The 286,498-nt window shown below is 44.7% G+C and overlaps 5 protein-coding genes, 1 non-coding gene and 1 pseudogene across 19 annotated transcripts; 4 read left to right on the top strand and 3 right to left on the bottom strand.

The window, feature by feature from the left end:
* Positions 1-8,684: 8,684 nt before the first annotated feature.
* Positions 8,685-39,051, top strand: DCTN1 (dynactin subunit 1). Of its 8 annotated transcripts, XM_066377927.1 has the most exons (33): positions 20,636-20,650; positions 20,770-20,829; positions 22,527-22,772; positions 23,077-23,155; positions 23,312-23,346; positions 24,046-24,066; positions 26,340-26,357; positions 27,787-27,807; positions 29,032-29,226; positions 29,573-29,770; positions 29,916-30,120; positions 30,196-30,274; positions 30,381-30,540; positions 30,662-30,766; positions 30,947-31,138; positions 31,221-31,337; positions 31,564-31,716; positions 32,309-32,469; positions 32,573-32,741; positions 32,969-33,037; positions 33,260-33,322; positions 33,434-33,583; positions 33,748-33,909; positions 33,993-34,124; positions 34,329-34,454; positions 34,686-34,828; positions 35,104-35,270; positions 36,644-36,658; positions 36,809-36,942; positions 37,056-37,248; positions 37,483-37,562; positions 38,083-38,172; positions 38,564-39,051. In XM_066377927.1, the coding sequence occupies exons 2-33, from the start codon at positions 20,797-20,799 to the stop codon at positions 38,699-38,701; spliced, it is 3,849 nt and encodes a 1,282-aa protein (XP_066234024.1). In that variant the 5' UTR covers positions 20,636-20,650; positions 20,770-20,796; the 3' UTR covers positions 38,702-39,051. The 8 variants fall into 8 exon arrangements, with proteins under 8 accessions (XP_066234027.1, XP_066234026.1, XP_066234025.1 ...); XM_066377930.1 differs by lacking the exons at positions 20,636-20,650; positions 20,770-20,829 and adding an exon at positions 8,685-8,765; XM_066377928.1 differs by lacking the exon at positions 36,644-36,658 and having other exon boundaries at positions 20,604-20,829.
* A 16,181-nt stretch (positions 39,052-55,232) lies between these two features.
* SLC4A5 (solute carrier family 4 member 5) lies at positions 55,233-165,967 on the top strand. Of its 4 annotated transcripts, none has more exons than XM_066377953.1 (26): positions 55,233-55,288; positions 64,931-65,011; positions 70,733-70,924; positions 87,272-87,401; positions 113,358-113,518; positions 114,319-114,474; positions 116,154-116,249; positions 117,226-117,281; positions 121,012-121,169; positions 121,582-121,669; positions 122,553-122,707; positions 123,066-123,251; positions 124,341-124,515; positions 126,951-127,084; positions 127,800-128,071; positions 132,480-132,538; positions 135,189-135,389; positions 142,896-143,009; positions 144,067-144,228; positions 145,380-145,558; positions 146,817-146,889; positions 155,745-155,813; positions 156,452-156,625; positions 157,718-157,873; positions 160,590-160,657; positions 164,088-165,967. In XM_066377953.1, the coding sequence occupies exons 2-26, from the start codon at positions 64,933-64,935 to the stop codon at positions 164,251-164,253; spliced, it is 3,459 nt and encodes a 1,152-aa protein (XP_066234050.1). In that variant the 5' UTR covers positions 55,233-55,288; positions 64,931-64,932; the 3' UTR covers positions 164,254-165,967. The 4 variants fall into 4 exon arrangements, with proteins under 4 accessions (XP_066234050.1, XP_066234051.1, XP_066234049.1 ...); XM_066377954.1 differs by lacking the exon at positions 55,233-55,288 and adding an exon at positions 55,547-55,576; XM_066377952.1 differs by lacking the exon at positions 55,233-55,288 and adding an exon at positions 63,214-63,327.
* A 711-nt stretch (positions 165,968-166,678) lies between these two features.
* On the bottom strand, positions 166,679-181,353 carry MTHFD2 (methylenetetrahydrofolate dehydrogenase (NADP+ dependent) 2, methenyltetrahydrofolate cyclohydrolase). The gene is made up of 8 exons (XM_066372367.1): positions 181,207-181,353; positions 175,265-175,449; positions 173,994-174,116; positions 172,157-172,309; positions 171,599-171,706; positions 170,221-170,313; positions 169,739-169,864; positions 166,679-167,779 (listed from the first exon to the last, which is right to left on the bottom strand). The coding sequence occupies exons 1-8, from the start codon at positions 181,305-181,307 to the stop codon at positions 167,616-167,618; spliced, it is 1,053 nt and encodes a 350-aa protein (XP_066228464.1). The 5' UTR covers positions 181,308-181,353; the 3' UTR covers positions 166,679-167,615.
* A 30,503-nt stretch (positions 181,354-211,856) lies between these two features.
* On the bottom strand, positions 211,857-211,932 carry TRNAT-CGU (transfer RNA threonine (anticodon CGU)). Its single transcript has one exon. It is a non-coding gene; the product is annotated as a tRNA-Thr (tRNA).
* A 4,299-nt stretch (positions 211,933-216,231) lies between these two features.
* MOB1A (MOB kinase activator 1A) lies at positions 216,232-253,403 on the top strand. 3 transcript variants are annotated; one of them, XR_010750369.1, is made up of 7 exons: positions 216,232-216,449; positions 223,136-223,302; positions 233,817-233,910; positions 244,085-244,218; positions 245,581-245,641; positions 248,353-248,516; positions 249,844-253,403. XR_010750369.1 is itself a non-coding variant. In XM_066377956.1 (6 exons), exons 1-6 carry the CDS (start codon positions 216,436-216,438, stop codon positions 249,919-249,921), a joined length of 651 nt encoding a protein of 216 aa, XP_066234053.1. In that variant the 5' UTR covers positions 216,232-216,435; the 3' UTR covers positions 249,922-253,403. The 3 variants fall into 3 exon arrangements, 2 of the variants coding, with proteins under 2 accessions (XP_066234053.1, XP_066234054.1); XM_066377956.1 differs by lacking the exon at positions 245,581-245,641; XM_066377957.1 differs by lacking the exon at positions 245,581-245,641 and having other exon boundaries at positions 223,139-223,302.
* Positions 253,404-256,992: 3,589 nt separating this feature from the next.
* BOLA3 (bolA family member 3) lies at positions 256,993-265,929 on the top strand. 2 transcript variants are annotated; one of them, XM_066377959.1, is made up of 4 exons: positions 256,993-257,121; positions 259,232-259,355; positions 261,738-261,826; positions 265,693-265,929. In XM_066377959.1, exons 1-4 carry the CDS (start codon positions 257,068-257,070, stop codon positions 265,756-265,758), a joined length of 333 nt encoding a protein of 110 aa, XP_066234056.1. In that variant the 5' UTR covers positions 256,993-257,067; the 3' UTR covers positions 265,759-265,929. The 2 variants fall into 2 exon arrangements, with proteins under 2 accessions (XP_066234056.1, XP_066234057.1); XM_066377960.1 differs by lacking the exon at positions 261,738-261,826.
* An 18,898-nt stretch (positions 265,930-284,827) lies between these two features.
* LOC136398460 (RNA polymerase II elongation factor ELL2-like) overlaps positions 284,828-286,498 on the bottom strand; it is a 1,676-nt pseudogene continuing 5 nt past the window's right edge.

Raw genomic sequence — 286,498 nt, forward strand, 5'->3', positions numbered from 1 at the left:
CCTGTAATATCTGCAGGGCTGATACACAAGGAACGCATCCTGCCTTTGCTAGCAAGATTAGATTTGCTGAGGCTCATGAGAATTTTCTACTTTATGTAGCTATAAGCTAATTGGGTCAGGGGTCCTCCCTAGTATGTGCTGGCACGCTGATAGTGTGCCCTTAGTACTACAAGCTTTATGGCTTGAATTCTCTTTTGTACATACTGCGTGAGGCAGTTGATAATATACGAACCAATGGTGACCCCCCTACTATGAGCAAAATGAGGGGTCCGGTAAGAGCAGTAAGTAACGTAGTAAGCTAAGGGGATGAAGAGAATAAATTCTCATACTAATTTCTTTCTGCATTGCATTTTTCTTCTCTGTACTAACTTCCTATAACTTGCACAAACCTTCTGCAACTTACATAAACCTTTAATTTTTATGAACTTTCTTATCTATTCAGAAATAACTGGCTTTATAATAACTTACTTTCTCCCTTTTTCGTTCTAAAGTATTTCTATACCTTATACCTTTTATTACCGAAACTATAATTTCCTTTTAGTCAGAACTCTTAATTTAAAAAATCTTAATCTTGCCTGACCTGTGGTGGTGCAGTGGATAAAGCGTCGACCTGGAAATGCTGAGGTTGCTGGTTTGAAACCCCGGGCTTGCCTGGTCAAGGCACATATGGGAGTTGATGCTTCCAGCTCCTCCCCTCTTTCTCTCTCTCTCTTTCTCTCCCTCTCCTCTCTAAAATGAATAAAAAAAAAAAAAAAAAATCTTTTTACCTTTAGTGACAACTAAGCTGGCAATAAGTAATTTTCTTTAAGGTACTTCCTCTTGGAGGTGTCCTCCCTCTAAGTAGCTAGTATTTATAGGTTAAGTGTAAGTACACATATATTTTTTATTACCTTGTAGCTTCCCTTCTAACTAAGGGACTTATAGTAGTACATGTATTAACTTTTTTATTTATTTATTTATTTATTTATTATTTTTCCGAAGCTGGAAACGGGGAGAGACAGTCAGACAGACTCCCGCATGCGCCTGACCGGGATCCACCCGGCACGCCCACCAGGGGCGAAGCTCTGCCCACCAGGGGGCGATGCTCTGCCTCTCTGGGGCGTCGCTTTGTCGCAACCAGAGCCACTCTAGCGCCTGGGGTAGAGGCCATAGGAGCCATCCCCAGCGCCCGGGCCATCTTTGCTCCAATGGAGCCTCGGCTGCGGGAGGGGAAGAGAAAGACCAAGAGGAAGGAGAGGGGGAGGGGTGGAGAAGCAGATGGGCGCTTCTCCTGTGTGCCCTGGCCGGGAATCGAACCTGGGACTTCTGCACGCCAGGCCAATGCTCTACCACTGAGCCAACCGGCCAGGGCTCTGTATTAACTTTTAAGACAACTTGTTCTGGCTTTCCTTTGACCTTAGTTCCCCTCCCTCCCCAAAGTCTAATTAAAAGGAGGTCCTTAGTGAGTTTCTCTAGGTATTAGCTATGCGTGGACCAGTCAACTTCTGGTTTGTGGCTGAAGCAGCATATGCTGTCCTTCTCAGGGTCAGCTTACAAGGGTTGGTGGGGTCGGTCTCCGCTGTCTACAAGGGTGTCTCTGCTGGGACTGTAAACTTCATCCAGCTGCGGTGGACCCAGGTGGGTATGCCTTCTACCTTGGCAGTAGTGGGAGTGGTCAGGATCATGGTGTGTGGACCCGTCTACGTGGGAGTCAGTCCTTGGGTGGTGTACTTCTTTACCTAGACTGAGTCTGCAGGCTGGAATCACCTCTCGGACAGTCTTTTGGACAGCCTGCTGAGTAATCTGTAGACCCTGTAAGACTCAGGAGTCCCTAAACGTTTTACACATGGGGCCAGTTCACTGTCCCTCAGACCACTGGAGGGCCGCTACACACAGTACTCTATCTAGTACACTGACCACTAATGAAAGAGGTGCCCTTTCCAGAAGCGCGGCAGGGGCCAGATAAATGGCCTCAGGGGGCCATATTTTGGGGACACCTGCTGTAAGTACTTAAGGAAGGAGTGGTTATTTAATTTAGTTGTTTTATTTCCTCTCTGAGTTTCAGTAGGAAGGGAGGGAGTCTCCTAAACATTATCTCAAAAGGAGGGAATTCTTCCCTATAGGGAGTGTACCTCGCCCTAAGGAGGGCTAAGGGGAGTAAGGTGGGCTACTTTCTACCGGTTTAAAACAAGTTTAAAGTTTCCTTTAAGATCCAATTCATGTTTTCTACCTGTCAATTACTTTAGTAAAATCTATTTCTAAATGTTTACCTGGGAAAGTTCTCTCTCTGTTTCTTTTTATAATTTCTTTACTTTGCTTAATATTTATTTGGGTACAGACTAAACACTTAGAAATTATGCTTTCTCTATTAGATTCTAAGTTTGACTTTTCTAATTGGTTGTAAAAAAAAATAAAACCTTTGGCAACCTGGGTTCTAGAAAAGTTATTAAAATTTCCTAAAACCCTACTGGTTTTAGGGCTACCTTATTGGTAGTACCATCAGCTGCTTGCTTGGTTTTTCTTGAGAATTTCTATGGAGTCCTCCTCTCTAGGTGGCCTGGGCAGTGGATGATGACCACTACTTCAAGAGAGCAGCCTCCTGCATTCTCCGTGGTGAGGGTTTGAGCCTCACCTTTGCTGGTTCTTAAGCCTTCTCCTGATGGCCCCTCTTTGTGCCTGTCTTAGGTTGTTCCTGCCTTTAGGAATCTTACACGTCTTTGGCTAACCAGCCATCTTAGGGGCCAGAGTTATTTATGGCCATGAGACTGAGGGAGGAGCAACGTCCCTTCCAAAATGTTTAGTTTTAGCAGCTGATGTTTCTACCTAATGAAAAACTTATAATACATTTCTTTTCTAATTCCTAGAGTTGAATGCTATGTAAAGGCTAAGTTGACTGCCTTAGTATCTTCTGGCTCCTCTAAGTCTAGGGATGTATAGACTCTGTAAGCTTTCTATAGTCTAAGAAAGCTGTGGGGGTCTTCTGAGGATCCTGAATAACTTCTGAAACCTTAGATAAACTTATGGTTGTTTCTGAGTATCTTCTCTGATCTAGGCTAACAGAAACTGGTGGAAAGTGTCTAAAAATTTCTTCACTTGCTTGGGTGGTGGGGTCCCACTTAGGCTAGGCAATTAGAAACATTTTCTCAAGGTGGTCTCAGTTGTTGTAAGTGGGGCAGCCTATGTATAGTACAGATTTCTAACAGTCCTGTTCAGGCTTGAGGCTCCTCTGAGAAAAGGGGGTTCTGAGTTTTCTAATTCTGTAGGCTACTTGGAAAAAAGAATTTAAACTATTTCTTATTTTCTCCTTCCTTGACTATCAGCTGTAATTGAACTATTGTTCTTATGCCACCTTAATCAGCACCCTGCCCTTTAACTCGGTTGGAACTATGAGGGCTCTAATCTATGACATTTCCATAGGAAATATTAAGTAAGACCCGAGCAGTTTCACCTCTGCACTTTTTGTAATGTACTTATTTACTTAGCTGATTAACAATTGCAGTTTGATAGGGTGGTAAATCAGGTGGAGGTTCAGGATTATGTCTCTAGAGTTCTCTTTTCTACCTATTATGTTAAGAATTCTTCTATTAAGCTAATCAATAGTAATATTTGTCACTCTGGGTTTTGTAACCTAACATTGAACAATTAACAATTACTGAATTATTACATATCCCCTAATATTTAAACTAAAATTTTAACATCACAGGCTATGAAATAGCAAATGAAAAGAAGAATTAACAAAAGACTGTTGAAATAATATATACATTTCTAATATAAAAAATGTTTGTTTGTTTTTTATAACAACAGATCCTTGGTACAAAAAGCAAGTCTTTGTATTTGACAGACTATACAATTCTATATGCTTTATTATTAGTACAAATTTAGTACGATTCACAATAAGAGATTATAAACTACTATCCCTAATGAACTACTGATTTTCAGAGAAAAATAAGGAATGGTCAAAATGTAGTTACTATTTTCTGGCTTCCCAGCTGGCAAGGAGGTGCTAACCCTCTTTTTGACCTATAGAACTTTACAACATTAAGTCATTATAAGGGTTGGGGTAATAAACTAAAAAAATACACAATTTTATAAACTTATTTTCTTAACAGTGGGGTATTCTAGTTTACTTAAGGTCCTCAATTTCCTCAGGGACATAGTAACCCTATAATTCCCTGAGGACCCTTTTCTTATAATTCTTGACTATTATGGCTAAAGCAGTGGGTTTAGAAGGAGCTGTATTCCCTAAATCTTCTCCTCAGGTCTGGCTCTAGGTAGGAGGCGGGGATTCCCCGGAGCCAAAGCAGAGGAGGGCAGGGGGCTGTAGCAAGGTGATGATAACCTCTAGCTTACTGCGCTGTTATCTTTTGCCTGACTAAGCTGTGGCTCAGCCCTTGAGCTAAGAAAGAGGTTTCTTTGTTATATACACTATAAGGGAATCAGTCAGGGTGCCTGGGATTCCCGGTGCCCAAGGGGGAGGGGCAGGTGCCCAAAACTGTGAGGGGAGCCTGCGGTTCTTCTGCAGCCAGCTGCAGCCTGGCTGCCTTTTCTTTCTCTACCTCTGCTGCTGTACTGGGCTGCATACTGACCATGCCACCTGCCTGCGGGTGGGTGCTGGTGATAGTACACTAGACTCTCTATGTTTTCTATGGGTCCAGCAATCCTTGGTTTGGCCAGTCTGCTCTTAAGTTGGCCATTTTAATTTACAGAGAGTTCTCAATGTATTTTCTTAATATTAATTCTTACCCTTTATTTTCTAAATGGGTAAAATTTCTTTGGGTCAGTAGGTGAATATCTGAATATTTGAAACTAGTTTCTACTCTATACTTCCTCCAGCACTCTCTTATGTCTTTAGTTAGTTCCTATAATTTGTGGGCTTGTTTATGAATTTCCTTTAATATAGTTCTTAAAATTCTTCTTAACATAATCTGGTCTTCCTGTGGCTACGTCAATCCACACATCTATATATGGCATCTGGTCAGGGTCCGGGACCCGATAGACATTTGCCCTGACAGCAAAGAGTGTGGGTAAGTTGAAAGTGCCCTCCGAGGGCTAACTTACACCAAAGGTTGGCCATTCTATATAGTTCACAAAGAGTCCGCAACGTGGTGGAATCAACAGGAGTCCCATAGTCTCGTGCCCTGTGAGAGAAATCAGAAAAGTTACCAAGCGAGCACTGAAGAGGCGTTAGGGCAGCAGATTGCCCCTGACCCATGGCCCTTGACTCTCGAAGGAATCCTGTGAGGAAGCAATGGGCAAAGCAGACAAACAAACCAAATATGCACACGAAACAAACAAAACTTCTAAACCAAAACCAAAGGGAGAAGGCAGTATCCTGCGTTCCCCGACCGACTGGGTGGGAGAAATCAGGTGGCGTCCCGCCTGCTCCACTACACCCTTTTCTAACCAGAGCTCTGTTTCCAAATATTCAAAGAGGAAGCTTCCTTACCAAACAGTCTCAAGACTCCAAATGTTTCGAATCAGCCAAATTCAGTTTTCAAACGGCAACTGCCGGAGGCTGGCCAGCTACCAACGTCTGCTGCAGCCCACTCCGTGAGGAGGGGTCTTACACGGCCAATCTCCATGGGGCCTCCATATGTTACATCCCAGGAGACAGACCATAGCAAACCCAAAGTGAATTTTATAAGTTTTATTGCAAACCTGCTTAGGGACTGCAGGCAACCCACGCAAGGGAACACTGCAGCCCCGAGCTTCTAAAACGGCTCCTTTTTATAGGGTGGCTATCTACACTGAGTAAGCAAGCAGCGTTTACAAGGGCGGGAGGGGTGCGGTTAGCTGACCTCATTCTTTTTTTTTTTTTTTTTTTCGTATTTTTCTGAAGCTGGAAATGGGGAGAGACAGTCAGACAGACTTCCGCATGCGCCCGACTGGGATCCACCCCAGCACGCCCACCAGGGGCGATGCTCTGCCCACCGGGGGCGATGCTCTGCCCCTCCAGGGCGTCGCTCGGTTGCGACCAGAGCCACTCTAGCGCCTGGGGCAGAGGCCAAGGAGCCATCCCCAGCGCCCAGGCCATCTTTGCTCCAATGGAGCCTCGGCTGCGGAAGGGGAAGAGAGAGACAGAGAGGAAGGAGAGGGGGAGGGGTGGAGAAGCAGATGGGCGCTTCTCCTGTGTGCCCTGACCGGGAATCGAACCCGGGACTTCTGCACGCCGGGCCGACGCTCTACCACTGAGCCAACTGGCCAGGGCCTGACCTCATTCTTGGCTAAATCTCTAGGGTAGGGGTTTCCTTGATCTGAGTACATAGAGTTCAGTGGAAAATATTGCTACATTTCTAACAGTTATCTTTTGCCTCCTAGCCATGTACCGCTTGTCCTAAGATGTCACAGATACAAAAGGAAAAATATTGTATGATCTTATTTATATGAGGTATTTAGAATAGTCAAATTCCCAGAGACAGAGTAGAATGCTTATTACCAAGGGCTAGGGTAAGGGGAGAAAAGTGAGTCAATGTTTAATGGGCACAGAGTTTCAGTATGAAAAGATGAGAAAGTTTTGGAGATGGATAGTGGTTGGTGATGGTTGCACAATAATAATGTAACTGTACTTAATGCCACTGAAGTGTACACTTAAAAATGGTTAAAATGGTAAATTTTGTTATGAATGTTTTCCCACAGTAAAAAGGTGTACGCAGTGCCTTTCAAAAATTTAAATACACGTTTATACTATTTCTATTTAATTGAAGAGGATGGAGACTGTTTCTACTAAAATTATAGATGCATTTATTATTTGACCCCAATGTATCTTAAAGATATACCTGGAAAGCAATCAATGAACAACTAAGGTGCCACAACTATGAGTTGATACTTCTCATCTCTTTCCCTTTTCTGTCTGTATCTCACTCACTAAAAAACCAAACAATACAGGGGTCTTCTGGATATGACAGTCTTGATGAGTGTTTCGTCTCCTGCATGTTTCTTAAGCAATCCTGATTCACCTGATCCAGTGGCTCTAGCACTTTCTGCAGGTTCTCCTGACTCTCCAGCTTCCTTCTCTCAATAGGTCGCTCTCTCCCACCTTGCAATGCCCCTTCCAGTATGCAAGCCAAACACAGGAATAAAGGTAAGAATTTTGTTTGTTTGTTTTATTGTTACTACAGTACAGTATATTTATGTCCTTTTCCTTTTTCTGTGGCTTACTTGTGCTTTTATGTTCTAGATTATGATTTTACAACTGTTAGGATAAGTAAGTGACTTAGGCTAGGGTGTGTTTTGACTTACACCAAAATTCTGATTATGTAACCCAAAGACCCCCTGTAGTTATATGTATTTCAAACTCTTTACATACAGTGTGTCTGTAAAGTCATGGTGCAGTTTTGACCGGTCACAGGAAACCAACAAAAGACGATAGAAATGTGAAATCTGCACCAAATAAAAGGAAAACCCTCCCAGTTTCTGTAGGATGATGTGGCAGCATGCGCGCATGCACAGATGATGACGTAACACCGTGTATACAGCGGAGCAGCCCACGGCCATGCCAGTCAAGATGTGGACGGTACAGAGGAAAGTTCAGTGTGTTCTGTGGCTCACTAAATTCGAATCCGTGACCAAAGTGCAACGTGAATACCGGCGCGTTTATAACAAAGCGCCACGACATTAATCACTTAAAACAGAGAATCACAGACATTATTCACTCTGTTACACCAGACGTCCTTACCTGTGTGTGGCAAGAACTTCACTATTGTTTGGATGTGTGTAGGGCAACAAATGGAGCCCACATCGAACTGCACTGAATAGGTATGAGACTGGGAGAGTTTTCCTTTTATTTGGTGCAGATTTCACATTTCTATCGTCTTTTGTTGCTTTCCTGTGACCAGTCAAAAGTGCACCATGACTTTACGGACACACTGTATATTCACTTAAACTTCCTAACAATTCTGATAATGTTGATATTATCATTAACAATCTCATTTTATAAATGAGGAAACAGAAGCACGGTGAGGTTAAGCAACCAACCCACGATCTCACACAGCCAATAATTTGCAGTTAGAATTTGAACCCACTCTAACATAATCCTGGCTCCTCCAGTATTCTTATACCTGTATTCTTTGAACACCTGCTCTGTCTTTTGTTTTCTTGGCTACATTAGAAGTGGATGCATTGAGTAAAAGGGTCTGTACGTTTTAATGTTTTCTCTTTTTAAATAAAAAAATGCCAAAATGTCATTATGTAAATTTGCGTTATTTTATATTAGCATCATAAGAGCATGAGAATGCCTGTATCTCCTTATGGTGAACAACACTGAGTAGCCGCAAAATTTTAATTTTTTTCATCAAGCTAACTGACGAGAAATGGTTTATCACTATTGTTTTAATTAGCAGTTTAGCATCAAAAAGCTTTGCGACTTTCTGGGAGAACCATTTGCTGGCTGCAAAAGAAACCTCCGGTCAGTCTGCGCTGTCTCTTGCCCGCCCGCAGAGGGCACTGGCCAAGACGCGTCTCTCCTGTGGTCCTAATCCGTTTCCCAGGCACAGTGCGCACGCGCATATTTCACTCCGGGTGTCCAGCTTTGTGCCTGATCGATGTCTCCTCAGCCTCTTTTAGCGCGCAGTTTTTAACCCGGATCAATGTTCGGTAAAAAGCAGCGTGTTCCCTGGACACAGAGCTCCTCTGGGCCTCAGGGCCGAGAGGGTCTGGGTGGGCCTGGAGGGGTCGGAAGGCGCGTCGGACAGCCCACACGGGCGGGGCGGGGCGGGGCTAGACGGCAAGGTCTCGGGCGTCGCTCGCCGGTGGGGCTGGACCCGGGCGCGGAGCCCCTTACCCAACAGGTACTGAGGCGGCGACTGTGCCAACCGTCTCCTTCGCCGCCCCCTGCGTGTTCGCGAGGTTCCCGGCGCTGGACTAGGGGCTCGGCGCTGGCCTGGGGCAGCATGGAACCCGGTGTGCGGGGTGGGGGACAGCAGGGGTGGGCCGCGGCGGGGGGTGGTGGGCCGCCGGGGTCTGGGCTGGTCCCTCCCAACAGAGCGCTCAGCCTCGCGGTGTCCTCCGGTCTGCGTGATTGCGCCCCGAATTCCTCCTGAACTGCAAGGGTCTCCTTTCCTGGGCGCGCCCGAGGCATCCCTGAACCTATTCCGAGCCACAGGTTTTCTGTAGGCACATGGTTGAGAAGTTTGTGTCAAAACGAAAATCAGAAAACCGTGGACTCAAGCATGGGGGCCTGCATATGGGTTTGGTGTGTCTGTGTTTCTCACTGCTGGGGTCCGCCTTAGCTGGCGGAATGACACTTGAGAGAAGTCATCTTGCGCATCTGTCTTGTCTTCAGGCAGAACCCAGCTCAATCACACAGATGAGGAACACTGCTGAATTTAAGAAGGCAGTGATTTAGAAACTTCTCGTATATTGCAGTGAGGAGAGAGGCAAGCCCATATTGACCACCTACTGATGTAGTGTGCGTAAGATACTGAGAGTCAAGGTGCTGTGAGATCTCCATTGATATTCTTTACCTGGTGGACTGCCTGAGCCATGGGAACGTTAACACATTTTAAAAGGCGTTTTGTTCTCAAATATGTTCAGAAACTTCATGGTTAAAGTTTGCTCTGCTACAAAGTATTTCAGAACTGTTAATATGGTAATGGTGATACCAGGAATCCCCCACTGGAAGTATAGTGTGGAGAGTTTCCCAGATTTGAGTAAGACATACTGTTTTTCTTGGGTGCTGCCCGTTTAACATCCGAAACAGTTTTGGAACTGCAGTTCCAGAATGAAACTCCAGGTTTGCAAGGGGTAGTGTAGTGTAGGTAAGTGTTATGAATTTTACTGGTGCATACATCAGGGGGTCTTGTTAATATAAACATTCTAGTTGGTTGTACATTTATTTCTAATTTCTAACAAGTTCCCAGGTGATGGTGATGGTGCTCCTATCCTACACTTTGAGTACTAAGGGTATAAGTCGCTGAATTGAAAGTGGGAAATGATGTTCTGCTTCCTGCTTTCCAGAACAATCTCAATGTTATTATTGTACTACCGTTACCCTTGTGACAGCTGAATTCCATCTAAAATATACTTGTGGGCCCTGGCCGGTTGGCTCAGCGGTAGAGCGTCGGCCTAGCGTGCGGAGGACCCGGGTTCGATTCCCGGCCAGGGCACATAGGAGAAGCGCCCATTTGCTTCTCCACCCCTCCGCCGCGCTCTCCTCTCTGTCTCTCTCTTCCCCTCCCGCAGCCAAGGATCCATTGGAGCAAAGATGGCCCGGGCACTGGGGATGGCTCTGTGGCCTCTGCCTCAGGCGCTAGAGTGGCTCTGGTCGCAATATGGCGACGCCCAGGATGGGCAGAGCATCGCCCCCTGGTGGGCAGAGCGTCGCCCCATGGTGGGCGTGCCGGGTGGATCCCGGTCGGGCGCATGCGGGAGTCTGTCTGACTGTCTCTCCCTGTTTCCAGCTTCAGAAAAATGAAAAAATGAAAAAAAAATTATATAAAAAAAATAAAATAAAATATACTTGTCCAGTGGCCAGTTTGGGCTTGAACATTTCTAATGATGGGAAATTTACCACATACACAGCATTCCCTTTTATCTTAGGATAGGTCAATAAAGAAGTTTTGTTGCTCAAATACATCTTTGCAACTTCCATCTTGTCCCAGGTTATTTCTTAGAATCAAATAGAAAAAAAGTGTAATTTCTCTTAAAAAGGTGACTCACAGTAATAGGTGACAACTGTTCCAAGTTTTCTCCAAACAAAATTGCCCTTGGCCCTGGACGGTTGGCTCAGCAGTAGAGCGTCGGCCTGGCGTGCGGGGGACCTGGGTTCGATTCCCGGCCAGGGCACATAGGAGAAGCGCCCATTTGCTTCTCCACCCCCCCCCCCCCTCTGTCTCTCTCTTCCCCTCCTGCAGCCGAGGCTCCATTGGAGCAAAGATGGCCCGGGCGCTGGGGATGGCTCCTTGGCCTCTGCCCCAGGCGCTAGAGTGGCTCTGGTCGCGACAGAGCGACGCCCCGGAGGGGCAGAGCATCGCCCCTGGTGGGCGTGCCGGTGGATCCCCGGTCGGGCACATGCGGGAGTCTGTCTGTCTCTCCCCGTTTCCAGCTTCATAAAAATAGAAAAAAAAAAAAAAAAATTGCCCTTGCTTTACCAGGCGGTGATGCAGTGGATAGAGCGTTGGACTGGGATATGGAGGATCCAGGTTCAAGACCCCGAGGTCGCCAGCCTGAGCGTGGGCTCACCTGGTTTGATCAAGGCTCACCAGCTTGAGCCCAAGGTCTTTGGCTCAAGCAAGGGGTCACTCAGTCTGCTGTAGCCCCGGGTCAAGGCACATATGAAAAATCAATCAATGAACAACTAAGGAGCCACAAAGAAGAATTGATGTATCTCTCTCACTTCCTGTCTGTCTGTCCCAATCTGTCCCTCTCTCTGACTTTCTGTCTCTGCCCCTCCCCCCCCCAAAGAAATTGCCCTTAATTCTCCATGATGTTTCAATCTGTTTCTTTTAAATTTAGTCCCACTACATGGAGAGTAGTGAGGCCTTTAGCTGGACTTTGAAGATGGATGGGGCTTGCAAGACAAGGGAAGGCATTCTAAGTGGCTGACAGTAGTGTGGAGATGACAGTGCATTAATTCAGAGCTGGGACCATTTGGTCTAAGTAAGAAATGGTATGTTAGTGAAAGATTCTGATTCTATGCAGGTGAGATATATGGGTAAAGCAATATGTTAGAGTGTATAGTTTTGTTTTGTTTTGTTTTGTTTTTTACTGTGGTGTATAATGTGGTTGGAAGTAGAGAAGGAGAGAGGTGGGGTGTCTGGTATGCTTCACATGTCAGTAACAGGATTAAGTTGCTGATAATAGCAATGCCTTGTACTAATGTATTACATTTACAGATTACAGGACCTTTCACAGGCATGATTTCATTTGACTTAATAATCTTGTGAAGTAGGCCTAGTAGTGTTATAGATGAGGCATTAAAGAGGGAAAATGATTTGCTTTAATTCTCAAAGCTATTAAATGGCAGACCAAAGTGACGACGATGGTAATGGAGAATAAAGGAAGGGTGTACACAGCAATACTAAGGAAGAATTTGTAAGTTGGGCCTGATGGACATGATGATGCAAAGTAGAAGTTGTTAAAGAGGAGCCAGAATAGTTGGGAGAATCATAATAGCATTGACAACTGCCACTATAGATTTCACTGTGCCATCTTTATCATTGCCAGTGGCTTTCTAGAGTTATGGTTTGGGAAGGATTGTAGTAGAGGATTCCCAGGTTGCTTAGCCTCTCTCCAGATGCTGGCTGGTGCTGAGGGGACTTGGGTTATTTGTCCCGTACCAAGGGAAATAACTGGGTCCTCTGTCCCCTGAGAAGTAAGTACTGATTCAAATGTATTTAGAGCTTACTATCATCAAGACTCTGAATGTGGCTTTATATAATTTTTCTATTGAAGTTCAGTCTAATCGCAGTTACACTTGGTTGATGGACACATTTGGTGTCCAGTCTGACCTCCCTAAGCTCCTATATATATCTCCAGGGTTATTCCAGGTTATAGACCCTTGTCATACCCAAAGCTTCACTAAAGTTGTTTTCCCAGAAGAGCTGCACTTTTTTTTAGAGCCCAGAGGTTTTTCTGTGATCCTTTTACCTTGGAAGCCTTTGAGATTGAGATTTACTGTCACTACCAATTTTCACAGGACTTGGGACTGTCTCTGCAATTTTAGTTTCTTGGGCTCCTATGTAGAGAGGAAAGAGCTACCTTTGCTGTAATGTGTGTGCATGACTCCAGCACACAGAATGTGTGACTTGTAATCTCGTGGTGGTAGTGCTCTTTAAGGATGGAGCTCCTCCATGGGAGAGCTGTCAGAGCCAAATTATATCCCAGAGCCTGGTGTTGGTGCAGGCATCTGGTCAACATTGAGAGTTTTCAGTGTTCGGTGCTTAGGATACTGAGGTGAATAAAAGCTCTCTGCCCTGGGGAAATTCATGATGGGACAAGGGAAACAATATTTTAAATAAAATATGATATCATAAGAGATACGTCCAAAATGCTGTGTGATGGTGGAGGAGGGATTAACTAATGCTGTATGGAGATGTGGAGATGATGGGGAATCCTCAAGAAAGGTGATATTTGAGCTGAGCCTTGAAGATGAGAAGAGAATGGCCCTAGTGACATTTGCAGCATCTGCAGAGGCATATGGGAGAAGGTAAGTGAATCCAAGTGGCTGGAATATAAGAGAACTTTGGTCTCAAAGGAGAAGTGATCGATGAGACTAGATATGTAACAAAGCCAGGTTTTTAATGGCTTGTAGTGCTGAACTAAGATTTATTTTTGTAGGCACGGAAAGCATTGGAAGGTTTTAGGCAGGGAGGTGAGTACATTGTATTTGGGAAAGTGTGGAAGTAAACTGGAAGGGGAGAATCTGGATGAGGGACATCTGGAGACTCTTGAGTAACCTGGGCATGGTGTAAGGCCGGGCTCTGGATAGAATAAGAGAGAGGGAATAGCTGAGATGACTGTTTTCTATTTTGGGTAATGGTGGTTTCAGTAGTAAAGGGAACAGAGAGGAGGAAGAGGGGAGGATAGCATGTTGAGACATGTTGAACTTGGGGGCATCTGTGGCACTTGGCAGACAGGTGAAAATGTGGGTCTGAGGTTCAGAAGAGTCTGTGCCTATGGGCGGTAGGTGAAAGTGGTAGTTGATGCTGTGGGAATAAATGAGCCCAGCCTCGCTTACAGAAGGCTGAAGATAACAGGAGGTGAGAAGGATGAGTACACAAAGGGAAAGAGAATGTAGTAGAGGAAAAAGTTCCAGGAAAAGGGTCAGCCTCGGTTGCCACAGGGAGATCAAGTAGGGGGAGTTTGGGAAGTGTGTCTTGAGATTAGGCGGTTAGGTTGTGGTCACCGGGGCTCTTACTTATTTTAGTGTGAGCAGCCTCAGTGGAGTGTTAGGGACAGGAACCAGGCAGAGGGAGGAATGGATGGGAAGTGAGGGCAAGGAGGGTGTACTCACTGACTAGTTCAGCTGGGAAGAAAGGAAAAGAGATGAAGAGATGTTGGCAACTTGTGGAGGCAGTTACAGACTAGAAGCAGTATTCCTAGAAGAGTCTGAGTATAGGTTATCCGATGACATGTAAGAGCCAGCAGAGAGGGTGCAGTGGAAGGCACAAGGGAAAGGATTGTTCAGTCAGGTCCTCAGAGAAAAAGAAAGGGGTTGGCCCTGATTATAAGGGGTCGTTTCCTTTGTAGAGGAATGGCAGAAGTAAGGAAAGAAGGTATACAGAAGGAGGCAATGTCTATTGCAGATATATCTAAATTTGCAAAGGAATTCTCATCTAATAGGCTCAGATTCTTTTTCAGGTTATGTGCTGAGGGGCTCAGACAGGAATAGGGACTTGAAAGTAGTAAGGGAGGCATGAAGTAGCTGACCAGGGAAAGGGAGAGACAGCAGACTTGTGAGTACCTTTCAAAATACCGAAATACGCTGTCCTCCTCTCTGTAATAATGCCTGGCATTTACTGAGCACTGTATACCAGGCACTCTTCTAAGTGCTCTTCAGGCATTCTTAATGTGATTTTTCCAACAACTCTGTTAGAAAGGTGGTGTTATTATCTCCATTTTACAGAAGAGGAAATTGAAGCATGGAGGATTACTTAGGCTTTGTGGTACTTTTATGTTTGATGAATCTCTTCTACAAAAATGGCATTCCTTCCCCTGAGGCATCAAAGAAGGCAGGAATTGAATTCCATCTCCCAGTGTCTAGACCTTGAGGGGCTGGAGTCTAGGGCTGCTAAGGAGGGAGTCTTACCACACCAGTCTGTGGGTACAATCAGGACATGGATGAGCAGGGTGGTGAGGTTAGTGTGCTGCTAGCGTTTTACAACTATGCAGGGAACTCTGGGATCCTTGAGTGACATCAGCATCTTGACTAGACAGACAATGACTAATAGTGTAAGGTATTGTAGGCTGAGACTGTGAATAAAAAACAGATCTTTGTCAGCCAGAAAAAGAAATTTTTCTGCCATCATGGGACTAGAAAGAGCTATAACCTTACATAATAGCATAGATAATTAATACTTACCTTTTGTGTTTTCCCCATTGGTGCGGTCATTAGAACTTGCAGGTAAGGTGAACTCCTGACTTGAGTGAAAGGGGGAATGGTGGGATGGCATGGGTAGAGGAGAAATGGACTTACCTCTTTCTGCTGCAACCACTGGAACATCATTTCCGTGTCCTTCGTCTTGAGGTTGCCATGGATACGCCTTTGCGCGGTGACTTGAGATTGATTTCCATTATGATCAGATGATGACGTGGATTTAAAAAGAGAGAGGACAGAATTCTCGTCTCTGGGGAATGGCCAGAGAGCTGCCCAAAAGGCAGAGCCCAGCACAGCCCAGGTGGCTGTGGCTTTGTTGGCTGCTTTGGCTTTTGCTGAAGTTGTGAAATGGTGCATCTCTCTTTTTAGAGCGCAGGCTCTGGATTCCCTGCCTGCAGGGTCCTAGTGCCAGAGACTTGCAGATTGATTCATGAGGAAGAACCAGCAGGAACTTCAAACAGGCTGTTAAGTAGGACTTCTGCTAGCACTGGCAGGGTTGCAGTTCTTGAGTACTGGCCTGTACTCCAGTGTTGCCTTCCTGCAAAAGGTCCTTTTATCGAGGATAAGTGAAGCATCTTGTGTCATTGTCTTTGCTGGGTCTTGGAGGTCTGGGCCCTATTGGAGGCTGGCCTGGCAGTCACTGGGTATTCATACTTTGGGAGAAGGTAGAGCTGCATGCAGATTGGGAATGGCCTGCAGACATTTCTGGGGATAATAAGGCGTTAGAGAAGGTCTAGGCCCTCTCTGTGTGAGATCTTTAAAGCAGATCTGGGAGTAGGACCTAGGAACAAGAGGCCCTGTAGGTCTTTCTTCTGGCTTCCTGTGTATAGCTGGATTTCAGCCTTCCAGGCTCCTAGCCTCCATTCCCCACTCAGTGAGCATACCTCTCCTTTCCTAAGGGACTTCCATCCACACCTAGCCCTTTCCTACTAGTGCTTTCAGGGATGTATAACTTCACTCTGGTCTTAAGAAAATCTGGATCTTACTAATTACCATTATTTCATTATATCTCTTTGTAACCAAACCAGTCTGTACCCAGTGCCTAATGCAGTTCAGTTCAAGTGTGTGGACCCCACTGTCAAACTACCTGGATTTCAAACCAGTTCCTTTATGAGTGGGATCAGGGAAAGCCAACAGTTGCATTAGCCCAGGGTCAAGGTTAGGTGAGGCAAGACAAGAGGAGGTCAAGAGTTCCAAGGATGCTGTTGTACCAGGAAAAGCAAGGTAGAAGTGGTACAGGCTGGGTGCCACAAAGGCTTTCCTCCTTAATTCCCAACAATCGACCTGTTTTCCTGTCATATTCTGAAATGTTCTCCAAGACCTGTTTATCAGATGCAGAATTTTTCTTCCTTCCTATTTTCCTAGGCATTTTAGTAGTATTTAATATCATTAGGGAGGAAAATGGATTAAAAATCTAGGGAGTATCTGTCTTCTCCTTGGTTGAGGGAACATGTAACTTGGATCTGTGCTGTGTGACATGAGGTGGGGCCCAGTGGTGCTGTGGAAGGATTATATACCTGTCAAATGTGCCCCCTGCCATTTTCAGGCCATGAGACTGAGAGTGAGTCGTATGACTTCTGAGACTCAGGTCCATCACCTGTAGATTGGAGATAATGGAATCTGCTTTGTCTGCATGACAGGTGCATTTTGGAAGGAGATCGTGAAATGCATGCGTTAGTGTACACAGGTAAATTTGCCCCAGAGGAGGCCCTAAGAACAAGACTTACTTTCTGCTGACATGTTCAGTTTCCCTTCCCATTCCTCCACCCAATTCTGTTAATGTTTTCAATCATCATTCCATTTTTCATGCTTGAAAACTCCCAATTTCTCATTCATTCATTCACTCACTTATTCGTGAATTCATTTATTTATGCAACATTTGAGTTCCTACTGTGTGCAGTTCACCATGATGCACCCTGCCAGTTATGATGAAGATGATGTCTGTAGTTCCTTGAGCACTTATTCTGTGCCCGGCACTGTGCTAAATGGTTTACTTCAATCTTGTTGAGTCTTGCCTGACCTGTGGTGGTGCAGTGGATAAAGCGTCAACCTGGAAACACTGAGGTTGCCAGTTCAAAACCCTGGGCTTGCCTGGTCAAGGCACATATGGGAGTTGATGCTTCCTGCTCCTCCCCCCCTTCTCTCTCTCTCTCTCTCTCTCTCTCCTCTCTATAATGAATAAATAAAGTCTTTAAAAAAAATCTTGTTGAGTCCTTATAACATCCCTGTGCAATAGGCATTATTTCCTCCTTTTTTCAGACAAGATAACTGGGGCTCTGAGTTAAATATCTTGATCAGAGTCATAAGGTGAGGGAGTAGGAGAACTAAGGCTGTACCCACATCTCTGTCTCTGGAGCCCACACAGACCCATGCCTCTTTCTCCATGTCTAATCTCTCTTCCTGTCTTCGCAGGGCTTGTTGGTACTTTTGCTAAATGGGCCTCTTTTCTCTCTCTGTCGTGACCCTCCTCACTCCTTGCTCATTGTTGCAGCAGTCCCCTTGCTGTTATCCCCATCTTTACCAAGTTGCTCCTCTCTCCCATCCACCCTACTGTGCCCCCAGTTTGATCTTCCTAAAGTAGTTTCCATTATGCTAGCCTCATGCTCAGAAAGAGCCTGGCTTCCTGTTGTTATTGTATCAAAGCCATCTATCTATATGTGTTATTAAATTTCCTGACTATCTACACTTCCTTCTAGTGTATCTCAATATTAATGTATTTAATTAGTCAATAAATGATTGACTCTATGAGCTATGGGTGATGGGATCATAAAGAGGAATAGTTGTGGGCTCTGCTTTGAAAGGCTTATATATTTTTTGTTTTGTTATTTTGTAACAGAGAGGGACAGATAGGGACAGACAGACAGGAAAAGAGAGAGATGAGAAGCATCAATTCTTTTGTTGCGGCTCCTTAGTTGTTCATAGATTGATTTCTCATATGTGCCTTGACCGGGGAGCTACAGCAGACCGAGTAACCCCTTGCTCAAGCCAGTGACCTTGGGCTCAAGCTGGTGAGCTTTGCTCAAACCAGATGAACCTGCGCTCAAGCTCGTGACCTCAGGATTTCGAACCTGGGTCCTCTGCATCCAAGTCCGACGCTCCATCCACTGAGCCACTGCCTGGTCAGGCAAAAGGCTTATAGTTTAATAGAACTTATCTTGAGTTCTTCATTTCAGTCCAGCTAGTCTTCTTTGATATTCCCCAGTGAAGTAAAATTGTTTGTCTCTACTCCTACTGTGTTCACAACTTAAAGTTTTTGTAGATCTTTCTTCTCCACATATCCAAAAAACAATCTAAAATTTGAAGCATAGTCACGTACCCCTTTTCTTTCTAGCTTATCTTTCTCCTGTCTGAAATCCTTATAGTATTTATTGGTTAGATAGTTCAAGTCTTATATACTATCTGTTGTCATGCCAGGTGATTCTTTGCACTTCTACAGCTTATGGACTTTTCTGTGCTTTATCTTATTTGAGCCTCATAACATTAATGTTGATAATTATCCCCATGTTATAGGAGCAGAAACAGCCTCAAAAAGTTAGGTGACTATATGTACCTGTGTGGCTAGTGAGTTGCGAGGTGGTTCTTATATCCGAGCTCTTTTGAATCTCTGAACGCAGTGTGATCTAGAGCTGTGTTTTTCAACCGCTGGTCCACTGATTGGTGCCAGTCTGCCAGAAATTTCATGCCAGTTCACAAAAGAGTTAACCACTCTGATGTATGAAGATTATAGACCCAGTGATCTTAGTTGAATTCCGTTATGCTCAGTGATTTCTGCCCTAGCAGTCCCTGAAATAATTCTCATATTTTCACTGGTCTCCAAGGGTGAAAAGGTTGAAAACCACTGGTCTAGAGGGAGAGCATGGCCTTGGGATCCTGGAGGTACGTGTGATAACGGTGAACATGTGCAGAGAGTTTTAGTCTAGGCTTTGGTTCCAGTTTTGGTTCTACTTCTCACCTTCTCTGTAACCTCAGGGAATTGACCCATTCTCTAAGCCTCAGTGTCCTTGTCAGCAATGTCTGGTGTTATTGTGATGTCCAAATATGATGATAACAACATTGTTATTAGCTAGCTTCTGTTGAATACTTATTAAATACTAGACAATGTCTTAAATATTTTATGTGGAGTATCTCAGCTGGTCTGCACAATAGCTCCCTGAGATATGTTCTTTGATTGTCCCCAATTGACGGATGAGGAAATCAAGGCACAGAGATGTTAAATAACTGGACTGAATTTATGTAGCTACCAAGTGATGAAGCTAAGAATTGGATGTAAGCAGCCTGAGTCTAAAACCAAGATGCTCTGTAGACTGTAAAATGTTCTGAACATGTGAAGTCCATACTGTAAGGACCTGCATGGCTCTGTCCACCTGTGTAATGGTGTTTAGGGAACAAAGGAGGCAACATGGAGATTTTGCAGGGGAGAAGAGAAATGGTTTCCTGAGGCATCTGGCCAGGATTGAAGATGTAGAGAGGTGTTTTGGGGCCTTAGATCTGGCTATCATGCTATTATTAGGCTATCTGGCCTGCCTTAGAGGGTGGAGTGGAAGAAGACCCAGTGAAGCCCAGTTCAGACAAGGAAGGTATCTCTGCGCCCAGTGGATCTAGATCTACATCACACCCAGTGGAACGATAGGTCAGACCCCAGGCCAACCTTGTTGGCTACGTAGTAACAAGGACCCTGATCTGTTGGTTCCTAACCCATTTTAGATGGGTAAATGAATGAAGTTAGTCCTCTGGAGACCCTTCACTAGAATGCACATCTTATTAAGTCAAACATTTTTTCATTGTTAAAGTAATACATGGTTAAAGAAATTTTGTGAACTACGGAAATATTGAAAATAAATCATCTTATTATTTCTGTTAAAGAGATGCCTAAGGGGCAAGGCCAAGAGTACAAGGGGCAGGTGGTCAAGGTAACTGGGCCTTGTGCTTGTGATCATTGCCCTTATGAATCCAATTGAACGTGATAATCTTTAGGTTCAGAACCTGACCCTTTATAACAACCAGAAGGGAGAAGAGAGACTGGCAACCTTTGCTAGCATGGGGGGCCTGGGATATTGACATGCTTTGCTGTGTTTGTTAAATTGCCTCTGGTACTGGCCTTCCTTTGCTGGGTGTTGGGCAGGGCCTGGCTCCTCTGGCCCAGTGTGAGATTGAAATCCAGACCCTAATGTTATAAGTTTGGACCCTGAATCCAGAGTTTAGAGAGGGGAGAGAGAAGGGGGTAAAAAACCCTCATTTTGTCTGTGTGGAGTCTCTGGGCAGCTGATGGTTTTGAGGTGTCACTTGATGCTTTCAGGCCTGTGGAGGCCTCACATCGTGGGGAGGGCAGGGTGGTGGTGGGGCTGCAGTCTAGGAGGAGTGTCAGGACTATACTCCTAGCCCTGGGACAGTGAACTCTAGAGGTGAATGCTGAGAGTCTGTGGCTGGGCCTAGCCTCTTAATCCCTGCCTTTCTTGTCTGGCCCAGGTGAAGCATGAGGGCACTAGGACCCAGAGGCTAGCACAGTTCCTGACAAGTCTAGAGCAGCACTAGCGCAGAGTGAGACTCATCAGCTGGCAAGCACGATTCGGTGTCTCTGGGTTTAGGAATCCTCGGGCAGCAGAGGGGACTTGCTCTTCAGTCCCCATCTCTGTCCCAGTAGGTCCATGGATGGGGTAGGGCCACATCTGATGGCTTCTGTGTCTGTCCATGAGGGCCTGGAGCCCTGACCCTCCTGCTTAGGTTTCTGCCTTTTCTCTCTATCTTTGGCCAGCCAGGGAGTGGGTTGAGGCCCGTTGAGCACCATGGCCCAGAGCAAGAGGCACGTGTATAGCCGGGTAAGAGGCCCTGATATGGGATGGCCCTGGGAGGGCTGCTGGGAATGGCCTGGTGCCTGTGGACATTGCTGTGGGGGCTGGGGAGACAGCCTGGAGCTGCGATGGGGCCATTCACAGCCCTGACGATGTTAGGCTGGACTGGCTTCCCCTCCCAGAGTTGAGCCCACAGTGGGGGATGGCGAGGCCTGATCTTTGGCTTTAACTGGACCTCTGACCAGAGGTTCCTGAGGTGGGGGCTAGCCTATCTTTGGGACCCTGAATGGGGTCGGTGAATTGGAATGGCTTTACAGTGAAGCCTTTCTTTAGAGCTGCTTTGTTTTGTGTCACTTGCTTTCTCTCTCTCCTGGCTATGATAAATCTCTATCTACTGTTGTGTCTACCTGGTTCAGAGAGGCATATCAGGGTTTGGAGGTTGGGGAGAGACTCCAAGTTTGGGGCCAGCCTTATATCACTGTCAGTTCCTTATTTTGATAGGCCCATGAGAGGCACCCTATATATCCCAGGTATGACTTGGGGTCCTGGAGTCCCTGGGAGTTCCTAACCTTGCTCACCTTCCTGGATAGGCTCTTTAGGGAAGGGAGTTAGGGAGTGACAGGCTCTGGCATGGCTGCCTTCTGAAGCCAAGTAGGGGCATCGGAAGAAAGCCCTGTGGAGTCTTTAGGACCATGGTGTTACTTCCTCATGCCTCATTTGTTTGCTGCAAGGCCCCTGGTTCATGGAGCTGCTATAGCCGAAAATGGCTCAGGTGTGATTTTCTTCTGAACTGTGGGCCTATTTGGGCCCTAATTTCATGCATCCTGTCATCACTGGTGTGTCAAAAGCTGAGAGCTTCCCAAGGACAATGTGTAGTCTGCTCCTTTGCCTTGTCCATCCTTGAGGTAGTAAGCCATCTATTTGGACCATTGGGCAGAATCTTGAGGGCAGAGTTCAAGACAGATCTGAAGTACTTGATTTACCTGGCCTTTGTTTTATTTTTGTAAGAGCATAATATGGGGGAAGGCTCTCTAGAACTTGGGGGGTGGAGAGTTGATAGAACACTTCTCTGGTCAGAAGAAGGGAGTTAAATGGTGAGTGGGCTACAGAGAGGCAGCCAGGAGTGTCATGGTAGGTGTGTGGATGGTGTTGGGGGGAGTCGGGTCAGGAAGGAGTGGTGGTGATCTGAGGCCTGGAATGAGGCACAGTTGTGTGCTTCTGAAAGGGAGAGGCCTGAGCCATTTGAACACAGGGAAGACAGGAGCAGTGGAGAGGGGAACAGAATTCACTGGGGTCACCTACTGAATCTCCTGTCTTTCCAGCTCAGGCTCCGAGTCGGAGCACTGGGTTGCCGGGAGCTTGATCAAACTGAATTACTTGTGCTTCATTCCCTTTTTTGGGGGGAGGGAGAGGCTGGTGGCTAGTGCTCCTGAGAAAGCAGCCATGTGGTGACATTCACAGATCTATCAATGAATGCTGATTTGTTATAAAATTTAAATATAAACTCTTAAAAATTCTGGCAGGTTCCAGAGGAGTTCAGAAATGTCACTGACATTCATCAGAAGGGACGTTGCAAGTTCACTTCATTTCACCCTGTAAATGGGGTTCAGGGAAGTGACTCCTGGTCCTTTTTCAGTCCGGGACTCTGACTGGTGCCTTTCTTAGGCACTAGGACACCCTTGACCTGAGGCCTTGAACTGTGTGTGTTTGCACGTGTTTTTCAGACACCCAGCGGCAGCAGAATGAGTGCAGAGGCAAGCAGCCGGCCTCTGCGAGTGGGCTCCCGCGTGGAGGTGATTGGAAAAGGGCACCGAGGCACTGTGGCCTATGTTGGAGCCACACTCTTTGCCACTGGCAAATGGGTGGGCGTGATTCTGGATGAAGCAAAGGGCAAGAATGATGGAACTGTCCAAGGCAAGAAGTACTTCACTTGTGATGAAGGGCATGGCATCTTTGTGCGCCAGTCCCAGGTACTCACCATATGAGTCCCTTTCAGGAGTCACTTCCCTGAGTGACTCACCATTCTGTGTTTGTGTGTGTGTGCATGTTCGCACACTCTGTTGTATGTGCAGCGAGTATATTGGTGCTCCCTTTTCCTGGGCGTGTGCATAAGTCCCTGGTTGAGAGAGTGGGACACAGTGGGGGAGTGAAGATTGGAGATACATTCTTAGGGAACTGCCCTGTACCCCAGGCTTGCTTGGGGCCTGGGGATGGGCCCGTGTTACAGTGTAACATTCTTGATCTGGCTATGTCTACTCTGTTCTGTGGCCTCAGATCCAGGTATTTGAAGATGGAGCAGATACCACTTCCCCAGAGACACCTGATTCTTCCGCCTCAAAGGCCCTCAAAAGAGGTAACAACCACCCACTTAAGTTGCCACTCCACGACCATGGTCCCTTTGACTTCTCCTAGAACATAGGGCCACAGTGGATCCCGAGATTGTCTATCACCACCATCTTCTCTTGTTACAGCTTTCTTATCTGCCATAATGTTTTCTTGCATTCCACAGAGGGAACTGACTCAGCTGCGAAGACCAGCAAACTGGTGAGTGGTTGGGAGTGGCAGTGGGAAATAATAGAGAGAAGGAGGGAAAGGAGAAAGAGAGGGGGGAGACCTGGTGCCAGGCAGGTAGAAGCAGTAGGTGAGTAAATTGAGTTAGCCTTCTAGTCTCCAGCCTCCTTAAGAATTAAGCTGTACGGGTATGAATTGCTGTTGTAGGGGAGAGAACAACTACATATTGGGGCCCAGAAGTTCAGGGTCAAATAGAATCCGGGCTGGGGGTGATAGGAAGGACAATTCTGACCCTAGTATGTTGTTGTCAACTTCCTATCTTTTGGTACCCAAGGCTGCCAAGATCTAAAGGGTCTGAGGGATGGGGTAAGGGGTGAGCTAGAGGAAGAAGAATCTTTCTTGTTCACAAGTGATTGGTAAGGAGCTGTGCCCTCTGCCCCCTGTTTTAGGCGGTATGCAGAGGGCCTGTCCTAGCTCCCTTTGGCTGCTCCACACAGGGTGTGTGGGATGGGGCTCAGAATCTCCAGCTTCTCTGGGCCAGGGTGTGGACATCTGGGAAACTGATCATTGAGGGACCCCTCATCTCACTTACCCAGAGTTTGACAGTGACCTGACTCGCTCTTTACCTGTGTATGCTTGAGTTGGTATTAACACCTACACCCAGGATGTCTGGCCAGCTAGCACAGTGTGGTGTCTGTTCTCTGACTCTTCCCTTTCCTACTCCTCATGCAGCGGGGACTGAAGCCTAAGAAGGTGGTGTGTTTACTATTTGTGCCTGGGTGGGTGAGGGCCATGAGCCTGCTCCCCAGCTGTCCTGCATGTCTTGGGCTGCTGCATGTATGTGTGTGTGACCTTGGGCCTGGATGGCCAGAGGAAATGGTGGCCTTGGCTTTCAGAGTTCCTTTGAGGGCTGCAAGGATATCGGGCTCTGTGTCCAGGCCCAGGTAGCATTCATTAGCTTAAGGATTCGTAGTCAGAGACAACAATCACTTGACTGTAAACAGCAGCAGCATAGAGCCTTTACTGGATTGCAGTGGGTTCTTACTTAGCCTGAGCTCGGGGCAGTGGGAGGAGAGATTGGAGGGTTTGCTGAAAGTACCAAATGAGGTGTTTGGGCAGGGAGGCAGGAGGTCAGGGAACAGATCACAGAACAGCTCCAAGCTGGAAAGCCTGAGAGTCTGTGTGCTTGCTGTTAGGTGAGCACTGCCATGAATGCCCACCTTCACTCTGTTCCACCAGTCTTTCCCTGCCTCTTCCTTCCTCTGGTGAAGTGCCTGAGGCCCATCTTCTGTCCCTTGCAGCCTTCCATCAACTGTTATTGGAGTGGGGCTCAACTCTTCAGTCACTGCCATGACCACTTCCTCACACTAACCCCTGCCTTGGGCCTGTGCTCAGGCTGTCTGACCTGCATGTGCCTGTCTCACCTGCGTGTACTGTGCTATATGTATGATTCTGTGATTTCCTTGTTATCAGCCGGCCTCAGGCCCTTCTGACTTTGCATGGAGAGCTATTGGATGGGGGCAGTGGGAGAGGAGAGGAAACATTTCCCTTTTGACTCCTGGTTGGTGATGGGTCCTCCCTTTGAAGTCTTGCCATGGAAGAGACCACATGCTAGTACTTGCTTTGGGAGCCGGGCTCGGGTGGGAATGGGGATATAAGAAGGAAAATAATGCTCTATGGGATGCTTGACCCATTTCAAGGTCTTAGAAACTTGGCTTATTTCCTTGATTATTGTCTCTTGGTTGGGGCTCCCCTCTCACATCAGGCTCCAAATAGAGAGGAGCATGGACTGGCAGTCTGATGTCGGTGGAGAAACACTGGCTCTGACCTGATGCCGGCAGGCCCAAGCTATGCCCAGATCTTGAGGTTCTGGCAGCTGCCTGGGGAAACGGGGAAAAGCCCAGCCTGGACTGCCGGAGCAGGGGTGAAGTGCCTTTTGCTCATGGGGCAGTGTCAGTCAAGTAAAGTGCCCCCCAGGCCTCCCTCTCCAGGGATCTCTTATAGCAGCTCACGTAGCAGGTGCCCCTGCTTTCACCCGTAGGGAATAGGGAGCTAACTCCAGAACAAGAGAACTAACTTTGAGTAAGAGGATGGAGGAGAAGCCAGGTGTCTCTACAAGGTGTCTAGTCCTTCTGGAAGCCCCTTAGGGACAGGCTTTAACCTGCCTACAGCTAGGGGAGGATTGGGAGAGGAGCCAAACACTGTTGTTAGAGCTGCTGCTGAAGGTCCAAAGTTTCTGATCTCACTGTGTGCCCTTCAGAGCTGATGCCATTGCAGGAAGGGTGCTCGGGGGGTGGGGGTGGGTGGGGGTGTATATGTGATGAGAAGAGACAGAGTAGAGAGTTGATGGGGTTGTGGGCTGAGGGGAATATGAGTATGAGTGCAGCTGATGGAGCAGTGAGACCCTGATTCCGTGCCCAATGATGCCCTGGCCCCAGAGGGCACTATTTCTGGAATGGCCCCCCGCCCAGTTTCTTGGAACAAACACTTGGGAATGGTGAGGATGGAAGAGGGAGGAGCCAGAACTTTTTATTTGGAGGAAGAAGCAGGGCGGGCTCTGCGCAGGACTTTGTCCAATCATGAGGAAGAGGAGGAGCCAGCAGAGTCAGGTGGTTGCTAGGTGATGGAGGAGCAGTGACTCCACCCCCAAGGAGCAGAGAAGGGTGGGTGCATGACGTCAGGTGGAGCTGGTGCTGCGGCCACTGAGGCTGCCATAAGCCTAAGCTGGAGAACTGGGCCGGGCGCCCCTCTGGTGCCCGCAGGAGCTTGTCTGCCCCTCTGTGCATCTGTGGGACGTCTGCATCTGAGCCGCAGCCATTTGAGGGCTGGGAAGCTGCTGGCCGGGAAGCTGAGGCTGTATTGTTGGGATTTGATGCACTAATCTCCTGTCTCCGCTGCCTTTTCCTCTGTTCGGTCTCTTTCCCTCCCTCCCTCCCTCCATCTGTCCTTCCTCTGTGTGTTCTTCCTCCTCCATCCCTCCTCTTTCCTGTCCTGGCTTTCTTTGGTTTTCTGCAATGATGAGACAGGCACCTACAGCCCGAAAGGTACTCTTGCTTGTTCTGGTCCTGCTGCTGGGTTGCCAGGGCGATGGTGGCAGCAGGCTGCTGGGGTGGGGGTGGGGGCTGATTGATTTTATCTATCTGGTTGGGGGAGGAGGGTAGAGTTGACGGTGGGGGCAGGGAGAGGTGTGTGTCACTCCCATGCCCCATGCCCTGGGCATTTTGCTCCTTGCTCTGCCACCTTTTGGCTCTGACTGAATCTGGGTTTGGAACCTTGTACTCAGTGGACTTATAGGCTTGGGATTCAGGTAGCTTGTGGAGATCTCTGGGAGAGATTCCTGGGAGAGAATTTGGGAGGCCAATCCAGGTATCTCCGTGCTTCTAGCAGGCCTGCCTCCCCCGACCTTAGCTAGAATGACTCTTGGTTGTACTCTCAGCACCCTTCCCCCACCGGGGTTTGTATCAAGGTGCTTTACCAGGGTGGGGTGAGGACCCTAGAATAGTTTTTGACCTACAGCCATGGAGGCTTCGCTCAGGATAGGAGGGGTGAGGATTGATCTCCTTGGGCTCAGTGTCTCTTAGAAATGGGGCCCAGGCCAAGTCTTGTCTTTGCTGGAGCCATGATATCTTGGGCAACAAGAATGCGACTTGGGAGTTGGAGTTAATCATCTATATACCACTTTGCAGTAACCTGAGGGGATTCTGGATTTGGTTTAGGGCAGTAATTTATGTGTGCTGCTGCCCCTCCCCACCTCCTCTCATGCAGTGGGTGGAGTTACTTTGCTGAGCTTTGGGCTTCTGGCTAATGCAGTATTCATGGTCCTGACACCTGAGCCCTCTGCCCTAGGGATGGAGAGTTATAGGATCCGCTCTTGGGCAGGGGGTGGGATGGGGTTAGGGAAGACAGCAGCCGTGTTCTGCTTTGGGGGCCTGCTCTTCCTTTGTTGTGTTTGTATTACTTACTTCTGGGCTCCTGTGATCAGTCTTGTTACATAGTCTTCCTAGAGGGTCCTCTGTGGAGGCTAGCACTTGAAGGAAGGGGGCTGACCTGAGAAAGTCCTTGGAAGTGGTGGGTGGGCGGGGCCTCTGGCTCTGGGCTAGAGTGCCAGGAGTTGTTTGCAGAAGGCCTGGTCTCTGGAGACCTCCACCAACTGCTGTCTTTGGTCTTCTGTGGCTCAGCCTAGGAGACTGGGATTCTGAGATTTCCAAGGTGTCGGAAGGGGTGAGGTCTGCAAGGGTTGGGCATAAGTGGGAGAAAGAACCAATGGGGAACCAGAGTTCTGAGGTCCCAGAGTAGGAACAAGGTGGCTCCCTGGAGGGAGAAGGAGGTGGGGTGGGGTTGAGAGTGGGGTGGCTAATTATAGCCCCATTCCTGTTACATCTTCTGCTCTCATTGCTGTCCCTTTTGCTGTCTATCTGTGTCATTATCCTTTCTTTCCTGACCACTTCTCCTTGGCTCCTGTTGCCTGTCCAGACCACAACGCGGCGGCCCAAGGTGAGAACAAACAGGCCTCTGTGCAAGGCATTGCAGAGTGTACACTCACATTTCAGGCATGTGCATGTATGTGGGCGTGTGAATAACCAAATGAAAGTTGGTCACAGTGCATCCTGGGTTCTCTTCAAAGGAGTGAGGGGACTAAAGGTAGTGACAGGTCACTCCTGAGAAAATGACTTCTGGCTTTTGGGAGGATTATGAGCTAGTTGCCTGAGTGTGAAAGAGGAGTGAGAGGGGTCATGGTTAATTACGGCAGGCTTTCTTGAAGAAGGGCACTTTGCCTAGTTTTGATGAGGGCAGAGATTAAAAGACAGGTGAAGAAGAACTTGGCCTTACAAATGTCAGGGGATAAGGAGGTGGGTGTGTCTGGCCATTCATGTGGTCTCTGAGTGTCTGTTAGCCCACCAGGAGAGCTTCAGAGCTCAGCACTGCATGGGAGAGCCCTGGGCAGGCCTGTGTGCTCCAGGACCGGGGGCTTCAGGGCAGTCTGCACCCCAGCCCTACACAGGCCTGACTAGTGGTGCCTGATGAGAGCCTCTTTGTCTTGAGGGAGGGAGATGACGGAAGGGTTGGCTGTGCTGACCTTGTTTCAGGGGGAGTCTAGGAATACAACTTTCACCTTGGCTCCTGTACATGCAGGGTTCCCTGAAATAGACCAAGGGAGGAAGAGTCAGCTTGACTTCCAAAGAGCAGGGAGGGCCTAGCAGGGTTATAAAGCCTGGTACCCCCACATTTAGCCAGCTTTGTCTGGTAACATGAAAGAGAACAAACTCCAGTCTATTCTTTCTCTCTGGAAATGACATAGAAGCATTTTTATCTTTAGGAAGGAGGGCGTAGGCCCAGAGCAGCGATAGGATTGGGAATATTGAACTGCTAGAACGGTCGCAGTGGGTCACAGAGGGGAGTTCTAGGGAATAAGGGATCCTGCTCTAAGGGGGTAGAGCGGGGAGGGATGTGGACCCAGTGCCAGGGGAGGAGCCTTATAATCTTATGTCTTCCTCCCCCTATCCTGTCCCTGCCTCCCCCTCCCGCCCTTTGTCATTATCTCTGACTCTGTGTCATTTTCCTTCTCCCCTTCACTCTGTTCTCATTGTGCTTTGATACTCTTTGCCTTGTCCTTTTCTGTCTCCTTCCTTCTCCATATTCTCAAATTCTGTCTTTTGTTCTCTCGTCACCACTATTACCTACTCTTTCTTCTGGTTTGCTCCTACCCTTTCTGAATAGCCCACCCGCCCAGCCAGTAGTACTGGAGTGGCTGGAACCAGTAGCTCCCTGGGCCCCTCTGGCTCGGCATCAGCAGGTGAGCTGAGTAGCAGTGAGCCCAGCACCCCGGCTCAGACTCCGCTGGCAGCACCCATCATCCCCACACCGGCCCTCACCTCTCCTGGAGCAGCCCCCCCACTTCCTTCCCCCTCCAAGGTAAGGACTGGGCTTGGAGTGAAGATGATCCAAGACACAGAGGGATCTGAGACCCCAGGCAGGTCGTGGACATTTCCCAGGATTGAGGGAGATCCAGACTTGGGTCAGAGGATGGGGACATAGCATTTGGGTATCCAGCCATTGACTAAGCTATCCTTTCCCCTTTGCATTTCTTCCACACTTTCCCCATATGTTTTGGTCTCTTCTCAGATGTTTATAGGCCACTCGCTCTTGACACTGGGGCTGGAATGATGCTTGCACATATTCCTGTCCTTTCTGCTCGAGCTCAGCCTTGGTGAGGAGGAGGGGTAGGCTATGTACAGAAGGAGGGGTCTCTCCTTTGCAGGAGGAGGAGGGACTGAGGGCCCAGGTGCGGGACCTGGAGGAGAAACTGGAGACTCTGCGGCTGAAACGGGCTGAAGACAAGGCAAAGCTTAAAGAGCTGGAGAAGCACAAGATCCAGCTGGAGCAGGTGCAGGAATGGAAGAGCAAAATGCAGGAGCAGCAGGCAGACCTGCAGCGGCGCCTCAAGGAGGCGCGCAAGGTGCAGCTCGGGAGGAAGGGGGTGGTTGGGAAGGCATGGGGCCAAAACTGTCCTGGAAACTCCCCTGGAGCTAGAGCCTGGGCATTCTGTGAGATAGGGCACAGGAGACATCTGTACTGTGTCCCCATCAACCTCCACCTCTTAGGAAGCCAAGGAGGCGCTGGAGGCAAAGGAGCGCTACATGGAGGAGATGGCTGACACTGCCGATGCCATCGAGATGGCCACTTTGGACAAGGAGATGGCTGAAGAGCGGGCTGAGTCCCTGCAGCAGGAGGTGGAGGTGCTGAAGGAGCGTGTGGATGAGCTCACCACTGACTTGGAGATTCTCAAGGCTGAGATTGAAGAGAAGGGTAAGGGGCCAGGAGCTGCTGGGGAACAGATGGTGGGGTTGAATCATGTCTGAAAGTGTTAATGGTTTCCCTCAGGCTCAGATGGGGCTGCGTCCAGTTACCAGCTTAAGCAGCTTGAGGAGCAGAATGCGCGCCTAAAGGACGCCCTGGTGAGGTAGGGCTCCTCGCTCCACGGCTCTGGAACCCGCTCCTGTCCAGACGCATTAGAGCACCCATCACCCAGTGACTGCCACGCTCCCTTCTCTCCCCGCGTCCCACAGGATGCGAGACCTTTCTTCTTCAGAGAAGCAGGAGCATGTGAAACTCCAAAAGCTCATGGAAAAGAAGAACCAAGAGCTGGAAGTTGTGCGGCAACAGCGGGAGCGTCTGCAGGAGGAGCTGAGCCAGGCAGAGAGCACCATTGATGAGCTCAAAGAGCAGGTCTGGGGAGCCCAGCCCCTTGCCAAGGGTCCCCCCCGGCCCCCTCAGACTCTCCTGTAGGTGTCCTCTCTTTCTAGGTGCCCATCACGGCCCTCCTCACCATTCCTGCCTTGTGACACAGGTGGATGCTGCTCTGGGTGCTGAGGAGATGGTGGAGATGCTGACAGACCGGAACCTGAATCTGGAAGAGAAAGTGCGGGAATTGAGAGAGACTGTGGGGGACTTGGTAAGAGGAGAGCAGACCCTGACTTCTGACCCAGATGGAGGGTGTTTAAAGGGACTTGCTGAGAGAGGGACTGACACATGACCACTGACCTTTGAGCAGGGTGTATGGTGAGTGGACGCATGCTGGCCTGCTACCTTGACCCTGCCTATCCTTTGCCCCAACTCCCTCATGGTCTCCCAGGAAGCGATGAATGAGATGAATGATGAGCTGCAGGAGAACGCACGTGAGACGGAGCTGGAGCTGCGGGAGCAGCTGGACATGGCCGGCGCCCGGGTGCGGGAGGCCCAGAAGCGTGTGGAGGCAGCCCAGGAGACAGTTGCAGACTACCAGCAAACCATCAAGAAATACCGCCAGCTGACCGCCCACCTGCAGGTGCCTGTTCACCCTGCCCTCCCCCTTGTCACCCAGGGCTCCCTCCTGACCGAGCTGCCTCCCTATTTGTTTCTGCTCCCAGGATGTGAATCGGGAGCTGACAAACCAGCAGGAAGCTTCTGTGGAGCGGCAGCAGCAGCCACCCCCAGAGACTTTTGACTTCAAAATCAAGTTTGCTGAGACGAAGGCCCATGCCAAGGTCAGGAAAGCGAGTAGACTGGAGAGGGGAGAGTGTAGGGGAGCTTCAATGTGGCTTTGGGCTGATCAGGCATGGAGCTCCTAGAGAAGTGGTGCTTTGTGTGGTGGTTTGGAAGACTCTTGGCCTGGGCTTGTCCTAGAAGCAGGAGACCTGGTGGAGCAATGCATGGTGGGTCTGGGACTCTCTCCAGCCTGGCTGAGAGCCTGCCTTCCTGTCCACCTCATAGGCAATTGAAATGGAACTGAGGCAGATGGAAGTGACCCAGGCCAATCGGCACATGTCCCTGCTGACAGCCTTCATGCCCGATAGCTTTCTGCGGCCAGGTGGGGACCATGACTGCGTCCTGGTGCTGCTGCTCATGCCTCGTCTCATTTGCAAGGTATGCCAGTCAGTCATACGTTCAGCAGGAACCTGTTGAACTTGCTGTTATGAACCAGGCCTTGAGGAAGCCGAGTGAAGCCAGCAGTCAGCATCCTTGCTCACAGAGTTTATGATGTAGTGGAGGATTGTAGTCAACAGTGTTGCAGAGAGATGAATATTACAGATGGCTCTTTAGGAAGGGGGTAGCTTCTTTGAGGAGCACAGGTGGGAAGCTGATTTAGGTGGAGAAGTGTAACTGAAGGAATAACATTTGAGCTGAGACCCAGAGATGACTAGGAATCGGTGGGGGGATAACTGTCAGGATAGGAGTCCATTGGAAGGGTAGCAGGAGCAGCAGCTCTAGGCTTGCAGGAAAGAGCTTGGTCCCACTGGTCCCTGTCCTTTCATCCCCATATCTCAAATTCTCATAGCCGCCAGTATTCACCATGTTACTGCCCGTTCCCCATGGGAGACTTCTTGCCTGTCTAAGAGCTATTTCTGTTTTATCTGCTCCCAACCCCATAGTTGCTCAGCTCTGTGCTCTGTATTCCTGAGTCTGTGTTCTCCCTCCTCTGCTCTGAGCCCCAGGTCCCTGGCACTTCTTCCTACAGGCAGAGCTGATCCGGAAGCAGGCCCAGGAGAAGTTTGACCTAAGCGAGAACTGTTCAGAGCGGCCCGGGCTCCGAGGAGCTGTGGGGGAGCAGCTCAGCTTTGCTGCTGGGCTGGTGTACTCGCTGAGCCTGCTGCAGGCCACACTCCACCGCTATGAGCAGTAAGTGACTCTTGACCCCCATTCAAGGCCACAGGTTCCAGATTGGCTGGAACTGAAGTTGCCTGGCAGAGCCGGCCTCACAGGGCCCTTCTCTGGTCTCTAGTGCTCTCTCTCAGTGCAGTGTGGATGTGTATAAGAAGGTGGGCAGCCTCTACCCTGAGATGAGTGCTCATGAGCGCTCCTTGGACTTCCTCATTGAGCTGCTGCACAAGGACCAGCTGGATGAGACTGTCAATGTTGAGCCTCTCACCAAGGCCATCAAGTACTACCAGGTCTGGGGCAAGGGTTCGACTTGGTGCAGGAGGGAGGGAAGGTTTCTCTTTCTGGGCTGTGGCCAGCATAGCCCAAGTTGTGTGCCTGAGGCTCAGCTTGTTGTAGAAGAACTTGCCTCAGGATGTAGCCCTGGGAGGTTTCGGGTAGTACCTCTGGAGTCCCGTGGTGACTGGGGAAGAACTGCATCCTTTTAAGACCTGAAGGCTGTTTCTCTGTCATCTCTCAGCATCTGTACAGCATCCACCTCGCTGAGCAGCCCGAGGACAGCACCATGCAGTTGGCCGACCACATCAAGGTGAATGTCTGGGCTGGTGTAGAGATCAGAAACGGAGGCCATCAGGTCAAGAGATCTGGCCCTCAGGGTGTCACATAGGACCTTAACTGGGTTACTAATGCCAGATCAGGGAAGCCAGAGAACCTACTTATGTGTGAGGGTCAGCAGAGGGTGGAGACTTCTTAGAGATGGTGAGGGGCAGAGGGGCTCCCATTGGGTACTGACAAGCACATGCTCTCACAGTTCACCCAGAGCGCCCTGGACTGCATGGGCGTAGAGGTGGGACGGCTGCGTGCCTTCGTGCAGGTGAGAACACACCTGGATCTATTTGAGCTCCTCTGCCTTCTTAGTTCCCCTTCCTCACCTCCAGCCCTAAAGCTGACTTGGTTCCCTATCCATTTCCTATTCCCTGAGTAGGGTGGACAGGAGGCTTCAGATATAGCCCTCTTGCTCCGGGACCTAGAAACATCGTGCAGTGACATCCGCCAGTTTTGCAAGAAGATCCGAAGGCGAATGCCAGGGACAGATGCTCCTGGGATCCCAGCTGCACTGGCCTTTGGACCACAGGTTTAAGGCTGTGAGGGGGAAGGGAAGGAAGCTGAGCTGGACCAGGAGGGATCTAGTACACCGAGATCTGGATCTGGGCAGGGACAGGGACAGGAACAGTTTTGAGGTGGCTGGGAGCTGTGGTGCTGGCCCCGGTGGCCTCCTGACTCTGGCCTGTTGTACAGGTATCCGACACACTCCTTGACTGCAGGAAACACTTGACATGGGTGGTGGCTGTGCTGCAGGAGGTGGCAGCTGCTGCCGCCCAGCTCATTGCCCCACTGGCGGAGAATGAGGGACTACCTGTGGCTGCCCTAGAGGAGCTGGCATTCAAAGCAAGCGAGCAGGTGGGCCTCAATGGCTGGGCAGAGTTGGTAGGGGAGTCAGGTGGCCAGCGTGAGATTCTCACTCCTGCCCTTGGCTCCTGCAGATCTATGGGAGCCCCTCCAGCAGCCCCTATGAGTGTCTGCGTCAGTCATGCAACATCCTCATCAGTACCATGAATAAGCTGGCCACAGCTATGCAGGAGGGAGAGTATGATGCAGAGCGGCCCCCCGGCAAGGTGGGTGGCAGCTCCGTAGAGGGGCTTCTGTGGCCTGGAGGAGCAGGGTTTGCAGAGCTGCTGCTGGTTGTGGGAGGGCTGGGGGGTGGAGGAAGGAGTCTGGAGAGCACCATCCTGCTTAGAAGGCATCGTCCTGCTCTGAAAGCAGCATGTCGGTGATGTCCTCTCGCCACCCCTGCCCTCTGCCCCCACTTCGGCCCTTAGCCTCCCCCTGTTGAGCTGCGGGCTGCAGCCCTTCGAGCAGAGATCACAGATGCTGAAGGCTTGGGCTTGAAGCTTGAAGATCGAGAGACAGTTATCAAGGAGTTGAAGAAGTCACTGAAGATCAAGGTGAGGGGAGAGTAGGCTCAGGACCTGGGGGCCAGAAGTATGGGGGGCACAGGGCAATAGTGACTGGGTGGGGATCAGGACTAAGATGGGTTGGGGTGAATAAAGAAGAGGCACCTGTGCTCAGTGGGAGCTCTTGTCCCCTAAGGAGCTTTCTATCTTATAGTCTGTCCTGGGTCTCTGAGGGACCTTGGGAGGAGAGAGAGCAACTAGAAGCTCTCTGCCCTTGTCCAGGGGGAGGAGCTGAGTGAGGCCAACGTGCGGCTGAGCCTCCTGGAGAAGAAGCTGGACAGCGCTGCCAAGGATGCAGATGAGCGTATCGAGAAAGTCCAGACGCGGCTGGAGGAGACCCAGGCACTGCTGCGGAAGAAGGAGAAGTCAGGCACTTCCCTGGCCCTGCTTACTTCAGCCTTCCCTCCCGTCAGCAGCTCTCTGCTTCCTAATCTGTCCCCTACCCAGGCCCTCTCACAGACTCCCCCAGGGAACAGACGCCATTTTCCTTGTCCACTGCCAACCCATTAAATCACTCCAATCTGAGTCCGTTTTGCCCTTGGTCCTCACCAGCAGGGTTACTCCGAGGACCTGTCAGACTGAGAAGTAGAGTGGGGTCACAGGGAGGGGACACTGCCCAAGCCCAGGTTTTCTTTCGCAGAGAGTTTGAGGAGACGATGGATGCACTGCAGGCTGACATCGACCAGCTGGAGGCAGAGAAGGCAGAGCTGAAGCAGCGGCTGAACAGCCAGTCCAAGCGCACGATCGAGGGGCTCCGGGGGCCCACTCCCTCGGGGATTGCTACCCTGGTCTCTGGCATTGCTGGTGGTGAGTGGGCAGGCAGCACTGGCCTGCAGGAGACTGAATGGCCTCCCTCTTGTCCTTGGCCTCAGTTTGAGTTCTGCCTTTCTTACCCCTGGGCGTTCAGCCAGGAGTGTGCTTGCCTATTCGCTCTGGCCACTTTCACCCAAGTTTTACTTTTCCTGAAGATATGTCCCAAGTCCCTGACCAAGCTGGGGCGTTACCAGATTGTCAGTGTAGCTGGGAACTGTGAGGACTGTAGGTGTTGCTTCTGGGTCTGCAGTCTGGCCTTTCTGACCCAGCCCTGTGCCCCAGAGGGTCCTCGGCCTGCAGGGGCTGGGCTGACTGCTGTGGTGTCTGGCAGGGCCTCCTGCTACCCCCGATTGCTCTTCTGTTTGGGCACGTTTCCCCACAGAGCTCAACGTGGCTTCGCCCTGTCGTGTGGCTGTCTCTTCCATGGCCAGTCCCCCAGTTTTACTGGGGCTTGTGTTCTGGCCTTTGCTTGGTCTTGTGGTGTGGTCAGGGCTCCATATCATGAGGGGTTATTATTTGGTTTCCAGGCTTAGTGCCAGTGTCCTGACCAAGGAGTTGGCTGCTGCCATCTTAGTTCTTATCTGCCCTAGAGTTTATTGTTCTCTCTTCAGTTTCTCACTAACCCTTCTCACCTCCAGGAGGCAAACTCTAGAATTAAGGCCTCATGGTCTGTGGACCTCCCCCACTGTACCTGTCTTGTCAGCTGGTCTCATCTAGGGTCTTGCCCTCATCAAAGCCCCTGTCACTGGCACTCTTGATCTTGGGAGGTGGCCAAGTGCTGTCTTGATTGTAGACTCCCGTGGCACAGATGGGTCCTGTCCTTGGGGGAGGGATCTTCAGAATTACCACAGTGTATCATTTTAGCATAGGCTCCTTAAACAAATACTGGTTCTAAATTTATGAACCTTCCCACCAAAAAAGGGTGTATTTTGCCTCTAAGCAGTGAGGAACCTGAGGAGCACAGGGATGCACCTGCGTCCTTCAGCTTCACTGCCGGGCAGAGGTCAGGGTACAGACACAGTGGGGTCTCAGCAGTGTCCCCTCTGCCCTTGCTGAAGACGGAGTGTGAGGCAGAGAGGCAGGAGCAGCCTCAGGCCCCACGTGCTTCCTTCAGTGCACACGCTCACTGCCTCTTGCTTGCACGTCACTCCCCGTCTCATGGCCTCACTTGTCTGTCTTTCTTTCACGTTTGCTCTTCCCTCAAAGGTGGAGGGTGGAGGTAGAGTTGTTAGACAAGGTGTGGTGATCAGGAAAAGGGTTTTCCTGCAGGGAGTGTCCAGGATTCCTCTGGTGTGTCCCCCTAACTTCCAGGTCCCCTAATTCCTCTCTCCTCTTTTCCTGCTCCCCACTGGCTCTCCCGAGCACAGAAGAACAGCAGCGAGGTAGAGACCACGCCGGGGTTGCCAGGGCTGATGGGAAGTGGGGCTTCGGGAGCAGCCAGGACTGGAGGTGGGAGGAGATAAGGAATGCGGACGAGCAGGGGTGGAGCCCACCTTGAACCACCTGAGACTGATGACAGTGTGACACTACAGGAGGCACCCCTGGGCAGGCGCCAGGGTCATTGCCGGGCCCGGGGCTGGTGAAGGACTCACCGCTGCTGCTGCAGCAGATCTCTGCCATGAGGCTGCACATCTCCCAGCTCCAGCATGAGAACAGCATCCTCAAGGTGAGGGTCACAGCGAGGACTGGGGTGGAGGTGAGGCACGCCTGTCCTATCGATGATAGACGGCAGGACCTTCTATCACTTCTTAACCACCACCCTCTTTGGTTCCCTCACAGGGCGCCCAGATGAAGGCTTCCTTAGCAGCCCTGCGCCCACTGCATGTGGCAAAGCTCTCCCTTCCGCCCCATGAGGTCCCTGGCAGTGAGTTAGCCGCTGGAGCGCTGTACCGTAAGACGAGCCAGCTGCTGGAGACGTTGAATCAGCTGAGCACACACACCCACGTTGTAGACATCACTCGCAGCAACCCTGGTATGGACCTGCCAACCCTGGACGTGAATGACACACCGACTCCCCTTGCCTGAGGATGTGGCCCTGCCCAGGCAGCTCCCACACTGCTCTTTGGCCTCAGTGTTCAGTTTGCTTGGTTCATCCTTTCATATGTGCCTCCTCCATAAGAGGGTACAGCACCTGCACTACTGACCCTTAATCTGAGACAACCACCGGCCTGGTCTTTGTGGCCTCACCAGCCTTTTCTCCCCACAGCTGCCAAGAGCCCATCAGCCCAGTTCCTGGAGCACGTGGCTCAGCTCAAGTCCCTAAGTGACACCATCGAGAAGCTCAAGGTCAGCTCTGACCCTGCCCTCCCTCACCCTACAGAGTTTGCTCTAGAGCATTCCCCGGTGGACCTCAGCACAGTCATTCCCACGGGCATTCTTGGGGTGCCGTGGCCCAGGCCTGTGCTACGTGATGTTGTGGGGGCAGCAGATGGTAAGGCAGGGTCCTGTCTTGGCTCTCACTGTCTAGTGCAAACAGAAGGCAGATTCTCTTCAACAAAAAGGGTTGAGCAGGATCATCTTTAGAGTGTGTGGTTCAGGTGCAGCTTCTGTTGGAGCTGAGGCCACCACAAAGTAGAATGGTTGGGTGGCTTCCCTGAGTCCGTAGGATCTGAGTAGGGCCATAGAGGATCAGAATATATAAAATGAAGATGTTGGGGTGGGCATGGAGTTGGAGGTGAGAGTAGAAGTTTGGGGATAGAGAGGACTGGGTCGCTGCTCCTGTATTAGTGTCCCTGAGAAACTGAGGGGGTACTGGGCTAGCCTGTGGCTCCCCTAAGTGACCCCTGTTCCCCTCTTCTGCCATCAGGATGAGGTCCTCAAGGAGGTCATATCGCAGCATTCTGGAGCCACAGTCCCCACTGACTTTGCCACGTTCCCTTCCTCAGCCTTCCTCAGGGTAAGATGGAGCATGGGGAGGGAAGGCAGTGTGGAGGCTCGGGGTCCTTCCCTTTTCCCCCCAGAATTTGAAGAGACCTCAGGGGTCTCAGGTCCAACATGTGCACACTCTGAGTTATCCGGCCAAGTCTCAAGAGTTCTTGCACTGCTTCCAGAAATTCCACTATTTTAGTAGTTTAACTACTTCTGTGACTTTTGATACAAGGAGGGCTCAAAACTGCCTTGTCAGACTGTGTACCCCAATTTTGATTTGGAAAATGTGATCACCATAGCCCAGGAGCCCCAAATCTGTCCAGAGGCTGTCTTGGCTTCAGGCTCAGGGATACCATCAGTGGCACACGGTTCAAGTGAGCCCCTGACTTGGTGGGGGGTCTCTTCTCACCAACTCCCAGGCCAAGGAGGAGCAACAGGACGACACTGTCTACATGGGCAAAGTGACCTTCTCGTGTGCGGCTGGCCTTGGACAGCGACACCGGCTGGTGCTGACCCAGGAGCAGCTGCACCAGCTCCACAGTCGTCTCATCTCCTAAGTGCTCCTTTCCCTGCTGTCCCCTCCTGCTCACAGTCCTCCTGGTGCCGCTCTGTGGTGCCGCTCTGCCCGCGGCACAGCCACCTCAGCCTGCCCCCAGGTGGAAGCGCACGTGTGAAGCGTTCAGGCCCATTCAGCTTCATTCCACCTGTCAGTGTCCTGCTTCCGCCCCCTGACCTGAGCTGCCCCATTTCCTGTCCCTGGCCCCTGCCAGAATTCACTGTGCAGCTGCTCCTTCCTTCCTGAGGGGCCTCAGGGCATGTGGGGATAGGCTGAGACCCCACCACCAAAGGTTGAGTGAGGTCCCCCTGATTGAGGACTTCACCCTATGATTAAAGGAATTTCTGCTTCCATGTTTTCTGTATCATGTTGGGTCCTGGCCATTAGTGGAGGAGGAGGAAAGCTGAACCAAATTTGAGGGCCCCTCTCTGCAGTGGAATGCCGTGTCCCTCAGATTCACGTGCAGTATGTTACAGTGAGCAGGGAGGAAAGGGCGAGACCCAGGGCTGAGCACCTGCCTTCATTTACAGAGTGAGAGGGCCGGGGCGTGTGGCCTCTGCCACGCCCACCTCTTCCTGGACCTTCTGCTGCTCTTCAGGGCAGTGTTTGGAGTTGGCCCTGCCAGCCAGCTTTGGATGCACTGGTCAGTCTGCCCATGAGAACTAGGCCTCCTTCAAGGGAACATTTACTAAGTAAGGGAAGACCAATATAACAGACTGGTAAGGAAAGATAGAAGTTGCAAAGTCTCTTCAAATTAGTACCTGGGAAGCTTCTTGAACAAATTTTCAGATTCTGGGCCCTGACCCAGACCTGCTGAAATCACTTGTAGATTTGGGGCCCATTAGGCCAGTAAGCAGCACCGCAGAATTTAAAGCTGAGCACCAGTTTAGTCTAGTTGGCTAGCTCCTCAATCTTGTCTTTCATGCCCCCTTGGGGAAGTCCTGCTAGGCTCCCAGAGGTCTCCCATCCAGTTGGAGGCTAGTTGCACCTTCCTCGGGTGGCAGTCCTTCCTCAGGTATTGTTGGGGGGAGGGGGGAATTAAATGAGATAGTGCCCTTGACACAGGCACTAATAAAGAAGGATCTGTTCCTTCCCCCCCTTCATTCTCTCCCTTCTCTAAAATGAATCATTTCTTTTTTCTCTAATTTTTGACAGAGAGGGACAGACAGGGAAAGAGATTAGAAGCATCAATTCTTTGTTGCAACTCCTTAGTCTCCTGTGTTGTTCTTTGCTTTCTCATATGTGCCTTAACGGGGTGGGGTGGGGAGGCTCCAGCAGAATGAGTGGCCCCCCTTGCTCAAGCCAGTGACCATGGGTCATATCTATGACCCCATGCTCAAGCCAGCGGCCCCGTGCCCAAGCTGGTGAGCCCACACTCAAGCCAGTGACCTCAGGGTTTCAAACCTGGGTCCACTGCGTCCCAGTCCGACACTCTATTCTCTGTGCCACTGCCTGATTAGGGTGAATAAATAAAATCTTAAAAAGAGAAAAAAAAAGATACTTGGAGAGGCTGAACAAATGAAATCCCAGCAGCCAAATTCACAAGATACACACACAATCTTAGTTTGGGTCCCAAAAAATCAGTCATCAGTGCCCTAGTGTTCAGCTTGTTTCCATGGGTTGTTAGTCTTACCTTCTACGGTTCAGGCTCTGTTTTATTAACAGGCCAAGATTGAGGGAGAGTCAAAGATTTGTGGCACTTCCCTGTAAACTTGAATGTACCAGCTGATTACCATTTTCTGTGTGACCCCACGATGGTGGGCAATAGTGGGTGCAGTAGAGACCTGAATGCCAGCTAATCCTAGGAAATGTGCAAGGCCCAGGCCAATCCATCCTCCCCAACCATAGGACTGGAAAAGAGCCGAGAGCACGTTTATTCCCCCAAGGATGCTTCACAGTACCTTGACCCTCGCTAAATAGGCCCAGAGCACCCAGAGAGCCTAGGATCTGAGAGCGAGCGGTCCCTCCTGAGATTGTCCTCTCTGCATATTGAGGAGCATGTTCATGCGCTCAGCTTTCCCATCTCTATCCCACATGCCAGCTGAGACAGGCAGTGCTGCTCCCGGAGACAGAACTGCTGAGTTGCTCAGAGGGTGGCCTGGGACGCTGCCTCCATTCCTCTCTGGGAGGTGAGGAGTTTGGAGGTGAGACCTGGAGTCAGAGTAAACATAATACCCTTTGTTACTGTGTGTGTGTGTGTGTGTGTGTGAGAGAGAGAGAGAGACAGACAGACAGACAGACAGATTGGGAGAGAGAAGAAAGGAGAGAGATGAGAAGCATCAAATCATTGCTGCACCTTAGTTGTTCATTGATTGCTTTCTCATATGTGCCTTGACTGGGGGCTCCAGCAGAGTGAGTCAAGCCAGCAACCTTGGGCTCAAGCTGGTGAGCCTTGGAGTTTCAAACCTGGGTCCTTTGTGTCCCAGTACAATGTTCCGTGCCACTGCCTGGTCAGGCACTTTTTTTTAAAGATTTTATTTATTTATTTTAGAGAGGGGGGAGGAGCAGGAAGCATCAACTTGCAGTCATTGCTTGTATGTGCCTTGACCAGGCAAGGCAGGTTTCGAACCAGTGACCCCAGCATTCTAGGTTGACACTTTATCCACTGTGCCACCACAGGCCAAGTAATTGTTACTTTTTATAATGGGAAACTTTAACATGCAAATAAAGTGTAATGAATCTCCATGTGCTCATATTTATCATTTCAAGACCAATCTTATTTCACCAAAACTCCCTTCAATCTCCTCCCAAATTATTTTGAAATAAATCTTAGACATTTTACCATTTCATCCAAAAGTATTTTAGTACTAAAAGCACCCTTGCAAAAAGAAAACTACAATATCATCAACACACCCAAAAAATAATTCACCAAATATTCAGTGTTCACATTTTCTGGTTGTCTATAAATGTTTTGTTTTACAGTGTGTGTATTTGGGTAAAGTTCAGGAGAAAGATAAGACACTACAAATGTCTCATATTCTAAATTACCATTATTGCACCAATACAACATATGCTTCTGATGCATATATCTTAAACTTCATTTTCAATGTGTCAATTCAAATATATATTATATATATACTGCTTACAGAAATTAGGGGATATTTCAAAATGAATATGAAACTATAAAATATACTCGAATTTTTCTGAGCAGTGTGTGTGTGTGTGTATAAATATATATGAGAGAGAAGAAGGGAGAGAGATGAGAAGCATCAACTCAGTCGTATCACTTTAGTTGTTCAGTAATTGCTTCTCATACATGCTTTGATGGGGAGGAGGTGGCTCCAACTGAGCCAGTGACCCCTTGCTCAAGCCAGTGACCTTGGGCTTTAAACCAGTGACCTTTGGGCTCAAGCCAGAGAGCATGGGGTCATGTCTATGATCCCGTGCTCAAGCTGGGGACCCTGCGCTCAAGCTGGCGACCTTGGAGTTTTGAAACTGGGACCTCAACATCCCAGGTTGATGCTCTTTCACTGCGCCACCATCTGGTCAGGCAAATATTAATATATATTATCAGTCTGAGAATATAAAGAACACAACATGGAGGAAGATTGAGAACATAGCGGCCCAGTACTTAGCCAGTAGAAGTAAGTACAGATTTTCCTTTTAGTGTTTTCTATTAGAAACATTAAAGATGCCCTGCTCGGCTTGGCACAGAACTGCTGGAGGGGGAGTATAATAAAAAAGAAAATGGACCTGAAATTAGGAAGAAATAAAAGATGGAAGTCAAGGAAAGAGAATATGTTTTGAAACTATAAGGATTTCTTCCTTCAGAGTGTAAGCATCTATCTTAGCTTGGGCGGCTATAACAAAATACCATAAACTGTGGTTTATTAACAACAAAAATGTAGTTATCACAGTTCCGGGGGCTGGAAGTCTGAGGTCAGGTTGTCAACATGGTCCAGTTCTGGAGAGGGTGCTTTTTAGGTTACAGGCAGCTGACTTCTCATGTCCTCACATGGCAGAAAGAGCTCTAGCCTCTTATGAGGGCACTAATCCCATTCATGCAATCCCCACACTCATGAGCTAATTACCTCCCACAGGTTCCACCTTCAAGTGCTGTCACACTGGGGACACAATAATTCAATACAGCATAGCTAAATTGATACAATTTCTGTATCGTGAGCTCTAGGAAGTTGAGGGAATAGTTTTCCATAGCCATATTTGATTTCAGATTCTTTGGACATCACAGATACCTGTTTTATTCACTTGAAGTGAATTTGCAAAAGGATATTACAGTCAAAGGCATTGTGCTGAGCTATGGAGGGAATGCCAATGAAAGCACTATGCCCAGTGTCATCCTGGAACCAGATTACAAAGTGGAAGTTAAAACCTGTCACTGTGTTCTCAGCAATATTGGGATATTGTTCTACTGGTGCCTGAGCAAAGAACTCACCTGCTATTTTATGCTCAAGTTGATGTACACAGTCTTTCCTTTTTAAAGTGACTTGACCGTGACCTGTCTAAGCAGACTGGCCCAAATTCCAGCCTGTAGCCACTGTTGGCGGCCCCAGCCAGAACCTGGTGGATGTGGACATCCGGCTTCGCATGCAGGACAAAGCTCGTACTCTGAGCTGCTTCTTTGCTGTGTTCTCTGTGCCTATCAAGTCTTCTTGAATCTCCTAGTTTTTCTTGCTGGATTTTTTTTTCTTTATAATTTATTTGTTGAATGATCTATTTCACAGAGTCTGGATTCCTGTTTCGCTGCATCCTCATGGTGTTAATAGGATCTTTTGCCTTCTGCATTTCCTCTATATTGTTAGACTTAGAGCAATGATTTGCCAAGTGTTGTTCCCTGACCAACAGCATTAGCATCACCTGGGAACTTGCAGGAGGTGCTAATTCTTGCTCATCCCAGTGGGATTGGCCATCAGAGTCACCATCTTGGTGAGGCCTGGCATCCCCCTTTTGTAGTCATCCATTGAAGTAGAAAGGTCAAAACAACTGGGTGGGGAGGGGTAAAATATTGGGTGAGATAGCAATTGGTCTCGATAGGATGACATGCAGGTATTCCTGGGTTTTTATTTCCTAATAATGAAAAATCTGAATTTTTTTGCATAATTTCAGAACAATTGGGATGGTGGACCTATGTATAAGTAGCTAACTTAGCTGATTTAATATACTTTGAAAACTAAATGATTACTAATGGTTCGAGGTTCCCTGCCTTTCTCAGGGAAATGATGGGACAAATTTTCACTCTGCCTCAAGGCTTAGGCCATTAAATTTTGCCACTTTCAATTGGACAGGGTAGTTCAGATGTGGCAGACTCTCCTCTGGACATTTAGGTCGCCTACATACTTGGCAGCTAAAGGCACCTACTTTAGCAAGACCCTCGGCTGGGCCCTGCAGCTGCACAAACGGCTGGTCAAGTTTTCATAGAGAATGAAAGCCAGGCCTATTGTGCAAGAAGAGATACTTCTGTCTTCAGTGGAAAGGGTCAGTCCTGGACTGGTCCTAGCAGATCCTCAATACCTCAAAACTGGAGCAAGGACTCATAGGTGGAACTGAACTTTCGTGAACTTGAAGGGTAAATGCAACTTGCTTACCAAGCTGTGAAATCAAACTTTGTTTTCCGAAGCCTCACTGAACAAAATCTAACATAAATCACTTTAAACCCATTTTGGTACTCCTTTGTAAAAAAGCAAAAAAGCACAGGATGTTCTCAGGCAAACCAGGATAAGTTGGTCGCCCTGGTCTTGCCAGTCTTTGACTTCATAGATTTAAAAAAAAATTTTTTTGTTTATTACTTTTACACAGAGAGGAGAGAAAGAGGGGGAGAAATAAGAAGTATCAATTTATAGTTGCTTCACTGTTCACTGATTGCTTGTCATATGTGCCTTGACTGGGCAAGGCCAGATTTTTGAACCGGTGACCTCAGCTTTCCAGGCTGACGCTCTATCCACTGCACCACCACAGGTCAGGCTGATCCATAGATTATTAAGAGAAACTAGGGTGTAGGGTTAATGTGATCTCTCAGCCATGGCCTCTGAAACACACCTTTCCACAGGTCTGCTAGAGTGGCACCACGTCCAAGGGTGTGGCTTCTCCACCGAGGGAAAGCTTCACGTCATCTAGGAATAAAGTGAGGACTTTAAACCAGAAGATAAACTTCCTATCTGAAAGGGAAAGTGAACTGTGCAATATGGGTCTGAAGACTCTCAGAGAATCCACAGAAGGGCCTGTGGATAAGGGGGTAGAGTCCATTTTTAATGGGGCTTCCAACCCCTGCTCTTCCTCCTATATCTATGAATCCACATGCAAGTACTATGATCTCTGAGTCTCAGTTTCCATATCTGCAGGGCTGGGGATGAAAATCTCGTTTCATAGGACAGTTGAGAGAGTTAAGTGAGGGAAGGTGTGTACCACACCAAAACTTGGTACCTGAATTTGCCCCACTGCTAGACACTTCCCAGCATGCTCCTCTTCACCTCCCCACTCTGTGAGCTCATGCCCCATCCACCCCTACTTCCCACTCACTGTCTTTCCCTCCTTGCCTCCCTCCAAGCTTCCTATTTCCCCCTTCTTCCTCCCTCATCAGATCTTTCCTATTTACAGAAAGGAATGCATAAAAATGAGGTCAAAATCAGCATAAGTTAGAAAAAGCCACAAAATACATAATATTTTTCTTCCAGGATTTGGTTTGTTAGATGACTTTCTTTGTTTTTCTTGTCTGTATTCTTCTTGGAAGAATCAGGATTTGGGGTTAGCAGAGCTGGAGCGAAGGTGGGAAGTGGAAGATTCAGAAGATTGAGAAGAGAGGCAAAAGGTCTGACACCTTTCTTGAGGATTATCTGTGTCAGAGGAGCCCATTCTCCCCAGGGAATCGCCTCTTCTGGCTTCGTTGTGCTTGGACAAGCTAATGGTGCCAGTAATAAACCTCCCTAGGACTTGCTGATTAGATAAGCCAATGAGAATCATGGAAGAGACAAGCATTAGATTAAAAAACATAAAACGAATGTTACTTTTACAGTGTCTATGAATAGACAAAGACTTCTTGGTTCTAAAATGGTTGGTGAGGCAACAGAGGCGGGGCTATGAAAAGGAGAGGTGGGTGGGTTCCAACTTCAAGGCCCAACCTAAAGGGATTGGAATCAGGGCCCAGGAGCAACGGACCACTGCACTGGGGGTGAGTAGAGTGCATTTTAATTATGGTGTTATAGCTTTGTTGTTGTTGGTGGTTTGGGATGTGAGAAATGAACAAATTGTCCAGGCAGAAATCCCCAGTCCACTGAGGATCAGGTGAGAATTTGACCACTTTTTGCCAAAGGCCTGTGCTAGACTTAGAAAACAAAGACAAGGGACAATCTGTTTAAATAAATCTATAACTATTCCAGCACAGTACAGGACAAGTAAGACAATGACCAGGTTGCCCTGTAGTAGTAGTGTTGCTTTCTATGCTCCACTGTCCCCACCTTCGGAGAGGGGAGCGTGTATACACCTGCACATCTGTTCAACATCAGACCTACTGTAAGGGGCTGAGATCTGTACCTGGTTACATTCTCTGCACGGAGGTCTGACTACCCCTCTCCAATCCATGCTTTTCACAGTGGTTGGTCCTGTGCCTATTTTACCCCTCTTCCAATTCTTTAAGGGTTATTTGGCATCTACCTGGAGGCTCCTAAGAGTCCAAGAAGCATGGATTTGTATAAAAATCTCCACTTCAGCTAAACTTTCTGACCCAAATGCAGCGTTCTTTTACTGCTCCTCAGGCTCTTTAGGGAATGAGAGGGAGGGGATGCATGAGAAGCCATGGAGCTAGTCCCCATCTCTCTCCCTAGGTGCAACGTTCTTGCATGTCAGGAACCCTGCAGATCAGTTAGCTTTCCATTGACAAAAGGGTCATCCAGCCCTTAATGGATTCTAGCTTTAAAATCCAGAACCCTTAGCTTGGTGGGTTTCTACCCCTGAGGCTGGATGTTTTACCCTCCCTCTAATCATTGCAGGATTTAGAACTGAGCCTTGAGCTCTTGATCTGAGGAATGTTCTCAGAAACATCCCTGAAGATCCACCAACTATGCTTTTTTCTCCCCCTAACCCCCAGCTTATTTTGAGTGGATCAATTTAAGGAGAGCCCTCATGCCCTAACTATTGCCGATGCCCTGTCAGTGGCCTGTTGCTCGATCAAATGCCTGCCCACTCTCCTTCCAGTCAAGTTCATCTTCCCAGAAAGGCAGCAATGAAGCACTTAGACTTGGTAATGGAGACACTCAAACACTTTCTCTTTCACTTCCCTGCTCTTTGAACAGGGATGGTGGCCATGCCGACAAAGGAGATACGTTAGGCAGTGACTTTGGCACAGGAGACGGGTGGGAGAGTGTTCTCTTATGTTACCATTGCCCAAATCAGAGTCAGGTTGGTCCTGGGTTTCCTTTCCTCCACTTTTATTTGCAGAAAAGTTTGCTTTTTGAGCTTCTTGGGATCTATGTCCCTGTGTGAAGACTTGGGCTCTGTACCTCTGCTAATTTATTATCCCAGAAGTACATGATTGAGGTGATTATATGTCATCTTGAGGACAGCAGCTCTTACTCAAAAATTGGTTCAGCTTGGTTTGAGGCCTAATGAGGCATTGAAACACTCATTTCTAGTATCACAGATCATAAGCTCCCTCCTCTTGTGTTTTAGTCTCTCTAAGAGAGAGGGGGGGGGGGTGTGTGTGAGGAGGAATAGGAAGCATCAACACATAGTAGTTGCTGCTCATTTGTGCCCTTACTGGGAAAGCCTGGGGTTCCGAACCTGCAACCTCAGCATTCTAGGTTGGCGCATTATCCACTGCGCTGCCACAGATCAGTCAGCCTTCCTCTCCTTAATTCAGTTCAAGGTAGCCCTAATGGAGAAACGGAAGCTGACCATCCACACTGATCATCTTCTCCCACACCTCAGTCTGCATCCTAGAGTCTCTTCTGTCCCCTAAGGGAAGTTTCCTTTTCTCTCTTTCTGCTTTCCTGTACCCTCCCACGACATTTCCTGAGGCAAAGCAGGGAATGGTCTGGCAGTTTGAATGGGGGAGGAAGGAGGTAAGGGATACCTCAGGCTGTAGGAGGTGTTGGCGAATCTTTCAAACATTATTTTGCAAGGCATATAGAAATGTCTTATATTAGGTGTGCTTCCTGTTTCAAATATTGCGATTTTATAGTCATCTATATCTTTTAGGAAAGCCTCCCTACCCCTGCCCCCAGGCCAACTCAGCCATTCACCAGCTGTGTGAACTTGGACGAGTTCCTTCACTTCTCAGAGCTTCAGTTTCCCCATCTGTAAACAAGTGCTTAACTCGCCAAGCACTATTTAAATGTTTTTGTATATTAGCTCATAAAATTCTGGCCATAAACCTATGAAGATATCGTAAAAGCTCAAAAAATTCTAAGCAGGTATTTTAATCTGATTTTTGGTCATCTGCATCCAAAATGTCATTGAAATTATTGTATATTTTAAACATATATAAGTTTCTGAATATTTAATATTTGTCCTATTCAGTTTTCCCTTCTAGGAGTATAGTACCTTATTTTATGTTTATTAGCAAAATTTTATCATATATTCTCTTATAAGACATGCATTTCTAGAACAGTTTATTTCTAGATTGTCCTAGTAGAGCCCGAGCTCCACAACAATCGGGCATCCCTGATTCGACTTCCCCGCACAGTGGGACACTCCTGCTTATCAGCAGGGCTGGCAGCCTCTTCAAGACTACTCTTGAGGCGGCTATGAGGATGCTACTGATCAGTGCCGAAACTAACTGCCACCGGAGGAAAGACACGACCTACACACAAGTTAGTTGCAAGAAAAACACAGGCAGTTTATTACTCACAAATCCTTTTTGGTGTGCCTGGGTACAGCTCAAGGGAGGTCCCGTTGGTGTGCTCCCCTCGCTGTCTTTGGTCAGAGCGGCGTGGAGACAGTTCACATCAACGTTGGAGTCTGGGTGACTACCGCAGCACGGGGCCCCTCAGCTTTAGTACCTTTTCTGGCCAAAGCCCTCTAATAGGTGTCAATCAACAGGATTATCACCTCAAACCACCTTTTTGGGACTTCCTTGCAGGGAGCCCTTTTTATGTTAATCAACCAAAATGTCACATCAAGCCACTTTTAAGGTGTTCTTAGGGAAGCCTCCTATCTATGTCAACCCACAGAGTTATGACATCAAGCCACTTCTTATCTATATGTAACTTAACACACACACTAACTGGGCCCTGCGCAAAAGGCAGTTTGTTTATCATATCTGTACACACTATATTAATTCCTATCCAGACAGCATAACTTTAATTTCCTTAATTGATTTTAATATTATATCTTAATTATTTTTATATATCTTCCATAATTTTATATATTTCTATATATTTAATTACTATAACCTTATATTACTGCAACATGGATGTTTTAAGAGTTTTGTCACTATTGAAAATAAAATGTTTTCCACATTTTTAAATTGCGCCACCGCCTGGTCATAATTAAAAATTTTTTCAGTTACAACTGACATACAATATTACATTAGTTTTAGGTATAGTACTCATCTGACACCATACATAGTTATTACAATATTATTGGTTATATCCCCTATGCATTCCCGTGGCTATTTTTATAACTTTTTCCCCATTATATCTTTCAATCAGACAGTTTTGCTGTCCTTAGTGTTGTAGTGAAATTAGCGAGAAAATACAGACGTTCTCCACACTAAAGTTCAAATTTAAAGGAGTCTTTTATTCAAAGCTGGCGACCACATGGAGACCTAAGTCAGTCAAATCATGTGGCCCCAAACACAGTTTGGGGCTAGCTTTTAAAGACAAAATCACATACTGGTTGGGGTATGGGAAGGAGGAGGAGCTTAGTGAAGCATGGTACAAAAGCAATAAAACATATTCATTAATTTCACTAACAAGCTCATTAAATCTTTCTGTCTTGCTACAATGTTTATCTATAGAATCAATTTAAAGAAAAAAATATTTCTGTACACTAAGACCATAGCTTTGAAGATGATAACACAGTAGTGATAACTGTTTCTCATGCCTAACAAAAACATTTCTAAACATTCTAGGATTTACCATCCACCCCTGCCAAATCTGCAATTTGGCAAAACTAACTTCAAGGATGGGGGTAGGGAGTTTTAGACCTAAGTAAGTTCTGGGGTTACTTAGAGTTTAAGATAGAAGACAAGCTAAATGAAGTTACTCATGCTAAGAACCTTTTAAAGTTACTTATTGCTAAAAGCCTTTTTTTCCCTTCTGTTTTTCATTAGTTTCTCATTAAGGAACTATCCTCCGATGGCTGTATAGCCCTCTTATTTTAGGCTAACAATATGAAGATCACATACACTCTGACAGAAAATGAGGCGCAGGGTGAGGAGTGGGTCTCCAGCCACTCAGATTGGTGGAGATGGCCAGAGAACTGTCTCCTTGTCTGGAAAGTATAACCTGGGGTAGGGGAAGGGTGGGCTTGCCCTGGGCCCCTCCTGGGGACTGTGTTCCCAGGTACCTGCAGTTCCTCTGTAGCCTCAATGACTCCCAATCTTGCCTGCCAGTTGATGGCTCCAGCGGCAGCTTTGTCAAGAGCCAAGCTCACAGCAGTGGGAGTCTAGCTCGCTCACATAGAGAAACTGTTGTGCAGGAAAGCCTCATTCTTCTCTGGGAAATGCATCATCTGTCGAGTCCCTAATAAAGTCAGCTTCTGCTCGCCTCCAGAGGGCAGCAGAGAGCAGGCACAGAGGCAGGAAGGGAGCCTGGTTCAGGGCGTGTAGAGCAGTGGTCCCCAACCCCTGGGGCCGCGGACTGGTACTGGTCCGTGGGCCATTTGGTACCGGTCCGCAGAGAAAGAATAAATAACTTACATTATTTCCGTTTTTTTTTTTTTTTTTTTTTTTTTTTTTTCTCATTTTTCTGAAGCTAGAAACAGGGAGAGACAGTCAGACAGACTCCCGCATGCGCCCGACCGGGATCCACCCGGCACGCCCACCAGGGGCGACGCTCTGCCCACCAGGGGGCGATGCTCTGCCCATCCTGGGCGTCGCCATGTTGCGACCAGAGCCACTCTAGCGCCTGGGGCAGAGGCCACAGAGCCGTCCCCAGCGCCCGGGCCATCTTTGCTCCAATGGAGCCTAGGCTGCGGGAGGGGAAGAGAGAGACAGAGAGGGAAAGTGCGGCGGAGGGGTGGAGAAGCAAATGGGCGCTTCTCCTGTGTGCCCTGGCCGGGAATCGAACCCGGGTCCTCCGCACGCTAGGCCGACGCTCTACCGCTGAGCCAACCGGCCAGGGCCGATGTTTTATTTTTAAAAAATGACCAGATTCCCTCTGTTACATCTGTCTAAGACTCACTCTTGACACTTGTCTCGGTCACGTGATACATTTATCTATCCCACCCTAAAGGCCAGTCCGTGAAAATATTTTCTGACATTAAACTGGCCCGTGGCCCAAAAAAGGTTGGGGACTACTGGTGTAGAGGAATCTCAGTTCCCAGAGAAATAACAATGACTGCTTCACTCCTGCAAACTGCCAGGAATACTCCCACCTACTCATAATAGATGGGTCATGAGCTTCTGAGTGCAATATTTATAATAACATTGCTAGTTAGTACTGTTATTTCCTGTGAGGCAGACACTGACCTAAGATACTGTATATATTGACTCAATCAGCTCTCCTAACAACTCAAGGTAGATATGATTAGTATTCTCATTTTTTTCAGTGATGGCAATTGAATCAAAAAGAGAGTGAGATAAGTAACTTGTCCAAGATCCTACAGTTAGTAGAGCCAGGATTTGAACCCAGCCATTAGTGAACAAGACAAAGTTCCCTGCTGTATTGGAGGAACAGACAATAAATGAGTAAATAAATAAACACATACTATGGTTTTGAGGAGAAATGCCATCTAGACAAAGAAGACAGAGTTAAGCACTAGAGAAGAACATTTTAGAAGGGTTGGTCAAGGAGGACCTTTTTAGATAGATGGTATCTGATCAGAGAGTTGAATACATGCCAAAGGTTGGGGAAACAGTAAGTGCAAAGGTCCTGAGGTAGGAATGAGCTTGAGGTGTTAGAGAAACAGTAGGATGTGCAGTTTGGCTGGTGCAGAGTGAGCTGGGGTCTATGCTGTTGCCAGCTGGCCACAGGTCACAACAGTGATTAGTGGGTAGATGAAAATGGGCAAGGGAAATCTGAGCCTGGCCTCTTTGGGTTTCTCAGCTTCCCTACAATATATTTCTCACCTTTTTTTTTTTTGCCCTCCTGTACAGTCTTGACACCATCACAGTATGTTCTCTCCTCAACCCTGGATACTGTTCAAAAACAACTAAAGTCTACAATAATCTGGGACAGCCAGTGTTGTACCACTCGCCAAAGCTTGGCACAAACAATCTGAGAGCCAAAAATTACACACACTGGAGTGAGTCCTGCCCAGCTTGTGGGGGTGTCCTTGTGGGTAAAGTTCTAGATAAGCCTGCTGAGGCCCCAAATGAATTCCCACCAACATCAGCGTCTGAAACCTGCAGGCCTCCCACAGTAGGAAGCTCGTTCTTTCTTCATGAAACTTTGCTCTTCACTGCATGCCAGGGCTCTATGGCAATCCTGCTGAGTATTAAACCCAGTGTGGTTCAGATGGCATTTGGCCAGGAGATGGAAAGGAATCTGTCTCTGAGAGTTGCCACCTGTCAGCCAGTCTCTAAAGGAAATGGAGGCACAGAAGTCAAAAGCTGCAAATTGCTAAGACTCTTTGCCCCTTCTCCCTCCTTGTAGAGCCCATGGTCTGAGTGAGTCCATGTACAGTGCTCTTCCAGCCTGGGTTATAGAGAACCTAGAGTCTAAAACCAGAGCAGGCTGAACAGTCTAATCCAGGATTTCTCAACCTCAGCTCTATTGCCAGCTGGGGTCCAGCTAAACCTCTGTTGTGCAGGGCATCTTGTGCATTGCAGGGTGTTAGGAGCATCTCTGGCCTCTACCCACTAGAGGCAAGTAGTGATCTCCTTTCACTGTGGCAACCAGAAATGTCTCCCAATATTGACAAATGTAAAACACCTCTAACTAAGAACCATTGGGTCCAATCTTTTCCCTTTCTCCTAAGCCAGTACATGTGTCCTAGCTGTACTGCTCTGGTGGGAAGGAAGGGCTGAAAGCCCCAAGCATTTATCCTATTGCTTAAAGCCAGTTGGCAAACCAATCTCCCTGGCAGCAATGGGGAGAGAGTCCCGAGGGCAGGGGGAGGAGAAAAAAGGGATGGCTGGATCCTCTCCCAATAGGTTTTCACTCACCAAACCAAACCATGGGAAAGGACAGAGATGGAGTTGGTCATAGGCATCCGAGTCTCACTCTCTCTCCCCATTCCATCTTTTAGACAGTCTCTCTCTCTCTATCTCTGCCACTCTGTGTATTGGCTCTGTTCTCTCCTCCTATGAAGACAGGTTTTCTCCAGAGATGAAAGATAGCTTAGTGCTGGACAGGAAGGTTAACAGTGGGCTGATTTAACCAAGAGCTTTACAAGACAGGAACACTAAGTTGTGGGTATCAATGAGGGGGTCTGAAGGGGTTCATCATGGGGTCCCAACCAAAGGGGGCAGGAAATGCAGATACCAGGGACTAGTGGAGAGAGAAGAGGAAGGTGTTTGGAACAAGGTCTTTCCTCTGTTGAAAAGGTGGGAAGGGAGTCAGAGATTAAGAAGTTGTCCAGTAAGAGTCTCAACCTTCACCCCCAGCTCCATGAACATTTGTTTGTTATGCTCCAGAGACACAGACTCAAAACAATCACAGGATGTTAGAGCTTGAAGGAAACTTAGAGACCATTTAAGTCCCATTAACTTCATGCAGTTTCTTTTATTAATTCATTGGCATTGGAATTTGAGGGTGATAGTTGTTCATAATATTTCTGTTATGCTTGGAATTGAATGAGAAATAAGATACAGGAATCAGACAGCTAGAAATCAAGATAGTTTTATGACAGGTAAAGCTGATTGGAGAATTTGGTTTAACATTCAGGCTTCCTGATTTTCCCCTTGAGTCAAACTCATCTACTCAGCACTGAAAGACCCCCTCCCTGAGAAAGAACTTGTCCTGGCAAGTTTACAGTGAAGGGAGGAGGAGAGGAGGCTGGTTCAGGCCTTCTCTGTTCTCAGAAGGGTGAGACTCGGCACATGACCGTTTTATTCTCCCTGGTTCATCAAACACAGAGCCACCCTTCCTCCACTAGGTAGAGAAGTGAGTGAGGAGGTAAAGGTGAGTGAGAGTACTTTTCTCGAGACTTCAGAAAAGACAGAAGCTTCTACTTAGTAGGGGAGGGTAAGTACTTGGCAAGAGAGGAGTGCCCCATAACAAGCCACTATTTATTAAGTGCAAACTCTGCTCCAAGTTCACTCAGCTCTGGGGACAGAATAAGGTTCTCTAGACTCCTATTGCCAAAGCTTTACCATTATATACTTGTGGTCATAGCAGTTCAGGTTTATCCAGGGTCATTAGCATAGCAGTAACATGAGTCTCTTACTCGACCATTTAGGAAGTTCTCGCATCCCTTCCTCCATCACCACTGCCTCCACAATTTCCAATTACACCTTACACCTGTATACACACCTCTTCACCACCATCTCTATCTCTCCACCTCCATTATACCCAATTGCATATTGCCACATCTGCCATTCCACCCACCACTTCCACCTCGGCCATTTCTGCCATCATTACTACCGCTTCCCTGTGTTAGCAGGCAGCCAGCACAGGCCATTGGGTGGGGAGGCAGAAGCGAACTAGAAGGTTATTCACATGGCTATGGTCTTGAGAAGTCTTCAAGGTCTTTGCGATCCAGGACCTCTCCTGCTTTTGATGTCGCTTGATCTCTCCAAAAAGATCATCTTGGAGTATTTAATGAAGACTGTGATAAAGATAATAAGTATCAGTACACGTATTTATACAAACTCATTGGCCACAAGTACAAACTGCCACAACTTCTAAACCATGCCCTGATCTGATCGGTGCAGATTTAGGGGCCTGCAGTGAGATAAGATCTACTATTGGCATCACAGCAGCCCTCAAACTTAATGACCTATAGGTTAAAGACATTCAAGGAAGTTGTAATTATCGGTGCTAGCCATCAGAGTCACCTCAGTATGTAAAACCAGACCCAGGCGTCTGCAGGCTCCTGGATGGGCCACCACCTGTCTATGAAATGAGTGACCTTGGGGTGGAGGTGGGTCATCTTTAAAGACTCTTAGACCCCTATCTCTAACATCTTTTTAAGACAGAATCCAAAAAGTATCTGGGCTAGAAACTATGCAGGGAGATAAACCAATATTTCAAAGTCCGGGCTGAAATATAACACTACCATAGAAAGATCACCAAGTTAAAATCCAAGAAGAAATTTAGAGCAAAGACATCTGCTTATAATTGTGGCCAGCTCTTAGACCCTGCACTACCCTGGTCTGATAGTCAACAGGATCACCCTGCAAGAGTGTCCCTTCCCCCACCCTGGTCACATGGCTGGCCGCCACTGAGCCCCACAAGTCAATCTCCAATGCCCCAAATACTGTTCAGCCTAGAAATCACAAAGCGTCCTTTTTGCCATCCAACAGCAACAGAGCGAGTGACTCTGGCCTTCTGAGATTTGGATCGTGGTTCCTGGCACTCAGACTCTGGAGGTAAGCTTGCATCTTGGAGCTTCAGGGATGGTAGATGGTGCTCTGTAGATAAGGAAAAACGTGCTTCACAGTAAGTGCAGAATGTCTAAGAGTGAGCTTCACACACCAAGAAGGGAAACACCAGGAAAGCCGGATAAATCCTCCAAATGACCATTGGATATTTGCCTTTCCTTTAAAAAGATTATACTGTATTAGTCACCCTGGTGCCTTGAGTTCACTGTTTTGGGGCTTAAGACATCACGCCACATGGACGGAAACGACGGGACACTCATGCTCTTGGATACCCGGGTGAGTTAGTTGTTTTGGTTCTCTGGTGGAACTGAGAATCTTTTTCTTCTAAGCTTGTAAATTTATATTATCTTTGCTATACTTATGACACTGGCTGAAATATTTATAAAGAAAGAAAATCCCCTGAGACTTGCCTCTTTCTCAGAGAGCCATGGGAAAATAAATTACTCCTGTTAATGTCACATTAACAGGAGGAACTGAACAATGGCTAGCCTCCTCTCATCACGTACTTCTGATGTGAGGCTTTGGGTACAGTACCCAGTTTTGGTAGTGGTGGTTTGCTTAGGGATATTTTGTTTGCATGTTTTGTCTTTCCTCTCTGGAGACATGCATGATGGGGCGGGGTACAAAGGCAATGGAAAAGCCATCTGTTGGGAGGATGACTTTTCTCTAGCTTCTAGTTTAGCTTTTTAAAGCCCAGTGTGATCCTGTGTCATTCTTGTTCATTCAGTTCACAACATAATCCCAGATGAGCCCTTTTCTGCACTTCTTTGGGCTCTCAGAAGGGTTCACTAGATACCTTGTTGGGTTGGTCCCATGATCTTAGATATGATGAGGTCAAATGGTTTAAAAGACAGGGTGGGAGAAAAAGCTCTCAAAGTGGCATGACCTTTTTTCCCTAATTTTCTTTCAGAGATCTTGTGTCTCATCTTGAGGACTTAAGATCTCACCAAGGACATAGTTTACCCTTCTTCCCTGGAAATTAAACTATCTGTTCTGTTTCCAGTTTCCACTGCAAATATATAGAACAAAGTAGATTTGTTGGATTTAATTGATGTGCCCTTGTGGGTGGGGTGGGGAAGTGTTAAGTGGCCAGCGATTCAATCACCAGAGTTTTGATCAAAATGTGCTATTCACCCATAAGGTTGGCTCTGTTACTACCTCCTTGCTGCAGTGGATGTGAAGGCTACTTGGACTAGGGCCCTGGATGTCTGTTTGTTGGTGTGGCACCCTGGCCTTTGGCCTTACAAGCTTAGGACATTGATTTGGTCAGTAGGGTTTGGATTCTCAGGGATCTCAGATATGATCACATGCTGGTAGCAGACGCAATAAAATAGAGTGGAGCCCTTAACTGACCCAGGAGAGAATTTGGTCTGATCCCTTGCCGTAAAACCATGTTCCCTACCAAGACCATATATGATGCAAAGATGGTTGGAAAACACCCAGTGGCTAGTTGGGCAGTGGAGGGGCTGGTGTAGGAAAAACTGCTGTTACAGGTTCTTTTGTTTGCTACAAGGCAGGGGCTGGTGTGTTGCTAACAACATTCCTTTGGTAACACATTATAGTGGATGGTTGTACTGGTTAATACTCTTTGGGTACAAGTAACTCTAAGCAACTGAAGCTAGCTGAAGAGAAAGGAGGGGCATTATGAAACCATTGGGAGGGACAGGAACTCGACTGGACCTCAGAAAGGGCCTGGAACCCAGAAGTGGGAGGCTTCTTCTAGATCACCCTCCCTCACCCCCATCTCTCCTGTCGTTATTCCTTCCTTCCTTTCTTCTTCTTCTTCCTCCCTCCATTCCTTGGGTCCAGGAATCAGAGAGATTCCAATTTGAATCTTGGCTCCACCAAGCCTGGCTCTGTGATACAGGAAGAAATTACTTAATTCTCTGAAAAAAGGGTAGTGGTGAAAATTATGCACTTTGTGAAATTTGGTCAGGATCAAATGAGATTAAGAAAGCAAACTATCTGACATTTAATTAATAAACACTATATGACATGCTAGAGATGGAAATTTTGTTTCATGGGTTAGGTCATGACTGGGAATTTTTAGGATGGGCCCTGCAGCTGTCGGATCAGAACAGTAGTTCATCTAAACACTCTCCACACCACCAGCACCTGGCTTCAGATGGACAGCTTCCTCTGAAGAGGATCTGGGACAGGCCTGGTCCTTCGGCTCTCTGCCCACTCCTGGGAGGGAGCTGCTCTCCAGTTGCTGGGAGGAGAGAAGGGAATGGTCTCAGTGAGTGCAGGGCTGGGAAGTGTGCATTTCCCCACCCCCTCAAATGTGAGCAACATTGTGTCTTTGTGCTTCTGTAGTTCTGTAGAATTTTCATCTCAACTGGCATCTGGATTGTTATTTTGTGTTCACTTTTGTTCCGTTTCCAGTCTGAAAAATTTATAGTATTTCAAACATTAAAGAACACATTTTTAAAACATGCTGGAAAGATATTTTATTTGTATTAGTTAGGAACCATTGACTGCAAGTGTCAGAACCCCAACTCAAACGTGAGAAAAAAAATAATAAAGGAAATTTATCAGCCTAACACAACTAAGAAGGCCAGTTCAGAACTAACTGACTAGGGGAGTTACAATGTTATCAACACTCCATTCCCCCATGCTTCCCTCTAGGTGGCAGGCAAGATAGTAGTCCCCAAGCTGATTAGCCTCACAAACTAGAGAAGAGTGGAGGCAGTGTTTTTAGATGAATCAAGTGGATATGTCCTGGGAAGAATTCTGCTTGGCCCTGCTTTGGACATGGGATCACCCCAGTGTTTGCGGCTGCGGAATGATGGTTGATTGATTGGCCAGGCTGAGTCACTTGGCCTTTCCTGTTTGAGGCTGGGGAGAGGTGGAGTCAGCCTTCCCTAAACCATTAGAAGATAGTTCTTTATTAAGAAAGAAGGTTTGTTCCTCAGCTTCTCTTTACTCTGCATGCCATGCCAAGGAGGAATCAACTCTCAAAAAAGTCACTAATCTATAAATGCTACCAGTGCATTCTCACGCAACTTACCTGTTTATGGTACCCAGTTTGATTGAAAAGACGTGATATTGTTATGCATGTGAAGCAAACTCAGTGTATGGAGATTCAATTTAATAGAAAATATAAATTAGGAGCTGTTTCTTTAAACCAGCGGTTCTCAAAGTATGATCCCTGGATTAGCAGCAGCAGCATCAACCAGAAACTTGCTGGCCCATAAACTTTCAGGCTGCACCTCAGATCTGCCGAGTCAGACATGCTGGGGTGGGGCCCCGCTCTCCCAGTGACTCTGACACACGCTCAAGTTTGAGAACCACTGTCTTAAAGCATTCTTTGTTCTGTAGTTCTGAGTATTTTAAACATGATTTGCTTTTAACAAATATATTTAAGCATGGATTTACAGGGGATACAATTACCGCATACAGTGGGACCACACATGTCAAATTCTATTATTTGCCTTAAAATGTTTAAAATAAAAATAATACATAACCATAATGTAAAAACCAATCAACACATGTAAGAACATATTATAAACAGCTACAGAACTCCATCCCAGCTTTGCACACACCCCACAGTTCCACTTCCCAAAGTCAGCCAGTTGGAATTCTTTTAGCTTTTTCTGGTGGTTACTTATACTCCTCTCATAAACATATATATTCTGCTGTTTATCAAAATAGAAATTAGCCACCTAACAAGTGACTATTTAACTGCCTTATACCATACCCATCTCTCTCCTTTACCCTCTCCATGTGGATATATCATCACTGTTTCAGTTCATTCAAAAACTAGTTCCAAAACTCATAATCATGTACCATGATCACATTTTATTTCTTGCTTTAATTTTTGCAATCCCTCACATGATTTACACTTAAATTACTTATAAATGTAGCCAGAACAATATGGTGTGCTTTAAAGTTATTTTGTGTTTTTAAGTTATATATATATATAAAGTCATTTTGTGTGTATCTTTTTACAACTTGCTTTTTTACTCATTATGTGCTTGAGATAGGGATCTAGTTCATTCGTTTGAACTCCTGATAGTGTTGTATTATGCGTTAGTTAGGAAGGCTTTCAGCTAAAAGTGACACAACTTGGCTAGCTGTTTAAGGTAGATATTTTTTTCACGTAACAGGAAGCCCAGATGTGAGCAGTCCAGAGCTCAGTGATATTATCAGGAATCCAGGTTTGTTCAAGTTTTCCATTTTGGACAAATTCTCATTATTGCAAGGTGGCTGCTTCTTCTAGAAGTCTCACACCCAAGGTCTATGCAGGTTATGGTGGAGGATAAAGAGTGAGATGTGTATTCCATCATTTTTTATTCTCTCATTTTTTATTGGGAAAATAAAAGCTTTTCCAGCAGCTCTAACCAGTGAACTTTCATTTAAATCTTATTGGTTTGATAGGGTCACATGACTAATCCTAAAATCAGTTATTGGCCAAAGGCCATAAACTATGAATGGTTTAGAGCCAGGGGTAAACCTTTTTATACCTACTGCCCATTTTTGTATCTTTGTTAGTAGTAAAATTTTCTAACCGCCTACCGGTTCCACAGTAATAGTGATTTATAAAGTAGAGAAGTAACTTTACTTTATAAAATTTATAAAGCAGAGTTACAGCTAGTTAAAGCATATAATACTAATTACTTACTAAGTACTTTCTGTCGGATTTTCACTAAGTTTGGCGGAATAAATCTTTATAAAACAACTTACTATAGTTAAATCTTTTTATTTATACTTTGGTTGCTCTGCTACTGCCCACCATGAAAGCTGGGACGCTCACTAGTGGGCGCTAGGGACCAGGTTGACTACCACTGGTTTAGACAGATGACAATTCATGCCCTCGGTTGGAGAAGGTGTTCACTACAATTAAGGGTCTTGTGTCTCCACCCGAACAAAATGAGGTTCTAAAAATGGGTGAGGAGAGTAGGTAAGGGGTGCTAGAAAGTGTAGCAGACACTGCTAGATGACCTCAATGTCCATTCTCACTGTTTCCTCACCAACACACCCAATTCTATTTTCCCAGTGAATATTTACTTTCCTGAGTCTTCTGTCATATGACAATGTGGGTTTTTTGTTTGTTTGTTTTTTTATACAGGGACAGAGAGTCAGAGAGAGGGATAGACAGGGACAGACAGACAGGAATGGAGAGATGAGAAGCATCAATCATCAGTTTTTCGTTGCGACACCTTAGTTGTTCATTGATTGATTTCTCATATGTGCCTTGACTGCGGGCCTTCAGCAGACTAAGTAACCCCTTGCTCGAGCCAGTGACCTTGGGTCCGAGCTGGTGAGCTGTTTGTGCTCAAGCCAGGTGAGCCCTCACTCAAGCTGCCGACCTCGAGGTCTCGAACCTGAGTCCTCCCCATCCCAGTCCGACTCTCTATCCGCTGCGCCACCACCTGGTCAGGCCAAGTGTAGTTTTGAGCAACAGGAAAATTAACTTTAGTAGCTTAAACAAATAAATGGTGTCATTATTTCCCATGACAAGAAGCCCAAGTGTGGGCTATCCAGTTCTGCTAGATAGCTCCGTGCAGACATTAAGAATTCAGGCTGCCTTTCCCCTTGAATCCATAGCTAGCACATGGCCTTCATCACCATGGTGAAGATAGCTGCTGCACTTCCAGGCATCATGAGGTTGTCAGATAAAATACAGTTTACCCAGTTAAATTTGATTTTGAGATAAATAGTAAATAACTTTCTAGTAAAACTATGTACCAAATATTGCATGGGGCATGCTTACACTAAAAATTATTTGTTTTGTATATGAATTAATCTGAGAACTGTATTTTTATTTGCTAAACCTGACATACCTATCCAGTGAGGAAGAAGGAAAAACAAAAGAGTTTTCTTCTGCAGAGGCTTCGTCCAGGAAGGGAAAGTCTCCCCAGATCCTTCTCCTACATCTCTTAGCCAGACATTGTGAAGGAGATCTCAGGGAAGTGATTATTTGAAGTTTGCCCCATTGTTGTCCTAAACAAAATCAGGGCAGGAAGAGGGATGGATGTCAGGCATCAGGTGCTAGCAGTGTCCTCCACAGGTGTCTACATAAACACACGCACACGCACACTGACATCTTCTCATCCTTCCCAAATAGTTACGTCCAGTGGGGATGTTTAAAATATATAAAATCAATATGGCACTGACATTAAAAGTACAGAAAGGATATTACCTGACCACTAGCAGTGTACAGCTGCCACAAACTATGAATGGTTTAGATAAATGACAATTCATGCCCTCGTTTAGACAGATGACAATTCTTATGCACACTAGTGCATAGTGGTGGAATACGAGCCCTGCTTATGCCACAATTTTTGGTGAAATTAACATCCGTTTTTATTTATTAGGACTATATAAATATTGCTCACAGTTGACATGGTATACAATGATTACTTCTCTTCATGACTATTTTTGAAAGAATCTTGATATCCTCTCAAAACACATCCAGATAATTAGTCAGTCCCAGGTTTTTCTTGAAACATCCTGTCCAGAGCCTGTTCTAAGCTGCAACTGGAGCTCTCAGGGCTGCTGTGTGGCTCTCCCCCCGGGGCTCCCTGTGCTGGACTTCACTGGTGAATCCCAGTCCCAGGACGCCATATCCCTTCCTGACATGCTCCTTCAGCTTGTGGAGTTCTCTCTTCAACCACTTCCTGAGATAAGAGGTATAGGAGGTAAAATTTTGAGACATTTCATGTCTGAAAAATGCCTTTACTCTACTTTCACATTTGAATGATAACTTGGGTAAGACTGGGATTCTAAGTTGGACACAAGTTTTTGTCAATTCTAGAGGCATGACTCCATTGTCTTGTAGCCTCCACTGTGGCTTTTCAAAAACCGGATGCCATTTCTGTCTGATTCTTTGTAGGTGACCTATTTTCTTCTGGAAACTTTGAAGGTCTTCTCTTTACATGTACTATTTTAACACTTCATGATGATATGACTTGGAATGGATTCCAATTCATTTTCTGAGCTCTCAGTACTCCTTTTCAATCAAGAAATTCAAATGTTTCAGTTCTGAGAAATATTCTTGTGTCATTTCCTTGATAATTTTCTCTCTACTATTTTTCCTGATCTCTCTTTTGAGAATTTTTCTTACTTTGATGCTGGATAACCTTGGATCCATCCTCTAGATTTCTTTGTCTTTTTCTTATTATTTTAAAATGTTCTTTGTATTTGTGCTCTGTTGTCTGACATATTTTTTCAACTTTATGTTACAACTCTTTTATTGAAAGTTTTCTTCTATCAGATCTTTTAAGTTCCAGGAGTTCTTTCTCATTCTTTATTAACTTTTTTTTTTTTGTATTTTTCTGAAGCTGGAAATGGGGAGAGACAGTCAGACAGACTCCCACATGCGCCGGACGGGGATCCACCCGGCACGCCCACCAGGGGCGATGCTCTGCCCACCAGGGGGCAATGTCTGCCCCTCCAGGGCATCGCTCTGCCGCTACCAGAGCCACTCTAGCACCTGGGGCAGAGGCCAAGGAGCCATCCCCAGCGCCCGGGCCATCTTTGCTCCAATGGAGCCTTGGCTGTGGGAGGGGAAGAGAGAGACAGAGAGGAAGGGGGGGGGTGGAGAAGCAAATGGGCGCTTCTCCTATGTGCCCTGGCCGGGAATCGAACCCGGGTCCCCCACACGCCAGGCTGATGCTCTACCGCTGAGCCAACCGGCCAGGGCCTCTTTCTCATTCTTTAAAAGTTTCAGGTTTACAACATTTTGCTTTTATCTTGGTCATGAATATAATGTCTCTACTAGTCTATCTGAAGATGTTGGTCGTATGTTTTATAAATGGTTCTCTGGTTGCTTACGTTCCTCTTGTTTCGTTAGACTTCCTCTTTTCCTGCTTGCTTTGCTCTCTGCCACTCTGGCCATCATATTTTGGAGTGGAGCTGCCAAGCAGCTATTTCACAGGCTGAACTTGCTGAACAATAGACTCATGGTGGACAATTGGGTGGAGCTCTCACCATTTTGTTAGAGATTACCAAAATGTCAGAATCCGTAAATCCTCCAGATCCTGCCTGGAGTATGTGTGCTTTGTTACTGTTCCCGGAGTCAGGTAGGCAGTGGGTTGCACGTCTAACTGTCCTTACTTAAATCAAATGACTTCTTCTTGCCCTCAGCTACCGAGAGCCTGATTTAACCTGCCAATCTCGGGGGGGGGGGGGCATTCTAGGAGACTGGAACCTAGGAGAGAGAGATCTGTGGCCTTATCTGACTCCTTATTGAGGTTTTCAACCCACTCTCCTAGTTTCAGTCCCAGCATAAAGCCTCATCTTCAGATGTCTCTACTGCCTCCATTCTACTCTTTTAATACTTTTGAGAACCACTTTGTATAGGTAAGAGACTTTCTGACCCTTGAAGGTTCAGATAAAACTTAAAAAAAAAAAGCTATCTGCTCCCGGTGTTTATTTTTTCTCTAAATTATAGAAAAATTTCAAACAACAAAAATAGACAAAATATATAATTATCCTTCTGTGCCTATAATCCAGCTTCAATAATTATCAATATATGTGGCTGGATGTGATGCTTTTTTCATAATCCTTTCACTTAGTAGTTATTGGTCAATTCTTGTTTTCTAATTCCTCTAAAGTTAATTTGATAATTTATATTATTTTTCTAATAAAGTATTTATTTCATTAGCTTTGTGACTAAGAGCTATAGTTTGAATTTTTTTTCCTTTATTTGGGCAGTCAAGTAAGTTCTCTGTGCCTCAGTTACTTCATAATAATAATGTTACTTATCCTATAGGGTTGTGTTTTTCTTTAAATTTAGAAAATGAAATTTAATAGGGCTGCTGAGAAGATTCAGTGAAGCCACACTTGCAGAGTATTTACAATGAGGTTTGGCACATTGCAAAGGCAGCCATCATTATTATCTAGTTAAAATGTATTGGCACAGTTTTTCATAACATTCATTTATAATTTAATTTTTTTCTGTTATATTTTTAGACATGTCCCTTTTTTTCTTAATGTTTATTTATGAATATTCTCTTTTCTTCCTGATTAGTTTTGCATGGCTTACATTATTATTATTTTTGTTTACCTTTTATATTTACATTCTACTTTCTTTGGGATTTTCTTCTTGTTCTTCTTCTAGGTTCTTTAGTTGACTACTTATCACATTCTTCCTTCCTTCCTTCCTTCCTTCCTTCCTTCCTTCCTTCCTTCCTTCCTTCCTTCCTTCCTTCCTTCCTTCCCTCCTTCTTTTCTTCTTTCCTTCCTTTTTTCCTTCTTTCTTCCATCTAAGTATATTGTATCTCAAAAGTTTCAATATGCAATAGTTGTTATTGTTGAGTTCTAAATATTTAATAACTTTCATTGTGATTTGCTATTAAATCCATAATTAGAAATTATTTTTAGTGTCTAAACATCGATGTGTGTATTTACTACAGACATACAATACAAATTCTTTGAAATTTACTAAGGATTTTCTGTGACCTAGAAAATGTATTTTTTTATGTTTTATTTGTAATTGAAAAAAAGGTTTGTTCTTTATTTGTTGGAGATAGATAATTGAGCTTCTTCGATTCTTTTGCCTTAATTTTTTTTCATCTGCATTGAGGTCTCCCACTATGAGTGTGGATTTTACTATTTCTCCTTGAAATCCTACCTTTTTGTGGCGTGTATATTTTGAGGCTGTGTTTATCTTTTACTTTATAGGTATGAAGGTGGAAGAGGAGAAGGCTGGGGTAGGGAAGCTGGACCCTGCTAACTACAGGAGGCAATGTCAGAATCAGGAAGGTAAGGTCCTTGAGAATTTGATGCAAATCCTAGGAGGGCCTGAGAATTCCTTGAATAACAACCCTTCCAGCTGAGGAATCTAGAGAGCTTATCCCTTTTCTTACGCACTCACACTGTCTCTTCTAGAACCAGTGGGACCAATCTGCCCTCACTGTGTCTTAAAGGGACCACATGGTCAGGCTGGAGATAGGAAACTGGCACTTTGCTTGTGTGAATGAAGGCACAAAATTAAACTCACCTAATTTTACAAGCTGTACAAACCATACTAAATGCTAAATATCAACATGTTATAGATTCTAAAAATGACAGTTCAGTTACAAACAATGCCAGAGTGGAAGCATTCTGTTGCTCCAACATTGCTGACCACAGCCCTGAGGATCCTACACTCAGAAGCAGCCATGGGACTTAAGAAGAGGCAACCAGACTGGCTGTTGACAAGCCACTACCCCAGCACCACTGGGAGAGCTGGATGCTTGCTGAGCCACAGATATGTAGGGCCATTTTGTGGCTGTCAATAGAGAAGAGTATAGTGAGGACTTTCCAAGAGAACTTGGCACTGTCCCGTGCCAACGACGAGATGTTCACAGTGGGAGAAGAGGTCCTACAGAGCAAAGAAGGATTAGGTTTAGTTGTTCCCCATAGTTCACCAGCTAAATGGTCACACCCTGATGATGGTAGCCAAAGGAGATAGGTTGATTCAAGTCAGAAAGTGAAATATTTCCCTGACAGCTGTCTCCCTTGATTTTTTTAAAAGCATACTCTTCATGTATATAGCCCTTAAAAAGTTTCATAATAATATTCCTTCCCGTGCATTTTATCTTCTCAAAAATCTTTTCAGCCAGTAGAGAAGAAATTTTTAATTTTTATATTACAGATAAAGACACTGAGTCCCAGAAAGGGAGATGACCATGACCATAGACAAGTGAAGGGCGAGCCAGGGAGAACGCAGGGCAGCTGACTCTCAGGGTTCAGCTTGATATGATTTCTGTGTAATATCTGCAGTCAGTAAATACCTGGGCATCTGGCATGTGCATTTCAGGGGTTTGAACCAAGAGAAAATTCTCTCTTCCATGAAAAAAATGTATGTGTGTGTGTGTATCAAGGTGATGTAGATCTTAAAAAGCTGAAAGCTCTTCTTCTAAGATTAGAAACAGGAAGGATCCCCACTCTTATTAACATCATACTGTAAGTCCTAGCCAAGGAAATTAGGCAAAAAAGAAAAAATTAAAGTAAAAATATAAATGAAAAATTAAAATTTAAAAAATAAAAAGCATCCAAATTGGAAAAGAAGTGAAAATGTCTCTATTTGCTGATGACATAATCTCATATATATAAAACCCTAAAGACTCCACCAAAAAAGCTATTAAAACTAATAAACGAATTTATTGAAATTGAAGGATACAAAATCAACATATAAAAGTCAGTTGTATTTCTATGCACTGGTAACAAACCATCAGAAAGAAAAAAAAATCCATTTATAATTGCAACAAAAAGAATAAAATACCTAGAAATAAGTAAATTTAACCAAGGATGTAAGAGACTTCTACACTGAAAAGTCTAAGATATCAGTGAAAGAAACTGAAGAAGACACAAAGATATCTCATGCTCATGGTTTGGAAAATTTAATATTGTTAAAATGTCTATATTACCCAAAGCAATCTACAGATTCAGTGCAACTCATATCAAAATTCCAATGGCATTTTTCACAGAAATAGAACAAATAACCCTAAAATTTGTGTGGAACCACAAAGACCCTAAATTGCCAAAGTAATCTTGAGAAAGAAGAACAAAGCTGGAGGCATCATATGTCCTGATTTTAAACTATAATACCAAGTTATGGCAATCAAGACAGTATAATATTTGCATAAAAACAAACATATATATCAATGGAACAGAGTAGAGAGTCCAGAAATAAACCAACATGCATATGTGTAATTTATAGCAAAGTAGCCAAAAATATACAATGGGGAAATGATAGTCTCTTTAATAAATGGTGGTGTGAAAACTGGTCAGCCACATGTAAAAGAATAAACTGGGTTACTGTCTACACAAAACACAGAGATCAACTCTTTTTTTTAATTCAGTGAGAGGAAGGGAGGCAAAGACAGACTTCCACATGCGCCCGACCAGGATCCACCCAGCAAGCCCACTAGGGGTGATACTTTGTCTATCTGGGGTATTGCTCCATTGCTCAGCAACCCAGCTCTTAGCACCTGAGGCAGAGACCATGGAGCCATCTTAAGCACCCAGGGCCAACTCACTTGCTCGAATGGAACCATGGCTGCAGGAGGGGGAGAAAGAGAGAGAGAGAGAGAAAAGCGAGAGGGGGAGGGGTGGAGAAGTAGATGGGTGTTTCTCCTGTGTGCCCTGACTGGGATCGAACCTGGGACATCCACACACCAGGCCGACACTCTACCACTGAGCCAACCAGTGAGAGCCAAAAATCAATTCTAAATGAATAAAAGACTGAACATGAAACATAAAACGATAAAACTTCTAGAAGAAAACATTAGGGGTAAGCTCCTTGACATTGGTCCTGACAATTATTTATTTATTAATTTTTGGATTTGACACCCGAAGCAGACAACAAATACAGAAGTAAATAAATGGGAACACATCAAACTAAAAAGCCCTTTACAGCAAAGGAAACCATTAACAAGTGAAAAGGCAACCTACAAAATGAAAGAAAATATTTGCAAATAATATATCTGTTAAAGGGATAATATCCAACATATATAAAGAACTCATACAACATAATAGCAAAAACAAAAAACAATCCAATTAAAAAATGGGTACAGGAACTAAACGAATATTTTTCCAAAGAAGATATCCAATTGCTAACAGGTACATGAAAAGGTGTTAAATATCACTAATCATCAGGGAAATGCAAATCAAAATCACAATGAAATATCACCTCGCTCTTGTTAGAATGAGTATTATAAAAAAGACAGGTAACAAATGTTGGTGAGGATGTGGAGAAGAGGAAACCCAGCACACTGTTGGTTAAATATAATTTGGTGCAGCTACTATGGAAAACAGCATGGAGTTCTTCAAAAAATTAAAAATAAGCCCTGGCCAGTTGGCTCAGTGGTAGAGCGTCGGCCTGGCGTGAGGGGGACCCGGGTTCGATTCCCGGCCAGGGCACATAGGAGAAGCGCCCATTTGCTTCTCCACCCCCCCTCCTTCCTCTCTGTCTCTCTCTTCCCCTCCTGCAGCCAAGGCTCCATTGGAGCAAAGATAGCCCGGGCGCTGGGGATGGCTCCTTGGCCTCTGCCCCAGGCGCTAGAGTGGCTTTGGTCGCGACAGAGCGACGCCCCGGAGGGGCAGAGCATCGCACCCTGGTGGGCAAAGTGTCGCCCCTGGTGGGCGTGCCGGGTGGATCCTGGTGGGGCGCATGCGGGAGTCTGTCTGACTGTCTCTCCCCGTTTCCAGCTTCAGAAAAATACAAAAAAAAAAAAAAATTAAAAATATAACTAGTATATGATCCATCAATCTCATTTCTGGTTATATATCTGCAGGTAAAAAAATCAATATGTCAGCCCTGGCCAGTTGGCTCAGCGGTAGAGCGTCGGCCTAGCGTGCGGAGGACCCGGGTTCGATTCCCGGCCAGGGCACACAGGAGAAGTGCCCATTTGCTTCTCCACCCCTCCGCCGCGCTTTCCTCTCTGTCTCTCTCTTCCCCTCCTGCAGCCAAGGCTCCATTGGAGCAAAGATGGCCCGGGCGCTAGAGTGGCTCTGGTCGCAACATGGCGATGCCCCGGAGGGGCAGAGCATCGCCCCCTGGTGGGCAGAATGTCGCCCCTGGTGGGCGTGCTGGGTGGATCCTGGTCGGGCGCATGCGGGAGTCTGTCTGACTGTCTCTCCCTGTTTCCAGCTTCAGAAAAAATGGAAAAAAAAGAAAAAATCAATATGTCAAAGAGATGTCTGTATCCCTATGTTCATTGCAACATTATTTACAATAACCATGGTATGGAAGCAACCACAATGTCCAATAATGGATGAATGGATAAAAAAATTTATGTATATGAATATTATTCAGTATTGAGAGAGACGGAAATCCTGCTATTTACAACAGCATGGATGATCTTGAAGTCATTATACTAAGTACAATAAGTCATACAGAGAAAGACAAGTACTGTATGATCTCATTTTGTTGTAAAGTGACCAGAGAGTTCCAAAGAGACACCAGAATTACAGGACAATTTCAAGAGGAGATTTATTAAACTGGCTGATTGCATGGAGCTCTCAGGCTCAAATCATGCAGTCCCGAGGGGTTAGTGTTCAGGGTTTATAAAGGCAGAAACCACAGGATTCAGTCAGCAGATGCAAGCGGCTGTTTACAGAAGCAGAACTGGCAGTGGTTAGATTATTGGGAAGTCCCTGCTGCAGTTTCCTGACTGTTGCTGACAGTTTGACTTGGAGTCTAGCTCAGTTTGTAAGTCTGCATTGACAAAAATACAAAAATTTCAAAATCGTGATTACAGAAGGCATACAAGTGATTACAACAGAAGGCATACAAAATGGCTATGCTTATGCTAACAGTGTTACAGTTTCTTGGTATCTTGTCACAGTTTATATGTGGAATCCAAAAAACCCAAACTCATAGAAACAGAGAACAAATTAGTGGCTACCAAAGGCAGGTGGTGGGGAATGGACACAATGGGAAAGGGCTATCAAAGGTAGAAATTTCCAGTTAAAGGATAAATAAGATCTGGTGATGCAGTGTTCAGTAGGGTGACTATAGTTAACAATTTGTATTGTATATTTGAAAGCTGCTAAGAGAATAATCTTAAAAGTTCCCATCATTAAACAAAATGCAACCAGAACAACAACTAGACTTACTTTAGAAATCTTCACAATGTATGCATATATCAAATCATTATGTTGTATACCTGAAATGAATACAATGTTAAATGTCAATTATACCTCAGTAAAAAAAATCAGAGGAAACCTTGTGTAGGTGGAGGTATAGTGGGGGAGGTACGTGGAAGTCTATGCACTACCTGCTCTGTTGATCTGTACATCTTAAACTAAACAATCTATTAATTATTTTTAAAAGTTGCTGATTGACGCCAAGTCAACACTGATGAGAAGCTGGTCACAGAAGGTCCTTCCTGAGGGCTGACAGGATGTCAGCTGCCTCTGCAGTATAAGCTTAGTGGGCTTTCTGGAGCAGTCAGCCTTCATAGCAGAATTCTGAATTTAAGGTTCTTGGTAACTCTAATTCTTGAAAATTTTATTTTATACAACCAGCTTTGAGAAATCCTTAGTATTTTCTTTTCTGATTAGTAGTTTGTGTAGCCCTCGGTTGTTAGTAAAAATGGCCCTTGATAGAGGTGCATACCGCTTTTCTATAACAACCAAAGAGGGGCCTGGCATTTTAGACTAAACCCCTGACCCACTGAGGGCCTCTCTCCCTGAGCATGTGTCACAAGCCACGTGTGGTCATCGCTGCTCTGCACGAGCAAGAACGGGGAGATGGCAGATCTGCTCATGCTAACAGAGCTCTAACCCTAGCACCAAGGCTATCTTTTCCAGCAACTGTTGAGTTGTTTAAAAATGGCGTTTTGTCAAACCCAAGCCTTGGGGCAATGACCCTGTCCAAACATCCCATGTCTTCCATTTTGCTTTTGGCCTTAACTCATGTAACTGGGGATATTAAAGAGAAATGGTGACTTCTAGTAACTCTTGCTTTCCCCCTTTTTTATGTTGTACCCACAGACTGCCACTCCATCCACATTGGGCTCTCAGTCCCCAGTTACCCTCAAAGGAAAAGAGACCAGAAGGGACATCATTCAGGCCACCAAAAAGTCTGCTGGGGCCTGTCGCCGGACAGGCCACAACAAGAACTAACCAGCTTGGGGAGCAGGGGCATCAGTGGGGACAGCAGCATGGATCACGCCAGCAGGACCCGTGAGTTCTTGCAGGGCGCATTCTGGGGAGCCATCTGCTTGTGGGTGCAGAGGGGTACGGCGGGGCAGGAGGGACTCCCTGGAGACCACTGCTCAGGTTTCTCAGCTCCCTCTGCTCTGCTGCCATTGCAGACAACTTTAGTCAGGCTGAGCCCTGTCTCTCTGTGGTGCCTTTGAGTCCTCTGCTTTGATCCATTCCATGTTAGTTTCATTGTTTAATGCCCATTTCTAAATTTGCAAGGGCCACATGGCCATTGCCCTCAAAACCAATACAAACATGACTGGGACATGAGGCATTGTGCTCAGAAAACAGAGCTCTCTTCCATCACCTCCACCCGCGCTCCTCCCCGAGCCTGAAGGAAGGGGCAGCACTGTCTGGAACCCTGCCTGCAGGCTGCAGACCCCTGGAGGCTTCCTTCCAGGCCAGCGGAGCCCAAAGGGCCTCTTCTGCTGCTGCAGAAACCAGTTCTGGCTGATTACAAATCAGTTTTTTATTTAATTAATTAATTAATTAATTTTTCCGAAGCTGGAAATGGGGAGGCAGTCAGACAGACTCCCGCTTGTGCCGGACCGGATCCACCTGGCATGCCCACCAGGGGGCGATGTTCTGCCCCTCTGAGGCGTTAGCTCTGTTGTATCCAGAGCCATTCTAGTGCCTGAGGCAGAGGCCACAGGGCCATCACCAGCGCCCGGGCCATCTTTGCTCCAATGGAGCCTCAGTTGTGGGAGGGGAAGAGAGAGACAGAGAGGAAGAAGAGGGGGAGGGGTGGAGAAGCAGATGGGCGCTTCTCCTGTGTGCCCTGGCCGGGAATCGAACCCGGGACTCCTGCACGCCAGGCTGACACTCTACCGCTGAGCCAACCAGCCAGGGGCAGTTTTTTATTTTTTCTGTGTAAAAAGCGATGCCAATCTTAAGAGGAGTGAAAAGACTGGAGTTCTTAGAGCACAATGGTGACATTTTATTCTTTTTGACTTTCCATTTTGTAGGGACATAAATTTACCCCCATCATACCCCAAATCTGCCTAATAAATGGTTTTTAATTGGTTTCTATTGCATATTTTTACTGTCTTATCAAGGCAAAATTAGTGACTTTTATCATTTAAACTTTCAAAGGACTATCAGAAGCAATGACAGAGTTACAGTGTCCCTGTGGGAGAAGACCTGACATACATGCTCCCAAAGGCCTTTAGGGTCCCCCAACCCCACAGCTGCCCCGAGCCACTGTGCAGGCACCCAATCTGCCAGGGCCTGAGGTGTTTCTAGTGTAAACGTGTCTGTGTGGGAGATGGGCTAATGGGGAGTCCTGTGGGCGTATCCAGGGTAAGAGATAAGCGCTGATGAAAATCCACCTGTGCGCGCGCACACATGCAAGTGCATGTACACACACACATGCCCAGAGGTAGGAACGTCTCAGACCTAGCAGAGAAAAAGCCTGGTGGGAAAACCTCTGGCTCCCCATGCTGCAACTGGACACCTTAGGCTCACTTTCTGGGGCATTCCCTTGCCATCCCATTGTCACCCCCACATTTAGGGATGAAGTCACCCTTTGCAAGTTGAGTCTTCTGGGTCCCTCCTGAGCCAGGGAAGTGGCAAGTGGTTTAGAGTTGTTGTTTTCTGCTCAAAAGCTTTGGAGGAGGCATAGTAAGTGGCATTTATTGTGTGACATGGTATACCACATGGTGTCATGAACGGTGGATTGTTTTGGTGGTTTCTGGCTCAGTTAAGGGGACACTGGTTTACCTGGAAACCAAAGAGGAAAGAATTCTTGTACCTGTAAAGGAGACTTGTACCTATGAAATGTAATTCATCGTAATTTTGTTAACTAAGTATATAGTATTAATAAAAGGGGGATTTATTATCTCCATCTTCAGATTGGGAAATCAAGGTTCACAGGGATGTAATGTGATGCAGCTGTAGTCAGTGAAATTGGGATTTGAAAACAGGTCTGTTGACTCCAAAGTCTGTGTGTACACCTCCCACCACACTGCTGTCCTTTGTAAGATGTCATTGGTCAGTCACCACATTCAGCACAGGCTGAGAATTACATTCTTCCAAGCAACCACATTGCCTTATGGTGAAAGGAATAAGTAGGTAAGTAATAATATGCCATAGCAGTTGGTTTATTTGTTCTCTCTTTCTCTCCATACCAACCCTTCCCCCAATGTGGATATAATTTTAGGAAGCGAATACTTAGCCACCAATCAGTTTCAGCTCAAACAGAGCATACATGAAGAATAGAATTGTCAATCTGTGGTGAGAATCTGTGAGAACCATCCTTTCTACCCTGGAAAGAATGCATTTTCTGGCTCTGAGAACCTCTTGAGAGGCCATTAAGAGCAAGTGGATAAAAGCAGTTTTAGAAATATGGTTGCCATTCCACTTATCTAGGCTGGTCATAAGAACTGGAGCCAAGATCCAAGAGAAACAAGATCAGCCAAGCCTAACCTGGCTGTGTAGTTCCAGTAGTCTCAGTGACTTCATCTGTAGAGGGAAAAATGGTTGTAGGTGACCAACTGCTTCAGTTTGCCTAGACCAAAGAGTTTCCCAGGACAAGGGATATAGGACTTTCAATGTTAAAACCAGCTCAGTCCCAAGCAAACCAGGATTGTTGGTCACACTAAATTATTGTGAGTCGCTAAATGTTATATAAAGAGATATAAAATATATAATTCACATGATGTATGGTGCATGGTAGGCACTTAACATATGTTAGTTCAGTTGATATATATTAACCCAACTTAAGAGCAAGGAAACCGCCTGACCAGGCAGTGGCACAATAGATAGAGCGTCGGACTAGGATGCGGAAGGACCCAGGTTCAAGACCCCAAGGTCTCCAGCTTGAGCATGGGCTCATCTGGTTTGATCAAAAAGCTCATCAGCTTGGACCCAAGGTCGCTGGTTACTCGGTCTGCTGAAGGCTCGCAGTCAAGGCACATATGAGAAAGCAATCAATGAACAACTAAGGTGTCAAAACGAAAAACTGATGATTGATACTTCTCATCTCTCTCCATTCCTGTCTGTCTGTCCTTCTCTCTGACTCTCTCTCTGTCCTTGTAAAGGAAAAAAAAAAAGAGCAAGGAAACCAAATCTTTTCCCTCGACATGTGGATATTGGTTTGGCTTGGCTGACTGGTACCAAGGGTTTGTGAGATCCTTCTGATGAGAGGGATGTGAAAATTATGAAGGCCTACTTTTAGTTGCCAGAATTGAACAACTCTGGAGTCACCAAAGAGCAAACCCAACCCAAGATGAGCAATAAAGGAGAGAAAGGCAGTTTTCTGGCCAGGCACTGGAGCCACATATCGTTCTAAGGCCTTAGGACCAAGGATACATGTCACGTGGTCCTTCTTCCCCCATTTCTAATGAGAAAAGAGCTAAAGTTGGGACAGAAGACGTTTACCTTATTGGATGAACTCAAAAAGAGTTTGGAAGCTTTGGCTAGAAAAAATAATAAAAATATTTATTCAAAAGTCTTAGAGTTTTCAATCTTGAAACATAGCTGGGCAAAAACCCAAAAGTTTTCCAAAAAAAGAAAGAAATATTAAGAATTTTTCTAGTAAAAAGTGCACTCTTAGGAATAATCATGCCTGCATTCTGAGCCCTAAGATTGGCCCAAAATGGTTATATCAGATGTCAGGCAGTCTGGGTGATGGATGCCAGGTGATCTACAGTACAGACACCAGGTGGTCCAGTCACATCCGGTGGCCTGGATAATTAATGGATGTCAGGTAGCCTGGATATGTGAGTCTTTCAGGCGGTGATCAGAGGGTTATCTGGAAAACTGGGCTATGTCCAGATGTACATCCAGGCATTGACACAAGACCAAAAAGTTCAAAAAATTTTAAGTTCTCAGGCTAGTTAGAACAAGAATAGAGTCTTCTCATGCTTCAACCTTCATAATGGTAATGATGCTGGCAGCTTGGTTAAAGTGACTGCGTTTTCTATATTCCCTACCTTCACTCTTCGCTCAGTCCCTAAAGCATTTCCTTCCCGGAGGAGTTCCTGAGACAGGCTGTGTTTCCAATGTAGGAGTGAAGATGGTTGGATTTCCTTTAGCGTTGGAAAACTTAAAATGGGGTGGCTTCCTCACCTTTGTTTACGTTACCAATTTGTACCTTGGAAGGATACAAGAAGAGAGAAAGGGGGCAAAGAGGAAGAGGAGACGGTGCGATCATTCTAGACCAGCGGTTCCCAAACTACGGCCCGCAGGCCGCATGCGGCCCCCTGAGGCCATTTATCCAGACCCCGCCGCACTTCCTGAAGGGGCATCTCTTTCATTGGTGGTCAGTGAGAGGAGCATAGTTCCCATTGAAATACTGGTCAGTTTGTCGATTTAAATTTACTTGTTCTTTATTTTAAATATTGTATTTGTTCCCGTTTTGTTTTTTTTACTTTAAAATAAGATATGTGCAGTGTGCATAGGGATTTGTTCATAGTTTTTTTTTATAGTCTGGCCCTCCAATGGTCTGAGGGACAGTGAACTCCCCCCCTGTGTAAAAAGTTTGGGGACCCCTGTTCTAGACCTTTTAGGCAGGAAGGCAAATTGAAAAGGAAGCTCGTATTTACTCTTTTCTCTCTTCTTGCCCTCTGACACCTTAAAACCAGTGTGGGATTCAGCGAGATGGCACCTGTTTGGTAGAACCAAAACCTAATTTTTTGTTGAATCCAGCGAACCGGTTGTTAAAATGGCACTTGTAATCAGGGTTCTCTCTAAGGTGGGCACCTGGGCAGCTGCCCAATGTGAAAATCACAAATTTACATTCCTTACTCTTTTTGAACGTTCATTTGCACAACAGCAGCATATTCTAAGCGCACGTAGTAATGTTCATTTCACCCATAGGTGAAAAAATTTTGCTGGAACTCTGCTTGTAATCTTTATTTACTCATTTCATAAAACTCATTATAACTTTGATGAAATACATTTTTTTAATACAATATTTTAATTTCCTCGCGTTTGTTACTTCAGTAAACAAACATATAACATAAAGAGGAGAAGTGCCAAATAACCAGGGGATGACAGACTGTCACTGGAAATATCTTAAATAACAGTTTTATTGGTTTTTGTCAGGTATTGTTTAATATTTTTTCATTAATATTTTAAAACTTTTTCTTATAATAATCTAGTTTTGTGTACCTCTTTTATTGTTCTTATTTAAGTATTAAATACATTAAATAATGAACTACCTTTCAGTATATTTAAAAAAAATTTTTTTTATGTTGCTGAAATGAGAAGTAAGGAGGCAGAGAGACAGACTCCTGCATGTGCCCAACCGGGATCCACCCAGCAAGCCCACTAGAGGGCAATGCTCTGCCCATGTGGGGCATTGCTCCATTGCAACTGGAGCCATTCTAGTACCTGAGGCAGAGGCCATGGAGCCATCCTCAGTGCCCAGGCCAACTTTGCTCCAGTGGAGCCCTGGCTGCAGGAGTGGAAGAGAGAGATGGAGAGAGATGGGGGAAGGATGGAGAAGCAGATGGGTGCTTCTCTTATGTGCCCTGGCCGGGAATCGAACTCAGAGCTTCCACAAGCCAGGCCGACCCTCTCAGTATATCTTTTTTAGACTTCAAACAGTTATTAGGACAGAGAACTGGTTGTTAAATTGTTTGGGTCTCCTAGAATAATCAATTTATGTAGCATTCCCTCTTTAGCTCCAGGGTCATTCTAAAAACACACAAACTAAAACACAAAGAACCTCTTAGAAGAGAATCCTGAGTTAGTGGCTTTAAGACCTTAAGGGGGCTGAGACCTAATGAGGGCTGAGAGCTTGAGTTTACAAGTGAACCAATGAAAGTCCTAATACATACTGTTTTTATAAACCACCTGTTAGCCAGATTTCCCTTTGTCCTTAAGAACTGGCCTCCTAACTCTCCTGGGAGAGATCTGTGCCTTTGCCAAAATTTCTGTGACTTCCCAGAGGCTTGCAGTCTTAGTGCCACGCTGACTACTCCAAGTCCCTTCCTGGTGGGCTCTCAGTCTCCCTGTGTCACCTCCCAGCCAGCTCAGGCACGGAGAGTTCAGACCTTCTTTGGTTTTTGCCAAATTGGTCTCATACAGCGTATATGTGAGTAGCAGGCTTTTTAAAACAATATGTTTATTTTTTTATTAAACCACATTTAGTAATCTATGTTCAGGTTATTTTTCTTTCTTTTTTAAAAATTTTATTTATTCATTTTTATTAGAGAGAGAGAGGAAAAAGAGAGAGGAAAGAGAGAGAGAGAACAGGAGGAGGAGCAGGGAGCATCAACTCCCATATGTGCCTTGACCAGGCAAGCCAAGGGTTTCGAAGTAGTAGGCTTTTTGACAGTTCACAACTATGGAGCAGTTTGTTGCAGAGAAACACAATTTGTGTGTGTGTGTGAGAGAGACAGAGAGAGGGACAAATAGGGACAGACAGACAGGAAGGAAGAGCATTAATTGTTCGTTGCAATGCCTTAGTTGTTTATTGATTGCTTTCTCATATGTGCCTTTACCAGGGGCTATAACAGAGTGAGTGACCCCTTGCTCAAGCCAGCGACCTTGGGCTGAAGCCAGTGACCATGGGGTCTCACACTCAAGTTGAATGAGCCTGTTATGCTCAAGCAGGCAGCTTCGGGTTTCAAACCTCGGTCCTCTGCATCCCAGACCAATGCTATATCCACTGCGCCACCTCTTGGTCAGGCAAGAGAAACACAATTTTTAAAATGAGATATTAGCTATCCTTGTTCTTAAAATCCTCTGACCACTGGAAATTTCCTCCGCAGTTCCAGCCACCTACCATATTTTTGGCAACTCTGACCTAACCCCACTCCCCCTTCTGAGTCCCCTCAGATCTTCTTGCTTCTCGGTTTTTGAACCCCCCACCCCAGCTCCCCTCACTTTTCAGTCACATGCATTTCCCTCTGCCCCTCACCTTGGCTCATCTTTGCACAGCTAAACACATGTATTGTGTTGAACTAAACACAAAGACTACCTCCTCTAAGTCTAGCCCTTCAGCAGCCTAGAAAGCCTGAGAAAGGATGTGACATTTCCTTTCCCCTTATTCCTTCCCACCAACCTCTGCAAGAGGACAAAACAGCCCCGGGTTCAGTCCTGGGAGTCAGGCCCATGCCCCTCTTAGCTTAGACGGGAGAAGCAGCAAGTGCTTGTTTTGATTTCAAATAACAATTTATTCACTTTATGGCATTTATATGCACTAAAACAAAACAATAAGGACCACATGCTAATAGAATACTATCAGTGAACATTTTATGCATCATAAATGAGGAATGATGGATTCAGTACAAACAATTGCCTTTTACTACTTTGGTTCTCCAGAAATGTCACAATCTCCTCCTCTTTGCTCCAGTGAGAAGAGTGTCATCGTTGTCTTTTCTCCGTGGTCTGTCTGATGTCACACTGAGGTTGATGCCTTTCCCAGGGAGCTCCGAGGGGAGCAGAGTGGTAGGAAACCCAGCGGAGGGAGGCTAAGTGCTCTCTTATTTGGATTTATCAACCAGCCTTGTTTGAGTCTCCCACTCACCCAACACACAGAGATCTTACAGCCTTGGTTTCGTCCAAGAGCACTCTTAGGGGGCCCTCAGTTCACTTACCAGACTCTGCCCCCCTGACAGTGCTCTCCCTCAGCTGGGCCAGGCTTTCGTTTCCTGCGTTCCTTCCTTCCCTCCTTCCTTCCTTCCCTCCTTCCTTCCTTCCTTCCTTCCTTCCTTCCTTCCTTCCTTCCTTCCTTCCTTCCTTCCTTCCTCCCTCCCTCCCTCCCTTCCTTGCTTCCTTCCTTCTGCCTTTGTTCTGCCCTTTTTTTTTTACTTATTCCCTATTCTTTCTTATTCTAAGTATTCTTACTACAATGATTCAACATTCTTTTTAAGTCTTACACGTCCAGTTTTAAAGAGGGTGCACAGAAGAAAATCTTCATTCCCTAGAATTCCATGTCAGGGGCACTCATGATTAAGAAGATGATTTTATCACAAGTATCAGAAACCTATTTGAGCTGCCATGGCAAGGAGAGAGAGAGAGAGAGAGAGAGAGAGAGAGTGTGTGTGTGTGTGTGTGTGTGAGAGAGAGAGAGAGAGAGAGAGAGAGAGAGTTTATATTATAACAACAAAGAAGGTTCTCACAGTTCCAAAGCAGAACCACCAGCCAGACTCAGAGGGCGGCAGCTGCACCATCTCAGTCACCTCTCTGGGACAGCATGACCTTTTCCCCATACTTTTTCTGGAGGTCTGTTTCATTCTATCCTCTCTCTGTAGCCTTTTCTGCCTCTCTGTGATATCAGAGTCCTGTTTACATGCTCTCTCTTCCAGAAACCAACAGGAAAGGCCCAGGTATGTCAGAGACCCAATTCAAAATCTCCAGGCTTGAGTCAGTATCCCATTAACTGTTTGTTTCTTGTCCAGTTAACTGTGGCATGGGGCACAGGTCATGCATTACACCAACATGGCTGCCAGTGGGCCATCCTTTTGCACGGAAGAGTATGGCTGGGCCGCCATCCCCACAGCTACTGACAACAGGCAGGCATCCTCTTCTCTTCATGAACATACTTGGAGTTTATGCACAGCTTTCTAGAAAAAGAACTTCACTGTTCGTGAAACGAACTTGGGCTCCTCAAGCCCTTTCTCAAGACCAACTCCCCCAATTCTCAGCATGACTTCGGAACCCTTGGGTTCATCTCCCACTCCCTAACACTCTGTGGCCTGGAGCTAACTTAAGTCCCCAGCTCTATTTTCTTGTTTTTATCTCTTTTCTTGCTGAGCCTAATCCCATCTGATATGCTCACAAATGTCAGTAGGTAAAATGTATTCTCCTGGTTAATATTTTGTTGCATGCCCATGCTGTGTGAGCCCTGTGTCAGGGCCAATAGCACAACATGAGCAAGACAGACTCTGACCTCACCAGGCTGGCTGCCCAGCAGCCCGTGTGGGGCCTCAGAGAGAGGGAGCCTCTGCAGGGACTGGCCCAGAGACGGGGATGCGAGACCAAGTCCTCATCTTAACTACAGTCCACTAGTTCATTCTGTACTTTGCTCAGCCCATGACCGGACAGTTCCTACCCAGTAAAATCCTGATTCCGGTTGCTTCTTTACGTGTGCTTCTTGAAGCATGTTCCCACCGAAGCTGTGTTTCTTCCAGCAACTAACTGCTGGTGGAGTTCATTCCTACAGCTGGGCATCACTATGTGGCTCACTGTGTGCCATGGACAGGAGGGGCTGCTACCTGTGGCATTTCTCACGATGGGGGTGAACTTCTGACATGCTGCATGCACGTGGGGCCTGCGGTGCAATCCAGCCACCCAGCATGTGGTGTGCTAACCTTCTCCTGGGCAGGAGGGAGGAGCAGAGAGAGAGGAGGGGCCTCAGAGTGGCAGGGTGGGGAAGTAGCATGAGGGTAGCATGGATGTTTAGAAGCTGAAAAGGGTTGAGCCCTTGGAGTGTTAGAAAGGCTGGCCTAGTGATGGCCATAAGGGAGGAAGGTGTCACTTGTGGGCAACAACAAAGATAGTGATATCACTTACTGGGTGATGGTGTATGCCGACCACATCACATATATTAGCTCAATGGCCACCACAATCCAGTGAAGCAAATGTGAAGGTTCCCACTTTATAGATGGGGAAACTAAGGCTCAGAAAGCTTAATGCCTTGCCAAGAACCTACTCCTAGTAATTGGCAGAGTCAGGAGTTGAACCCAGGTCTGGGCTATGCAAGTACCACGTGAATAGTAAGAATCCTCTGGCACCCTTGGTGATCTCCCGTCAGTGTGTCTCTGGAAGGCAAGGTCACCCATAGCCCCTGCCTCGGTGTGGAGTGTGGTGGCAGCCCAGTGGTGCTCAGGAGGTGCTGGGCCGGCCTCTGCCACAGTGTAGTGTGAGCTGGAGTGCCTGGGACCCTCAGACCCTTGGAGGGACCCATCCCACTCACTGTCCTGTCTGCAAGGAGCCCACCGAGGCAGGAACTCCCTAATGGTGGCATTTGCTTGTGGCCTGCACCTAAAGTACATGCCCCTGACCCTCTGCAGATGTTCTCTCAGCTTTAAAGTGACCATATTTGGTCCTCGAGCCTCCGGTATGAAGGTGTGGTAAATGGAGCCAGACCTGGACAATGGCAGTGAGGGGTGGAGGCTGTCAGCAGATTTTCTCCCCCAGGCTCTCCTGTGGGGCCAGTGGGGCCTTCTTAGTGCAGACCAGTCTCAGTTTTCTCTTCTCATCCGTGAAATGAAGGGTTTGGACTGGATGATTGTTAAGCTCCTTTCCAGCCCTAAACCTTACCGAATTCAGGGTTCAGAGCTCGTTGGAGCAGCAGCTGCCCAGTGACCTCTAATCAACCTTGGCACATTCTAAGTACTCAGTAAGTACTTGTTGAACTGAACCCAAAAGATTAGGAGTTTCTCACAGAGCAAATAATTCCTGGTGGGGTTCACCATACACCCTGAAGTGACCAATTCCCACTGACCAGGGACTCTCAGAAAACTCTCAGATGACATTTGGGACTTGGTCTCAGAAGTGGATGAAGAGGGAGAGAATCAGGAGTTTGGGTTTAAAGTCAGGGAAGAGAGAAACCAGCTCCAGGCATAGTAGCTGTGAAGTGGGAGACTCCACAGCACCCCTGTCCCCAGCAATCCACCTCTCCACCAGCGCTGTGGCCGAGACCAGCTGCCAGGAGGCCCCGGGGAGTCTCAAGGCAAATCTTACCTCTGCCTTTATAAAGGGCCCGAGGAGAGGTGTCTGGGCGATCCTGGAGTTCCCGAGCTTGGGAGGGGGTGGTGGGGGAGGGGAGGGCAGCTCCACCATCCCCTCACAGGCTTGTGTCTGGACACCCAGCTGCCAGCTCGAGGTCCTGCTGCAGCCACTGAGCCCTTCTCTTCCAGCGTACCTGAGAATCTGTCTGTCTGTCTGTCTCTCTCTCTGTCACACACACAATTCTCTTATACACACTGTATCTTTAATTCCCTTTTCAATATATAGTTTTTCTCTCCTCTGTACACAATCTCTCTCACACTTACTACATCTCTTTTCTCTCTCACACACAGTTCTCTCCCTCCACCTTCCAAGTCCTTTCATACATTTCCTTCTTTCTCTCTCTCCTTCCCTCTCTCTCCCACCACCCCCGCCTGCCTGTCCTTCTCCTCACCACATGCCTTCCCTGGTGCTTATCTGGAAACAAAAGTGAGTTTGTTGTGCCCGGCCAGGAAGCAGACGGACGTGTGGAGGCAGTGGCCAGGGTGGCAACGGCAGGAACAGGCTGGGGCCAGAGGCCGTGTGGACAACCGGAGACCCCCGCACTCAGCTATTCCCGGGAGCAGGTAATGCCGCCACCGGGCTCAGCCAAGGTCCTGCTCTCTGCCTGGTTCATCTCTTCATGGCTATTCCATTTATTTGACTTTTTATCTGGCCTTCAAGGGGAAAGGGGACTCCAGACTCAGGGAACGGTAGGCACAAAAACCCAAGGAGTGATGTGTGGACTTTTCAGAGAATTGTGTGTGGTCTGATGTGGCTGGTGCCCGGGGCGTGTGGGGTCAAGGATGGCTGAGGTCTAGGGCATCTGGTTGAGAGACATGACAGAACCTAGAAAGGAAAATTAGGTCCAAATCACAAGCGATGTTCTGAGCCATGTCATAGACCTTAGGCTTTATTTTTTAAATTGATTTTACAGAGAGAGGAGAGGGCAGGAGTGAGAAGTATCAACTCATAGTTGCTTCACTTTAGTTGTTCGTTATTTGCTTGTTGCTTGTCATATGTGCCTTGACCAGGGAAGCCCAGGGTTTCGAACTGGCAACTTCAGTGTTCCAGGTCGCTGCTCTATCCACTGCACCACCACAGGTCAGGGGACCCCAGGCTTTAGGTAACTGAGAGCCATTGAGGTTTTTCATCCAGAGAGTAACATGATCAAATCTACATTTTTAGAAAGTAGTTTTTGAACTCAGAGATCACACGGATTTTAGTGTGCCCTCTGGGAATCAAGCAGTCAATCTTCTCCCAATTTAAAGAAAAAATAAGGTTGTTTGTTCAATTGTTAGTTTTTCTCCTATAAAGCTTCCTTAAAGCTCTGATGTCTGCTAGCAAGTGTCAGGTATTAAGAAGCCAATTAATTAATTTCCAATTAATTAATAAGCCAAGATGTAAGTTTAAAGTAATAGAAACATTAAGAAATAAAATCTATTTTTTACCTTTTTTTTCCTTTTAATTGAATTTATTGAGGCGACACTGGTTAACAACAAAAGTATACAGGTTTCAGGTGCACAATTTTATAGCACATCACTTGTGCACTGGTATTGCGTGTTCACCACCCAAGTCCATTTCCATCCATCACCATTTATCCTCTCCAATCCTCTACTCCACCTCCCCCAGCCATAAATAAAATCTATTTAGATAAGTGAGATCTATTGAGCTATGTACCAATAAATTAATAGTACTTCCTGCTAGTAAAGTTCTTTCTAGTTCACGTGCTCACATGGTGCTGTCCAAAGAGCATGCTGACCGTGACCATGTTTGAAATGTTATAAAAGCAAACTCTGCTGCTACACAGGGAACGGGAACTGATGGGCAACCAGAAGCTGTGGGGCAGGAAGTAGCTATTACAGTGAGAGAAGCAAGAGATAATGGGAACCTGAGCCAAGCTGTAGCAATGGGTGGGGGAAAAGGCAAGAGAGACAAAACATATTTAGGAAGCAAATGAAAGAAGTCAGTGTCTGATTGGATCTGGATAGTGAAAGAGAAGAAGTTTTTTTGGAGTGAGTCCAACATTTTTCCACTGGATGACTGGGTAGCTAGCGGGGCTGTTAATCAGAACAGAGGAGGACAGGGTTGGGGTGTTGGAGGAAGGGACGCAGGTCTGTTTTGAACAAGCTGAGGTTGACTCAAGGAGGCTGCAGAACTCCCAGATGTCCAGCTGGCAGTTGGGAATGCTCAATACAGGCAGGGCCTGGAGACATGAGTGACCTGGGGAAAATCAAGATTTAAGTGAGATGGCAAGAGGGATCAGGGATAGAAATTGAGAAAGAGTCCTCAAAGAGACAGGAAAAAAATATCAAGACAGTGTTGTGTTGTGAAGCCACGAATAACATTTCAGTTCAGAGGGAGCTGTCAGCACCACTGTTGTCCCAGAGGGCTAAGTCAGACCATAGCTGTACAGTGCTGTTTGATTGATTTTCATTAACTTACTGGTTTGAGGATAAGATAACAAGAGAAGTCTGAGCATGAGATTGTATACTCTGGTACATAACATAAATGAGATTAGCAGGGTTAGCAGGGAGTAGTGGGGACTGTGGCCAACTAAAATGTATATGCCCAAATAAAGAAAGCATCCATCATTCCGCTCTAACTGGTTGTTGCCAAGCAGGAATGTCGGCACAGCCATCAGAGTGTCCACATTTTCAAGTAAAGTCAGAAATATGGATTTTTATGTGAGGTCTCATATATTAGCAACAATTTCAATAACTGATATACTCTGTGAGGGCTGAATTACACATTTTTGAGCTACCGATGTGAAATATCCGCCTTAGCCAATGTCCTCAGTGTCGTGGGGCTGAGCCAGTTGCAGCAGGTTGGGAAGTGATGGGGTGAGGAGGAAGCAGAGACAGCAAGTGTAGACCAACTCCTTCAAGAAGCTGGGGTGGGGTGGGGAGGAACAGAAAAGGAGGTCAGGAGAGTTTGGAAGGCAGGCAGGATTGGGGGAAGGTGTGCTAAGGAAGGGAAAGCTGTTTATGGGCTAGGGAAAGAGGGCGGAGAGAGATAAGTTGAAGACTTAGGTAAGGAAAGACTAGTTGATGCAATAAGGATCTAGCAGAAGGGGATGGATGGAACCAGAGATTAAGTTGGAGGTAGACCTCCTTTATTCAAAGGTGGAATGCAACAGCAACAAAGAATAGAAGGACTAGGGGCAGGAAGTTGATGGATGTCATGCTGGAGGCCTGTATTTTCTTGGTGAAGTTGGGTAGGAATTGGTTCAAGAGGCTTGAACTGAGGAGCAAAGCTTAGGTAGGGATGGCACTGAGGCATATCGGAAAGGGTGCTGACAAAGACGAGTGGAAGGTGGATGCACATCTGAAACCTATAGAGTGGAAACCCTCTGTTTGCATAATTGGGTGGTTTTTTTCAGCAGGGCTCATAAACCTGGGTGCTGGAGTTGGTGGTGAAGGGGATTAGCACCTGTTACATTCCAGGCACTATGTCACGTATCTTCCTCTCCTTATTTGATTTATTCCTCTCAACAACTCTGGTCACTTAGACTTCACTCACGGGTGTGTGGCAACTCTGAGATTCATACCCAGGTCTAGCTGAATTGAAAGCACCTCCACTCTGCCACTGTACCCCATCGCCTCTTCCTGTACCCCCAGGATATGCTTGCAGAAATGAAGACTGGGCCAGTGAATCCTTGTCTTGGCATTGGCTGGCTGGTTTTATTGGGAGGTCACAGAGTAAGAGAGTGGAAGGTGTGATGACAGAATAGTTAAAATTATTGACCATTTGGAGTCCATGAAGAAATGAGTGTGGGTCAAAGGCAAGGATACACTGAGGGGATAGAATAAGGGAGATAGTGAGACAGACTCCTGAGTGAGCCCCAACCAGGATCCACCTAGCAACCCCTGTCTGGGGCTGATGCTCAGACCAACCGAGCTATCTTCAGTACCTGAGGTGATGCTTCAACCAATCAAGCCACTGACTGCAAAAGGGGAAGAGAGAGATAAGGGAGAGAGGGAGGGGAAGAGGGAGAGGGAGAAAAGCAGATGATTTCTTCTCCTGTGTGCCCTGACTGAGGATTGAACTTGGGACTTCTGGGCCAACACTCTATCCACTGAGCCCCCAGCCAGGGCCATGGAAGAGATTTAGAGGAAGGGAATACTTGCTGAGGCCTAGGAGACAGTCAATGAGAGACTGAACCAGGGCAGAGACAGTGGGATTGGTGAAGAGGAAATGTATTATTGAAAACTTTCAGTGGAGGGTGGAGGTAAGGATGCCACCCAGGTGTCTGGCATGTGCAGTTGGGTGGACAGTTTTGCCTTTAAGCAAAGCATTCAGCGTCATGTCATACTCTCTCTCTTGCACATTCCCACTTCAGGGTCACTGAAACACTGGAGCACTCCTCTTCCAGATCCACAGTGGCTCCTCCCATCTTCCACATCACAATTTAAATATTCACTCAGCAGAGAGCCTTTTTAAATCATGTTCTCTAATGTAGCTCCCTAGTCATTTTTATTTTTTTGACAGAGACAGAGAGAGAGTCAGAGAGAGGGACAGATAGGAACAGACAGACAGGAAAGAAGAGAGATGAGAAGCATCAATTCTTTGTTGCGGCACCTTAGTTGTTCACTGATTGCTTTCTCACAGGTGCCTTGATAAGGCGGGGGGAGGGGAGACTACAGCAGAGCGAGTTGACCCCTTGCTCAAGCAGGTGAGACTAGGCTCAAGCCGGATGAGCCCGTGTTCAAGCCGGTGACCTTAGGTTTTGAACCTGGATCTTCCGCATCCCAGTCCGACGCTCTATCCATTGCACCACCTCCTGGTCAGGCGCTCCCTGGTCATTTTGTTTAATTTTTTCAGAGCTTTCATCATTACCTTAAACAGTCGTTTAAGGATTTTCTTGTTTATTGTATGCCTCTGCCACTAGAACAGACATTTAAGAGAGCAAGGACACATGGACCTTCTTCACAGCTTTGTTTTCCAACACCTAGAACAATGCACATAAGACACATTCATTAAATATTGAGAAGGAGGGAGGGAGGGAGGGAGGAAGGAAGGAAGGGAGGGAGGGAGGGAGGAAGGAAGGAAGGAAGGAAGGAAGGAAGGAAGGAAGGAAGGAAGGAAGGAAAACAGGAGAAGCATGTCGGGGGAAGGGTGCATGTTCAGTGTCACAATGCTAACTTCCCAGTGGGCAGCTGGAAAGCAGACCAGGAGCGCAGGAAGAGCTGTCATCTTGCCGATGGAGAGAGCCCACATGGGTCACTGGTGTAAGCATGTCCTTTCACGTGGCTGACTGCCCCTTCAGTTGGGAGTTAACTGGTGTGGGGCCCAAGGGAAAGGGACCCTTCTGGGTTTGTTATGCTGCAGTGGATCAGTTCTTCTCATTGCACTTCTCTCTTCTGTTCCCTGTCCTTGCTGCTGCCCCAGCATTGACCATTTTCCATCCTTCTTCACTGTCAGCTACAAGACCCTGGATTTTGAATGCAGATTAAATCCTTTCAGCCTTGTTATCCCAAAGAATATCTCACTTACACCTAACCTGCAGAGGCTTGAATTCAGCTTGGTCCAGAAGCTGGGCTTAGTCTTACTGAATTAAGAATTATTTTTCCCTTGAGCTTGGCTCCTGCTCCATTTCAATGGGCCCTGCGGCCCTCTGTCTCCCGTAGGGCACTCAGCGGACCCGCTGTCCTCTGTTTGCAGGGTCTCCAGCTGCTGAGCAGCTCCAGGACATCCTGGGGGAGGAAGATGAGGCTCCCAATCCCACCCTCTTCACAGAAATGGACACTCTGCAGCATGATGGAGACCAGATGGAGTGGAAGGAGTCAGCCAGGTGAGGTGGAGCTCCAGGTGGGAGGGACGGGGACTTCCCACTGCAGTCTGCCCAGGACCCAGGCTGGGCTGGCTCTACCATTGGAAGGACCACTGACCAGTGGCACCTTGCAGCTTAAGTTCTGCAGGGCACTTCCTGGCCCTTAAAGACCTCCCCATCTGCCTTCCTTGGTATCCAGAACTGGGTTGGACACTGGAGAGCAAACAGAAACTTATGACTTTGTCTTTATCCTCAAAGAAATTAAAATCCAAGTAGGGAGATAGACCAGACACCAGTGAGGCCATGAGCGAATAATACAAGAGCATGTATACTTTCATGTCCAATGACCCAAACTAAATGCTCCAGGAGAAGGGGGAGCACCGAGCTGGCCGGGATAGACAGGGAGGGGGTGGACCTGCGCCAGAAAGAACCAGGATGGAGTGCTCCGGGGGGCTGCGGAGTCTGGGGCGGGACAGCAGAGTGCAGCTGTGGAAGCAGCTGTGGAAGCAGGTGTGAGGAGCAGGGAGCTGTGCCCACGGGGCCGTCGAAGGAAGCGAACACGCTGGAGGGGAACCGCATGCTGAAGTCATGGGAGCCCAGGGAGGATCGGAGTAAGGAGTGGTGCTGGCTGTGCTCTGGGACAGAGAGGCCTCTGCCTAACCGTGCCGAGGGCTGCCAGGAGCCCAAGGAGCAGGCAAGACGTGGTAGGAGGGGCTGACGAGGAGGGACCTAGGAAGGAAGTGGAGGGAGTCTGGAAAACAGATCATACCAATGTTTCTCAACCCCCACCCCAGGCAATTTTAATTTAAGCTAACTTTATTAAAGTAGAACTTACTTTATTTCTAATGAGAGAAATTAAATACTACTAAGAAATCAGGCTTTGTCAGGAAGGAGCTTGTAGTACTTTGGAGTACCACAAACCACTATAATATCTAAAACGTTTTTGCTCCTCCAAGAACCGGTTTTGCCCCTTTGGAGCTGACACCACCCTGGTGGTGAATGCATGGACCACCTGTGCCCAGGGCTGGCTCTGCTGGGGGCCGCCCTGACGCCCAGAGCCTGGCAGCTGCCGCCCGCCATGGCCTGGGTCCTTCCCTCCCCCACCTGCCTCATTCACCCGGGTAGTTGCCCTGCAGAGCTAAAAGAAATGGGTTTTGACGTTCCCCAAGCTCCAATTTCTCCTGGAAGAAAGGCCATCAAGAGGATTAGCAAATCCGAGCAGCCCCAGGGAGGGAGTGAATTCCTAGCCTCGTGGCTGGGCCCAGTCCCCATTTGGAAGCCACTGAGCCTCTTCTCATTGGCTCGTTCAGTGAGCCCTTACTATGTGCTGAACAATTTACAGGCTCATCTCACTCAAACTGCACAATGACACTGAGAAGGTGGGAAATAAAATTATCCCCATTTTACAGATAAAGACACTGAGGTTCAGAGAGGGCAAATAGCTTGCAAGGGTCGGAGCGTGCTGGCAGCTGAGGCTGGATTCTAGCCCAGGCCCGTCTGACCCCCCGACTTGAGGACTTAACCACGTTGTCAGGCTCTCCTCACTTTGTCAGTCACCTGTCTCTCCTTCCTCCAGTGTCCAGGACTCTGTTTGGATCTCCATAGGAGGACATAAACCTGGAAGCAGTTCCACTGGGGTGGTAGATAGTGGGGACAGCCACAGATCCTGGGACATCTATCCAGGTCTGATAAGAAAGGGAAGGACATTTCAAATGACCAGGGCCCAGTCTGGGCTCTTGTGGCTTAATGCCTCTGACAGGCTAGTGCAGGGGGAGTCAACCTTTTTATACCGACCGCCCACTTCTGTATCTCTGTTATTAGTCAAATTTTCTAACCGCCCACCAGTTCCACAGTAATGGTGATTTATAAAGTAGGGAAGTAACTTTACTTTATAAAATTTATAAAGCAGAGTTACAGCAAGTTAAAGCATATAATAATTACTTACCAAGTACTTTCTGTCGGATTTTTGCTAAGTTTGGCAGAATAAATCTTTATAAAAAAACTTACTATAGTTAAATCTATCTTTTTATTTATACTCTGGTTGCTCCGCTACCGCCCACCATGAAAGCTAGAACGTCCACTAGTGGGCGGTAGAGACCAGGTTGACTACCACTGGGCTAGTGCCTCTCTGAGCAAGTGTCTTTCTTGCCCAAAGAGACAAATGGAGCGAAGGAAAGTTGAGAATGGGCTTTTCAGAGATCCAGCAGAGAGAGACTGCCTTTTCCCCACTGTGGGCAAGGTCTGCTCCCAGGAACCCTGGCTATAACTTCCAGAACCAGATCCACCTTGAGGGCCTATCACACACACCCACGGAGACTTGCTCTGATGACCTCATGCGCCCGGAGACCTGATTGTTCCCACAGATAAAATACCCACTTTCTAGAATCCAAAGAGCATCTGCACTACAAACCCTACAATGAAACTGATAGGCTGTAGCTGATGATGTTTCTAGAAAGAGGCTCCCCCTGAAATAAGGGTGCCTGAAAAGTACCATCTGCAAGCTGGCAGATTTCTTATAAGCCAGGCAGGCTTTCTGGGGACAGCCTCTGAGGAGACCTTGCCACAGCCTCACTGTAACCTCAAACCAGTATAGGGTGGGGCAAAAATAGGTTTGCAGTTGTGAGTAAATGGAAGTTTATTCTTGTATTGTTATTATTATTTTTTGACAGAGACAGAGTCAGAGGGAGGGACAGATAGGGACAGACAGACAGGAAGGGAGAGAGATGAGAAGCATCAATTCTTTGTTGCAGCATCTTAGTTGTTTCACTGACTGTGTTCTCATATGTGCCTTGACAGGGGGATTACAGCAGAACGAGTGTGCTCTTGCTCAAGCCAGTGACCTTAGACTCAAACTAGTGACTTTGGACTTCAAGCCAGTGACCTTAGACTCAAACTAGTGACTTTGGGCTTCAAGCCAGTGACCATGGGGTCATGTCTATAATCCCACACTCAAGCCAGTGACCCCACGCTCAAGCCGGTGACCTCGGGGTTTTGAACCTGGGTCCTCTGTGTCTCAGTCGGATGCTCCATCCACTGCACCACCATCTGGTCAGTCTCTTGTATTATTATTGATTATTGTATTATTTTCCATTCAAACAACTATAAACCTACTTTTGCCCCACCCTGTAGTGAGAGGAAAGTGGTGACTGAATTAAAATGATAGACCCCAATTCCAGGCCGGTCTGAGAGAGGAGCAGTCTGAGGGAAAACCTGGGGCAGAGGAGCTCAGGGCCTCCTTCCCGTGAGTCTCTTTTCTCTACCCCAGCCTCCTTTAACCTCTCTCTAACTAACCCCACCCAGTTTCCAGCTAACTCCTGGAGGTATGACCAGTAAGCTTCTAGAGAGGTCAGAGGAAGGTTTGACCGCTGGTCACGTCCACGCTGGCCTAGACAGTTGTGCTGGGAACTCCTTCAGGCAGACCGGAACTGCAGGGTTACTGGGGGCCAGGCCTGTTTGAGACCTGTCGCCGCCAGACAGAAGAATGAGAAGCATTTCCCTCAGCTGACAGACTGTAGGATCTCCTCAGGGAAGTCGGAGGGGTCTCAGGAGTTTCCAGAATCCAAAAATTAACAACGTCTAGTGCATTCTGGGCCTCCTTGGAGTGAGAGGAGGAAATGGTATGGAGAGGACCAGCACCTTGCACAAACACTCAGGCTCTTGGCGGGTTGCAGGTCTACACCCACATCAAAGAGCATGAGGGAGGGGACCCTTTAATAAAAGTATTTAATTTGCTGCAGGAGTGTTTGCTTTATTGAGTTAGGAGATTAACAGAGTGAAAATCTTAAATCCGCAAGGAATTTTCCCCGGCAGTGCTTTGTCAGGGTTATTAGTTTGGGGGATGTTTCAGGCCCTTGGAGGAGTCACCCGTGGATGGATTTAAATGGCTTTTCGAGCTGCTCTGAGCCTTGCCCTTCTGTGCATAATGGGAACTGTGTGTGTAGGCATCGTTTCTAATGTGATCGATGCTGGTAGGTCAGGCTGTCGATGAGATAGATTTTTATTAATTCTGTCTCTTTAGCTTTCCCTGGAGGGACATGTGGCTGCCTGCTGATATTGACCTTGCCTGAAGCGAGGGCTGGGTCAGGCGGGGTGGGGACAGGCGACCTCCTCGCCGCCAGCAAACATTTCATCCAGAATTCCATCCTCCCTCAGCCCAAGTACGCCTGGGTGCAAGGACAGGAAGGGGGACAGAATGACCTGAGCTGGAACCCACCCAGAAGTGGAGAGCTCTTTTAAAAAACACCCAGAGCTTAGATTCTTCCTTCCAAGAGCACTCCAAGCAAATTTCAAATCCAAACTGCCTCTGATCTCAACTCAGAGAGGACTAAAAGCATGAACTCGCCAGAAAGTTCTTATGAGACAGACAGGCTCTGAGAACATTCTTGCAACGACCGGGAGAAGCCAGAAAGAGGGGCAGGAGAAGTGGGTCAGCTTAGTTGGGTCAAACCAGATCAAGACATTTTCAAAAGCCCTAAGTGCTCTTGGCACATGGGTAAAGATGCTTTCTCATTCTGCACATGACAGAGAGGAAAGGCTGAACCCTAAAACTGCTCCTGCTTTAGCTCTTATAGGTTGCCCTCCTAGCATCATGTGTGCTCTTCTTCTGGGACAGCATGCACCCCAGCCCTGTGCTCTCATCAGTCTCTTAGGGTCACTCTTTTGAGACCGGAGGTGACCACTCCATGCATAAAGCAGAGTAGGAAGCTGAGAACTCTTAGCAAAGAAGTCAACAAACCTCATCCATTCATTCAATGAATATTTAATAAGGGTTTACTGCATGTAAGCCCTGAGCCATGTGCTGGTGATACAAAAATAAACACAGCAATTGCCCTCCCTATGCTCAGTCTAGTGAGTAACTGGGCATTTGGTGACAGGGGTGCTCTGAAAGCATAGGGTAGTGACACCTAACCAGACAAGAGCGGTCAAGGAAGATGTCCAGGACAAAGAAGTGTTCACACTGAGACCCGAAGGATGGGTCAGGTTATTCAGAGGAGGGTGCGAGAGGGGAGGAGGCCCTGGAGCAGGGGACGCAGACACCCAGGGGAGGGGGCAGAAGTTCCCTGCGGCTGGACTGAAGAACGAAGGGCTGGGGAGTGGTCATGGCAGGTCCTATGCAGGCCATGTTGTGGAGTTTGAACTTGATGCTAAGGCTTCAGAGGACCACTGAGAGGTTGGGGTCAGAAAGGGACAGGATTGACTGTTTGAATGAGATCACTCAGGCAAGACAAGGCCAGTTGGGAGGCTGGTTCAGGTGAGAGATGACAAGACCCTGAACCAAGATATTTGCAGTAGAAATAAAGGGGTGGATTGTAGACATAGTATTTGAGCATATAATGTAATATTATATATATATTTAAAATATACTTTGTTTTTTAGAGCAGTTTTAGCAGCAAAATTGAGCAGAAGGCACAGGGGTCCCATATGACTCCTATCCCTTCACTTACATAGCATCCCCCATTATCAACGTCCTCCATGAGAAGGGTCTATTTGTTACTATTGATGAGCCTACATTGACACATTATTATCACCCAAAGTCCACAGCTTACATAGGGCTACTCTTGGTGTTATACCTTCTATGGGTTTGGAGATATATATGCCTGCCCTCCACTGAGAAGTATCTTGGAACAACTGTTCAACTAAACCCACCTTTAGTTGGGTTTATATATATATGGGTTTGGAGAAGTTTGACCCACTTCTCTTGCCCCTCTTTCTGGCTTCTCCTGGTCATTACAGGAATGTTCTCAGAGCCTGTCTGTCTCATTAGAACTTTCTGGCAAGTTCATGCTTTTAGTCCTCTCTGAGTTGAGATCAGAGGCAGTTTGGATTTGAAATTTGCTTGGAGTGCTCTTGGAAGGAAGAATCTAAGCTCTGGGTGTTTTTTAAAAGAGCTCTCCACTTTTGAGTGGGTTCCAGCTCAGGTCATTCTGTCCCCCTTCCTGTCCTTGCACCCAGACATATATCTACCACTATAGTGTCATATAGAGTAGTTTCAGTACCTAAAAATCATCCGTGCTCTGCCTCTTCATTCCTCTCCCCTCCCTAATCCCTGATCTTTTTTAGTGAATCCGAGATGTGTCTTTTTTTTTCTTTTTTTCTTTATTCATTTTTAGAGAGGAGAGAGAGAGAGGGAGAGAGAGAGAGACAGAGAGAGAGAAGGGGGGAGGAGCTGGAAGCATCAACTCCCATATGTGCCTTGACCAGGCAAGCCCAGGGTTTTGAACCAGCGACCTCAGCATTTCCAGGTTGACGCATTATCCACTGCGCCACCACAGGTCAGGCCGGATGTGTCTTAACAGGTAGAACTGACAGGATTCCATGACACAAGCCATATGGGGGAGATGCCCAGATTTTCATTTTGAGCAAGTGAGTAACTTACGGTAGCAATTTAGGAAGCACAAGGCAGAGGTGAGGTTTTGTTGGGTTGGGAATGTTACTTTCTTTTGTTTTGAGGGAAGTTGATGATGAGTTGCAGTCTGGACATGTTGTCTTTGGGGACACTCCGAATGGGAATGTCGAGCAGGTCACCATGTGGACGTAGAGGCCTGGAGTTCAGCATCTAGATGGAAATCTAACCCATAGGAAAGGGTGAGCAAAGTGAGGAGAACGCCCAGGACAGAGCCCCTGAGAACACTAACATTTAGGAGGTGGGCCCAGTGATAGGATTCAAATAATTTAACAACCAGTTCTCTGCCCTAATGACTGTTTTAAATATATAAAAAATATATACCAAAAAATAGTTAATTATTTCATGCATTTAATACTTAAATAAGAACAATAAAAGAAGTGCACAAAACTAGGTTGTTATAAGAAAGTTTTAAAATATTAATAAAAAATTAAGTAATACCTGACAAAAAAACAATAAAACTGTTAAGATATTTCCATATCGTTTCTTTTATTAAAATTTTATTTATTCATTTTAGAGAAGTTGGGAGAGAGAGAGAGAGGCGGGGGGAGGAGCAAGAAGCATCAACTCCCATATGTGCCTTGACCAGGCAAGCCCAGCATATGAATCGGCGACCTCAGCATTCCAGGTCGACGCTTTATCACTGCACCACCACAGGTCAGGCTCCATATTGTTCTTGATTGGAGTCCTGACTTACTACTGAAGTAATAAACACGAGGGAATTAAAATGTAATATTTCATCAAAGGTATAATGAGTTTTATGAAATGAATAAATAAATATTACAAGCATAGTTCCAGCAAATTTTTTTCACCTATGGACAAAATGAACATTAATTACTACAGGCGCTTAGAATACGCTGTCACGTAGATTAATGTTAAAAAAGAGTGAGGAATGTACATTTGTGATTTCCACATTGGGCAGTTGCCCAGGCACCCACCTTAGAAAGAATCCTGATTACAATTGCCATTTTAACAACCGCTTCATCTAACTCAACAAAAAGTTATGTTTCAGTTCTGTAAAACCGGTGTGAACCGGCTGAATCCCACCACTGGATGGGCCGAGGGAGCGGACCCCACAGTGGAGGCTGAGCAGAAGCAGCTGGTGAGAGAAGGAACAGGCAGGAAACTGGGGCAGGGAGACATTAAGATAGAAGGAATGTTCACAGGATGGAGAGACCCGAACAGTCTCGAGAGAGAGATGGGAATAGAGGGTGAAGAGACTCAGAAGGATTAAGGTGGGTTTAGTTGAACAGTTGTTCCAAGATACTTGTCAGTGGAGGGCAGGCAGGAGTTTAAGAAGTCTTTCAAGGGGAACTTGGATTCAAGGGAGGCTTTGTTTTCTTGCTGTTTTTTTGAAAGAGATGTGAGAATGTTGAAGGCTGACAGCAAAGGGGCCAGATGAAAGAGCATGGGTTTTTTTGTTGTTTTATTTGGTTTTTTAATTTTTTTTTTCTTTACAGGGACAGAGAGAGGGATAGATAGGGACAGACAGACAGGAACAGAGAGAGATGAGAAGCACCAATCATCAGTCTTTCTTTGCGACACCTTAGTTGTTCATTGATTGCTTCCTCATATGTGCCTTGACCGCGGGCCTTCAGCAGACCGAGTAACCCCTTGCTTGAGCCAGTGACCTTGGGTCTAAGCTGGTGAGCATTTTTTTATTTTGCTCAAGCCAGATGAGCCCACGCTCAAGCTGGCAACCTCGGGGTCTCAAACCTGGGTCCTCAGCATCCCAGTCCAACACTCTATCCACTGCATCACTGCCTGGTCAGGCGAAAGAGCATGGTTTAAAGATGCAAGGAGCAGAGAGGGGCTGCCAGATGGAGGGTGCAGGGCTGTGGGGGCAGTTTGTGGGGCTCCCCCAGCCATGAAGGCCCACATCTTTCCCCAGTGACAGGACAGAAAGAGAAGAGGGGGTCACCTGCAGTGAGGTTTGGGAGCTCCTAGCAGAGTCGAGAGAGTTCTGGGCTGGTGATTTCCAGACTGGTCTCTTGTTTAAAGAGTGAGGAGTGGAGAGCTGACTGGATCGCCAAGTGCTCCTGAGGCAGGTGGGCAGCTCCAGACCTGTGGCTGTCTGTTTCATTGCAGCGAAGCAATGTGTGGAGATTTATGGTCAAAAGAGTTTGTAAGGTTGTTTGACTTGATGCTTGTCTATCGTTCTAAATAATCACACCATTTGTAATAGTTATCAAGCCACTTTCATATCCAGTATCTAACATGGTCCTTCCCTCTCCCTCCACTAGTCGAATACTAATGCTGATGCTTATGCTGTGCAAGCAGGAAAAGGTCTTTTTAGATGAGTTAGAACCTGGATCCCCCTAGCATCAGTGGCCCTGCCTCCAGTGAGTGCTCTCATCTTGAGGTTGTGTGGACACAGAATGGGGGCTGTACTCAGGCATTCGTTCCCCTGGAGGCTTAGTGATCACTTACAGATCAGGAATAGGCTTCCTGAGACCTAACAGACCAGGAGGGGCCACCTTCCATGGGCCTGCCATTAGATTGGGGAAAGAACAGTCCACAGTCATGGAGACAGCCACGCAGTGAAGCAAGACCATCAGGCGGTGGACCCAGAATGGTAGGGTCAGACTAGTCGGTTAGTATGATTGGAAGGAGAGTTAAGTGAGGAGAGAGGGGAGAGGCTCTCCCATAACTGGGTGGCAGCTCCTCAGAGCCCTGGAGGCTTGTCATCAGGAGGGACCTCCTCCCCGCTCCAACAGAGGACATCCTTGAACAGCTCCCACAGCTGCAGGAGTGGAGAGACCCCACAGACCATCTCGTGAGCCAAAACCCCAGTTGATTTATCCATATATATACAGTATACAAATATATATAGCCACATATAAATATATTAATATATACCCATATATATAAATAGTATAAATAATATATATATAAATATATGTTTTCAACTTTTTTTTTTTTTTTTTTTTACAGAGAGAGAGAGTGTCAGAGAGAGGGATAGATAGGGACAGACAGACAGGAATGGAGAGAGATGAGAAGCATCAATCATCAGTATTTCGTTGCGACACCTTAGTTGTTCATTGATTGCTTTCTCATATGTGCCTTGACTGTGGGGCTACAGCAGACCTAGTAACCCCTTGCTCAATCCAGCAACCTTGAGTCCAAGCTGGTGAGCTTTTGCTCAGACCAGATGTGGCCACGCTCAAGCTGGTGACCTCAGGGTCTCGAACCTGGGTCCTCTGCATCCCAGTCCAACGCTCTATCCACTGCGCCACTGCCTGGTCAGGCTCAACTTTTTATTGTGGAAAATTTTAAACACAAAATGTAGAGAGAATAATGAATAAACCCCCATGCATCCATCACCCACCTCTATCAATGATTAATATTGATCTATCTCCACCACTATTTTTTGTTTGCGCTTAAGGATTTTGTTTTTTGTTTGTTTGGTTTTTGCTTAAATATTTTTTTTTCTTTTTTCTTTTTTTTTGTATTTTTCTGAAGCTGGAAATGGGGAGAGACAGTCAGACAGACTCCCGCATGAGCCCGACCGGGATCCACCCGGCACGCCCACCAGGGGCGACGCTCTGCCCACCAGGGGGCGATGCTCTGCCCCTCCTGGGCATTGCTCTGCCGCGACCAGAGCCACTCTAGCGCCTGGGGCAGAGGCCAAGGAGCCATCCCCAGCGCCCGGGCCATCTTTGCTCCAATGGAGCCTTGGCTGCGGGAGGGGAAGAGAGAAACAGAGAGGAAGGAGGGGGGGGTAGAGAAGCAAATGGGCGCTTCTCCTATGTGCCCTGCTGGGAATCGAACCCGGGTCCCCTGCATGCCAGGCCGACACTCTACCGCTGAGCCAACCGGCCAGGGCCTGCTTAAATATTTTAAATAAAATCTCGGCTGTTGTAAACATTTTAGTACACATCTTTATGAATTAGACTTCTTTTGTAAACACAACCACAATGCCACTATATCTTTTAACATAATTGAGAACAGTTCCTTAACATAATGAGACACCCAGTCAATATTCAGCTTTCCCTTATTGTCTTAAAAACATCTTTTTACGGTAAGTATGCACAACTTACAGTCAAAACAAGAGCTACACATCGATTTCAGTGGTTGTGCCACCTGTCTTACTAGGGTCAGAACTGTCAGGCTCAGGAGATGCCGAAGGAATGGTCCTTCCTAAAACCTGGTAGGAGCTCTCCATCCTGAGACAAAAACCCCTGTCTGATATGTCCAACTTCAACAACCACAGCCTACACACGAGTGAGCTGTCCAGCCCTGTGTATGATGCCTGGGAGAGTGAAATGCCACTGTCATTGCCAGGACATTTTAGGCTGCGTGTTACCACGCTACTCAAATTAACTTATGCAAAAGGAGGAAGCAAAGCACAAGGAGACCTCATGGTACTCAATCAGATCTCTCAAGGGTTAGACCCGGGAAACCAGGCTGTTCTCTTTCTCCGTTTCTGGTGTCTTCTTTCTGGGTATCTTCTTCCCTCTCTGCAGCTGGCTTCTTCTGCCTGACTCTGCCCTTGGCCATTGCTCAGCCTCCATGTTTACATCTACTCTCCTCAGGGTGTCATCCCGAAGTTCCTGGCTGCTAATTCCTAAATCTTCAAAGAGAATCTGACTTGCCCAACTTTGGTTGTCTCATCACTGTGACCCAAATCAGAGTTACAGGGAGGTAATATCTGTGCTCGATCATAAGTATTTAGAGAACAGTTTATATCTTATTCATTAAATTCTCCCATTAGACCTAAAACACAACCTTTCCTAAATTTTGTGTGTGTGTGTGTGTGTGTGTGTGTGTGACAGAGACACAGAGAGAGAAACAGAGAGAGGGACAAACAGGGACAGACAGACAGGAAGGGAAAGATGCGAAGCATCAATTCTTCATTGAGGCACCTTCATTGTTCATTGATTACTTTCTCATATGTGCCTTGACCGGGGGGGCTACAGCAGAGCAAGTGACCCCTTGCTCAAGCCAGCAACCTTGGGCTCTAGCCAGCAACCTTGGGCTTCAAGCCAGTGACCTTTGGGATCAAGCCAGCGACCATGGGGTTATGTCTATGATCCCACACTCAAGCCAGTGACCCCATGCTCAAGCTGGTGAGTCCGCGCTCGAGCTGGATGAGCCCATGCTCAAGCTGGTGACCTGGGAATTTTGGACCTGGGTTCTCTGTGACCCAGTTCAATGCTCTATCCACTGTGCCACTACCTGGTCAGGTTGGAAAATTGTTTTAAAGTGTGGATAATACATTTGCAAAGCTCTCCTACACCCCAAGGCAGTATGTGTGGAGTGGTGGGAACACAGCTCTAGAGTTAAAAGGCTTGCTGTCAAACCCTGTCTCTCATAAGCTACATAATCTTGGGTAGGTTCCTTATCCTCTAAGAATCTTGGTCCCCTCACCTGTACAATGACTATAGTCATAAATCCACCTTGTGGGATCGATCTGAGGATTAAATGAGACAATACAGTACACATAAAGTCTTAGCATAGCGCCTGTCACATAGAAAGTGCTCAGTAAGCTTTAACCACTGCTGGGATTGTGCTATGTGATAAAGGACACAAAGTGCAATGGAGCCTGGGAAGGAACTTTCTCTTCAAGTTGGGCCCCTGGGCGGGGTGGGGGTGGGAGGCTCTGTTATGCAGGAGGTGGCCTTCGAAGTAGGCTCTGAAGAACGGAAGTGGAAGAGAACGCTTCTCCTAAGGGGCAGTGACAAAGTGCCAGCGGACTCTGAGGAAGACAACAAGTCTGTGGATGACAGTCCTATGGGGATAATTACAAATACATCCTAGACACAGACCAGTGGCCTTCAGAGAAGTTTGGCTCCTCTGAAGAAGCCAATTCAGAATTTACCAGCAGGTTTGTCTGATGACATCCACACAGCTGTGGACTCCACCTTCTCCCTGAATGAAGACATGGTATGTAGCAAGACAGACCCCCACCAAATGATGTGCTTGGAGGATACCCCTCCCCCCATTCCATTCACCGCAGCTCCTAGAATGCCACAGCTAGCCTTCTGCTTGCCAGCTGACCACTACGTGCACCTCTTCAGCAGAAAGCAAGATTGTACTACGTAATGGAAGGCCCTTAGAGTAGACTCTTACGCCATAAAAGGAAAGACTTTCCATGACAGGTTGTTGTCAGTCAGCCATGGAAGCCTATGGAGCTAATAGTCTGAGACAGAGGTCCCCACCTGTCTGGTCCCAGTCTCAGGCAAATCTCATTTGTAAAGTTGGAGGATTCCAGACATCTGATCCTGAAACTTTTTTTTTGGACAGAGACAAAGAGAGAGTCAGAAAGAGGGAAAAATAAGGACAGGCAGACAAGAAGGGAGAGAGATGAGACGCATCAATTCTTCATTGCAGCATCTTAGTTGTTCACTGATTGATTTCTCATATGTGCCTTGACGGTTGGGGGGGGGGCTACAGCAGAGCAAGTGACCCCTTGCTCAAGTCAGCGACCTTGGACTTCAAGCTAGTGTCTTTGGGCTTCAAGCCAGTGACCTTTGGGCTCAAGCCAGCGACCATGGGGTCATGTCCATGATCCCACACTCAAGCCACCAACCCGTGCTCAAGCCAGATGAGCCTGTGCTCAAGCCGGCGACCTTGGGGCTTTGAACCTGGGGTTCCAGTCAGACACCCTATCCACTGCACCAGTGCCTGGTCAGGCAAGATCCTAAGACTTTTAAACATTTGAATCACTTAGTTAATGTGCCTCATTCTGATTCTATATCTTTCTGATGATAATTTGACTTTCCCTGTAGGTCTGCTTATAAAGAGAGAATACAAAAGCTGGAAGGCAGGAATTGCTAGCTTCTGTAACTGTTGTAAACCTCATAGTAAATGAAAGAAATTGCCTTGGGGTTTATACATCAGCTCTTGTGAATATGGTATGAATTAGATGATATCCTTGGCCCTAATCCTCTGGACAATAAAGAGACTAATTTCTGAGTCTGGTCTGGGGTGGATACCCAGTGAGGTGTGTTAGGCCTTTCTGGGGCTCATCAGCCCCTCCTGAGTCCTTTTAAACTTTTGTATATGCATATATGACCCTTGACCCATGCTTGCCCACTCAATCTTGTATACTTTATAATTTTTGAAATTCACTGTTAAGTTTGGTTTGTGAACATATATACCCTATGTGCAATTTTAACCAATTGTAGAGATAATTTTTTGCATTATTTCACATACAGATTTGAATGCATGTGCTTGCATTATATAGTGAGAATTTTCCAAAGAAATTACAGAAATGGTCAAGAATTTGCTTAGGAGGTCCCCTTTTAAAAACCTTTCCTCCCATAAATCATCTTTTGGTGCCTCTGGCAAAGATTGAACCTAGGGAGTATCTGATGTTTCCTCAGACATTTCTAGGAAAATTCTTCATTGGCTCATAAGAGAATTTACACTTACCTTCGATTTCCGCTGAAAAATCAGATTCCCTGATATGACTCAATGTGAAGCTAAATACTTGCTAGATAATGGGGGAAAAACTCACATTCCTATTATTTTTTAAAAATGGATTTTAGAGTCACAAAATTTATTACCAACAAGTCTTAGGCAGAAAGCAAAAACACCATGTCTTGATGGTTTGTAACCAGTACATAGATGTCAATTCTTAGGGTGACGGGTGATGGAGGGGAGGTGGGAAGGCTACAGAATAGAGTTAGTGAGGTCACACAGGTAGAGAATGACTCCACTGTGTGTGTGTACTTCACAACTTTTAGGTGAGTGAGCTTAACTTCATCTAAGAAACAAATTCACACAAATACTTGTCTTAAATGTTTGAGGCAACATAACCCTAATGTTAAAGGTTGTATAGGAGATTATATATTTTAAAAACCGTTAAAATTAAGATGTTCTAAGGGGAGTTTTTGGAAAAAAATTAACCAGGACACAATTTAATGATAAAGATATGCAAAATAAGTACAGAGGAAGGCACTCCACTCCACAATATTTTTCTGTATTCTCCGGATTTTACTCTTCTCTACCCTCACATAATGACCCACACTTTGTTTTGTCCTCTCCATGACCTGTGTCTTTTTTTTTTTAAAACACTGATGTGTGATTCTCAGGCCCCTGAAATTCTGATGTCATTGGTCTTGGGTTCAGCCCTGGATGTCAGAATTTGTTAAAAGTTTCCAGATGATCCAAGCGCAACTAATATTGAGAGCTGGCGATATATAGGCCATCCAGACCAGGTTAATGTGGATTGTAATTGAAGTCTCCATCTGAAAATGGAACTAAATTTCAGGTCTCTCAGCTCGCAGCTCTTTCCAGATCCTCCTTTAAGCAGAACCTCCCTCTTGTTCTCACATCCCGAGGCTGGCGTGTTGGAGGACCTTGGCCGTACCTGGTAGCTTGACCCTTACACTTTCTACCACTCTCGGTAGTAACTGAACAGCAACGTCCTCTAATCGTTTCTGTAACCGAGTTACCAGTTACAGGAAAAACCGCAGGCCGGGCCTCCTTTGCGTGATAGAGAATTGTTTTCTGTGACATGTGACTCTTTGATGTTCTGTTTAGCTCTCTCCCAGCTGGGGAGGAGTGCCTGGTGCCCACCCTCGCCCAGACAGAATCCCTGAGAGTCCTTCTCCAGCCCAGAGATTTTCTTTCCACTTGACCTGCTTCTCCAACTCTAATACCGCACTTTTTGAAGCCAATCGTGGCATAAAGGTCACTTTGCAATGAGCCGCTTGGGATTACACATTAATCATTTATTCAGGCTTCTCAGAGGTTAAACCTGGCTTTGGCCAAAGGCTTTTTAAAGAGCCTGTTCCTTTATTCATTCTGGAAAGGGGTTAAACAATTTATTATGGAAAGTTCAAATTTATACAAATGTAGCATATAAAAAAATATAGTATGTAGTAGAATGAACCCCCATGTACTCATCACCCGGCGTCAATGGTTACTGCCTCACTCCTGGGCAATCTGTGTCTCTGTCCCGCCGTTTACTCTGGACCCGCACACTGGATCGTGCTGACGCAAAACCTGGACACTGTACCATTCCATCTGTAAAGATTTCAGTATTTGTTTCTAAAAGATAGCTCTTTTCCAATTATATTTTATTGTAGTAAAATGTACTTAACATAAAATTTACTATCATGACTATTTTTAAATGTATATTTTAGTGGTATTAAATACACTCATCGTGGTGTGCAACCATCACTCCCACCCATCTCCGTAGCTCTCTTCACCTTATAACACTGGACTCTGTACCCATTAAACTCTAGCTCCCCATTCCTCCCTCCCCCAGCCCCTGGCAACCAGCATTCTACTTTTGTTTATGATTTTGGCAATTCTGAAGGCCTCATAAAAGTAGAATCATACAGTATTTGTCTTTCACAATTGACTTGTTTCACTTTACATAATGCACCTAAGGTTTATCTATGTTGTACTGTATATCAGAATTCTTTTCTTTTTAAGACTCAACAATGTTCCACTGAACCTGTGTACCACATTTTGCTTATTTATTCATCCACTGGTGGACACTTGTGTTGCTTCCACGTTTTAGCTATTGTGAATAATGCTGCTATGGTACAAATATGTCTTCAAGATCTTTCTTCCTCCCTCCCTCCCTCCCTCCCTCCCTCCCTTCCTTCCTTCCTTCCTTCCTTTCTTTCCTTTTTTTTTTTGACAGAGACAGAGAGAGAGTCAGAGAGAGTGACAGACAGACAGGAAGGGAGAGAGATGAGAAGTATCAATTCTTCATTGCAGTACTTAGTTGTTCATTGATTACTTGTTCATTGATTGTTTTCTCATATGTGCCTTGCCTAGGGGGCTGAAGCAGAGCAAGTGACCCCTTGCTCAAGCCAGTGACCTTGGGCTCAAGACAGCGACCATAGGGTCATGTCTAATGGGTCCGTCTCAAGCCAGACAAACCTGCACTCAAGCCGGCGGCCTCAGGGTTTCCAACCTGGGCCCTCTGCATTCCAGTCTGATGCTCTATCCACTGCACCACTGCCTGGTCAGTCTTCAAGATTTTATTTTCAATTCTTTTGGGTAAAAGCCTTTTTTTCCTTCATCACAATCACAATAGCATTGTCACATTTTTTCTTTAATAACAATAATTCCTTTTTCCATCAAATTATCCAGGCAGTATCCATATTTCCCAGCTTATTTTATATTTTCCAAAAATATGATTGGTCCACACATTGCAGTTGGGAGATACGTCTCTCAAGTTATTTTTAATCTACAGGTTCTTCCTCCTTTATTTTTCCCTTGTCGTGGTTGCTATTGTTAAAGAAACATCATCATTTGTCCTGTGTGGTTTTCCATATTCTGGATTTTGTTCCTTGTGTCCCTGTGGTGGGCCTAGCAGATTCCTCTGCCCCTGTATTTCCTCTAACGTGATGGTTGGGGGCCCTGGCCGGTTGGCTCAGTGGTAGAGCGTCAGCCTGGCGTGCAGAAGTCCCGGGTTCGATTCCCGGCCAGGGCACACAGGAGAAGCGCCCATCTGCTTCTCCACCCCTCCCCCTCTCCTTCCTCTCTGTCTCTCTCTTCCCCTCCCACAGCGAGGCTCCATTGGAGCAAAGATGGCCCGGGCGCTGGGGATGGCTCCTTGGCCTCTGCCCCAGGCGCTAGAGTGGCTCTGATCGTGGCAGAGCGACGCCCCGGAGGGGTAGAGCATCGTCCCCTGGTGGGCAGAGCGTCGCCCCCTGGTGGGCGTGCCGGGTGGATCCCGGTCGGGCGCATGCGGGAGTCTGTCTGACTGTCTCTCCCCGTTTCCAGCTTCAGAAAAATACAAAAAAAATAAATAAATAAATAAAATAAAATAAAATAAATAAAACTTAAAGTGATGGTTGGGTCCAGGCTTATCTGATTCCTGTCTGGCGTTTCCACAAGGTTTTTTCTCAGGCTGTGGGCTCTGCTTCCACCTTGAGGCAGCTCCTGCTCAGCTGATCTTGGTGTGTACATCTTGTTAGACTATGATAATCACCACTTAGATCATTCTGAGGATTTTAAGGCACACTTAAACCCCACAATTGTTGAGCTTTCTTTTTCTCAATGATTTCCTCATAGCCAGACTTCACCCGAAGTGATCAGTGAGTCCTTGCTAGCTCAAGCAGGAGGGCACAAGCATATAGTGAGGTCTGCTCTGGGCAGGGACCATATGGGACAGCAGAGAAGAAGCAGTTCCTGTTTTTAAGAAGCCTGATGTCTATTTTGGGAGGCAAGTACAGATGCTCCTCACTTTATCGTGGGGTTAAGTGCCAATAAACCCATTGTAAGTTGAAAATATTCTAAATCAGAAATACAACAATTTTTAAAAAAACTTTTTAAAAATTGATTTGAGAGAGAAAGAGACATCAATTTGTTGTTCCACTTATTTATGTATTCATTGGTTGATTCTTGTATGTGTCCTGACCAGGGATTGAACCCACATCCCTGTTGTATTGGGACGATGCTCTAACCAACTGAGCTACCCAGCCAGGGCTCAAAAATGCATTTAATACACCCAACCTACAGAGCATCATGGCTTAGCCTAGCCTAACTTAAACGTGCTCAGAACATGTCCATACCTGCAACTGGACAGTTATCTTGAGTGTCATCTCAAGAGTAAATGCTTTCCTCTTCTCACCAGAAGCAGGAGACACAGATGGATGTTTTGTGGACATGATGGGATGTGACAGCACAAAACATAATATCCAAAAAAAAAAAAAATGCTAGCAACACAGTACACAGTAAACTGGTTATTTACCCTGGTGATCACCTGGTGGTTACCTGGCTCACCAGGAGCTACGGCTCGCTGCTGAGGCCCCACATAGTAAGTGTCCTACCAGGCGGTATCGCTCGGCTGGGAAAAGATCAAAATTAAAAATTTCAAGTAAAGTTTCTAGTGAATGCTTATCACTTTCACACCATCGTAAAATAAAAAAATCAATAGTTGAGCCATTGTAAGTTGGGATATCTGTATATACAAACAACCAGGAGACACAACTGACTGCAACTAATTGTTATTTTAGTGTCTGAACCCCAGAAGTCAGGAATTTTAGTTGGAACAGTCTGTGGCAGAGTTGCTTGGATCCCATCCAGATATTCTGATATAAATTGGGTCTATAATATGACCTAGAGTTATAGATTTTTTTTTTTTTTTTTACAGAGACAGAGAGAGAGTCAGAGAGAGGGATAGACAGGGACAGCCAGACAGGAACAGAGAGATGAGAAGCATCAATCATTAGTTTTTCATTGCACATTGTGACACCTTAGTTGTTCATTGATTGCTTTCTCATATGTGCCTTGACCGTGGGCCTTCAGCAGACCGAGCAATCCCTTGCTCAAGCCAGCAACCTTGGGTCCAAGCTGGTGAGCTTTTGCTCAAACCAGATAAGCCCACACTCAAGCTGGCGACGTCGGGGTCTCGAACCTGGGTCCTTCCGCATCCCAGTCCGACGCTCTATCTACTGCGCCACCACCTGGTCAGGCAGACTTACAGATTTTAAAAAGCATTTTAGGTGTTTTTATGTGCAACCAAGTTTAAGAATCATTGTCTAAGGGATGCTAGTAGTAGAAATCTAGTTCTGGCATTACCCTGCACCTGGGAATAGGTAACTGCTTTTCGCAGACTGCTCAGGTGGGTTGGTGCCCTCATCTGTTTGTGTATGGAGCTGATGTTTTATAGACGCCCAACACAGTGTAAGTAGTTGAAATGCTGGGAGGCTGAGAGGACCAACTGCCCTTGCTATCTGGAGTTAAGAGAGGATGTGTCGAAGAGGAGGTGTGTTCTCTCTCCCTTCTTGGTGGAGGTGCATTTGTGTGGGCAGAAAGCTGAAGAATGAAATGACATGGAGAGAGTTCCCCAGGAATGTTCCCCAAAATATTTAGGGGGCAGTGTGGATCTCTCCACACTGTCCCAGTGGCCTGTGCACTGGGACACATCATCTTTGGGTGAATGGGGTGGGAGTAAGCCCATGGAGTAGCAATAAGGTCTTCAGTGACAAAGCAGCAGTATAATTTATTTTGTGTATTTGGGGGTGTACTGTGATTGCTGAGTAGAAGACTCTCAGGGAGAAGGTGAGCATCCTCTTGACCAAAACACTTCATCTCTTGTCCTTTCACCTCTTCCTTGCAAACCCCTCTGTTAACACAATTTTAGAAAAACTTTGTCTTGATATCACACAGACTTGGATCTACCATAATTTAAATGATGTTCCCCCAAATAGATTCCCTCATTTAACAGGTCAGCAACACTTGGGTGAGTCTCTGAGGCAATGTCTGTGTGGTCTGCGTCAGTCAGGTATTCACCTCTAATCAAACTTCCTCCTCCTGTGTGTCCATTCGTGCACACCCTGGAGGCCGCCCCAGGTGCCTGCCTCACTAATCTTGAATAAAGGTATTCCTTTAGGATGCTAAGTATTGATCATGCAAAGTACTCATACAATTGCATAAAGAAGGAATCTGGCAAAGGAAACAATGTTCAACTCCTCTAGTAACCAAAAGAATGCAAATGTAATATGATTTTTCAATTACCAGCTGAACAAAGTTGATAAAGAATGAGGATACTAGGGTTTGAGAGGCTTCAGAGAAATGTGAGGTCCCCTAAACATTGGTGGAAATGTAAATTGGCACAATTTCTGCAGAACAGTTTGGCAATGTATGTAATGTACTTAGAAATAATGCAGACATAGCAGTTTCACCTCTGAGAGTTTATGCTGAGGAAATTATTGTGCAGAGGCCAAGGATATTCAAACCAGCCTTGTTTATAATTGTTATTAGGAACAATCAAAATAAATGTTCACTAAGTGAGGATTATTCATATCAATTATGGTCCATTCATACAATAGAATACTCAAGAGCCTTTGAAATAATATGAAGTTAATAAACGTGAAAGGGTGTCTATTAGATATTATGCCTTTATGGTGTCAGTAATGTAAAACTGTGTGTGCACACATGTGTATGCACCAGTGTGTATATGTGCATTCAAGCACATGGAGATCTACAGTGCTAGCTATTGAAATATCCACCATGGTGTTTTCTGGCTGGGAGAGCTTTGAATGCCTTTACATTCTTGTTTTTTATTGTTTCTAAAATTATAAAAGCAATAGTCTTTATTTCTGGCCCTGGCCGGTTGGCTCAGCAGTAGAGTGTCAGCCTGGCGTGCGGGGGACCTGGGTTCGATTCCCGGCCAGGGCACATAGGAGAAACACCCATTTGCTTCTCCACCCCCACCCCCTCCTTCCTCTCTGTCTCTCTCTTCCCCTCCCGCAGCCAAGGCTCCATTGGAGCAAAGGTGGCCCGGGCGCTGGGGATGGCTCCTTGGCCTCTGCCTCAGGCGCTAGAGTGGCTCTGGTCGCGGCAGAGCGACACCCCGGAGGGGCAGAGCATCGCCCCCTGGTGGGCAGAGTGTTGACCCCTGGTGGGCATGCCGGGTGGATCCCGGTCGGGCGCATGCGGGAGTCTGTCTGACTGTCTCTCCCCGTTTCCAACTTCAGAAAAGTACAAAAAAAAAAATAGTCTTTATTTCTGCGTTCATCGCCAACACTAACAGGATGCATTGTGTACCAGGCACTGCTCTAATTGCTAGCTACTGTTATTCCTCCTGAAGAAAACAAAGGTGACTACAGATTAATTGCCCATGTTCCACAGCTAATAAAGAGTAGAGCTGGGATTTGAAACCTGGTAGGCTAACTCCACAGGCTGTGCTCTAATTAATCCAAACAGAGTGACATTCTCTTGAATCCTTCTCCACCAGCAAACCCAGTCTTATCTTCAGAAGCAACCATTGTTAACTATGTGACAGGTATCCTCTCAAAATTTCTGCTGAGCATTTTTAGACACACATGCACAAACACACACAGGTCTATTTCCTTCTTTCTTTTTTTCTCCATAAAATGGGATGGTATTGTCTACCCTGTTAGTATACATAGTTCGTCCTCAGACTTCTTACCTCTGAGGGGTATTTTGCAGCATGGACACAGGGTGTGGATGTGACTATGACTCTGCTGAAAACTGGTGGTCTTCAGATCTTCACCCTAACAGGCAAAGCTGTAGTAAACATCCTGGTATACACCTTACTGTGTGCAGTTGTGTCCTGATATTCTTATGACAATCTCCCAGAAATGGCCAAAATACTTGCACACTTAATATTGAAAGAAGCTGCCCAAATCCCTACACCAAGAAGGCTGTGCAGCTAGTATAGTGTAAATATATTGCATATAGTATATACATACATACAGTATATACACACATATTGATACATTATATATACATATTATATATACATACAGTGTATACATACAGATACTATATACTCTATAAACATCCAGTAATTAAGTACTCACCCTCCCCCATTTTTAACAACACAGGAAGTTGTTAGTCTTTTTAATTTTTGCCATGATGAGAAATAAAGAATGTTATTTCATTTGCAGTAATTTAAATGTCTTTTTGAACATCTTTTCATATGTTTATTGGCCATTTAAAATTATTTTTAGAACTGTTCACTTTTCAGTTGTGTAATTTGAGTTTTTCTTATTAATGTGAAGGAGCTTTGTTATATTATAAATATCAGTCCTTTGACGCCCTGATTCTTGCCAATATTTTCCCAATATATTGTATTTCTTTGAATTTCGTTTATCCTATTTGGTTATATAAAACTAGAAAGCCCGGCGGTCATACGAAATGACCGCTGTTCTAGACATTATAAATTGTAATTAAAATGATTTGTGCAAAGGTGTCTGCTAATTCAAACTGATCTCGCTCATGTGGTGGCTCTCCTTCAGTGTTTTCAAATATGACAGCCACTTCGTTGGCTTGCTGGACATGATACCGCCTTTGATCTAAGTTACGATCACAGACAATGGCCATGGCAATGCTGATTGCTGGCTCATTGCTTGCTATAGCATTAGAGGCCAACTTTTTTTCAACTTCGTGCATCATTTTATATGCAGTAGCAAATGGGTTAATGTCTTGAAATAATTTCCCCATTTCATTAAGTAAGGTCTCAGGAACTCTTTTATTCCATTCTAAATGTGCCGAACTGGCTTCTGAGGGATCAAGTATATATAATTGAGCAAACTTTCTTTTCCCGTCAGAAGGATGCAAAGTTCCAGTTTGATGGTAAACTTGACCATGAAGTCGAAAGCAATAAAGTCCTGGTCCAGGCAAGTCAATTGGTTTGTTTCCCATGGATGCAAAAGCAAATGAACTATTAATGGATCGAATGCTATCCATGTACTGTTTGCTATTTGGATGCTGATTAGTCAATAATTTATTCAAGAGTGGTGGATAATTCTCAATTAGTGGAACTACAATGTTTCCGTACTTGCAACATTGAGAAAATCCTTTCTTGCTACGGTCAAATCGATTAGTTTCTAACTTGAAGTTTAAGGACTGACAGTGTTCACATTTAATATTCATGTCACCAGAGGAATGCTCAAAAATTAAAGTTTCTCCGTTTGAAACTGTTTTAATCCTTTTTGCGTTTCGGTCAGCATTACTCTGTCGTTTTTTTTGCATTTCTCTCCTGCCTTTGTTCAAGGGACTCATTTTGTCGAGACAGGCTTTTTTGTCTTGCATCTGAGGCAAGCCTTGTTTCTCTATGTTCATCAGTCTCATTTTGCCGAGAAAGACGCATTTGCTCTGCGACTGAAGCAAGCCTTGTCTTTCTCTGCTCAGTGGTTTCTTTTTGTTGAGAAAGCCGTTTTTGTGCAGCTTTAGCTCCTTTTCTCTCCTCTTCAGTGCTGTATTTTCTAGGAGGCATTCTTAAAAGAAATTATGTTAAGATGTAGTTTTTATGTAAAACAGATGATTGCTAATGCAAACAAATGTTCACCTTCCCCCTGACCCGCTCAATTTGTGTTCAGCCGTGGCAACTTCACTCCATTGGCTAGTACAGTTACGCAAGCAACCAATAAGCTATCGGCGACAAACAGACACTTAAGCCGCATATAATAGAGTTTTAGTTTAATTTAGTTTAATGCAACAAAATCTGTTCATTTCTTTTTTTATGGCTTTATACCTTGTTTAAGTAGTCTTTCTCCACAGCCAAGATTATGAGAATACTTTCCTGCATTCTCTTTCAGTATATTTATATTCTTGTTTATAGATTTTCAATTATTTATTTATGTATTTTAATTGTGGTAAAATACACATAACATAAACTTCAACATTGTCACCATCTTTACGTGGACAATTCAGTGCATTCACACTGTGTGTAACCATCACCATCATCTATCTCCGCAACTCTTCATTTTGCAAAACCGAAAGTCTGCACTCTATTAAACAGTAACTCCCCTCCCCATGACTTCAGCCCCTGGTATCTACCATTCTACTTCTGTCACTATGATTTTGCCAATTCTAGGTCCTTCATATAAGTAGCATCATATCTATTTGTCTTTTGTGACTGGCTTATTTCACCTAGCATAATGTCTTCAAGTTTTGTTCATGCATATGTGTCAGACTTTCTTTTATTTTTTATTTATTTATTTTATTTATTTATTTTGTGTGTGTGTATTTTTCTAAAGCTGGAAACGGGGAGAGACAGTCAGACAGACTCCTGCATGCGCCCGACCGGGATCCACCCGGCACGCCCACCAGGGGCGACGCTCTGCCCACCAGGGGGCAATGTTCTGCCCCTCCGGGGTGTCGCTCTGCCGCGACCAGAGCCACTCTAGCGCCTGGGGCAGAGGCCAAGGAGCCATCCCCAGCGCCCGGGCCATCCTTGCTCCAATGGAGCCTTGGCTGCGGGAGGGGAAGAGAGAGACAGAGAGGAAGGAGGGGGTGGGGGTGGAGAAGCAAATGGGCGCTTTTCCTATGTGCCCTGGCCGGGAATCAAACCTGGGTCCCCCGCACGCCAGGCTGACGCTCTACCGCTGAGCCAACCGGCCAGGGCAGACTTTCTTTTATTTTTAAAGCTCAGTAATATTCCATTATAGATTTACATTTTTGTTTAGGTTTCAATCCGTATGTAATTTTAATATTGTGTTTAGTGAGAAGTAGGTGAGAAGTAACTTTTTTATTTTTAGATTGGTCAGTTTTTAAACATCTTTTTTTTTCTTTTTTTCTTTATTTATTTTTAGAGAGGAGAGAGAGAGACAGAGAGAGAGAAGGGGGGAGGAGCTGGAAGCATCAACTCCCATATGTGCCTTGACCAGGCAAGCCCAGGGTTTCGAACCGGCGACCTCAGCATTTCCAGGTTGACGCATTATCCACTGCGCCACCACAGGTCAGGCAGATTGGTCAGTTTTTAAACAACTCCACCATCAAAACCCAAATTTGTCCCTGGCTGGCTGGCTTAGTGGATAAAACATTGGCCTGGCATGTGGATGTCCCAGTTTCTATTCCAGTCAGGGCACACAGGAGAGGTGACCATCTGTTTCTCTCTCCCTCCCTCTCACAGCCAGAGACTCAATTGGTTCCAGCCTCAGCCCAGGCACTGAAGATGGCTCACTGGTCAGGGCGTTGGCCTCAGGCACTGAGGATAGCTGAGTTGATTTGAGCATCAGCCCCAGACAGGGGTTGCCTGGTGGATCCCGGCCAGGGTGCATGCGGGAGTCTGTCTCACTGTGTCTCCTCCTCAATTAAAAAAAAAAAAACTCAACAAATTCCATGGGGTCCAGGTCTATTTCTGTCCCATGATCACTTTGTCTATACCTGGACTAGAACCACACTGTTTTAAAGACCGAAGCTTTTCAGCAAGTTTTCTTATCTACTAGCATGTTCCATCCCCATTCTTCTCCTTTTCCCCCAACCATTCCCAGACATTCCCTTATTCAGAGGAACTTTAGAATTAGATAGTCATGGTCTAAAAATACTCCCTTGGGATTTTGATTGGAATAGCTTGAAGCTCCCCACTGATTTGGGGCTGACATCTTACAAAGCTGAGCTAGGCTACCTCACCCCCCCCCCCCCCCGCCCCCAGCTCTCTAGGCGGTCCAGTGCTGCCCTCTGCAGGGGCGGTGCCGCTCCGCAGGTGTTACCTCTCCGCAGGCCTTCCCACTTGGCCCCTTCCACCCAGCCTGTGATTCCAAGGCTTCTAGAAGAACAAATTCCTACACATCCTTGGTTTAATTTCTTTCCTTCCCCATATGACATTTGAATTTTAACCTGAACTTTCAGAACCAAAATCCAGAGTGGAAGTTTGGAATCCTGAGGCCCTGCAGTAGAACCCGTGGGGAAATACTTTTTGTCAGGAAACGCTTTCCCTGCCCCCAGCAACCACACCCCACAACCAGACATGGACACACATGTGAGCAGCTCTGGGTCACCAGGTTCCAGCTGAAACTTTTAAAAACAGCTTTGTTGTTAAGGATACCACCAAGTTCCCTTATTGTAAGTGTACTGTTAAATCATTTAAATCATTTTTAGTACATGTGCAAAGTTGTGCAACCATCACCAAATCCAACTTTAGAACATTCCCACCATCCCCTAAAAGATCCCGTGTACACATCTATATGGTCATCCTCTGGATGCCACTTTTCCCTGCACACTACAGCATCAGGAGGAGTAGGGGTCAAGGGGAAGGGGTCCCTGAGAGATCCTCCACCTGTGAGTCTAGGACGCAGTGCCACAAAACCGTGCATAGAATAACTTGCAGGCCAACGCCCCTATCCCAGCTAGAGGCTCCTCCTAAGGATAGTGGCCATGCTGAGCCCCATCCTTACCCCTTCCAGGTGGATAAAGTTTGAAGAAAAGGTGGAGGAAGGAGGAGAACGCTGGAGCAAGCCCCACGTGGCCACATTGTCCCTGCACAGCCTCTTTGAGCTCCGGACCTGCCTGCAGACGGGAACAGTGCTGCTCGATTTGGACAGCGGCTCCTTACCACAGATTATAGGTGAGGCAGGGACCACTGAGGCCCTCAAACCAGGACGCTCTTTTCCCTCCCGCTTCCTGTTCACCTTCAGTCTGTGCGAATTCTCACATCTGACATGTGCCTGATTCTGCAGAGACCAGGCTTTGGGTCTGATGCACCCAAGGCAGCATCACAGTCGCTCCAAGTTTCAGTCCCACCTGGAGTTACAGCGGAGCAAAAGGCCCCCAGCAGTACAAGTAGCAAAAGGGAGAGGGGCTTCTTATTGTGGGCGGGGTTATCTGCTGCCATGGCAACCTGTTTCTTGTTCAGGTGAATGGACCATCATTCATCTTTAGGAAATTAGTTCTCATTTAGTAGAATGGCAAAGGGAGCAGGTGGCTTACCTTATCATCCCTAAACTTTTTGTGAATTTTGTTCTAGCACATTCAATTTTGCCAGAAGTATTTTGCCCAAAATACTTTACGAAAGAGAACTCATGTTCAGACTAAAACCATTTAACACAATATTTTGTGCTTCTTAGGGTACTTTCATGTGTATGATTTCATTTACTTTGACAACAGAATTGATAGAGCAGAGAATTCTACACACACATGCACACTCACAGACACGCACACCCACTTACATACAAGGAGGCTGAGGGTCCGTGATTTGCCTGAGTTTCAATAGTTTGTGGCAAAGCTGGGACTATTTCCACATTCCCTGCCTCCTTTAGCTCACTTTCAGTCCCACAAATAGCAGATGAAACTGAAGACCTTCACACCCCTGGTCTTCTGTCTCATCGGATGAGCGGGACCAACGAGGTGCGTTTGTTTCCCACATAGATAACGTCATTGAGAAACAGATTGAGGATGGCCTCTTGCGGCCGGAGCTCCGGGAGAGGGTCAGCTACGTTCTCTTGAGGAAACACCGGCACCAAACCAAGAAACCCATCCACCGCTCCTTGGCCGACATTGGGAAGTCTGTCTCCTCCACCACTAGTGAGTGGGCAGTATGCGTGGGCCTTGGGCACGCGGGGGCTGGTGTGAGGCCCTGGTGCCCGGGTGATCCCAGTCAGTGGCTGAAGAGTCTTGGCAACTTGGAAGCTTCTCGGACTTCACAATCCTAGGGGAATTCTGAGGTTCTGGGGATTCCTTAGCTTCCTTCTCTAGCAGGTCTGCAAAGACCCCAGCCACATCCAATGTTGTCCCCACCACGAGAGCAGAACTATTCCTTAGGGAGAGAGTTGGTTCTTACCCTGGGCTGTAGCTTGCAATCCCCTGGGGGTATGAAATGTGTCCTACTGTGCCGGCACCAGGCTGGAGAGTTGTATTCCCTTGGTCAGGGGTATGGCCTAGGGACAGGGAGTTTAGAAACCTCCTCAGGAGATTCTCGGGTGCAGTCGGGGTTGCTAATGCTATAGAGATGGTATGTCTATGGTAAAGGCTTGAAGTGTTTCCCACTGAAGCCCCCCCCCATCAAGAAAAGCCAAGAGCCTCCACAGAAAGTGAAGCACATCAAGGTGGTAGAAGAGGCTGGGTCATCTTCCAGGTGCCAGGGCTAGTAAACCTGGCAGCTGGTGTCACTCGTTGTTTTTTGTTTTTTTTTTCTTAAGTGAGAAGCAGGGAAGCAGAGACAGACTCCCACATGTGACAGACCAGGATCTACCCAGCAAGCCCCCTATGGGGTGATGCTCTGCCCATCTGGGGCCATTGCTTCGTTGCTTGGTAACTAAACTATTTTAATGCCTGTGGCGAGGCCATGGAGCCATCCTCAGCTCCTGGGGCAAACTTACTCCAACCAAGCCATGGCTGTGGGAGAAGAGAAAGAGACAGAGAGAAGGGAGAGGGGGAGGGGTGAAGAAGCAGATGGTTGCTTTTCCTGTATACCCTGACTGGGAATCGAACCCGGGACATCCACATGCTGGGCCAATGCTCTACCACTGAGCCAACCAGCCAGGGCTGGTGTCATTCTGATTAGTAGGGAAGAGTAGCTTGTTCTATCCACACATCTTAAACCTGCAGCCCTCCATTTTTGATTTCTCAGAGTTGAGATGCCCAGACACTAACCTTGCTGGACCCATCAGTAAATGTAGTCATTAGAACAAAGTTGCTAAAGTTGCTTAAAAAAAAGCTTTGAGGAATCTCTTTAGATGAACTGTTTGAAATGGGGGAGTGTTCAGCACATCACAATGATGAGATACACACTTGGCACTTAGCATGTTTCAGCACTAAAACATCTTAATTCACTTCATCCTCACAACAGCCCTGTGACTGGGTACTGATATCATCATCCCCACTTTATAAATGGAAAGCCCGGGGCACAGAGAGGAAAAGTTACTTGCCTAAGTTCACACAGCCACTAAGTGGTGCAATCAGGCATAAAGCCAAGCCAGCTATAACACTTTTACCTATTGAATAAATTGGTTGTCTGTCTCACTTTCAACAGTACAAATATTTTCTCCAATCTTGTTCAGACTTGCTTTAAAAAAAAAGCCCCAAACAAGAACAAAAAACAAAACAATCAAAAACACCCTTTTTTTCCTGGAAGGGGAGGAGACAGGTCTTGTAGCCCAGCTTTATTTAGGTGAGATGACAATAAATTGTGTAGCACATTAAAGGGAGAGTTTGTGCTGGTCTAGCCGGGCTCCACAGCAAATGCCCTTTGTTCCTCCTCCCAGATCGGAGCCCAGCCCGGAGCCCTGCAGCCCGCCCCAGCCTGCACCACTCCACTGAGGACCTGAGGATGCAGCACAGCACCAACTACGGCCACCTGCGTTAGTGTGCCCTCTGCCCCGGGCCACAGCTTCTTGAAACAGCTGTGGAATGTCATCTTTCATATACTTTTGGAAGCGGAAGAGATAAAGCTCAGGATCTGTCTAGAATTCTCAGGATAGGCTAACTAGAATGGTCAGGAAAACGCTAACTTTCACCTGAAACCTGGCCTGCTCTCAGAGCCAAATTTACTACCACAATTTTCTATATAATTATTCTAAAAAATGCAGCTCTAAATCAAGTCCCTACATAATCAATACCTTAGTCTATACCTATTTTTAAGTGGGAGAGAGAGAGAGAGACAAAAACAGGAAGGAAGAGAGATGAGAAGCATCAACTCGTAGTTGTGTCACTTTTAGTTGTTCATTGATTGTTTTCTCATATGTGCCTTGACCAGAGGGCTCAAGCTGAGCCAGTGACCTTGGGCTTTAAGCCAGTAACCTTTAGGCTCAAGCCAGCAACCATGTGATCATGTCTATGCTCCCACGCTGAAGCCGCAACCTCGGGGTTTCCAAGCTGGGTCTTCACTGTCCCAGGTCGACACTCTATTCACTGCGCCACCACCAGTCAGGCAATCCCTAACCATCTCTAAAGACACACTGAGTCATGGAGGACAGAGGTGAAACTCGTCTTCTCTGTCCCCACCCCAGGGCCTAGCACAGAACAGATATCTTTGTTTCTGCCCAGGAAGGTGGTCTTTGCCCAGAAAGGGGGACAGGGGTGAAGGGCAGAGACAAGAATGAATGCAGCAGATTGAGGAGTGAGGAAGAAGTAGAACCTGGAGTCTGGTAACTTGTTTCAGAAAGCTGCCCCTGAAGGAAGGAGAGGGGGTGGGGGCCAGCCCAGGGGAGCTGCAGGACTAGGGAGAGGGGCTCTTCCCTTGATTATGAAGATGAGAGAAGCATGTGTAGGGACAAAGGGAAAGGACTTGTGAGAGCCTGACTTCCTCTGATGGACCTTCTCTTCCATCTCTCCTAGGTCACGCCCAGAGCAGAAGCATGAATGATATTTCTCGTACCCTGAAGACTGACCAGGTAGTAAAGCCCCTGCACTGGCTGCGCGGAGGGGTCAGGGGAGGAAGAAGCCTTTGGTTTTGAGGGCAGGGAGCCACTATGGGCAGGACTCCACTCTCATGAAGGAGCGGGAGTCTCCAGGAAGGACCTGGGGAGGGATGGGGGGACTCTGGGCTGCCTTGGCGACTGCCCACTCCATCACTGGGATATTGACTGAACCCCAAGTACTGGCTTGTGCCAGGTTCTGGGAGGAGGATGGGCAGAGAAGCATGATCAGGTAAAGAGCCAGCTGTCTCTGAACTTGGGATTCATTGGAAAGAAAAGACCAGCACGCAAAATGTCACCTCCTGTATGACACACGAGTACCTTGAAAGGTGGAGTGAGAGTTTGGACCAGTAGAGATTGGCAATGGGGCCCCCCTGTGGGGACAGCAATGATAGCAAATCAATTGGACTACCCAGTGGTGTGTCTTCTCCTTGGCTGGGCCAGGATAAAGTCATTTCCTGTCTCCCACCAGTTTGGCTGAAATCTCTGGATGAAATCAGAATCCTACAAACAGGTTGAGTCCATGTGCCCATGTCCACAGCTCAGGAACCTGGGGACTGTTCCCACCGAGGAAACCCAGTGGAGCCTCTCAGTTCTGACCGCTGCACTCCTCAAGGGCAGAAGCTTTCACGGTCCCCTTGCGTGTGCCCCCAGGAGCAGGAATAAAGGTGGTGAAAGAAATCTGAAATCTGAGAAGGACTTCTCAGGAGCTTGGGCAAGGACCTGCATTTAAGACATCCCAAGTTTGGTGGCAGACAAAACAAAAGCACTCCCTCATGTCAGTGTCCCAAGGGCCTCTTTGGAGGCCACAATAATAAAATAACAACAATAACAGCATTTAAAACCCACACGCTGTTTGCACCACACTCCGCCGAGCATGTTCTGGGCACCGTGAAGGTACTACTGTCATCTCCAGTCTACTGAAGAGAACACTGAGGCTTAAAGCAGTTAAATAAAGTGCCCAAGTTCATGAGGGTGAAAGGTGATAGAACCATAATTTGATCCAGGCAGTCTGCCTCTAGAGCCCTTAATTTGGAAGTGACTGAGGAACAAATATTCTGGGATATTTCCTAAAAAACAATCTCCACTTTAGTGCAGTCAGGCATAGAGACAGTGGACCCACGATAAGGAAGCATCACCTAGCCAAAGTCATTCACAGACTATTTGAATAATAAGTGGCAATAAGAATGCTAGCTATATCACTTTCCCCAGGCAATGCTGCCTTGATTTAGGGATTGGAGACCAGCATCCAATGTCCAGCTCTCCTAACTGATCAGACGAGGCTGCTTCTCAGCAGCAACGGCTTCTTGCGGGAACAGCGGTTTGTCCACCAGTGGGTGCTCTTTAGGTTCAAGCCCAGAAGCTTTTGCTCCGCAGGTTTTCTTCAAGGGTACATGCCTGCCCTGAGCAGTCCAGCAGGTTTCCAGGGAGCAGAGCGTGGGTTCAGATAGCATAGTTGTATGCAGTCACTCGTCAGAGCTGGACCCGACTCCCCACGGGTTCAGGAAGGGGGATCAGCGAGGGCCTGGTCCAGACCATGGCCAAGGGAGGGTGGCTAGAACAGCAGCATGGCCCATGTCATTGCCCTGGCTGGCCTTCTTACCAAACGTGTCACCACCTGCGGGGGGTGGGGGGTATGCCCTGTTTCAGCTCCTCTCCTCTCCTGGATCACAGCTGCGTTTGCTGGGCTGCCCTGAAGCCCTGCTGTTTTCAAAGCCTCGTTCTCAGGGCACCTCTGCTACCCCTCCTCTCCTCTTGTCCCTTAGACCTGCTTCCTGCCTGATGCTTGTTGGCAGAGAGCGGGCGGGGAGCCTTGGGTGCCCTGGCACACCAAGCTCTCCACCCTGAAGAATGCTGCTTATGAGTCAGCTGACTGCAGCTGGGACAAAGGGACTTTTTGAGTTTTGGGGACTCTGGCCTTTCCATTAACTGCTCCCTTTGCTTGTTCCCACTGCATTAGGGTCTTGAGAGCTGTTGCCTGGGTGGTTCTAGAGAGTTTTAATTTTTTTATTGGATTTAAAAGATTACAAGGGTACAGCCCTTGCTCACGTGCCCTTTCTCAGGCTGCTACCCAGTGCAGTGTGCATCATGATCACCACAAGTGAACCAGGAATGGCTGTGGGCCCACTGGCCATGCTCCTGCCCATGCCCACAACTGACCCCTCCTAGGCAAAGAAAGAGACACAAAGAACTTCACTGAGCTTATGAGAAACAGACATGTCTGTGCCTACAGGAGACACCAAGGAGAATGAGTGGCGAACTTGTGGCATCCATAGGATCTCTCTGAAGCACTCACCTCCACCGTGGGCCCTTTTTTCTTTGTTGGCCACTGTGGACTTCCACCAGCCCTGTCCTCCCAGATGTCCCCTCTCCACCATCTCTACAAAGTTATCTCTGCCCTTGCCCACCCCCTTGCTGCCCAAAGGGAAAGTGATCTGAAAAATGAGTGCATCCTAAGATGTGAGATTACATGTGACCATCCCTGGAGTATTTTCATCATGAAAGAGGACCCAGAACAAGTCCGTGTCTTACCTTAGGAAAGACGGCATGGACGCTGACACTGGGAATCCCTTTGGGAAGAGGATTTGTCTCTAGCACCTCTCCGATCAGACCCCACTTGCTCTGTTAATTTGACCTTCCTGCCCTGAGCAGACACTATCCAGAGGGACTGGCGAGAGGGCCCCTGGACAGTCTCAGTTGTAAAGCCTCAAAAGCTATGAATTTTCTGGGAGGTCCCCTGGAGGTGACTTGGGGGCCTTGAGGTCTCCTTCAGACTCAGAGGTGTGGTCGAGGGGTTCCTGACAGCCATGAAACAGGTGGCAAAAGAAAAACAAAATGCATGTGCCCTGGCCGTCAGAAGGGGACCCATCCCCTCCACAGCCACCGAAGGTGAAGGCAGAGAGGGAGGGTGGGAGCTGGATGTAAGAGCCAAGACGCCCTCTGTTTGAGGGGCAGTGGCTAAGCGAGACCCATCCAGCAAGCCCACGACTCTCTACTCTGACCCTCAGCTCACACTTCATTGAGCAAAGTTTGTACCCATCAAGGAACATCTTAAAGATCAAATCATTGCCTGTTCCTTCTCGTCTACAAAGGGGATTCTGTAAGGGTTAACAAACTTGGAGTCTCTTTATCTGTAAAATGGGGGAGAGTGTTTATTTCTTTCAGTCTCTCTTGAAAGGCTGGGAGAACTTTTTGTTATTTTTTTAAACTAATTTATTTTTTTTATTCAGTGAGAGGAGGGGAGGCAAAAAAATAGACTCCTGCATGCGCCCCAACTAGGATCCACCCAGAAAGCCCACTAGGGGGTGATGCTCTGCCCATCTGGGGCCATTGCTCAGAAACTGAGCCCTTCCTAGAGCCTGAGGCAGAGGCCATGGAGCCATCCTCAGTGCCTGGGGCCACGCTGCTCCTATTGAGTCATGGCTGCAGGAAGTGAAGAGGGAGAGAGAGAGAGAGAGAGAGAGAGAAAAGTGAGAAGGAGAGGAGAGGAGAAGCAGATAGGCACTTCTCCTGTGTGTCCTGACCAGGAATTGAACCCAGGACATTCGCACACCGGGCTGACGCTCTACCACTGAGCCAACCAGCCAGGACCCTGGGAGAACTTTTTAAACTTAGGCTTCCATGCCAGTTCAAAGTGGTGAGGCAGTGAGAGCTGAAACCCCTGCGTGTGAGTAACCATGGGAGTCCCATTTCCCTCCTTGACCAGCGGAAAAACAAATTCATGAAGAAGATTCCCAAGGACTCAGAAGCCTCCAACGTGCTCGTGGGTGAGGTGGACTTCCTGGACCAGCCCTTCATTGCCTTTGTGCGGCTCACCCAGTCGGCCATGCTGGGAGGAGTGACTGAGGTGCCGGTCCCCACCAGGTGAGGGCCATTGTAATTTTCCCACCATTCCTGTGCACACAGTCAGCACATGGTGCTGGTGGAGACACCCCTGAAACATAGAAGGACCATTAGGGAATTGGCTGAGGAGGGAAATCTGATTAGGAAAGAGTTTCAGAGAATTTATTTAAAATTATCATTCTAAAGTAGGAGCCAGTAGCTGGGAGAGATGCTGTCGGGCGGGCTCTGGGACACCAGAGCACGGTGAGGGTGCTCGAGTGGGAGCCTGTGGGAGTGACGAGGAAATATCTTCAAAGCAAACTTGGGAGTCAAAAGAGGGAAGGGACAAGCAAGTTAAAAAGTTAAGAATGGACACTATTTGGAGCCAAAGATTCCTCCTCTTCACCTGCTCTATTCTTCCTTCTCACTTCTCTCTTTCTTTATCTTCTTTGAGATTTCTGTTCATACTGCTGGGACCCTCTGGGAGAGCAAAGTCCTACAATGAAATTGGCCGCGCCATTGCAACCCTCATGGTAGACGATGTAAGTGGTAACGAGAAGCATGTACTCCTGCATGTCATGGCTCCTGAATCAAGCACTGTGCCTTCCTTCATTCATTTATCCAACAGGGTCATTTGTGTACCTACTGTGTGCCAGGCTCTGTGTAGGGTGCTGAGGATTACGAGAATGAGGGAGTAGTCACTGCCCTTGAGGAGCATCGATTGAGTAGGGTAGACTATAATCCAGGAAGTCAAAGGAAACTTCACACATGAGAAGCTTTAAAGCTACAAATGAGCAGGGGGTGGATAGACCCAGCATGAGCCTAGGAGGCAGGCATTGCAGATAAAAGGAGCAGGGGCCAAGGTTTGGAGTCAGAGAAGCTGGGTGGGAGTGGTTCAATGCAGGCTCAGTGTCAGAGCTTTGAGAGCAGGAGGTGCCACAGAGAGGCAAGTCAGAGACCGTACAGAGCCTGTGGGCACAGCAGAGAGTTCATACTCTGTTCCCAGAGTGATGGAGAGCCTACAGGACTTTAAATATGGGCATGATCCAATCAGATCTGTGAGAAAAAACACTTTGCAGACAGTGTGGAATGAAGCAACCTGACCCTTCAAGGATGAAGGGCTACGAAGTTATAAACAGATTTGAAACAGCGAGCTTCTCGGACTGGGCCCTGCACTGGTTTTCTAATGTCCTTACTATGTGCAGAGGGTAAGTCACTCAACCAAAGTTCCTCCAGCTGCCATTCCGCATTGGGCCATATTTCCCTGCTGGGCTATTCTCATTTCAAAAACCGAGAAGAAATTGGTGTCAGGAGTGGTAGTTCAAAGTGATTCTCTTTGACTCTGTGTGTGGTGTGCTCCCAGAAGCTGGATAGCAAGGGGACATGGTCCAGAGAGCTGACCTCTCTCTACCTCTTCACCGCCAGCTCTTCAGCGACGTGGCCTATAAGGCCCGCAATCGGGAGGATCTGATCGCCGGCATTGACGAGTTTCTGGATGAGGTCATCGTCCTGCCCCCTGGAGAATGGGACCCAAATATCCGGATCGAACCCCCCAAGAAGGTTCCCTCTGCGGACAAGAGGTGAGTTTGTGAATGGAGGGGTGCCAGTGGGGGAATAATGCAAAGGATTCTTCAAGTCTGGCTGTAACTTATTTTTTATTAAAAGGAAGATGTTTACATACATACTTTTTTTCCGATTCCATTTTATTTCTCTCCTAAAAAATCAGAAGCAAATATACTGAATTTGAACATATCTAAAATCTGGATGACCTGTGTGTGGGGACTGTTTCATCATTTTCTGCATTTTTTTCCTCTGTATTTTAAGATATTTTATTATTTTTTTGTTGGAGAAGTAAGAGGTGTTCTGGGGACAGTCCTGAAGGGGCTCAGCCCCTCCCAGGGTTGAGCCACTCTGCCCATGCCCCTCCTCTTCTTTCAGGAAGTCCGTGTTCTCCCTGACCGAGCTAGGTCAGATGAATGGCTCTGTGGCAGGAGGCGGTGCTGCTTCAGGAGGTGGCCCTGGAGGTGGCGGTGGCGGTGCTGGGGTCGGTGGAGGGAGCAGCGGGGACGACGGAGAGATGCCGGCCATGCACGAAATCGGGGAAGAGCTTACCTGGACGGGAAGGTGCCCGCCACGGGCCTGTCAGGGGTGCCAGTGTCCTTAGACATGTCTCCTTCCCACCCACCCTGTGGGAACCTTCCCTGCCTCTCCCCACAGTGCCCACTCCCCACCATGGGGTCTGGCCACAGGGTCTGGCCATTGCACTCATTTCCTCCCCGTACCCTGAAAGCCCCTCCTGCATCCAGCAAAAGGGTCCCCATAGGAGAGGGGAAGAGGGACCCAGCACAGGAGTGGCGGAACCACACTTTTCTCTAGAGTCTAGACACTCTGTTACCTCTAATAGTTTCCTAGGACTGCCATAACCAAGCATCATCACATACTAGGTGGCTTAAACAACATAAATTTATTCTCTCACAGTTCTGGAGGCCAAAAGTTCTAAATCAAAATGTCAGCAGGGCTGTGCTCCCCCTGAGACTCTAGGCAGAATTTTTCCTTGCATCTTCCTAGCTCCTGGTGGCGCCGTCAATCCGCGGTGCTTCCTGGCTTGTGGCCTCATCACTCCAGTCCCTGTCTCTGTGTCACATGGTGTCCTTCCTGTGTTTCCGTCTTCATGGGGCATTTTTCTCTTCTAATGAGGACACCAGTCATATTGAATTCAGGCCCACCTTAATGATCTCACTACATCTACAAAAACCCTATTTCCAAATAAGGTCACATTCGCAGGCAGCAGAGGTTAAGATTTCAAGATACCTTTTGGGAGGATGCAATGAATCTGTGTTGTAATCTGGGATGTCTCTGCCTCCTAAATTTGGACACAGCTGTTTTTACCAAGCCCAGGGCTCTGAGCATGACCAGGAGTGTGAGGAGGATGGTCATCTGTGGACCCCAGGATTTCCATTCCCCGGGGAATGTGAGGTCTAGCCCAGGACATATTCCCAGCAGGCCCTCCCCTCCCATCCAGGCTGTCTGTGACTACCCTTTCCCGGGCGGTGGCACCGACCACAAACTTTTAGTCCTGAGAGGATTCTTCCCGGGTCTTAAACGTCCTGGTGGAAAGACCCTCGCCCCAGACCCTGCAGACTCCTATAAATAGCCCTGCCCCTGCACTGGTGTTTGTGGTGAGAAAGCAGCACTTGGGCCTATCTTAAGCAGGTTCTTCGGTGGCCTGTGTCTGGATGTCAAGCGGAAGCTGCCCTGGTTCCTAAGTGACTTCTACGATGGCTTCCACATTCAGTCCATCTCTGCAATCCTATTCATCTACCTCGGCTGCATCACCAACGCGATCACCTTTGGCGGGCTTCTGGGGGACGCCACTGACAATTATCAGGTGTGTGTGTGCTGGGGCCATGAGCCCAAACCTCAGTAAAATCTGTTGCCACTGGGTGGCAGTAATTCATCCCGTAATTTCCAAAGCAAGTCTTGGGTTTCATCTACCATCATCACTTTTGGTAATCCTTTGTCCTTCAAAAAGTTAGTAACAAGTCAAAATTACTTAAAAACTTAAGTTAAATCATGTTACTAAAGACCAAATTTAAGAACGATGTAAATATCAAAGATCAAACTTTAAAAAAAATTTTTTTTTTTTTTTGTATTTTTCTGAAGCTGGAAACAGGGAGGCAGTCAGACAGACTCCCGCATGCGCCCTACCATGATCCACCCGGCACGCCCACCAGGGGCGAAGCTCTGCCCATCCCGGGTGTCGCTCTGTCGCGACCAGAGCCACTCTAGCGCCTGGGGCAGAGGCCATGGAGCCATCCTCAGCGCCCGGGCCATCTTTTGCTCCAATGGAGCCTCTGCTGCGGGAGGGGAAGAGAGAGACAGAGAGGAAGGAGAGGGGGAGGGGTGGAGAAGCAAATGGGTGCCTCTCCTGTGTGCCCTGGCCGGGAATCGAACCCGGGACTTCCACACGCCAGGCCGATGCTCTACCACTGAGCCAACCGGCCAGGGCCTAAAAAATATTTTATTTATTCATTTTAGAGAAGAAAGAGAGAGAGAAAGATGGGGGAGGGGGAGAAGCAGGAAGCACCAACTCACATATGTGCCTTGACCAGGCAAGCCCAGGGTTTTGAACCTGCAACCTCAGCATTCCAGGTCACTGCTTTATCCACTGCGCCACCACAGGCCAGGCTAGATCAAACTTTTAGGGGGATTCATTGGCTCTATTTGATACTTTCCCCACTGATGCTTGAATGAACTTAATTAGCACAATTAATAAGTTGCTAATTGTGGCTTTCTACCCACACTTTAAAAAAAAAAAAAAAGAACCTTAAATTCTTAGCTTGGAGTTAAGACATTTCTAGAAAGATAGTAAGCTGTTACCATGACAACAGCAGCCTCCCTGGGGAAAACATCAGCTCAGCAGAGGCTATTTTGAGCTCCAAGCAAGAGTCTTCTCTGAAAGGGGCCCTTGAGAGAGAACCATTACAGAGCTTAGAAGGTTAAGGTGAACACCCATTTTCTCAGATAAACTGAGACGAATGCCTATCTCCAGCCCACACCACTCTCCTGAGCTGCAGGTCCAAAATCCAGCTGCCTCTGGGCATGTCCATAGAGCTGCCCCTGGGACCCCCCTACTCACAGGCCTACACTGCACCCATTATCTTCCCTCCAGACCTGCTGTTCCACCAGCACAGTGAGTGACACCACAGTTCACCCAACTGTCCACGTATCAACTGATAAACCCAGCTTCCCCAAGGGGCCCTCATAGCGTGGTCTGCCTGCCTCTCATACCTCACCTGCCAGTGTTCCCTTTCTCAGATTCCTGTCCTCCTCACTCATTCTGCATTGTTTTCCATCCATCCTGATCATCTTCCAGTTCTTCAAGGCATTCTCCCTTCACGTCCAGCCTTCGTAAACACTGTTCTCTCCTCAGAGAACAATTTTTCTCATCACTCCATTTACCCTCTTCTCCTGGTCAATTCCCTGCTCAATTTTTGGGTGTCAGCTTCCACATATCTACCCTTGAGAGGCCTTCTGACCATCTCTTTACTCTGACTGGGTGCTCCAGTGGCACCCTGGCCTTATCCCAGCTTATCATACTCCCTAGCAGTGGTCCTCAACACAGGATAATGTTGAGGCCCCAGGAGCCATTGGGTTGCTAGAAATAGTTTGGGTTGCCATAACTTGGAGGAGGTGCTACTGGCCACTCATAGGTAGAGTCCAGGGATGCTGCTAAACATCTTGCAATGCTCATCGCAGCCCCCAAAACAAAGAATTATCTAGTTTGAAATGTCAGTAGTGCTGAGGTTGACAAACTTTGCTGGTTGGAAATTGCTTGGTTACTTGTCTATATCTCCCACAAGACTGAAAATACATTATCTTGTTTACTAATGGGTCCCCAATATCTAGTACAATGCCTGATACATAGTAGGCACTTAATGAATTTTGAATGAATGGTCTAGACCTCAAAGGCATTTAATAGATGCTTGAGTGACTAAATTATTGGATAAATAAATGGGATGTCCTCTGGGCATATAATGAGCACAAGGACGAGTAGAATCATTGGCAGCCATGTTTTTTTGGTCCTAGGATGCCAAAAGGAAGTCACACAGGACCTTTACCCACGTGGAATTAGAGAGAGTGATGCCCTGCGGTGTGGGGGCTTGTAAAGTGGGAGACGGGGAGCAGAATGGGAGAAGTGGAGGGCCTGAAATAAAGGATGAGCACTGTGCCTGGGCCCCTGGTGACATAGCTGCCTTCTATTTTGTGCCAAGAGACTCCTTCTCCTGCTTCCACGGATCCTCACATTGCTTGTGCCCCCAGGGAGTGATGGAGAGCTTCCTGGGCACTGCCATGGCTGGCTCCTTGTTCTGCCTCTTCTCGGGACAGCCTCTCATCATCCTGAGCAGCACAGGGCCCATCCTCATCTTCGAGAAGCTCCTCTTCGACTTTAGCAAGTAGGTGTTCCTCAGTGGCCCTCGGTCCTGCTCTCACACTTGGGGCAGTGTGCTGAGGCCAGGGCAGGGGAATAGGAATAACCCTAAGGGGGAGGCTGGAGTGAGGAGGTACCAACGCTGTCTTTACCTGTGTGGAGGCCTCCCAGGTGGTCTCCCTGACTCCCTCTGGCTGCTTGCTTTTAAGCCATCTTAGTGCATTAGTATAGATGATAGGGAGACGTTTGGGCGAGAGCAGAGGAGAGAATTCACACCACTCTGCTTGGGAGCAGTTATGCCTTAAGAGTCAATGCCTGTCTGAAGAGTCGAGCTTGAGGTCAGAGGCTACAAGCTGACCAGGGCTGCTCCTGTCACTGCTCCAAGCTCAGCTGCCTCATCTGCAACATGAGGCCGTTTCTACGGCCTGCACCAGCTTTGTCAGTCTGAAATTCCTTGTTTTTTTGTGTTTTTTTTTCATTTACTCTGAGTATTTGTTACCAAACTGTGAGAGCTGAGATGTCTTAGCACCTTCCTGCCACCCCCATGAGCTTCCTTTTTCATAATTCTCAAAGACCAGACAACCCCAGCCAGGAATTGTCCCTGTCTCCAGTGTTCTTGCCATTGCTAGAGGGCATCTGTGGCACAGGAGGGACAGATGAGCCATTCGGGGTGTGTCTGGGGAGCCAAGCACAGCCCAGAGCCCTGAGCTGGAGGCCCCCCGCTTTTCTCTGCCTTCCAGAGGCAATGGCCTGGACTACATGGAGTTCCGCCTCTGGATTGGCCTACACTCAGCCGTCCAGTGCCTTATCTTGGTGGCTACAGATGCCAGCTTTATTATCAAGTATATCACCCGCTTCACTGAGGAGGGCTTCTCCACCCTCATCAGCTTCATCTTCATCTACGATGCCATCAAGAAAATGATCGGTGCCTTCAAGTACTACCCCATCAACGTGGACTTTAAGCCTGACTCCATCACCACCTACAAATGCGAGTGCGTCGCTCCAGACACAGGTGACCGGTAGCCCCAGTGATGCCTCCGCCCCCACCTGCCCTCTTCCCCCACCAAACGTCTCTACTCCAGTGCAGGAGGATGAACTTGCTTTGAAGGGCACCCCCTGTCCCAAGGGAGCAAACACAGAGAGTCTTGAACCTGGTGTTTGGAAGAAAACCAAGGGGACAGTAGCTTTCCTGAGGGTCACGACACCAGAGCCCGGGGTTGTGATCAGGGCGAGCAGGAACACCCAAAGAAAGACAGGAGGCCTACTCTGCCTCGGTGTGGGGCTGATGCGGAGGCCACACCTGTCTGGAATGCTTCTCAGCTTCATGAGAGTAGGATACCATGAGCTCTCCCTAGTGTGTAAGGTGAGATCACACCAGAGGGATGAACATCCCTACAGTTAGGGATACTTTCAGGGTGCAGGGGCACTCAGAATGGAAGAGGGTCTGGCAACCATGTCATCTAAGAAACGGTTGCAGAACCTGGGGTTATTCAGCATGTTGGAGAGGTGTGAGGGAAGGACTGTCATGTCACAATGGGGCCAGATTCCCCCCTATAACTACAGGACGCAGGACAAGGACCAGGGAGCCAGAGGCGGGCTGATTCAGGGAAGAATTGCAATGGTGGGATCCTCCACCCTGAGAGGTGTTTGGCCCCCTTGGGTTGCTTCAAGCCACTCAGACACTACTCAGATGTCCATCTGCCAAAGGTATTATGAAAAGAATCCCTGCACTGGACAGGAAGCTGAATCAACCGTCTGGTTGACCTGATAATACTCAGTGCCATGCTTATGGTTTCTTTCTGACCAAAAAACTGTCATCTGTAAAGTTAGGACTGCCCACAGTCTGAACCCCTGGCTTTCTCAGTCATACTTATGTCACAAAGAGCCTTCGGTAGCTTGTGCCCAGAGTGCCCAGAATGCTACAGAGCAGGGGTCGGAGATCCATCCATGTATCTCTAAGCACCTCCTGGCTATAACCACAGAGAGCAAAGTGAGGTCCAGAGACCACCCCAGCTCACACTGAGCCTCAGTATCTCTGGCTGTAAAAGAGCAACATCAGCGCTGGCCCTGCCAGGCTCCTGGAGCCCTCGTGCGGTTTTCAGATTGGGTTGGAGGAGACAAGTAGCTGCTGTGTTGCTCAGCCCTCAATAACGCTATCAATGAAGTTCAGCGTGAGTCCATCACAAATACTTACTGCACAATTGTTATGCTCCCTACTTCAGTCTTTGTGGAGATAAAGATGTCCTGACCTCAGGGAGTGCAGTTCTGGTTGTATCCTCTCTCCCTACATCACCACACTGATTTTGTAACAAAGTCTAGACTTAATTTTTTCTTTTATATTTTTTTCTATGATTAATGTTAAGTTATTCCATTAAAATCCAATGCCAGGCAAAGCAGTCCTTAGTCCTGACCTGGGACGTGTTGCTTGCCCAGGAAATGGAAGAGGGGCCACCGGCAGCCCCTTTTGTCCTGCCCTACAGAGAAGCCCGTCTCTCTGCCTGGGCCCCATCAGGGCACTGCCACTTGCTGCTTGCACCGTCTGGATTGTGGATTCACTGCACTGAACATAAATATTCCCATAAACAAAGCTTTTGGAAGTACATATCCTTGTTCTCTTTGAGAAACAGTCCAAATTCTTGGGTCATATGTGGAGCTTTGGCCATTCTGAGCATCATGTGTCCACAGGAAAAAAAGTCTAAGGGTGCCCTAGAAACAAGGCATGTAGGGTCATGTAAGATAGGATCTGAGATCATGAAATTCACCTGCCTTCAAATAGCAACCCCTGTGGCCTTGTCCAGGCGCCTGATTTCTGTGGCCTCATCCTTTGGGGTCACGCTATCGTGTTGGTTCTCAAAGTGTGGCCCTCCAGCCAGCAGCATCAGCACCATCTAGGAACTTGTTAGAAATGCACATTCTTGGGCCCTACCCTAGACCTGCTGAATCAGAAAGTCTGGGGTAGGGCCAGCTGCATATTAACCAGCCTTTTGGGTGATTCTGATGCATGCTTAAGTTTGAGACCAATGCTCTATTGAGTTATTAATTAGAAAGACTGAGCTGTTACTACTATTAATTAGTAATACTGAGCCACTAATCCTAGATATGAGTGGGACTCTGACATTTCGTAAGATTGGATTTTCAATTTCTTTACAAAGAATAAAGAAACTGAAACCAAGACGAGTTGGTTTTGATTAGGAGAACATGAAAAGTTTTAGACATTAGGAGACTGGGAAGTGGGGAGCTGAGGAGGGGTTCTTTCTCAGTCCGTAGGCCACTTGCCAGTTAATTGTTCAGTATTCCTAGTTTTACTGCAAAACCCAGTCAGACTCTGGCACATTATCACTCACTGTCACTCTTCATCATTAGAGCTTGTTTGGGGGCACTCTCTTTTTAAATTTAATTTTGTTTCCATTGTAACTGATTTGTATTCTGTTTATGGATGCTGCATACACTGACTTGGCTGCTTTCAATCCCAAGTGAGTACCATTTATAAACATGAGAATTTTAAAATACTTGATACCTGGAAGCTCTCTGGATTTTCCATGTTCTAAGTTCTTCCTTCTTCATCTCAAAGTGACTTTCAGATAAATTCTACACTGTTCTTGATATAAAGGAATGGCTCAGCCTAAGTGTGGCAGCTGTGGCCGCGGGAAGGACCCTGAGCTGCCAGGCGCAGGCACTGGCTGGGAGTCTCCCAGCACTCACGTGGGCAGCCCCGCGCCAGCTTTCTTGCCCACCTTTTCTACTCTGTTGTTTATTAAGCGTCACATTCTCTTGGTCAGTAGTGTGAGAAATGGCAGCAAAATGTCCCTGATTTCTATGAAATGAAGCTTTCTTTGGAATAATTGTAACAAACCTCTGGGTTGCAGAGCTCTGAGGTGTGTTGTGACCTAGGTCAAAGTTGAATCCCTTAGCCACTTCCAGCCGCCCCCATTTCCCTAGAATTTGGCAACTTAGAGGGGACCCATGCAGAGGCGGATTTAACGGCAGACACACCAGCCCATGCCCTGGGCCCCCACTTCTGAAGGGCCCCACAAAACCCCAACTTTTACACTTTTTCCTAATGACACCAAGTTTGGTTTCATATGTGCAATTTTAACATTAATAGTACATAGTATTTCTTATTTATTTAAAGATATGGTTAACATGTATTTTAATTTTCCCTGTCTCTCTCTTTTTTTTTTAAGGGGCCCAATATTTCCTTCTGCACCTGGGGCCTCAACCGACCTTAATCCTCCTCTGGCCCCACAGTCATACCCACCCCATGACAGTTTGTTGGAGGCTGAAGGAAGCTTCAAGAATAGCCTCTTCTTCCCTCTAGGTTTCTGGCCACAGCCAGCAGGACCCCAGTAGGGCTTGCAGTGCATGTCAGACTTGTCGCCAGCATGCTGGCTGGCAGGCCTCTCCCTCTGCAGCGGTGCTGCTGGGCTAGCCTTCACTGCAGGAGGAGGCTGGGAAGACTTGGCCCCCTGCTCCATCCATACAGTGCTGGGCAAGAAAGAGGGCAGACGGTGGCCCTCCAGGGTCTGCCTTTGTAATGAATGGCCACATCCCCCACCGAGGGGTCACAGTTTCTCATGGCCTCTCATGGGAACTCTAATATGCTCCACTTAGAGTTAGGGGTGCAGAGGCTGGCCCGGGTTTAATTTTCCTCAGCTTGTACTCAAGGGAAAGATTAAAGGAGATAAAATTAAAACCAGTGAGTTCTCAGAGGTCCAGTTGACCTAAAAACAAACAAACAAATAGCATATAAGGACAGGCAGGAGAGGAGGGAAGCGCGTGCGGAGAAGAGAGGGCAGGAAGGACACTCACGGTGCGGACTGGACCGGGAGGAGCACGGGTCGGGGTCAGCCTGCCTGGGATGGGCCATGGCTCCTGGCTCCGCCTCATACGAGCTGTGTAGCCTTGAGTGATGGGCAGGTTAGTTAACCTCTCTGGGCCTCCGTTGCATCATCTTCGAAAGGGGGAGACTCCTTTCAGATTTAGGAACTTAGCCAGATGTTGTGTGGAAGGATTTGGCTTGGTGCATTGCCTAGAGTAAGTTCTTTGAGGATGTTTAAGTCTAAAAGCACAGACATGGGTCCAGTGTCAGCACCTTGTCTTGCCAGCAGATGCCTCCCTGCAGGGTTCAATGCAGGAGTTCTCTTAGCCTGACCCTTTGGCATCAGACAGGAGTTCTCTTAGCCTGACCCAGCTGATCTGTCGGAGTTGTGACCCGGCTCCCTCCACCTCCTCTCCTTCCCTGGACAAAGTGAGGAGAGTAAAGAGGGGTGGGAGCTGGAATGAGCTGCCCTCACAATGGAGCTTGCCCTTGGCCCTAAGGGTCTGCAGGAAGATGGAGAAGGGTGGGGCTGGCAGGGGGGACCCGCAGGCTCTCTGCTCAGCAGTTGCTGACCCTCCATATGCCCTGTGCTCACCCACAGCGAATACAACCGGGTTCAATGCTTCAGCCTCGCTGCCTCCAAACACCAACACTTCTCTGGTAAGTCCTTTCCCCTTACGTCAGACACTCAAGTGCTTTGTTTGTGGGGCAAGTGTGGAAATTTGGGAAACTGAAGTCATCTATGGCAACACAGGCTTGCAGAGGTCACCCCCAGCTGCCCACCAGGGTGGAGCCTTGTAACCGTGCATTTTTATTTTATGTATATGTATATGCTGTCAAAACCCCATTGTATAACATGCTTCATTCTGTTAGATTCATGTACATCAGTGTCTCACACATACATGCACACACACATACACACCATGGGGCAGGGGCTAGACACTAGGGATGATAAATAGGTCTGCACAAACAGTGCTGTGAACAGTTCCACGTCCATCCATCCTCCACCTCAGTGGTCCCCAACCTTTTTGGGGCCACAGACCGGTTTAATGTCAGAAAATATTTTCACAGACCAGTCTTTAAGGTGGGACAGATAAATGTATCACATGACCGAGACAAGCGTCAAGAGTGAGTCTTAGACAGATGTAACAGGGAATCTGGTCATTTTTTAAAAATAAAACATCGTTCAGACTTAAATATAAATAAAATGGAAATAATGTAAGTTATTTATTCTTTCTCTTGGGACCGGTACCAAATGGCCCACGGACCGGTACTGGTCCGCGGCCTGGGGATTGGAGACCACTGCTCTACCTTCTTCCTTGCCTTTCTTCCTAGGATGTCCAGCTCCCACCCAGCAGGGCCACTTCCCAGCCCCAGAAAGTTCTCTCATGCTCCCCTCTCGCTGACACTGATCTGTTCCTTGTGCTTCGGAGTTCGCAGGCCCTCAGGTCTGGCCTGCTTTTTCCAATAATAATGAGTAGTGACCCTCATTATTGGGAGGAATAAAAGGAGAGTAATTTATAATAAAATTCAATAGCTATTTTAAAGATTTAATGTGTAAATATTCAGGCTCTCATGATGGGAATTCCAAAACCAGATGAAATGTAGCAGCTGGTTGGCCCTGAGGGTGGTTCTTGAACCTCTCATGTCCCCAAGTTTGCTCCTTCAGTTGACAATTTAACCTAAGATTTTTCAAACATCTGATTTTGAGAGAGAAAGAATGGACTCAGTCAGCACCTGTGTCTGAATACTTAAGTGCAGGGGCCGTGAGGGTTAAAAAGATGTGTAAGAAACAGACATGGCTCTGCCCTCACACGTGCTCACACAAGCCTGTGGAGATGCACCTGGAGGGAACGGAGCACAGGCAGGGTGTCCCTGTCAGACACAGGCCGAACGTGGGCTGCCAGGCTGGAGGGGGAGCCCCTCGGAGAAACTGGGTGCCATCTGGTCTTAAGTTTGGGAAAGCTGGTCCCATAGAGGGAGGTACATTGCAGGTCGAGGGACCAGCATAGACAGAAGGGCCCGGAGGAAAAGCACAAACATACTCCAGGACAATGAGCAGACCATCAGGCTGAGAGAGTGTGAGGGTGGGGGTCGCACAGGGGGCAGAGAGAGGAGCTGAGACCTCAGGCCTGACCAGTGGGGCGGTAGAGGCATGCCACCCTGCAGGGGGCATTTTTCATCACTGCAGTGATTGAGGGACTCGGACATTTCGTAGATGGCTGGGCCTCTCTCTTCCTGTCGTTTTCTCAAAGCATGATGGTCTCAGAGTCCTGAGAGGGTGAGGGAGGATGCTGCAAGGCCCCTCAAGGCCTTGGCTCAGACCTGCTCAAAGCTACATCCTCCCTATCCTATCAGTCTGAGTCCACCCCAGGGAGCCCAGGCTTAAGGGGTGGAGAAATAGACTCCACTCTTTGATGGGAGAACTGCAGGTGTCACATTGCAAAGGAGTGTGGATGCAGGGAGGTGTAATCTTTGAGGACTGTCATTGTATCAAACTACCACATTTCCCTTAATCCAAACATCCATTACATTTGCAAGCATCTGTTTACTTTATTATGTAGGCTCCTGAACATTTACACCTTAAATGTTTAAAATATACTTTAAATTTTATTATAAATAACTATCCTTTTATTCTTCCTTTTATTATACTTAGAAGCATACATATGAAGATAGATATAAGTGGGTATATACATACATGAATATATATACACACTTAGGAACATATGTATGTCTGTATACATACGAATATGTATAGAAACACACATAAGAATATATAAATATATGTCCCTATATATTTAGACATATAAAATTGTGTGTGTCCTGCACTTAGGCATCTGGGACATCAAAAGTAGAAGTGATTGAAGCAACTTGAGGGTCTGACAAGGGTGGGATGTGAGCCCAGTGTGTGAAAGTGCACAGTTACAGGAAGGGGAGAATAGTGTAAGACATCCAGGAAGGAAGGAGGTGCAGACAGGACCCATGGGTTGTACCTGAGCTGGGAGTGAGCCTGCTGAGGGAGAGGGCGTCCACCTTCTGTGCCTTTTCTCCCTGCTGATTCAGCAGTGCATCCCAGAACACAGTAAAGAAACACACCCCAGCTTCTAATCTGCCAGGGAGCCTCCTGCTGGTCCTTCCTTAAAGCAACCTGTCTCCAGGAGCATCGCTCTGTTGCTGGGCCCGGTGGACTGAGGGCTAGAGCCCCTCGGAGAGTAGAAGGGGCGTGTGGTCTGCCTGGGGACTACAGGGGAGGCCACAGCTGACCCACCAGGACAGACTGACCATTTCTCTCCTGTTGTTGGTCTTCAAGTACAACCCCCTTAACCTCACAGCGCTGGACTGGTCCCTGCTGAGCAAGAAGGAGTGTCTGAACTATGGTGGGCACCTGCTCGGGAATTCCTGCCAGTTCATCCCAGACTTGGCACTCATGTCCTTCATCCTTTTCTTCGGGACATACTCCATGACCCTGACCCTGAAAAAGTTCAAATTCAGCTGCTATTTCCCTACCAAGGTAAGCTCACTTTGCAGTTAGGAGGCAACCTATAGTCAAACCGTTCGCAAGATCTCCCTGAGATGATTTTGACCCACTCATAGGATGGATACATCAGCACTGGCTCACTGAGGTTTTTCCAATTAAGAGCACAAACTTGGAATCAGAGAGAACTGGGTCCCCTTGTTGTAAAATACCCTTCACAACACTTGGTACTGTCAGATTTTTATCTTTTGTCTTTTTGTGTATTATGTTTTTAAAATTTTTATTTCCCAGATGTATTGCAAATATCTTCTCTCACTCTGTGGTTGGTGTTTTTAACTTTCTTAATGGTATCTTTTTTTTTTTTTTTTTATTCTGAAGCTGGAAACGGGGAAAGACAGTCAGACAGACTCCCGCATGGGCCCGACCGGGATCCACCCGGCACGCCCACCAGGGGCGACGCTCTGCCCACCAGGGGGCGATGCTCTGCTCCTCTGGGGCATCGCTCTGCCGCGACCAGAGCCACTCTAGCGCCTGGGGCAGAGGCCAAGGAGCCATCCCCAGCGCCCGGGCCATCTTTGCTCCAATGGAGCCTTGGCTGCAGGAGGGGAAGAGAGAGACAGAGAAGAAGGAGGGGGGGGGTGGAGAAGCAAATGAGCGCTTCTCCTATGTGCCCTGGCCGGGAATCGAACCCGGGTCCCCTGCACGCCAGGCCCACGCTCTACCGCTGAGCCAACCGGCCAGGGCCTCTTAATGGTATCTTTTTATTAATAGAAATTCTTAGTTTTTCTGTAATCAAATATATTAACGTCTTCCTCAAGGTAAATATTGGACAGAAGATATTCTCTTATGTTATCTTCTGAAAATTTCATTGTTTTCCTTTCATGTTACATCTCCCATCTATCAGAATTGCTTTTGACATATAGTAGAAGATAGTATTTTTTGTTTTTGTATAGATAACCAGTTGTCCCAGAACTTTTTAAAAAAAATTTTAAATCAGTTTTAATGGGGTGACATTGATAAATCAGGGTATATATGTTCAGAGAAAACATCTCCAGGTTATTTTGACATTCGGTTATGTTGCATACCCCTCACCCAACCAGAACTTTTTTTTTTTTTTTTTTTTTTTATCAGAAGGACTTGGGCCCCCCAACCAGAACTTTTTTAAAAAGACCATTCTTTCCCCCACGGTTCTACAATGCTTCCTTTGCCATATATCAAATTTCACACATGATGGGGTCTATTTCTAGGTTTTTTATTCTGTTTCATTGGTTCATTTTTATGCCAATATCACAATCTTCATTTCTATGGCTTATGTAATTTTGTATATCTTACAGACCAACCTTTTTCTCTTTATCCTTCTTTTTCAAGAACGATTTTGGCCTTTTGCATTTCACATAAGTTTTAGAATAATCTTAAATTTCACTAAAATAAAAACTTATTGGAATTTTTATAAGATTATATTAACTCTACATATCAATTTGGGGAAAACTGACACCCTTCCACTTTTAAGTCTTCTGATCTGTAAGTCTGGTATACCTCACCATTTATTTTATTATTTTATTTTTTTGTATTTTTCCGAAGTGAAAAGCATGGAGGCAGAGAGACAGACCCCCTCATGTGCCTGACCAGGATCCACCTGGAAAGCCCACCAGGGAACAATGCTCTGCCCATCTGGGGCATTGCTCCATTGCAACTGGAGCCATTCTAGCACCTGAAGTGGAGGCCATAGAGCCATCCCCACCACCTGGGCCAATTTTGCTCCAAGGGAGCCTTGGCTGCGAGAGGGGAAGAGAGAAATAGAGAGAATGGAGAGGGGCAGGTAGAGAAGCAGAGCCTCTCCTGTGTGCCCTGGCTGGGAATCAAACTCAGGACTTCCACATGCTGGGTGAACGCTCTATTACTGAGCCAACCGGCCAGGGCCTACCTCACCATTTATTAAAGTCTTATTTCTTTCCATAATGTTTTATAGGTTTGGTCTTGAGATCTTGCTCATTTTTTATTAGGTTTATTCCTAGATACTTTATATTTTTATGCTTTGGTAAATGCTAACTACTAGTTTTAACTTTATTTTCTGTTCTGTGAGCAGAACAGAATAAAATATTAATTAATTAATCAAAACAGCACTTGCATATGCGAGTGATAGCTATGTTGTGGAGAGAAGCACTCAGAAGAATTATAGCAACTCTATTCCACCATAAACCTCATAATCCCTCTCCTAAAGCTGTCTTAAATAAATATTACTGCCCTGCTATTACTACCACTACTACTCCTAATAACAATTAAAATCTTTGCCTCACCAGGCACTGGTGCAGTGGATAGAGTGTCAGACTGGGATGCAGAGGACCCAGGTTCAAAACCCCAAGATCACTGGCTCATAAACATGACCCCATGATTGCTGGCTTGAAGTCCCAGGTCTCTGGCTTGAGCCCAAGGTCGCTGGCTTGAGCAAGGGGTCACTCACTCTGCTGTAGCCTCCTGGTCAAGGCACATATGAGAAAACAATCAATGAACAACTAAGGTGCTGCAATGAAGAATTGATGCTTCTCATTTCTCTTTCTTCCTGTCTGTCTCTTGCTCTCTCTGTCTTTCTCACAAAAAAATAAAAGAAAAATAAAAGAAAGAGGCCCTAGCTGCTTGGCTCAGTGTTAGAGCTTCGGCCTGGCATGTGGAAGTCCCAGGTTTGATTCCAAGCTAGGGCACACAGGAAAAGCGCCCATCTGCTTCACCTTTCCTCCTCTCCTTTCTCTCTGTCTCTCTCTTCCCCTCCTGCAGCAAAGGCTCCATTGGAGCAAAAAGTAGGCTTGGGCACTGAGGGTGGCTCCATGGCCTCTGCCTCAGGCACTAGATGGCTCTGGTTGCAAAGGAGCAACGCCCCAGATGGGCCGAGCATCGCCCCCTGGTGGGCTTGCCAGATGGATCCCGCTTGGGCACATGCAGGAGTCTGTCTCTCTGCCTCCCCGGTTCTCACTTCAGAAAAATATAAATAAATAAATAAATAAATAAATAATGAAAAAATAGAAATAATTAAAATCTTTGAATGAATAATTGGACTTTTAGCAATATTTTTTAAAGATGAAATAAAAGTCTCTTTAGGAAGCTTTGCAATATATAAACTGAGTAAAAAATGGTGTGCTTGTGACACAAATGCATCTTTTTTTTTTTTTTGAGAAGAGGGAAGATAGATAGACTCCTGCATGTGCCCTGACCAAGATCAACCCAGCAACCCCTATCTGGGGCCAATGCTCAAATCATTCCAGCTATCCTTAGTGCCTGAGGCCGACACTTGAACCAATCAAGCCACTGTCTGCAAGAGGGGAAGAGAGAAATAAAAGGAAGAGAGAGATAAGGGAAAGAGGGAGGGGAAGTGAAGCAGATGGTCACTTCTTATGTGTGCCCTGACTGGGGATCAAACCTAGGATGTGTGTGCACCACGCTGATGCTCTATCCACTGAGCAAACTGGCCAGGTCCACAAATGCATCTTCAAAAAAAATTATTTTCTTTCTTTCCCACTTCCATTCATATCATATCCCTAAGTCACCTCTTACATAAAAATTCTTGAGCAGTGACTACATCTGAGAATGTCTTTTTCCTAAAGGCTAAATATAATCCATGTGGCATGAAACTCTTTGACCACTATTTTTCCCCTTAAAAAATTCAGGGATACTTTATCGCTTCATTTTCATTTTGAAATATCCTCTAATTTTTGTGAGCTGTATACTTACAAATTGCTCTGTTGCCTCCTAGAATTCAGTATTGCAAAGAAGAGACCAAACTATTTTACACCCATCAGATTGCTAAAATATAAAAGGCTTGGGATCCCAAGTGCTGGAGATGAAAAGCGAGATGGGTGGGAGTGTAACAAGTCCATGCAATTTAGAGAACAGTTGGCACTCTCTGATAGGGCTGAAGAGGGATATGATCTTTAGCCTGGCACTTTATCAGGTCTACACCCCAGAGAAACTCACACATGTACAAGAATGATTATAAAAACATTGATCCTGCCAGACCAGGCGGTGGCACAATAGATTGATCATGGACATACAATACTGAGGATCCAGGTTTGAAATCCCAAAGTTGCCAGCTTGAACGAGAAATGATCCCATTGTCACTGGCTTGAAGCCCACAGCCTCTGGCTTGAGCAAGGGGTCACTGGCTCAGCTGAAGCCCTCTGGTCAAGGCATGTATGAGAAAACAATCAATGAATAATTAAAGTGCCACAACAACAGGTTGATGCTTCTCATCTTTCTCCCTTCCAGTCTGTCTGTCTCTCTAAAAAAATGAAAATATAAACGCATTGATTTTAAGAGGAAAACAATGGAAATAATCTAAATGCATGTATCAATAAGAGAATAAAGAAATAATTGAAAACCAACCATGCAAACATTAAGCTGCAATGCTACCTCTATCTAGCAGGCATCCCCAAACTACGGCCCGCGGGCCGCATGCGGCCCCCTGAGGCCATTTATCCGGCCACCCACCGCACTTCCGGAAGGGGCACCTCTTTTATTGGTGGTCAGTGAGAGGAGCACTGTATGTGGTGGCCCTCCAATGGTCTGAGGGACAGTGAACTGGCCCCCTGTGTAAAAAGTTTGGGGACCCCTGAGAGTATCACAAACATAATGTTGAGCAAATAAAGTAAATTTTAGATTACAAATAATTAGATACCATTTATGTAAATTTTTTTATTTTATTTTAATGTATTGATTTTAGCAAGAGAAGAAGGGTGAGATGGGAACATCAAGCTTTTCCTTTCGCTTCAGGACAATGCTCTAACCAACCGAACTATCTGGCCAGGGCCATTTATGTAAAATTTTAAAACATGCAAAACAATGTCATATTTAGTTTAAAGTTATATATATACATATATATAGAGAGAGAGATAGTAAAAAAAAATAATAAACTCAAATTCAGACCAGTGGATCTCTCTAGAAGAATGCCACTGGGTGATAGATCAATGATAGGCATTGACTAAACAGGTACATTGTTATTTCTTAAGCTGGGAGGGAGTTCACAGCTGTTTATTATATCTATCTTTATACTAGATTGGATGTGAAATTGCTTACAGTACGTCTTTACTTAACATCATTGATAGATTCTTGGAAACTGGCTTTATGCAAAATGACATATAAGCAAACCAATTTTACCATAGCCTAATTGATATAAACAAGAGTTAAGTTCTTGTGGTATGTTTCTGGTCACAGAAACATCGTCAAACTTACAAATAAAGACCCAAAACACTTATAATATCAAACATTGAAATAAATGTGTACTATATATAAATTTAAGAAAGGTTAATAAAAACAAGTAAGAAATTCTTTTCCAACTGGCTTATTCCAGTTCAGGGTCGTAGGAGGCCAGAGCTGATTCCAGCAGCTCAGAGTGCCAGGAAGGACCCACCCTGAACAGAATGCCCTTCTATCTCTGGGCACCTCACACACACACCACCTGCAGACTGCACAATGTAGACACACCAGTCATCTCACATGCACATCTTTGGGATGAAGGAGGCAGCTGGAGTCCCCGGAGAAAACCCATGCGGATGTGAGGAGATTATGCCAACTCCACACAGACAGTGGTCCTGGCCAGGAAGAGATATTTTTCCCCCATCGACATGATAACAAAACAACATTAAACAACATAATGTTAAAAACAAAAACAAAAACAATGTTATTGGAGGACCTGCTGTATATTTAAATGTTTTGACCTACAAAAAATAGTTGGCAAATTCATATGGTCTAACTTAATAACTTTTTGATCTGGGGGCTTAGGGATATTGTAGGAAATCAGGCATAAACCTAGGAAGCACACTCCTTGGTTTCATGTGACCAATGTTTTCTACAATCATAAAAATATAAAGCTGGTATTGACTTTCAACTTTTAGCATCAACTTAAGGGATAAAACACAAAAGGAAAGTTTACAGAAGAGAATATGAGCATTCTCAGCTTTGATGATGTAAAGATCAGAGTGGATCAGTCAGCGATGGAAGGGGTTGGAGAGGAGAACAGTGGTGGGAAGGCAGGGGCGCAAGCCCAGCCTTCCACGATGGAGAAGGAGGGAATGGCAAAAGTCAGTGAGAGAAGCTTTGGTTATATCATCTGAACGGGCAAAGGAAACCCTATTCCCAGCCTTTGAGTGTTTAAAAACAACTCTCAAAGACTGGGAATTGGGAAAGAGCAGGAGGAATAGAGTAAGTAAGCTAAATCCTCATCAAAAGATAATGCCTTAGGTCAGTAAATCAAAATATAAAAGTCTAGCATATTTGTTAATGACATGAAGAAAACTACCAGAACCACTAAAATCAAGCAGACATAAGGGTGTATCCAGAGGGAGGCTGAAGTGAGGAAGGGTGAGGGGGGGGGGTGCTTTGCCCTTTATATTATGTGAGTTTTTAATGAATTACATGTTTGCTTGTTTGTTTTTATTCAGTGAGAGGAAGGGAGGCAGAGAGACTCCCACATACACCCGGACAAGGATCCACCCTACAAGCCCCTACCAGGCGTTGCTCTGTTGTTACTCAGCAACCGAGCTCTTTTAGTGCCTGAGGCAGAGGCCATGGAGCCATCCTCAGCACCCAGGGCCAACTCGCTACAACTGACCCTTGGCTGCAGGAGTAGAAGAGAGAGCGAGAGAGTGAGAACGAGAGAGAGAGAGAGAGAGACAGAGAGACAGAGAGAGACAGAGAGAAGCCAGAGGGGGAGGAGTGGAGAAGCAGATGGGCACATCTCCTGTGTGCCTTGAGCAGAAATTGAACCTGGGACTTCCACACACCAGGCTGATGCTCTACCACTGAGCAAACCGGCCAGAAAATTACATGTTATTTTAATACCAGTTTTAAATGGGAGTAGGAGGTAGAGGGAATGAATTCATTGTGCCATACGTAACCTGCCCCTGCCCTTCCTGCTTTCCCTGTTGTTCTCTGGAAACTGCTGTCTCTGAAGAGACACAGAAAAGGTGACAGGGTAGCCAGTGGTGTGAAAGGGCAGTTGGACAGGGAGGTGAGATCCAGTGCTTGTCCTGGGAAGGGCCCCCTGAAACAGGAGCAAGTGGCTAAGGACTCTAGGTGGACAGAAGGTCTGAGAGTACCCAGAAGTCCCCAGTGGAGTTGGGGGCCTTCTCTTCCCAGCCCAGTGGCAGTGCAACAATCTGCCACATATTTTTAGGAGCTAAGATTTTCTTCAGAGTTCAGCCCTTATCCCTACCATCCCTGCTGGGTGACTCAGTGTCTTCATATCAAAAAATGTCAGCAATGGCTCCCATGCCACGTAGATGACATTTCCTACTCTAATATACGCCAAGCCCTTGGAATGCATCATAGCTCACTCATGCCTATGAGGTAGGTGCTATCCTTATCTCCAGTTAACAGATGACGAAACCCAGGGTCCAAGATATGACATGCTTCTTCCCCAAGATAACATAGCCGGCAAAGGCTGAGCCAGGATTCAAGCCTAGGTCGAGCCCAAGCTCTTAACCATTCTTTTCTCTGCTGCCTGGGAACTGGGTCCACCTGCTGTACTTTATTCACTTCCCCATCTTTCTGCAGGTCCGGGCCCTAGTAGCTGACTTTTCCATTGTCTTCTCCATCCTGTTGTTCTGTGGAATTGATGCCTGTTTCGGGCTGGAAACACCCAAGCTGCACGTGCCCAGTGTCATCAAGGTTTGCTCCGGGCATTAGCTCCACTGCACACCAGCCGTGGATCCTTTACCCTCTGCACTGATCCAATTGTTACATCCTCTCAGCCAAGTGACCCTGTGGGTTCTCTGCATGCTCGACCCTTCCTGTGGAGAACAGCCTCCAGGGGATGGGCCTCTGAGATGGCGGGCTGGGGCCACATTCACAATGAAACCCCACTGGGTAGCCACAGCGTGGAGGGGGTGCTGGGCTCGAGCTGAAGTCCCTTAAGGATTCCCAAGGCCACCTGGGTTCTGTGGAAAATGATCCCTTAGAACAGTGATTCTCAAGGTGTGGTCCCGGACCAGCACTAAGAGAACCACTACTTCACAAATTCCCCCTTAGTCCAGAGTCTGGGGCATTTGCTTGTAGTCCTGCTACACCGGGCGGGGTGGTCAGGTTCTAGAACTGGCCCTTCCTGCCTTTGAGGGCTTGACCTTTGCAATATTACTTTAGGGTGCTCCTAGGGAGCTTAAACACACCTCGTGAAACTGGTGTTGGCCTTGAAAATTAAAGTACCTCGTTCTCTAAGTAAAATGAAAGATAAACTTCAGCTCCACTCCTGCACAGACAATCCCTTATTCTCAACATGCAAGTCTGACTTGACGTTCGGTGTTTTCCAGATGATTCTATAATGCTCCCCAGACAGGTGGCTCCCAAGGGATGCAGGAGCAACAGGCACTGGGCCCATCAAATTCTTTATTCTTGCCCTTGGGCTGCCTGTTTAGTTTGCAGTTCGTGGTGACCTGGAGCTCCCTCCCAATGCCCTCTGCCTGTGCACCTCACTGTTTCTTAACCAGTCCCAGGCAGCTGCCACAATGGTCCCTTGAGTCCTGCACAGGCAGGGTCCTTCCCAGGTCTGTCTGTCTCAGGGTCTCTTTCCCCTAAAGTTGCCGGTGCTAATGTCTTTAAGGGAAAAGATTGCACTTGGAAAGTGCCCCAGGTGGAGGAACGGCAGGAAGGTGGGGAGAGGGTGGCCCTGGGCGGCAAGTGCACTGGGACAGGGAGAGAGGAAAGGGCCCTCTGTGTTTGCTCCACTCAGCCCACACGGCCAGACCGAGGCTGGTTCGTGGCCCCCTTTGGGAAGAACCCGTGGTGGGTGTACCTGGCGAGCATCCTGCCCGCTCTGCTGGTGACCATCCTGATATTCATGGACCAGCAGATCACGGCCGTCATCGTCAACCGGAAGGAAAACAAGCTGAGGGTAAGGCTGGTGCTAGGAGCAGGGGCACTGGCTCTTTCTTCCCACAAGATCAGAAGGAATGGAGGGGGCTGATGATGCATTTGTCAAAATTCTGGGTCATTTGTGAAGCAAAATATGAAACCAGAACTCTGGAGTTCTGGTGTGTGGGGAGAAATGTGACCTCCAGCTGCAATAAGGCCACCAGGGCAAGGTGACTTGATCTAAAGACCAGGACCAAGTCCACAGGGAACCTGGCTTCTCCCAAGCAGGCCCTCCAGCTGTATACCACCTGACAGTGAACTTGGGAGTCCGAGCAGAGCGTAATGGAGATTTTGACCCAGAACCATGAGACAGAGGAGCTTCCTTAGCTCTCCTGGTCCCTGCAACTCCCCACCCCACCTCCGGGTCTGAGGAGAGTCAGGCTACCCTCTCCCTCATCCCAATCTGGACCGCCCGAGGTTTGGTAGGGCCTATCCCAGCCAGGGCCCCCATTCAGGAGCTGCAGAGATATTGTGACCACTGGTAGGAACTCTTCTACCCAAGCCCAGGGCCTCTCCAAGTCTGATCACCCCTCGTCGCCCTCCTCTGTGTCCCTTCCCTGGCTCATGAAACCCTGAGGTTCGTGAGGCCTGATCACTTCAAGATGGAAGTCCCTTTAAAGTTCCCTCTAGATCAGGGGTAGTCAACCTTTTTATACCTACCGCCCACTTTTGTATCTCTGTTAGTAGTAAAAGTTTCTAACTGTCCACAGGTTCTACAGTAATGGTGATTTATAAAGTAGGGAAGTAATTTTTACTTTATAAAATTTATAAAGCAGAGTTACAGCAAGTTAAAGCATATAATAATAATTACTTACCAAGTACTTTATGTTGGATTTTCGCTAAGTTTGGCAGAATAAATCTTTATAAAACAACTTACTATAGTTAAATTTATCTTTTTATTTATACTTTGGTTGCTCTGCTACTGCCCACCATGAAAGCTGGAACGCCCACTAGTGGGCGGTAGGGACCAGGTTAACTACCACTGCTCTAGAATAGATGGTCAAGGGAAGCATTTGAACTATGTTCAACAAAATGATCACTTTGGGGAGATTTCTGTCTAACCCACCCCACCCCAAACAGATGGTCAGCATCAGGCTCCTAGCAGCTTCTCCTCTCCTGCCGCCCCTGCAGAAGGCTGCTGGCTACCACCTGGACCTGTTCTGGGTGGGCATCCTTATGGCCCTGTGCTCCTTCATGGGCCTCCCCTGGTACGTGGCTGCCACAGTCATCTCCATTGCCCACATCGACAGCCTCAAGATGGAAACGGAGACCAGTGCCCCAGGGGAGCAGCCTCAGTTCCTGGGGGTCAGGTAGGTGGGGTTCCAGGCCGGGGGACCACCTGAGCAGGAGAGGTCAGATTAGGGAAGGGGGAGCAGGTTTTTCTTACCATCAAGGTATTTGGGCAAAAAGGAGACCTGCTCTGACCGCCCAGGGGCCACATGGATAGAAGTGATATTTCTAAAGGGAGGGAGGAGGAAGACGGAAATTCAGCTCTAAGTGGTGCTTTTTTTCTGAATAGATTCCAAACAGTATGCCACTGTGGCCCAAACACACACTCTCAGCTCTCACCTTGATAGGCCACTCAGGAACTCCACAGGCCACTTCTGACCTGTCCCTTTGTCTCCTCTTTAAAATGCCCTGCTGCCACTGTCCTCCGAAGCCCTCCTGTGGGTTTGGGTCCTGCTCAATCTCTACTCCTCCAGAAAACCTCCCAGGATTGCTCCCACTACTGACCTGTGTGGTACATGGCCTATCACCTCTGTTCCTCACATGCCCGATGTCAGGTCCCTGATCTGTTTCAGACAGAAAAGCATCTCTTCCACTGCTTAGGGTCTCCGGGGTGAGCTTATGCCAGACACTGGCGCTCTCAGAAGTGGCTGTCCTAAGACAGCCTCAGGAGACCTGACTTGCACAGCCAGCTCTGAGCGAGACTTCTCTGGTCAGGACAGGGTCCCCTCCAAGACCCTTGAGCCCCAGACAGCTGGGCCTGAGCGTCTGCCCCAACACCTCCAGCTCCCACCTGCATTGTCTCCAGACCTGGGCACATAAGAAAACACTCCTGCTCCCCCACCCCTCACACCGCTCTGCCAGCAGCCAGGCCTCTTCCCCCAAATCCTCATTTGTCATCCTGGCAAATGTAGGATCTTATTATAGTAAAAGGGCAGGGATAATAAGCACTCTAGATCCCATTTTATCCTCACAACAACCCCCAGGTGGGGGCCATTATGTCTCTTCTACTGAGGTGAAGACCTTCAGGGCCTGATGCCACACAACTAGTAAGTGTCAGAGTCAACCTAAGTCTGTCTGGCTCACGCACCCCCAGTATTAGTCGCTGCACGGGACAGCCTCCCAAACATCCCTACAAAATGCCCTTGCTTCTGTTTGGGCTCCCTCTTCTCTTGTGCGCTGGTCAGCTGGGCCCTGGGTAGTGGGCTTACTCTCTGGAATGGCGGACAAGGCAGAGGCCAGAACCTTGGACGTAACGTTGAGGTGCCTATAGAGGGCCAGAGGGCAGGCATGGCATGGAGCATCTCCCAGTCTGCCTGACCGCGTGCTCTTCTCTGCCAGGGAACAGAGAGTGACTGGCACCATCGTCTTCATCCTGACCGGGATCTCCGTCTTCCTGGCTCCTGTCCTGAAGGTGAGGCTCTGTACCCTCCCCCAGAGCCCTGTCTGCCTGAGAAACCACTGACCTGATGCCTCAGAGAGGAGGGAAGGGTCCCCAAATGACCCTTCCTTGCTATTAGGCCAAAGAGATGTGTCATCAGCAGCACTGTTTCTGGAATATTGTATTATTTTTTATCAGCAGTGAGCAGTCCTCAGGGCCTTCTCCACCCCTCCCAGGGGCCACCTGCACCTTCCTGTAAAACACTCCTCCCTTGGAAAGTTCTACCAAGTGCCACCCTTGCTTAGATCAGGAGCCTCCCGAGCTGGCTGTCTCCACATTGTTGTGTTTCCGGCTTGGCTCTCTAGAGCCTCCTTGCTCACCATTTGCTGAAATTTGAAACTTGCAGAGGAAGGCTTCTGTGTTCTTGGGACCCATTTTCTGCTTTTCTGTTTTGCAAGTCTTGGGCACAGAAGTGCCTTTTCTCCCCACACGGTCTGAAGCTCCTCTCCCTCATGTCCCTGCAAACCAGCTGAAAGCTCTGAAGTCAACTAGGAATCCCTTGAGAGTGTGTGTCCTCAGAAAGGTCTCTCTCTGCTCAGGTTTCTCCCTCTCTCCGTTCCAGCCATTCACCTGCCGTACTTGGCTTCCATAACAAAACACCACAGACGGAGTGGCTTCAACAACAGACACTCATGTTCTCACAGTCCTGGAGGCTAGAAGTTCAAGAGAAAGGTGTTGGCAGGGTTGGTTTCTTCTAAGGCCTCTATCCTTGGCTTGCAGATGCCACCTTCTCCCTGTGTCCTCACATGCTTGTGTCCTAACCCAGTGGTCGGCAAACTCATTAGTCAACAGAGCCAAATGTCAACAGTACAACGATTGAAATTTCTTTTGAGAGCCAAAAATTTTAAAGTTAAACTATATAGGTAGGTACATTGTTATTAACTTAATTAGGGTACTCCTAAGCTGGCCTTTGCGCCCGCACGTGGTATTTTGTGGAAGAGCCACACTCAAGGGGCCAAAGAGCCACATGTGGCTCGTGAGCCGAGGTTTGCTGACCACTGTCCTAACCCATTCCTCTTATGAGGACAACAGTCATATTGGATTAGGTTCTACCCATTTGACTGCATTTTACCTTAGTTATCTGTTTAAAGAACCTATCTCTGCCTAACCAGGTGGTGGTACAGTGGATAGAGCATCGGACTGGGACGTGGAGGACCCAGGTTTGAAACCCTGAGGTCGTCAGCTTGAGCACGGGCTCATCTGGTTTGAGCAAGGCTCACCAGCTTGAGCCCAAGGTCCCTGGCTTGAGCAAGGGGTCACTAGGTCTGCTGTAGCCGCCCCAGTCAAGGCACATATGAGAAAGCAGTCAGTGAGCAACTGAGGTGCCGCAACCAAAGAGTTGATGCTTCTCATCTCTCTCCTTTCCTGTCTGTCTGTCTCTATCTGTCTCTCTCTCTGTCTCTGTCACAAAAAAAAGAAAGAAAAAGAAAAAAAAAGAACCTATCTTCAAAGGCATTCATATTCTGAGGTACTGGGCATTAGAACTTTAACATATGAATTTGGAGGGACACTAGTCAGCCCATGACACCGATCAATGGCCCTTGAATTAATCTCAGTTGGAGATGCCCTAATCTTTTGCACATATTACCCCCCTTTGAATATCTCAGAACAACTCATCCTGGGGTGACCTTATAAAAAACAAAAACTTAAAAACCATGATATTAACTGATACATTTACAATGGAAAATATTTCTAAGCTTGAGAACTGGTGGGGCACACCCAAACAGCAGGTTTGAGGTGGAATATTTCTTTAAAGGATGTTTTCATTGTGCCAAAGACATTACATACAGGTGGGCAGGCATTTTGTTTATCTAAATATCTTAAGTGGCCAGGGAATATTTAATTTTGTAGAGAGGGTTTCAAAGAATTACTGTGCTTGTTAATCCTGAAACTGTTTAACAAGACAAGTATTTGCATAAAAGCTCAAATCTAAGAACATCCTACTTTAGGGGCCTGGAGTTCCCGCAAATGTTTTGCAGATGGCAGTGTTCACATCTCCGTGAGAGAGCCCAGGTGACCTGAGGCACGCCATCCTGGCTGGCTGTCGGTTGTGCTCAGGAATTTAGTCTTTTTTTTTTTTTTTGTATTTTTCTGAAGCTGGAAACGGGGAGAGACAGTCAGACAGACTCCCGCATGCGCCCAACCAGGATCCACCCGGCACGCCCACCAGGGGAGATGCTCTGCCCACCAGGGGGCGATACTCTGCCCCTCCGGGGCGTCACTCTGCCGCGACCAGAGCCACTCTAGCACCTGGGGCAGAGGCCAAGGAGCCATCCCCAGCGCCTGGGCCATCTTTGCTCCAATGGAGCCTTGGCTGCGGGAGGGGAAGAGAAAGACAGAGAGGAAGGAGGGGGGTGGGGGTGGAGAAGCAAATGGGCGCTTCTCCTATGTGCCCTGGCCGGGAATCGAACCCGGGTCCCCCGCACGCCAGGCCGATGCTCTACCGCTGAGCCAACTGACCAGGGCCAGGAATTTAGTCTTTTAACTGCAGCTCTTATTCGTATTTGAATAGAACTCAAAGCAGTTAGAAAATCCCTCCTTTTGTTCCATTTATAATGTGGCCATTCTCTTGTGGATGCACTTACTATGAGTATAGTAAGTAGTAAATTATAGTAAATTTTTGTTTTGGCACTAATATTGTCTATCTTCTGAATATTCTATAAATAGCAGGTCCACAGAGAATACTTAAAATGATTAAAAGGAAATTAGTTCTATGCATAAGATTTGACATTATCAAAGTCTTTCATGGTCATGCTTAATGATGTGTAGTCACATCGCTCATTTTGGGGTGATATGTAATAGTTTGCTAATTTAAGCAGTAATAGAAACTCGTTTCTTGGCTCAAATGTTGTAACTTTTTAAATCAGTGTACTGTATTTTTGTACTAACTTATGTACCTTATAAAAATAAATGGGTTCTATTAGTAGGGTAAGATGCCAGATATGGGGAGATGTTCATTATTACTCTGGCTATTTTGGAAAAGTTTCCATGGGCTCAGAGGTGGATTTAACGGCAGGCACATCAGGTGCGCGCCGTGGGCCCCGACTTCTGAAGGGCCCCGCAAAACCCCAACTTTACACTTTTTTCTAATGACACCAAGTTTGGTTTCATATGTGCAATTTTAACATTAATAGTACATAATTATTTTTTATTTATTTAAACATATGGTTAACATTTATTTTTGTTTTCCCTGTCTCTCTCGCTTTTTTAAGGGGCCCGATATTTTCTTCTGCACTTGGGGCCTAAACCGACCTTAGTCTGCCTCTGCATGGACCCCATAGCTCCAAACATTTGGCTATTATTGTTTTTTGCATTTCATCACAACAGGATTTGAAAAGTCTTGTCCATGTTCTTTTGGGATAAGATCAGAAAAAAATATAATATTTTACTTAACCACCAAATAATCTGGCAAACAAACTAAAAATAAGTCTGAAGGCTTTGCTATAAATAAATAATAGAGATTTATTCAAGGGTCTTAGAGTTTGCAGTCGGAACACAGCCAGGCAAAAACCTAGAGGAGAGGTGTTCCAAAGAAGAAAGGAAGGTTAAAAGTTCTTACAGTAAACAGTACATTCTTGGGCATTATCAGTCCTGCATTCTTAGCCCTAGGATTGGTCCAGGACAGTTATCAGACAGATGTCAGGCTGTCAAGATGATGGATGCCAGGAGGTCTGGAAGGTCGGTGCTGGGAGGTCTGGTCACGTCCCCGTGATCTGGATAACAGATGTCAAGTGGTTATACATGCCAGTCTCTCAGGGAGTAGTCAGGTGGCCTGGATACATGAGTCCTTCAGGAGGTAATTAGAGGGTTACCTGGAGGCCCAGATGTATATCCAGGCATTGATGCAGGACTGGAAAGTTAAAAAAAATTAAGTTCCCAGGCTAGTTAGAATGGACTCTGTCATTAGGCCTCAACCTTCATAATGTTAATACATATAGCAGCTTGGTTAAAATGACTGCATTTTATATATTCCTTACCTTCACTCTTTCATCGATCTATTTGCTAAATTTTTTTTTTTTTTTTGTATTTTTCTGAAGCAGGAAACGGGGAGACACAGTCAGACAGACTCCCGCATGCGCCCAACCGGGATCCACCCGGCGCGCCCACCAGGGGCGACGCTCTGCCCACCAGGGGGCGATGCTCTGCCGCGACCAGAGCCACTCCAGCGCCTGGGGCAGAGACCAAGGAGCCATCCCCAGCGCCCGGGCCATCTTTGCTCCACTGGAGCCTTGGCTGCGGGAGGGGAAGAGAGAGACAGAGAGGAAGGAGGGGGGTGGGGGTGGAGAAGCAAATGGGCGCTTCTCCTATGTGCCCTGGCCAGGAATCCAACCCGGGTCCCCCGCACGCCAGGCCGACGCTCTACCGCTGAGCCAACCGGCCAGGGCCTATTTGCTAAATTTTATAGCAAAGAAGACCCATCTAGATTTTCTTGATCATAAGATTTAGAGTTCTGATTTGATTATATCAAGGCATATACTTTTATATATATTTATAAAGATGGGCTTTCAGGGGAAGTGAACAACTTGACACACGCTTCTTCCGAGACTGATTCTATCAGACTGCTCTGGAGAAAGAGGATCTTTGAGGCACCATTTCCCCATCACAACCCAACAACTATCCTGTTCAAGTTCTTTCTATCATAACCAAGCAAAATAAAATTACTTCTAATTTTGCCTGACCAGGCGGTGGCGCAGTGGATAGAGCATTGGACTGGGATGCAGAGGACCCAAGTTCGAGGCCCCGAGGTCACCAGCTTGAGCGCAGGCTCATCTGGTTTGAGCAAGAAGCCCACTAGCTTGAGCCCAAGGTCGCTGGCTCCAGCAAGGGGTTACTTGGTCTGCTGAAGGCCCGCGGTCAAGGCACATATGAGGAAGCAATCAATGAACAACTAAGGTGTTGCAATGCACAATGAAAAACTAATGATTGATGCTTCTCATCTCTCTCCATTCCTGTCTGTCTGTCCCTGTCTATCCCTCTCTCTCTCTGAAAAAAAAAAATTACTTCTAATTTTAAAAAAGGCTTCAAAATTGTTAGTTTAGTGGATAAAAGCATTATTATTAGCTGATGCCAGTATTAAATACTAGATTGATTTCAGGTCAAAGAATAGGTATTTTGTATAACCAGTTCAAGAAAAATATAACTTAATCCAGATCTGACAGCTTAGATTTAATCCCAGCACTTATTTCCAATAAAGATTTTTTTTTCTATAAAGCTTGTTTAACTTTTTGTATCTGTAAGTTTGCCCAGGTCTTCCAAATTAGGCAGAGCTGAGTACTAGACTCATAGACAACCTAGCCTAGAGAGCTATCTATACATGACCATACTTTAATTGAAATCTTCCATTCTTGCGTATATTGCCAACAGAGATGTCCCCTGATGCTCCAAATTTTAGAGGGTGCAAATTGGATCCAGTTACTAGTGTATCTTTTCATGTTTCTGTATTACATATTTTTCGCTCCATAAGATGCATTTTTTTTTCTCCCAAAAGTGGAGGGGAAAATGCCCGTGTGTCTTATGGAGCGAAAAATATGGTATTTTATTAAATATTTTAATACACCATTTGGTTCAGAATATTTTTTTTCTTGTTTTCTTCCTTAAAACCCTAGGTGTGTCTTATGGTCAGGTGTGCATCTTATGAAGCGAAAAATACAGTAGTTATTAAACTATACCTGTCTTTGTACTGATTCCTCCAGTAGAGTTAGTTCTGTTCCAGGACTTCTCAAATTGTAATGTCTATAAAAATCATCTGGAATCATGTTAAGGGAAGATACTGATTGAGTAGGTCTGGAGGGGACCCAAAATTCTGCATTTTTAACAAGCTCACGGGTGGTGCCGGTGATACTGAACCAAGACCACACTTTGAACAGCAAGGAATGAAATCTCCATCTCTCTCTGTCTCTCTGTCTCTCCTTCCCTCTCTCTTTCTCAGTGGGCAGTGGTACTGATTTAGACACAGTGATGTCTATTGTTAGAGGACCAGTCGTAATCTTCCGTCTTTCCATGGCCAATTTGCAAATCTTTGGTTATCTTGCCAAATGAGGGCGCTGGGGGATGAAGCGGCCATTTATCTGATGGGAAGCAGAAATGATTTATGCAGTCAGCATTTTACCAGTCCATCCCAAAGCCTGAAGTTTTTTGTTTGTTTGACTTTTGCTTCCACTTTGCCACAGCTCTTCAGAAATGTGGGTTTCTCTATCCTGTTTCAGAGGAACTGCTGGCCATGTCAGAAACTTCCCCTCTGAACCCCGTGTTGTTTTCATGATCTCATCCTCAAATTCTCTCGGAAGGCTGTGAGGGGCTTGTGTTTGTGGGACTGTGATCACTGTTAATTGCTTTAAGAGCTGGTATAAAGTTGACATTTAGAGGCACCTTTCTACCCCTTTACTGTGTCATTGGTCTTGGAAAAGGCCCTTTCCCTGGGGATAAGGAAGATTTGTGATGATTCATCTAGAATTCTGGATCACAGCCCCATCACTGGTGGGAATGTGACATCGTGGACCTTTGGGAATTGCTGGGAAAGCTGCTTGAGCCTGTAAATAACAGGACTGGAGACAATGGCCTAGGCTTGGTAGTCAGGCACAGGTAACTACATATTATCTAAGACAGCTCAGTTCTCCATTAGATGTGGTTTCTGCACTCATTAGGGCAAAAGGAAGTTTTAAGCCTTCTTAAATTGTTATTACAGATATTACAGATTATAGCTGTCTTTTTATTATTACTATTATTATTAAGTGAGAGGTGAGAGGCAGGGAGGCAGAGATAGACTCCTGCATGCGACCCAACCAGGATCCAATTGGCAAGCCCCCTATGGGGCAATGCTCTGCCCATCTGGGGCTGCTGTTCCATTGCTCAGCAACTGAGCCTTCTCAGCACCTAAGGCGAGGCCATGGAGCCATCCTCAACTCCTGGGGCCAACTTGCTTCAACTGAGCCATGGCAGTGGGAGGTGAAGAGAGAGAAGGGAGAAGGGAAGGGATGGAGAAGCAGGTGGTCATTTCTCCTGTGTGCCCTGACTGGGAATAGAACCCCAGACTTCCACATGCGGGGGACTGATGCTTTACTGCTGAGCCAGTTGGCCGGGCCCTTTTTTATTTAAGATTTTATTTTTTCTCAATTGCTCCCACTTTGAGAACAGTTAGTACAGTGTTGCTCATTTACATGTTTACCCTGTTTCATAATCCAACCATAGTCTCCTAAACCGTGTGCGAGTGGAACGGTGCTGCACCCGCACTTCCTTTCCCTGTTCCAATGTCTTAGATTGAGGTTTACAGCATGTGGGTCCAAAACCTGTTTTATGTTTTAAATTTTTTTTTAATTTTTTATTTATTTTAAAAGAGAGGTATTTACTTGGTTAGATTGATTGACATTCTGAAATGGTGCCTTACAGTTGGGCATAGGACTTTAGTTCGCCCACGTGTTCCAACTCATCAGCCGCGGGATTGAGACAGAGCTGTCTGGTTCATTATGTGAGCAGCAGGTGCTGAGAAAGACAAAGAGAAAAGATACAGAAACACAGCTGAGAGAAACAGTGAAGAAATACACCTCAAAAGGCTTCTAAAGAGTCATAATGATGATTATAGAACACTATCAATGCCATGATCCTACTTTTGAGAAAGCAATCTACCTGTAAGCATATCGGAAGGAAGGATACCCGGCAAATCATTAGTAGTTAGTTGGCATAAGTGGTGGCTGGTGTATACATTCTGTTTTGTTCCTTTTTTTTTTTTTTTACAGAGACAGAGAGTGAGTCAGAGAGAGGGATAGACAGGGACAGACAGACAGGAATGGAGAGAGATGAGAAGCATCAATCATTAGTTTTTCATTGTGCGTTGCAACACCTTAGTTGTTCATTGATTGCTTTCTCATATGCGCCTTGACCACAGGCCTTCAGCAGACCGAGTAACCCCTTGCTGGAGCCAGGACTTTGGGCTCAAGCTAGTGGGCTTCTTGCTCAAACCAGATGAGCCCGTGCTCAAGCTGGTGACCTCGGGGCCTCGAACCTGGGTCCTCTGCATCCCAGTCCGACACTCTATCCACTGCTCCACCGCCTGGTCAGGCCCATTTTTCATGTGATTGTGTGTGCTGCGTGAGTTTTTTTAATCAGCAGGTACTCCCAGCTGATGTAGGTCAGCTCACTAAAGGTATATAGCTCCCTACAAGCTGAGCAATGCAGCTTTGGGGGCCCTTCAACAGGGCCTGGAGGTGGGAAGAGACAGACAATATTTGACAGGGGGCTTTCTATGGAACTTTCCCATGTTCCAGAAGCTATGCCTGCCTGACCTGTGGTGGTGCAGTAGATCAAGCGTTGACCTGGAACGCTGAGGTCCCCAGTTCAAAACCCTGGGCTTGCCCGGTCAAGGCACATATGGGAGTTAATGTTTCCTGCTCCTCCCCCCCCCCTTCTCTCTCTCTCTATCTCTCTCTGTGTCTCTCTTCTCTAAAATGAATAAATAAAAATAAAATAAATAAGTAAAAATAAAAAATAAAAACAGAAGCTATGCCTTCAGACCACTTGACTTCCGCAGGGTGGGAAGCGGGTGGGGGGGCAGTCTGGGAGAGCAGCTGCAATGGTGGGCTGGCTGCCCCAGGTAGAGAAAGTAGCAGAGAGCCCCGGAGACTGTCTCCCTCCCCACAGACACTCGAGCTCCAGATCTGCTCCCAGGCCCTCAGTTTCCCCAAACACCCTGCTCCTTCACCACCCGGGGAAAGCTGAGGCAGGCCAGGGCTGCCTCTGTGCCATGGCAGACACTCTCATACTGAACAGGGCGGCCAACAGCTTGCCATAGGCAGAGGCTCAGCCCAAAGCTCCGCTTCCTTCTCTCATTTCAGTACATCCCCATGCCGGTGCTGTACGGGGTCTTCCTCTACATGGGCGTGGCCTCTCTGAATGGCATCCAGGTAAGGCCCTCCCCTTGGGGTCAGCTCTCTAAGTCTGGGTCCATGCCACCAAGATCCCAAGTGCTTGCTTTCCTAGATCAATGAAACAATAATATATAATAATAATAAGACTACCATTTACTATGTACCAGGTAAAATAACTGTGCCAGGCACTTTATAGGTGTTACATAATTAAATCTGTATAAGTAGGTCTTCTGATTCCAATTTCATAGATGAGGAAACCGAGGCTCAGAATTCAAAACCCAATGAGTTGACTCCAATGAACATTTCACTACATCTCTTACTTCTCTAAGGCAACTCGGGCAGAAGAACACATTTTGTTTCATTTTTTATTTACCACGATACACCAGAGTGCTTTGAATTATTTGTGTGGAATATAAGCTGTATTTTCTTTGACTGTTGACAGTGTTCTTCTGTGGCCAGCTCCAGGGCTGCAGCCCTCACCCAGGGCCCAAGCTCCCTCCCCTAAGATTTTACCAAATGTCCTCTTATACCTCCAGTTCTCTTTCTGTGCATCCTTAATGCATGATCAGGACTTGCCCTCTATGAGGTCCCACTGTGGCACCCCTTCCCCTCAAGTCCCCAGCAGGGTCACCAGGCTCCCTTCTGCTGACTGAGCCTCATGCTGTCTTCCCCAGTTCTGGGAACGCTGCAAGCTCTTCCTGATGCCGGCCAAGCACCAGCCAGACCACACCTTCCTGCGGCATGTGCCCCTGCGACGGATCCACCTCTTTACCCTGGTACAGATACTCTGCCTGGCGGTGCTCTGGATCCTAAAGTCCACGATGGCCGCCATCATCTTCCCGGTCATGGTAAGGCAGGGCTGGCTCCCCCTCCTATTGGGTGCATCCATCCTGGATGGGTGTCCACGGTGGGTCCACCCTTGCTTTCTCCTCCCGGGTGGCCTGCCTCTCTCAACAGGCAAGCACAGAATAAGATTGGGGTGGTGAGTCCAGGCCAGGTGGGATGGGGGAAGTGGACAGGAGGGCAGTGTGGTGGTTGGCCCCTGCCATGACAAGTCGCACTCCCACCTCCACCCAGGTCAAGTGGCAAAGCTCAGCAGAATGCAAAAGCTACCCAACTTCCCCACTCTGGGGCAGGAAGGAGAAGCAGGTCAAAGGCAACAAGGAGAGGAAGGCCCCCACTGCTGCAACTCTACTTCTTATAAAAAAAAGAAGTAGATCTTTTTTTATAAGTCTGAATCTTTCTACCATTCAAACTTACTGAATTTGAAAAGATAAGTGGGGGGTGGGGAGGGCTAGAATCAGAGATCAAGAACTTCAAAGTACAACGTCATTAACATGACATTTGGGGGAAGTACATGGAATTCTGTAACCATTCTAGCAAATTAAACCAAAAACATGTTGCATCAGGCTCTTACTAGATAACCTCACCAGAGGTCCCTACTGGCAGCTGTTAGTGTGAGCTAACACTCAGGGGAAGCCCTGAGTGGGCCCCAAAGCCTACAGGGCTGGAGTTGGGGCCAAAGTGATGACACAGAGGTAGGATTTGAAATGTACCCTCCAGGAAGACTCTATGTAAGTGGTTTTGGACCCGGTCTTCTCATGAGGGTCCCCAGCATACAGCAGTGTGTGTAACAGCCCAACAGGTGATTTGATACAAGCTCAAGTTTGAGGGTCAACAGTAGTTCTCCGGTCCATGGTCTCCTCCTGGCCCCTCAACTCAGCCATCGCGGGCTCTGATTGTCTGGATCGCTGGGAGGCATTGTCATCCAACTCAGGAAAGCCAGACAGAATCCAAGATGGTGAAAAATGGTTTGTGGGAGCTTTGAGATGGCTCCAAGACCCAGACCAGAAAAAGTGCTTGAACATGGCTGAGGGAGAAAAAACCATGCCCAAGTTTGAAAACTAGAGCTTGCCATTTTCTCTGAATTCTCACTGCAGATCCTAGGCCTTATCATCGTCCGAAGGCTGCTGGACTTCATCTTCTCCCAGCACGATCTGGCCTGGATTGACAATATCCTCCCAGAGAAGGAGAAAAAGGAGATGGAGAAGAAGAAAAAGAGAAGGAAAGGGGCCCAGGAGGACAGTGATGAGGAGGTGGGGAAGCTGTGAGGCCTGGGCCTAGGGCAGAGATCAGGAGGCCCCCCTCCATCCAGGGCCGGGGTGAGGCGGCTTACAGTGGCCTGCAGTGACCCAGTCCAGGATGAGCTGAGGCTTCTGCTTATCTTGGTCTGGGTTGTTGAGAACTTGTCTGTTTATGTGAATATCCTCAGGGTGGGCCAGAGTGAAAGAGCCCCCCACCCTGGGAAAAGTTGATTGGCCAAGCCCACTCTTTCCCATTCCTGTGGGCTCTTGAGGCCATTATCAACAGCAGTGCAGTCCCCTGAGGGAACAGGGCAGAGCCTGGCTCCCTCGTGGAGGTTATGAGGACTGACCTCCACAGAATGGAGCAGGCTGGGGGGCGGGGTCTGATGGAAGCTCTCTACTAGACTGGACTCCTGGACAAATGGGAGGACTGGGGACAAGGTTTACTTGGTCCTGCCCCTAGAGTGTCAGGGAAGGAGGTGGGGGAAGAGGCTTGTGCCCTCACTGAAAGGAGGGTGGTTGCATTCCCCAGACGCCTATAACCACTTGGTTGCCCTCCCTTTCCCCAGATCTCCTCCCCAGCCCACCCCCAACCCCAAACACTCAGGGAGTCAACAGACAAGAAGCCAGTCCAGAACTTTTAGTAAACCACAAAATGTTAGGCAGAAAGATTGTCTGGCTCATGAGCTCATTACAGATAATGAAACTGTCTCCCAAAAGGGAAGTGATTCACCCAAGATGGACACATAGCTAAATGTCCTAGAGGGTATTTCTTACCATTCCTGACTTTGAATCTGATCATTTCCAGTATATGAAGCTGCCTATGACATCTCCTACCTTGCCTGGCTCCCATTCTCCCAATCTGACCCAAACCATACCCCTGCTTCATCCTTGAATTGTTTTCCTGGTGATCTTGCTTTTGCAGATCAAAACTGGCCTTAGGCAAATCCTTGCTGACAGATTGGTTGTGATTAAACCATCTTCAGATGGTAGTGAGAGACCAAATACCCCTGGTCCTTAGTTAGTCCTCTTCCAGGAAGAAAAGAGGCTCGTCTTTCATTCACGTTTTTCACTGATGGTTTAGAATTAGATGATTTGTAGATAGATTTTGAGAACAAAGAAACTGAGTGCCTTTTAAATACAAATAATTATTCTTTCAGCGATTCATTCAATAAATATTTGAGTAGCTACTGTGTGACCAGAACTATTCCAAGGTTGGGAAAAAAAATATGTCTGGATTATACAATACAGTCAATGGAAAAATGAGATTCAATTTCCACAATTCATTTTACATATATGCTTACACAGCTGTCTCCTGAGGTTCACCCCCGAGTGACTAGATACCGTGACAGTTGAAACTGTTCTGAGTAATGTTCCTGGAAGAGTTCCATCCTGTCCAGGACAGCGGACTAACTGCACGAGGCCCTGTCAGTGGGCCCAAGAGCATTTATTTGTAGTAGCCCTAACTGTTTAGTCTGGATGTGAAGATGGTAGTTTGCATACTGTGGTTGTATTTTCCATTTGGGCAAGAAAGCCAGGACTGTTGTATTGGTGGTGTTTATCAGTTTTTCCCACTGTTTCTCTCCAGCCCCAGTTCCCTCCTCCCTCAGTTATAAAGATTCCTATGGAAAGTGTCCAAACAGATCCCCAAAATGGTATCCACTGCATTGCCAGTAAGTAAAACACATGGTGTCTCTCCCTTCCTTACTATTAACCCTCTACCTCTTCTTTAAGGAACTTCTATCTTTAATTCAGGAGATCTAATAGTCTTAGATGCTGGAGGACCCCTGTGCTAGGCAGAGCTGATGGAATTGGGTCCCAAGGATTGGGACTCCAGCCAGATGGAAACCCCAAATCAACCCTGCAGACTCCAGTGATAAATCTTCACTTTAGGCAAAACCTCTCGTGCCTTCTTCCCCCCTGGTGCCCCCAGAGGCCTCCAGAAGCACGTGGCTCCACCTGGCTCTCTCCTGCATTGTTTTAGACCACATGATCCAAACACAACCCGCTGAGCCTCCCATGCTTCCCACTGAAGCTTCCCATTGGTTGTTGAGATGACTGAGCTCAAATCCAAGCGGAGCTATCCCTTAGAGAAACAGGTAGCATCACATTTAGATTATAAATTAGTCATAAGACCAGTGATTCTGTACAAACCACAAGAATCTTCTACCTATTGAACGGGAGGCTGCCTGGGACAGATGAGGCACTGTTTATGAAGATCCTGGGGGATTGTTGCTGCCTTTACCCCCTCCCAGCCTCAGCTCCCTGTGGGTAGACAGTCCTGTCATTAAGACAACACAGCTTGAGATCCAGACCCAACCTGAGTCCAGACCCCATTGCTCCCAATATAGAACTTGCCACTTTCCTCCAAGACCCAGATCAGGGATCCTGCCAGTCCCCTCAAGGGTCCTGGAAGGGCTTCCCATCACTCTCTCCCTCAAAGATACCTCTTCAAGTTTCCTCCCTTCCTATTTGTATAATTCTCTCACCCTTTCTCACTCTTCCCTCCCCATACTTCCCACCTGCCTAACCTGGGAAAGCCTTCCAGATGAAAGAATAACTAGCCTACGCATCCCTGTGAGGGCCCTGTACTCCTCCTGTGTGGTGTTGGCCATGGGGCTAGAGAATAGAAAGAAGAAATGGGTGAGGAAAGCACTGGAAAAAGAGGATGTCCTCCAGTGTAGTCCTCACACCTGCTCCCCGTCTGACATTTTAATTTTCATGCCAGGAAAAAGATCTTCCAGTTGGAGTTACTCGTTCTGATTCTTCCTTCAGTGACTCAGAACTTGATCGAAGGTAACAGCCATGAAGTGTACTCCTGGGTGCTGGATAAGAAACTGATCAATGGCCGGGAAGGTTGAGAGACAAGGACCTCCCTGACTAGCCAGTGTCTCGGTAAAAGGCCTTTGTGGTCCACCGTGGAGAGAAAGGCAAACAGGCCTGATTACTGGGTGTCCAGTAACAAATCTGTCCTTTTATTGACATATAAATGTGATTACAACACACAGAGGTATTCAGTTTTAAAAAAGGTAATTGTAAAATATTAGGTAAATGAAAATTAAAAGTAAATACTGAAAAATAGAAAATAACGTAAGTGAAAACTAGATATGACTTAAGTATATAACATGGTGGGGCAAAATTAGGTATACAGTTGTATGTGAAACACAGAGTTTATTCTTGTATTATTATTTATTAATTATTGTGTTATTGTCCATACAATAAACGGTAAGCCTACTTTTGCCCCACCCTGTATTATTTAAAGCCAAGACAAAGGAACTCTTAAGTGTCAAAACATTAGGTAACCTAATTCTGTGGAATAAATAACAGCATGGTTATTAGCAAAGGTCAGAAAGAGTATCAAGGAGAGCTAACTAAATATCAAAGATTAGGAGATAAGAATAGTCCAGAAAGGATTAAAGACCTGGTTTCCAGAAGCCCCATGTCAACAATGTGATCTATTCTAAATGAGAAGCGACCCATGCAGAGAGTGAGACTACTTGATGGTTGAAAAGAGTCAAAATGGGAAAGCTATTCCGAGGCAGAAAAGCCTGCCTCAGTTGTTACTAGGGAAGATGGTAGAGGCAGTCCTAATCTTACACTGCGCCCTACACCAGACAGAAATGACTCCGAACTTGGTCGGACAGTAAAAGCACAGGCTATCCAAAGTCTAGAGGCACACAAACCTCCACTTTCAGCACTCTCTCGAGAGATTTTAGGAGACATGCACGGGAACTTCAGTTAAAAGTCAGAGCTGTTATCACAAGCCAGGATGAGAAGAAACTTACCAGGATAAACCTCCCTAGGCAGTGGGCCCAAGCCTGCTGTAGCCCAGGGCTGTCACATGTCCAAGTTCCATCTCTACCTGCCTTCTCAACCACCTCCCCAGCCAAGGCTCTTACATCCTGAAAGTCACTGACCTTCATATATAAATGTGTTAGGAGAAAAGCAGTCTGTCTATCCCGATTTATTTTTCTTTTAAAATAATCTATCCTAGGCCCTGGCCGGTTGGCTCAGTGGTAGAGCGTCGGCCTGGCCTACGGAAGTCCCAGGTTTGATTTCCGGCCAGGGGCCTGACCTGTGGTGGCGCAGTGGGATAAAGCGTCGACCTGGAACACTGAGGTCGCCGGTTCGAAACCTTGGGCTTGCCTGGTCAAGGCACATATGGGAGTTGATGCTTCCTGCTCCTCCCTCTTCTCTCTCTCTCTCACTCCTCTCTCTCTAAAAAATCAATAAATAAAAAAAAAAAAAAAAAAAAGCCTGACCAGTCGGTGGCGCAGTGGATAGAGCGTTGGACAGGGATGCGGAAGACCGAGGTTCAAGACCCTGAGGTCGCCAACTTGAGCACGGGCTCATCTGGTTTGAGCAAAAGCTCACCAGCTTGAGCCCAAGGTCGCTGGCTCCAGCAGGGGGTTGCTCAGTCTGCTGAAGGCCCACAGTCAAGGCGTGTATGAGGGAGCAATCAATAAACAATTAAGGTGTTGCAATGCGCAACGAAAAACTGATGATTGATGTTTCTCATCTCTCCGTTCCTGTCTGTCTGTCCCTGTCTATCCCTCTCTCTGACTCTCTCTCTGTCTCTGTAAAAAAAAAAAAAAATAATAATAATAATAATGATTTCCGGCCAGGGCACACAGGAGAAGCGCCCATCTGCTTCTCCACCCCTCCCCCTCTCCTTCCTCTCTGTCTCTCTCTTTCCCTCCCGCAGCCAAGGCTCCATTGGAGCAAAGATGGCCCGGTGCTGAGGATGGCTCCATGGCCTCTGCCTCAGGTGCTAGAATGGCTCTGGTCGTGACAGAGCAACGCCCCGGAGGGGCAGAGCATCACCCCCTGGTGGGCATGCCGGGTGGATCCCGGTCAGGCGCATGCAGGAGTCTGTCTGACTGCCTCCCCGTTTCCAGCCTCAGAAAAATACAAAAAAAAAAAAAAAAATCCTAAATTGAATCTCTAATTGCCCCAATTTCACTCAGTGGAGAGAGAATTTGGACCAAAATAGGGCATTTCAAAAACCCTGTTAAGCCTGACCAGGCGGTGGCGCAGTGGATAGAGTATTGGACTGGGATGTGGAAGGACCCAGGTTCGAGACCCCGAGGTCGCCAGCTCAGCTTGAGCGCGGACTCATCTGGCTTGAGCAACAAAAAAAAAAAGCTCACCAGCTTGGACCCAGGGCCACTGGCTCCAGCAAGGGGATACTCAGTCTGCTGAAGGCCCGCGGTCAAGGCACATATGAGAAAGCAATCAATGAACAACTAAGAAGTCGCAACGTGCAACGAAAAACTAATGATTGATGCTTCTCATCTCTCCGTCCCTGTCTATCCCTCTCTCTGACTCTCTCTCTGTCTCTGTAAAATAAATAAATAAATAAATAAATAAATAAATAAATAAATAAATAAAACAAAAAAAACCTATTAAATGATACAAAGCATGAGACAAGGTCAGAAATGTAGCAAATTCGGTAACTGACAGAGGCACCTCCCACTACACTAGTGTTTTACCAAAGCTGTGAGAGCAGGTGGAAGCAGAGACCACTGAATAGCAGGACTCCGTCTTAGTGAAGAAAAAGCCTCAGCAACATGATCCAGTTTAACAAAGGTTAAGCACCATGATCTACCAGGCAGGATGCTTAATCCCTGGGAATGCATAGAGAAGGCATGTGAACAAAGACACTCAGCACCTTGTGCCAAGAACAATGGAGCACGCATAAGAGAAAGAACAGCAGTCTAATCTGGAGAGCCTAGGAATGATAAACAGGAGCCTACTAAATAGAGTAAAGAGCGAGAAAAGGGCATTTCAGCCCATGAGAACAGGCAGGGAATACCGTTTGAAAACAAACACACACACACACACACACACACACACGGGCAAAGAACGCTGGGATAGATGGAGCAAACTACAAGTAGACAGGTGTGTAAGCATAGGAGCTCGCCAGGTTAAGGAGTTTGGATCTTGTTTCAAACAGTGGGAAACCACAGAAAAATTAAGCAGAGAAATCACACAGATTTGTGAGCCAGAAAGTTCACTTTGGCAGCAAAGTGAAGAATAGGTTGAAACAGGGCAAGGCCTGTAATGACTACAGATAAAGGCCAAGCAGAGAGGATACAGCTAGTTCCCCTGATAATAAGATTTCATAATCAAAGACAGAATTCCTTGCAGGAGAGCCCTGCTAAGGAATAGCACAAGAAACACCAAACACTAGATAAATCATCCCTCCTTCCTTTTTCTCATTCAGCATCACCTTGCACTTCAAAATCTCCTGTCCAGCTTCACCTGCTTTCAACTACTCACAGAGCCCAGTGTTCATGGTGCCACAGGTGAAGATAGAGATGGAGTCAGACTGTGACTTCACCGACATGGACATATATGGACGAGAAGCTGCCGGCGAGACAACCCTCTAGGACACAGTGTCCCCAGACAGGGCAGAGGGAGGGCATGGTTTAGTCTTCATTGTGAGGGTCTTCAACCCTGAACTTCTCTGAGCCCCTTTCCTTATTTACCAAACAGAGTCATTATGCCGCTTGATAGAAAACTGGAGATCTGTTGATACAAAGTACTACTTAGCTGCGAAACTCTCCACTTCACTCTGCAGTTACTAAATAACAAAAGCTAAACGTTGCACCTTATTTTAAAATGCAGTCCAGCAGAGAAATTATAACATTTCTTTTGAAAAAACAAAATAATAATAATAATAATGCTTACCTCCCAAAACAGTAGTTAAGGTAAAGGGGTAATATAGTCTCTTTTTACTTAATATCAGTTGAGAATTTTTTTAAAGGTTAAGTTTTAAAGTGTCTAAATGACTTTGAAAGAACTCTTAAAATACCCATACTTTAATAGAACAAGGATGAAAAATTCACCTTGCAATTTTATATATTAAGACATGCTTTCTTTCCTCTCCATCTCATTCCATTTGCTAAGGTTCATATGAAAAGTTTGAGCCACTTGCACTATGGGCCTTGCTCTAGCACAGGAGTGTGACTAGGGTTTTCCCAGATTGAAAAGCAATTCCAAAAGTCTGCTAATGATAGAACCAACACATTTGAGTGGATGTTTTAAAAATAAAAGTTCTTATTAGAGGAGAATCTCAAACCACACTAAATCAACAAAATGATCATTTGAATTAGTATACCTGGCTTTTTATACCCAGGATCAAATTTCTGGGCATGTAAGTTCTGCATGTTTTCAATGGCCTGATTCCCATTCACATAAACACTGCATGTTAGGCAGAGCTGATGTCAAATTTTGGAAGAACATAATTTTGTAATATTATACTAGTACTTTAAAGGAATGATTGGAAGCCAGCTGGGTAAATTAAAACCTATTATTAATGAAGCAAACCCTTTCCTCATGAAACAAAATCAGTCTTTAGCTTTAATCCACATTTAACACCAACCATGTTTATTTAGCAACTACTATGTGCCTAATAGCTACAATGCGTCTGACATTTACCTTCTCCAAAAGAACTATAGATTTGAATCTTGAGTAAATCATGTTGGTTGGTTAGAATTACTGCATTTACTCAAGATGACAAATGCAGGTGCTTTTCCGTATTTTTTTCTGTATGTCTTCCTATTTTTTAAAGAGAAATGACACTAGATCTTTAATAACTTTAGTAGGACAGTTAAATATCTCTGTAACTCAGTGTCTAGTCCACAGAAAGCTCTTGTTTATTAAATTAATTCTGAGTCCCCTTCCAAGGGATACTGCCAAGAGGAAAAGCTCCAAACCTCCACCACGTCTGACAGCAGAATTAACGTAGCTGCCTCCTAATCCAGAACCATCACCTGAGTTTAAGTGTCAATTTTTCATCTTCATCTGTACCTATGTTGGGAGACCTAATAATCTACCCTTGACATTTCACTTTTAAAACTTGGCTGATTCTCAATAGCACTTTGTCCAAATTAAACTGTAGACATTTAGCTAAAACACTACAATGTCATTTTTTTTGTAAATTGATAACTGTAATTTCCACCTTATGTCACTTATATTTTGTATATATGTGAACATTTTAATTTTGATAGCTTTTAACAGGTTGACATATTGTTCCTTCTCTGTGCAGTAGTTTTCTCCACTTGTAACTGCAGTTCAATAAAATGTAATCCTGTCTGCTCATCTTGCTCCATGTTTAATAATTTAGGTAAGTCAGCAGGCAGGGCTTATGGACACCAGCTACACACCTCACTGACAAAAACATCTCCAGCAAACTATCACCTCTTTTCATCTCCAGAAAATTATCAGAAGTATAAAGGCAGCTGGCAGAGGAACGGGGGGAATAGGTCAACTCCCCCTTGTTCTTTCTGTCTGGCTCCCGCTGCCTGGAGCAGGAGCTGCATCTGCTTGCCTGAGAGCCGAAGTACCCAGGCCTGGTGGAGAACGCAGAGGGCCTCTTCTAGCCTCGAAATGTGCAGAGCCAATACCTTCCAATCTGTCAAATCAAACACGCCAATTTAAAAAAAATTTACACACATACACACACACAACAAATTTGGGAAGCATGTCAAGTCCCTTGTAAACTGAACATGTAAACTGAATAACTGAATGTATGGTTTAGAAAACACTTGGAACCTGACTAACCATGTAAACGAATCTTACAAGTTAAACTCCTGGCTTTGCACAGCCTGTTGGGATTTAAGACTAAATGGACTAGGCTGGTTTCTCCACAGCTCTTTAAAATAATTTGTTTAAGGCACAAGAGTGGGTGTTACCAAATACAGAAATAGTTAGATCAATTACATCCAATGAGAGAAACTATGGTGAGATCATAACTAAGACAATACAATAGCAGAGAAAATACAGTATTTCATAAACTCATTTCATACCAGTCAGAAATGTTTTATTTTAAAAAATCCTTAATCAGAAAGTCTGATTAAATTAAATATTAATACAGCTCTCAAAAACCTACTGGGGAAAGCCAGTAGGTACATCAGAAAGAAGCAGGCAGCTGCTGACAATTCTTTGGTGGAAAAGTAAGTGGCATACTTAAACAAGCTGCCCTAACAATTATCAAGCCCAAGTTTCATTTTCAAAAATAGTACAAAAATTTAACAATGAAGTTTAAGGATATAGGAAAGACAAAATATGACAATACACATGAATTATTTATAAAATAAGCCTTTTTATCCCAGAAAACTAAAATGGGGAGACCTCATGAACAGTAACACACATAAAACAGGGTGAACAGCACAAGGAACAACCGCAGACATTTCCCCAATGACTAAGATATAAAATGACAGGATGCTATTAACATGCAGCTTTTCTTCTGGTTATCAGTCAGTAGGTATAAAATTAGGGTAAAATTTTCTACTCAATTACTAGTACTTCTTCATTTTAACCTTTACCCTAATTTTCTCTAGCAACATTTTTCCTTTGGTTTGACCAGTTGAACTCAAAAGGTTTGGAACCTAAAGTGAGTAGCAACTTTTATTGGAGTAGCACTTGGGAAATGCAACCCTAGAAAAGGTAAATTGTAGCTGAAGTGGCCTGACAAAGTTAAGCAGCCATTCTCAATGTGACAATGTCCCCATGGTAATCACTAGGTTTATGGCTTCACTTATGGCCAGGTCACATGACCCAGCATGATAATGGGGTGCTCCCTGGTGAGATACTGCAGAGCTATGTGCCCTAAAACCCACCATCTAAGCTCTCAATAAATACAAAGCATTGTTTATAACCAATTCAGTAGAATAAATAAAAATATTGCATTTCTATTGGCCTGTTTTGCCTCTTGAACTGGCCTGGAGTACTATTTATGATAGACATATTAATTAGTTGCCACTCCAAGCTCTTTAGACTTCAGGACTTCTCGCTCCTCAAGCCTCAGCACCTTTTTTGCAGCAATAATGGTATTCTTCATGAGCATTGCCACTGTCATGGGACCAACACCCCCAGGGACTGGAGTGATGTAACTGGCTTTCTTCCGGACACCTATATAGACACAAGACAGACAGACTGCTTTAATTATGATAATAGAAAATGTATGTATTTTAACATATCATGGAAGAAACATTCAAACAAAAGGCAGTAATTATGCATCTTCAGAAGCCTCAAACTCATAAAAAAAATCACATCTAATTACTAAGAGTAAAGGTTTTTGAACATACTAATAAAATAACATGCACATAATAAGCAGAGTTTCTCAATGACTATACATCTCAATAATCTGTAACCTACCAGCCACACTTTCATCCATATTAAATCAACTTAAAAAGAAACCACTCAGTAGGTAACTGTATTGGAGGTGTACCTATAATAACAAGCATTACCTCAATTAATACCTGCTTAAACATTTTCTTAATTTTATTTATATATTTATTTATATTTTTTTGCTCAAAGTACTAAATAAAATAATTTCCTGGAAAGTAAGAAGCAAGATTTTTTTAATCCAATCTTAAAGAAAAAATACTTAGGTATCTGGCTTAGGTATGACTGCTTTAATAGAAAGACAAAGCTAAGGAAATAAAGAAAGCCCTGGCCGGTTGGCTCAGCGGTAGAGCATCGGCCTAGCGTGCGGAGGACCCGGGTTTGATTCCCGGCCAGGGCACACAGGAGAGGCGCCCATTTGCCTCTCCACCCCTCCGCCGCACTTTCCTCTCTGTCTCTCTCTTCCCCTCCCACAGCCAAGGCTCCATTGGAGCAAAGATGGCCCGGGCGCTGGGGATGGCTCTGTGGCCTCTGCCTCAGGCGCTGGAGTGGCTCTGGTCGCAACATGGCGACACCCAGGATGGGCAGAGCATCGCCCCCTGGTGGGCAGAGCTTCGCCCCTGGTGGGCGTGCCGGGTGGATCCCGGTCGGGCGCATGCGGGAGTCTGTCTGACTGTCTCTCCCTGTTTCCAGCTTCAGAAAAAAAAAAAAAAAAAGACAAAGCTAGAAATGGGATTATCAACATAAAATTCAGATAAACATAATACCTAAAGAACTGAAAGGAGATAGCTACCTACTAACAAAGTCCAAATTTTCAAGAACATGGCTTTTTCCTGGACTGTTCTAACAATCCAGTCTGGGGTATCTCCTCTTAATGTGAAAATGAAACATTTCTAACACTTTTTAGGAGACTCAATAGTTCATTAAATTTTCAGACTTGGGCCTGGCCAGTTGGCTCAATGGATAGTATCAGCCTGTATGTGAATGTCCAAGGTTCGATCCCCAGTCAGGGCACACATGAGAAGCAACTATCTGCTTCTCTTCTCCTTTCCTCCTTCTCTAGCTGTTTCTCTCCCACAGCCAACTGGTTCGAGTGTCAGTCCAGGGTGCTGAAGATAGCTTGGTTGGTCCAAGTGTCAGCCTTAGGCTCTGAGGATAGCTTGGTTGACTCAAGCCTCGGCCCCAGACAAGTATTGCTGGGTGAATCCTGGTTAGGGCATATGTGGGAGTCTATCTCCCCTCCTCTCACTTAAAAAAAAAAAAAGGACAGACTTTTTAAAAATCTTGAAGTTGTTTTATAAATAGTCCTAAGGAAAAACAATTCCCTGTATAATTTATACCTGATCTCCATAATTATATGATATAAACACCTAAAATAATTCTAGAATGTCTGTAATTTTTAAAAAGGTTGCTCTTAATGTGGAAAATACTTTGAATGGTATTATCAGGGTAACACAAGTTTAAAAGTTAAAGAAAAAGTAAATGGTCAATCCTAAATGTCCATTAAATATAGTATTTATTGATTATATAGATATATATTTTTTAAGATTTTATTTATTTGTTTTAGCGGTAAGTAAAAGAGAGAAGGAAGGAGGAGCAGAAAGCATCAACTCCCATATGTGCCTTGACCAGGCAAGCCCAGGATTTTGAACCAGAGACCTCAGCATTTCAGGTCCATGCTTTATCCACTGCGCCACCACAGGTCATGCTGATTCTGTATTTTTTTTTAATTATACTGTTTACCTTCAAAATCCACATCTCCAACCAACTTGAGTTTGGCAGTGACAGGATCCTGAATTCTATTTATTCCCACATCAATGATAGCTGCTCCTTCCTTGATCATATCTGCTGTGATCAAATTTGGAATGCCTGGAAATGGAGACAGAAATGATCACTTTAGTTCTGAAAAAAAAGATCCCACCTGTTAAGATTCTTATCTAATCTCGATTTCAAGAGACCCGGAGGAACACACACTATTAACCAAGCAAACTTCATAAACAGCAATTTTTTGAGGGTATAGAAATAACATTCATCCATCAAGTCTATAATGAAATGAAAGAAACCATTATTCCAACCACAGCTTTTGCTCATCTTTGTAGGCAGCTCATAGTGTCATCCTAGAGTACTGATGAATGGAATGGCAGTGAGGCAAGCAAAACCTAAGGTAAGAGGTCCATCTTCTGAGGTTCTTCCACCCCCCACCCCCCCACCCCCGCTATTCTTACCTGCAGCAGAGATCACAATGTCTGCAAGAATTGTGTGTTTCTTCAGCTGCTCTTTGGGAGTGTACCGATGAGATATTGTAACAGTGGCATCACCTATGAGTTAAAAATTAAATGTCTTGATCTCTGAATCAAAGCTGGGATTGGACTAGGTGTCAACTAGGCAAACCATTGTAGAAATTCAACATCTCTGAAGAAAATAACTGGCTTCATTAGTGCACCATATTTTCTGGACAGCCAATTGTCTTTTCTTTCTTTTCTTTCTTTTCTTTCTTTCCTTTCCTTCCTTTCTTTCTTTCTTTCTTTTAATTAATACTCGACTTCTTGTATTTTTATTTATTTATTTATTTATTTGTTTATTTATTTTTACAGAGACAGAGAGTGAGTCAGAGAGAGGGATAGACAGGGACAGACAGACAGGAATGGAGAGAGATGAGAAGCATCAATCATTAGTTTTTCATTGTGCATTGCAACACCTTAGTTGTTCATTGATTGCTTTCTCATATGTGCCTTGACTGTGGGCCTTCAGCAGACTGAGTAACCCCTTGCTTGAGCCAGCGACCTTGGGTCCAAGCTGGTGAGCTTTGCTCAAACCAGATGAGTCTGCACTCAAGCTGGCGACGTCGAAGTCTCGAACCTGGGTCCTTCCGCATCCCAGTCCAACGCTCTATCCACTGTGCCACCGCCTGGTCAGGCTTAATTTCTTGTAATTTTTACATGTTAGTCCTATCTCTCCTCTTTGGAGTCATGTATAACCAGATTTATTTCTTATCCTATTTAACAGTTTTTTAAGAATTTTACCTTTTCTAAACAAAATATCACTATTACTCAAAGGTATTTTTTAAAGTGTGCTAAAAGATATCTGGAAATATTAGTTTTGCCCTTATTTCTGATATAATCATGTAGGGTCATTTGATAATCACATATGATAACAGAATTTGACATAATGACACATTCCAATCCTATTAATTCAATCCTTTGCAATGGTCTAAGATTTTTTTTTCTTACCAAATGACATACTAACTTTGAACAGGATACTAATTTTGAATTAGAATTGCTTCTTAGCTCCAACTATCAAAGTTATAACTAAAAATTTCTAATTGCCTACAACCATGCTTATAGTCAAAACTCAAATTTATCTCTGAGGCATATCCATTTCTGAACCAGTTCCTTAATAAATGAATATAAACTCTCAGCTGACACTGAATACAGCCTCTACAAAGACTGTACCCCAAATGTCTGTTAACACACTTACAACCAATATTGTACAATGTTTCCTGGAAGTTTAACAAAGTTAACACTTCCAAATATCCACAGGAAAGCTTCTGAAGGTTGTCCCATGGGGGAGAAGAGGACACTCCTCTGAAAGCAACTTACTTACCTCCAGGACGTTCATGTGCCCCGTCTGTGTGTAGTAACATTGCAATGGGCATTCCAACATTTTTCGACCTTCCAGCTACAACCACATTCTTCCCTAGGGTCGGGATGCCTATTAAAAAAAAACATATATATATATATATATCCAGCTATATATGTCCAGTATTTATTTGCATTAAAAGCACTTTCAGACCATCTAGGGCACCAAGGAAAGAGGAAGGCAGATGGCCTAGGGTGTGAATCTAAATTGTGACAATGAAGGAAGTCGCTGAGCTTAGCGAATCTTCAGTCACTTGGCTCTATCACGTTACACATAGCAGAGGCTAAAGAAAACATTCTTTAAGCTACAAAATGTTGCATGAATGTGCACTATCACCACTACTAAAGTTTCCTTCACTGAGGCTTCTGGATTAAACAGCAAAACCAGTTGTAGGCAACTGCTGAAAGAGAAAGGTTCTAGGGAGTAGGACTAGAGGTCAAGGGTGGGAATTTTCACTCTTTTACCACTTGCAAGTACTACTTTTATAATACTAACACACATGCAACTGTGGAATATACCTACCAGTTCGCTTAATTATTTCCCACACGCCCCATGGGGTAGCTGGTAACATGGAATACTGGTCCAAACACATTCGCCCCACATTAATTACGTGGAAGCCGTCAACATCCTTGTCTGGAGAAACAGCATTGCAGATCTTTCTCTCATCAATGTGCTCTGAAAAAGAAACCAGAGCAGTGGCCTTTGGTCACTGTTGCACAGTTAGTACTGCTTGATTCCATCTTATCTGGTTTGTTGCACAAACCCGTTCTCTCTACAACCAGCCTCTACTTGCCTCCATGCTTTACTTCTTCCATCAGCACAGAATGAACACACCAGTCAAAGCCAATATCCCCTTGTACAACTGCTTCCCTGTACTGCTCTTTGAATCAAGAGCTCAATACCAAATCAAGGAGTAATTGGTATTCTGACGTGGGGGAGGAAAATTACTTTTTCTCCTACCTTTCTAAATTCTTCTGGCTGGACTAATAATCAAATTAACATGAGAAAATGTCCAACAGGGGCTCCATAAGAACATGAGACCCAGGACAGACTGGGCAGTTAAAGCTCCTACACCATCTCAAGCTCAGGAGAAGCGGGCTTGTGGTTGGGGACAGCAAAGGGAAGGAAGGTAGTTCCCATAGAGATAAATGGAAAAGTTAATGTTTGGTAAAGAAATGTTGGCCCTGGCCGGTTGGTTCAGTGGTAGAGCATCGGCCTGGCGTGCAGAAGTCCCGGGTTCGATTCCCGGCCAGGGCACACAGGAGAAGCGCCCATCTGCTTCCCCACCCCTCCCCCTCTCCTTCCTCTCTGTCTCTCTCTTCCCCTCCCACAGCTGAGGCTCCATTGGAGCAAAGATGGCCCGGGCACTGGGGATGGCTCCTTGGCCTCTGCCCCAGGCGCTAGAGTGGCTCTGGTCGCAACAGAGCGACGCCCCCGAGGGGCAGAGCATCACCCCATGGTGGGCAGAGCGTCGCCCCCTGGTGGGCATGCCGGGTGGATCCCGGTCGGGCGCATGCGGGAGTCTGTCTGACTGTCTCTCCCCGTTTCCAGCTTCAGAAAAATACAAAAAAAAAAAGAAATGTTTGCTGGGTCACCTTTAACATTAACAGTAGGACACAGAGAAGACTTTGATCATAAGGGCCTTGCTAGATTCCTATCACACATAGTTCATATTAAACTATAGTGATCTGGCCCTGGCGAGCTGGCTCAGTGGTAGAGCATCAGCTGGCATGTAGATGTCCTGGGTTTAATTTCTGGTCAAAGAACACAGGAAAAGTGATCTTCTGCTTTTCCACCCCTCCCCCCTTCCTATCCCACAGCCATGGCTTAATTGGTTTGAGTACATCGGCCCTGGGTGCTGAGGATGGCTCCATGGAGCCTCCATCTCAGGCGCTAAAAATCAGCTCAGTTGCAAGCATGGCCCCAGATAAGCAGATCATCGGCCCCACACAGGGGTTGCTAGGTGGATCCCAGTTGGGTCACAGGCAGAAGTCTGTCTCTCTATCTCTCCTCCTCTCACTTGGAAAAGAAGAAAAAGAAAAAAAAAACCCAAAAAACTATAGTAATCTGTGATGCTATCTCCCTCCCTGGAGCAGGCCTCTGTCTAAATTCTTTTAAGCAATTAGAGAAAAGGTCAAAGGTGTTTCTTGAGTCTTTTCTTTATTGAAAATGACCAGCTAAAAATAATCAACATCCCATATTTTAGTGTGGCAAACAGGTCTGTCCCATATCTAACAAAATATTCACTCTCTTGAGTTGACCTCCCCTCTACGTCTAACTCACATAAGGCCAGCTATATAAAGTAACCAAGCCTCTCCACTCCTCAGAAATCATTTAAATGGTGGAGTCCAAAACTCACCTGGAAGAGGCAGCTGAACAAGGAGGCCATCTACATTATTATCATTATTTAGTTTATTGATTAAATTTAACAGTTCTTCCTCTGAAATTGAAGCTGGTTTCACAAGTGTCTCACTGTTGATTCCTATAAGAAAATTTCAAAGTTAAAAAATACCAAGGCATTTAATGAGCAATGCTATGTATGTTGCCTGCCAGTCTTCTACCATTAAAGTTTTGTATTACCACGTCCAGCCTGGTAATTAAAAAGTCTGAATTAGCTCAAAGGAAGCCTAAAACAGTAACTTCACACATATGTACACTAGAGAATGCTAGCTTGATGTTTTCTATATGTTATTCTATGTAATCCTCATTAATCTCATTTTACAGACAGGAGGCTAAGACACAGCAAAATTGAAAGAAGCCAGCTAGTGACAAAGCCAATCTTCCCCTTCCAAAGTTCCTCTTTCCCACTGCAGCACGGCACCTCCCAGTGCCTAAGAAAGAATGGCTTGATATTTTCCAGGGGCTTTCCTTTTCCAGGAGAAGAACAGGATACCTCAATCTTCAGTAATAAAGAATAAAGTATGCCAATTGAAAAAAAAGTAGAGTATAGCAAGGGCTCAGTCCAGGAATACTGCCTAACCTCACCAGCACTTTCACAGCCCTTCAAGGCACCCGCTCAGACTGCTGGCCCACAGGTGAGCCCACCCACTGTGCACAGCCCCATACAAAGTCTGTGGTATAGCAAGACTCAGAACACAAATCTAACATCACCCAGACCTGCACCTTCTGCATTCAAAACTCCAACCACATCTAACTGCACGATTTAATTGGCTTTGGACCCAATGGTGAAGAAATAAAAAACTACTTCCCAGAAGTAAGAGTCATTCATTTTCTTCAACTTTATGCTGTATTCTAGGTTACATCACTGAGTCTCCTCAGTCTTCCTCCCAAAACACTGTTGCCTTGAACTACATGAGTTCAAACACCTCAGATACACTCATCATCACTCAATGAAAGCAGAAGTAAACGGTGTTCAAGGACATCTGTCCAATATTAACACTAAGAAACAAGGTAAAGATAAAATAAACCATATTCCTACTGTCCTAGTCTATAAGCTTCCCCAATAGATATACCCTGATTTCTTTCTGACAAAGACTTGGCTATAGTCCATTCATATTAGCCTCCTCTGCTTATGTTTCTAATCAGAAAAAAAGAATAATAAACTACAGTGGAGTTTGCCTCAAATAAACCTAAACTGAAAAGCAGCTGGAATCTGAGAGTGACACATACCCACATCTGCAGCGGCCCTGGTTTTGTTGAGGACATAGGAGTGACTTGCAGGATTCTCGCCAACCAGAACCACGCTCAGGTACGGCCGTTTGTTGCCAGAAGCCACCCATTCTTCTACCTCCTGCCGCACTTCCTCCTTGATCTGCTGGGCAAGCTTCCTTCCAGAAATGACAACAGCTTCATTTCTGCACAAGGCAACAGAATCACAAAACCAAATACTAGCTTGACTTTTTGTAAAAAGTAAAGATTAGACTACAAAACAGTGTTATAAAATATCCAAAATTTCCAGAAGTGGGAGAAGGGTATTGAAGGAAAGTGGTCAAAAGGTACAAATTTCCAGTTATAAGATACATTAAGTAGCAGGAATGGAATGCACAACACAATGGCTACAGCTAACACTGCTGTGTAGTATACCGGAAAGTTGTTATAGAGTAGATCTGGAGAGTTCTCATCACAGGGATAATTTTTCTCTCTACCGTATCTATATGACACCATGGATGTTAACTAAACCCACTGTGGGAATCATTTCACAAATAGGTAAATCAAACCACCATGCTGTGCACCTTCAACTTATACAGTGATGTGTGTTAATTATTTCTCAATAACTCGGGGGAAAAAACACCCAAAACTTACAAGTTTAGATTAAAATACATGTTTCCCTAATCTGAGGAACAAATGAAATCTGAACAAGTTCAAAGAGGTAAATCTGTATCCAGCTACATGTTTAGGAGGACAAAGTTGACTGAAACAGTTACTATCATTAATCTGAAGCTTCCAGAGTTAAAGAACTGACAGCTAATACTTGGCGAAGCTGGGTCTCATATCCAGCTCTGTCTGAACCCAGAGTCCAGGCTTTTAATGCAAGAGCATCCTGCCTCCTGATCATTCACAGATTGATAGGCCACCCCACCCAAAATCATTGTTTTAATTTGCATTGTTTTACTTGACCCATCTCTACTATGAAGTTAGTTTTTCCTAAATGCTAACATACCATTTGTAGTTTGAGTTTTGCCCCTGTTGTTAGCACCCAGTCCTATGACAGAGAGAATGGCAGTCACATTTGAGGGAAAACTGCTGTTGGGAGTGAGGCAATAAGGAAACTTAGGATCTGGAGGAAACCCTAGTTACCAAAACCATGTTCAGATCTTTGAAAGGCTCTCTCTTCCCAACAAGAACTGGTTAGACAGCTCTTCCTGGATTCCAATATGGGAGATTCCTGGTTTTCATATTTCCACACAAATCCTTACAATAAAGTTCCCATTGCTTAAAGTAATGCATCTGTTCTATAAGCAAAAGGACACTACTGAAAACAAGTCTTTCCCTTTAGATTTGTGTCCTCGGATGTCTTTAGGAATGCTCCAACCTCAAGACCAACGAAACACAATTGTTTGAAAAATTAAAAGTGTGTTTCTCCTTATGGCACATATTTATTCCCAAGGATAACATCAAGGCACTGGATACCTTGTATGGTCAGATATGATTACCACAATTCTCAAGTCCTGCTAATTAAAATAGAATTTTAAAGTTGTAACAGTCTTAAGACTTCAGTGCCTGCTTTTTTTTTTCATTATGATTAAATAACTATTTTAAATCTCAATGTCTTAGATACAATGCAGTAGTTATATATTTAAACCTTATATTATTCTGTATTAGCATCTTATAAAGTTATTAAGAAGACATAATTTTATAGCAAACCAAATATTTTTACCCAGAGTTTATAGAATAGTACTAGCATAGCACAAAATAATAACATTTAATATATATATACTTATGGAACATCAAGGAATTAAAAACATTAATATTTACAAATTCATTTCAGAATTAAAGTTGAAGGGGACTTCATTAAAAAGGCTTTACTGGCCTGACCTGTGGTGGCGCAGTGGATAAAGCATCGACCTGGAAATGCTGAGGTCGCCGGTTCGAAACCCTGGGCTTGCCTGGTAAAACACATATGGGAGTTGATGCTTCTAGCTCCTCCCCCCTTCTCTCTGTCTCTCTCCCTCTCTCTCTCCTCTCTAAATAAATAAATAAATAAATAAATAAATAAATAAAAATAAAAAGGTTTTACTGATACAAATACCCCTAGGTACATTCTGATCTATATTAGTACCAGGAACAGCCACCCACCAGGAAGGCCAGAAATGCATTTGCAAGCTTAAGACACTATAGAGTGAAAGACTATTTACAGAGGCATTAGGGTACTCATTTATAGTGAATGGAAATATTCAATAAAATAATTTATATAATCATCCAGCATATATATGCAATAAAAATTAATTTCTTACTCTCTTCTGTTGGTTAGATTTATAGTCACACATACATACGTATGTATCCTTAATATGAAATAGATATCTTTATTTATATACTCATAAGGATACAAATATAAATTTCAGTGAAGACTTCATGAAAAACTACCTTTTGAAAGCAACAAACAAAGAAAATGGTAATAGCACATTTGGACTAAGAATGATAGATACACTAAAGTTAAGGACACAGGGTTCTGGGAGAACCTGGTGTGCCAAGTCCCAAAGGAAGAAGCTTCTGTACGTTATGTCAATTTATTTAATAAAAAAGAAAACCTGTCAAAGTGTAACAAGTACACACACAAAAAAGCCACAAAGCGGCCTGACCTGTGGTGGCGCAGTGGATAAAGCGTCGACCTGGAAATGCTGAGGTCGCCAGTTCGAAACCCTGGGCTTGCCTGGTCAAGGCACATATGGGAGTTAATGCTTCCAGCTCCTCCCCCTTCTCTCTCTCTGTTTCTCTCTCCTCTCTAAAGATGAAAAAAAAAAAACAAAAAAACAAAACAAAACAAAAAAAAGCCACAAAGCACTGTTCCTGAATATTCCTCATATGTAACTGTTTTAGCCCTCCTCTGCATAACAAGACTCTGCAAAATGTGAAACACAGTCTTGCAAGTGAGTCATTATATAACTTCCCATCATCTTTTCTGGCCAAAGGCCAGATAAAGTAACTACTATCCTCAAATAAACAAAAATATAGTCAGCTCAGTTCAAGGAAATCCAAAATGTATTAACTGTATTAGCTAATACTTATTTCACAAATAAGTGCTTTCACAGATGTGTTTAGAAAAATTTCCATGAAAATTATGAACTAGAAAAAGTCATGAGGATTATTCAAATAAAATTCAAAACTAAAATCCAAGTCAGTAGCATCTTCACTTTCCTCCTAATTCAGTAGTTTACAGTATTGTAATTTTCTTTTATTTTCTTTTTAGGTGAGAGGAGGGGAGGTAGAGAGACAGACTTTCCCATGAGCCCTGACTTGAATCTACCTAGCACCCCCAACCCCACCCCCAGCTGGGGCCAATGCTCAAATTAACCAAGCTATCCTCAGCACCCTGGGCCAATGCCAAAACCAATCAAGCCACTGGCTGTGAGAGGGGTAGAGAAGCAGGTAGTTGTTTCTCATGTGTGCCCTGACCAGGTATCAAACCGAGGACGTCCACACCCAGCCGAGGCTCTATCCACTGAGCAAGCCAGCCAGGGTCTGTAATTTTCATCATAAAAAATCAACATCAGGCCCTGGCTGGTTGGCTCAGCGGTACAGCATCGGCCTGGCGTGTGGGGGACCCGGGTTCGATTCCCGGCCAGGGCACATAGGAGAAGTGCCCATTTGCTTCTCCACCCCCCCCCCCCCTCCTTCCTCTCTGTCTCTCTCTTCCCCTCCCGCAGCCAAGGCTCCATTGGAGCAAAGATGGCCCGGGCACTGGGGATGGCTCCTTGGCCTCTGCCGCCCCGGAAGGGCAGAGCATCACCCCCTGGTGGCGTGTGGATCCCGGTCGGGCGCATGCGGGAGTCTGTCTGACTGTCTCTCCCCGTTTCCAGCTTCAGAAAAATACAAAAAAAAAAAAAAAAAAAAAAAAATCAACATCAGGTGTATTCATGGTCAGGTTATTTTAGAAAGAATTTTTATTATCCACTAATAAATGGAACCAGAAATGAGTGAAGCAAGACACAAAGTGGGAAGGAACTAACATCTATTAAATACTAGATATTTTGCTAAGAGTTTTATATACATTACTCCCAGTTACCTTCAGGGTATTATAATGACCCTATTATGCAGAAGGGGAAACTCAGAACAACAGAAACAAGATACAAACACAAACCTCTGGCTCCAAAATCCATTTTTCCCTATAACTGTACCTCACTCTCTCTTGGATTACAGTATTCTCTCTCTAACCATGAATTTATGTTCGTGAAACCTTCACCAAACCTCCCAAAATGAATACATGTAGACTCATTTAAAAAAAAAAAGGTTTTACCAGCCAGCAGTAAGCAAAGCAATAGAGAAACCATGAACACCAAATGGAGTATTGTCTTCAGAAAAGTGTAAGTCTACCCATTCATTCAGAAAGGCAAGTGAAAGGAGGGCATTTGTTACTGGAGAGCAAGCAAACCGGTCCAGTTTTAGGTAATGAATTAGAGTGGTGATTTTCAACAGGAGTGCTACAGCACATTGGCGTGCCGCAAGAATTTTTATAACATGCAATACCTGACTATGTAGTCATTTGTAATGGCCCCTTTTCCCTTAGATTGTCAAATAAAAAAAAAATGACAACATCCAACAACAATAGCCATCCAGGGTGAATTAATCAATATTATACCTGTTTTTTCAGTCAGATTGTGTGCCGCAGAATTTCAGTAGTTTGTGTGCCATGAAATGAAAAAAGGATGAAAATCATTTAATTAGAAGATCTTTATAAATCTCTATTCAATCATAAAAGCCACAGGCCCATGTGGCCAGAACTTAGGAAGGGAGGAAAACACAGTAATGAGAGATGGAGCTGGAGAGGTAGGTCAGGGTCAGACCAAGACAAGCCTTGAATGTTCCCTCCCAAGTCTTCTTTCAAGAGCGCAATAATCCGCGTTCTGTGCTTCTACAGCACCCTGGCAATGTCTTTAATAACATTTTTACACCAGAGGAAATTACACACGTGTGTGTTCTACCTCTTGACAGGTGAGCTCCACTACAGAATAAACAGTTTCTATCATCTCTGAATTCGCAGAGCCCAGCATACGTACGAAAGGGTTGCTGTTACAAGACTTAGGTCTCTGACAACGCAAAAGCTCTAAAGAGGGAAGGAAGAACGCACAGATTTAGGACGAGAAATCACAGTCCCCCACCCCCACACTCCTGAATCTAGGTTTAAGAGTAAGAGTTTGAGGTTCAGGAAAAAAAACAACAGGAAAAACCTATTACTTCCCTATGGAAACGCAAACAGAGCTTCCCTTCTCTTCCCCCCCACCACCCTGGGTATTTTATCACCTCAACTGACTCTGCCTGACACTGACCAGCGCTGGGTGGGCGGCAAAGCCTGTTGGTAGTCAAAGGGGCGGCGTGAAGAGCAGCGGGAGCCACAGCACCTCCCGCAGGAGGGGGGAAGTGCGGTACCCAGGAAACGAGGCGGCTCCGGGATTTCATCAGACTGCACCAACCCCCTTCGCCGCTAGGGTCCCAGGAAAGGACCGTCGCTGAAGGCTGCTCAAACTGAACCCTTCCCGGCGCTCGCCACAACATCTCCGCTTTTCCCAAGAAGGGATCTCGCGTCACCGCCAAGGGCAGCCGGCAGGTTCTGGCCAGTATCTCCTGTATGTTCTCGTAAATCGGGGCACCCCAGAACCCGCCAATGCCTTAGCTCAGCTCCGGAGGACCCGTCCCGCCGGCGTACTGGCCCCGGGAAAGGGCGACGCCGCGAAAGGCGGGCACCGGGCAACAGCACACCCCGCCGAGCGAGCACCGAGGTCGCTGGCTGCGGCCGCGCTCGGCTGCCACGTCGCTCCACCACACTTCTTTCGGTGGCCATCACCGCCCGGGACAGAGATGCTCAGCAAGTCCCTTGGAGTCCCTCTGGAGGGCAGGCGGCACCCTGCGCTCCATTCCCTTCGGCTTTCGGCACTGACCCAACTCCCGACTCTCACCGAACTGCCGAAAAGTGGAGGGGACGATGTCGGAAGCGGCGGTGCTGTGTGGGCCGGAGAAGCCGGGTGGCAAACGTGGACACGAGGAAAGAGGCAGCCATGGCCCGCACCGGTGTAGATGAAGCCCCGCGCGCGCGGGTAGCGCGATTATACCGCCGGCGCTGTCAGGCCCCGCCTACGAATGGCACCCATTGGCCCCTGTCCTCTAAAGCCTTGCTTGTGATTGGAACAAGAAGAGCCCGGAGCAAGGCCCTGGAAGGCTTGGAAACCTCCGGCCATGCGGTGACTGCAGAAGGCAAGCCCTGCCAGATACTGTGGTCACGCAAGCCCCTGACGGGAGCGTTTGTTCACTGGTTGCTTGAACAAATATCTGGGTTCCTGGCTGTGTGCCACTCACTGTAAAGAGTGGATAAAAAGTCGAGTAAGACCAACCAGGTGGTGGCACAGTGGATAGAGCACTGGACTGGGATGAGGAGGACCCAGGTTGTAGACCTTGAGGTCGCCAGCTTGAGCATGGACTCATCTGGTTTGAGCAAGGCTCACCAGCTTGAGCTCAAGGTCTCTGGCTTGAGCAAGGCGTCACTCGGTCTGAGGTGTCACCCCCTTCTGTCAAGGCACATATGAGAAAGCAATCAATGAACAACTAAGGTGCTGCAACAAAGAATTGATGCTTCTCATCTCTCTCCCTTCCTGTCTGTCCCTATCTATCCCTCTCTCCATCTCTGTCTCTATCACACACACACACACACACACAAAAGTCAGATAAAATGTGCTGCACACCAGCGTGGCTAGTAATTCTGGGTCTGGAGGGAGAACAGTTGGGAATTAAGAAAATAGACTCACTGAGAAAAGAGGATGGGATCTGGAGGCCTCTTCCATGCTGATGGCAATATCTGAGAACCCATAGCCCCCAGTTTGCTTTATTATATAGCCATATGCAAATAAGGAAGTCTTTGATACAAAGTCACACATCTGAGGCAAAAACAGAAACTTTCTTAAGGCATAAACAGGAATCCCCTCCACCATGCATAAGTGAAATCAACCAGCATCTGAACAAACAAAGGGTAAGAAGAAGGGCATGTAAATTGCTTCCAGCAACTTAAGCTAACAAGTGAAGTGGGGCTAGCAGGGGTCCCCAAACTTTTTACACAGAGGGCCAGTTCACTGTCCCTCAGAACCTTGGAGGGCCGCCACATACAGTGCTCCTCTCACTGACCACCAATGAAAGAGGTGGCCCTTCCAGAAGTGCGGGGGGGGGGGGGGGTCGGATAAATGGCCTCAGGGGGCTGCATGCGGGCGTAGTTTGGGGACGCCTGGAAGGGATGTGTGTAAATACTCAGCTTCATAGCCAATATGCAGGTGGAGGGGGAGGAGAACTTAGCCTTTTGCTAAGCCTCGAATTTACAAAGGCTTTTGCCACTTGAAATCTACCACATATCCTCCTTTTCTTTCTTATTTTTAATTTGTGTGCTGAGATTTTCTCTCATCTGATTTCCTAGTTTCCCAGATTCTAATTTGGAGGCAGACTGAAAAAATACAGAATAAACACAAAATTAGTATAGTCAATGCTAACAGATATCCAAAGAAGTATTAAAGGGATTAAAGCCTTTTAGATAAGCAAAATTTTAGCCAATACAGCAGGATCTATAACAGAGTCTTTGCTGTTTTAAAAGTCCTTAATATGTTAATGTAATTTCACCAAGTCCATGTTGGCACCATCACCATTCCATATCCCTGCAGATGCAACCTAATCCCACTTCAGTCCCATTGAGAGCTGTCACAAGAAGCAAGAGCCCAGGAAATACATCCAGGAAAAGTTCAGGAGTCCAGGAACACATCCAGGAAAAGTCCACATGGCACTGAAATTGTCACATCTCTACACTTTGCAGCTAGCGTCCAAGTCCCAATGACCGCTGCTTCTAGCTGGTAATGATTCAAGTAAACTGCAAAAGCCATCTGCAGGCATGAGTGGAGATGGAACCCCTGTTCTCCTCAGCCTGGAAAGATGAGACTAGGGGTCCCTTTCCTGGAGTTTTGCAGCCATGAAGGTGGTGAGGAGAATCTTGGGATATGCTATGCTGGGTGGCAGAGGTAAATTCATCTAAATTAGGAGCAGGTCCCAGCCAAAAATAGGCATGGGGCATTGAGACAAGAGGAATAAAGGAGATAAACAAAGCAGCAGAAAATAGGACTATCAGCACCCACAACAGAGATCTTTGAGGGATGAGTAAAAACCCGAATATTCAGGCAAGACATAGTAAGTGGCCCTTGTGTCCATAAGAAATGAGGTCAGTTTACCTGCTACTTGAAAGAAATACCATGCCCTGGCCGGTTGGCTCAGCGGTAGAGCGTCGGCCTAGTGTGCGGAGGACCCGGGTTCGATTCCCGGCCAGGGCACATAGGAGAGGCGCCCATTTGCCTCTCCACCCCTCCGCCGCACTTTCCTCTCTGTCTCTTTCTTCCCCTCCCGCAGCCAAGGCTCCATTGGAGCAAAGATGGCCCGGGCGCTAGGGATGGCTCTGTGGCCTCTGCCTCAGGCGCTGGGGTGGCTCTGGTCGCAACATGGCGACGCCCAGGATGGGCAGAGCATCGCCCCCTGGTGGGCAGAGCTTCGCCCCTGGTGGGCGTGCCGGGTGGATCCCGGTCGGGCGCATGCGGGAGTCTGTCTGACTGTCTCTCCCTGTTTCCAGCTTCAGAAAAATGAAAAAAAAAAAAAAAAAGAAAGAAATACCATAGGCTCGTCCACAGTGATGTGAGATGGGGCCACCGGCCCTGGGCACCTTTAGCCTTCAGTGGCAAATCCCAGCAGACTGGGCAAGGTTAGGTCACAGATGGCTGGAGCAGGGCTGAAAGAGACTGAACCCTCCCTTAGAGGAGTGAGGGGGCAGCTTATCTTCCAGTGTCCCTTTTTCACCACAGCAGAGGCATGTCCCTGGTGGGGGCCGAGAAGCATGGCAGTCTTTAAAGCTCAATGATCTTCCTTTCCACTATTGAAGCAGGGCTTGGGTGGAGTCCTATGAGGCCCCTTCAGGGTGTTGCAGCCTTTAAGGGCGTATGCCAAGAGCTGATATTTTACCTGATCTCTTTTGGGCTTTGTCTGCCTCTTGGTCATTATAGACCTTAAAAGCCATGCTCAGAAGATCTCGCCGAGGGGTTTGAGGGTCCTCATCTGCCTATATAAACTTTTTCCATATATCTGGAGCTATTTGGAAAAAGACAAAACAGTGTTATTAGCTGGGTCAAATAAAAGAGGGTAGAAGTTTGCAGGAGAAAGAGGTTTGGGGTCTCCTGTACATCAGCATTCAAAAGAAATTTTTTAATGTAAAAAGCATGATAAGGTAGATTTGCAGGAGTTCCAGGATATGACTCCCCCTTTTTTGTATTATTTACAATCGACCTTCAAGCATTTGCTGAGCACACTTTATAATATTTTGACTTTAAGAAATACTTGTCTTTATGTTAACTTCTAACAAAATATAGTAAATGCTTTTCCTACATATGCAAGAGCATTGTCAGTTTTCATCAGTTTAGAAAGTCCAATAATAGAAAATGTATACAATGAGCTATAACATGCTTAGCAGCCTCTCCTGTTCTGACAAAGGTTACTATAAATCCAGAATAAGTATTCACTGTAACGTGGACAAAGGACTGTTTGCCAAATTAAGGTATATGAGTAACATCCATTTGCTAAAGTTGTCCTGGTAGGAGTCCTTGAGGGTTAACTTCAAACTACGGGACAGATTGTAGTATAGGACCCCTTGGACAGGATTTAACAACCTACAGTGCTGCTTCCCAAGAAAGTTGAAACTGTTTAGGCAGGGCTGCAGCATTCTGGTGATGAATAGTATGAGACTGGATTGCTTGATCTGTCATGGTTGCTCCAATAATTTTCTTTTGAGTAGCTTGATCAACAAGGGCATTCCCTTGTGCTAAAGCTCCAGGGAACATGGAGTGAGCTCGAATATGTCATGTCCTGTAAAACATGGAGCTCTGTGTTGATGTACAAGTCTTTGAAGAAGGAAAAATTGCTGTAATAGTTCCTCATCAGTAGTTGTCCCTAAGACAGCAGTCTCTATAGTGGAAACAATCGTAAGTAAATATCTGCTGTCTGTATACAGATTAAAGGAGGAACATGGCAAATGCTAAAAAGCCATGATAATGGCATGTAATTCTACTCTTTGAGATGATTTTAAGGTGACAGTTTCAGTAAAAACTTGTTTATTGATTATTAAGACTGCTATTCCTGAGCTGGACCCATCAGTAAAGACTGTAGGTGCTTCAGAAATGGGCTCATTAACAATTGTCTTAAGAAAGACAAATGTAGTAATTAATGAAAATTGAACTATTTTATCAGATGGGTAGTGAGAGTCAATTTGGCCTGTAAATTTTGCAAAAGCAATTTGCCATTTTGTGGAAGTTTCCCAGAGTTATTGTTGTTGACCCTTTGAAAAAAGAAACAACAACAACTGAGGCTCAAAACCTATAAGCTGTAAGAGTCGCCTACGCCTCTTGATAATCAAGGAGGCGACAAGATCAAAATACGGAGTTAAAACTTTCTTAGGAGTAACACCTAATGAATCCATTTGATAGGACCTGAAGCTTGCCACAATAGTCCAGTTGGAGTGTAACTCAAGGGACAAATTAGTAAGGCAATTGGTTCTTCAGGATTTATGTGTTTTAGTTGTGGTTGTTGCAAGGCTTTTTCTATAAGCTTTAAAGCTTGCTGTCCTACAGCTGTAAGTAGCCGAGGAGAAGCTGGTTCAGCCAAGCCTCTAAGAATATCAAAAAGTGGCTTCATTTCCCCGGTAGTTAATTTCAAGGAAGATCTAAGCCAATTAATATCTCCTAATAATTTCTGGAAATCATTTAAAGTTTGCAGATGATCCTGTCCTGATTTCTAATTTTTGTGGACAAATTTATTGTCCCTCAATAATTTGTCCTAAATAAGAGAAAGGTAAAGATTGCTGTACCTTTTTAGGAGCTATATAAAGTCCTGATTCTTTCAAAGCATATTTTAGTTGTTGCAAAATGGTCAGCACAGTGTCTTTATCTGGATGAGCAATAAGAATATCATCCATATAATGAATTATGTACGCCTTAGGGTTCTGCCTTTGTATGGGAGAGATAGCTTGAGCAACATATTTTTGGCACAAGGTAGGACTGTTAGCCATACCTGAGGCAAAACTCACCACTGGTATTGCTCCATTGGAGCCTGGAAATTAAGTGAAGGAACACTGAATGCAAAACGCTTGCAATCATGAGGGCTTAAAGCAGGGGTCCCCAAACGTTTTACACAGGGGGCCAGTTCACTGTCCCTCAGACTGTTGGAGGGCCAGACTATAAAAAAAAGCTATGAACAAATCCCTATGCACACTGCACATATCTTATTTTAAAGTAAAAAAACAAAACGGGAACAAATACAATATTTAAAATAAAGAGCAGGTAAATTTAAATCAACAAACTGACCAGTATTTCAATGGGAACTATGGGCCTGCTTTTGGCTAATGAGATGGTCAATGTCCGGTTCCATATGACGCGCTTCTGGAGCCATGACATGTGCATCCCACATCACCGGAAGTAGTACTGTACGTGAACAACGCTGTGCTTTGCCACTCCTCTCACTGAGCACCAGTGAAAGAGGTGCCTCTTCCGGAAGTGCTGTGGGGGCCGGATAAATGGCCTCAGAGGGCCGCATGCGGCCCGCGGGCTGTAGTTTGGGGACCCCTGGCTTAAAGGAATAGTAAAAAAGCAGTCCTTCAAGTCAATAATTACAAGGTGAAAATTCCATGGAATGGCAGTAGGAGAAGGGAGTCCGAGCTGGAAAGGACTCATAATTTCCATAGTCTTATTTATTGCTCTCAAATCTTGTAACAGCCTCAGTTTCCTGATTTTTTTTTTTTTTTTTCTGAAGCTGGAAACGGGGAGAGACAGTCAGACAGACTCCTGCATGCTCCCAACCGGGATCCACCCGGCATGCCCACCAGGGGGCGACGCTCTGCCCACCAGGGGGCGATGCTCTGCCCCTCCGGGGCATCGCTCTGCCGCGACCAGAGCCACTCTAGCGCCTGGGGCAGAGGCCAAGGAGCCATCCCCAGCGCCCGGGCCATCTTTGCTCCAATGGAGCCTTGGCTGCGGGAGTGAAAGAGAGAGACAGAGAGGAAGGAGGGGGGGGTGGAGAAGCAAATGGGCACTTCTCCTATGTGCCCTGGCCGGGAATCGAACCCGGGTACCCCGCACGCCAGGCCGATGCTCTACTGCTGAGCCAACCGACCAGGGCTCCTGATTTCTTTTTAAAATCTTTTTTTTTTTTTTTTACAGAGGCAGAGATAGACAGGGACAGACAGACAGGAACGGAGAGAGATGAGAAGCATCAATCATCAGTTTCTCGTTGCGCATTGCAACTTCTTAGTTGTTCATTGATTGCTTTCTCACATGTGCCTTGACCACGGGCCTTCAGCAGACCGAGTAACCCCCTGCTGGAGCCAGAAACCTAGGGTCTAAGCTGGTGAGCTCTTTGCTCAAGCCAGATGAGCCCGCGCTCAAGCTGGCGACCTCGGGGTCTCGAACCTGGGTCCTTCCGCATCCCAGTCCGATGCTCTATCCACTGCGCCACCACCTGGTCAGGCCTGATTTCTTTTTAATAACAAATATAAGCATATTCCATGGGCTATTAGAAGGTTCAATGTGCCCAAGCTGTAACTGCTCTTGTACCAATTGAGCAGCTACCTTAAGTTTCTCCTGAGAAAAGGGCCATTGGTCTACCCATACAGGATTTCCAAGTTATTTCCAAGTAATTGGATCTGCATACTGCATTATTGGGGTAGCAGGAGCTACCAAGGCCCCTATGCTAAATTTTGATATCCTAATCCATGCCTTCCAGTATTGGGTGCCACTTCTATGGGGGTGAGAATTCCCCGCTTTTCTTTCCCTAGTCCCTTAGTAGGAAAAATCCCTGATCAAGCATTTGAGTACTGACTAAACTATTAGGACTGACAAGCAATGCTCCCATATTTTTCAAACATCTCTAGCCCACAAATTAACTGGCAATCCAGGGAGTACATAAGACTTAAAAAGTCCAGAATGACCTTCTTTATCTTCCCATTGAAAAAAAAATAGAGGTTAGTTGAGGGGATTTACTCTGTCCTATACTTCGTAATTCTGTGGCTGCTGCATAAGTGGGCCAGGAAGGAGGCCAATGTAGCTTAGCAATAATAGATACATCAGCTCCAGTATCTAAAAGTCCTTTAAATTTACGCCCTTATTTGTTAGTTCCATTTCAGAGCATTCTTGACCTATTTTTTGAATCCAATAGGCAGCATCAGTGGAGCTGAATCCTCAATTCTCTCGGGGTCCCTTTTTCAAGGTTAGGCCTGAGAAGCAGAATTAGCATTCTAATACTCTTCTTCTAACTGCCTGAAGCAGCTTGAGACAAATTCTTAAAATGACTTATTAGGGCCCTGCTTAACCTTGCTCAATTTCTTTGTTTTATCTATCTGAGTATAGCATTATGCATAAACAAGACAATTTATGCACAAAAACACAAATATAACATATAACTTTGATTAATTCTCATACTTGAATTGCTATTTGACTCCTAACTCTGAACACACCTCACAATGCACTAACCAAATTAGTAAGTGTTAAGGATCTACATTCTATTCTATTTAAATTTAAAGGAGCACTCCTTACAAGTTCTAAAGTAATTTTATTTTATTTTTTTTCAATATTAGAACCAGCATTTCCAATTTTTGCATATAAGAACTTAATTCAGGCCTTAAAAACAGACACATTTTAGACAACATTAAACAAAGACTAAGCAGAAACAAGAATTAGATCAACCAGACAAAACAGAGAAAAACCCGGGATTTCAGAGCACATCCAGATTAGAAAGATGCCTGCTTGATTTTAGTCAGGGCATTTTGTGACCGAGGGATTGAAGGATGGGACTAAACAAAATCTCCTTGAGAAAATTTGCTCTCAGTAGCTGCATGAGAAATTTTGTAGTCAAATCCACCAGGGGTTCCCTGCCTAAATTTCCAGGCAAAGAATAGGAAAGAAACAAAGTAATAGTTCAGAGGATTGTTACTAACACATTAAAGAAAATCAGACAATAACAGGAAAAGCTATAACTTAAATAGCTGAGTCTCCTAACTATTCTCAAATTTCATAGTTGCTGTAACCAGCGGCTCAGGAAAACCATGACAAGACTTCTCTTCTACCTCAATTTTAGCTGAGTGGCAGACCAATCACTGTAAAGAACTAGGAGCAGCCACACTGTCCCTCGTTCCTTAGCCCCCAAGTTGCAAAGTACAAGACCACCTGCCATAGTCTCCTCACACCACTGCCTTTTCAGAACTTTACCTACTTTCTCCCCTGTAGCAGAACTAACCATTCCCTCCTTCGGAAACCAGGGGCATACATCTTGACTATATTGTTAAAAGCATTCTGGCTGCATAACTCTTCTTATAAAAAGGCCCCTTACGCCCTGGCCAGTTAGCTCAGTGGTAGAGCATTGGCCTGGCGTGCAGAAGTCCTGGGTTCGATTCCCGGCCAGGACACACAGGAGAAGCACCCATCTGCTTCTCCACCCCTCCCCCTCTCCTTCCTCTCTGTCTCTCTCTTCCCCTCCCGCAGTGAGGCTCCATTGGAGTGAAGATGGCCCGGGCGCTGGGGATGGCTCCTTGGCCTCTGCCCCAGGCGCTAGAGTGGCTCTGGTTGCAACAGAGCGACACCCCAGAGGGGCAGAGCATCGCCCCCTGGTGGGCAGAGCGTCGCCCCCTGGTGGGCGTGCCGAGTGGATCCCGATCGGGCGCATGCGGGAGTCTGTCCGACTGTCTCTTCCCGTTTCCAGCTTCAGAAAAATACAAAAAAAAAAAAGGCCCCTTACTGTTGACTCTAATTGTCCCATAATTTGTTACTCCTAACTATACTCTCCCCAAAAACTTTCTTTACTCACTGTGCACACTTGGGGAGTTCCGTCACCTGCCTTTGCTTTAGTTTTCTCGTACTTGTGCTCCACATTGGGCGCCACTTGCTGCGGACCAGCGCGGCTAGTAATTCTGGGTCCTGAGGGAGAACGGTGCGGAATTAAGAAAATAGACTCACTGAGAAAAGAGGATGGGATCGGGAGGCCTCTTCAATGCTGATGGCAATATCCGAGAGCCTATAGCCCCCAGTTTGCTTTATTATATAGCCATATGCAAATAAAGAAGTCTTTGATACAAAGTCACACATCTGAGGCAAAAACAGGAACTCTCTTAAGGCATAAACAGGAATCCCCCCACCATGCATAAGTGAAATCAACCAACATCTGAACAAACAATGGGTGAGAGGAAGGGCATATAAATTGCTTCCAGCAACTTAAGCAAGCAAGTGAAGTGGGACTATGGGATGAGTGCAAATACTCAGCTTCATAGCCAATATGGAGGTGGAGGAATTTAGCCTTTTGCTAATCCACGAATTTACAAAGGTTTTTTGCCACTTGCAGTCTACCACAAAAATGCCAACTAATAAACATAGAAGAATGATGGAGTTAGAAAATAACTATTTTGGGAGACCATTGATTCAGAATCATCAATGGATGTCAAAACAATCGGGTGAAGTTGGATTTGGAACAAGGTAGTCACAATAGGGTTCCCGAATCCTGAAAATAAAGATATTTCAATTAATACAAAATAATATTGAATGCAAACTGTAATTAAAAAATAAAAATAAAGTATTTTTTATTTGCTCAAAAAATACAAGATACCCAATTAAATTTGAATTTTAGATAAATAATTTGGGAGGAGGCTCATACAACAACAAATATATTTGTTGGTTATCTGGAATTTAAGTTCAATTAGGCTTCCTGTATTTTATCTGACTGCCCTATTTGCATAGTCTCATAGTAGGTCTTCCGTAAAATACTTATTAATAGCAAAAGTAAATTTGAGACACCTCCAGTCATTGCCTTAAACAAGTGATCAAAGTGAACACCACTGGTAATGAGACAGACATATATTGTATGCCCTTAGATATGATGCTAGAGGAGGACACATGACTTCATAACTCTCAACAAGTCTAAAAATTGCATGGACTGATGTTCCTAAATCATTGAGTTCCCTAAAAAATGTTATTGATTGTTCATTTACACCTTGAGAGGAGAGTTGATAGACCTGCAATGGTAAAACAGTGCAGGTAAAAGTCATATCCCTGAAATTTGGAATATCTTAATCTAATCACAAGGAAATATCAGACAAGCCCTAACTGAGAGACATTTTAAAAGAAAAGTAGCCTGTGTACTCTTTGAAAATGTCAAAGTCATGAGTAACAAAGAATGAGGAACTAACTGTTCTAGATTAAAGAAGTCTAAACATGACAATTAAATCTAATGTATGATTTCTAAACCAAAAAAAAGTTTGTTCTTTCATCCTTTTCTTTCTTTTGCTATAAAGGACATTACAGGACAATTAGCAAAATATTAATCAGGTCTATAGATCAGTTAATATTATGGTATTAGTGTTAATTTCCTGATTTAGCTATTCAAATTGTGGTTACATAAGTAAATGTACTTGCTTTTAGTGATGAAGAGACTTCATATCTGCAACTTAATTTCAAATGGTTCTGAAAAATATTTACACATAAAATATAATATAAATATTAGTTTGTTAAGGCTGACATAACAAAATACCACAGATTGGTTGGCTTAAACAACAGAAATTTATTATCTTCTATCTCTAGAGGCTGGAAGTCCAAAATAAGGTGTTGGCAGGTGTGGTTTCTCTTGAGGCTTCTCTCCTTGATTTATATGTGGCCTACCTCTTGCTGTCCCAATATGGCCTTTTCTCTGTGGCAGCACACATATGGTGTCCTTCTCTGAATATCTTCATCTCTTTTTAAAGGACACAAGTCAGATTGGATTAGGACCCACTCTTCAGATCTCATTTTAACTTTAAAACCTTTTTAAAAGCTCTATTTCCAAATACAGTTGCATTTTAGGGTATTGGCGGTTAGAGCTTCAACATATGAACTGGAGAGAGACACAGTTTAATTCATAACAATATGTCTACATAAAGAGGAACTGATAAAACATATGGCAAATTAACAACTAGGTAATTGGGTGAAGAATATGCAATCATTCCTTGAACTCTTTCTGCAATTTTTCTGCATCTAAAATTATTTCAAAAATTTTAAAATATCAGTAAGATTTCTGCCCTCATGGTCCTTAGAGATAAAGCAACCTACAGTGAACAAGAGACAAAACTAAGAAAAAGAAACCCTCAAGATAGAATATACGAAAGCTGTATAGGGTCAGAACATGTCTGACAGAAGGAAAGAAACCAGACATGCCTAGATTTTAAGGCCCTAACCCTGGCCCCAGTCAGTTAGCTCAGTTGGTTAGAGCAATGTCCAGAAACACCAAGATTGCAGATATGATCCCAGGTCAGGGCACATATGAGGAAGTAACCAAGGATGCACAACTAAGTGGAACAACAAAGGAATGCCTCTCTCTCTCTCTCTCTCTCATCAATCAACAAATTTTTAAAAAAAGTTTATTAAGATACTTAACCCTCTCGCCACTTTGCAAAATTTTGGAAACTCTTTTCATAAAATGTGAACTCTCAAGAGTGAAACCATGAGAACATAGTTATATATTTTTAATATGCTTAACAAATGATTTGCTTCTATGCTCTCACACTATTATATTGAAATATCATTTGTTTGTTTTTTTAAAAAAAAACAAACACTTAAGGTGCAATTTTTAGTCCAAGTTCTGCAGGGTGAAGATGCTCAGGCCCTTCAGTGAAGATGCACTGGGGCCCCAGCTAACCTGCCTACTCTATTTTCACTCTGCCTCCACTGAGCACATTCTGTATTTCTGTCTGGTGTTTGATTGCCTACCACTCTCTTTCCCCAGAACCACTGCTACTCATCCCTGCAGCTGCCCCTCTAGACTTCTTGACTTAATGATTTTGCCTGAAGGTCTCCATTTTAATGGGATCCAATGTTTCATTGACACCAAAGGGAGAATCAGGACCACCTACTGGCAAAATAGTATTTTTGCTCCAACACAGTACAAATAGAATAAATTTTCCTCTCCACTGGGCTATCATAGCCTATAGGAATACTCTTGTTTCAACCCTCAGAAACATATTTGTGCACCTGTCTATCTCCCCCAATATGATGTGGGCTTATACAATCAAGATCATTTATATCTCATAACTCATTTCAATCATGCAAGCACAAAGCACATGAGTGACCAAACCTCTAAAAATCATCTTTTAAATAATAGCAAAGCTTTATTGAATAGTTACAATGTATCAGACACTGTTTTAGGTATTTTGTGTATATCATCTTATTTAATTCTCTCAATAACCCATGAAATAAATGCTATTACTATATCCTTCTTACAGATGGAGCAAATAAGGCACAAGAGGTTTAAGAAATTTCTGTCAGCCTGACCAGGCAGTGGTGCAGTGGATAGAGCATCGGACTGGGATGTGGAGGACGCAGGTTCGAGACCCCAAGGTTGCCAGCTTGAGCGCAGGCCCATCTGGTTAGAGCAAGGCTCACCAGCTTGAGCCCAAGGTGGCTGTCTTGAGAAAGGGGTCACTCAGTCTGCTGTAGCCCACCCCCATCAAGGCACATATGAGAAAGCAATCAGTGAACAACTAAGCTGCAACAAAGAACTGATGTTTCTCATCTCTCTCCCTTCCTGTCTGTCTGTAACTATCTGTCCCTCTCTCTGACTCTGTCTCTGTCACACCACACACACACACACACACACACACACACACACGCACGCACAGACACACAAAAGAAATTTCTCTCAGGTCACAGAGCTGATAAGGGAAGAGTCAGGGATTGAACCCAGATAGTCTGGCTACAGAGCCCATGCCCTAATATTAGCTACCATTTGTTGAGCACTTATTCTATTCCAGGCACTGGGTTTAACACGATCTTCTTTAATCCCATCAACCATGTGAGGTGGGTATCCTGTTCTCCATTTGAGTTGAAAGAACTGAACTTAGAGAGACTTGGCCTCTTGCCTAAAGTCGCTCATCTAGTAAGATGAGGCAAGCTCCATCCGTTGGTGGGCCTGATATGATAGCCTTGTCTATAGTCCTCCACTTGACATGGTCCTGAATATTTCATAGACAGATAAAGAGGAATCCAGACCACACACAGGCAAAATCACTTAAAACTACAAATGGGTGAGAAATAACAGTTGGACAAGGGAGGCCATGGTGATGGAACTCAGAGTTGGCAGCTAAACTACAATAATATTCCACATCTGGGAGGACCATAAAGTCTATAAATGCCAACCCATTCCACCACTGCTCAAACATCCATTTAAAATGACTAACCTGAAGAAATCAAGGAACATTTATTATCTAAAAGCATTTTCAAAGCAAAGATTATGCCTGGCACTGAAGTTTCACCCCTCATTACCTGGAGCTTATAATTTGTCTATGTGCACCAAGATAGCCAATACAGTTGAGAAACAAAGTATTTCTGTTCCAATTGATAAAACCTATTCTCCCAAGCCCCCATCTACAGTACCCAAAGACCCCTCCCTAGGGAAATTAATATTGACACCTGGACATGACTGCTTTCACCCTAAGCCAGCCTGGGCCATACCCATCCATTCCACATTCCCTGAATTTCTTTCATCTCAGAACATTCTAACTCTTGTACAAAATGCCTTCTGTTTCAATACCACTAAAGCAGACAGCACTAGGATAAGACAGCCCAGGCTCTGAAACACCCAGCCAGAGAGAGCTATGCCTTTTTTCTTACTATAAAAGCCATTCATGTACATCATTTCACACACACACACACACACACACACACTGGAAATTACAAAAACTACTAAGAAACAGAGACACAACGGAGGATAGACATTCAGATAATTTTATTAGAAGAAAAGAGATTTTATTAAAAGCTGGTGGAGCACACGGGGTTAGTAGCTCTAAAGACACGTGCTCCAAAGTTGATTTTCTTATAGGTTATATACCTTTCACAGAAAACAGGTCTTCATGCAAGGAGCTCATGATCCCTTTGTCTAGAGGTATATCTCACTCTCATGACTCCAGGATGGGAGGGTGAGTTTATGTGGCCCCAGGCACCCCTTCAGAGAACTATAAGAAGTAGTTAATCCATAACTGGGTGACTTAGTTGGCCCTGGAGGCTCCTTTCCCTTGCATTCTTTTTCTTTCTTCCTCCTTCAAGACAAAATGACACAAACTGCATCATCAATCAGAGACACCCAGGATTAGATGAATGGCATTGGGCTTGGAAGTAAGGATATAAAAAGGTTAAATAAGATGAGAATTTGTCCTCACCAAGTTTTTAACCTAGTAGAATGGAAGACAGATCATGTTAGTGGTTCAACGGATAGGTGACAAAGGTCTGCCCAGGAGGTTCTGGGATCTTAGAGGAAGGACCTCTGATTCATGGCAAAGTTCTCTCCTTGTCTTTAAAGTGAAAGTGTAAGCTGCAAGAGGAAGCTGAGGAGTATATTCGACCTTTCTAGTAGGGTCTTTAGGCAGACAGGAAAAAAGAGACTTGGAGGTTCACAAGCAGTGCATGCCAGCACCTAAAAACTAGGAGCTTCATTCGGAAGACTGCACAACAGCCTTTAGTAATATACAAGGACTCTTTGCATATCTCCTTTATGAACCATTGGCAGTGGTGGGGAGGGGCAGCTGGTTAAGGATCCTGTGGTTGGAGAATATTGGCCTCAGAACTTTCAGGATTTAGATTCTTTCTTTAATTTTTCTTTCTTGTATTTTGCACTGGGGATATCTTCTGTTTAAAGAGCTCCTCTGGATGTTGGGGGAATACTTGTGGAGGAGATGCAACATAGTTTTCTTCTAATTTTGAGAAGTTAGGGGACCCTACTATTTAACAGTATAAAAAAAGGGACAGGGAGTCAGAGGGCCAGGAAGAAAGAAACTAAATTCATAGACCACTAACCACATACCAGGAACTGTGCTAGATACTTCCCTATATTTACTCATATACTTAACAACATTCTTGTGAGGTCATTATATTATTATCTCTGTATTATAGAAAAAGAGACAGATTCACAAAGTTAAAGCAATTTGCCCATGGTCACCACCTAGTAACAATAGTGCTATGATTAAACATAGGTTTATCTTCATCCAAACCCATGTTCTTCCACAAAACATGCCTATTATTGTTGAATTAGGTCAGACTGAAGACAGGGCTTTAGCAGAACGCAGTGGCAAATATGTGGGACAAGGAACCTTGACCAGGTTACAGAACATTTAAGGAAATGGTTCTCCCTGAAGATTATACCTTAACAAGCCTTCCTCCCCCCCCCTCTTTCTTTCTTTCCTTCTTTCCCTCCTTTTTTTTTCTCTCCTTCTCCTTCTTCTTCCTCCTCTTCTTTTTTCTTCTTTCTGGCTTGCTAAAAGGAACTCATTACATTTTAATCATTTACAAGATTATGTATGCTTTTTTTTCAAAGAGTAGAGATAATGTTTTACAAAATGGTTAAAAAAACTGGGGAAAAAATTTAAATAAAGTCAGTTCAAAAAAAAAATACATGACTCATGCAGCACCAAAAGTTGTTCTGGGAAATATTGTTTGTCTTCCAAACTTCAGTACTTGATACCAGTCCATTGTGGGGTTTTTTGTTTAACTGCTTTCTTATAAGTAATTATAAGTAAATTATAACTTGTATTTTATCATGAGAAAGTTTCTATACACTTTTTATTTGTCCTGACTTTATTACATTCAAAGTTTAAAAATATAGCAATATTGAGGAAAATGACTTGCTACAGAGAATGGCATAACTGACAAAAATAGCACTTACTATATTCTAAATGCTTATATATAATAACTCACTTCATCCTCACAGTAACCCTATAAAATAGTATATTGCCTGACCTGTGGTGCCGCAGTGGATAAAGCGTCGACCTGGAAATGCTGAGGTTGCCGGTTCGAAACCCTGGGCTTGCCTGGTCAAGGCACATATGGGAGTTGATGCTTCCAGCTCCTCCCCCCCTTCTCTCTCTCTGTCTCTCCCTCTCCTCTCTAAAATGAATAAAAAAAAATTTTAAATAGTATATTATTATCCCCATTTTATAGATGAGAAAACTGAGGCATAGAGAGGTTATTAACTTTTCATCAAGTTCACGTAGAGACACCCAGTCCAGATGAATTTGGATAAGTTTTATTGAAGGAAGAAATTTATTAAATATGCCGGCCGCATATAGTTTACACAGGGCAGCAATCCCAAATCGTGTGTGTCATTAAGATTCTAGGGGCTGGTTATATACCCTTAATTATACTTGGGCGGGGGAAAAAGCATGACATCACTGTGATGGTGTGTCACTAGCCTAGGCTTAAGACCCCTGCCCTTAGTTAAGTTAGAAACCAGAGGGACTAGTTCATAAGAGGAACTTGAGGCTTAACAGCTATAGCCACAACTGAAAGAGAAAGATTTTTAGCAGACTGGTACATGACTAAGGTTTTGCTTTTGCTGGTATAGGCAGGATGTGGTTCTCATATTTTAGCTTTTTGCAGGAACTTTAAGAAATCAGTTTCATATTCTTAGAATCTTATATCTTTACAAAATATTGTGCTCTATGCTAAACCAACTATAACTTTGTGGGTTTTGTCCTTAAATACTCTCCTCTCCATGGCCCTGGGCCGCTCCCTCTGTTTCCCTGCATGGAGTGCAGTCAGACGGCCCACTGGCCAGTGAATAAAGGCTTTTCTAAATTTTCCTCAATTTGGGCTCTGCCTCAGTTTCTTGCGAGTTGCACTGTAACATTTGGAGGCCCCAGCAAGATCCCACTGGACTTTTCCGGTGGTCAAGTGAGCTCATTTGGGCCTTTGGGTGCCCTGCCTAGGGGGAGATCTCTGAGAGATGTTCCTCAGCCCCAGGTACGAGATGGCCAGAGGAACAAAAAGGAACATTTTTACTCAATTGGACATTGAGCCGCTCAGGATCTTACTGGTAAGCAACAGGGTCCGGACAGGTTGGGGTGCCCCCAGGGGGTCTGCAGAAGGGTTGGATGCAGTATATCCTCTGCGACCCGATCCTGGCACACGACGGTGGCCAGTGATCTCAGGTTTGGTTTTTGTCTGTCTATACCTTCTTTAGGAAGTGTATCTAGTTGTCTCTTTCAGTCTAGACCTTGCTAAGTCCGTCAATATGGGTCAGTCTGCTTCATGTGCTAAGTGTAAGCTGCTTGAATGTTTTTTGAGTAATTTCCAGGACTTCAAGAAACGAGCTGCTGAATACAGAGCAACTGTTAGCTCCAGGAGGCTATGCACTCTGTGCAAGTTAGAGTGGCCAATGCCCCCTCAGGGAACTGGCCTTCTGAGGGATCTATCTGTCTTGCTTATCAGGTTCAATCAGTCATCTTCAGGTGTCCTGGACACCCAGACCAGTTGGCCCTCCAAGGGGTTGCCTGACCCCACTAGATCTCTAGGAGGGGCATCCCTAAGATGTGCCAGGGCTCCAGTTTTCCTGTGGGTCTTGGACAACTTCCTGGCAGAGACCCCTGGTCCCCAAATTCGGAAAAATTGAGGAGTGTAAATCTGACTTCCAGAGATAAGTAAGGCAAATCTTTTGCTTTACTAAATTCTAGCTTCTCTGTTAGTGACTAGTCAATTTGAGACTCTCCAGGACCAAGACATTAGTAGAGAATTAGATTCTGCCTTGGGCTTTCCTAGGACACATTTGTTTGTGGTCTCAGGGAAAGCAAATAGTAGGGACTAAATTAAGTCCTGTCTCGGGCTTCCTGGAACACCTCTGTGCTGTCTGTTCTGAAGTTTCTCTTTGTTCATTAGAGAAATCTCTTGTGACATTTTCTGGTTTGAAGCCACCTTCCCTGGACCCACTAGGTCTCTTTTCTTGGATCCAAGACCTCTAGTTGCAAGGCTCTCTGTCCAATTTTTCCCTTGAGGAAATTGCTTTGTCTGTTAGCTCCTATCTCTCCTCTTGTGTGAGGTACTTAGCCTTGAAGAGGCTATTTCAATTGGACATTTCTGGCTTAAAACCAGAGGGCAAAAGTAAAAGGAAATTCGTAAGTAAACCCACAAATTATAAAAACTAACTAAAAAGTACTAAAGAAAGTATAGAGTAGAAACTAGTTTTAGATATTCAGATATCCACCTACTAACCCAAAGAAGTTTCACCCATTTGGAAAATACAGGGTAAGAATTGATATTTTAAAAAATACATTGAAAACTTTCTGTAAATTAAAATAGCCAACTTTAAAACAGACTGGCCAAATCAAAAATTGCTAGACCCCAAAAAAACACAGGCAGTCTAGCACACTATCACTGGGCACCAACCTGCCAGCAGGTGGCATAGCCAGAGTGCAGCCAAGTGCGGCAGCAAAAAAAAATTAAAATAAAAACAGCAGGCTCCTCTCACAGCTCCAGGCAACTGCCCCTCCCCCTTAGGCACCAGGAATCTCAGGCACCTTGACCAATTCCCTTATATTATATAACAAAAAAACCTTTTTCTTGGCTCAAGAGTTATGCCAAATAATTAAGACAAAAAAATTTAACAATGCAGTAAGCTAAGGGCTACCACCACCTTGCTACAGTCCCCCCCACCCCCGCTTTGGCTCCAAAAAATCACCACCTCATACCTGGAGCCAAACCCGAGAAAAAAATTTAAGAAATACTACCCCTTCTATAAGTTTATAAAATTTATGTTTTTTAAATTTGCTACCTCAACTCTTATATTAACTTAATGTTGTAAAACACTATAAATAAAAAAAAGTTAGCATCTCTTTGCCAGCTAAATAATTACAAAATAATAACTGCATTTTGACCATTTCTTATTTTCTCAATAAATCAATAATTCATTAAAAATAATAGTTTATAATCCTCTTATGATAAATTATACTAATAATAAAACATAAAATTATATAATCTATAAAATACAAAGACTTCCTTTGTACCAAAAATCTATTAATATAGAAAAAATATATTTTATATTAAAAACATATATATTATTTCAAAAGTCTTTTATTAATTTTTTTATTTACTATTTCATAGTGCTATAATATTAAAATCTTAATTTAAATATTAAAATATATATAATAATTCAATAATTGTTCATTGTTCATTATTAAGTCACCAAACCCAGAATAATAAATATTACTATTAATTAACTTAACAAAAAAATTCTCAACACAATAAATTTAAAAATAAATAAATAAATAACAAATAAATAACTAATTATAATAATAAAAAACATTTTGGTTATGTGCCCAAATTTAAAAAACTAAAAAATATAAACAAAAATATATTTCTCTTAAACTTTTAGACATTATCTGTTAAAATACATAAAATTACAACATAAATAAAATATATTTTCTTAAAATATAAAAAAATTATAATTAAATAAAATGTAAACTTTATTATATGAAATGTTAATCATTTCAATTAATACTTTTAACAAAATCTTTAAAATTTAAAACACAAATATAATAGAAAATAGTTTAAATCCTTTTTCCATATGACCTATAGACTTAAAAAACTCAGAAACTCAGAATCCCCTTTCTCAGGAAAGCCTCAAGCCTTAACAGGACTATTAGAATCTATACTATACAGACGCTGCCCCACTTAGGACAACCAAAACCACCTAAAAAAAAAAAGACCCATAAATTTGTCTAAAATGTCAAAAATTATTCAAAATCCTTAAAAGACCCCCGCCCTTAGTTAAATTAGAAACCAGAGGGACTAGTTCATAAAAGGAACTTGAGATCTAACAGCTATAGCCGCAACTAAAAAAAAAAAAGATTTTTAGCAGAGTGGTACATGACTAATGTTGGAATCCATGGGAGTCTGAAAAGACCAGAGTAACAGGTGTTATTGAAAGGAAGAAAGGAGCCCTGCTGGGCACTTCTCCTGGGGAGAAGAGCACCAGTATAAGGGGGACGAATTTATAGGGTAAAAGTAGAGTCTCGAGCAAGTGGGTGTTACTTTTGCTGGTATAAGCAGGATGCGGTTCTCATATTTTAGCTTTTTGCAGGTTTCATATTCTTAGAATCTTATATCTTTACAAAATATTATGTTAATATACTCAACCAGGGGTCCCCAAACTACAGCCCATGGGCCACATGCGGCACCCTGAGGCCATTTATCCGGCCCCTGCCGCACTTCCGGAAGGGGCACCTCTTTCATTGGTGGTCAGTGAGAGGAGCATAGTTCCCATTGAAATACTGGTCAGTTTGTTGACTTAAATTTACTTGTTCTTTATTTAAATATTGTATTTGTTCCAGTTTTATTTTTTTACTTTAAAATAAGATATGTGCAGTGTGCATAGGGATTTGTTCATAGTTTTTTTTATAGTCCGGCCCTCCAACAGTCTGAGGGACAGTGAATTGGCCCCCTATGTAAAAAGTTTGGGAACCCCTGTGCTAAACCAACTATAACTTTGTGGGTTTTGTCCTTAAATACTCCCCTCCCCATGGCCCTGGGCCGCTCTCTCTGCTTCCCTGCGTGGAGTGCAGTCAGAGGGAGCACTGGCCAGTGAATAAAGGCTTTTCTAAATTTTCCTCAATTTGGGCTCTGACTCAGTTTCTGGCGAGTTGCACCACAACAATCACAACCTTTGTCTTTACCTACACAAGTTTGGGAAAAGGATGAAAGGGGGGAGATGGGACACAATTCATTAGCAAGTTTATAACATTTATCTATAGGATTCATAAAAACTTTTCTACACATTAAAATTTACAAGGTAACATAATAGTAAAAATGTCACTCTACATATTAAAAGATGTTGGGCAGATAAAATGTATTATGCTCACTTTGTTAAAGATAACACGAGGAAGCCGTCGCCCAGGTGATATTAATGTGTGTTGGGGTGGGCTAAAGGCAGGCGGAATCCTTGTAGCCTGGGGCTTGGTTTTGGGATTAAGCCTTTCCTACCCTTTTTGATGTGGGGTGGTGCAATCCAATCATGCCTCAGAAGGTGACTTTGGGTTGGAGACTTCCCTACTTTGTATATTGGATTAAAGGTTGTGAAGCTACACTATAAAATGGGGGCAAAACGGGACTTGGCTCTTGGTTCCTGAGGTTAGCATGAGAGAGCAGAGAAAGTAGAGCCAGCAGCGGAAGGAGGCCACGTGGAGTAGGCCAGGAGAAGCAGCCAAGATGGCGGAGTACTGAGTGAGATGCCAGTCTGTGTAGAGTTTGTATCTGGGATAAGGAAGAAAATGGGGAACTGAGGAGAATAAGGTTGGTGAGCTAGAAACCTTTGATTCTAGGAAACTCGGATAAGTTAGTGGCTTGGTGAGCACTGAGTGTGACTGGGTTTTGGAGCCCAGTGTGTATTTTTACTTGCCCGCCGGGTGCAAGCTAGGATTAAAGGTTATGGCCCACCAGTTTTTGGCTCCATGGTTTCTTTACCGACTGTCCGAATCCAATGCGAACCTGCAAGGGCCGGGCTGCTGTGATAGTGGCCCTGGCCCTGATTACTGGCTTTACAAAAGATATTTTTATATTTTCTACTGTTCACCTGCCATTCCTTTGTTAAGAGATATATATACACTAACTACATACAGGAGGGGAGGGGTAGTTTTTATGGGGACAAATGCCTGTAAATGGCCCATCAATATAAGAAAAGGTTTAATTTAATCTTTTCTCTTCCTGCACCTGGCTAGCTACTCACTCGCTTCACAGGTGTGGGGGAGGTCAGAGAATCCAACTCTCCTTCCCCTCTGCATTTACAATACAATGCCATCGGCCATCCTGGCTTTGATACTAATCACACAAGTACAAAGATCATTTTCAAAATCTCTCTGCACTCCTAGCCCAAATTAATAAAATGTTCTTTAAGCTTCCTAAAACATTAATATTAATTCTGTAACTTTTGATACCTTACAACAATACAGCTAGTAAATGGCAGGTTTAATTTTCAAATTCATTTCTTTTTTTTTCTTTTAGACACACAACACAAATAATTTTTTGTTTTTTTTTTTAAGTTGTTACGTGGCAGCGTTTTGGGGTTTTTTTTTAAATGTTTCTTTTTAAAGACTTTATTTATTTATTTTAGATAGAGGAGTGTTGGGCAGATAAAATGTATTATGCTCACTTTGTTAAAGACGGCGCTGCCCACGAGGAGGCCATCGCCCAGGTGATATTAATGTGTGTCTCTGTGGGCAGGTAGAATCCTTGTAGCCTGGGGCTTGGTTTTGGGATTAAGCCTTTCCCGCCCGTTTTGATGTGGGGCGGTACAATCCAATCATGCCGCAGAGAAGTGTCTTTGTATTAGAGACTTCCCTATTTTGTATATTGGATTAAAGGTTTGGAATCTACACTATAAAATGGGGGCAGAACGAGAGCTTGCCCTCTTGGTTCCTGGGATGATTAGCATGAGAGAGCAGAGCAGAGAGCAGAAAGAGGCCATGTGGCCAGGGGAAGCAGCCAAGATGGCAGAGTGCTGAGTGAGATGCCAGTTTATGCAGAGTTTGTATCTGGGATAAGGAAGGAGATGGGGAACTGAGGAGAATAAGGCTGGTTAGCTAGAAACTTTTGATTCTAGGAAACTCGGATAAGTCAGTGGCTTTGTGAGCACTGAATGTGAGTGGGTTTTGGAGCCCAGTGTGTATTTTTACTTGCCCGCTGGGTGCAAGCTAGAATTAAAGACTATGGCCCACCAGTTTGTGGCTCCGTTGTTTCTTTACCGACTGTCCAAATCCAATGCAAACCTGCATGGGCCGGGAGGCTGCTGTGATAGTGGCCCTGGCTTCTGGCTTTACAAGGAGAGAGAGAGAGAGAGAGAAGGGGGAGGAGCTGTGTAAAGCCAGTAGCCAGGGCCACCATCACAGCAGCCGCCTGGCCCATGCAGGTTCGCATTGGATTTGGACAGTCGGTAAAGAAACAATGGAGCCAAGAACTGGTGGGCCATTAGCTTTAATTCTAGCTTGCACCTGGCGGGCAAGTAAAAACACACACTGGGCTCCAAAACCCACTCACATTCAGTGCTCACAAAGCTACTGACTTATCCGAGTTTCCTAGAATCAAAGGTTTCTAGCTCACCAGACTTATTCACCTCTGTTCCCCATCTCCTTCCTTCTCCCTGCACAAACTCTACACAAACTCTCTTCTCACTCAGCACTCCGCCATCTTGGCTGCTTCTCCAGGCCTCCTCCACGTGGCCTTTCTCTGCTCTCTGCTCTCTACTGCTAATCTCAGGAACCAAGAGAGCAAGCTTTTGTTCTGCCCCCATTTTATAGTGTAGAAATCAAAACCTTTAATCCAATATACAAAATAGGGAAGTCTCTAATACAAAGTCACTTATCAGAGACATGATGGGATTGTACCACCCCACATCAAAAAGGGTGGGAAAGGCTTAATCCCAAAACCAAGCCCCAGGCTACAAGGATTCTACCTGCCCACAGCCCGCCCCCAACACACATTAATATCACCTGGGTGACGGCCTCCACCTGGGCAGCGCCATCTTTAACAAAGTGAGCATAATATATTTTATCTGCCCAACAAGCTGAAAGCATCAACTCCCATTATGTGCCTTGACTCTGACGGGGCAAGCCCAGGGTTTTGAACTGGCAACCTCAGCGTTCCAGGTAGATGCTTTATTCACTGTGCCACCACAGGTCAGGCCACAAAAATATTTTTGAATTTTAAAAGAAACAAATCAATAGCACAAACTTTAGTTTCAGAGTCTTATAATAATAGCCAGATATGCTAGTGAAGTGTGGAAAAGAAGGCTCTTAACATGAATAATTTTTGGCAAAACTTACTTTCTCTAAAACAGAGACTTTTAGCAGGACTTTTCTAAAAAGACCTCCTATTTCTGGCTGAGAGGCTGGTTTCCCAGACTGGCCTTAGGCTAGCTTTGCAAAATTGCAGATGTTCTCAGAATGTTTCCCTGAATTAATCCTATAGATAAACATCGTAAGAAAGCTTGTTTCACTTCTTTGTCCTACTGCTGTGCTTCCTCTCTTCCCCATTCCTCAATCAGTATGTAATTTTGTCTTTAAAAGCTAGCCCCAAACTGTGTTCGCCACCGCATTGATTTGAACGACTTAGGTCTCCATGTGGTCCACGCAGCCAGTTAATTAAAGACTCCCTAATTTGGCTTCATGATTGTGTAGCAAGACGTTTGTTTCTCACTGTTCTGATACAACGCTAGGTAGGCACTGTTCTGAGTATTTTACATGTATTATCTAATCATTCTATCCATTCTGTTAGTATCCCTACTTTACAAATGAGGAGATTGAGGCATAATGAGGTCAAATAATATGCTCTAGGTGTACCACTAGTAAGTCAGCAGAATTAAGGTAACAAAGGAAAATGACAAAAAATAGAAAGGGCATTAAAAACTCTAACTCTAAGTTTATTGGGGTTATATATGGCTGAAGGCAATATGAGCTAAATTTTTGTCACCATTTCTCACTCAAGAGTATACTTTCAGAGGAGGCCTCTTCAGTGAGTACTGCCTGGGAGACAAAGGTTTTCATCAGTTCATCTGGTTCCAGTCTTAATCCCTCCTTCCACCCCCAAGGCATTTACAAGCCTTCTCTCTCTGAATTACTGCAGTGGAGCATGAAGATGAGAACGCTGTCAGATTTCCCCATGGTCACCACTTCCACCTTCCACAAACTTTCCCTTCAGTCTTCATCTTACTGGAACTCTGAAGATCATGCCGTAAAGTTGAGCCCTCTCTTATTCTTCAACACTCTGCTCTTGCTTTTATCATAACACCTCCTACCTCTCTGGCTGTTCTGTCTCAACCTTTGCCAGATCCTTCTCCTCCATGTAGCCTTTTAATATCAGGGCTCATCAAGGTTCTTCTGGCATCTTCCTCTTCACCTCACCTCAGCTATTTTATCTTCTGCCATGCCTGTAAATATCTATATGTGACAACTCCCAACTCTATTCCACCTGGTCTCTTCTCTGGGTGCCAAATCTCTACACACGTATATTATCGACATTTCAGAGTTAATATATTTAAAACAGAATTGATCTATCCCCAAAGCTGCTTTTCCTCCCAGTCTTTTTCATCTCAGTAACTGGAAACAACCAGCCCCCAGTTAGTTGATTGTGCCAGAAACACAGGATTCCATCTTCACTCACATCTAACTCATTGTTGAGAGCTGTATATTCTTTTTTTCCAGAACAGATGCCAATTCCATCTGTTTCTCCTCATTGATCTAGCCCAGGTCAACCCCATCTTCTGCCCAGGCAACTACAATCGTTGTAGTTGACTCTTAACTGATTCAGTGTTTTACAGTGTAGATGGCATCATCTTTCTCCTGAAAACTTTTCTATGGCTGACTACTTTGCTTCAAATAAGAGCCAAGCTTCCTGGTGGCTGGTTTCAGCCCCCTTTACTTTCCCTCTTGCATACCACATTCTCATCACAATGGCTTATTTCAGTTCCTTGATCACAGTAAACTTACCTGCTTCAAAACCTTTGCACATTGTGTTGGCTCTGAGCAACATCTTTCCTCTTTCTTCATTCAAGTTAACTCATCTTCTGGAATCTTGGCTTAAACAGCATCTCCTAAGATTTACCAGTCTCTTTGGTCTCTCCTGCCTGTTATGCTCTCTTTATGTTCTTAATGCATTCTGTGCTTTTCTTCCTAGTGCTTACTGTGTAATTATTTTATTAATATCTATCTTTTCCAACTGAATGTAAGCTCCAGGACAGCCACGTATTTTATTCACCAATGGATTTGACTGGTAGAGTCTGATCTTAGAGTTAAGACCAAAGTGGACACTTTCTGATGGTTTCTTTGCTGAGTGTGTTTTCAGTGTCTGATAAATTGGAACTTCTCTTTCACAACCTTTGACCTGAATCCTGAGATGACAAGCAGGGACAGCTTAACAACTTTATTGTCTGTCCTTCTTTCACCCACTTGTGATAGGGTCTAAAACTAAGGTGACAAATCGTCCTCCTTTAGAGAGGACAGTCCTTCTTTTGTAAGTTCCATCCTCCCTCTAAAAGTGTCCTCCTACATGTCCTCCTTTTTGATATTGTAAGACTAATCTGTAAATATTCGTATTTGATGCAGAGTCAATCCATTGTATGTGATATGATGTATTTGTATCTAAATGAGTACTTTTTTCTTAAAATTATTATTAAAATTAATAGGCATGTAAGCATAATTACAATATAAAGTATTACAAATGTTTTTATTATGCATTTATCATATTATAGTGTATTATTGTTGCAATGAATAAAATGTTTCTTTTATTTATGATATTGTTTTCTTCTATTTATTTTTGTCCTTTTCATTGTAAAAAAAGTTGGTCACCTTACTAAAACACAAGCTGCCCAGAGAGCACCAACTAGCTGGGAGGGGCAGAAACTTGACTGTGACCACAGTGGGAGGAGGCCCTGCATGGGCAATGATGTTAGGGTAAAGTTGGAGTTTTGCAAATGATGAAATAGGACGCTTACACAGAATGAAAATGCAAAGTTGCAAACCCTGCCTTAGGGAGCAGGAAAGGGGAATTGTGTGATGAATGGAAGTGGTAGTGGTTCAGGGAAGGCAGTGCTGGTGGCTTTATAATTTGTTGTTTAGCTCCTGCTTTCAAGCATTTGCTGTGACCAGATGGTGTGCAGAGATCTCTCTGACCACCTGACCCTAGAAGAGTAAAACCGCCCCAGTCCTTGTAAGCTATATGTGTCTGGGGGAACAAATTGTCCTGCAGTGATTAACACTCTCTCTCTCTCTCCCTCTCTCTCTACATACACGCACACATACACACACACACACACACACACACACACAAACACACACACACACACACACACACACGCATTTTATTTTTATTACTACCTTGGTCAAATATTGACGTATGATTTTTCCCAGGTCCCGAGGCTTTCATCCTCCTTCGCCATATCTAGCTAACCTTGAAATGTTTTCCTAATACATAGCTGACTTTTCATGTCCTCAATGATTCTCCAACTTGAACAATGACATTGGCAAGGGGAGGAAACAATGAGACGAGACACTTTCATAAATTCCTTTCTCCCCTGCTGCTTGGAAATATTTTTATGATAATTACATTATTTAAATAATATAAATGATCATAAAAGCACAAATCTATAAATGTCCTTATTTATAGTTTTTATACCACTATTCCAGTGGTTGGCAAACTGTGGCTCGCAAGCCACATGCAGCTCTTTGGCCCCTTGAGTGTGGCTCTTCCACAAAATACCACGTGCAAATGCTACTTCAATAAGGAATGTACCTACCTATATAGTTTAAGTTTAAAAAATTTGGCTCTCAAAAGAAATTTCAATCATTGTACTGTTGATATTTGGCTCTGTTGACCACTGCTGACTATTCAATCACACATAGTTATAAATTAAATGCCAACAAAGCTATAAAAGTTAAGATAAAAATAATAACATTATTTAATGTGACAGGTGACTTTTGGATGAAGTAAAATCACTTGCCATATGAATATGGTAGTGACAGGTACAGGGCAAGTTCTTTTGGGCTGGGCATCCTGTATTATCATTTGCTGAGCTGTGACTTGATTCTTCAACAATTTTTCTTTTCCTTGGATTTTTCATTCCATCAAGGTGTCATATGACTATCACCTGGTGCTACTGCATCATTTTCATATTGTTAATGTTTCATAGATGGTGTCAACTTCACACTTTGGTACCAATAAGAACAAGCTGAGATGGACCCATGGTACTGAAATTGTGTTTATCCAAAGCTCACACAGGTAATCTAGAACTGCACTGTCCAGTACAGCAACCACTAGCCTCGTGTGGCTACCGAGCACTTGAAATGTGAATAGTTCAAATTAAGCTGTAGATTGAAAACATTCTTACATCATATTTTTTTATTTAATTGAATTTATTGGGATGACATTGGTTAATAAAATTATATAGGTTCCAGGTGTACAAGTCTATAATACATCATCTGTATATTATATTATATTGTGTGTTCACCACCCCAACTCAAATCTCCTTCTGTCACCATTTATGTCCCCTTTACCTTCTTCTACCTCCCCACCCCCTTTCCCTCTTGTAATCCCCAAACCACTCACATCATATTTTGATGACCTAGAGTAAAAAAAAGTAAAATATCTCATTAAAAATTTAAAATTAATTCCTTATTTTAAAAATCACATTACTTTGGATATATTGGGTTAAATAAAATATATTATAAAGATTAATTTCACTTGAGCCCTGGCCGGTTGGCTCAGTGGAAGAGCATCGACCTGGCGTGCAGAAGTCCCGGGTTCGATTCCCGGCCAGGGCACACAGGAGAAGCGCCCATTTGCTTCTCCACCCTTCCCCCTCTCCTTCCTCTCTGTCTCTCTCTTCCCCTCCCGCAGCCGAGGCTCCATTGGAGCAAAGATGGCCCGGGCACTGGGGATGGCTCCTTGGCCTCTGCCCCAGGCGCTAGAGTGGCTCTGGTCGCAACAGAGCGACGCCCCGGAGGGGCAGAGCGTCGCCCCCTGGTGGGCTTGCCAGGTGGATCCCGGTCGGGCGCATGCAGGAGTCTGTCTGACTGTCTTTCCCCGTTTCCAGCTTCAGAAAAAGAAAAAAAAAGATTAATTTCACTTGAGATTTTTGTCTTTGTTTATTTTTGCTTTTTTTTTTTTTTGAGAGGGTGAAGTGGAAGGGGAAGAGAGAGAGACAAAAAGAGAAGCATCAGCTCATTGTTCCTCTTAGTTGTGCACCCATTGATTGCTTCTCAAATGTGCCCTGACTGGGGCTTGAACCAGCGACTTCAGGATAGAGCTGGTGTCCTCGGAACAGAATGGCCTGATGATGCTCTATCCGCTGTGCCACTGGTCAGGGCTATTTTTTTTAAATGTGCATACTAGACAAATTTAAATTACACATTATATTTCCATTAGACTACACAGTCTAAAATAATTGTATGAGAGAGAAAGTGCATATGACAAACTGAAAACGCCATAAAAAAATTCTCATAGAAAACACATAGGGCCTGACCTGTGGTGGCACAATAGACAAGCATCGACCTGGAATGCTGAGGTTTCAGGTTTGAAATGTCGGGCTTGCCTGGTCAAGGCACATACAAAAAGCAACCAATGATCTTAGCCAAAAGGCCAAGAAGAGATATATATAGTTCAAGCAAATATACATATTTGCTTACTAAAGAAAAATTGGGCCTAATCAGGCAGTGGCACAATGGATAGAGCATCACTGGGACACAGAGAACCCAGGTTTGAAACCCTGAGGTCGCTGGATTGATGGTGGGCTTACTGCCTTGATCATGGGTTTGCCAGCTTGAGCGGGGGGTTGCTGGCTTGAGTGTGGGATCATAGACATGACCCTATGGTCGCTGGCTTGAAGCCCAAGGTCGCTGGATTGAGCCCAAGGTCACCAGCTTGAGCAAGGGGTCTCTCGCTCTGCTATAGCCCCCCGCCCCCCATGAAGGCACATATGAGAAAGCAGTCAATGAACAACTAAGGAGCCGCAATGAAGAATTGATGCTTCTCATCTCTCTCCCTTCCTGTCTGTCTGTCCCTATCTGTCCATCCCTCTGTCTCTGTCACACACAAAAAAGAAAAATTGAAATGTTTAAAAAAAGTAAAAGAGAACAAAACCCCACAAATTCTTACCTTCCAACACAACAGCTGTTTAATATGTTAATACCACTTTTTAAAAACTTGAATATATCACTTCTTGGACTTTTGGCTAAGATCAAGTATAAAACTAGTTATATATTGTAAGAAAGATATAGATAAAGTGCTACCAGAGTTCAAGAGAAAGAAAAAGGATTTCTCGCTGGATCTTGAAGGACAGGATATGATGTAAATGTCAAGGAATTCCAGGCAGAAAGAATTTCAAGAACAGGAGCATGAACTCGAGGAGGTCCAGGATTTATTGGGGAAACAGCAAGGAGTTGTTTGGCAAGAGTACTGCCTTGAGCAATGAAGCTACAAAACCAGAACACTAAAGGCCAAGGCATAAAAAGCCCAGCATTACTCCACCTTTTATTTTATTGATTCTGGTAATACTGCACTAGTTACTACTTATTTCTGTATCAGTTTCCTTTATTAGACTCAGATTTCCACTCTATATACCCATTCATTTAATGAGCAATTATTATGCAGTTTCTGTGTGCCAGTCACTGCAGGTGAACACTGGGGATGACAAATGAACAATCTATATCTCTGTTCCCAAAAGAAGTGTCCAGTCTGATGGGGAAAAAGGCAGGTCTGATGCAAATATGAACAGTGTGGGTTTTTGGCACTTGTCACCAAAAATGCCTACTTAAAGTAGACTATTACCAACAAATTAGGCCATGGTCTCCTCTTATCTGTGCCCCTGCTCCTACCATATAGAAGCCAGCTCACAAAGAGTAACAAAGAGATTTTTTTTTTTTTTTTTTTTGTATTTTTCCGAAGCTGGAAATGGGGAGAGACAGTCAGACAGACTCCCGTATGCGCCCGACCGGGATCCACCCGGTACGCCCACCAGGGGGTGACGCTCTGCTCACCAGGGGGCGATGCTCTGCTCCTCCGGGGGTCACTCTGTTGCAACCAGAGCCACTCTAGCGCCTGGGGCAGAGGCCAAGGAGCCATCCCCAGCGCCCGGGCCATCTTTGCTCCAATGGAGCCTTGGCTGCGGGAGGGAAAGAGAGAGACAGAGAGGAAGGAGATGGGGAGGGGTGGAGAAGCAGATGGGCGCTTCTCCTGTGTGCCCTGGCCTGGAATCGAACCCGGGACTTCTGCACACGAGGCCGACGCTCTACCACTGAGCCAACCGGCCAGGGCCCAAAGAGATTCTTTTTTAATTTCTTCTTTCTTTCTTTCTTTCTTTCTTTCTTTCTTTCTTTCTTTCTTTCTTTCTTTCTTTCTTTCTTCTTTCTTTCTTTCTTTCTTTCTTTCTTTCTTTCTTTCTTTCTCTCTTTCTCTCTTTCTCTCTCTCTTTCTCTCTTTCTTTCTTTCTTTCTTTCTTAGAAAAAGAGGGAGAGAGAGAGAGAGAGAGAGAGAGAGATAAGAACATTGATCTGTTCCTCTATGTGCCCTGACCAGGGATTGAACCAGCAACCTCTGTGCTTCAGGATGAAGGTCTAACCAACCAAGCTATCTGGCTAGAACAAGAGGTTCTTAAAGAATAAAATCTCTGTGATCAAATAAGGGGTCTGGTAGAATGGGCCAGATAGAACTAAGTGGCAAGTAAGATAAAGACTGAAAAATGCCCATGGGATTTATTTATAAACTAAGACACTGGAGAATTTGGTGAGAAAAGTTTTTGTGGGAGAGTGAGCAGGGTGCAGAATCTGGACTCACTGCTGTTGAGGAACAAAGGGATGGTGATATTAAGGAGACTGTAAATAAAAGACTATTGTTGGGCCAGAAGTCCTTATGAGTTCTTGGATGGTCCTTTGGAGGCCTGAGCTAACTTTAAAGTAAGATAAAAACAAATTTGTTCCTTTTCTTTTTTTTTAATTGAGAGGTGGGGAGGCAGAGAGACATACTCCATGTCCCCCAACTGGGATCCACCCAGCAAGCCCCCTACTAGGTGATGTTCTGCCCATCTGGGGCCGTTGTTCCATTGCTTGGCAACTGAGCTATATTAGCACCTGAGGCGAGGCCTTGGTATAATCCTCAGGGCCCGGAGCCAACTTGCTCCAACCGAGCCATGGGGGGAGTGGGGGGAGGAAGGGTGGAGAAGTTGATGGCTGCTTTTCCTGGGTCCCCTGACCAGGAATCGAACCCAGGACCTCCACATGCCAGGCCAATGCTCTACTGCTGAGCCAACCAGCCAGGGCCAAATAAATTTGTTTCAAATGGCCAATAGCACATAAAAAGATTCTCAACAACAGCCAACAGGGAAATGTAAATTGAAATCACAATGAGATACCACTTCATATCCACTTGGATGGCAATAATCAAAAAGATAAGAGAATAACAAATGATATTGAGAATATGAAAACATTAAAACCCTCAGACATTTGCCAGTGGCAATATAAAATGGTGTGACTCATTTGAAAAACAGTCTGACAGCTGGACAAGGTGCTGACGCATTGGATAGAGTGTTGATCTGGGATGCTGAGGATCCAGGTTCGAAACTCCAAGTTTGCCCACTTGAGCATCGGATCATAGACGTGACCTCATGGTCACTGGCTTGAAGCCCAAGGTTGCTGGCTTGAGCCCAAGGTTGCTGGCTTGAGCCCAAGGTTGCTGGCTTGAGCAAGGGGTCACAGGCTCAGCTGGAGCTTCCTCTACCGAAGGCACATAAGAGAAAGCACTCAATGAACAACTAAAGTGCCGCAACTATGAGTTGATGTTTCTCATCTTTCTCCCTTCCTGTCTGTCTGTGTGCCTCTCTCTCACATGCTAAAAAACAAACTAACAAAAACACCAAAAAACAAACACCCCCCCCCCCCCAGTCTGACAGTTTCTCAAAGAGTTAAATGTTTGGTTACCAGATGACTGTGAGGAGGCAAAAATAATTTTACTTACACATTTCTAAATTCTTCTGACAGGACAATAATCCAGTTAACATGAGACAGATTAACAAGAGAAAATGATCAAATTTATTACATATGTACATATGGGATGTTCCCTAAGACTACAGGACTGGAGGACAGATTGGCAGTAAAGGTTTATATGCCATCCAGAGCAAAGGAGAGGAGAGGAGTTGTGGTTTTGGACTTCAAAGGACAGGAAGGCAATTCACATGAAGATGAACAGGCAAATGTTTGGTAAATAAATATTTGCTGGGGCATCTTTAACGATAGGACACTGAGAGAACTTAGATCAAAGAGTCCTTACTAGGTTCCTCCCTCTCACACCTAGTTCATATTAAGCTATAATTATGTATGATACTAGCTCCCTTTCTACAACCGGTCTTCTATCTAAACTTTTTTAGGGGCAGTTAAGGGGAAAGTTAAAGGTTCTTTCTGAGACTTTTATTTCTTGTAAATAACCAGCTTAAAATAATCAACATCCCAAAAGCCATCCCAAAAGTTTGAGGTGGCGAACTCTGCTTGTTTTAGTAATATAATATTATAGTAATTAAATATATAGAAATATAAAAAAATATGGAAGATGTTAGATTCGGGAAGGCGTGCTGTGGCTGCCAGAGTGTAACTATTGAAGGAGCAGGAACAGGGAGTGCTGATAGGGCCCCTGTGAGGCTGAGAACAAGAAGTTTATGTTTGAAATTCGCCACTAAGCTAAACCCGGCCCCTATTGCTATGCTCCGGCCCCTGTTGCTATGCTGCGTGTGACCTCCCTAGTGAATAGCTAACTGCCACATCTGCTTCTGTATAATGCTTGCTCACTTAGGATATATAAGGACCTAGCTATAAGCACCAGGCGTGACTCTCGTTTGCAGCTCCTTGTGAGTACGGTGTCTCCGGACATCTTGGGAGTTTGCCCCTGTGCAGGTTAAACTGGCCAATAAAGTAACATCTAAACTCCTGAAAGTCTGCAACGTTTGTTCTCGTACCCGGTGGATGCAACAGAAAATATATAAAAGTAATTAAGATATAATATTAAAATTAATTAAGGAAACTAAATAAAGTTATGTCATCTAGATAGGAATTAATATAGTGGGTGCAGATGTGATAAATAGACTCTGACTTTTGAGCAGGGCCCAGTTAGTGTGTGTGTGTGAAGTTCTACATAGATAAGAAGTGGTTTGATGTCATAACTCTTTAAGTTAACATAAATAAGAAGCTTCCCTCAGAACATCTTAAAAGTGGCTTGATGTAACATTTCAATAGGTTAACATAAAAAGGGCTCCCTGCAAGGAACTCCCAAAAAGGTGGGTTGAGATGATAATCTTGTAGATTGACCAATCTGTTAGAAGACGTTGGCCAGAAAAATTACTAAAGTTAAGACACACACCCCCACCCCCCACTGCAGTAGTCACCCAGACTCCAAGGTGAACGTGGACTGTCTGCACCCTGCTCTGAGCTCTCACCAAAGACAGCAGAAAGGAGCATGCTGACGGGGACCCCCTTAAGCTGTACCCAGGCACGCCAAAAGGATTTGTGAGTAATAAATTGCCTGTGTGATTCTTGCAACTAACTTGTGTGTCAGTCTCGTGTCTTTCCTCCGGTGACAGTGTCTGCACTTATAAGTAGAATCCTCATAGCCGCCTTAAGAGGCTGCCAACCCTGCTGATAAGCAGGAGTGTCCCACTGCACAGGGAAGAGGCATCAGGGATGCCTGATCGATGCAGAGCTTGGGCTCTACTGGGACGTTTCTCCTCATGAACTAGCCACTCTTAAATATACACCTAAGAGAAATAAACATATTTGTTCATGTAAAAAAACAATAATGTTCACAGTAGCATTATTCAAAATAGCCAAAAAGTGGAAATGGAAATGCCTTACTTTGTTTATCCATTCATCTGTTGATGGCAACAGATGAATGGATAAACAAAGTAAGGCATATTCATACAATGGAATAGTATTCACCTATAAAGGGAAATGAAATACTGATACATGCTACAATATAGATGAATCCGAGAAACACTACTAAGTGGGAAAAGCCAGTCGTGAAAGACCATGATTCCATTTATTTCAAATGTCCAGATTAGGCAAATGCGTATAAAAAGAAGGTAGACTAGTTGTTGCCAGGGTTTGGTAAGAGGGAGGACTGCTTATGCATACGTACTTCTTTTTGCAGTGGTGAAAATATTCTAGAATTAAATAGTGGTGAGGATTGCACAGCTATGTAAATGCTGTATAGGAAAAACTCCACTGGAAGGTACATTTTAAAAGGATGACTTTTATGCTATGCGAATTACATCTCAATTTAAAAATCAAATACTTTCTTTTTTTTAATTGCATGGTTCCTAGAGCCTCCACGCTATCTAGGAGACATAAACAACCAGCAACAAACTGGGCCAAACACAAGGCCAGCCACTGTCCTGGCCTGGGACCACAATCCCAACCTGCCTCCCGCAGAAGAAAGTCCCGGCCTAGGGGCTGATGATTGGGTGAGCTGTAACAGAGGGCGGGGTGAAAAGGGGAGAGCCGAGTACCTCTCGGCTGGGGGCGGGTAGAGAGAAGCTGTGTCTCGCGAGATTATTCTGGTTCCGCATTTCTGCTCCGGAGGTGGGGGAGGCGGGCTAGGTGGGCACTGCAGCTGGCATCCGGTAGTACCGATCCGGGCTGGGAGCAGCGCGGGCTATTGCTTTAGCTGTCCGCGGGCTGAGGACTGTCCTTGGCCGCTCCCACTCAGTTCCCGTGCGGGCTCCGAGTGCTGACTGCGGCAGGGGCCAACGGCCCCTCCCATCCCCTCTGAGGAGAGAAGATGAGCTTCCTCTTGTGAGTGCAGCCCGGCGGAAGGGTCCGGGGCTGAGGGCGGAGGTCGGGTGGGGGAAAGCTGACGGCGGCGGCGGCGGCGGCGGCCGCTGACCCCCTGCCCCGGGTTCAGGGTGGTGGGCCCTTGGTTTGCCCCAGTTGGGCAGAGGGGAGGCTGGGACGCGGACCGAGGTAGACGGAGATGAAAAGTCCACCCAAAGGAAACGGGGTGGAGAAGGTTGAGGTGTGGAAAGGCCGGAGGCCCTTGGCGCCCTCTAACTTTTCCGCCCTAAAGCCTAGGGGCGAAGGGGCGACCTGGGGGCGGAGCCCCGGGCCCCGCCGCGGGTCCCAGTTTTTCAAGTCTGAAGCCGCCTAGTAACATCCATGCTGACTTCGTTTTTTTATGCTGACTTGAGCTTTTTACTCCCGGTTTGGCTAGTTGTATTGTCAATATTAAATTATCCCCGTGAAAAAATGCCGCCGCAGGAAAACGTGGAGTGCTGCAGCTTGAGAAGCATTGCTCTAGCACAGGGGTTGGGAACCTTTTTGGCTGAGAGAGCCATGAACGCCACATATTTTAGAATGTAATTCCATGAGAGCCGTACAATGACCCGTGTACCTTACGCATTATCCAATAAAAATTTGGTGTTGTCCCGGAGGACAGCTGTGATTGGCTCCAGCCACCCGCAACCATAAACATGAGTGGTAGGAAATGAATGGATCATAATACATGAGGATGTTTTATATTTTTAATGTTATTTTTTTTTTATTAAAGATTTGTCTGCGAGCCAGATGCAGCCATCAGAAGAGCCACATCTGGCTCGCTAGCCATAGGTTCCTGACCCCTGCTCTAGCATCTTATTCTCACATGGCTCTGTACATAGTCTACTGCTAATATGTGTTGTATGATTTAATAAATATTCATTTTCAGTTACAGACATTACCCACATACTTGACATTTTTATTAAATTTTAAAATTACAGTGTTTCACAACCAGAGTTAATTTACCTAGTTCCTTAATTGTGAGAAATTTGGATTCTTTCGCTATTTATAAAACTGTACTACTGAGACTATCTTTGTCCAAATCGCTTTTTCCCTCTTGATTATTTAAGCATATAGATTCCAAAGTATGATTAACATGTTAAAAAATGTGTATGACTCAGATTTTAATTGCTAATTTCTGTATTACTAGAACAATGTCATCCCCCAAGACTTTTTCTTATGAGTTAATGTTTATTTAGTTGTTTGTGTATGCATGTTGCTTAATTGCTCTTTAGGGTAAGTGTGAGGCTATGCATTTCTTCTGAACTTTGTTTTGTTGATGGATATTTGATTTTACACTTCTTGGGTTTTGTGAATAATGCTGCTATGAGCTAGCTTTTATGCACTACAGAAATTTGTATTGGATGTGTTTGTTCACTTCTCTTGGGTATTGTACCTATGAGTGGAATTACTGAGTTACATGGTAAGTAACTATATTTAATCTTTTGAGGAAATGCCAAACTTTTCAAAGCACTGCAAATTGCATTCCCACCTGCACTGTATAAGTTTCATTTTCCCCACACTCTCGCTGGCACTTGTCTTTTGTATTAGGACCATCCTAAATGAATGTGAAATGGTATCTCATTGTGATTTTACTTTGCATTTCCCTAATGCAGTGGTTCTCAAACTTTTTGAAGTCGGGGCGCATTTAAAATCCTACAAATAATTGTAGGCGTACTACATACAAATTTCTGAGAAATATGTTATAATAAGTCAAATATTAAAGAAAAAATATGAAGTCCAAGCGTGCTTTTATGGTAATTAAACAAATTAAATTTATTAAACGACAAAATTAAATTCTGACCTTAAAAAACATTTTTATGTTACATTTTTTGAGTTATGCTTTTTAGAATTTGTAAAAAAGAGGAGTTTAAAAATTAAAAAACAAGCCCTGGCTGGTTGGCTCAGTGATAGAGCATCAGCCTGGCGTGCAGGAGTCCTGGGTTCGATTCCTGGCCAGGGCACACAGGAGAAGCGCCCATCTGCTTCTCCACCCTTCCCCTCTCCTTCCTCTCTGTCTCTCTCTTCCCCTCCCGCTGCCAAGGCTCCATTGGAGCAAAGATGGCCCAGGTGCTGAGGATGGTTCCATGGCCTCTGCCTCAGGCGCTAGAGTGGTTCTGGTTGCAACAGAGCGAGGCCCAAGATGGGCAGAGCATCACCCCCTGGTGGGCATGCCGGGTGGATCCCGGTCGGGCACATGTGGGAGTCTGTCTGACTGCCTCCCCATTTCCAACTTCAGAAAAATACAAAAAAAAAAAAAAAAAAGACAACAACAAAAAAACAAACAAAAAAGTTATCTTTTTATGTATATAGATACATTCTTTTGTAAGATTTAGTAAATTCGTCAGATCCTGGTGCGAATGTGTTAAGTTTTTTCATTCTTGTGTTTATGAGAAACATGAGCCTGATGTGTCCTACTGATTTCTTCAATATTTGGGCATATATTTGAAAGGTAAACTCTCATTTCCTCATCAATACATTGAGGAATTTCTCTCTTTTTACTCTTAATTGTGTTGAGTGCAGAAAACCCCCACCATACATATCATCTTAACTTTATACCAAACAAAGGATAGAAGAAACTTGCCTCCAGTCTTTCCCGGGAACATGGAGGGTAGAGTAAACAATCCAGCACCACAGCTTAACAGCCTTTTGCAACCTAATCAGGCAAGTGAGGTGGGAGTTGGGCAGCCTGTCAGCTTACAGCCAATTCTCCACACCTCTGTCCCCCAAAAATCTAAACTCCAAAAACCCTGTTGGTTTTTTGGTCCCCACAGGCACATATTTCTCTGGAATACCATAGGGCGCACCTGGAAATCTTCTAGGGTGCATACTTTGAGAACCACTGCCCTAATGACTAAGAAGGTTGAGCATCCTTTCCTGCACTTAAGGGCCGTGTGTGTGTGTGTGTGTGTGTGTGTGTGTGTGTGTGTGTGTGGAGAGAGATAATGTCTAGTCAAATCTTCTGATCATTAAGAAATTTTTTTAAATTATAGTTGACAGTTTTTGCCCATTTTTAAATTGAGTTATTTCTCTTTTTGTTTTGAGTTGTATGAATTCTTTATCCCTGATTTAAGTCCCTTACCACATTTGTGAATTGCAAATATTTTCTCCCATTTTGTGGATTGTTTTCACTGTCTTGATGGTGTCATTTGAATCACAAGTTGTTTTGGGGGGGGTGTATGTGTGTGTGTGTGTGTGTGTGTGTGTGTGTCCCTGAGACAGAGGGGCAGATAGAGACAGGCAGGCAGGAAGGGAGAGAGATGAGAAGCATCAATTATTTATTGTGGCACCTCAGTTATTCATTGATTGCTTTCTCGTGTGCCTTGATGGGTGGGGGGAGGGGGCTACAGCAGAGCGAGTGACCCCTTGCTCAAGCCAGCAACCTTGGGCTTAAAGCCAGCAACCATGGAGTCATGTCTGTGATCCCACACTCAAGCCTGCAACCTTGGGGTTTTGAATCTGGGTCCTCTGTGTCCCATTCTGATGCTCTGTTCACTGCATCACTGCCTGGTCAGGTGAATCACAAGTCTTAATTACTCAAAGGTTATATTTGAATATTGAGCCATAATTTTATGTTTTCCAGATTTAGCTTCTTGTCATTCACAGCTTTCGATCTGTGAAGGGCCATTTCTTTTAATTTAGCACTTCTCTATTAAGTATAGGTATTTGCCATATTAAAAACCTTTCCTGGGCCCTGGCCAGTTGGCTCAGTGGTAGAGCGTCGGCCTGGCGTGCAGAAGTCCCGGGTTCGATTCCCCGCCAGGGCACACAGGAGAAGCGCCCATCTGCTTCTCCACCCCTCCCCCTCTCCTTCTTCTTGGTCTCTTCCCCTCCCGCAGCCAAGGCTCCATTGGAGCAAAGGTGGCCTGGGCACTGGGGATGGCTCTTTGGTCTCTGCCCCAGGCGCTAGAGTGGCTCTGGTCACAACAGAGCGACGCCCCAGAGGGGCAGAGCGTCGCCCCCTGGTGGGCGTGCCTGGTGGATCCCGGTCGGGCGCATGCGGGAGTCTGTCTGACTGTCTCTCCCCGTTTCCAGCTTCAGAAAAATTAAAAAAACAACAACAACAAAAAAAAACCTTTCCTGTTTAATTTTGTGTTTTTGTAACTCATTTTTATTTCTTAATCGGTCTTATTTAAAGTTCAAATTATTCAGGTAAAGTGCAGGCCCACAGTTCTGTTCCTTTCCCCTTCTTAAAAGACATCACCAGTATCAGTTCTGCCACTTTCTGTGCATCTACAGAATGGGTACCTGCTGTACATTGGGTTTTGTTTTAAGCATGTCTTGAGATCTTTTCAGGTAAATACTTCTAGCTCTATCTTGTTCTTCTTAATTATAGTACACTCACTACTCCATGCTGCAGATGTATCATAGTTTATTTATTCATTCCTCTTATAAGCCTTAGGGTTGTTTCCAGATTTTTTAGTATTAAAAACAATCTTGAAAAACATAACTTTACTCTGTGTCTAACAGAGACATTTAGAAGTAGAAGGGATAGATTGAGGAGCACTTACTTCGTTGTTAACATATACTGCCATATTGCCCTCTCAAAAACACTTAAATTCCCCAACAGTGTATTAAACTAATTTTTTATACTACTTAATGTAATTGTTTTAAACTTTGACAGTCAAGGAAAAATGTCTTAGTTTAATTAAACAGCTTTTCAGATGTTCATTATCATATTTTTCCTTCTGAATTGCCTACTTACATCCTTAGCTTATTTTTCTAAAGAGTTGCTCCTTCCTTCCTTCCTTCCTTCCTTCCTTCCTTCCTTCCTTCCTTCCTTCCTTCCTTCCTTCCTTCCTTCCTTCCTTCCTTCCTTCCTTCCTTCCTTCCTTCCTTCCTTCCTTCCTTCCTTCCTTCCTTCCTTCCTTCCTTCCTTCCTTCCTTCCTTCCTTCCTTCCTTCCTTCCTTCCTTCCTTCCTTCCTTCCTTCCTTCCTTCCTTCCTTCCTTCCTTCCTTCCTTCCTTCCTTCCTTCCTTCCTTCCTTCCTTCCTTCCTTCCTTCCTTCCTTCCTTCCTTCCTTCCTTCCTTCCTTCCTTCCTTCCTTCCTTCCTTCCTTCCTTCCTTCCTTCCTTCCTTCCTTCCTTCCTTCCTTCCTTCCTTCCTTCCTTCCTTCCGCAGGCATGCAGGCAGAGAGAGAGTAAGGAATGTAAGGAATATTGAGCTGCTCTGGGTATGTGTCCTACCAGGAAGTCCAACCGGCAACCTCTGTGCTAGGACATGCTCCATCCACCGGAGCTATCCAGCCAGGGCTTAATTTTTATTGGTTTTTAGAGAGACAGAGAGAGGAAGAAAAAGAGATGGGAGGGGGAATGGAAGCATTTGTTGTTCCACTTAGTCATGCATTCTTTGGTTGCTTCTCCTGTGTACCCTGACTGGGGATTGAACTCGCTGTTGTTAATATTCGGGGTTTCATGAAGAGGAGCCGCAAAAGAATGAGGCAGCAACAATACTGCAAGTGGAGGACCCCAATCTTTCCAGGATTGAGGTGCCTTAGAGAGATCAGTTATCCAATTTATTAAGCAGAAACATGACATCATGTGTAAGAAACTAACAAGCAGAATACAGTGTACGATTTTATTATTTAGTTTTGCAAAACTGATTAGATTGCTCTTGTCCTTTCTGAGACATAGCACCACACCATCTGCTGTCTGATTCCTGACCTGCAGAAAGCTCCAGCAGGGCCAACATCGCGTCCTTGAGCCTTCCCTGGACGCGACTGCCTTCAGTCTCAACCTTCCCTTTCTCAGGAAGAGAACAGAAAATCACCTGGTGCTTTGGCTTTCCTCCAACACCCTGGCTGGGGATCTAACCCGCAGCCTTGTTATTTGGGGGACAACACTCCTAACCCAACTGAGCTAACTATCCAAGGCCTTTTTTTTAAAATTATTTACTGATTTTAGAGAGAGGGAGAAACATTGATCTGTTTTTCTGTATGTGCCCAGGCTGGGGATCAAACTGGCAACTTCTGTGTATCTGGACGATGCTCTTTTCCACTCAGGCTCCTTACCTTTTTCTTAACAGATTATAGAAGCCCATTATTGTCCAGTTTACCCTTTGTTATATATGTTGCAAGTGCTTTTTTTGTTATTTGTCTTTTTTCTCTGTTAACAAAGTTTTAATTTTTATGATTTGAAATCTGTCCATTTAACATTTCTGGGTTTTGTGACATGTTAGGAAGATCTTTCTTGTGGATGGTGTGAGATAGGAATAAAAACTTATTTTTTCCCCCAATAATCAGTTGTCTCTGTCTCATTTCTTTTTCCTGCTAAAAACTTTAAAAAGTGTGTTACTTCTGCTGTGGTTTGCTTTGGTGACATCCCAAATATTTTGATAGAGAAACTTTTTTTGAACTATTAGAACATTAGGGGTACTTCCCCCCAACACCATTTTGTGTAGGTGGAAATTGAAGCCAAAAGATTAGGTTTCTCAGCAGTCTCAGAGACAGTGGCAGATTAAGGCCTAGAATCCAGTTTTTTCTTTTGGTTCAAGTGTCCTCCCCTTCTCAAATCCTGACACTTTTCAGCAAGTACTTTTTATTTTACTTTATTTTACAGACCAGTTTATATTTTGCCATTAAAATTGTGCCATTCTGCTTCTAGTCCTAAATATTGATATACTTTTTCTTTGTCCTAAATATTGAAATACTTTTTCTTTTAACCTAACAGCAGCAGCCGCTCTTCTAAAACATTCAAACCAAAGAAAAATATCCCTGAAGGGTCTCATCAGTATGAACTCTTAAAACATGCAGAAGCAACTCTAGGAAGTGGGAATTTGAGACAAGCTGTTATGTTGCCAGAGGGAGAGGATCTCAATGAATGGATTGCTGTTAACAGTAAGTTTTTTTAATAACATTCAACTGTGCTTGTTTATAGGAAGGTTTTGCTAAAATCTGTTAATGAGTTTTATTTTACAGGTATGTAAGTATTGTAATATAGACTGCTTACAAAAATTAGGGGATATTTCAAAGTGAATATAAAATGATAAAGAACTATTTGATTTTTATTTATTAAACAGGAACATCAAAAAAGCAAATGACAAATCTAGGAAGGTTGTTCAATTATGCAAATGAGAAGCAAAACCAACTTTTATTTCATTGGTGAAAATGCACTATACAAAAGGCTGAAAGTACTGAAGTATCTGCATGTTCCCTGATCCCATAATTTTTGTGAGCAGTATAAGAGTATCTGTAAAGGAACACATAAATACAAATCATTCAAAACTGTAGTGCAGTGTTTTTCAGCTGCCAGTCTGCATATTGGCTCTCCAGAAATTTCGTGTTAGTCTGTCTGTAGAACAGTTAACCACTCTGATATTGTATGAAGATTATAGACCCAGTGATCTTAGTTGAATTCACGTATACTCGGTGATTTCTACCTTAGCAGTCCCCGAAATAATTCTCCTACTTTCATTTGTTCCTAAGTGTAAAAAGTTCGAAAGACTCTGCTGTAGTGTTCTTTTCAGAATGCTTCGTTGTAGATCTTATGCCTGAGTACAGAGACCTGAAGGGAAATGATGAGTACTTTAGGGTAATTTCTGGAGAGAATGGAGCTGAATAAGGGTGTATAAAAGATAGATAAATGCAAAAATTCTACCTGTAGTGGACCATAAGCAAATCCATCTGTATAGTTGTGCTCTCTTCTGCCTGCTACATAAACAGAAAAGTCAAGTGCAGTCCCTCTCTTCAGTCATTTATGTGTCCTAATTCAAGAGTAGTCATTGGAAATTGAGAAGATTGGGAGAAAATGGTAGCACCCATAAGCTGAAAGTCACTTTTTTTTGTGACAGAGAGAGACAAATAGGGATAGACAGATGGAAGGGAGAGAGATGAGAAGCATCAATTCTTCATTGTGGCATCTTAGTTTCTCATTGATTACTTTCTCATATGTGCCTTGATGGGGGGAGGGGAGATACAGCAGACCAAGTGACCCCTTGTTCAAGCCAGCGACTTTGGGCTCAAGCTGGTGAGCCTTGCTCAAACCAGATGAGTCGGCACTCAAGCTAGCAACCTCAGGGTTTCGAACCTTGGTCTTCCATGTCTCAGTCCCATGCTCTATTCACTGCGCCACTGCCTGGTCAGGCTGAAAGTCACTTGAGTTCAAGAAAGTGAGGGCATGGCATGGGAGAATATACCGAGGCTAGATTTGAATATTAATTTAAGAGTGTATCATTTCTGAGATGAGATCAGTTCTGGGTTATAAGGTTTAAACCTATTAAGAATTTCTGAAGTTTCAGTTTTTAAAACTTTAATGAAAATTTTAGAACATACAAAAGTAGAGAAACTAGTACATTAAATTCCCAGGTATACATTATATAACTTTAACAATAATCAATTTATGGCTAATTCATGATTCTTCTATGTATTTCACCCTAATTTTTTTTTTTTTTTTCCTCTGAAGCTGGAAATGGGGAGAGACAGTCAGACAGACTCCCACATGCGCCCGAACGGGATCCACCCAGGGCAACGCTCTGCCCACCAAGGGGTGATGCTCTGCCCCTCCGGGGCGTCGCTCCGTTGCAACCAGAGCCACTCCAGCACCTGGGGCAGAGGCCAAGGAGCCATCCCCAGAGCCCGGGCTATCCTTGCTCCAATGGAGCCTCGCTGCGGGAGGGGAAGAGAGAGACAGAGAGAAAGGAGAGGGGGAGGGGTGGAGAAGCAGATGGGCGTTTCTCCTGTGTGCCCTGGCCGGGAATCGAACCCGGGACTTCTGCACGCCAGGCCGATGCTCTACCACTGAGCCAACCGGCCAGGGCCACACCCTAATTATTTTGAAGTGAATCCCAGACATACTATTTGTTCTATAAAGATTTCAGTATTTCTAAAAGACAGCTCTCCCTTTAAAGGTAATCCAATACCATCGTTCCTCTATTCAGTGGTCAGCAAACTCATTAGTCAACAGAGCCAAATATCAATAGTACAACGATTGAAATTTCTTTTTTTTTTTTTTTTTTGTATTTTTCTGAAGCTGGAAACGGGGAGAGACAGTCAGACAGACTCCCGCATGCGCCCGACCGGGATCCACCCGACACGTCCACCAGGGGCCACGCTCTGCCCACCAGGGGGCGATGCTCTGCCCCTCCGGGGCGTCGCTCTGTTGCGACCAGAGCCACTCTAGCGCTTGGGGCAGAGGCCAAGGAGCCATCCCCAGCGCCCAGGCCATCTTTGCTCCAATGGAGTCTTGGCTGCGGGAGGGCAAGAGAGAGACAGAGAGGAAGGGGGGGGGTGGAGAAGCAAATGGGTGTTTCTCCTATGTGCCCTGGCCGGGAATCGAACCCCGGTCCCCTGCACGCCAGGCCGACGCTCTACCACTGAACCAACCAGCCAGGGCCTTGAAATTTCTTTTGAGAGCCAAATTTTTTAAACTTAAACTATATAGGTAGGTACATTCCTTATCAAGTATTTTATGGAAGAGCCACATGTGGCTCGCGAGCCGCAGTTTGCCGACCACTGCTCTATGTTATCAAATATCCAATCAGTGTTCACAGTTCTGATGATTGCCCTATAAATGTTTCTTTTTTTAAAAAAGCATGGGTGGTTTAAATCAGGATCTAGGTGAGCCTGTTTTTTTTTTTTTTTTTAAATTAAACTTATTGAGGTGATATTGGTTAATAAAATTAAATAGGTTTCAAGTGTGCAGTTCTATAATACACCATCTGTTTGTTGCATTGTATGCTCACCACCCAAAGTCAGCTCCTTCGATCACCATGTATTTGACTCCCTTCACCCTTTACTACCTCCCTGCCAAGACCCTTTCCTCTAGTAACCACTGTACTGTTGTCTGTGTCTTGAGTTTTTGGTCATTTGTTTGTCTCGTTTGTTCATTTGTGCTTTCAGTTTTAATATCTCGTGAGTAAAATTATATGTTTTTTTATTTTTTTCTTCTAACTTATTTTGCTTAGCATGTTTTTCACAGGACCCATCCATGTTGTTGCAAATGGCAGTATTTCATCTTTTCTGTGGTTGAGTAGTGTTTTATTGTATATACAATGGTACCTTGAGGTACGAGTTTAATTCGTTCTGTAACTGAGCTCGTAAGTCAGTCATCAACTCATATATCAAACAAATTTCTCCCATTTAAAATAACTGAAATAGATTTAATCCGTTCCAGCCCTGTGAAACATTCCCAAATCATCCTAAATTATGAAAAAAGACATGTTTTTAATTAAGAAACACACATGTATACTTTACCAATGTATAACAAAATATATGAAATAAAAGAAAAAAGTGTTATTTAGTACTGTATAGACCAGCGGTTCTCAACCTGTGGGTTGCGACCCTGGCGGGGGTCAAATGACCAAAACACAGGGGTCGCCTAAAGCCATCGGAAAATACATGTTTCCGATGGCTTTAGCCACTGAGAAGCCACGCTACCATTTGCAGCAACGCTATTCAGCTTGAACGCCGTTATGGACTTGCGTTCCAAACTGAATGCCTGCGGTCATGCACGATTGCATCATCCGTCCGGGGCCTAAGGGGCGGGGAAAGGGGGGGGGGATGCCCCATAGTCCATAGCAGCGCATTATGTGTCTCCGGTGCTTGCTGACGTCATCAGTGGGCGGGTGCAGCAAGCGCCGGAAGACAGAAGCCTAGGAGGCGGAGAGGCAAGAGGTGGAGAGCCAAGAGAGCCTGCGAGACAGCCTGCTGGTGTAAAAAAGGTTAATAATGTAAAAACAGTACACACACCACACAATACTGTGTAAGTGTAAGGTGCTTTGTGTGCAATCATTACACAGTACACAAAGCAGCTTACACTTACACAAAGCACCATACATTTACACAGTGTGAACTACATTGGTCTTATACTATAAGAGACCACTATAAGGTGTAGTTCACACTGTTCCCCAATGTAAATTATCTCCCATATCCCCACTATTTTCCCATATTCTGAATGAGGAAACTGTCAGTTTCCGGCATTGAATCCGCCTCCTATTGATTTCATTGGGAGTGTGGCAGATTTTGTGGAAGAGAGCTCCCGAGAATCTTGGGTACCACAAACCGCTGCAGCCTCCTTTTGATTTCAATAAGAGGCTTGGAGAAATGACAGTGTCCGACACATTTCTTCCTCTCCTATTCAAGTCAATGGGAGGCCGCAGCAGATTCCGCTCAAATATAGAGCACGTTGCTTAATTTTTTCCACACTAGAACTTTTCCTAGAGCAGAAAAATTCCAAAGGTGGAATCCGCCACCCCCAATAGACTGAAAGAGGCCCCACACTGAGGAATCTGCTGTGCGGATTCTGCAGTGTAAAAGATCTGCCTCCTATAGAAGTCTATTGGGGGTGGCGGATTCCACCTTTGGAATTTTTCTGCTCTAGGAAAAGTTCTAGTGTGGAAAAAATTAAGCAACGTGCTCTATATTTGAGCGGAATCTGCTGCGGCCTCCCATTGACTTGAATAGGAGAGGAAGAAATGTGTCGGGAACTGCATTTCTGCCGTACAGGGGATCTCTCTTCTGCGGAATCCACGGGTCTCCCATTGAAGTAAATGAGATGTAGATTCCACCGCAGAAACCGCTGCTTTATAGTGTGAAAGATACCATGCTGTGCAGAAACTGCAGTGTATCCTATGATATAGTTCACACTGTTCTATATAGAAAACTTGCCACTAATCTGGAAAAAACAGATCCATTAGTTAAGCAGCTATTTACGGAATGGTAGCCCCAATACACTAGGTAAGGAGGTCCAGTAGTAATAAATATTTCTCAATATATAATTAAATATTATTTTTGTGATTAATCACTATGTTTAAATTATGTTTGATTTGTAGCAATGAGAATACATAATGCATATCAGGTATTTACATTCCGAATCATAACTAGCAAAAGTAGTTATGAAGTAGCCACCAAAATTATTTTTTGGTTTGCGGTCACCGCAACATGAGGAACTGTATTGCATGGTCACAGCATTAGAAAGGTTGAGAACCACTGGTATAGACAAACGAGTACCTTGGAAACAGATGAGTGCAGCTAAGGGAGGTGAATGGTGGAGGAAGAGGGAGGAAGGAAGGGATGCAGGCATTGTAGACACGTAAACCTAAAACTGCATTTTCTTTACTTTAAACAAAACTAAAACTGCACTTTCTTTACTTAAAATGAAACCACAAAAACTTAACTGTAAAAAAATGCACTTTCTTAACTTTAAATTTAACCTAAGCTTAACATTATATATTTTTCATTTAATCACCACCTGTTTTTGCCTTTTTGGCTGCACTTTCAGTACTTTCACTTGCAGGACTTTTGAATAAAAATCTATCCAAAGAGGTTTACTTTTGCCTGCCTTTTAAAATGTTACGGAAATGTGACAAATGTCATTAAAAAGTGCTGAAATACGACCAGTTGAAACTTTTTCTGGGTGTTTCTTTTCAGTGAAACTTGGAAGCTTCTCCCACATTGCCAGCATGTCTTTAATTTCACTTGTAGAAATAACTTCCTCCAACTCTACCTCCTCCTCACTACTAATCTCTTGCAGAAGCTCCGTATGTTGCATCATCTGTAGCGCCTTCAACTCCTCAGTTGAGAGTTCCTCCTCATGTTCCTCAACGAGCTCGTTTACTTCACCCTCATCTACCTCCAGACCCATCAACTTTCCAAGGGACACAATCTCCTCCAATGCTTCTACCTCGGTCTCAGTCTCTGGCTTGAATCCTTTGAAGTCCCTGTCTGCAACAACATCAGGCCATAACTTTTTCCATGCCGAGTTCAAGGTTCTTCTTGTAACCTCTTGCCATGCCAAGTCAGTAATGTGTAAACATATCACAATGTTGTAGTGATCTTTCCAAAACTCTTGAAGGGTTAGATTTGTATTCTCAGTCACCTCAAAGCAGCGGCGGAACAAGTGCTTTGTGTAAAGCTTTTTAAAGTTGGAATGACCTGCTGATCCATAGGTAGCAAGATTGAAGTCGTGTTGGGTAGGAGGTAGAGGACTTTCACGAATTTGAACTCACCAAGAATGTCATCTTCAAGACGAGGTGGGTGGACTGGAGCATTATCAAGGATTAGTAATGCTTTCATCGGGAGTTTATTTTCTTGAAGATATTTCTTCATTGCAGGACCAAAGATGAGATTTACCCATTCAATAAAAAACTGCTGCATAACCCATGCCCTAGCTTTGGCGCGCCACATAACCTGCAGTTTTTCTTTAAGAATCTTGTGAGTCTTAAAGGCTCGAGGATTTTTGGAATGAAGCACTAACAGTGGCTTTACTTTACAGTCACTGCTAGCATTTGCACACAATGCAAGGGTCAGACGGTCCTTCATGGGTTTATGGCCTGGCACCTTCTTCTCCTCTGCGGTGATGAAAGTCTTCCTGGAGCATTTTTTCCCAAAACAATCCTGTTTCATCACAGTTAAACACTTGTTGGGGGATGTAGCCTTCCTTTGAGATAAGCGCAGCAAAACGTGCGATGTACTCCTCAGCTGCCTTAACGTCAGCACTTGCAGCTTCACCATGCCTCACCACCAAGTGGATGCCAGATCTCTTCTTGAAATTTTCAAACCAGCCATGACTTGCCTTAAATGTATCTTCTGCTGCCTCTTTTGAGGTTGATGGTTCCTTCTTCTTCAAGTCCCTATAAATAATATGGAGCTTTTCACATATTATAGTCACTGTATCTTCTGCCAGCTCTTTCTCTTTCACCCATACCAGCAGAAGCTTCTCCATTTCTTCATGGATATTTGTTCTTAATTGAGACAGGATTGTAGTTCCTTTTGCTGGATTTGCACTTTTGATGGCATCCTTTTGTTTAAGGATGGTACAAATTGTAGGTGTATTGTGGTTGTACAGCCTTGCCAGTTCAATCACTCCTACAGCACGCTCATGTTTTTCTATTATTTCTTGCTTTAATTCTATTGACATCATTCTCTTCTTCTCACCACTATCCTTTACACTCACTTTCTTTGGCCCCATAATAGCACACAAAAATGTTAGTAAACCCCTCCTGCATCCAAGACTTGGCCTGGGCGCTGAGGATGGCTCCATGGCCTCTACCCCAGGTGCTGGAATGGCTCCGGTTGCAATGGAGCAATGCACTGGATGGGTAAAGCATTGCCCTCTAGTGAGCTTGCCAGGTGGATTCCGGTCGGGTGTGTGCAGGAACCTGTCTCTGCCTCCCTGTTTCTCACTTTTGAAAAATACAGAAAGAAAAAAATAAGAAAGACTGCTTCATAGGTGGTGATACCTACTTCCAACAATACAGCTACTTCCAGTTTAGTTGTCCTTTTATGTGGTGTATTAATCAGCTATTGGTAATTGTTGTCTTGATCAGCATATCTGATAGAAATATAATGTAAGGAACAAATGTAATTGAAAATTTTCTAATAGCACATTAAGAAATTTTTTTTCCTAACTCTTTAAAAACCCATTATTCATAATTACTAAGAGATAAAAACAAGGTGTGGAGCTATGTGTGTAAGACAGGACAAAAAAACTTAGGGGCAGAAAAAGTTAATATAGTAGTTACCTGTGTGGAGGGGAGGATTTGGAGGGGTTGACACTTAGATTTTTTTCACTGTATATTTATTTCTTGATATGTGAACTGTGTGATGTATTACATATTCAGAAAAGGTTCCCTTTTTTTAACCTTACTCAAATTGTCTTATTCTCAAGGTGTATCTGTGGGCCTTCTTCAGCCTTAGATTTTTCTTTGATACTTACTGCTCTGGTAGATCAGCTGTTCTCAATCCTTTTGGTCTCAGGATCTGTTTGGTTTTTTTTAATTATCAAGAAGCCCAAGGAACTTTTAATTATGTAGGTTATATCTAGTGATACTGTGTTAAAAATGAAAACTGGGAAATTTTAAATATTACATCTTTAAATTCATGTAAAAATAACTATAATAAACCATTATATGTTAACATTGTATATATGTATTTAATTTTTAAAAAAGACTATTTTCCAAAATAAATTTTAGAGAGAATTATTGCATTGTTTTACATGTTTGTAAATCTTATTTAATGTTTGGCTTAATAGGAGACAGCTGGATTCTCATGTCTACTTCTGCTTTCAGTTGTGTGACATCACACAACATGGAGCCTCTGGATGACTCCAGTGTGCCTCCTGAGAGAATGAGAGTGAGAAGAGCAATTAAAATGGTTCCAGCTTTACAGATCTCCATGAAACAGGGAATCCCTGGACCACATTTGGAGAACAGTTGCTTTAGAACAGCAATTTTCAAACTTTTCCATCTCGTGGCATATATAAACTAATTATTAAAATTCTGTGGCACACCAAAAAATATATTTTTTGCTGATCTGACCCAAAATAAAATAGGTATAATTTTGATTCATTCACACTAAAAGGCTATTGTTGTGTTGGCTGCTGTCATTTTTTTAAATTTGATCGTCTAGTAAATGAGGTTAGTGCCTATGACTAAATAGTCAGATATTGCATGTTTTTAAAATTCTTGTGGCACACCAGTAGAAAATCGTTGCTGTAGACCAATAAACTAGCATACCATCTGGGCATACTTTTTGTTTTGAAAGAATATTGAATGCCTATAAATATTGCTTTCTTAAAAACATGGCTAATTCAGAGGAAGGTTTGTAAGTGAGGGGATTTTGTATGAAGTTCCTTTAATATGTTTTTTAAGAAATTTAGAAGAAAAGTCCTACTGGATTTTCAGGTACTCCTCTAGACAGGAAACTATAATAAAACATTTTTTAAAACTTGTGTGGTTTTAAGGCTTATGTAGTTCTTTTTGTATAAGGTAAAATATATACCGTATGTTTCAGTTAGTAGTTTCACTCACCCCCTTCCTCTTTCATTGTTTTGTAGCTCTAGCTGAAGCACCTTTAGAAAGTACTCTGACTACCTCAACACTTTAGTATGTTGCCTTTTCTCTGAACTCTCAAACTTATTGTTGGCCTTTGTGTAACTACCTTCTTAAATGTTGTATTATTCATCTCTTATAATTTTGTCTCTTCTGTTAGCTGGAGAATCCAGGGCAAGGGATGTTATCCTGGTCTTTTTTTTTTTTTTATCAATATGCATAGCCTCAGTTATTTGTATGATGAATTAGATTTAAAAAAATTATTTTTCCATTGATTTGAGGGGTGGAGTGGGGAGTGGGGAAGCAAGGAGGAAGAAGGGAGAGAGAAAGAGAAAGAAGCATCAACTTGCTGTTCCACTTAGTTCCATTTAGGTGAGAGCTCATTGGTTGCTTCTCATATGTGCCCTGACAAGGATCAAACCTGCAACCTTGGCATGCAGGGACGACACTATCCACTGAGAACCTGGCCAGGGCCTGAATTTGATTTAAAAAAATTATTTTTATTAAGTTTTTAAATTTATTGTGTTAATGTGGAGTCTCAGTATCTGAATTAGATTTTTTTAAATGGCTGTTGATAATAGCTGAGACACCATCTTCTGACAATATATTCCACAACACTTTTCTTTTTCCTTTTTTTCCCCCCTTTTTCAAGTGAGAGGAGTAGAGCTAGAGAGACAGACTCCTGCATGCGACCCAACTGGGATCGACCCAGCAACCCCTGTCTAGGGCTGATGTTCTGCCCATCTCAGGCCATGCTGGCAATGGAGCTATTTTTAGCACTTGAGGTGGAGACTCCACGGAGCCATTGTCAGCACCCAGGGCCAATACACTCAAATCAATAAGAGCTATGGCTGCAGGAGGGGAAAAGAGGGAAAGAGAAGGGGGGAGGGGTGGAGAAGCAGATGTACCCTGACTGGGAATCGAACCTGGGACGTTCACACACCAGGCTGATGCTCTGTGAGGCAACCGGCCAGGGCTCCACAACACTTTTCTAACACAAATGGTATTTCCTGGTCCAGAAGAATAGATGCTTATGGCCTTTTTCATTCCCTTGGATATAATCAAATTATATATTCTAGTGACATAATTAGTAGTCACCATTAAGTTAGAATTGTCTCTTTTTTAATTTTTCCACTGTTATATACTGGTTAAAAGTTTAATTTATTAAAAGTTAACTTTACAGCCTGACCAGGTGGTGGCGCAGTGGATAGAGCGTCGGACTGGGATGCGGAGGACCCAGGTTCGAGACCCCGAGGTCGCCAGCTTGAGCACGGGCTCATCTGGTTTGAGCAAAAGCTCACCAGCTTGAGCCCAACATCCCTGGCTTGAGCAAGGGGTTACTCGGTCTGGTGAAGGCCCGCGGTCAAGGCACATAAAAAAAAAATTAAAAATTAAAAAGTTAATTTTACATGGGTGTGACAAATTACAAAGAGAAGAGAATTCACAGTATCCCTGGATTGTTGAATTTCCCAAGGGATTCAGCCAAGAATTTGAACAGATTGTCTATTTTTCCTTCAACTGAGAGGTCTGATGTTTTATAGTGTTTACACAGATATTTTAATAATTCTGCTATTATCTTTCCAGCGGTGGATTTCTTCAACCAGATCAACATGTTGTATGGAACTATTACAGAATTCTGTACAGAAGCAAGCTGCCCAGTCATGTCTGCAGGGCCAAGGTACATATACTGCTTTTTGTATAGGTGTTTAGATTACTAAATAAAGCTAATCACTAACTGATAAAAATGAAATAATAAAGACTTGTTTTTTGCCTTACCAGGTGGTGGCACAGTGGATAGAGCATCGGACTGGGATGCAGAGCACCCAGGTTTGAGACCCCGAGGTCGCCAGCTTGAGCGCGGGCTCATCTGGTTTGAGCAAAAAGCTCACCAGCTTGGACCCAAGGTCGCTGGCTCTAGAAAGGGGTTACTCGGTCTGCTGAAGGCCCCATGGTCAAGGCACATATGAGAAAGCAATCAGTGAACTAAGGTGTTGAAACGAGAAACTGATGATTGATGCTTCTCATCTCTCTCTGTTCCTGTCTGCCTATCCCTGTCTATCCCTCTCTCTGAGTCTCTCTCTCTCTGTCCCTGTAAAAAAAAAAAAAAAAGATTTGTTTTTCTTACCAGCTTGTGTAAAAGCCATTCAATTTTATGACTTTTTGAATACTTACCTGTAAGCTTTTAGTTGTTACTAAATACTTTGGCATTTGGTACTTGGTGTTTGATTTTGTAATTGCTTTATAGTAAGGTGAATGTTTAATTGGAGATGTAAAAGGAAAAAAATTAGAATCTTGTTAATTATTTATAATTAATAATTTTACATTTATAAGATTTATAATCTTAGAAATCTATTTCTGGTTTTAAAATTTTTTTGAAATCAAGTTTTTAGTTGACTCTTCACTAACTTTTTTTTCTTGTGCTTTTTAATTACTTTCAAATTGTTTGTGTTAGCTCTCTGGCTTAAAGGTGCTAGATTTAAAAAAAATTTTTTTTTTTAAATTAGTGGTTTTTTATTTATTTTTTATTTTTATTTTATTTATTTTTTACAGGGACAGTGAGAGAGTCAGAGAGAGGGATAGATGGGGACAGACAGGAATGAAGAGAGATGAGAAGCATCAGTCATCAGTTTTTCATTGTGGCACCTTAGTTGTTTATTGATTGCTTTCTCATATGTGCCTTGACCGTGGGGGCTGCAGCAGACCGAGTAACCCCTTGATTGAGCCAGAGCCAGGGTCCAAGCTGGTGAGCTTTGCTCAAACTGGATGAACCCGCGCTCAAGTTGGCAACCTCAGGGTCTCAAACCTGGGTCCTCCGCATCCCAGTCCAATGCTCTATCCACTGTGCCACCGCCTGGTCAGGCAGATTTAAAAAATTTGATGTAATAGATTTCAGGAAATACTGAGAAAGAGATGGAACTCTTTGTTGTCCATAATGTTATCCAAGTGTGACAGTGTGCGATAACAGGCGCTTTTTTTTTTTTTTTTAATAAATTTTTATTAATGATAATGGGATGACATTAATAAATCAGGGTACATATATTCAAAGAAAACATGTCTAGGTTATTTTGTCATTAAATTATGTTGCATACCCCTCGCCCAAAGTCAGATTGTCCTCCGCCTCCCTCTATCTAGTTCTCTGTGCCCCTCCCCCTCCCCCTAACTCTCTCCCTCCCCCCACCCCTGGTAACCACCACACTCTTGTCCATGTCTCTTAGTCTCGTTTTTATATTCCACCAATGTATGGAATCATGTAGTTCTTGTTTTTTTCTGATTTACTTATTTCACTCCGTATAATGTTATCAAGATCCCACCATTTTGCTGTAAATGATCTGATGTCATCATTTCTTATGGCTGAGTAGTATTCCATAGTGTATATGTGCCACATCTTCTTTATCCAGTCTTCTATTGAAGGGCTTTTTGGTTGTTTCCATGTCTTGGCCACTGTGAACAGTGCTGCAATGAACATGGGGGGCTACATGTGTCTTTACGTATCAATGTTTCTGAGGTTTTGGGGTATATACCCAGTATAGGGATTGCTGGGTCATAAGGTAGTTCTATTTGCAGTTTTTTGAGGAACCACCATACTTTCCTCCATAATGGTTGTACTACTTTACAGTCCCACCAACAGTGGATGAGAGTTCCCTTTTCTCCGCAGCCTCTCCAACATTTGCTATTACCCGTCTTGTTGATAATAGCTAATCTAACAGGGGTGAGGTGGTATCTCACTGTAGTTTTGATTTGCATTTCTCTAATAACTAATGAAGCTGAGCATCTTTTCATATATCTGTTGGCCATTTGTATCTCTTCCTGGGAGAAGTGTCTGTTCATGTCCTCTTCCCATTTTTTTATTGGATTGTTTGTTTGTTTGTTGTTGAGTTTTATGAGTTCTTTGTAAATTTTGGATATTAGGCCCTTATCTGAGCTGTTGTTTGAAAATATCATTTCCCATTTAGTTGGCTGTCTGTTTATTTTGATATCAGTTTCTCTTGCTGAGCAAAAACTTTTTATTCTGATGTAGTCCCATTCATTTATCTTTGCCTTCACTTCTCTTGCCATTGGAGTCAAGTTCATAAAATGTTCTTTAAAACCCAGGTCCATGAGTTGAGTACCTATGTCTTCTTCTATGTACTTTATTGTTTCAGGTCTTATATTTAGGTCTTTGATCCATTTTGAATTAATTTTAGTACACGGGGACAGGCTATAGTCGAGTTTCATTCTTTTGCATGTGGCTTTCCAGTTTTCCCAACACCATTTGTTGAAGAGGCTTTCTTTTCTCCATTGTGTGTTGTTGGCCCCTTTATCAAAGATTATTTGACCATATATATGTGGTTTTATTTCTGGGCTTTCTATTCTGTTCCATTGGTCTGAGTGTCTATTTTTCTGCCAATACCATGCTGTTTTGATTATCGTGGCCCTATAATATAGTTTAAAGTCAGGTATTGTAATGCCCCAGCTTCACTCTTTTTCTTTAGGATTGCTTTGGTTATTCGGGGTTTTTTATAGTTCCATATAAATCTGATGATTGTTTGCTCCATTTCTTTAAAAAATGTTATTGGAATTTTGATGGGAATTGCATTAAATTTGTATATTGCTTTGGGTAATATGGCCATCTTGATTATATTTATTCTTCCTAACCAAGAACAAGGAATATTCTTCCATCTCATTATATCTTTTTCTATTTCCCTTAACAATGCTTTATAGTTTTCATTATATAAGGTCCTTTACATTCTTTGTTATGTTTATTCCTAGGTATTTTATTTTTTTTGTTGCAATCGTGAAGGGGATTATTCTTTTGAGTTCGTTTCTCAAATGTTTCATTGTTGGCATATAGAAAGGCTATTGACTTCTGTATGTTAATTTTGTATCCTGCGACCTTACTGTATTGGCTTATTGTTTCTAGTAGTCTTTTTGTGGATTCTTTGGGGTTTTCGATGTATAGGATCATATCATCTGCAAAAAGTGATACCTTTACTTCTTCTTTTCCGATATGGATGCCTTTTATTTCTTTGTCTTGTCTGATTGCTCTGGCCAGAACTTCTAGCACCACGTTAAATAAGAGTGGAGAGAGTAGACAACCCTGTCGTGTTCCTGATTTAAGGTAGAAAGTCCTCAGTTTAGTGCCATTTAATATGATGTTGGCTGATGGTTTATCATATATGGCCTTTATCATGTTGAGATATTTTCCTTCTATACCCATTTTGTTGAGAGTCTTAAACATAAAATTGTGTTGTATTTTATCAAAAGCCTTTTCTGCATCTATTGATAAGATCATGTGGTTTTTGTTCTTTGTTTTGTTGATATGGTGTATTACGTTAACCGTTTTGCGTATGTTGAACCATCCTTGAGATTCTGGGATGAATCCCACTTGATCATGATGTATTATTTTTTTAATATGTTGTTGTATTCGGTTTGCCAGTATTTTGTTTAGAATTTTAGCATCTGTATTCATTAGAGATATTGGTCTGTAGTTTTCTTTCTTTGTGCCATCCTTGCCAGGTTTTGGTATGAGGGTTATGTTGGCCTCATAAAATGTGTTTGGAAGTATTGCTTCTTCTTCAATTTTTTGGAAGACTTTGAGTAGAATAGGAACCAAGTCTTCTTTGAATGTTTGATAGAATTCACTAGTATAACCGTCTGGGCCTGGACTTTTATTTTTGGGGAGGTTTTTAATAGTTTTTTCTATTTCCTCCCTGCTGATTGGTCTGTTTAGGCTTTCCGCTTCTTTATGACTCAGTCTAGGAAGGTTGTATTGTTCTAGGAATTTATCCATTTCTTCTAGATTGTTGTATTTGGTGGCATATAATTTTTCATAGTATTCTACAATAATTCTTTGTATATCTATGATGTCTGTGGTGATCTCTCCTCTTTCATTTTGGATTTTATTTATTTGAGTCCTGTGCCTTTTTTCCTTGGTGAGTCTTGCCAACGGTTTGTCAATTTTGTTGATCTTTTCAAAGAACCAGCTCCTTGTTTTATTGATTTTTTCTATAGTTTTTCTGTTCTCTATTTCATTTATTTCTGCTCTGATTTTTATTATCTCCTTTCTTCGGCTGGTTTTGGGTTGTCTTTGTTCTTCTTTTTCTAGTTCCTTAAGGTGTGAAGTTAAGTGGTTTACTTCGGCTCTCTCTTGTTTGTTCATATAGGCCTGAAGTGATATGAACTTTCCTCTTATTACTGCTTTTGCTGCATCCCAGAGATTCTGATATGTCGTATTTTCATTTTCATTTGTCTGTATATATCTTTTGATCTCTGCGCTTATTTCTTCTTTGACCCATTCATTTTTTAGAAGTATGTTGTTTAGTTTCCACATTTTTGTGGGTTTTTTCCCCTCTTTTTTGCAGTTGAATTCTAGTTTCAAGGCTTTATGATCAGAAAATATGCTTGGTACAATTTCAATTTTTCTAAATTTGCTGATATTGTCTTTGTGGCCCAACATATGGTCAATTCTTGAGAATGTTCCACGTACACTAGAGAAAAATGTATACTCTGTCGCTTTGGGATGAAGTGTCCTGTAGATGTCTATCATATCCAGGTGTTCTAGTATTTCTTTTAAGGCCACTATATCTTTATTGATTCTCTGTTTGGATGACCGATCTAGAGCCATCAGCGGTGTATTGAGGTCTCCAAGTATGATTGTATTTTTGTTAGTTTTTGTTTTAAGGTCAATAAGTAGCTGTCTTATATATTTTGGTGCTCCTTGGTTTGGTGCATATATATTAAGGATTGTTATGTCTTCTTGATTCAACTTCCCCTTAATCATTATGAAATGACCATTTTTGTCTCTGAGTACTTTTTCTGTCTTGTAGTCTGCATTATTAGATATGAGTATTGCTACACCTGCTTTTTTTTTGGGTGTTGTTTGCTTGGAGTATTGTTTTCCAGCCTTTCACTTTGAATTTGTTTTTATCCTTGTTGCTTAGATGTGTTTCTTGTAGGCAGCATATAGTTGGATTTTCTTTTTTAATCCATTCTGCTACTCTGTATCTTTTTATTGGTAAGTTTAATCCATTTACATTTAGTGTAATTATTGACACTTGTGGGTTCCCTACTGCCATTTTATAAATTGCTTTCTGTTAGTTTTGTATCTTGTTTGATTCTTTTGTTTTTCTATCATTTGTTTTTGTTTGTTTGTGTTCCATACTTCTTTCCTCTGTTGCTACCTTTTTTAAGTCAAGTGTTTTTGTGGTGGTTTTTTCAAGGGTGGTTACCATTAAGTAATGAAAAGGGTACCTACCATATTCATTGTAGTACCCTATCTTATGAGTATTTCTGCACTTCATCGTCCTTTGCTACTGTTAATCTCCATCCTCTCCCCCCCTTTTTTCCTTTGTTGTCACAGTTTAAGTTTGGTTTTATTGTGTTCTTGGTGGAGCTGTTACTTGTGGTGTTGTTTTCTTTTGTTCTTTGAATCTGGTTGGAAAACCCCCTTTAGTATTTCCTGGAGTGGGGGCTTTCTGCTGATAAATTCTCTCATCTTTTCTGTATTTGTGAATGTTTTTATATCTCCTTCATACTTGAAGGATAGCTTTGATGGGTATAGTATTCTTGGCTGAAAGTTCCTCTCTTTCAGGGCTTTAAATATTGGGGTCCACTCTCTTCTAGCTTGTAGAGTTTCTGCTGAGAAATCTGATGATAATCTAATAGGCCTTCCTTTATATGTTGTACTCTTCTTTTCCCTGGCTGCCTTGAGAATTTTTTCTTTGCTGTTGGTTTGTGTCATCTTTATTATGATGTGCCTTGGAGTGGGTTTGTTGGGGTTAAGAAAACTTGGTGTTCTGTTTGCTTCTTGAATTTGAGGCTTTAGTTCTTTCCACAGGCTTGGGAAGTTCTCGTCTATTATTTGTTTGAGTATATTCTCCATTCCATTTTCTTTCTCTTCTCCCTCTGATATACCTATTATTCTTATGTTATTCTTTCTGATGGAGTCAGACAATTCCTGTAGGGCTTTCTCGTTTTTTATTATTTTTGAGTCTCTTTCTTCTTCTCTCTGTTGTGCCTCAAGTTGTTTGTCTTCTATTTCACTAATCCTATCTTCTATCTGGGCTGTTCTGTTAGCTAAGCTTGTTACCTCGTTTTTCAGCTCGTGAATTGAGTTTTTCATTTCTGTTTGATTTGTTTTTATAGTTTCAATTTCCTTGGTAATATATTCTTTGTGTTCATTGAGTTGTTTTCTGATCTCCCTAAATTGCCTTTCTGTGTTTTCTTGTATATCTCTGAGTATTTTTAAGATTTCTATTTTAAATTCTCTGTCATTTAGCTCCAAGGCTTCCAATATGTTAAGTCTTTTCTCCATAGATTTTTCCACATCTATTTGTGTTACCTCTCTTTCTTTTGTATCTATAATATTCGATTTCCTCTTTTTTATTGGCATCTGAGGGTGGTTCTCTTGATAGCACTAATTAGAATTAATAAAGAGTAAAAAGAAAAAAAAAAAAAGGTAAACACCCCACAAAAAAAAACAGTAATAATTTATTATTTCCCCCTTTTTTCTTTCTTCTCTTTCCCTCCTCTCCCCTCCTCAGGGAAATATCGTGATGACCTGTGAATTATATTATGCTAAATGGAACAAAAACTGCCTATAATGGAGGGCCTGATTTGGGGTGAAGAGTTCAAGGGGCAAAAAAAGGGAGTAGGGACCTACTAAATGCAAAAAAAAAAAAAAAGGAAAAAAATCTTAGACAAGCATAAGATGATTTGCTTGGAAGTGATGGTCGACTAAGAGATATAATGAGAGGGATAAGAGGGAACCAGAAAAAAGGAGAAAAAAAAAAAGAATAATAAAAAAAATAAAAATCTGTTGTATTAAGTGGAGCGAAGACTAAATACAATGGAGACCTTGGGTTGGAAGGAATGCTAGTGAGTTAAAAAGCAACGTAAAAAGTACCCAAAATGCCACAAAAATAAACAAACAAAAAAAAAAAACCAAAAACAAAAGCAAAAAAGAAAAATAAAACCAAAAAAAAAACCTTGAGTCCCAAATTAACTAATTTGTTTGTGATTGAGGATTAAATGGGAGGAAAAGTAAAACGAGAAAAGAAAAAACGAATAGAAAGGAAAAAATAAGAAAAAGAGAAAAACGAAGGAAGAAAAAAAAAGTAAGAGCAAAAAACAAAATAAAGCAAAAAAAAAAAAAAAAAAAGAGGAGAGGAGAGAGTGAGAGTTAAGTGTTTTGGAGTATAACCTTAAAGGAGGGTGAGGATGAAGATAAGAAATAAAATGTAACACTCATGGGTAGTATAGTTCAAGAAAAGGGAAGCATAAGATGGGCAGAGAATAGAAGGACCGAGGTGGAGGAAATAGAAATAATAATAATAAAGGCAATAAGATAGAAGAAACAAACAACAGCAAAAAAAATAAAAATTAGTGGAACAAGTTGTAAAGTCTGTGGATTTTTCTTGATTTTGAGAGGTTAACTTCTTCCTTTTTCTTTTCTCTCCCTCTTCCTGGTCGGTGACTCTGTACCCCAGGCTCTGCCCCTGTGTCACACTTAGGTAGGGATTTGCAGTTGATGGGATTCTATGGCAATGTCATATAATTGGCTTTAGTCTTGCTGGTAGTCAAGGCTTGTTGGCATTTGCAGGGTCCAACGATGAGAGAGTTTGCTTTCCTGGAGTCTCTCTCCTAGTCCCCCCTTCCTGAATTAGCAGCCTGGTGATCCAGCTATAAGGCTGCTACTGCTTCTGCCTGGGGAGTAAGAGGCTCAAAGAGCTAGGAAATCCCCACTCTATCCCCACTCAGCGCAAGGCTTTGTGAAAGGCTCTGGCAGTCAGAGCCTCCAGTGTAATCAGGCGGGGCTGGGAGTCAATTGTTGTCAAGGTGACTGTTCAGCGCCTAGCATTCAGTTGGACCACTCAACCCAGGCTTTCCACACTTTGTAGCCTGTTTTGGCTGGTAAGAAGAGGCACTAGTCACTGCTTGCGACTAGTGTAGTAAAGATCTTATTATCTGCCAAGTCCCTCTTGTTAGCGTTTATCCCTGAATATGGAGGCTCTATTAATCAAAAGTTGCCCCCGCCCCTTTAGCGAGAGGCACTAAGAAATATCACGCCTCTTGTCTTGTATCGCTGAACTGAGAGAGATCTTATCAATTAGAGCCCATGGGTGCGCAGATTTCATGGGTTAAGCTAATTTCAGTGATTGGGTCCGCAGCTGTGCTCCCGAAGGTATTTCAGGCTGCCTGCGCGCCCCTCCCACAACGCTTGATTGTTAGCTTGAATGGCTGGGTGAGGTGCCCCGCCCACGGAGAGAATCTCCCAAGTAGGGAAGACAGCCCTGGCGCCTCTCCCGCTCGCCCCGCCGCTGGTGGCTGGGGCGCACCGGGGCGCAGGATAATGGGGCACCCTGGGTGTGCGGGCCAGTAGGGCGCACCGGGCGCAGGATATTGGGGCACCCTGGGTGTGCAGGCCAGTAGGGCACGCGCGTGAAAGGGGTGCTCCAGGCACCGGTGGCTGGGGACTCTCACTCGCAGTGCGCGGGCCGCTGGGAACGTTAGCGGTGCTCGCTCTGCAACCGGACCGGGCGGACGCCGGCGGCTGCTCGCCGCTCCGAGTGTGGGCCGACTCACCACAGGCGAACTCCCTCTGTGGCTTGAATGAACGTCCCTGCGGTAGCTTCCTCTACACCCTCCTTTCTCAGATTCAAGTGATAACAGTCCTTTCGCTTTCAGTTTGTGTGGAACTCCGGAATGCTCCGAGGATAAGTTTTTCTGTTTCTAGTTGATAAATTTGTTGTGGTTTTGGGGAGATCTGTTGGATGCGCTGCTCACGGCGCCATTTCCGTGACGTCACTAACAGGCGCTTTCTGTCAGTCTTTTCGCTATAGCAAATGACTGACTGTATGATGATAGATGGTATCAAGGTCTTTATTTACCTCTTGGGAAAAAATGATTTTCTGAATTTGCTACATATATAAAGGATAAATAGGTCCCCAATGAGTTAATAGTCCTATTTTTATTATAGTATTTTAGGAGTAATGTTTTTATTTTGTGTTGTTTTGAATTTTAGGTCTCAAACTTCCTTAAAGAAATTTAAAATAAATAGGAAAATTAAACTTATCTATGGCTTAAATGCTTTACACAGTGAAGTTTTATTTTTTTGTGACAGAGACAGAGAGATGGACAGAGAGTAAGGGAGAGAGATGAGAAGCATCACTTCTTCATTGCAACTCCTTAGTTGTTCATTGATTACTTTCTCATATGTGCCTTGACTGGGGGGATACAGCAGAGCAAGTGACCCCTTGCTCAAGCCTGAGACCATGGGTCATGTCTGATCCCACGCTCAAGCCAGATGAGCCCGTGCTCAAGCCAATGACCTCAGGGTTTTGAACCTGGTTCCTCTGCGTCCCAGTCCAACACTTAACTGCTGCACCACTGCCTAGTCAGGCCACAGTGAATGAAGTTTTATATAAACTTTGTTAATCACTCTAGCTCAGCAACGGTTTGGGGTGGGGGAGATGGCATGCTTAAGGATGTAAAACCTTGCCAAGAAACAGGGTTTTATAATCTTGATTATACTGGTGATAACTTGGTGGGCAAGGGTTTCAGAACACGGTGCTCCATCAGCGCCTCCCCTGTCTTGAGCAGCCCCTGCCTAGCAGACAAAAATGCAGTTCCTTTTTCTTTCCCAGGGCTGTGCTGGAAAGCGTCCATTCTGGCACCGCCGGCTCATACTATCTTCCCTTTTTCCTCCAGTTATAACCATTGCATTTCAAAATAATTCTGTAGGAAACTCAGTAAGTTTTAAGTGATTTGCTAGAGATACATATAACTTCAGCTAACAAACTGTGAACCTACTTTGATTACAAGTTGCACATTTGTTAATGTGAAAACTTGATCAGTAAAACTTTTCTTTTCAGATATGAATATCATTGGGCAGATGGTACGAATATTAAAAAGCCAATCAAATGTTCTGCACCAAAATACATTGACTATTTGATGACTTGGGTTCAGGATCAACTTGATGATGAAACTCTTTTTCCTTCCAAAATTGGTGAGTTAATGTAGTAAAACTGTTTTTCTTTTAAATAATAAATGTGTGCTTTTTAACACTCTTATCACTTAAAAAAAAGTGTAACATTGCCAAAAATCTTTCCAAAAAGATTACAGATGTATACTCTTTTCAGACATGTTTGTATCTGCCTGTGTTTCTTCACCAATACTGGTTGTTACTCATTTTTAAAATTTTTATAATTTGGGTAAACAAATTTGTTTTTAAGATACGTTTTTAAGATATTAATGAGATTGAGCATTTTTTTGTGTTATTGATTATTATGTGTTTTCTCTTTTTATCCTTTATTCATTTCTTTGTATGTTAAGGATATAAGCTTTTTGTCATAAATGTTGTGTTTTTCCCCAGGTTGCCTTTTATCTTACTGTGTTTATGAAGTGATTTTGCTACTTAAAACTTTCTTATTTTGTCTTATTAATCTTTTTTCTTTTTTTTAAATCCAAATAACCACTTTATTGTGTGGCAGTCACAGTAGTGCCAGCCCCTGTTTTTCCCATGTCACCTTCCACTCATTCAGGGCTCCACTGGCCTTTTCCATGTTGAGTACCAGATGTCAAGGTCAAAGTCCATTAAAGTCTCCTGCTGCCAATTTTTTTTTTTTTTTTCCAGTAAGTGAGAGGCAGGGAGGCAGACAGACAAACTCCCGTGTGTGCCCCAAACAAGACCCACTTGGTAAGCCCCCTCAGGGGCGATGCTTTGCCCATCTGGGTCCACTGCTCCATTGCTCAGGCAACTGAGCTATTTTAGTGTCTGAGGTGAGGCCATGGAGCCATCCTCAGCACCTAGGCCAACTTGCTCGAACCATTTGAGCCATGACTGTGGGAGGAGAAGAGAGAGAGAAGGAGAGGGGCAGAGAAGCAGATAATGGCTTCTTCTGTGTGCCCTGACCGGGAATCAAACCTGGGACTTCTACACCCTGGGCGATGCTCTACCACTGAGCCAACCAGTGAGGGCCAATTCATCTTTTCATTAATGACGTCTGGATTTTAATCTATTAGAAAGGTTTTCCCTATTTCACTATTATAAAACTATTTGTCTTGTCCATGTTTTTATTTACTAATTTGTTGGTTTTGTTTTTACATTTAAATCTTTATTCTGTCAAGAATTTTTTTTTCGCTGATCCCTTCATTTTTTTACAATTATAAATTCTAGTCAGTTTGTCCAGTACTATTAATCAAATACACGTGTCTTTTCTCAACCCTGATTATCAAGTTGCCATGTATTTTGGAGTTTTTTAATCTCTTTATCTGTTCTTATAGAAATTCCACAGTTTTAATTAACCATGGCCATATATCTCTGAACATCTTGTAGGGCTAGTCTCTCTTCCTTGCTCTTCTTTTTCAGACTATTCACGACTATTCTGGGATATTTGTTCTTCCACAGAACTTAGAACCATTTTGTCAAGGTAAAAAAAAAGTCTTTGTTAGATTTTTATTGTGATTTTATTCAATTTGTAGATTAATATTAGGGATTCTTGTTCTCTTGACAATATTGGCTTTCTATCCAAGAACAAGGTGTATTTCTTTGTTTATTCATGTCTCTTATTTATTATTTCTTCTTTTAAATTCTGTAGTTTATGCTGATCTTTTGAATTTCTTAAATTTTTTCCTAGGCATTTAATGTTCTTATTGATGTTTGGGTTCCGTCTGGTTAGTGTTCATTATATAGAAAAGCTGTTGATTTTTATAAAGTTTTATAGTTGATCATCAGATTTTTATTGTTTCTGATGTTTTGGGTGGTTTAAAGTATACAATTATATTAAGGTAGTAGTAATTTTGCCTCTTTCTGATCATGTATACCTCTTGTGTAACTCTTCCTAACTGTACTTACCAACTAGTACTTCAAAGCAGTGCTAACTAATGGAGATAATGGTAGACATCCTTCTCTTGTTTCCTTTTATGAGTGCTTCTAGTATTTTAGCATTAATCAGAAATCTTGCTGTTGGTTAATGGTGTGTGAAATTTTTTAAGTCAGGTGTATGTATGGTTGTAGTTTTTCAGATACTTTTCAAGTATTGTTGATGACCATAAGGTTTTCTCCATTTTTTTTTTTAATGTTATCCTGGAAGAGTATTTTTTCTTTGCTAATATTTTGGAATTAGTATTTATGGATGAGATTGGCTCTTGTCAATTTCAGTGTAAAGGGTGTCTTATGAACAACATATGATTGGGTTCTGTCTTGTCTGTTAGGGCTGCTGTGACAAAAATGCCAGAGAGTAGAGGGCATGTAAACGAGAAATTTATTTCTTAAAGTTCTAAAGGCTGAAAAGTCCAAGATGAGGGTGCCAGCATGGGTTCTGGTGAAGGTCCACTTCCAGGCTGTGGACTGCCTTCTTCTCACCTGGTCCTCACATAGTGGAAGGGCAGCTCCCTTGGGCCTCTTTTTATAAGGGCATTAATCCCATTCATGAGGGAGCAGCCCTAATGGCCTAATCACCTCCCAGCCGTTCCCAGGGGGTTAGGACTTCAACATAAGGATTTTGTTTGGTGGGGGGGAAACATAAATATTCAGAACACAGCATATTTTTTGCAGTCTAATTAAAGGTTCTTTCAGGAGAAAATGTTATAGTGTTACACTTATCTAATTGCTGTTGGTCAGCTTTTTCATTCTATTAAGATTTTTCTTTTCTCATAGATTCATTATGGCATTATATTGATTATGCTTGAATGCGTCTGTTAAATTCAGCTTCAGAGGAGCTTAGATTAAAACAAATTATATTCATTCATTAAAATTTTCCTCTTGTGGAAAAAAAAAATACTTTTGACTTGATTCTCTTTTCTCAGCTTCCCATTCATCAAAAATTTATCCTAATGATCTGGAATTCTTCCCCTCCCCCCCACCATTAGGCTATTATCCACATCTTATTTATACCAATTATTTATTCATATTAGGCAAAACTGTTTATTGTTCATTTTAAAACTACTATATCCAAGTTATTAACTGTTTCTTTTATTAGCAAGATGCCCATTTGTAAATTCTATGAGAAAAGGAGTTTGACACAAAAATCCATGTTTTCAGTACATAACTACAAGACCCATTGCAGGAAAACATGCCAGAAGCTCCAGAATAAGTTTGAAAGGGCAGAGTGTTAACCAGTACTGGGGGGGGGGAGTCCCCCACAGAAATCAGCTTATAAGAGCAAAATATACTTAATCTCAAGCTATTAAGGTCAAATTGAGAAATAAAATGCAGGGAAGGAGAAATTATTTTAGTTTTTGTCTTCTGAGTGGTTATGGAAAGAAAATGTTTCAAGAGTAATGTTCTGAAACAGACCTTTAAGGCTAGCTAATCTAGGTTGTTTTGGAAGCAGGTACCTTATGTGTTTATTTACTGTCCTCAGTGCCAACTGTATTGTCTTTCTCCTGTACCTGCTGTCTGGGAAACATTGGTCTTGTTAACCAAATTCCCAGGAGTGGAACCAGCTACATGTCTACCTGCACTGCTTGGAGAGAGATTACCAAACCCTCTCTCACTTCTTTTCTAAAGAGATGTTTATTTTCTTTGACTAATAGGGAGCTGTCCTTCCTCCCTTTTTCAGGAAGTATATCCCCTTACTAGACTACAGGAAAATGAAAATAGCACTTTAAAAAAATAAACTAAAAAGTTTGTACTCTTAATTTAAGAGAACTGGTGATAAAATACTTGTAAACAGTAGATATGATGACTTGAAATGTGCCTTTTTCTTTTGCTTAGGAGAGTTTCCAGTCCTAGTTGAATGTGTAAAAAAATTTTCAGAGTTACAAGAGTACAGAAAGGAAAAATTTTCTGTGTATGGTCAAAATGCTTATTCTTGTTACATTTATTTTAAGAAGGAAAAAGTCTTCAATATTAAACAACTAAAATTAGGATTTTTTAGCTTTGATTGAGTAGCGTCTTATATATAACTTTTGACACCTGTGTCTTCTAAGTCAATCAGAACAAAGTGTGGTATCTGAGCATACCTCATATACTTAGGTTTGGGAGTCTGTCTTCCCTTGCCTTTTGAAAAATGTATGGTAGTACGTTTGTATTTGTGAATGTGTATGTTTGTTTGTTAGAGTTGCCCATGGCCATATCTAAACTTTCTGCTGTCAGTTAGATAAAGACTAATGGATATATATGTATATTTGATTATAGGTGTCCCATTTCCCAAAAACTTTATGTCTGTGGCAAAGACCATTCTAAAGCGTCTGTTCAGGGTTTATGCCCATATTTATCACCAGCACTTTGATTCTGTGATGCAGCTGCAAGAGGAGGCCCATCTCAACACCTCCTTTAAGCACTTTATTTTCTTTGTTCAGGTAAGTTGAACCATGTTGACTTCTGTATCCTTTGACTTGGACATACTTGGGTTTGGTCACTTTAATAAAGAACAATTAATTTATAGAGTCTTACAGATGTAGAGCTAAGTATAAGCGGGGCTCTCTTTTCATGCTGTTGATTTCACGATGTGCATAGCAGTATAGAAAGCATCACCCCATTTTGAGCTTTCTGCCTCTGGCTGCCCAGGTCACTGGTTGAGATACGACAGGAAGCACCAGAAACCCAGGAAGGCTTGTTCATACTCTTCTGTTCCATCGCCACTCCTGGGTGAAAGGACACTATAAAAAAAGTCTGAAATTGGGTGTTATGAGGTATTTATGCCTGGAAGAGAAACTTTTGGAAGAACCTGTTAACCTGCTCTCTTGGTTCAGTTTCAGAAGTCCCACCTAAGGCTAAATTTTATGAAGTCGGCAGCTGGCACTTCAAAAAAAGGTTACCCCCTTCAGAAATGTGGCTGGCCTGTTGCCTTATGGTCCCTTAGTTGGAGTAAAAACTTTTAAAAATAAAAATAATTCAGAGGTCGCCAGTTCGAAACCCCAGGCTTGCCTGGTCAAGGCACATATTGGAGTTGATGCTTCCTGCTCCTCCCTCTGTTCTTTCTATCTCTTTCCTCTCTCTGTCTCTTTCTCTCTCTGTGTCTCCTCTCTCTAAAAAAAGGAATAATAAAAAAGTAAATAAAAAATAATTCATATTGTTTGGAAAAGAGACTAAAGAACTGGGGCTTCTTTACCCTCACTTTAGGGATATATAATTCTGTATGAGTAGGGCCTTCGATAGCTCAGTTGGTAGAGGGGGGGACTGTACTGGGTAATTCTATATGTAAAATAGAAGTATGTCTGGATATTTTGGTAGAAAAACCACACAGCCTTATAGTAGATACGGTGTATTCCATTTCTGTGTGTCACACAAAGGAGAGCACTGTGCTCTTCTCTGTCTTCTTTCTGAGGTGGTGCATGGCACAGAGAGAGAGTATAGCTGTAGCTACCATGTACAAAAGGGAAAGGTCTGCTGCCCCTGGGTGGCCACTGTCAAAGGTTCAGTGCACAATTTTCAGATAATTACTCTGTTAATACAGACACATACTATTTTAATGTTTTATACAGTGAGCATCATGCTTTCACATACAGTTGCTTATTTAGTAAGTTCCTTATATAAAGGAGTAAAAATGATTCCATTTTGAAATGTTCAGAGAACATTTCATCATTCTTTTGGATTTCAGAAAACTAGTGTTGGGAATACCTTCTCTTAATGACATTTACAAAATTTTAATTTTAGATTTAAATTTTATTTTTCTTCTCTTTTTAGGAGTTTAATCTGATTGATAGGCGTGAATTGGCACCTCTTCAGGAATTAATTGAGAAGCTTGGATCAAAAGACAGATAAATGTGTCTTCTGGAAAAAAGTTACCCTTGCTTCATCTACTGCTCGAGCTATCTGTCTTATTGCTATCTGTTAGAGACTAGTGATACAAACTAAGAAAACAGGATAAAAAGACACCTGTTGTCTGTGTCTGCTGATATAAATTGTCCAAAGGTAGCTTGGCCTATAATACCTTCAGAATGAGAAATTCAGGACACAGCCAAATCTGAGGCACTATGTGGCCACTCCTGTTACTGCCACTGAGTCACACTTGGTTTTAATATGTGATGATAAAGCTATAGTTTATCAGTTTACTTATTTAGTCTGTTTCAGGTTACAGCATAATGGATAGTAAGAATTTCCACCAAAAATTTATTACAAGTTTCCACAACAAATTTTCTAATAATTCTGTCAGATCAGTTTTATTATGCTGTTATTTTACAAATAGAGGGGGTATTTTTAGGTTACCTTAATATTTAGAACAGTTGTCTCACTTTGGATAACCTTTAAGTTTGAAGTTGTGTACTAGTGTTTTCCATGTATATTTTTTTTCAAAATCCATGATTGCATTTTAAATCATCATATGACAAGTATGGGAGTAACCAGTTATTTCTAAAATGACTTTATTTTTTAATCTTTATTTGGGGTTTTATTCACATATGAACCTATCTAAATGTTTAGGAGTGTGTGTGTATCAATTTTTTAAGACAGATATCTAAGGGTATCTTAGATTTTTTTTATTTTAAATACTTCAGTCTAATTTGAATATGTAGCTTTTGGCTGACAAAAAGCAAACTCCCAAAAATTATGACAAATTTAGGTCACAGACCACTATTTTTACTCATATTATTTTCAGAAGCCTTGAAATTCTAGGTAGGAGAATTAAAAAAGTACTCAGATTACTTGAGTGTTTGGTTTTGAGTTTTCCTTTTTAAAAAAATTACTTCTATATGTTTTTGTTGGGGCTTAAGATTTATTGAAGAGTATTGTAGAAATGCACCAACTTCATCCCAAGAAGGATAAAACTTAAGGAAAACCACAATTTAAAAAACCTTAAAGGTATACACATTTTATAACACAGCTAAAAGTTTGGTGTGTTGCCTGTTCGTGTGTGAGTGAGTAAGTGAGTGAGTGTAAAGGAGACAATGTGGGAGCAATAAGTTTTTTTCAAAATCTTTATTCTGTTAATAGTCAAAGGATGGATTGAGCCCCCATACGGGTGATAATCCTGTCTTGTTTTTATATCAAAACTTGAAATTACTCTGTTTCTATACAGATAAAAAGAACCTCCTCCTTCAGTTTAGAAAAGATCTGATTTCCATTGGGTTTCTAGGCTTTAGTAAACTCTGATGGTTTAAGAGTATTGAGGCATAAGTACCTGTACTGCCCCCTTGCAAGGCCGGCACCATGCGGAGTTCAGCAGCATTGCGTTTCAGAGTTGTGGCTTTGGCAAAGTACTCGCCAACTTCTTGATGGCTTTGGCAATATTTAGTTTAATTTTGATAGTTTTTTTTGTTATTTATTTTTATTATTCCCCTAGAGTATAAAGAAGAGAATTGCTTAGAAACTCCATTTTTATAATATCTCAATTTCAGTAAATTATTAAATCTACAAAATTTTAAAGGAGACAAAACATTTCATCTAATTTAGGCTTAAACCATACCTCTTCATTTCAGGAATTAAAAAGTAGGATAATCACTTAGAAAAAAAGAGAAAGCCCTCTATGAGACTTCCACAGTCCATGTTTTAAGTTTATTCCAAGACCCTCTATCAGGAGGTCTATATGTTTATGTTGCCCATGTATGAACAAGAAAGCAGGTTTCTAGATGCTGAGAATGTTACTCCCTCTCCACTTTAAAACCTTGTTGGCTTTAAATAAGTTCAAGGAATGAAATTAGATTTCTCAACTAGGGTTGCATTCATAATTTTTCATGTTTCAAATATTCTCAAAAGGGTTCTTTTCTCCATTTATTTTCAGTGATAGAAAGTCTCCCTCTCTTCTTGACTCAGCTCCAAAATGAACCAAAGATAGTCCTGTTAGAATAGTAGTAAATGCAGCTTATTAATAACAAAATTATTGGTAATTTGAGACTCATTTGTCCTTTTAAAAAAAATTTTACCCAGTTCCCATGCTAATCTGGCTTAAAATAATGCATCTAAACATCACTGTTAACATTATGGTTTACATTCAAGGCCTGGAGGAATGGGGAGAGGATGGCCCCTCCTCACTTGACTAGAGGGCCAAGAAATCAGTCTGTCTTTGACTCCTCTCGCTTTTATCTCCCTGTGCCCAGGGTTTGCCTGTTGGACAACACCCCGTATCCTGACCCCTCTTAATCACAAGTCATCTCTTCTTAGTGTCTGATCTGCTCCTCATACCTGACACAGTCACGGGGTGGAGAGTGCTTTGTAAATTATGCAGTTAATCTTTTGGTGCTTTTATTTCAGGCCTTAAAAAAAACTTGGACAATGATATGCAGATTTTTGTTTAAATATTGAAACTTCCTTGTACTACAGTTTCTGAATTGACAGCCAAATGTATTCTTTATTCTCCAGACTGAATAAAGTGAGTTTAGAGGGCTGCCAGCTAACACAGTATTTCCTTTAGTCTTAGACTGTAGAGCCCTAGCTCAAGTCACTGCCTGCTCAAAAAATGCAGCTCTGTAGTCATCACGACTATGATAACAAGAGGAAAGTTTTCCTAGGAGTATGAGCTTAGACGGGCCATCGTGGTAGTGATTTTAACTTTTGCAAACATTGCTGAGGTTTCCTGATTATACTGTTGGCCTTTTCTCTCAGCAGTGAGGTTATACTAGAAGTGGAGCTTCTAAACTTAACATTATTACCTCAGAAGCATAAACAAATCAGGCCCAAAGAATGTAAGTCCTAGAAATTGGTTTCCAAGCAGCCCCCAGTCATGGCACTGGTGCCTGGTTAGAGGAGCTGTCTCATATCTGTAGAACTCTGGCCTAAAAAATGCTGGCCTGAACACCAGACAGGGACATTATTTCTTCCTGGTATCTAATCATTAAGTAGATTTACTATTGTAGAATTATGGCAAAGAGGGAAAATAGTATTCCCTCAGTTTTCCTGTGTTTTTGCATTAGGTTTTGATATTTCAACTGTAAAAGGCTTTTTGGGGATATTACATGTGATAGTAATTTTACTGAAGCAGCTGCACTGAAATTCACTTAGGTTTTCTCTCATTATCAAGTTCTATTCTAAACAAGTATTGTGTAAATCCAAATGGATTGCCAGTGTGCTATAGATTCATTATAGAACATTCTCTGTTTGGTCTACATTGAAAAATAGCTTGCATAAGTTAGTCTTGGTTACCATCTAAAATATTTTTAAATGTTCGTGACATGAAAATTTGTGTTGTATTTTTAAACCTTTAGGGGCTTTATCTATTTTTCTAAGTCAGTTAACTGTACTTTTTCGAAAAGATATTTTATATCTACTTTTGTAACTTCATCAGAATAAAATATATTGAAAGAAAGAAATGACTATTGTGTCTCAATACAGCTTCATTGTGAAACTTGAGATTTTGCTGCTTCTGTAGAAGGTTGTGTTTGCTTATTATTTAGTAGCTAAAAATGTTTTCTTAACTCTTAGAAGAAAGGGTACTGGCCTGACCTGTGGTGGCGCAGTGGATAGAGCATCGGACTGGGATGCTGAGGACCCAGGTTCGAGACCCCGAGGCTGCCAGCTTGAGCGCAGGCTCATCTGGCTTGAGCAAAAAAGTTCACCAGCTTGGACCCAAGGTCACTGGCTTGAGCAGGGGTTACTCGGTCTGCTGAAGGCCCACGGTTAAGGCACATATGAGAAAGCAATCAATGAATAACTAAGGTGTAATGAAAAACTGGTGATTGATGCTTCTCATCTCTCTCCGTTCTTGTCTCTATCCCTCTCTCTGACTCTCTCGCTCTCTCTCTCTCTGTCCCTGTAAAAACAACAACAACAAAAACACCTTAGGTTGGAATTAATCTGGAAGCCCAAGATTGGTGAGATTGTTTTACAAATCCTTTCTGAAAAGGTTCACATATACACTGTGAAACTAGAAAGCCACTATCAATTAGTGTGTACTTTTTGTCCCATATCATTCTGGGCCATTGATACAGATGGATAAAGCAAGATCCTGTCTTGCAGTTTATGGGCCAGTGGGAGAAACACATACATAAATTGATGGTACTAAACACCCATGTGTGCAATAGAAGTTATACACAAGTTGTGGGCCCTTAATTTACTGAGGTGGCTCCCTAGTGATGACAAGGCTTGAATTGGCTTTAAAGATGGGTAACTGCATAACCAAATTTGTAGCATACAGGGAGGTACAAGCAGTCAGTATTAGTGAAGGGTGGATTTCAGTTTGATGTAGTTAAATCATATGGAAGAACTTCGCTTTCTGCCTGTAGATGATAGGGATTTTAAACAAATAATGGACAGACTTTCAGCTCAGATGGCTCTGATAGCCTGTGGAAACGACACGGGAGGCTACTAGGGCAAAGGATCAGTAATCCCAAATAACAGATAAGGTGAGCCATTGTTAAATTATGGGGAAGATGGACTTTGTAGACGAGTACTAATTTTCAATAAAGGAAGGTATTCAGCAAATACAATCAGTGAGTTTAACCATGGGTGTCTTAGTTTCAAGTGACCAACCCAATGTAAACAATAACATAAAGCCACTTTTAAAATGTAGCCAGAGCTGCCATGCCAGAGGAACAGCCTTGCGTGTCTTATAACTCAAACCATGGAAATAAAATTTTTGAATTGGGTCTAAGCAGCCTTGTTTCCCAAAAACTATTTGCAAAAGATAACAACAACCAAAAAAAGTAGTAATGACTACTAGACTGAAAATTAAAACACTTTAAAATTAACATCACTATGTTATCTGCACCAATAGAAATGCTTGCCTTCTATTTCTATTGATGTAATTGTTTCCTTTTCCTTTCTCATAAATACTGGTTGCCTTTGTCTCCTAATCAAAATTATTTGGGCTTCTGCCTGAATTAATGATTCTTGAATACCTATTCTTGTTGATCTCAAAATAACACTTCTTTGAGGTCTTTATTTTTAAGTTAACACCAACTAAAATTACTTCAGTACTCATTCTGGCACTGCTGGTTTCTAGTTGCACAAGAACGCCAAACTTGTCTCCCCGCAGCTCTGCTTTCTTCCCTGTCTGCTTCATTTCCAAGGTGGCTCTGCCCAAACCGTTGCAAAGATGGCTGCCAGCTGTTGTAGTCTTTCTACCAGTTTCGCAGTCCACTTGAAAATGATCTTTTTAGTTCCTGAAAGTCCCTAGACCATCTCTTACTGGTCGGGCTCAGAACATGTGACCAACCCTAAACCAATCCCTATGTCTGATTGCCCAAACCTGGGTGTAGTGATCACTCCTAAAGCTGAGTCTGCCTCATTTCAACAATGTGGTATGAGCAGCAGAGGGGTGGGTCACCACTACACCAAAGGATAAAATGTTTTTGGTGGTTTTAATTATGTCATTGATTTAGTGAAGAAAAATTAAAAGTTGGCAAATTGTCCTTAATCCCACCAACTATAATTTTTAAGGAATGAACAAAAAATGTGAGAGGCTACTGCAGAATTTCAAAGGAGAAATTGAGAGCCAAGACCCAAGTAGGAATCACTCTACTGGAATGAATGAGCATACTTTTGAGCACTTGAAAGAACAACTGTAGGTCTGACCAGCCCATCCATTTGAAAGGCTGAAGGTTACTGATCTGAGAGGCCGGAATAAAATAGCAAAAAGAGCTGGTAAAGGCTTTAGAATATACCAGACTACGTGCTGCAAACAAACACAGCCAGAAACAGAAAGAGCTTGGTAGAATTTTCGCCTTGATGTCTGTCTAATGTACTCCAGAGGTGGAGCGATATTGCTGACGATCTTATCTCATTGGTGTCAGCTCCACTACATTCTTGGTACCCTACAGACTGCAGCCTAGCCTCTGGTGGGCCCTCTCCCACAGGGCCCTCTCTCCAACATCTTAAAGTTGGGCAAGTCCATTGCTGAGTTTTTTGCCCACCTTCCAGCCCAAACTGGGTCCACTTCACCCTTTTCTTTATCCAAGACGCCTTCCTCATCCTCACCCCCAATCCAGTCACTGCATTCCATTTATCTCCCAAATATCTGTTAAAAGGAGGGACGCACAAGGCCTGGTGAATTTTATTATAAGTTTATTTATGCATCTGCGGACATAGGGGTTGAAACCCTAGTGGCGTCAGCAGGAGAGGATTAAAAGCCTCATCCATTATAGGACTGAGTTTGGGTGTATTTCTCATCGCTGGAGAAAAACTTCTGTTCCCAGTGGCTGTTGAAACAATCAGAGAGGGAGGGTGGTGCTGGCTAAGTAAAGAGCACTCAGATAAATGATGGGGGCTGACTAACTGTCAGGATATCCCAGGGTCAGGCGAAGATAAGATATCAATCACGATTGCTCAGGTGGAGTCAGGGAATTGCCCCAGCCCTATGCCACCTAAAGCTCAACCTAGCTAGTTGAGGCCATTGGTAAGGGGTCCTGGACCCAAACCTAACAATATCTCAATCCATTCCTCAATCCCTGCTGCCATTGTTCTAGTTCCGTCTCAAATCTCACCTGGACTATACTGATAGCCTCGGAACTTCCGTCCTCGGCTCCAATTCCAGCCCCCACAGTCCCTCCACCTCGCAGCGGTCACCGTGACCTTTCTAATACGCAAATCTGAAAACGACACCCCTCCCCCGGCTTCCCTTTTCTGGAGGAAGAAACCCAAGTTCCTCAGTTGAAAAATCAGGTTGCGGGATGGGAGGGTGAGGGGTAATGGAAGTTCCGCCTAGGAGGCAAAAGGCACTGGAATGAGAGAAAGGTAGGCAGAGGGTACCAGATCTGGGTAGTGTTTCTCAAACCGGGCGGGAGGGATACGCTGGTGGAACGAGCCCAGCGGAGGGAGTCGAAGCGCGGGGGATCGCAGAGCCCTGAGCGGGCGGTGCAGCAGGTTCCGCGGCGGCGTGTCCCCGGGCACTGACCCGCCCGGCGCGGGGCTGCCGGGGCGGGCGGCTCGCGGCCTCCGGGCAGCAGGGGGCGGCCTCGCCCACAGAGGCGGCTCTGGGTCCAGGCTCCGCGCCTTTCGCGTGACGCGGCGACCTCGGGCGGCGGGTCGCGTCGGCCAGGCATGACTGCGTGGATCCCGGCCTCGGCAGCGCCTCTGCTCCGCCGTATCCGCGGGGTGAGCACGAGCAGGGGCCAGGTGCTCGCCCTGGGCCGGAGCTGCGGAGGGGCCGCGGGGCCGGGGCAGGGGTCCCCCCGTCCTTTTTCTCATTCATTCCTTCATTCGTTGATTCGTTAAATCAGTGGGCCCGGGCAACCGGCATTCGGAGAAGTGTCAGGCCCGGCGGCTGGGGGACCTCCAGCGCCCTTTAGATGTCGGGCGAGGGGAACAGACATCTAAACAGCGAAAATACAGCCGGCAGGGGAAAAGCAGTGTTGATCTATGGAGCCGGAGACAGGAGTCCTAGCCTGGAGTCACAGCGTGGGTGCCGGGCGCTGTGGCGGGGTCTGGGCTGTGGGAACGACCGCCCGGCCTCGTTGCCCTTGACCGGCCCCGAACCTCACACACCCGGAGCCGAAGCCCAGCAGAGGGCACTCACCACTCGCGCTCTCAGTTTTCTCTCCCCCTTTCTGATTCATCCATTCCTCACTTCTTCCACTTCTTTCTCTTTCCTCTCATATTCTTCCTTCTGCCCTGCTGGTCTTAGACCTGCTTCTCTGAAGTAATTCCACTGGTGACTTTCAGCGTGGACTGGCGGCATCTGGGGAGTTTGTCAGTAGGTTGCATGTTTAAAGGCCGCTGCCCATAGTTCTGCTAAAATGAAGCAAAGCCTTCTCCCGAGAAATCTGCAATGCTAACCAACCTCAATCCTTAGTGATTACCCTTGCCTGTCACCTGATTATTCTCTGCATTTGCCCCCACCCGCCACCCCAGGTGCTTTCTTTGGAAGAAGCTCCAGCCCAACCCATACCCCAGTCTTACCTAGGTCCACAAGGACCACAAGTTTCTCTCCCTCCATACGGCACTTCAGGCAGTCTAAGTACAGATCTTTCTCCTGAGCTTTATTTCAACTGCCTGCCAGACTTCTTTGTGAGTGCCCAGTAGGCATGTCCTGAATTGTGTGGTTCTTCCCCTCCCTTCCTCCCTCCCAACAGGACAAATTCAATCTTGGTCTTTGAGACCAGTTGGTGAAAGAGCCAGTGCCCAGGTCATTTTAAAGAAGGAGCTCCGAGATTCTGTAATACAGGACCCTGCTCTGGGCCATCAGGAAAGGCTTGAGGATGGGCAGGACTGAGGAGTGGGGGGTGGGGGGAGGTACTTTTTGCACCAGCACTTGATCAACAGGGCTGGTGTTCTCCCACCTGTCATCCTCCGCCAGTCAGGGACCCAAGCTGGTGCCACTCCCTTTGCCTCTCATCTGGGCACCTTTCCTGACTATTTTCAAAAGGCACTGCTTTGTGCAGGTTACTTTGGCAGCAAGATGCCTGTTTAAGTCCAAAATCTTTAGCCTGACATTCAAGGCCTGCCATACTCTATATTCAGTCTCCCTTTTCAGCTTCAACCCAGCCAACGGGCTGCTCACCTAGTTTTCTGCCTCTTCGCCCCTAAGGGTTGAGATATGTTCCCCTCAGAAGCACTGACTCCCTGTGGTAGCCACTAAAGGAGGGGGGAGAGTGGGTGCCAATGGCAAATAATCTAAAAACATTTCTCTTTCAGGACATTTAATAGAATTCTGCGTCTTCCCAGTGAGAATTTGTTCATGTTGCAAAGGGTTGCTGGCTTATTGAGCAATAGGTCACAAGGTCATATCCTACTGGAGAAACTGGAATGTTGTTAATCAGGCCTAAAGGGTGGGTGGCATTTGGCCCCACCAGTGCCTGGTCAGTGGCATGGTCAGCCAGCAGGACACAGCAGCCTGGCCTCTCCCAGCTCTGCATTTTACTACCAGCCTTGGGCATATTACTAAATACCTGTTTCCTCACCTATAAAACTGCCATCTTGATAGTATCTCTCACAGCATTATCACAAGCTAAACATCTATTGAATTAGGTTTGGGGCCTTGTCTCTAGAGTCCAAGTGAGTTGTTTAAAATCATCCCCACTCCAAGAAAGTTTATTCTGCATTCTAGGGAATGTAAGTGGGCATCTGACAAAAAACAGCCCCTCTGATTTTGCCCATGCCCATTCTGGCCCTGCCTAGTAGGACACCGGCAGGTGGGTCCTGGGCAGTGGCCGCTCACGGGCAGCGTCACCTTGCTCAGCTATGACTCTTCTCTGTTCTGTGGCAGCTTCCTGTTCTCAGCTGTGCCCAGCGGATGTTTGCCGCGCAGACTGAGGGGGAGCTCAAAGTGACCCAAATTCTTAAAGAAAACTTTCCTAGAGCTACAGCTATCAAAGTCACTGACATTTCAGGTACGGTTTTCACTTGTCTCTCCACAGTTTGGTAGGATTTTGCCCTCTGGAGAGGCTGAGGGTGGGGGGAGGGGCTTGGCAGAGGGAATTTGACCACTTCTCAATATGTGGAAGTGAAGATACAGAAACATCAAGGGAAACTGTGGGGACGAGGTTCCTCTCCGTCACCCCTGGGCTCTGGTCCCTCCGTCTTTCATTTGACTGCATGACGGGGGTTACAAATATTTCCCCACACTCTCCTGATAGCCTCGAATGTCAGCATGGGAGTGGACCCCAGGAGGAGTTTTCCCCATGAGGAGATGGTGGAACCTGCCCAGTCCCTCACAGGGAGGAGGTGACAGAACCGGAACCAGACCCAGGACCAGGGCGACTCTGGCCTGAGCTCAGTTTCCTGCCCCAGCCAGACCGTGCCTTGCTCAATGGCCACTGGCCCCTCGCAGCTCAGGCTGCCTGTGTGTGAGGAGCAGGCTGGGCAGTCACCTCCTGTACGCACAGGATGGGGCAGATAGAGCCTTCTTCCAGACACACCCATGGAGTGCGCGGTGGGCAGGCACCTGACTCCCACGCCCAGACTCGGTCTTTGCCACTTCACATTGCCACGGTGGCTCACAGGCGTTTCTGAGAACATAACATTTACAAGGACTGGTAGAAGGTTTAGAAAGTAGGTTTTATTCTGGGAACTAGAAGAAGTTAATTAATCTGAAGATCCTTTAGAAGGATAGGTGGGGTGAGCACTCTGTAGGGGGCTTAGAGCAATACAAGGCTTTGATGTCACCAGTCCTGTACCTGCCCCAGGCCCAGGCAGAGCTGGAATGCCTAGCTCTGGGCGGAGAAGAGAAAGAATTGAGGCTGGGAACCTTGGTTTAACCAAAGCTTGAACTCCTAGAGCTCCTAAGAGGAGCGTACAGAGCACTTCTCACACAGTGGCCTGGTGTTAACAGCACAGGGAATATTCTCTTTCTTGCCCAGGTCATTTAATGTTAAGCAGTGTGTTTTCTCTTCAGTGTGGCTCCCCAACCTCGTGGAGGCAAAGCTTGGTCAGGTGGATGAGTCCACCACCAGCTCTGCCTTGAGAGCTTCCCCAGAAAGCTGCCCCTCCCTGCAGAGGTCCAGGATGAAACACGGCTCCTTACTAGCCGAGCCGGAGCCCCTGTTGAAGCCCCTGGTGAAGCCCCGCAGCTCCATGATCCTAATGTTTGCAGTCTTAACTGTGATGCTACGTCCCTGCCTTTCTTGCACTTCCTTGTCCCTTTCTTCTGCATAGTGTTACACAGTTTTCAAACCAAATTGAAGTGTATTTTTTGCACTTAAAAAAAGAAAAATACAATTGTTGGTGTTTTTTGAAGGTAGAACACTGAAATTCAGTCCCTCCCACCCTCTTCCATGGCATTTGTTGGCTTAATAAAAGGAAATACAGGGAGTCCTTGCGTTATGACACAGTTCTGTTCCTATGACAGTGACGTAACCTGAATTTTGATGTAAGTTGAAACACACCCTAGCCTAAGTCAATTACCTATCCTAACACAGTTGTCAAATCATAATCTTTCTAGAACATAAAAGCACACTAAGCCACAGGAAAAGGACATAAATACACTGTACTGTAGTAACAGGAAAAATGTCCAAAAATGAGTAAGCTGATACACTCACGTCTCAATTTTTTTTTTTTTTTTTTTTTTTACAGAGAGACTCAAGAGAGAGGGATAGACAGGGACAGACAGACAGGAACAGATAGATGAGAAGCATCAATCAGTTTTTCGTTGCGCGCTGCAACACCTTAGTTGTTCATTGATTGCTTTCTCATATGTGCCTTGACCGTGGGCCTTCAGCAGACTGAGTAACCCCTTGCTCGAGCCAGTGACCTTGGGCTGAAGCTGGTGAGCTTTTGCTCAAACCAGATGAGCCCGCACTCAAGCTGGCGACCTCGGGGTCTCGAACCTCGGTCCTCTGCATCACAGTCTGACACTCTATCCACTGTGCCACCGCCTGGTCAGGCTCGTCTCAATTTTTTAAAGTTTTTATGGGAGTGAGCGTCATTAAACTCAAAATGTCATATGTTGAGACAGCCCTTACCCGAGGACCCCCTGCACTAGCAAAACCTACGTTTCCTAGGTTTCCATGCTGTGGGCCTTATCTTTTCCTGCCCCGCAGGTAGTGATCCTGGGCGGTGCAACCGCCTTGCGAAAGGAGGAGCACATTGTGGGTGGAGGCAGCCTGCCAGGAGGCTGTGGTCAGATAGTAAGGCATGACCTTTTTCTAACAGTCTTAGCAACTTTCTGCTGAACAATCGTAGTCAGACCTTGAGACTGTGCAGTACTTCAAGGACATACGGGACTGTGACTGCCCTAACTTGATTGAGACGCTTTCAAATTGCATTTATTTCAGGAGGCTGTGGGGCAATGTATGAAATCCAAATTGAGTCAGAAGAATTTAAGGAGAAGAGGACTGTCCAGCAGCACCAGATGGTAAACCAGGTGAGTCAAGACAACAGCGCTCCTTTGCCACTGGTCTCCTGCGCCCTAAAGGGCCTGCGAGAGGCGATGGCATTTACCGCAGTCTCAGGAAAGAACAGTCCCGTCCCACAGTCACGCAGACAGGATTTAGGACCTGAGAAATATATAATCTGGGGCTATCTGGAAACTGATTGTGTGCAGTTGAAAATAAGTCACCTGATTTTTTTTGTATGTTACCAATATTTACTGTTATTGTCACATATTGAATTGTATTTGTAAATGTAGGAGTACTAAAAGATATGTTTTATAGATTTGAAGGTTTTTTTAGGCTGCTTTACAGATGGGTAAATTGAGGCACGGCATGATTGAGAATTGTCCCAGCTGCCCCAGACCCAGTAACAGACAACAGAGGTCTGAAACATCAAATTTAACCAGACAAGGCCACGCTTGTTTATTATCTCTGCTTGTTTACTTGGAATTAATACCAGTCATGGCCCTTGGGCCAGTGTCTATAAACTTGCCCTTGTCAGCAGATATATTTGACATCATTTCAGAAGATCTTAAACATTATGAACTACTTTAACTTCTGTAAAGCACAGCTTTGGTCATGAGAGTTCCACTGTGACCACTTAACACCGAGTTCAGGTGTCCCACAGTGCTGTTCCAGGACCTCCCCACCTGTCTCAGCCCACACCCTCCCTCTGCCCTTGCCCATTGGTTCTGCATCTGGACCTGTGCCCAATTGGCTCTGCCTTCCTCCTTCTCTACCCTGCTCAAGTGCTGCCTCCCTTCCTGCCTGGCAAGGATGAGTGCCTTCTACCCTCTGACTCCAGCAGTTTTGTCTCGCACTCTGGATACTTACATCCCGGCCTTCTGTCTCATGGCCCTGACAGTCCTGTGTGGACTAGTTCCCTTCCAGATCTGTCTTTGGATTGTCATGGAGCCCAACCCTTCGCTTGCATGTAGACACCTACAGCTGCAGGTGTGCCAGTGGTCTGCCGGGCAGTCTGGGGTGGGACAGCAACCACTTCACTCCTCCGGACAGCCCCTGCCTGTGTTCAGGGGGCCACCACAACTCACACCTGCTCCGCCCTCAGGAGCAAACTCACCATTCATCCGGGACCCTGCCAACTGGTGGCCCAGCCTCTCTCTGCTCTCACAGTCATCACCTTTCTCTTCTGAAATAGTCACTGGCACTTGCTCTGGGCCAGGCCCAGGAATGCCAGGATGACGAGTGTTTCTTCCCCACCCATCCTCTTCCCACTCTGGGGAGCAGCTGTAGGGAGGAGAGTGAACGCTGACTTGGCTCCGTGCCTCACAGTGGGATCTGAGATCAGCTCCCTCTTTGGCAAAGACCACATGAGGTACTGACCACATGTGCCAGCCTCATGCCGGCGTGTAGAAGGCATTTGGTAACTGGCAGTCGCCCTCTCCCTTCTCTGGCCTCTTTCCTGCCTAGTACCTCTCACCTCCCTCCTCCCAAGGGTGCCTCTGCCTGTGTCTCCCCAGCTCAGGGCCCTTCAAGGGGCACCCACAGAGCCCAGTCCTGGCCTGGGACTTCCAATCCCCTGCGTGGCCTGACTTGAAGCCAGGCTTTTCCTGGTGAATCATGTGTTCCAGCCGTTCCTCGCCTTGTGCTCCTGGGCCCGATGCCTTGTCCCTCTCTGCCTGTTCCACTCCCGGCTGCCCAGCTCCTGGGCTGCTTCCTCCACGAGCGGCCGGTGCAGCAGCAGACACTCTCTCCTGGGAACACACACCCAAGTCCTGAGCTGGCTTGGGGTCTGGCAGCACCCATCACTACACTGAGTCCATTTCTTGAGGATTTGTGTTACTTCCCTTCCCTTTCTCATCATTTTTCCCATGACTTTTTTCTTCTGTGTCCCCAGCTCCCAGCATAACACTGTGGGCATGGCAGGTGCTGAAAAATGTTTACCCAAGCTACATCGTATAAACAGTGAGACTTTGGCAGTCACTTTTCCTCCAGGGCCTCAGTTCCTTCCATTTTAAACTGACCCAGGGGATCTTTAAGGGCCCCTGTAGCTGTCAGATACTGTGACCTGTGTTGGGGAGCCCTCAGAGGGCTGCAGAAGAGCTGGGAGAAGGCATGCTTAGGGAACAAGGGGTCAAGACCTTTTGTGTGAAGGTGTGACTGCACCCTCACCCAGCCGTGGAGGCTTTGGGGACTGGAGCCTTGGCCCAGACAGAGGCACAGCCTCTGGGGAGCACCCTGTGCCTGCAGAAAGCAGAGAGCTCGTGACCCGGGGAGCTGTGTGCCTTCTCCCAAAGGTGACATGAGGTTCTTTCCAGGGGCTTTTCTGCTTGTTTGCAGAGTGGAAGGGTTTGTATGTGAACATGGAGATTGTGGGGCAGCTCACTGGCTCCCAGCACAACACCCAGAGGAAACAGGTGGCCAACATATCAGGAAACGTGGACGCAGGTCCCATCCCCTAGTCACTTGCTGAGTTTGGACGAGGGGTAGACAATATTTCTTTTTTATCCAAGAAGGGGCTAGGTTGTCCTTATATTTAAGAAGGGAATAGATTATCTCTAAGGCTCCTGACTTGATAAACCTAACCACATGTGTTTGGATTCTTTTATTTGTGACAGAGAGCAAGTTAAAACTGACATAAGCAAACAAAGGAATGAATTGGCCCACATGATGAAATTATCTGGTTTCTGGCCCATTTCGATTTGGAGTCTTAAACAAGTTCATCTGCTTGCTCTCTTTCATATCCTCTCCCTGAACTCTTACCTTGTGTGTTGGCCTCATTTTCTCCTACTGGAGAGGCTCTATACTGAAAAATCCTAGGCATTTGCCAAAAAATGTATCTATTTTGCTCATAGACATTTCCATATTATAATTATAGAAGAATATGTTATCTATTTAGATGTTAATTAAAGGCAACCAACAACTGAGTCTTTTGAAGCGTCATTAGTAATGCTTCTAGTTCTTTTATTTCAGAAGCAATGTTGTTTTGTCCAGCGTGGTCTCATCGTTGGACAGTTCTGTCCTGCTGTAGAGGCAGAACGGAGTGCCAGCTCCCTTTGTCTTGTCCACTGTGAAGATCAGATTTGGACCTAATATAAAGGACTTTGTACTCCAGTGGCTGCGCCTGCCTCAGGCCCTGGCGCTTCTCCCTTGGCACTGCAGAGAAATGATATGGATGTGACTGTGGTGGCTCATTCCAATTTGTGCCCTGGTACCATCTGTAGTCTTAAACAAGTCTCATAATTATTTTACAACTTTATTTTTAAAGTAAAAGTGAGGAATTTACGCTAAATAGTGTGGTTTTAAAGACCAGCTATTCATTATTCAAAACAGCAAAACACACACACACACACACAAAGAGTCTAAAAAGTTCATCATTAGGGAGTGGGCTGAGAAGTTATGATAGATCTATATATGGGAATGCTATGCTAATGCGAACAAGGAAGTTTCTCTCTATGCCTGATACAGAAAGAGTTCTGGTGGTCAGGGTAAAGGCGATGTGCAGAACAGTGTGTGTAAAGTGCTACCATTTTTGTTTTAAAAGGTAGTGTGGGTTGGCATGTATATTCATATTAGCTTGAATATGCATTTTTAAATCCTTGCAAAGACGCACAGAAAGCTAACAGCAGTTGTCTGGGGATAGAGGGGGAAACTGGGATACAGAGGGCAGGTGTAAGAGGGAGGTGACACTGTATGCCTTTTTATGTGCTTTTGATTTTGAGCCAGGTTAGATTCTGATTTAAAAAAAAAATTGTTTTCCTAAAAAAGGAAAAACTGTTTAAAGAACCTGTGTACAAAGGCTCCTATCAATATAGAGCTATATAAAAATAGTCTCAGAGAGACTTACTGTCATCAATGTCAAACACAGAAAAATGATGATGCCTTTTTACCTATTTAGGCACTAAAAGAAGAGATCAAAGGAATGCACGGATTGCGGATATTTACCTCTGTCCCCAAACACTGACCACGCCCCGGCTGCATAGATGCTGCTGCTTAAAACTTTGGATGAACTTGACCATTTTTTCCTAGGCTTTTGCCAAAAATGTATCTATTTTGTTCATAGACATTTCCATATTATAATTATAGAAGAATATGTTATCTATTTAGATGTTAATTAAAGGCAACTGACAACTGAGTCTTTTGAAGCGTCATTAGTAATGCTTCTAGTTCTTTTGTTTCAGAAGCAATGTCGTTTTGTCCAGCGTGGTCTCATCGTTGGACAGTTCTGTCCTGCTGCTGTAGAGGCAGAACGGAGTGCCAGCTCCCTTTGTCTTGTCCTGAGACTTCCTTGTTTCTCACCTGTGAAACTGCTCAAGCCCCTTAATTTTACCAAAAAGAAAAGAAAAAAGCTCTGGCAAGATGGTTTGGTTGGTTAGAGTGTTGACCAGAAGTGCAGAGGTTGCCAGTTTGATCTTCGGGCACATACAGGAACATATTGGTGTTCCTGCCTCTCTCTCTCTCCATTCCTCTCACTAAAGTCAATAAATAAAAATTAAAAAAAAAAATCCCCTGGGTGTACTCTTTCCATAGTTTTCCACTCTCTTTCCTTTCCCTCCAAACTTCTTACAAGAATGATCTTGGGCTGCAAGAATGATCTTACTCACTAGAGTGGACTCAGGATTTGAGGCTGCCTGCATCAGGCTCTTTTTCCTGTGTTTGCATCTTGGTGGGAGGTGGAGCCCACCTGCCCCCTGACAGAAGCTGGAAAGTCTTGGTTTTCTGGTGTTCTGGACTGGAAGAAAAGGTGATGTGGCCTAGCAAGCTTCCCTGGGGGTTGGGGACACCAAGAAACTCGGACCCTTGCCTCTGCTTCACCTTACCCCACCCAGGCACACGCGTCAGTCCTACCTGTTCCGCGTGTCCGCACCCAAATCTGGCAACAAGAACTTCTTAAAGTATCACACACACACCCAAGTTGCTCTTTCCCCAAAACTAAAAGGAAAGTTGGAAAATCAATCACAGGGTTTCCTTTTAGTTGATTAAAAAAGAAATTGTTAATATTAGAGGCCAGGGTATAAAATTGCATCTGATTCAGCCAACTCCCAGCTTTTTGATTAAGTGCTCTTGTGGAACTGCTGAATTATGAAAGATGATATGTTTTCTGAGCTAAGAGTGTTCACAAATAGTGTACATTTTTCCAGTGGAAAATTCAGAGTCCTGAGGTAGGTGCTTGCTGACAAGGCAAGTCAATCCAAGGGGACTGCCTGTCTATAGCGTTCCCCAAGGCCCTTAGGTTCCATGGGTTCCTGTGGGGCCCCTTTCACTGGGACTAGACCACCCAGCTAACAGTCCCGGGGTCGGCTGGCCTGCAACCTGGAAGAGGACCTGGGGCCACAAAGCACCACCCCCAACACTGGTAGTGGCAAGAGGTCAACAGATCCAATTCCCTTTCTTGGGAATCCAAACTGGAAAGGTGACCCAGGGACAGCCAGGCCACAGACCTACTAATGGCCAGTGTAGAGCTCAGGGCAAATGAAGCTGGGCATTCAATCAGAAAATGGAGAGAAGCAATCAGCTCAGGAGAAGCAAAAGCCCGCCTGGGAGATGTCATTAGGGGCCCTGGAAGCCTGAGCTAAGAGGAAGCGGGCACTATAAGGGAGGTAGAGTGATTCTCAGTGTGGCTGTAAATAAGAACTACCTGGGGTATTTAAAATACCCCTGGATCCCTCCCATTGGGGGTGGGGAGAGTGGATGCCCAGAGACCACATAGTCAAATTAAAGTTCGACTGGATGTGAATCGCCGGGACACAGAGCCGGGACTCACTCAGAGCGGATGAGTCAGGCCCTTGCTCCTCTGTCCTCTCACGTCATGAGGCCTGCCCAGCACACCCCCTCGTTCCTCCTGGGAGCTGCTGCGCAGAACATAGTTTGCCAGCTCACCTCCACCCCCCACAGTCTGGGGGAGCTGCCCTGAGCCCCTGATGCCACAGGGAGAGCGCCGGTGACAGCTGAGCCCGGTGCAGGCCCCTGACCTCACCTGGGCGGGATCCGGCCTGCAGATCCATGGGTAAATGGGCCAGGCCGACACCCTTAGACTGTCCTCCTGGGAGCACCTGGAGTAGAGCAGGCCCTGGTCACACGCTGCCCGCTGCATTCCTCCCGTACACTTCTTCCAGATGACTCTGTAAGACACATCAGCCCATCTCCAACCCCCTGGCCCGAGTCAGCGGAGCTGGCTTTCTCAGGTGCATCCTGAAGAACCCCAAGCCACACCGCCCACATCTCCTAACTCTTCCCCTGGAACCTGTTGGAGGGCATCTCAACTCCTGGCAGGATGAACCTGACTTTTGACACCTTTTATATTTGCACTAATAATGCTTGTAGTATTAAGTATTGTTAGGCACTTCATGTCAGGATATTGATCTCATAAGTTGCTGTAAGATACCCTGTCACTGAATGTAAAAGAATATTCATGGGCCCTGGCAGGTTGGCCCAGGGGTAGAGTGTCAGCCTTGTATGTGGATGTCCAGTGTTCCGCTTCTGTCAGGGCACACAAAAGTGACCATCTGCTTCTCCATCTCTTGCTATCTATCCCCTTCTCTTCCTCTCTCTCTCTCTCTCTTCCCCTTCCACATCCATGGCTCAACTGGTTCAAACACATCAGCCCAGGGGGCTAAGGATGGCTCAGTGGAGACTCCTCTTCAGGTACTAAAAATAGCTTGGTTGGGAGCTTGGCCCCAGATGGGCAGAGTATCCACCCCGGGGTGGGGGTGGGGTGGGTCCTGGTCAGGCGAATGCGAGAGTCTGTCTCTTTATCTCCCCTCCTCTCACTTGGAAAAGAAGAAACAAACAAAAATAATAAAAGAACACTTATGCACTTTTTTTGAGAAAACTATTTATTAGAGAGACATAAAATGGTACAACTAAAAGATGCTAGACATATTATTTTCTTTTGGAATAAGAATAGAAAGAAACAAACATGATGACCATTATTCAAAAGCGATTTATTTAGAACCCAAGTGTCTATAATCCTTTCCTGTGTAGCATCCAACAGGCACCTCCCCAGCAGTTATAAAAACAAAAGGTTGCTCTGGCTGGATAGCTAGTTTGGTTAGAGCATTGACCAGGAGCATGGAGGTTGTGGGTTCAATTCCTGGTCAGGGCACATACAGGTACAGATTGTTATTGTTCTTCTCTCTCTCTTTTCCTCTCTCACTAAAGTCAATTTTAAAAGAAGGTCATTAGGGGGCAGAATAAGCAGCTAAACAAATGGATAAAAGAGGAAAAATTTAAACAACTGAAGTTCAAGTAATAAGTTTTTATGTGTAAACTATTTTTAGAACAGGTTACATAAATTTCTGTAACTTTTTGGAACAGTTGTAGATTTTACAGAAAAACTGAGAAGATAGTAGGTATTCCTCTATACCCCACACCCAGTTTCCCCTGTTAAAGGCTGACCCTACTATGGTATTTTTATTATAATTAATGAACCAGTATTGATACAATATTACAAGTTAAAGCCCCAAATTTTTTCAGATTGCAGTCATTTTTTCCTAATGTCTTTTGTCAGGTCTCTCGTCTACAACACCACATTAGTTGTCATGGCTCCTTAAGCTCCCCTTAGCCATGACAGTTTCTCAGACTGTCCTTGTTTTTGATGACCCTTTAGTTTTTAAATAGCTGTATATACACATATATTCTGTATAGATAGTTTGTTTGTTTTTTACAGAGACAGAGAGAGAGTCAGAGAGAGGGATAGACAGGGACAGACAGACAGGAACAGAAAGATGAGAAGCATCAATCATTAGTTTTTCGTTGCGCGCTGCAACACCTTAGTTGTTCATTGATTGCTTCCTCATATGTGCCTTGACTGTGGGCCTTCAGCAGACCAAGTAACTCTTTGCTCGAGCCAGCGACCTTGGGTACAAGCTGGTGAGCTTTTGCTCAAACCAGATGAACCCGCGCTCAAGCTGACAACCTTGGAGTCTCGAACCTGGATCCTCGGCATCCCAGTCCGATGCTCTATCCACTGCGCCAATGCCTGGTCAGGCTATATAGATGTTTTTGACAGAAAGCAATTTTGAAAAAATCAAGACCACTAAAGTCACAATCCAGTTGACCAATTGAAAGTAACGCTTCTAAACATTTTGGCAAATGTTAAATAATCACATTTTCGATACCACATCAAAAAAGTGTACAGTACTGGCATTATTAAAAATCAAACAACTGCCTGAATATGGAGATCAGGAAAGAGCAGCTTCACCCCAATAGCATACGTGTAAAGGAGGGCATTGTCTGGGGAGGTTTGGTAGATTTATAAACAAGGTTAGAGAGGAAAGGCTTCTACATACTCATTATTAACCTGTAACTGTGTTACTACCAACCTGTAAAATAAAGGAAGAAAACTATAAACAAGTGGAGATTTTCCTTCTTTCATTTAATAGAACTATTGGAAGAAAACAAAGAATCCTTTGAGTGGAAATGGAAATTCCTGATGCTTTGGAAATTGTTTCAGTACTTCTAACACTTCAGACATTGACTGAAATATCTTAAACTGTTTCATCAGTGTCCCACAACTTCATCTATTCTCAGTGCTGAGGCATATGACTTAAAATACTGATCAAGCCCTGGCCACTTGGCTCAGTGGTAGAGCGTCAGCTCAGCGTGTGGAAGTCTAGGTTCAGTTCCTGGCCAGGGCACACAGGAGAAGTGCTCATCTGCTTCTCCATTCTTCCCCCTCTCCTTTCCATCGCTCTCTTCCCCTCCTGCAGCCAAGGATCCATTGGAGCAAAGTTGGCGCTGAGGACGGCTCCATGGCCTCCGCCTCAGGTGCTAGAATGGCTCGGATTACAATGGAGCAATGCCCCAGATGGGCAGAGCATCGCCCCCTAGTGGGTTTGCCAGGTGGTTCCCGGTTGGGTGCATGCAGAAGTCTGTCTCTCTGCCTCCATGCTTCTCACTTCAGAAAAACACTAAATAAATAAATAAATAAAACAATGAACATAAAATTATGTGCACAACACCCTCTCCCACTGCCACACACAAACACACAGATACTCCTTGCTCTATAACAAACCAATTGAGCTATTTTCTGAATCAAATTTGACAAGTCTAAAGAAAAAAAATAACTTCAAAGAACAGGATGTTTTTCAAGCCTGACGTTTTAGAAGCTACTGTTGACTTGCCCTGTTCTAGGCTTTTGGGGGTTTTAGTTTGCTTACTCTGACAGTTAACAGTTTGGAAATGAGTTCATCATCTGAGATAGGAAGGTCATATTCGGTCTCCCATTTGTATTGTGATAAGCAATTAGGAGCAGAGCAAGGACTGTAGGCCAGGCACAGAAGGTAGACAGGTTGGAAAGCCCCAGGTGCCTGGCAATGGGCAAAACGGGGAACGCAAAACAGGGAACAAGAACCTCGCCCCCAGGGTAACCTTTCCTCCACTAGCACATTGCTGGTCATGAGGTTTAGGTCCCCCTGATTTCATATCACCTGACAAGCAGTTCAGAGTTTTCCCTGACTGTTCCTCCCCTGGCATGTTGCTAGTCATACAGGTTAGACAGCCTTAGAGGGGAAACAAAAAGGGGGCTGGAGAATAGCCCTTAAGCATTCACCTCTAGGGATAAATAACATCAAGGCCTCAGCTGTGTTTCAGCTCCAGGACCAGAAAAGCGGCAAAACCAGACAAGCAACACCACTGCTGACCTCGGGGCCAGCTGCATTGACTAATGACCCGCTGCCCTGATGCTGACCCCAAACCTAAAAGGACACGCCTGGAAAGCTGATGAATAGTCTATTGAGATTCCCCCTCAACCTCCCCTAAAATCTCTGCCTTTGAAAGCCCTTAGGATGTAGGCCTCATCCTGCTCTCCAGGGGGCACGCCCAGAATTTTCCCTTCCCCCTCCTTCCCCTACAGGCGTGCATCTCCAAAACTCCAAGGGTCCTTACAAGACTTGCTACCAGGGAAGCAGTGGGCAGCAGCTGCTCATCCTGAGCTAACCCCTTGAACCTGTTTCCAAGGACCTCTTTTCTCTGACTTCCCAGTGAGCCAAAGCAGCTCTGCTTAGGCTCTCATGTTGCTTCTCCTGTTCTAGGCCCTTCCTTGTTTTATTATCCCCAGCTTTAATAAACTAACTCTCAAAATCACCTAGGCTCGTGTTGTGAGATTTTTCTAACACAAAGTCAAGGGCCCACACGTTACTGGCTGGCCCTAGGCAGACCCGAAGGGCCAGGTCTCCTGTCCAGTAACATTTTGGTTAAATGTCTAAAGGTGGTAATTTATTAGTGCTGAAGGCTGAAGGGGGCAGGGGAACATGTATGGCTCACTAAAACAAATCCCCTTGGTTAAGGGTCAGCTGATTTCCTTGCTACAATATTTAGGAGAACTGACTCCCTTGAAGAGGTCTGGATCAAGATAAGCAGCTTTGTCAATATCATGCCAGTAAGGGCATAATAATTTTAATAAAAAAATTTTAATTTCAACATTTACAAAATTACTTAGTTGTAAGTCAGGCTGTCTGTCATTCACTGAAGTCTGCTACAGTTCACATTGGTGAGCCTAGTAACGGGTGAGCTACCTCCCAGCTGGGATTCTCATTCACCACCATCCACAGCAGCAAGTGCGAGTCCCTCGCCATCATTATGTGAGTCTCTGACTTCAGCTTAGGAAAGGAGCCCACATGTGGAGGCAAGAGCCTAATTTTCCTTTCTAAAAGTAGGAAAGATGGGCCCTGGCCGGTTGGCTCAGTGGTAGAGCGTCGGCCTAGCGTGCGGAGGACCCGGGTTCGATTCCCGGCCAGGGCACACAGGAGAAGCGCCCATTTGCTTCTCCACCCCTCCGCCGCGCCTTCCTCTCTGTCTCTCTCTTCCCCTCCCGCAGCCAAGGCTCCATTGGAGCAAAGATGGCCCGGGCGCTGGGGATGGCTCTGTGGCCTCTGCCTCAGGCGCTAGAGTGGCTCTGGTCGCAACATGGCGACGCCCAGGATGGGCAGAGCATCGCCCCCTGGTGGGCGTGCCGGGTGGATCCCGGTCGGGCGCATGCGGGAGTCTGTCTGACTGTCTCTCCCTGTTTCCAGCTTCAGAAAAATGCAAAAAAAAAAAAAAAAAAGTAGGAAAGATATGAATAAGTGTATTTTTCAAACAAACAAAATTTTTTTAGAAGGGATGTCTCAGCCTGACACCTTGCTTCTGACCCATTTGGAGCTGGTTCTCTGTGATCTCTGGGCAGATCTCACTGCTGGACAAGATTAACCACTGGGTTTGGTAGCTGTCTGCTCATGGGGCCAGATCTCTTCACAGATAGTGAGAAACTTTTATTTTATTCTGGCCAAAGTTAATCATATTATTTTCAAAAGTGAGCCTTTACATTTACTGCTTTTAAAAAATTCTAGCAAGCTCAAAATTTAGGTCTTCACAGACAATAATGTGGTGACAGCCAGAGGAAAAAGGGTGAGGGTAAGGGGAGGTGGGCAAAGGGGGAAGTGGGAACCAAAGAAGCTTTGCTCGGGCTGATGGCACACAATGCCGTGTGCGGATGGTGTTTAGTTGAGTTGCACACCTAATCTGTACCCGAATAAATTCAATATTTAAAAATTTAGGCCTTAAAGATGCCAATGATTTGAAAATCTACCCTTTGACAAGAAATGTGCTGAGTTTTGTGTCTCTGTGTTGCCATAGTTACTGCCTCACTGCCTTCCAGTTACTGCCACGTTGCATTCTAGTTTTAGCTCAGCCTAGGGATGTTCTTTTTGCCACAAAACCCCCAACTGATACAAAACCAAGATGACTGAGAAGTAAGCATGCACTGTGTGCATAATTTTGTTTTTACAGCATTAGAACATTTGATCTACTGTGTCAATTTGGTGGAGTGATCAATTGGTATCATATGTAAAAATCAACACCGAACTTTTCCAGCTTTCAGTTGGTTGTTGGGATCCAACAGACATGGTAGGATAATCATGATAATGTGCCCATGATCTAAGCCACATTTAAGGAAAAATACAAATGTTTAGTACAAGTATTTTCTTATTTACTTCTCTATTCAAGAGGGGTGAGATCATATTTTCATGATTCCCTCTAAATGAATAATGGTAAATGTTAACAAACTAGCAAAGTATCCCCCCCCCCTTTTTAGAGAGAGAGAGAGAGAGAGAGAGAGAGAAAGGAAGGAAGAGGGAGAGAGGGGGGCAGAGAAATGAGAAACATCAACTCTTGTTGCTCATTGATTCTTCTTCTTCTTCTTTTTTTTTTTTTTTTTGTATTTTTCTGAAGCTGGAAACCGGGAGAGACAGTCAGACAGACTCCCGCATGCGCCCGACAGGGATCCACCCGGCACGCCCACCAGGGGGCGATGCTCTGCCCATCCTGGGCGTCGCCATGTTGCGACCAGAGCCACTCTAGCGCCTGGGGCAGAGGCCAAGGAGCCATCCCCAGCGCCTGGGCCATCCTTGCTCCAATGGAGCCTTGGCTGCAGGAGGGGAAGAGAGAGACAGAGAGGAAGGAGGGGGTGGGGTGGAGAAGCAAATGGGCGCTTCTCCTATGTGCCCTGGCCAGGAATCGAACCCGGGTCCCCCGCACGCCAGGCCAACGCTCTACCGCTGAGCCAACCGGCCAGGGCGAGACATTTATTTTTATGAACAATAACTTTCCTTTGGATTTGCTACCAGATTTGGCGCTAGCTTGCCTTCTCTGGAGTTTGAATGATGATTATCACATGTAATATACTTCACCAGCTGAGTGTCATCCCCAGATGTCTCCAGGGAGGCTCAAATTCTGACTCCCAAGGTTTAGTTATCAGCTGGGGCATGTTTCTGATCATTGATTCAGCTGCCTTTACTATCCCATCCAAGAATTTCCCATTGATTGGTATTGCCTGTTGATCAACCCCTACGTGTTTCCACTGATTCCTGGTTCTCTCTGTGCTCCTTCCCTCCATATCTTGCATTTTTTGGAAGACGTTGGAAATATGGAAATGCTAATATTCAAGCAGCTCATGGTTGAACATCTTGAAGAATTGAGGAGTAATCTGCTTTGCTGTCCTCTGCCAGTGGTGACACTTTTGAGCTTGTTAGTGTGCTTTCCTGGCATGTACTTTTAAAAACATTCAAGTCAACGTCGTTTTCTGAAACTACTGCTGTGCTTTGTAGGTCTTTTTTGCAATCCCTCTCAAGTCTTCTTTTACTTGATTTAAGGTGCTTCCCGCAAGTATCTATGGGTGGTTGTGCCTTCTGTGCCTCATAGAAGAGTAATTTCCACTCCTGCTCAGGTCTTGAACACAGCCGCTAACTCCACAGTGATATATGTGAGGTCAAGTTCTAAAGGTCAGATCACGCTGCCCGGGTGATTGCTCATTTCAGTCACAGGGTGGAAAGGGAAACGTTCCCCGATGTGTTCCTGTATTCTTGCTCCAAGTTCTTTTCAGGTTGGTATTTCTTCGAAAGATTCGAGTTGCTTTGCATAACAGCGTTCAATCTTTGTGCTTTCCCTCAATGGTAAATGTGATGTACTTCTCAAGAATACCGATTTCCTACTGTGTGTGTGTTTTTCTAAGTCAGTCTGATCCCGGAGTTCAGTGCCCCAGTTCGAGTGCCGAGGGCGGGGCGCCGCTCCTGAGGGTCCCCTCCCCGGCTCCACCTAGTCTTATCAGCGGTCCCTCCTCCCAGTCGCTCTCAGCAAAACGTCCCGAGGAGCCCCCCCCCCCCCCCGCCCGCCCCGGGCCCTGTGTGCTTTAATTTGTAAATGACCGGGATACGTGCCGTGTCCAGAAGCGAACACTCGTGCACCGGGCCCGGGAGGAAGACAGAGGGGTAGAGACCTCGCCAGCCAACGCACCAGAAGCTCGGACCCGGCCGGGGCCCCAGTAGAGAGCTGCCACCGAGAGGCCGCCCCCTGTCGCCACGGAGGCCGTCAGCTAGACCCAGGAATGGACCGCCCCCTGGAGAGGAGCCTGGATGCTGTTCCCAGGGATGGAGCGGCCTGGGAAAGAAGTGCAGCCAGTACTGGGATGCAGCGCCCCTGGGAGCAGCACTCTGGGAGCAGGCTGGAAGTCCAAGAGGCCCCCCCGCCTCTTATGAGAAGGGAGGCAGCCCACGGGCTGTTCCAGAGCGCTAGTAATAGGACTCTTGGGTCAATAGTGGGTTTTCTTCTGGCCTCTCAAGACTGACTTCCCTCTGCCTCCTCATTCCTTTCTCTCTTGGCCACCCCTAAACTAAACTGTACCCTCCCAACCTCTCTGCCTCTTCCTAGTAGAAGTGAACCAAACTTCTTGGTAGAAGTGGACCATATGACAAAGTAAATGTTAAGCCAAAGCTAAGCACAAAGTGGAATGCCATCATTGGATAATTAACTTCAATAATCTGAAATTTTATGTTTAAAATTTTAACCAAAACTTTGGAGTTACAAAGTTTGGTAGACAATGTCTCAGAAGTGACAGGTGTAAATTGCTCCTGTGGTATATACATTTGCCATATGAAACAAGTGCTCATGTCACAAGTATATGTATTGATATCATTAACCTTATTTTAGGGAGGAGATTTTTTTTTTCAGTAAAATTTTCTAGAAGGAACTTTGTTCCTGAGATTCATAGGTTAACTAGAAATAAAAAACAAAAACAAAACAAAACAAAAACAACCTTTTGGTTTTGCTCATAAATAGTTGGCAAGCTATAGTTACCTTTTGTTTAGATTTTTACTTTACTCAAAAAAGCTAGAAAAAGAAAAACATTAGCCTGACCAGGCAGTGGTGCAGTGGATACAGCATTGGACTGGGATGCGGAAGACCTAGGTTCAAGACCCCAAGGTCACCAGCTTGAGTGCAGACTCATCTGATTTGAGCAAAGCTCACCAGCTTGGACCCAAGGTCGCTGGCTCGAGCAAGGGGTTACTCCGTCTGCTGAAGGCCCACGGTCAAGGCACATATGAGAAAGCAGTCAGTGAACAACTAAGGTGTCGCAACGAGAAACTGATCATTGATGCTTCTCATCTCTCTCTGTTCCTGTCTGTCTATCCCTGTTTATCCCTCTCTCCGACTCTCTCTCTGTCTCTGTAAAAAAAGAAAGAAAGAAAGAAAGAAAGAAAGAAAGAAAGAAAGAAAGAAAAACATTAACCAAAGGAAAGTACAAGGAAAAAAATAATAAGCATAAAAGCATAAATTAATGAGGTAAGAAACAAAAGATAGTAGAAATAATCAAAATGCTGTTCCTTGGAAAAAATTAACAAGATCAACTAACCAATAACTAAACTAATAAAGGGGGAAAAAAAGGAAAGAAAACACAAAAATATAAAATAAGATATAGCATAGGGAAATAACCATTGGAACAGAAGAAATTTTAAAATGAGATTGTTTTGTACAACTTTGTGCAAATAAATTTCAAAAACACAGATTAAAATTCTTCAGAGGAAAATATAGTTTACCAAGATTGACCCCTGTAGAGGTAGAAGGCATTAACAGACCAATTTCCATAAAATAATAAATTTATATATAAATATACCATATATAGGGGAATTCTATTAAACTTTTAAATACCAGTAATTCCAATACTATATAGTTTGTTCCAGAGACTTAAAAATGAAGGAAAACTGCCAAATCCTTTTGTAAAGCAAGTAAAAATTTAATAGATAAATTTGATGTAGCTAGCATTAAAATAAAAACCATAAACCAATCTAACTCAAGACTTAAATAAAATATTGCATTCCTAACCTAATAGCCTATTAAGGAAATAAATCTTCATGACTTAGTGCAGTGGTTCTCAAAGTGTGTGCCAGGGCACACTGGTGTGCCCTAGAAAATTTCCAGGTACGCCCTATGGTATTCCAGAAAAATATGTGCCTGTGGGGACCAAAAAACCAACAGGGTTTTTGGAGTTTAGATTTTTGGGGGACAGAGGTGTGGGGAATTGGCTGTAAGCTGACAGTCTGCCCAACCCCCCACCTCACTTGCCTGATTAGGTTGCAAAAGGCTGTTAAACTGTGGTGCTGGATTGTTTACACTACCCCCCATGTTCTCTGGAAAGACTGGAGGCTAGTTTCTTCTATCTTTTGGTGTAAAGTTAAGATGATATGTATGGTGGGGGTTTTATGCACTCAACACAATTAAGATTATAAAGAAAGGAATTCTTCAATGTATTGAAGAGGAAATGAGAGTTGCCTTTCAAGTATATGGCCAAACATTGAAGAAATCTCTAGGACACATCAGGCTCATTTTCTCATAAACACAAGAATGAAAAAACTTAACACATTCGCACCGGGACCTGCCGAATTTACTAAATCTTACTAAAAGAATGTATCTATATATATAAAAAGATAACTTTTTTGTCGTTTTTTAATTTTTTAACTCCTCTTTTTTACAAATTCTAAAAAGCATAACTCAAAAAATGTAACATAAAAGTGTTTTTTAATGTCAAAATAAATTTAATTTTGTCATATTTATTTTGTTTAATTAATGCTTGGACTTTATATTTTTTCTTTAATATTTGACTTAATTATTATAACATATTTCTCAGAAACTTGTATATAGTGCACCAACAATTATTTGTAGGATTTTAAATGTACCCTGACTTCAAAAAGTTTGAGAACCACTGACCTAGTGGGTTGTGGGGGAAAAAGCAGAAATGGTTTATATTTGGAACTCCATTAGTATAATTTACTATATATTCTCCAAGTATGCTGAAAAAGCGTTTTGACAAAATTTAACAATTACTCCTTCCTGATCAAAACTTCCAATAAAATAGTGATTGGTGGATTTTTAAAGCATGATAATATATACATATTTAAGTTCTATATTTAGCATCTTAACTTAGTAAAGATATGAACAAGGCAAGGATGTCTATAATCACCACTACGATTTACTATTTAGCATTGTATTGGGATTATTAGCCAATGTAATTAGAAGGAAAGAATTAGTGCCTAAGAATTGGGAAAGAAAAGTTAAGACCATCTCTAAATGCAGATGACATAGCATATCTGAAAATCCCAAAATAATTTATTTTAAAGCTAACAGAAATAGTAAAAAAATTCAGTGGAGTACCAATATGCAAAATTAACATACAAAAATCAATAGCCTTTACATATAAAAACAATAACCAGTTAGAGGATAAAATGAAAGAAAAAGCTTAATTTACAGTGCAACAAAAAAAAGTAAGAAAATTAGATGAGGAAAACTTTAAAACATCCTAAAAGAAACAGAAGCAGACTTGGACAAATGGAAAATGTAACCTTATTATTGTATAGAAAAACTCAACAACATAAAAAATGTCAGTTCCAAGTAACTATAAAATTAAATTAAAGTATCAACAGTATTGTTTTTTCTGGCACAAGCCAAGTTCATTCTAAAGTTCATATTGACCCCAAAGGCAAGGGAAGTAAAGGCAAAAAATAAATGGTGGGACTATGATATATCAAACTATAAAGCTTTTGTACAGTAAAAGGAACCACCAACAAAACAAAAAAGGCAACCAGATGAATGTGAGATGATATTTGCAAACAACAGCTCCAACAAGTACATAAAGAAACCATGCAACTCAACACCAAGCAAACAAACAATCCACTTTAAAATGGGAAGACCCTGGCCAGTTGGCTCAGTGATAGAGTGTTGCCTGGCGTGTAGAAGTCCCCGGTTTGGTTACCTGTCAGGACACACAGGAGTAGCGCTCATCTGCTTCTCCACCCCTCCGCCTCTTGCTTTCTCTCTCTCTTCTCCTCCCCTCTTGCAGCCGTGACTCGATTAGAGCAAGTTGGCCCCAGGCACTGAGGATGGCTCCCATGGCCTCCATTTCAGGTGCTAAAAAATAGCTCCAGTTGCAACAGAGCAAGGGACCCATATGGGCAGAGCATCGCCCCCTAGGGAGCCTGCCTGGTGGATCCCAGCCCAGGCTCATGCGGGAGTCTGTCTCTGCCTCCTTTCCTTTCACTAAAAAAAAAAAAAAGGGGGGGGGGCAGTGGGCCTGACAGGCGGTGCTGCAGTAGATAGAGCATCCACCTGGAATGCTGAGGTCCGTGGATCAAAACCCCAAGGTCACCAGCTTGAGCGTAGGATCATCAACATGATCCCAAGGTCACTGGCTTGGAGTCCAAGGTCAGTGACTTGAGTACCTCTTCACTCCTGCCAAGGCACATATGAGAAGCAATCAATGAACAACTAAAGACAACTACGAGTTGATGCTTCTCATCTCTCTCCTTTCTCCCTCTCTTCCTACCTCTCAATCTCCAAAAAATTAAATTTTATGGCTTGCAATTGATTAAAATAAAAAAAGCAGAGGACCTGAATAGATACTTCTTCCAAAAAGATATACAAATGACCAACAGATATGTGAAAAGATGCTCCACTTCACTAGCTATTGGGGAAATGCAAATCAAAACAACAAGGAGCCTGATCAGGCGGTGGTGCAGTGGATAGAGCATCAGACTGGGATGCAGAGGACCCGGGTTTGAGACCCTGAGGTCGCCAGCTTGAGCGCAGGCTCATCTGGTTTGAGCAAGGCTCACCAGCTTGAGCCCACGGTCACTGGCTGGAGTAAGGAGTCACTCAGTCTGCTCTAGACCCCCAGTCAAGGCACATATGAGAAAGACAACTAAGGTGCCACAACGAAGAATTGATGCTTCTCATCTCTCTCCCTTCCTGTCTGTCTGTCCCTTTCTCTGACTCTCTCTCTGTCTCTGTCACACACAAAAAAGAAAAAGATACCACCTCACACCTGTTAGAATGGCTATTATCAACAACACAGGTAATAACAAGTGTTGGAAAGGTTGTGGAGAAAAAGAACCTTCATTCGCTGCTGGTACAGCCACTATGGAAAACAGTATGGTGTTTCCTCAAAAATTAAGAATAGAGTTACTTTCTCACCTGTGCTGGCACAGTGGACAGAGCATCGACCTGGAATGCTGAGGTCACCGATTTGAAACCCCAGGCTTGTTTGGTCAAGGTACATACTACAAACACTCAATGCACAACTAAAGTGAAGCAACTACAAGTTGATGGTTCTTTCTGCTCTCTCTCTTAAAAAAATAAATCAATAAATAAAATCTTTAAAAAAATAGAGTTACCATATAACTCAGCAATCTCTCTTCTGAATATCTACCCTAAAAACTCGAAAACATTTATTTGCAAAGATATATGCACCCCTATGTTTATTGCAGCATTATTCATGGTGGCCAAGACATGGACACAACCAAAGTTTCCTTCGATAGAAAATTGAATAAAGATGTGGTACATAGCTTGATCTGTGGTGGCGCAGTGGATAAAGCCCTGACCGCTGTCACCTCAATAAATTTAATTTGAAGAATATAAAGTTTATATAGAAAAATAAACCTAAAAGAATAGCTAGAACACTCCTGAAAAAGAAGAGCAATGACAGGACACTAGCCCTACAAGATGTTAAAATACACTATAAATATTAATATTAAAATATACTATAAATATAAATATACTGTACTATTAAAACAGCAAGGTATTGACATATGAATAGACTGACCAGAGTAACAGAATAGAAAGACCAGAGTATGGAAATTTGGTACACACAAGGTAGCATCTCAACTTACTAGGGGGAAAGATAGACATTTTTATTAATGGTGTTGAGACAACTAGAGAACAATTTGGGAAAAGATAAACTTGGATCCATTTCTTTCACAGTAACAAGGAAAATATGCAAATGTATCAGAAATCTAAATGTTAACCCTTTGAGTAGTGAGTTTTTTTCATACTCGCTGACCCCTGGGAGTGGGGTTTTTTTTTTCAAAAAATGAAATTAGTGGCCCTGCCGTTTGGCTCAGCGGTAGAGCATTGGCCTAGCATGTGGAAGTCCCAGGTTCAATTCCCGGCCAGGGCACACAGGAGAAGCGCCCATCTGCTTCTCCACCCTTCCTCCTCTCCTTTCTCTCTGTCTCTCTCTTCCCCTCCCACAGCCAAGGTTCCATTGGAGCAAGGTTGACCTAGGCACTGAGGATGGCTCCATGGCCTCTTCCTTAGGAGCTAGAATGGCTCCCTCCAAGACAGAGCAACTCTCCAGATAGAGGGGCAGAGCATCGCCCCCTGGTGGGCATGCCGGATGGATCCCGGTTGGGCGCATGCCGAAGTCTGACTGCCTCCCCACTTCTAACTTGGGAAAAATTCAAAAAAAAAAGAAAAAAAGAAATTAGTTCCAGTTAGTTTTATTAACTTAAAATCATGTTTGTTTGAAAACCACTTTATGGGAACAAGAAGAACATACATTTGCCTTTTTTAATGTTGCCTTACACATTTTTAAAATAAATCAATTGTACTTTGGGTGGTCAGAAGGCACGAGGACGTACATGAACGAACGTTCAAACTACTCAAAGGGAGTAGTACTAGTACTAGTAGTAGTCATAGTAGTAAAGAAGGTAACCACACGAGTAATAGAATAAAGCGTGTATGAAGAATTCATACAACTCAACAATAAAGACCATGAACCCAATTTAAATATGAGCAAAAGATTTTTTTTGAGAGACAAACATATTTATTAAAGATACTACCAAAATTTTGGCAAACATTTCAAAACAGATTTGTAAACATAATGCTTCTCCCTTTCAACTGGCAGCACTTTGAAAAGAATATGGTAAGACACAACTTGAACTGACATCAGTTTAAAATCCTTATATTTTTTACATAAATTATGTTCCCACGTGATAAAGTGATAGTTTAAATCAACATCAACAGATAAGCTCCATGAAATGAGAGTTTCTGATGATTCACACTGTCTAAGGAATCACAGTGTGTTATAGTTAAATATATTTGTTCTTTTTTACAGTCCTGGAATCCAGGATGAAGAAAACAGAATCTTTAAATATGCATTTCACGTAAGTAATAACTTCTTTGCTTATCATCTCCCTTCAAAAAATACTTCATACAGCCTGACCAGGTGGTGGCGCAGTGGATAGAGCATCGGACTGGGATGCGGAAGGACCCAGGTTCGAGACCCGAGTTCGCCGGCTTGAGCACGGCTCATCTGGCTTGAGCAAAGAGCTCACCAGCTTGGACCCAGGGACCCTGGCTCCAGCAGGGGGTTGCTCGGTCTGCTGAAGGCCCGCGGTCAAGGCACCTGTGAGAGAGCAATCAATGAACAACTAAGAGGTCGCAAGGCGCAATGAGAAACTGATGATTGATGCTTCTCATCTCTCTCCGTTCCTGTCTGTCTGTCCCTGTCTATCTCTGCCTCTGTAAAAAAAAAAAAAAAAAATACTTCATACAATATATAAATAGGTTACCTACATATTTAATTTTATTGTTTTGCCCCAAAACTGTAGACTAGTTTTATTTCCACAACATGTCAGTTTTGCCCAACAATAAGCTGACAAACTTGAAACGGAAATACTTTTGTTTCACGCGATAGAAGTAGCAATTTGACAACAAACAAATGAACGAACAAAACAAACAACCCTACAGCGTTTTCCCCAGTGAGAGAAACAGCCTTTTTCCCTCAGGCACACTCACATGTGCACCACCTCTGCACACATAGAGGTCACTCACACGCTTTCCGACACTGGTAGGCCACAGGTGCTTCCCTTTGCTCCAATCAAGTGGGAGGCACTTAGCTAATAATTAACCACACTATGTACACAACCAGCAAACACCTAAGGCAACCACTACAATGAGGGGAGGGTTAACCTGCAGGGTGGATTTACAGTTTTAGATCAAGTCCGCCAGTATATACAGATGTGGATGTGTAGGTATATACATACACATACTCATACAGTGTTTTAATTATTTTTGTATTTTGTGCAAATGTCTAAATATTCTACATTTAAAGAGTTCGCGTTAAGAAAGGTCAGAATATAGGTTTCTTATGTTTATCCAAAAGCATTTCACTTTGCACATTTCTGTTTTTAAACACACATAACTTTGAAGTATGAACACTGTATCCCTAAAATCTAAAGATCATTTCTAATTACAAACAAGGTTTTAAGAAAAAAAAGCACTGATTTGAAATATAGATGCTCAATCCCCAATATCTAAAAAAATTTACTTTTATTGACAAACACAAGTCTTGAGAGGGGAAGAAAAAACCAGAAAAGGCAGTTTCAAAATGCAGAAAAGTTGTCTGACTAGTGGTGACGCAGTTGGAATAAAGTGTTGACACACCAGGTTTGAAAATCAGAGGTTGCTAGCTTGAGCAAGAAGGGGTCACTGGCTTTGCTCAAGCGTCTCTCCCCGCCCAGGCCCCGCAAGGCATGTTTGAGAAGCAACCAATGAACAACTGAAATGCCACAACTACGAGTTGATGCTTCTCATCTCTCTCTCCACCCTCTCTCTTCCTTCCTATCTGTCTCTCTGTTTCTCACTCCCAAAAACAAAACAAAAACAAAATAGAAAAGCAAAATAAAAGGAAGTGAAAAAAGTAACTCAAGTTTACAGACACTAAAACTTTCAACAGGCAAAGTTTCATTATTTTAGAATCTTAGAGCAATTCATTTGGAAGTTTAAATAAATAAGCTTAAGTTTATTCACATCTGGTCCAAGCAGTACCATGACTGCTTTCTGTTGGTCAAATTCACCTATTGCTGTTTTGATGTGAGGCAGCTTGTTATGAGGATACTTGCATCTGGATTTTTCTTCATGGTAATTGGGTCTAGACTGCTTGATCTTCTACTATTTTTGTAAGACTCTCCATGAGCATTCTGATACTCTTGAGACTGGAGAAAGGTGCTTTTCTTGCACATACAGTTCTAGAAATCTTCTAGCTACATGCTCCACTCCAACATACAAGGCCCTCTATTCGTCACACTCCCCACTGAAGTCATTGTTGCTATTCTAGTGTTGCTCATAGGAGACAATAGCAATATATTTTATCAAATAATCTAGGAGTTCGATTGTTGAAGAAGGCTCCCTAGAGGCAGTGCAATCCTCCTTAACTGGTTCATGGGAATCGAACTAGGGTTGGTCAGCTTGGCAATTTCTTATCTTTTTAAAAATTATTATTTATTTATTCATTTTAGAGAGGAGGGAGAGTGAGAGTGAGAGTGAGAGAGAAAGAAAGGGGGAAGGAACAGGAAGCATGAACTCCCACATGTGCCTTGACCAGACAAGTGCAGGGTTTTGAACTGGCAACCTCACCATTCCAGGTCGAAGCTTTATCTGCTGTGCCATCACAGGTCAGAGCTCTTTTCTCTTTTAAGGTCCTGTTTCTTTTCCTCAGTCATCTCAATGTTCTGTTTCTTTACTTCATCCTTTTCCTTGTGTTTTTTAGACTTCTCTTTGAACTTTTTTATGAGACATTGAATGGTTTTCTTCCATAGGCGTTGGATGCGTTAATAGAACTGAATCAGAGGGTAAGGTTTCCAGAGACGTCCTAGAGGTATATTTTGTCTCACTGGTCCTCACAGATTTTAGTGTTTTGACTAAAACTGTCAACATGTGGGTCTTGAGGCCCCCCACGCCACCTCTGGGCCTTCTGGAGTGCTAGGGGGATTGGAGTTAGAATGTAGTCTGGGGAGGGCTGGAGATAGGCAAGTGGCCGAGGTAGCAGTGGAGCGAGGGGATGTCTGCAGCTGTAGGGGCGGGAGGGACTGCAGCAGAGTTTTCACTGGTGGAATTCAAATGAGCATTTAATATTGAGGGCGCTCTATTTCTTTTTAATTTTTTAAATTAATTTTTATTTTATTTTATTTATTCATTTTAGAAAGGAGAGAGAGAGAGAAAGGAGACAGAGAGGAGACAGAGAGAGAGAGAAGGGGGAGGAGCAGGAAGCATCAACTCCCATATGTGCCTTGACCAGGCAAGCCCAGGGTTTCGAACCAGCAACCTCAGCATTTCCAGGTCGACGCTTTATCCACTGCGCCACCACAGGTCAGGCCATGGGCGCTCTATTTGTAAAATGAGATATTCAAGCCTTTTTATTCATTCAAAGTTTAATGAAGCCTGACCTGCGGTGGCGCAGTGGATAAAGCGTCGACCTGGAAATGCTGAGGTCGCCGGTTCGAAACCCTGGGCTTGCCTGGTCAAGGCACATATGAAAGTTGGTGCTTCCTGCTCCTCCCCCCCTCCCACTCTGTCTTCTCAAAAAAATGAATAAAAAAATGTTCAATGAAATCTGAATGAAAAAACCATTTCTGAAGGGAAGATGCATCGTTGCTGCTAGAACATATAGGAGACTCTGAATAGCTGGTGTCTGGCAGCATTCTGACATGAATTTCGTTTCTTGAGAGCATTGACTCTAATGACCGGATGGCAATTATCATTGTATACCGGCCAATCTCTTTTGTTTTTTTTCTTTTGTTTTTTTGTATTTCTCTGAAGTTGGAAACCGGGAGGCAGTCAGACAGACTCCCGCATGCGCCTGACCGGGATCCACCCGGCACGCCCACCAGGGGGCCATGCTCTGCCCATCTTGGGGCGTCGCTCTGCCCCAACCAGAGCCACTCTAGCGCCTGAGGCGGAGGCCACAGAGCCATCCTCAGCGCCCGGGCAAACGCTGCTCCAATGGAGCCTCGGCTGCGGGAGGGGAAGAGAGAGACAGAGAGGAAGGAGAGGGGGAGGGGTGGAGAAGCAGATGGGTGCTTCTCCTGTGTGCCCTGGCTGGGAATCGAACCTGGGACTCCCGCACGCCAGGCTGACGCTCTACCACTGAGCCAACCGGCCAGGGCCCCGGCCAATCTCTCTCTTTTTTTTTTTTATTCATTTTAGAGAGGAGAGAGAAAGGGAGAGAGAGAGACAGAGAGGGAGAGAGAGACAGAGAGAGAAGGTGGGGAGGAGCTGGAAGCATCAACTCCCATATGTGCCTTGACCAGGCAAGCCCAGGGTTTTGAACCGACGACCTC

The sequence above is a fragment of the Saccopteryx leptura genome, chromosome 3 (genome assembly GCF_036850995.1).
Source record: "Saccopteryx leptura isolate mSacLep1 chromosome 3, mSacLep1_pri_phased_curated, whole genome shotgun sequence".
In the NCBI taxonomy this organism is placed as follows: Eukaryota; Metazoa; Chordata; class Mammalia; order Chiroptera; family Emballonuridae; genus Saccopteryx; species Saccopteryx leptura.

Excerpts from the sequence above, each read along its gene's own strand:
- DCTN1 (XM_066377927.1), top strand. The coding sequence starts at position 20,797 with ATGGCCCAGAGCAAGAGGCACGTGTATAGCCGG. Across the intron at positions 29,227-29,572 it reads CACTTCCTTCCCCCTCCAAG|GAGGAGGAGGGACTGAGGGC; the intron begins GTAAGGACTGGG and ends TCTCCTTTGCAG. Across the intron at positions 30,767-30,946 it reads GAGAGACTGTGGGGGACTTG|GAAGCGATGAATGAGATGAA; the intron begins GTAAGAGGAGAG and ends ATGGTCTCCCAG.
- MTHFD2 (XM_066372367.1), bottom strand. The coding sequence starts at position 181,307 with ATGGCTGCCTCTTTCCTCGTGTCCACGTTTGCCACCCGGCTTCTCCGG. Across the intron at positions 171,707-172,156 it reads GGAAATAATTAAGCGAACTG|GCATCCCGACCCTAGGGAAG; the intron begins GTAGGTATATTC and ends TTTTTTTAATAG. Across the intron at positions 169,865-170,220 it reads CATTGTGATCTCTGCTGCAG|GCATTCCAAATTTGATCACA; the intron begins GTAAGAATAGCG and ends CTCCATTTCCAG.
- BOLA3 (XM_066377959.1), top strand. The coding sequence starts at position 257,068 with ATGACTGCGTGGATCCCGGCCTCGGCAGCGCCTCTGCTCCGCCGTATC. Across the intron at positions 257,122-259,231 it reads TGCTCCGCCGTATCCGCGGG|CTTCCTGTTCTCAGCTGTGC; the intron begins GTGAGCACGAGC and ends GTTCTGTGGCAG. Across the intron at positions 259,356-261,737 it reads CAAAGTCACTGACATTTCAG|GAGGCTGTGGGGCAATGTAT; the intron begins GTACGGTTTTCA and ends CATTTATTTCAG.
- SLC4A5 (XM_066377952.1), top strand. The coding sequence starts at position 63,258 with ATGTCAGAATCCGTAAATCCTCCAGATCCTGCCTGGAGTATGTGTGCT. Across the intron at positions 122,708-123,065 it reads GTTCCCTCTGCGGACAAGAG|GAAGTCCGTGTTCTCCCTGA; the intron begins GTGAGTTTGTGA and ends CTCTTCTTTCAG. Across the intron at positions 123,252-124,340 it reads GAGCTTACCTGGACGGGAAG|GTTCTTCGGTGGCCTGTGTC; the intron begins GTGCCCGCCACG and ends TATCTTAAGCAG.
- MOB1A (XM_066377956.1), top strand. Across the intron at positions 223,303-233,816 it reads TGAATGGATTGCTGTTAACA|CGGTGGATTTCTTCAACCAG; the intron begins GTAAGTTTTTTT and ends TTATCTTTCCAG. Across the intron at positions 248,517-249,843 it reads ACTTTATTTTCTTTGTTCAG|GAGTTTAATCTGATTGATAG; the intron begins GTAAGTTGAACC and ends TTCTCTTTTTAG.